Here is a 227000-nt window from a genome sequence, read left to right on the forward strand (position 1 = left end):
CATAGATCAAAAACTATAGGTCACAGACATTCACCATCATTAACATTTTTTGTTCAGAATAACTAGGCCAGGTTGACATATTGACATATGTTTTAAATCAATAATATATATTTTTTTCATGCAAAAATTACATTTTTAGGTCAAAAATGGCCTAAATAGCACAAATATGTGGGTTTTTTTGCAATTTTTAAAAATATTTTAGAGTTGTGCTGTGAGATTTTTATTCACCAGTGTTGGAAATCAATGTAACATGTAATATCTAAAATAGAAATGAAAATTCTACTCAATTTATTTTTTAAGTTAACAGCTATTTTAATATTTGACATTTTTGGGCAAAAATGGAAAAAATCACGAAAAACACATTTTTAACCCTAAATACCTCCCAAATGGGCAAAGTAAAACGTAGGAACTTTTTGGATATTAATTCAGACATATCTTTACTCTTGATTTGTTGTGTTTTCATGTTCTGCCCAAGAGGGGATTACGAAAGTGGAAAACCAAGGGCCGTAGAGACGCACGCCTTATAGTCTATGTTATAGGCCGGAGAGGTTGGATGTACTTTTGAAATTGTACCCCGTACACATGTACTTACATCACGACGTGCGTGTCAGTACCTTACCTCAAGAAACTTTCTTGCTGGCCCAATTTCTCCGCATTGAGAGTTACTGCATTGTTTATGTCCCCACTCTTCACATTCTGGTACACTATGCCTGAAGACATCAGAAACACTACACACTTGAGAACAGTAGACCGCAATCCAACAATACTTGCAGTAGACAGGACTACCACCTATATGCTTTTCACATCTCCAACAATGTCCACGCTGTACATCCATCGTGATATCTGACGCAGTCACAACACCCTGCAACTTTGCGATAATAACTGAAAATACGGTTGACTTGTTGCTCTTCGGAGACAAAAGTCTTTTCACTGCCTGTGCTTTAGGCGTGGGTTCTCATACACTTATTGTGTAGAATAATAACAGATATTTAGCTTTTAATATTGCACATTCACGATTGGTAGTACTACGTACATGTACCCTGGACGTGTACTATGTTACTTGCTGAAATGTCGCAATGTATGCCATGAGATAATTTATTACTTCCACTGTTCATTACGCATGTCATTGCGTCAACAACCTCAGATATTGTCCAACTCATGCAATAGTATATGCAATCATTGCACTAATGTTATTGTACACAGCGTCAATGGTGTTTAGGATTGTTGCAATATTAATTTATCAATTGAATTATAAGCTATTATAATAACTTATCCTGGGAGCGGGGCACTTCAATATGAAATGGATAATAGGTGCAGCTAGGTCTGTTACTTTTACAGCAAGGGGCATTGATTATAATAGGTGAGAGCAAAATGTCATTGGGTGAGAGCATGATTTTTGGCGTTCCAGTCAGTCGTGAGCACGGTCGCTAATGAGCTCAATCGGCCAGGTATTATGGTTTTTCACCTTTAAGATAGAAGGTGATACGAGTAAGTAATGTTATAATACTTGTAAAGTAAAAACAGTAACATATTTAGCATATCAAGCCAATGATAATTATTATTAAATCACGACTACAAGATTAACTCGATCATAAATAAGGCCTATCATGATAATGGAGGCAAAAGTGACACATGAACCAGGTAGGGTTATTATAGGTACCTCTCTGTAAAATATACTTAATAAAGCCATTATGTACGACTTCCTTCCAATTTTAATTTAGTTGTTCTTACTCATAATAGTTAGTAATAACTGTCATGTTAGTGAAGCCTCTTTACTTATCAAGCCGAAAAAATAAGGTAAGAAAAACCCCACTGGCTATTATGGATATATGAATACGACATGTCAAACTTGTTCTGTTGACCTGACGAACACAACGGATTTGACCGATTCCATTTAGGTGTAGGTTGGGACATGTATAAATCAGGTTTGAAAAACGTTAACAAATTTCGTACTATATTATATTAACTCATATTTTTACCTTCTTTTGCTTTGTAGATTTTCTTTCCGAGATATCGAGCTGGAGACAGCGACTTGAGAAGAAGTACCAGCAAGACAGAAGCAAAATCAGGTTTGGTAGGGGCAGACGAGCGATAGCCGATACAGATGACATTTTTGTTGATTTAACTCTCATTGAAGAAAAGGACGAAGAACAAGGTAGCATGGCTAGTACCAGTGAAAGTCAGCCATACTTAGGCAATTCAAAGCAAGGGTATGACAAACAAGGTAGCAACAGTAGGAAACTAGAATCATATGAAGACTTGTTTACAATTAAGTCTTTGAAAAAGTGTAAAACAGTAAACGAAAATATTGAAAAGCAGGAAAAGGTTGTGCATCACATACTGTTGCAGGGTCCCGCTGGTAGTGGTAAAACTACCTTAGTATCTAGGATTGCATATATCTGGGCTCAAGGCAAATATGAACTGACCTTACTACGTTGGGCCAACGTTGCTTTTCGACGTTGGCCCAACGTGATTTTGGCCGGGCAGCCAACCACCACAACGTTGGGCCAACGTCGATCCAACTTTGACCCAACCGCAATACAAATGAAATTTGCGACGTTGGGCCAACATCAAATCTTTGATGTTGGGCCAACGTTATTTGACCAACGTTGCTCCAACCATTAGCCAACGTTGATCCAACCATTGGCAAACAAGCCCAATGAGAAAAAAAACCAGTTACTTGTATACTGTGCTTACTTTAAGTCTTAAATTACCTGGCTCTCTATTTTACAACGAAGACAAATTTACTAATTTTTTTACCTTAAATTTACATAAGTCACTTACCTTAGTACCTACCGGGATTCGAACCAGGGACCTTCTGTTTATAAGCCTGATGTTCTACCAATTGAGCTAACTGGGATTACATAGTTGAATAAGTGTTTGAAGTTAATATAAGCTATATTTTCATGACTAAACCTGCCAAAGTGCATCTTTTTAGGGATATTGATCAAATTTATTGTAAATATTGATAACATTTGCTATAAATGTTGATTAAAAAAAAGAAATAATATGAAAATATAATTCTTATTGTTGATTTCATTCCAAAGCAATATTGTTATTACGTGTATTATAATTACATACCTAGTAGGGTATAAGCATTATCATTATTATCATCATCATTATTATTATTATCATTGTCATTATTATTCATTAGGCCTATTATTATTATTATTATTATTATTATTATTATTATTATTATTATTGTTATTATTATAAATAGCGAGTTAGGGCATTCAAAAATACGCCCTAATTTTCACTTCCGTGTATCTCACGTAATCTCTATTATTTTTCATTCATGTTACTTCTGCCAACTAATGTCATTATCTTCGAAGATTTTATCTTGTATTTGTCAGGTTTTTTTCAAGAAATTAGGAAGAAAGAATGTTTTATTAGAAAATGCGTATTAAATACTATTTACGTTCAAAGTATAGACGGCGACTTAGGGCATTCATATGAAATTCGATGATATCATTAAAAGTGGCCTTTAATATTGAGAAACTACGATACAATATATTAACTTGAGCGACTGCAAATACTAATTGTGTGTAAAAATGTCACAAAAAAATCAAATTTGATTATAAAAAGGTTTTATTTGTCTGTCTTTGGGATGATGTTGTTATCAATAACTCCCGATATTTTGTGTCGCCAAATTGATGATTTCGAAATTCCCCGTACTGCCGTAATATTTTCATGGGGCCTAATTTTTATGTTTTTGCATAAACATTTTTTTTTTTTCAATCATTTATAAAATTTATTTTTTGTAAACATTTTTTGTAGAATTTCAAACATATGCAATGGCTGTAAAAGCATCTAGAATTCACTCGGTCGGACATCCGGGAACATTGTCCCCTTCGTCCCCTTTGTACAAGCGCGCCCATAGCAACCAGCTCGAGAAAGGGGAACTGCACATGCGCTGCACATGCGCTGCACATGCGAACACTGGTTTTACAAGGCTATTTCCCCTTTGTGACGTCAGCCCGACCAAGAGAATTCATTTCAAAGTAAACAGCGAAATTCTGTCGGTCGGCATGACGTCACACGACCTTGACTGACGTCACATGACCGTAGTAACGAGTACGCGTCCAAGGCAAAGGGGACAGCAGTTTTGGCGCCACATAGGCTATAAATAGTCGGAAATCGAAAAATTTGGATTTGTTGTCAAATGTAAACATGGCGTATGAGTATAGTAATAGCTTAGAACCAGCAGCCCTAGCTCGCTACCGGTTGAAATTGAGTTTAATAAATTTGGATAAATGTCCATATAAATTTGCACAGGATGATTGGAGAGATAATCCAACAGAATGGCCGGATATTTCGTATCCGGACATTTATCATCTTACTATAAATAGGGAAATGTTGTATGTATCTATCTATGTATCTATCTATCTATCTATGTATGCCTATAAAGGCTCCGTCAGTTTCGATCCAAATGTCGCCAAATTCATACGGGAGATCGATGAATATACGGGAACGTGTTTAAACTTTATTTGGTTGCAAAAACAGTGAAAATATGGGTAAAAACGGGTTTTTTGTTATGAAAATCGGTTGTCGGCCTACGCGTCACTGCAGCTGGCCGGCAGCGCGTCGGCGCCTCGTGCGTAACGCGCACTACGCCAATGGGCGCGTAAACGGCGCAGAGCCACGCGACTGCGAGCCAGAGACCAGTGGACATGATAATTCGGAAAGAAGGAAAAATAAAGGACAAAAAGGTACATATGGACGGGTCACGGGATTATGATAACGGGTGAACAGATAAATAAAATTTACCTTTTCAATGATTCTACCTGTTCAGTAATAATTATTCCTCTTATAGTGAACGCTCCCATCTAGCGGGGACCCGCGCGAAGCGCGGGTATCCCGCTAGTCTTACTATAAATAGGGAAATGTTGTATGTATCTATCTATGTATCTATCTATGTATGTATCTATGTATCATGGAAAGGCTCCGTCAGTTTCGATCCAAATGTCGCCAAATTCATACGGGAGATCGATGAATATACGGGAACGTGTTTAAACTTTATTTGGTTGAAAACGGTCAAGAATTGGCCTCAAAATCAGTGAAAATGTGGTACGTTGCTATGCTGGGTAAACAAAAAAGGAGTCAGTTGTCAAGCTAGACCGTGCGCGTCGTACGGGCGTATCTAATGCCAAGCCGCTCGCGTAGCGCAGCGATAGCGCGCGGGTAACGCAGCACTACGCCATGTCGCGCGTAAACGACGCAGAGTCGCGCAATGAATGATAATACGGGTGAACGCCCAGACAAACAAGAACCTAGACCTATAACTTTGGTTTGCGTAGTGAAGTCAACACTGCTTAGCAACGATTATGACAAGGACGCAACCCGGACGCAAACAAGCAGACATGTTCGCGTCTACAGAACGTGTTGCGTTTGACGCGGGCGATAACGGCGCAGCAATCACGCAAACGATCGCGTTTTTCGTTCCAGATATGAACGCTTATTTCTCCGCGTCCGACCACCCGACCAAAATCACCTTGGATACGTGGCTTCACCTACTGCCATGGTTAGGGATGGGCAGTTACAGGTCTAGGTGGTATGTCTATGGGTGAACGACCGACCGTAGGCGTAATAAATACGGGGAAAAGATGTGTGTTAAAAAGTACAAACAACATGAAGAGGTAGGCCTACTGTAATTAAAAAGGAAAACAAAATGAGGACAAACAGATAGGCCTACGAGTATGTGGGTTAGCCTATAGTTAGTCACAGTAAGAAAATGAAAACGGGAATAAAATAGGCTAAAGAAGGAAAGAATAATAAAATCTAATAAAATTAGATGATTTAAATATTAAAAAAAGCTATTAAACTGAGGACAGAACTAAATAAATAACATGAAAACGGGAAATCACAAGCTAAGCAGCAAATAAAAAATGAAGTCAACAGGGAAATGTAAGAAAGGATAGATTTAGAAAATAATGGGAACGGGATTGAGTAAATAAAAAACATGGTAACGGAAATTTGCAAGCTTAGCAGCAAAATGTTTTTAAAAAAATGGAACAAAATTGGCCCATGTAGAAGAAACTAAAAAGAAAGAAAGAAGCTAAAATGGAAACTTAGGCTTAACGAGGGTCAGACTCAGATAAATGAAATTTACCTTTTCAATGATTCTACCTGTTCAGTAATTCCTCCCGTTTTAGTGAACGCTCCCATTTACTCACCTAGCGGGGACCCGCGCGTAGCGCGGGTGTCCCGCTAGTCTTACTATAAATAGGGAAATGTTGTATCTATCTATCTATCTATGTATCTATGTATCTATGTATGCCTATAAAGGCTCCGTCAGTTTCGATCCAAATGTCGCCAAATTCATACGGGAGATCGATGAATATACGGGAACGTGTTTAAACTTTATTTGGTTGAAAACGGTCAAGAATTGGCCTCAAAATCAGTGAAAATGTGGTACGTTGCTATGCTGGGTAAACAAAAAAGGGAGTCAGTTGTCAAGCTAGCCCGTGCGAGTCGTACGGGCGTATCTAATGCTGCCGCTCGCGTAGCGCAGCGATAGCGCGCAGGTAACGCAGCACTACGCCATGTCGTGCGTAAACGACGCAGAGTCTCGCAATGAATGATAATACGGGTGAACGACCGACCGTAGGCGTAATAAATACGGGGAAAAGATGTGTGTTAAAAAGTACAAACAACATGAAAAGGTAGGCCTACTGTAATTAAAAAAGAAAACAAAATGAGGACAAACAGGTAGGCCTACGAGTATGTGGGTTAGCCTATAGTTAGTCACAGTATAGAAAATGAAAACGGGAATAAAATAGGCTAAAGAAGGAAAGAATAATAAAATCTAATAAAATTAGATGATTTAAATAAAAAAAGCTATTAAACTGAGGACAGAACTAAATAAATAACATGAAAACGGGAAATCACAAGCTAAGCAGCAAATAAAAAATGAAGTCAACAGGGAAATGTAAGAAAGGACAGATTTAGAAAATAATGGGAACGGGATTGAGTTAATAAAAAACATGGAAACGGAAATTTGCAAGCTTAGCAGCAAAATGTTTTTAAAAAATGGAACAAAATTGGCCCATGTAGAAGAAACTAAAAAGAAAGAAAGAAGCTAAAATGGAAACTTAGGCTTAACGAGGGTCAGACTCAGATAAATGAAATTTACCTTTTCAATGATTCTACCTGTTCAGTAATTCCTCCCGTTTTAGTGAACGCTCCCATTTACTCACCTAGCGGGGACCCGCGCGTAGCGCGGGTGTCCCGCTAGTCTTACTATAAATAGGGGAATGTTGTATCTATGTATCTATGTATCTATGTATCTATGTATGCCTATAAAGGCTCCGTCAGTTTCAATCCAAATGTCGCCAAATTCATACGGGAGATCGATGAATATACGGGAACGTGTTTAAACGGTCAAGAATTGGCTGCAAAAACAGTGAAAATATGGGTAAAAACGGGTTTTTTGTTATGAAAATAGGTTGTCAGCCTACGCGTCACTGCAGCTGGCCGGCAGCGCGTCGGCGCCTCGTGCGTAATGCGCACTACGCCAATGGGCGCGTAAACGGCGCAGAGCCACGCGACTGCGAGCCAGAGACCAGTGGACATGATAATACGGAAGAAGGAAAGGACAAAAAGGTACATGGACGGGTCACGGGATACCGGGTGAACACGTCCGCAGACACGCTATGAGAGGACGTAATAAATACGGGAAAAAGATGTGGTTAAATAACGGGTTAAATAAATAAATAACATGGAAACGGAAAATCACAAGCTAAGCAGAACAAACTAAAAAAGAAAATGTATCGAAGAGACAGATTTAGATAAATAAAATGTACCTTTTCAATGATTCTATCTGTTCAGTAATTCTTCCTGTTATAGTGAACGCTCCCATTTACTCATCTAGCGGGGACCCGCGCGAAGCGCGGGTATCCCGCTAGTTATTTAATAAATAATGGAGGGCGGGTTAGTGTAGTGGTCTTCTCACTCGCTTCTCACCACTGTGGCCGGGGTTCAATTCCCCGCGGCGTCACATGTGAGTTTGGTTGCCGATCCATGCTCGTCCTCGCAGGTTTTTCTCCGGGTGCTCCGGTTTTCCTCCTGCATCTAAAATCGGACCTCTTCCCAAATCCCTGTCCCATCATATCCGGATGGCGTCCCTTAAATTTAGTAGCCTCTGAGCACTAAGTTTTATCTGTTCAGCGTAAGTTTTCAGGGTCATTTCATTTTATATTAAATAATATATAAATTAATATGCTAGATGCTTGCTCAGTCAATAAACGGCCAATATTACCCTGATCTTTACAAAGCAAGGGGCAAGTAGTCAGTCATGTGACAGTACAGCAATCAGCATAAATTGTAACAAGCTTCATGAGCTTGCTAGCTAGCTACAGCTCTTGACGTTTTGGAAAAAATGCATCGATCATGCCGATCCAGTGAAATTGATCAACTGCAATGACTATCCCCGATTTATTAAAGCCAAGAAGCTTTTATTTAAAAGCTAAATTTATTCAAGTACTATTTTAATTAAGCTTTTTAGTGAGTATTTTGATGATTGATTGAAATGAACACTGAACTTCAGTCTGAGACTGAAGTCATCACATCATGATTAAATTATTAAATAAAGACTATTAAAGTCATTATAATTTGTAAATTGTTATCATACTTTATACTAGTACAAATGAGGGATATAGCCTAGGCTGCCCTAATGATCACGATATCGGTGGACAAAGTCGATTATACATTTTGTAGCCTAGGCTAGCTAGGGCCTAGGCATAATATAATGTAAGATGAAGCCAGTGTGCCCCCGAGTGTGCCATCATCATGGTCATGTTATTAGTTTATGTCATGTATAGGCCTACTATAGGCCTATACTGTTTTAATACATGTACATGTAGGGCTCCAGCTCCCAAATTCATGAGGACCATCACCCGGGGGTGTCACTCGAATATCAAAAGTGGTATGCATGCTCGTCCCCAACATGCCAAAAACATCGAAAAAGGGTCAATTTTTGGCCTTGACGGGGGCGGCATCAACGTTTGTAGAAAAGGGGTGTTTTTCGACGTTTACAATGTTTAGGGTATCTTTTTCAACCCTAATGGATTTATTTTAGAGTGTACGCCATATAGAGGTCCATTTTAGTTTCTTACGCCATATTTTGGGGTAAGATTTACAGAGCATGCCATTGCCAATAGGCCCCCCCCCCCCCTAAGGGTTGAAATTTTTCTACACTGATTAGTTACGCCATTTAGGGTCCATCTCTGAGGTGCTGGGACGAGCATGCATACCATGTTGGTATGCGAGAGAACCCCCCGAGGCCACCACATGCATGGCATGGGACATCCGGTCTCAGGCGCTGGCTTTATGAAATTGATACAATTTCCAGGGGGGGGGGCCGGCCAAGATTGACTGAATTTTGACGTCGTCATTGGTTTTACACGTAAACACGAAAATGTCTCAAATAATTCCAAAAGTGTATGCATGTTATATCACTATTTTATCAGTCTAAATCCGTTGAGGTTCGACAGTGAACCTCATTGTAAGTACTGTTTTTTGAATGTTTTGTATGAATAACACACGATATGTTTATGATATACTCAAAATTTCGCCAATCGTGTATCAATGATTGCGTGGTCTAGCGGTAAGAATCTCGACTCCCACACAGAGGGTCCTGAGATCGATTCCCACTCCCGGCTGTAATAACATTTTTTTCTTCACATTCATTTTGAATCCAAAAATATTTATTATCATGTGGAAATGTTGACATTGCACTGAGAAATGTATTTTGTGCATTTTTTTTCTGTAACGGGGCCAATAGAGCTAAAAACGCACCTCGGCACGGGGCGTCCAACGTCCAGGCAGTGTTGTCGTCATATTGTCTTTTTGTTTACGCTATTGGCTGTTGCCACATGAATAATGTCGGCCACCATCGTCTGACAATTTCTGTCCAAGCCGATTGTTCACCCCCGACAACGACCCTCTGTTTACGGTGCATTTAAGGAAATTAGCAATCCAGCTGTGGGATTTGTTACGAATGCCAAAATGATTGAGTTTAATTTAAGTATAAAAGCCGGTTGTGGGGAACTGAATCGAAAGCCTTGCCTGGTAAAATCCATAATTATCATATCTGTTTGGGGTGCGATTGTCAAGTGATTGAACAAGATTATGAGTTGTTAAAAGTAATTGGGATTCACAAGAGTGTTGTTTTCTTTAACCGTGTTGTTTACTGGCGAGGACAGAATACTTATCAAAATGATTCATAATTTGGGCATGCAAATGTGTTCAAGAACCTTACAACAGATGGCAGTTAAGGGGGTACTATACACCCCTGCCCAATTTTGTGCCTATTTTTGCATTTTCTCAAAAATTATAGGAAACTATGAAAGGTCAGAGGTCCAGGGGTATTGCCTGGCAAAATTACCAATATACACGAGGACTTTCCCTTGCTGGAAATAAATTTCCAGCAATAGAGTCCTCGTGTAAACTGTGCATAAGGATTGTAAAAACACAGGGCTACATGTACATCCTCAGCGGCTACCTTGAGTATATTTGAAGGTATACCGTCGGGGCCTGGCTAGGCCTGGTGCTATGTGCGGGTTCAAGTGTAATTTGGTAACACCTTCAACACATGAATATCCTACATGGTGGGGATATTACTACTAGGGGTGGAAGTGAAAGCTGAATTCGCCTGGATAAAGACAGACTTCAATTTTTGTTCATTCAAGATATTTGCTTTAACTAAGTTATCTGACTCCAAAACACCAACAGCTTTTAAGGTGAGAATACCAACAGAATCACTTCTGAGGGATACGACCAAATTTTTTTGGTTGAATCAAAGTAGATTGAGTTTATATACTCCCTGTATGATCTACGAGTAGGCGTGTCTGGTTGGGTTGCACTACAAGTAGGCCTGACTGATTGGGATGCACTGTAAGTAGACGTGTCTGGTTGGGCAGTTTTTTTTTAATTTTTTTTTTTAATTTAACAGATAACACTAGTAACAGTGTACTGGTGTAGGAGACCTTCATTTTTTGAGGAGCTCGGTTGCACCAGAGCTCCTACAGCTCTCCTTAACATCATTCCAGGAGTATGACTCCTACTTGAATCCCTATGTTTTGATACAGATCTATATTAAAAGATTGAGCTCCTTGTCTGTGTCTGTCTTATTATTATTATTGTTGAGCACCTTAGTAAACTCTGATTAACAGAGCTCCTGCAATTGTCAAAAATGAAGGCCTGGGTAGGCCTACAATTATTTAAAAGGTTTCACCAAATGGACAGTAGGCCACATACATGGGTATTTGGGTTCTCGTCCTACCCTCATAATTTTCCATTCTTATTTACTTTTTTGATTTTTCAGTATTTTTTTTTTCATAAGCTTAATATATAAATAAGTAAACAAATAAATAACTTAATAACAACAATAATCACCATCATTTCTTTTCAGGTTCTAGACTAGGAATCAAAACATTAATTTTGTTTGTCATTAATGCGGATGCAACCTGAAAAATAAGTAACAAATTGGCCTAACATTCCCTTTTCTTTTCTTTATAAATAATATAATGTGCAGTACCATTTACTGTGGAAAGGTTTTCCCTCATCAACTCTAGCTAGGGGCATAGAAATAAATTAACCTTGTAAAAAATAGCTGCCCATGAGTTGACTTCCCTATGATGCATCTAGCTAAACTCTCTTTTCTTATACATTTGTAGGAGTGTACAGCAAGGAGGCAATGAGGAATTATCGGTCACTTGAAGCATACAATTTCTATATTTCTGGTTGGGTCCAGACAGTTTTGCACATGAAAGTAGGCACCAGGTACATTATCTTCAAGGCAGATGTGAAACCATCATGGAGGGTTACTGAAAAACCACATCACCCATGAATGGCACCAATTTCAAGGCAATTTTGAAAGGGCACATCTATTTTACAAGGCAATTATATGTACCCCGGTATGTTAAAGAATAGCAGCAATTAATAAGGCATCAAGGCAACTGCCTTTGGTGCCTTCGGTTATTTTGCAGCCTGTATTGTATGTATGTTAATTTGTTCTTTATTTTGTTTTTAGCTCTGAGATTAAAGATTACCCCAATAAATACAGATCCAGATAAATTGATTTTGTTTCCAGTAGCTTTTATGTTTTGGAATTTGAGCAAATCTGAGATATATCGAAGGTCAAAATGAAATTTTACAGTCACTGCACGGGCAAAATCAAAATTATTCTGATTTGAATTGTGCTGGTTATAAGAATTCTAAAAATATGTGTATTCCTTTGTTCTAACAATTGAAATACTGTATACATGTATTTTTCACATGATATTTGGTAAACTTTCATTATTTTCTCATTTTGTAGTGAATGTACAAATGAGTAAAACAGGGAAATGAGACACACAAACAACCTGACAAACAGGGTCAGCGTTGGAAATAGCTGGTATCGCGTAGCAAAATGCAACACAATTTTACCAATTTGCTACACAATTTTGGAGTTGAGTAGCATTTTTATGCCATAGACTTACACACTGAAGTATGTGAATGTACCAAAAGAAAAGTAATGAAAGCACAATTTTGCTATGCATAAAAAAAGCAGGGTACATGTAGATCCTAATTATCTGAATTCTTATGACCAGAGGAGTAATGAAAGGGCAACACGTACAACACTTTGGTCTTACCATATGGTTTGCCACCCTGAAAATAGTTTTGTATTTCATGACTTGAAGTTAGATTATTTTGGTTAGTTTTGGAATTTTATTCAGAGTTAGCTTTTCAGAGACTTAAGTTTTTGCTTCCTGCAGCGGAGGTATTTAGTATGTTTCCTGGTTGTCCGTCCGAGCTTGCTAGTGCAATTTCTTGGAACTGGTAAGGCATGCAATTTGGTGGAGGGGTGGCAATTGGTGGTCTCCAAATTTCAGCAGGTTTTTGTCACAAAATATGGTAATTAAGTACCTAATTTGCATAATTTATGCATATCAATCAAGCAAAATAACCTTGTGCACAGATTATCTGGAGATCTGTACCAGATCTGTACAGTATTGAAACTACAACATTACGGAGTTCGAGGTTCATTACTCGCTTGGGTAGACAACTTCTTAACACAACGCACGCAACGAGTCGTCATCGATGGCCAGGCATCGGAATGGGTCCCCGTCACCTCAGGAGTGCCCCAGGGCACAGTGCTTGGTCCTCTGCTGTTCTCATCATTCATAAATGACCTTCCATCAGGCATTACTTCAAATATCCGGCTCTTTGCAGACGACTGCCTCTTGTACAGACCTATCAACAATTCAGAAGACACACTAGCATTGCAAAAAGATCTTGACAAGCTTCACCAGTGGACATCTATTTGGCAAATGAAATTTAACACTGACAAATGTCATTCTATGAGATTCACCCTACGTCGCAATATTATTGACGGCCGATATCATTTAGGGAATAGTGCTCTGACATCTGTTGACGACTATCCATATCTTGGCTTGACATTCACCTCCAATCTGTCATGGTCAAAACACATCAGCGGTGTGACAGCCCGTGCAAATAAAATCCTGGGGCTCATCCGCAGAAATCTGAGAGGTTGCTCTCGCAAGTTGAAGGAACAAGCCTACATGTCGCTGGTCCGACCTCATCTTGAATACACATGTCCAGTCTGGTCTCCATACCATCAAAAAGATATCAATAAAATTGAAAACATACAGAGGCAGGCTGCAAGATTCGTCCTCCACCGATACAGACGGCAAGACAGTGTTTCATCAATGCTTCAAGAATTACAATGGGTCTCCCTCGAGCAAAGGCGAAAAACATCCAGCCTCATTCTCATGTACAAGATATGTAACAACCTTGTGGCAGTCAACCCAGCTCTTTACATGACTCCAATGCTTCCATCCTCTACCAGAGCCTACCATCCCAGTAAATTCAATCCACTACCAGCCCGTATCCAGCTCTTCAAAGCTTCGTTTTTCCCGCGTACAGTCGCCTGGTGGAATTCTCTACCATGCAGTGAGCACCTTGTCTTCTCCAACTTACGAGGTGTTCAGGGGAGCTGTTACTGGTTCAATGTAATTCCAGGTCCATTTTTACTCGCACTTTGTATATATCGGCACCTTCATTACCTGCACTGCACGGGAGCAACAAGTTTTCTTCCTTGGCACTACATCCAAACTTATGGACCTTGCCAAGTATTTACGTAGAGGTAGAGGTAGAGGGAGAGTACATCCGGGGTCAAATCGCCATATATTGTTGCAGGCTTATGAAATTTGGTGGGAACGACTACTGCAGGAAGAAAAAAATGTCAAGGTCATTATGGGGTCATCCAAGGTCATCCGAGGTCAAATCGCTATAGATTGTCGCAGGTTCATGAAATTTTGTGGGGACGACCACTGAAACAAGGCAAAAATGTCAAGGTCATTTTGGGGTCATTCGGGGTCATATTGCCATAGACTGCTGCAGGCTCATGACATTTGGTGGGAACAGGCACCTTAGTGAGGCAAATAATGTGAAGGTCATTTTGAGGTCAAGTGAAATTGCACCGGTTAATATGATGGGCATCAAGATGGAGGCATTGCGGCCAACGCTTTGCGTTGAGAACCGCGCAGGTCGAGAACCGCGAAATTCTAGTTTTTATTAGTGTTATGTAATGTTGAAAGATTATCTGTTACCGGATCTGATCTCATCACATTATTGCCATCTTGATCTTGGTTCAGGGCTCAATTTTGTTGCATAAATCAAAATTTATTCTCACCAACTCATCTAGCGAGAATCAAGTGAAAATCAACTGATCACCATAAGGGAACGATCGTTATTTATGGCAGGGGGGAATGGGTAAATGTAGGGGGGACACGAAATTTTTTTGTGGTCTTGAGGGGGGAACCTGAAATTTTAGTTGAACCAGAAGGGGGATTGTTAAATTTTAAATGGAGAAAATTGGGAAAACAAGGGGAACGCAAAAATTCTGAGCGGACGCGAGGGGGAACACGAAATTTTTGTCGATATTTTTGCCAAAACACCCACCCCCCCTGCCGTAAATAACGATCGGTCCCTAACCTAACCACATACAGAATGTATACGATTAGCAAACTATTTAGGAGAATCATTGTGAGGATCGCTTCGTTAAATTTAAGCCTTTGTCGCAGGTTCATGAAGTCCATGTTGAATATTTTCCATTCTTAGTCAATGGGAGTGGATGAGTGGTCCAGCTTGTAAGCGCTGAATTTCATTAGCTCCTGCATGTCGTGTATCACATGGTAGATGGTGTGGTCTGCGTCAATCCGAACAAGTGAGGTAAAGTAAAAAGAAAATTTGAATTTACTACCAGTGCCATTTTATTATGTCAACATGTGTTACTCCTGCGGTCGTAATACGGTACCAACCTTTGATGATGATGATGATAATTGTCTTGCACCCCATGTACGTACTGTGTTATGAACTTCGCATAGGTGTTTGACCAATATTCCATCATCTTATAAAGACGGTTTATTCAAAATCTCGGATTTTGACAAAACGACGGCACCTAAAGTCTTGCTTTATGCATAGTATGTGTTTACTACATAAGTACATTACAATTGTGTAAAAAAACAGAATTTAAAACAAATGTTGAGGGGGTCCTCCTCAGCAAATTTTACAATATGGCTTCCTCATCCATGTCATCAGCAAATGTTATATGGTTTTAACTTAAGTCAAGAAATCAGGCCATCATCATGCTGACCTGTGTGTGATAACCTCCAGCCGGCAGTGATTGCACAGTAAAGAGCAGAAGCAGAAGGAGCAAATCCACTGGGCACATTTTCCCCAAATAATATGTCAAATCAAAAAAGTTTTTTGCAATGTCATATCCCCTCCATTGAGGAAATATTATGGGAGAAAAACAAAACCTAGTAAAATGAGAGTTTGGGATCTCAAGAACCGATATTAAACCAAAACCTTTTCCAGTGCTTTATTTTTTTAAATATTTGAGCCCAAACACTGCTAACTCATCAGGCATAAAAGTTATAGGAGCATTACAATGTCAAGATACAAAAATATTTAAAAAAAATTTTTTTTGAAGGGGATGTTTGTTTGAGAGAAAAATGGATAGGGGTCATTCAATGAGAGCTTTATATCTACATTCCATTCAGAAGTATTTAAAGATGTGTTCATATCCTTCATTTTGGTGATAGCAAAACAAAAAAGGGTTGTAGTGAGTAAAAACGGTGGCCAGCCAGATTTCTGTTTTTCATTTTGTTGTTGCTTTAAACAAAATCTATTTAAGGGCTATAATAATATTCTGATTTGTTTTGGTGCAGTTGACATTTGTTATGTACTAATCCACTGGGCGGTTCAGCCCTTGCTTACTTGCTTGCTTGGGTGGGTGGTTCGACTCCAATTCCAGTTTTGTACTATTACAATATGTTTACTGCACTAAATTTATAAATGGGCAGTCAGCAGAAAATACTGATCATTCCAAATCGTTAAATTGTTCCTTCTGGCCTTCGCAAATTATATACGACCAAATGTAATACACCAGATTCTATTTCCAATGATCAAATCAGGTATGTGGAGGAATCTACAAGAACACAAAACGCAAACTTGGTTTGGTTTGAACAGAGAACTGGTCGAATAACTGGATCAGTTGCACATGACGTACTTCATACAAACATAGCTGACCCAGCTCCTTCTCTGTTTTCCAGGATTTGTTATCCATCTACAATGAAACTGAACGTGCCAGCTTGCAAATGGGGACAGGATAATGAAAACACTGCATTCAATATGTATTCATCTGAAGTAATCTTAAGTCACCGCCACTGCAATACACAAAGAGCTGGACTGTTTATTTCACCAACTAATCAGTACCTCGCAGCTTCACCTGATGGGATCGTGGAGTGCGATTGCTGCGGCAGAGGTGTAGTTGAAATCAAATGTCCCTTTAAACATCGGGCCCAGTCCATCATGCAAGCTGCAGTAACTGACAAGAATTTCTGCCTGGATAGTGATTTAAAGCTTAAACCAAATCATAGGTATTACACTCAAGTCCAGCATGAAATGTTTTGCACAAATACATCTTATGCCCATTTCTTTGTTTGGACAATGGTTGACTGTCACACTGATATTGTCTTACGCAACGAATCATTCATTAATGATAGCATTTCTAAATTCTCTACCTTCTGGGAATCCTTTATTTTACCCGAGTTATGTACAAGGAAGAGAGAACTTCAGTCACCTGATGAAGGAGCTAGCACATCACAAGCACCAGGTAATACACGTCTCTTTTGCATATGTCGCAGCCCTGATGAATCTGGCGATATGGTAGGCTGCGACGGGTGTGATGAATGGTTCCATATCAGGTGTTTGAAGCTCACTCAGTTACCTAAATCAAAACGATGGTACTGTAAAGCATGTAAGTCTAAGAAGTCTACAGCTGAGCTGTAAGGTGGTGTAATGTTACAAGGTGTGAATGCACTGAATCGTAAGTTTGGTGTGACCAAATCTAGTAAAAAGGTAAAGAAAGTGAATACAATGTGCATCATGTAGAACACACTTCTTGAGCAAAGCCATCAGGAATCACTGAACAACTAAACAAGTCACATTGTGAATATTGAATTAAATATACGTGGGGGTATCCAAAAGTTTTTGAAATCATCCAGAAGTGGAAGAGCTATATCAATGAAATTTCGTCAGTGTAATCACTGGTCCATGGTCCTTGTACATTATGGTCCAAAAATGATCTCACTAAGTATGTTTACTTTAATTCTTTACAGGTGGCACTAGATGGACAGTAGGTGCATAACCTTTTAATAATAAGATTCTCCACTTTCTTGAGTTTCTTCACTGTGGCCCCATCATCCGTAAGTGATGGAAGTCCACTTCTTGGCTCATCTGTGAGGGAAATGTGGCCAGTTTGGAAATTCCTTTCAAAAAGCAACATCACCGTAGATAGCTTTTATTTCATCATAGATTTTCTAAGCATTGTAGGCCTAACCCTTCAAATGCAGTAACTTAATCAAGCTGCATGCCTCAATTTTCACCAGCTTGCAGGTTATGCGCTTACTGCCCATCTAGCGCCACCTGTAAAGAAATTAAACATACTTATGAGACCATTTTTGGATCATAATGTACATAAGGACCAGGAATTACACTGGATACCCCCTCGTACATGTATTGTACATTTATAAATATGGAACAACTATTGTATTTTATTTTTAGGAGATATGCAATGACATGAGCCTGGAGGGATCCAAGTGCATAGTAAAATTTTTGCCCTGTCTCTTTGAATATGTTTGGATCCCATTTTGCAAACCTTTTAAAATGCAAGTGTTTACGCAAAATGTATATTGTTGCCCTATGAATGTGTGCCAAACAAAAAGTCTATGCCACTTAATTCCTTTCAGCTTGTCAAAGATTGCATTCTCCACAATTTTAACATCTTTCATGGCTCATAATTAGTGTACAGCCGGGGAGGTTGTATGGATTTTAAACTGGAATAGCCCATTCATGGGGCAAGTACTAGTTTTTGCTGTAAATTTTCTGTCTAAATGTACATGTACACTGTTTCTTGTTTGATTGTACCCAAATCTTCCTGCATCAAATTCATGGTAACCATGTGTAATTTATTTTATCTTTTTCAGCAGGTGGAGCATGATGACATCCAAGATACCGATGAAGGTTGTGTTGCTGTTCCTGGTGATCATCATCGTCATCATCAGCCTCATGCAGTTTGGACGCCCACATGTTATCTTACTCCTCCAAGCAAATAGGTAAAGTTGGGCTTGAAGGGTAATTCAGATATGTACGTCCATACCAAAAGGATGCACTTGTTGGTAGCATGTGTCTTCTTTGAATTACTACCAGACTCATCTCAAGTGGAGTTCACTTAAAATTATCCCCAAGTCACATGGTTTTATACAGAGAACATTCCTAAACTATGGCATTTATTCCTAGCTATTAGGCGACAAAAAAAACACATTTACTACGGGCCCGACCAACCTCAAATTTGCAGAATGGTGCTAAAATCATTTAAAATCGGCCGTTTTTAGGCAAAAATTGATTAATTTTTGCTGAAAATGTTTAGAAAATATGTTTGCAAAAAATCTTAAGATTTTTTTCAGATTTGTCAGATTTTGGTGAAATTTAAGGGTAATTTTAGCTTCCAGGAAAAAACAAACTAACAAATAAAATGCCAACCGACCGACCCAACTTGAAAGGTCCGCCCGCCCAGGATATGGCAACATTTCTGAAAGAAAAAGAAAACAATTCTCTTAATTTCCAAAACTGGTTGGTATTATTTTGTACAGTTAACAAATTTTGCTTTCCATCAAGTCTGATAAAATTTTTGGAGTCTCCCCTTGTTCCCCCTTTATATAAGCCCTTTCGCAATTTCGGAAAATTGCAACTGCGCATGCTCAGATATCGTCACACAGTTCTTCAACGAGAGAGGCTGCAGTGCGTTTCCAATGCGGTGAACTGTGCCGTTTGCATAAAAACATCTTGTACTGTAATTATGCCGATTATTTTGTCTTTATTTCTTCATGACACATTGTATTTGATTAAATATATTGATATCATGAAGAAATAACATGTATGTTTCCAGATTGAAGCCTATGTTAACCCTAACACCCATAAATACCACAAAATACCACAATGAAAGCCACTGCGCATGCGTGAATCTCAGGGTCTGCAATGACGCAATCACCTTAAGTGCTATATGCTCACAGAATCGCTGCCCGGGCAGCGTAACCCGTGTGGCTACCGGTCGGTGATCATGTGCTTGGCATGCGGGGGGTCTAAGGTTCAAATCCCTGGGTGCCAAGTGACTTCTTTGTTCATCTGCTCTCCTTTTTTGTTTCTTCTTTAACTTCCGAGATCAAAAAGCAGGGTTGGGTGTTAGGGTTAAACAGTTTTCTTACAAACATGAGCTATGGTCCCATTTACAAATGCACAGTTTAGGGTCTGTGTAATAATTATTTAGTTGCATATTTAAGCGTTTCTAATTCTGTATTGTTTTCCTAAGCATTTTTAGAGCATTTTATTTAAAAGGTGCCCGATGAATGTGTCCCAAAAATTGCTTTCCCCCTTTCGGCTTGCCAAAAATTACTTCCCTCCTCCCTTGGCTTAATGCCAAAAAATGTTTACCCTCCCAGGTTCATAATTATTGCACAGCCCAGGGTATTTATCCTCTATTCAACAATAATCATATCTCAACATTAAACCTGATTGTTGTGGAGTAGAAGTTTTCATACCCAGCACATTCAAATTAAAGGTTGTTCAATGAATGTACGAAATGTTTGGGGGTTATAGAACGGTTTCGCTTCGTTATTCCGAAGGGTCGTTATTCCGAAGGTTCATTACTCCGAATTAACGATAAGGTTCGTTATTCCGAAGGACCGTTATTCCGAAGGGTCATTACTACGAATTTACAACAAGGTTCGGTATTCCGAAGGGTCGTTATTCCGAAGGGTCGTTATTCCGAAGGGTCATTACTCGAATTTAAAACAGGGCTCGTTATTCCGAATTTACAACTAGGCTCGTTATTCCGAATTTAAAACCAGGCTCGTTATTCCGAATTTAAAACAAGGCTCGTTATTCCGAAGGGTCATTACTCCGAATTTAAAACAGGGCTCGTTATTCCGAATTTACAACTAGGCTCGTTATTCCGAATTTAAAACCAGGCTCGTTATTCCGAATTTAAAGCAAGGCTCGTTATTCCGAAGGGTCATTACTCCGAATTTAAAACAGGGCTCGTTATTCCGAATTTACAACTAGGCTCGTTATTCCGAATTTAAAATAAGGCTCGTTATTCCGAATTTAAAACTAGGCTCGTTATTCCGAAGGGTCATTACTCCGAATTTAAAAGCACGCTCGTTATTCCGAATTTAAAAAGAGGGTCGTTATTCCGAAGGGTCATTACTCGAATTTAAAGCAAGGTTCGATATTCCGAATTTAAAATAAGTCTCGTTATTCCGAATTTAAAACAAGGGTCGTTATTCCGAAGGGTCATTACTCCGAATTTAAAACCAGGCTCGTTATTCCGAATTTAAAACCATGCTCGTTATTCCGAATTTAAAACAAGGGTCGTTATTCCGAAGGGTCATTACTCGAATTTAAAGCAAGGTTCGATATTCCGAATTTAAAATAAGGCTCGTTATTCCGAATTTAAAACAAGGGTCGTTATTCCGAAGGGTCATTACTCCGAATTTATAACCAGGCTCGTTATTCCGAATTTAAAACCATGCTCGTTATTCCGAATTTAAAACAAGGGTCGTTATTCCGAAGGGTCATTACTCGAATTTAAAGCAAGGTTCGATATTCCGAATTGAAAATAAGGCTCGTTATTCCGAATTTAAAACAAGGGTCGTTATTCCGAAGGGTCATTACTCCGAATTTAAAACCAGGCTCGTTATTCCGAATTTAAAACAAGGGTCGTTATTCCGAAGGGTCATTACTCGAATTTATATTAAGGTTCATTATTCCGAAGGGTCGTTACTCCGAATTTAATATGAGACTCGTTATTCCGAAGGGTCATTACTCCGAATTAAAAAGTAGGCTCGTTATTCCGAATTTAAAACTAGGTTCGTTATTCCGAATTTAAAACAAGGGTCGTTATTCCGAAGGGTCATTATTCCGAATTTAAAAGAAGGCTCGTTATTCCGAATTTAAAACAAGGGTCGTTATTCCGAAGGGTCATTACTCCGAATTTCGAGTATGACCCTTAGAGTATTGACCTTCGGAATAACGAACCTGGTTGTAAATTCGATTCAATAGGGTTCGTTATTCCGAAGGGTCATTACTCCGAAATGACAATAATGGGCCTTATAGGTAAAAAAAGAAAGAAACAAAGAAACAAAGAAACAAAGAAAGAAAGAAAGAAAGAAGAGGAATGGAGAGAGAGAGAGAGAGAGATAAAGATATAGACAAAATGAAAGGATATAAAGAGAGGAATAAAAGAAAGAACGAAGAAAGGGGAGGGCGAGAGAGAGAAGAGAGAAAAGAAAGACAAATAGAAAAAAAGACAAAAAGCAGACAAAAAAATAAAGAAAGTAATAAAAGAAAGTAATAAAAGAAAGTATTAAAAGAAAGAAGGAAAGAAAGAAAGAAAGAGACAGACAGAAAAAAGAATTAAAGAAAAAAATGACGAAAGTCAGAAAGGCAGGCAGACAGACAAAACATAAAGAAATACAAAATTTAAAAAAATGACGGATAGAGAGAGAGAGAGAGGAAGACAGACAGAAATATAAAAAGAAAGAAAGACATACAGACACACAGACACAGAAAAGAAAGAAAGAACGAAAGAAAGAAAAAAAAGAAAGAATGAGAAGAAAGAAAATAAGTAAGCAAGTAAATAAGAAAGAAAGAAAAAAAAAAAAGAATGGCCAAAACTTGCAAAAAATATAGTCAGTCAAATATTAAAAAGTAACACAGAAAGCTCATAAACAGTACCACACAACTTAAGTTATAATGAATCATTCAACACATTTTTGTCTCATTGATATGATGACACATTTCAGTGAAGTGCACTTGTGAGCAATGACACCCAATGCCTTTAATTTCTTATACTTATAATTGCAAAATCTGGCCTTATTAGGCCTACAGTCAGAAATATTTTTTGTTACATAATAATTAGTTTTGAGATGAAAAAAAATGAAACATTTATCACTTATTTACAAATGCAAATTGAATCACAAAACATGGCTTGGCTATTTGCAATAATAAAAAAAAGATACAAAAACAAAATTTTCTGTAATAAAATAGGTTTAATAACCAGTTTAACTACAAGTTTGTCAAAATTGCCTCATAAAAACAATAAAATACAAAAGAAATTGCATACGTGCATTAGTAAAGGAATGATTAGTCTCGGTCCCAGCCGGTTTGTGCTCCTCCGTCACTTTGTTTAGTGACGGAGGAGCACAAACTGGCTGGTACCGAGACAAAGGAATGATAAGTGGTTTCAATTTTGCGTTATCTTGTCCACGTCTATGACCATAATGAGAACCGAATATCCGATATCTTTCAAATAAAAAAGCCAATTGAAGCTGCAATTTCAAAGAAATTAAATATGAGAAAACCCGAATATGACTTAATTATAGGTTAATACATGCGTATCACTTGTTGGGAGTGAAATTATACAAAATAATGCACGCGTACTGAGATGTTGATGCGTCTAATGCACGAGCCTCGAAGGGGAGTGCATTAGACGCATCAACATCTCAGTACAAGTGCATTATTTTGTACAATTTCTCGAGCAACAAGTGATACGCATTTATTAACCTATTTCATACACGAGAAAAAAAAATCCTGTTACTTTTTCATTTTTGTAACAAAATTGTTACCTTTATTCCCATTCTTAAACAGTTGAATTCAAATAAAAATATTAATCACAAGAATACCAAATTTTAATCAGATTAAAACATTTGGGAAATGCAGGCAAATGGCTCATTCTCCGATAAAGCGTCCAAGTTTGGTCTCGGTAATTGCAAAATTCCAACCACGAAGAATTCATGAAAATCATTCAGAATCGTAAACTTTAATAGTTTCAGAGCACAAAACAATGCATGGGTGATTTTTCAACAATACTTCATTTTTGAGCAATATTACTTGTACGCATTGGCGGTAACGTATCAGTGGTAACGTATCTGTGAAGCCCTTTCACACTTTTGTCTTAATCGTGCAAGTGTAAAAACTTGCCGACTTAATACTCATACTTGATCAGTCATCACCCAATGTACTAAAGTCTGGTATGGTATTTGGCTTCATTTATCACAGCGTTTTTTTCCGAGGGGAGTAGAATTTAGGTAACGTATCTGTGACGACATGAACGTAACGTCAGGATTTTTTGCCATTAATAGACCTGATTTGTTTTACTTTGAAACCATTGTGTTATGTACCACATATATAATATAACTATGGAGCCTGCTTGATCCATCACATATGAAAACATTCATATAGCTAGTTATTTTGACAGATTGCTATCCATTAGAAATATGGTAACGTATCTGTGAACAATATTGGCGACATAGTCTCAAAGCCCTGTTGGAAAAATTTAATAACCTGCGTTGTGATGTTTCATACTTTATAATTAGGGCATGATACCAGCTAATGAAAAGTACCTATAATCCATTATTATGCGCGCATGTATAGCGAACAGGGACACATTATACGGAACGCACCTTGGCTGGCGACATGGAGGAAAAAAATGGATATGCATAATCAGCTTTATTGTTTTATACTTTCTAGGCATGTTACAACCTATAGCCCCACACACTTTAGAAAGCAACTCCTAAGTATAAGTTATATTAATAAAAGTCATTTCTTTCTGACGAAACAAGTTTGAATACGACTTGTAACTATGGGCGACACAGATTTGGCTTTTTGGACACTTTATCGGAGAATGTGCCAAATACAAATTTGGGAAATGCAGGCAAATACAAATGCACCAACTCGCAAGTAAAATGAACGCGTCCGAAAGCACTGCGAGTACTACGCGGAGTGCGCGCCCGTGCAATTATACAACATTTATGCACGGCTAGTAATTTACTAAAGCTGGTTTCATACTTTCTGCCGCTTGCCGCTGAGCGGCATGACGCTTCATCATGCCGCTTGTACTTTTCTGCAAGCGGAGCGGCACACCGCTAAGCGGCAGCGGCATGACTCTGAAAGCTACTCTTGCCGCTCAGCACCGCTCCAAAATCGTATTTTGTTCTCATACGTCAGAGCGGCACCGCTCCGAGTTGACTTGAATTCAACTCCCAGCGGTGCTGCCGCCGCGGCAAAGCGGTGGAGTAATAGATATATCGGCTTGCCGCTGGTCACCGCTAGCGTTTTTAGTGAGATTGCGTAGTGAAGTAAAATCCTCTTCAGAGCGGCAAAGCGGCAGGAAAGTATGTCGGCACTATACCCCCAACCATCCTCCCCCGAGTTCAGTAGGGCATGATACATGTTTAGAAAATGAACGCTTTTCCAGTTTTTTGGCCTCATAGGGGCCAAAAATTACTTTATGGCCAATTTTGTCAATAACGAAGCATTTTAGACAGTGCAAACAAATCCTTCTTTGACTTGCTTTTGCATGACGAGCAATTTGAGACCATTTGCGTTGAAATCGGAGCATTTTTAATTTTTGGCCCCTGTGTGGCCAAAAAACTGACCACCGCCCAAAATTTGACTTTTTTGCTTATAACTCAAGAACGGTAAGTCGCAGGTAGGTCAAACTATACTTTTTCTGAATCCTTGCAATGAGAGGAATAATTTGTTAACCAGATTTGAGCAACTTTGAAATTTGACCACTGTGTTGACCTTTAACCTTGAATATGGCCGGAGTGCCGGGACATATTTTTTGTTAACATCTTGAATGTGTTATAGGGGAATTAAAAGCGAAAACAAACATTTAAATAGGAATCTATTCTTTATGCAAATCACACATTATTGCTTTAAATGTGTTTATCGTTAGGCCATAGACCTAGGGGCTATAGTTAGCCCTTAGTGTTTTTGAGTATTTACGTGACTGTTTAATTTACTGTTTAATTTGGTTAATTTAGTCTTTACCTCATGTACCTTAACTGTAATCATGGTAACCTTTAAAGGTATTACAAAGTAACGTATTGAAGTGTTTAAACAAGTATTTAAAACCCAAACATTTTAATTTTCGGTGCATTAATAGGGAACGCTATTATATACCAATTCATGTTTAACAAAAATCTAACTCCATACTTTTTTTTATCGTTCATTAAAAAAGTTAGGTTGGTCTAGCATGTTTCGTTTTGTACCTTTACTCTGTTGAAATCCCGACATCTAAAAACCCAAGATGGCCACCAGTTAAATATGCAAATTAGGTTATTTTTGTATTTTTCGCTTTTATTTAACCAAAGTATTAATTAATTAGTTAATTGATTAATTAGTTAGTTTCTTTCTTTCTTTCTTTCTTTCTTTCTTTCTTTCTTTCTTTCTTTCTTTCTTTCTTTCTTTCTTTCTTTCTTTCTTTCTTTCTTTCTTTCTTTCTTTCTTTCTTTTTTGTATTGGTTTTTTACCTATAAGGCCCATTATTGTCATTTCGGAGTAATGACCCTTCGGAATAACGAACCCTATTGAATCGAATTTACAACCAGGTTCGTTATTCCGAAGGAATCAATACTCTCGAAGGGTCATTACTCCAAAATTCGGAGTAATGACCCTTCGAATAACGACCCTTGTTTTAAATTCGGAATAACGAGCATGGTTTTAAATTCGGAATAACGAGCCTGGTTTTAAATTCGAGTAATGACCCTTCGGAATAACGAGCCTTGTTTTAAATTCGGAATAACGAGCCTTCGTAATAAATTGCGGTCTTAAATTCGGAATAACGACCCTTGTTTTAAATTCGGAATAACGACCCTTGTTTTAAATTCGGAATAACGAGCGTGGTTTTAAATTCGGAGTAATGACCCTTCGGAATAACGAGCCTAGTTTTAAATTCGGAATAACGAACCTTATTTTAAATTCGGAATAATGAGCCTACTTGTAAATTCGGAATAACGAGCCCTGTTTTAAATTCGGAGTAATGACCCTTCGGAATAACGAGCCTTGTTTTAAATTCGGAATAACGAGCCTTGTTTTAAATTCGGAATAACGAGCCTAGTTGTAAATTCGGAATAACGAGCCCTGTTTTAAATTCGGAGTAATGACCCTTCGGAATAACGACCCTCCGGAATAACGACCCTTCGGAATAATGACCCTTCGGAGTAATGACCCTTCTGAGTAATGACCCTTCGGAATAGTGAACCTTCGGAGTAATGACCCTTCGGAATAATGAGCCTTGTTGTAAATTCGGAGTAATGACCCTTCGGAATAACGGTCCTTCGGAATAACGACATGACCCCTATAGAACTGTCCTCTTAAGAGGCCTGAAATTTTTGGCTGAAAACTGATGCATTAAGCAAAGAAATAATACTGTGTAGTGTAGTCGCCCTATGCGACTAAACAAGTTGGCATAAAGGCGGGTAGCAAGAATTTTTAGCAATTAAAAGTGGGGGAGACAAGAATTCTAAGCATGGCGAAAAGAGGTGGGGGGGGGGCTATGTGATTTTAGGTAGAATTTTTGAGAATTCACCTCCTTGGGTACACATAACTGTTGCACAGCCCCTTAGACAATGGCCCCACCCACTTCTTTCTCAGAACTCCCAAAAATCACCGAAACCCACTATTTGGGGCTAAAATGCAAAATTATCAAATCTTTACCATCCCCAGATTTCATTTGCCCCCCTTGAAAAAATCGCAGTGCAGCGAATGTTTTAGAGCAAGTGTGGGTTGGCATGACAGTACATTGGATAACGACATTAACATCACCCTTTAATCAGGGCCGAATTTACCATCTAGGGCCAGATGGGCCCCAAATTTTGGGGACCCCCAAAATTGCCCTGTGCAGTAGGCATCTTCCATTTCAGCCGAAAAACACCATGTTTTGGGCAAATATAACCTACGACAGTGTTCAAGCTTTGACTTGCGTTTGGCGGACAAAATGGAGGAAACTTAAAGTGAAAGATATCCTACTTAAAAGAACTTTTTCTAGGGTGAAATTTTGTGTAGAAACCGAATCTGACATAAAAAATGCATAATTATCAACTTGAAAATTTCCCCCATAGCACTGTACAGGCATATATTTCTGCCCAAAATCGTCAAATTTGAGCAAAATTTTTGTTAAAAAATAAGTCCTTCAAAATGGAGATGTTAGGGCTAAACAAAAACATGTTGCTCTAGAGAAAGGTATTGGCAAGAGCAACATGTTCTTTGTTTAGCCTTAAAGCTCCCAGTTTTGAAGGACTTATTTTTTAAACAAAATCCATTACTTTTTCACGCCCTCAAAATTCTTAGGGGTGGGGGTAGCATAAAGTTATTTTCTTTTCTGTAAATCTAGCTTACTTATTTGTTATATCACCATTTAGCTATTGAAATACTGAGCAAAAAGACACTTAAACATCCCTATACCTCATACCATTGTGGAGATATGGCATTTTCAAATCGAAAATGAGGCAAATATTATACTTTTTTCCAAATCAATTGTCACCCGAACCTTTGAGTTTCTACCCCTGCTACGAAAATAAAGAAATATATAGATACCATTCAATGCTTTTAATATCACAATTGTACCCTTGTTACACAATTAGCATAGAAAATTAGGCACTATTTGATAGATTTCATGTTCATACACTCACAGGAAATTAGCAAGTCAAAATTTTTGTCACCCCAAAACGGCCATTTTCGGCCAAAATTGGACCAAAAAATGAATTGTTCTCAAAATCAGTGAAAAATAAGGAGTTTTAAGTGCCAAAATCTGAAAATATGTGACATTTACCCCTAATAACATTTAAGTAATCAAGAATTTTGACTGTTTTCACCCCTAAATACTCTTTTCACGGTTTGTCCGCCAAACGTAAGTCAAAGCTTGAACGCTGTCCTACATAAATCGAAAAATTTTTCGCGCTTCACGCGCACTGGTCTGTTATATAACAAATTCAGCTTCAATTCGGGCTAAAATAGTCTAAAATTGAAATTTGTTCGCGCTCTTCGCGCGCAAATGTCTTAGTAGAATCTAAAAACTTGGCCAGTTGAGTGCACATGTCTTGCTCACGGTGCGTTTGGGGCCTCCAAATTTTGGCCTGGCCCAGGGCCCCCAAAAAGGGAAGTCCGGCCCTGCCTTTAATATTGTGCCTTCGCACTTTTTGCTGATGTACAGAGTAGTGTGTATACTATTACTAACACTGTAGTGAGTAGTGTGTCCTTTGATTTCCTCATTGAATTATGTAATGAAATATTTGTACCTCATTCGTTGAGTCCTTTTTGGTGGGATCCAAATTGTGTGTATTTTGTGGCATTATATCTGTTATAAAAAAATTAGAAGATGACCGGCTGTCCCTCTCACTTTAGGGGCTGTGCAATAATTATGAGGCCCCCCGCAGGGTAAAATTTCCAAATGCTTCCAAAATTGCTTGCCCCCTCTCAGCCTGCCAAAAATCGCTTGCCCCCCTCCTCCCCTCTCGGCCTGCATTATCCACCCTTTCATGTCAAATTTTTTGGATCCCAATCCGCAAACCTTAAATGGTCTAGATATATGTTGTGAGTGCAGTGGGCAGGAAAATTTGCATATTTCCGTACTGTTTTCTTAAGCCTTAAGACCCTTTTTTTTTTAAAGGTGCCTCATGAATATGTGCCAAAAATTGCTTGCCCCTCCCCCCCTTTGGCTTGCCAAAAATGTCTTCCCTCCCCCAATTTGAGTTGACCCTCCCACCAGGGCTGATAATTATTGCACAACCCCTTATGGAGTGTTACATCAATAAACAATATTTGTTGTTTGGACTCACTTGTCGTCACTCATTAGCCTACCTCCTCCTTGCTATTGGCTATTCTAGGTGAAATCCATACACCCCCTATGGAGGACATGACATTAATATCCCACACAGGGAGTGTAGATTTCAAATGGAATCACCCATTCAAAGAGTTCAAAGATTTTGAAATTCATACTCTGTGATGAAGATTAAGGTCATGTCTTCCATAGGGGTGTATAGATTTCAACTGGAATAGCCCATTTTGGAGCATATGACACTGATTGGTGACTCCATTTGAAATTCATACTCCTGTGTGAAGATTAAGGTCACATCTTCCATAGAGGGTGTATGTATTTCAATTTGAATAATAACCCAATTTTATTTTTCTCTTCAGGTCCACAGAATTGCCAGTGACTCTATCACCACCAGTCCTTGTAGACTCCAACGGTGTGGCAGCTGGGGTCATCCTGTCTCTCCAGCAACAATCAAAGAATGAAACCAGACCGAGCTAAATTTCCTCCCACCAACACAAAGTCCACGCAAAAACCCACCATCAGCCATGCTTCCTCTCACCAGCACATCCATACAGATGCATAGACCATGGATAGAGTATGTCAAGCACAAAACAAAGCTGTATTCATCAAAACACACAAAACGGCGAGTACCACCGCAGCATCCATATTTGAACGGTACGGCTACAGTCACAACCTCATGTTTGCTCTGCCGTGGATTACGCATATATTTGATGAGAACAAGTTGTTCAATCGAGACATGGTAATGACTTTTAGGGGTATGACCACATTTGACATGATCACAAACCACGGCCGGTTTAACTGCAAAGAAATGGAAGCTGTTGTACCGCATGCAAAGTTTGTGACGATTATTCGGGATCCCGTTGGGCAATTTGAATCTGCGTTTGGCTATTTTGAAATGGCCAGTAATTTAGGTATCTCTAAGAAGCCTGATCCACTTGCAGTCTTCTTGAAGCATCCAGCCAATTATTATAAGAAAAGTTTTCATATGAAAGTGCAAAGTTGGAATGGGCAGCTGTTTGACTTGGGTTTGAATCACAGTTATTGCTCTGACACTAGTAAAGTAGCGAAACACATAACTAAACTAGATAAAGAACTAGACTTGGTTATGCTCACAGAATATTTTGATGAGTCATTAATTTTGCTGCGCAAATTGATGTGCTGGAGCTATGAACAAATTCTATACCTCCCCAAAGGAGTTCGAAACGACGCACACCGTTACAGTGTGTCGGCGCAAATAGCCGAAGAAATTCGGGAGTGGAATGCAGCTGATGTGCAGCTGTACCGTCATTTCAACAAGACCTTTTGGAGGAAAGTCAAGGAATACGGGCCAGATTTTGAATCGGATCTGCAGGAATTTCGTCAACTCCAACAAAAAATGTTGCATATGTGCATAGATACGGACAAGGAAGGATGGGGTGATTATCGGGAGACGCAATTTGCACATAAGAAAAACGCTCCCAAAATATGCGATGATTTGATGAGAACGGATATTGAGTTTGTGCAGCTTATACGTTGGAAAGAGATGGAGAACGAATTTGGACTTGCCAAACTATTAGGGATGATCGCGGGCGGCATCATCTATACTATTAAAGAGGAACTTGCCGATAATCGATACTTTGAAGAGGAACTGATCGATTCATCGGTATCATCTCGGAGATTATAGATAAATTATAAATTAATAAATAGATAAATAAATAAGTTCTAGCATTTCCAGATGAATGGTAAATGCATAGATAGATAGATAAATTAATAAATACAAATAATTATTTGGATTTATTCGGTAGATCAACCAATGGTGGCCCGCTTATTTACGGTCCGTTGCTGCGTTGCTATACGCGGATTACGCACAGGTCGTGGCAACTTCCCGACGCGCTAATGGTAACAAAACTTCCAGTTTCATCTAAGACGGAAAATATCACATCTCTTAGACGGAACTAACAAATTAATGGCTGAGACAAAGGTGGTTTTAAGTTACGTATTTTGAAAATAAATGGTCCAAGTGATCTAATAATTTTGAAAGTGATATTAGTTTATCCGTTCGTGGTGACTTTCGACGGAGAGTGGGCATTATGCGGCATGGTAACCGCAACGGCTATAATAATAAATCAACTGCATTCGTTTATGCAAATTATGACTTTCGGAAACTTCTTTTGTGATGACTTTCCGAAGATTTTACATTCAAGGTAGGCCTAGGCATATATACGGTATTGGAAAGTAATTTGAGTTTATTCGTTTGTCATGTTGTGATGAATTTCGATGGGGAGTGTGGGACATTATTAGCAGATTATAGCATGGTATAAAACCGCAACCGCTAAATATCCGTGGCGTAGATTTCTTTTTGACAGTAGGGGAGGGATGAAAACATTTCTTGAAGTAGGCATATTAATAGTGAATCCGGCATCTTTTGGCAACATTAACAATGGCGTAGATTTCTCTTGACATGGCATGGGGATGGGTCCGTTTAAATCAATTTCTTGCAATAGGCCTACAGTGAAGCCAGCATCTTGGCGACAGAATAATTTATGGCAAGCTAATTAGGCCTACTGGTGAATTATATTGTGCAAAAGTGGAACAAATTCGCACGAAGGCCGCAAAAATTGGCACTTTTTAGTTTGGCCAAAAATGAGGTTAATTTTGTCAGAAACCCACATCTATTATACATGTGTGAACTTGGGGTGATTGTACGGACCATTGACCTTATCAAAACATTGCGGGGGGGGTTATACCCACCCCAACACCGGAATTTACGCTATGTAACTCAACCTTCTTGAAACCCAATGTTGCTATAGGCCTACTTGATGAAACAGAAACACATATAAAAAAGAACGAACGAAAGAAATAAAGGAACCCACATACATGCGTCAACATGGAGGTGATTCAGTAGATCATGCCCCTTATCGAAATATTGAGGAATTTATTACTCATCCTGGGATTTATGCCTATGTAAAGAAAGAAGAAGGAAGGAAGGAAAAAAGGAAGGAAAGAGGGAAGGAAAGAGGGAAAGAAAGAGAGAAAGAACGAAAGAAAGAAAGAAAGAAAGAAAGAAAGAAAAAGAAACAACGGGAAAGCAAGAAAGAGAAAGGGAGAGAGAAACGAAAACATAGAAGAAATAGACAGACAGAAAGAAAGAAAGAAAGAAAGAAGAGAGAGAGAGAGAGAGAGAAGAGAAAGAAAGTGAACAAGCAAGAAACAGAAAGAGAAATGGAACGCAGGAAAGAGAGAAACAGAAAGAAAAAAGGGAAAGACAAAGAAAAAATAAGTAAAAAAGGGGAAGGAAAGAGGGAAAGAAAGAAAGAAAGAAAGAAAGAAAGAAAGAAAGAAAGAAAGAGGGAAAGAAAGAAAGAAAGATAGAAAGAAAGGGAAAGAAAGAAAGAAAGGGAAAGCAAGAAAGAAAGTGAGGGAAAGCAAGAAAGAAAGGGAGGGAAAGCAAGAAAGAAAGGGAGGGAAAGCAAGAAAGAAAGGAAGGGAAAGCAAGAAAGAAAGGGAGGAAAGCAAGAGAGAAAGGGAGGGAAAGCAAGAAAGAAAGAACGGGAAAGCAAGAAAGAAAGAACGGGAAAGCAGGAAAGAAAGAACGGGAAAGCAAGAAAGAAAGAACGGGAAAGCAAGAAAGAAAGAACGGGAAAGTAAGAAAGAAAGAACGTCGTTTGCAAAGTAGAGGCAACAAATGGTAGGCCTACCACATCACTAACCGCGTAATAATTGAGCTGTTAAAAGCGATACCAATTGACATGATTACCATTTCCATCGTTTATACTAACCGCTCCCGTTTACTAACCGCTCCCATTTACTCATCTAGCGGGGGCCCGCGCGAAGCGCGGGTACCCGCTAGTTCTTATAATAGTAGTGATGACTGGCATATTAGTATTAATAAGTCGAGTTGTACAATGGTTTTGTCGCACCGTTGAAAAAACCAGGTCTTCAAAGCAACTACAAGTATGCGAAGCTCAATCAAAATTCAGAAGTTTTATGAAATGTAGTTTTGTGAAATTGTTGTCCAGTAAATATTGTGCCAAAAGTTTTGATGTCATTTTATTTTCAGCAGAAAGTGTTTATAAATTGTAACTGTGGATTGTCAGAAACCTGGTTGAATTTTGATACAAAGTTTGTGTAATATAATAACGTCAAAGATGTCTTAATTTTTTTCCTGATGTACTTAATTGTTATTTTCTTTTTTTTTATACAAATATTTGTACTGGAAATGACCTGTCTCGCCTTGCAATGGCAATTCCATATGTAGTCTGCCATACCCCTGTGAGAACTCTACCTGCCTATTGGTCAAAAAGAAGTTTTCATTATCAATTGGACCAATCGGCAACATTTCACCACACCAAAAATTGGGGTGAATTATTTGCAAAGCTCCATTCTGATTGGTGATTAAAGTGAAGATTCCACGTAATTGACCAATCTGAGGCAATGTTAGATCGGCAGGTAGTGCTCAGGGAGTTAAGTGAAGTCTTACATAGAGGGAATTGGCTAGGGTTAATTATTTTGAAATCCATACTCCTATTGTGAAGACTCAAGCTTTTAAGATCTTCCACAGGGGGAGTGTGGGGTTCAAATCTAATAACCCATTTTGTGTGTGATAGAACAAGTTTGAGTTGCATTTACTGTTCGAGTTAATTTTGTATGTTCTTTATGTAAAATTTAATTGCAAGAAATGACTTTCTTGCCTCACACAAATGTGTAGAACATGTTTGACTTGGTTATAATGTTCAAGTTGATTTTGTATGCTCTGTTAAAGTAAAATTTAATTGCAAGAAATGACTTTCTTGCCTCACACAAATGTGTAGAACATGTTTGAGTTGTATTTAATGTTCAAGTTTTATACATTCAAATGCCACTGAAATTTGCAAGAAATGACTTGTACTTTATCCAGAGCCATTGGAAAAGGAGGAGTACTTAGGTTTGTGAAGATTATCATTCATCCAGGTTGTAAACAATAATGATATTTTCAAGAACTATTATCTAGTCAACTGGACTTACTATTTTTGAGTGGGAAATTTTCATGTCCAATCCTGAACGCATCATCAGGCTGATCATCTGGCGGGAAAAGTTCATTGACCTGTGAAACAGATGTTGTAGTAAAAGGTGGTGACCTGTGATACTTCAACATCAGGTGCACAGGTCAATGCACTTTTACCGCCAGATGATCAGTAGGGCTGATAATGCGTTCAGGATTGGACGTGAAAATTTTCCACTCAAAAATAGTAAGTCCAGTTGACTAGATTATAGTTCAAATATCATTAGGCCAAAAAAAAAATTGTTTGCTTGCCCTCGAATGGATTTTAAAAATTGGGTCGGTCGGTCGGTCGGGAAAAGTTTTTTTTTTTTTTTTCCGTTTCCCAGAAACAGACATGGCGAATACCGAATGCAATTAATGGTTCAAGCATTTCCGTAGCAGCAACATCACGCCATGGTCCAGCATCTGTGTACAATTCTCCTACATGTAGTGTTTTCTGCTTTTCAAAACTATCATATTAATCAGCATGTTCGGTCCCTTGCTTCACCTGTACAGCTAGCGCTACTCGTGTTCTGTCCGCCATGTTTAAAGTGAAATCATATTATACCGAGCGATTTGTGCTCTTAATAAAAGTAGCCTCATCAAACATGTTGAAAAAAATAGTGCAATGTTACTTCCTAGTCGATACGAACAAATATCATGAATCTAAATATTTATAAACAAGAAATGAATATCGGGTACAACTGTTTTCAAATTTTATCTACTTTTACCATATTTTAACATCTGCTATATTGTATCCATTCTTGCACGATATGCACGGTTATATTTTGCCTGTAAATAAACTCAACCCTAGATGCGCCGTCCGAAATGTGCAGGTGGATAGCAAATTGTATTAGAGCTTAGACGCTGAGGTGGTATACGAAATTGCGGAACCCGACAGTCAGGCACAGCCGGACACGTAAACATGCAGAATATGGTATTTTACAACGTTTCTTTTAAAGTTCTACGGTCGGGACTGCCGAGACGGTCGGTCGGACGAGGGCAAGCAAACAACTTTTTTTTTTGGCCTTATTGAGGTGTACTTAGTATTATTATGCTATGTGAGCACAGCCATGCTGGATTGTTACTTATGGGGAGAGAAAATGAGTTTTTTGTTCTATTTGCTTCTTATTGGCTCTGTAACCCACCTTTGCAATGCTACCTGTATATTACCAGCAATTGTCAGTCGCAGCCAAAATTGCCATTGACTTGTGTATCAATTTGACTTGAATCCAATCACTTGCGATTTTGCAGCATGTAGGCAGATGGTTCCAGCAATTGCCTATCACCGCCGCAAGTACAATAGCATACACATGACCTGCCACCCGAAGTGAGCGCGAAGTCGCAAGTTGGTAGTTTCGAAATGCCCTGGCTACTGCATTGAGCATTTCTTGGTCGGGGGGAATAAAATTTTGGGAGCACAGCCAAAAAAATTGCAGTTGCATCATACAATACATATACTGGTTTTGTTTTTAGAGAGACTGTACATGTCTTGGAGCTTTCAAAACAGGGTTTATCAGGACACTATTTTCGCCCAATATCAGGATGAAAAGGGCTTTATTGTGACAATGTTGTCGCGCAGTGCGCACAAATTTTACACTATTTTGGCCCATGATCAGGGTGAATTCTAGTGGAAAAGAGGCTCCTTGTCCCTTTTCTTTTCCTTTGGCCTCCAAATTTTCTCTTTTTTTTTTTGTTTGGAGGGCACTTTTTTCTTTCTTTTTTTTTCCGGGGCCCCCCCCCCCCCCCCCCACTGGGTACGCTACTGCGTTGATGGTCTTTGTTTCCCTTGTGAATGACCCATTGTGCCTCCATTCACAGAGGACATACAGACATACTTTTGGCTTGAACAGGTAAGCAGCAAACAAAGCCATCAACTCAGTCAGTCTGGATGTCTTGAAATTACCAACTTGCGACTCTTATATACTCATTTCGTTGTTGCAGGTCACATATATGCATGACTGTTTTTTTTATTGTATGCTCCAAATGTATTCAACTTGATTTCCAGTATCAAAAGATACTTTTTCTGTAATTGTCTGATATACAGGGTAACTTGTTTTATGCAACCATGTGTGTGTTACAAACAAATTCCTATAATAAAATGTGCATAGAATACATGTATTATCATGTATTTGTAATCACTGCATTTTTTTATTCTTGTATTCACATATTAATACCACAGGATGGGCTAGTCCAGTTGAAATCCATACACCCTTACAGAAGACAAGACCTTCATCTCCCACACAGGGGGTGTAAATTTCAAATGGAGTCACACATTCATCAGGTAACCCCATTTGAAATGCACATGGATTTCAGCTGGAATAGTCCAACTTTATAACAGGTTTGTGATATTTTATAATATTTAGTAAAATGCAGCAGTGTTGTAAATGACTGCAGTAGTAATAATGTAAATGACTGCAGTAGTAATGTAAATGACTGCAGTAGTAATGTATATGACTGCAGTAGTCTGCCTTTGTAATGCTCATGCCTTATTGTTTCACATTTAGCTAAAACAAAAATAGGTTCGTCTCTGGGCCACATACATTCATGAATTCATGCAGATAACCTTTTGTGTGTGTTTTTTAAATGATTTCATACAGCAAAATCATCCAAAAGTCCCCAAAACAATTTAAAAATCCTTAAAAACCAAAAAAAAGAAAGAAAAAAACCCCAATGATACTGCATTGCATGTCCAACCTCCCCTGAGATGGGACCAAATACGAACCATATTTTTACCTTGGGACCAGTCTACATACAAAATGAAAAAATAAAGCCTTGGGACCAGTCTACATACAGACTGCAAAAACCCACCAATTTTTAACTAAGTTTATTTTAGTTTCAAATGAAATGTTATGCTTGTTTACAATATTCCATGCCATCATTTGTAGTTCATTCTACTCACATGATGTACATTAAGGCTAGTTTTTATGTTGTGTTTATATTACAGTATTCATAAAAATATCAGGGACATATGTGATGCGATCAAGCAAAATCAGTCGGAACTTGGAAATATTACATTTTCTTATAGGATAATAAAAAGCATTTACAAAGCTGCATTTTGAAGAAAACCCCATTGAAATTGAACAACAAGTTCCAAAGATATGAGCAATTTTAAAAGAGTTTCTTGTTTGGCTATATCTCAAAATCAATATTTCTGAGTTCCTACTGATTTTGCTTGATCGCATCACATATACTATTAAACACTGGCTGAGTAGGCTACATTGTATGTATACATGTTGTTGAAATCCATGCACCCTATGACCTTAATCTCCCACACAGGTGTAGCCCGAGGTACTCACACCTCCGTCACTACGATTTCCACCGTCCTTCTCCGTACAAAGGTCTGAGATGTCTACCTTAAACCTTTCCAGGGTACACATAAAATACCACTTTTTATCATAAATACCACTTCCTACCATTCCTCACGTGAAGATGAGACTTAAACAAAACATATTTGGTGCATGTTCGTAAATTTTGAGCACATTTGAGGATGTAAAAGACCAGACTTGTGACTGTTATTGTCGCCGTGTTTTGAATTCTTCCTATAAATAGATGCCGTCAGTGTGACGTCATCACCGCGACATGAGTTCAGAGTGCCCCGTTTCTACGTACGTACGGCATTCATGGCCCTATGGTGAGGAAGGAACAACTAGGGCCATGATGTTTTGGGCTAACACAGGGGATGTAGATTTCAAATGGAGTCCACCATTCAGGTAACCCAATTTGATATTCACAATTCTTGTGTTAAAGATTAAGGTCATGTCTTCCATAGGGGTGCATGGATTTCAACTGAAATAGCTCAATGCAGGACCATGGCAGTATTAATGTGCAATTTTGAGGTTTAAGGGTTGTGTAAAGCTATATCAGGTTGGTAGGGGTAAAAGTAAGATTATTGCCATTTTGACCAAAACACGTACGCATTTATGATTTGCCAAACAGAAACTAACAGAATAACACCTAAAAGTATCATTTTTTGATCATTTTGCATAAATACGACTTTCCACGATTTACAAAATGTTTGTACCGGGCCTATGCCTGTTGTCAAGTCGATGACAGACACGCGTACCAACCTTGAATAATTATACTGAATTGTGATGTAACATTCCGTACAGAGGGTATTCAATACGGCGTGACAGAGCCATTATCATTCAAATAAAAGTCTGGCCTCCATAAGGTAACAATAAAACAGGAATAGGTATGGCTGGTCGTGAAATCGATCTTGAAACCTGTCTCGCTGTCATCTTAAGCTACAGGGTGTCACTTGCATTTATTATGGAGTGCAGAATTAACCATCCATTTGTTGCCGAAATGAGTAACATGTAATTGTGGACATAGCTAGTTCTTGCTCTGAGCCCTCGTAATATTGAAAACACATGAAAAGGTCACTTAATCCAATATCAAGAATTATTCAGTGTTTCAAGCTCTACATCTGTGCCAAATTTGGTGTATCTCCTATGACAACTCCGGGTGACAACTGTATGATGTCTACACATAATTGCAAAGTAGGCCTATGCGATAGTGATAAAGCAGCAAATATTATGTCTTGTGCTTATGAAGCCTTTGCGCTGTAAGTTACCATGGTTACACACATGCAATTTTTACATGTGCAAAATATCCAGTTTTAAGAATATCAATATAACGCCAAAACGAATGAAGTTTTTGCAATGAAAGTAACACAATAAGTAGGTGACATTTATGCCATTGTATTTCACGTACCGTACTCAAATTAAATACAATGTTGATTAATGTTTTCAAACACGGTATATCATTCTGGAACACCCTGTATCTTAGAACCGTCCTTCAACACAGGTGACAGTATAATTGTTATATTGTTCCGGTCCATTTACGACATAGCCTTCCTGATTTTAATACACGATGATACAATAGAGGCCTTGCATGTGACGTATCATCCCGTAAATATGGCGGACTACTCAAATGCATTCAACAAAAGCATGATTGCAATCTACCGTGACAGTTCGTCTCGCTCATATAACCCTGCCTGCACTACGATCGAATAGGTTGATGACAACATTTGATTGAATGGACTGCACTCCGCCATAACTACGGTGAAGGACACCGTTTCAAATCCTTTGTTTGGAGCCAATCGATAAAAGAATGCAGGGCCTCTATAAAACATGAGCTCGGTTTGAATGGTTGTGGAATCAAACTAGAGACCTGTTCCTTTGTCACATTAATAGACCTGCTAAATCAAGCGGAACGACTTCATGACAAATCCTTCCACAGAATTGACCGTGTTTCCAGCGCTGCAGTGTTGGTATTAACTTTGGGCTTCTTATGAATTGATTATCAATACATTACAGGTATATACATTAAAACTCAAACGTGAGAAAGAATCGCGCATACGCACGTTAGAACATTTTAAACATTGTTTTAAAATTGTATATTACAATTTATTTACATTAACATTGTACCCTAAATAACATGGACATTTGGGTGATATATTGATGTAGTTACGGGCCATATTTAGTGCCGATTTGTCCCAATTTGCTTTTGACTTGCCTGGCAACACATGGCTTGTCGTGTGAAGAAGCTTGAAGACAAAGTTGGAGACCCATAAGGAATTATATTTGTTCTCAAACGGAATCATGATAAAAATCGTAAGTAAAAGTAATTAAATAACATAGCGCTATTAGCTCGCCTATGAACCTTGGTATTCGTTAGTTTACCGGATAAATAACTTTGGCAAAACTGACAAATTTGTACCAAAATTGGCGTTAACTCGTTACTGTCGAAAATGCACAAAATATGGCTTCCGTGAATCTAAACAAATTGATATTTAAAATTGGTTAATTGTATTACCATAAATCGAACATGGACATGCAGGATGGTATCTCTAGAAGTCTTTTTGCCTAAAAAATTGGAATTTTGTTGAATTTAAAGTAACAAAATAACATGCGCCAGACAGTGGTCGACGAGAGTGTAAAATCAGGTAGTATTTTGTGTATTGACGAGCTTCGAACATGCCTTCGTTGCATTCCGAAGTCGCAAATATCTATCATAATTCTTATTTCAAGGTCCTGTAAATACCTCAGCAAAAAGATAGGGTCATCGTCCAACACGGACTGCTCGAAAAGAGTTCACCTATAAAAAACTGCGTGGGCTGTTATGCGTCGTTATATGTACCGGCATATTTGAAGAATTTCCTATCAACTAATAATATTAAGATTGCTAAAATATTAATCTAAAGACATCAATCTTAAATGTGCACCATAAATTTTGCACCTGAGATAGATATTGCTAGGCAAAATTTCACAGCAAACATGGCAGTTTTCTCCCATTTCGGAGATATTTGAGACAATACAGCTCGACCCCTTAAGGTTACACAAAGAGACGTATAAAAAACGTATAAAAGACGTATAAAGTTGTTCTCTAAAACAGAGTTTTCTCAGTAATCAAATATCGCAGCGAGTGAAATGTTGGTGCATTGGATGTAGCTTAACATTTTTGTGTGTGTTATATACAAATTATTAGAATAAATTTGAAAATCCTTCGTTTAAAGCATTTTTACCGACCATGTTCACAAGATCAAAAACACGTTCCATGAGGTTTTTTTCAAATGTGCGCTCCGTATAAATCCACACCGAGCGATTGTTTTCTTCTTTTTCGTATTGTATTACAAATCGATCAAAGAAATAATGTTGCCATGGGGAAGAACCAAATACAGTACCGATTAAATTTTATAAGCCCGTTTTGGGGGAAAATTTTGGAGAATTTGCTTGAGAAAAAGCTGGTTTGTGAAATTATCGATATCTTGATTACGAGACGTTAATTTAGACATCTGAATACCTACATTATTTCTCAACATTCTGCCAATTGCTATTCCATTTGATTTTCACTCCAAATTGAAGCTAGTTTTGCAAAAAACGAGGTTTTCCTCCATCAGTTCGTTCAAAATTTCAGCGCCGACATGCGTGTTTATTCTAAGAGCCATAATGCGGACGCGATTGTAATCATATGTAATTGCATCCAATTATAGTTATATCATCCGCTTTGAGAACAGTCAGTTGCGTAAGCTGATCTATGGCCGAGTGGATACAGCGCTGGACTGGGAATCTAATATGAACTATTTTTGTGGGTTCGAGTCTCCGTGTGGCTGAATTTTCTTTTTTTTTTTCTCTTTTCTCATTTTTACTTCCTTTCTTTCCTCTTTTCTTTCTCCCTTTCTTTTTTCATTTCTTTTTTCATTTCTTTCCTTCTTTCTTTTTCGTTCATTTTCTTTCTCTCTCTTTCTTTCTCTTTTTCACTATTTCTTTATTCTTTCTTGCTCCTTTCTTTTTAGTTTAATTTGATTGATTCGCTGAGTGCAGTGAATCGTGATTGATTGTTTTTCACTTTATATAATTCAGAAATTTGTAGGCCTGCTAAGTCTGTCTTGTTGATTTTCATCCCAAATTCGATTTACAAATAATTGCTTTTTGATATTGTTGTTGTTGCCTACCCTTACATTGTAATCAGGGGAATAGCAGCATTGATTTCATCAAAGATATCAAGGCTATAAATTCAAAATCAACACAATTTCCAGGGCGTAGCTTGACGAAGTGCCCCCAATCAATTTTAAAATTTATAAAATCCTTGTGAAAATTGCCGAAAACGGCTTGTGCCCCCCCCGGCATCCGAGCTCCGGGCACGAGCTAAGCCAAGTTTCATAGCCTTTTCATGTCTTGACCGTGGATCGATATTCTATTGTAAGTAGGCCTACGTCCCCGGTACGCTTGTTCATTTTCTGCATGGCTGTTTCTGTTATGAACTTACGCCCCTCTGAAATCAAGCGCATGAAAAACTCTCGGCTAACCTTAAAGCACTGAACTCATCACAACTTTGCAACTGACATGGGAGGGTCAGTTTACAAGCAGCTATACTAGTAGCTTGCTAGACCTAAAGGCAAAAGAACAGTTTGTCTCTCAAATATTTGCAAATAAGCTTTGTGCTGTGCATTTTAAGGTTAGCAACTATTTTAAACTGTTGCGATTTGGTAGTTCACAGCATCTTGCGAATGGTAGTGAGCTTTGGAAAAAATTGCATTAATCATTTCATTGCGAGTGTGTAGAAGAATGCAAATATCACATATATACTTTTGTAGGTTCTGTGGTTCTTGAGTTATGTTGTAAAGAGGGCTGAAACAACAACACTTTTGTAAGATGTACATAAGTCATTTGCAAAAATAAATCAAGCAAGTTTTCAAAGTATATATGATTTGTAGAATGAACTTTTGCAAAACATCAAAGTGTTATTTTTCAATAATATAATTGATTTACATAATGAAAATTGATTTTTTTGACTGCTTCGACCAACAATACCTAGTCTACCCTTAAAAACACCAACAAACAAAACTAAGAGTTGTAGTGTAAAAAAGCCCAATACATAGGTGCACTAAGGTGGTTTCCACATACTTAGGTGCACATTTTTGAGAGACAAACCTTTGATTTGTTGGTCTAATTGGAATGCCAATCATTGTTTGAAGACATTTGCCATGTTTTGATGTGATAGGTCACATGTGTATATAATGTTATTATTATTATGGTATGTGTATTTGTATGATTGTAATTTTGGTTCAAATAGTGAATAATTATGCCTTTATAAAAAGCCAACAAAGGTGGATAATGTAAAATTGGTGTAGATCTTTGTGGGCCTGTGTGTGCTTTTGTAAAATTCACACCAGTCACATCATGGTCACTTTCTATGATAAGTGATTTGTATCAAAATTTATGAGAAATCTGTGGGTTCAAAGGTTAATTATAGACCTTTTCAAATTCTTGGATTTCATCTAGTAGCTCACTCATCCAACATTATTTATCTCTTGATTATTTGTTTATAAATGACAGAGAACCCCAAACCAAGACTTTGAAAAGTCTAATATTTGTAAAGTGATGTTGTGAAGTGTCCCAGTATGAGGAGAGTTCTGACATGGCTGCCATGTGTGTGTATCATAGTAAACTGAGTCTTTGGATAGGAGAGCGCTAACATGGCTACCATGTTTGTGTATCATACTCATAGTATACTGAGTCTATGGATTGGAAAAAGTGTACTCACCGACACCAGATAACATCAATAACACCAGAAAAACATCAATTTATAAGTGGAATGCATGGTGCCACTTACATGTGTGCACTAAGCAGGGCTCCACTTGAAATCCATACACCCCCTGTGGAAGACATGACATTAATCTCCCACACAGGGAGCGCAAATTTCAAATTGGATTACCTGCAATGGGTAACTCCATTTGCCATAGGGGCTGTATGGATTCAACAGGAACAGCACATGCATCAATACATCTCATTTTTGATTTCAGGTCTTCCCTGCTAAGGGCCGGAGGTACATCACAATTTTAGCCACCATTTGTGACAATCCAATAAAAGTGGACATTTACTACATTCCAAGAAGCTACCACAAATATAACAATGGGCTATTCCAGTTGAAATCCATACACCCCTTGTTGAAGACATGACCTTAATCTCCCACACAGGGAGTGTGAATTTCAAATAATCACTCATTCAGCTAACCCTTTTTGAAATTCACACTCCCTGTGTAGAAGATTAAGGTCATGTCTTCCACAGGGGGTGTATGGATTTCAACTGGAATAGCCCAATGCATGATATTATTAGTTATTAGGTGAAGCGGAGGTATGATACGGGAAATTATCGTGCGCGAAGTGTCATACTGGGTGAAGCCGAAGGCTGAACCCAGTATGACACTGAGCGCACGATAATTTCCCGTGATCATACCGACGCTGAACCTAATAACGAATTTATCATACCACTAAGTCATTCTAAATATTGAAATAATTACGTTTTTAAACATTTTAATTGCTGCTAAATAGGAAAAACATTACAAAAAATAGATGACTGTTCCGCGTATTACAGATTGCGTGTATTTTACGCGCCCGGTTTACGCGAATCGCCTTTATACGCGTACATCGCCGTACACGCGAATCGCGCTTGCGAAATACGCTCTCAGTGACTAGATATAAAGCGTAAAATACGCACTCACTGACTAGATACGAAAATATATCCGGTTAGCGGTGTTCTTTGATGTTTCCCTTAGTGGTATGATAATCCTTGTTATGCATCTAAAGCCAATATGTGAGGAAGCATAGCCTTGTAAATTTAAAAACGAGCCAAAAAGTTCAAAATTGACTAAACAGAAAAAAATGGGCAAAATTGTCCATTCTTACAGTATGTTTGATATTCATTGGCCCTTGAATATGTTTAAAGCAAAACGTCCTATGTAAGCTCTTGGCAGTTTTGTTTTAAACATGTTCAAGGGCCACAAGTACATAAGAGGTTTTTTGTGCCCAACGATGATATTGAAGAGAACAAAAGTTCAGATTTTCGTGTTGGGGGAAAAGCTGAAAGAAAACCCTGTGAACAGTAACATAATGATTTTGCCAATATATATCTTCAATACCATGAAGATTCAGTGCCAAATTTTAACCCGGATTTTGACAGTAAAACAGTTTATATTCTCACAATGTTAATGTTCATACATGCATGCACAAGATCTGTATTATGTGATGTATAGGCCTATTATAGGTTAGATATTGTTTACCCATTTATGATCATTTTACTCAACTGCCAGCTCATAGTAATGTATATTCTTGCAGTAGGACAGGTGTTTTATAGTATTTTAGTGCAATGTTATTATTTTGATTAATTATGATGTTTGTTTTAAGCTGTATGTGAAACTCTGTTCCAAGAGTTTTGAATTGGCACATTGAAATTATCAATTCTGTAATTTTGGAAGAGAAGAATCCCTAATTTAACTTAAACTATATCCAGCTTTGTTAGTATCTCCTTGAAGTGCACTTGCATGAATTTTTTTTTCAAAATGTACATTTTCAGGATATCTGACAGGTTTAGAGTTGCAATAATATTTATAACCAATAATGGTTACAACCAACCACCCACCCAACCAACCAACCAACCAATCAATGTTATATACATGTATTCCCATGTTTATTTCCCTTTCAGAATAACTTGAAGACCCACCTCTTCTGTATGCATATACATTTTGTAACAAATTCTTATTTGTGTGACTTTGCCACATAAAATGTACTTTTATTTATATAAAAACTTGTGTTTTGTATATTTTTGTTGTTCTTGCAAAGCAAGCACCTTCCAGCGGATCCTGGTGCTTTTTTAAATGTTTATTATTTCTGTAGTATACAAAAATGTTTTACGGTGTCCATTTTATCGGAGATTGGCAAATTCATTTGTTTCCTCCATCTTTTTAAAATGAAAATACATTTAGATATTGGTGAATTATGTTTCAAAAGCATAATTGCGAAAATATTATGTATTTCACCGCATTCCACATTGGATCAGAAATCTTCGCAAGCTTTGAGATATGCTCTTTTTCAGGGCCTTTTGGGGACAATTTGATTTCAGTGCCAAATATTTTAGTACGTTCACACACCAAATAGGCTATTCCAGTTGAAATCCAAACACCCCTTATCGACTATTGAAGGCAACTTTATTGTCCCACACATACAGGGAGTGTGAATATCAAATATATATAGGGTTACCTGAATGGGTGACTCCACTTGAAATCTATACCACCTGTGTGGAAGATTAAGGTCATGTGTTCCATAGAGGGTGTATGGAATTCAACTGAAATAGCCCAATTTTAATGCATTTAGGTGTATTCTGATGTGGCTATTCACTGTAATGAGCAATTCCAGTTGAAATCCATACACCCCTAATTATGGAAGACATGGAGTGTAAATATGAAATAGGGTTTCTTGAATGGGTGACTCCACATGAACTCATCTACACGTCCTGTTTGAAAAATTAAGGTTATGTTTTCCGTAAGGGGTGTATGGAATTCAACTGGAACAGCCCAATAGATCAATTCAGGTGTATTTTGATGTGGCCATTCACTGTAATTGGTCGTTAACTTTTCTGCAACACGTATAGTATTATAATTGTATTGTGCTCTATCAACTCTCTCAACAACTGACAAGAACTGTTTTTAAAAAAGCAATGCCATACAATTGATCAACTCATGTTTTACACTGATATTTCTATGTATGTAACTACATAATATATGTAGCGGCATTAAGTATTGATCAGTAAATATATATTTTTATTTACTAAATATTCTTCAACTCAGAATATTGAATTGTTTTTGAATGTGATACAAGAATATATTGCACGAGATATAAAGATATTGCACAAAAACAAAGCCATTCAATTATATTATTTTTGTTGTAATTATTATTATTATTATAATTTATTTTTTCCCCAGATATTTGCTCAGTGCTCTGTGATAAATAAAATGTATGCATTTTAGAGAGATTGAGCATGTATAAATGGTTGATCCCCAGGTTGAACCCGTTTGGATGCCACGCCCTAATGCTTTATTAAACCATGTATATCTGGTGCCAAATTTGTGCGCAATTGTGTCAATAATATCAACAACTCAAGCCCACCACTCAATATTATGTATGTAATGAATGCCAGTGAATTTTAATGTAGTTATTTGTGTGTTCAAAAGATGTACCTTGATTCATGTTGAGGCTTTCATTGTATTTGTCGATTGTACTAAATTAAGGTATTACCTTCATGTATGCATACTCAGAGTTAGCCTAGAGTCATGACATGGATTATACAGCTTATGGAATAAAGCTGTCTAATCCCTCAATCAAGTCTTGACAATAGGCTAATTTGGGTATTACCGCAGAATTAGAGAAGGAGAACCGGGACTCCCTATACCGCCACGTACAATCGCGCCGTCAGCTATGGGGAGAAAATTGGGGGTATTCGGGTCCTTGCCGACGGTGCGCGGAGACGAACGAAAACAATTCTGCGTCTCATCTGAAGCGTCTTGGTACTCGCGTGCAGGTCGCATCAATGTGGGGCGCTACAAGGAGTCGGACGCAATATTTTTAGCTCTGCGATTTCGCAGTTTTTAATCTTAATTTATCAACTTATTTTCTTGCCATCCTTCGTTAATTATGACTTTAGGTGTTTTTTAACTCATCAAGCTTCGCTTGACCGTGCGTGTGGCACTTTTAATCAACTTTTTAGTCGGATTTTCGTTCATTCCTGTTTTCGATTTCGTAGTAAATTGTGTGTGACGGCCATCTTGGATTTTTAACTCCGTGTACATTTTGGCACTTCTGAGGGGATATATCTCGCTGTTTCACCATGGTATTGTTTAATTCACCCTGCATCTCGCTACCTGGAATTTTGATTTTTTCATTTTGGAGGATTTTCAACCCCGTGCACCTGGACATACCCCAACAGCCTTCTTTTTCTACAATTCATTGGACTGCGCCATTGCAAAACCTGAGCCGTAACATCGCAAATGTGAACCCGGTGAGTTCGTTCCATTGTTCCATGTATCTCAATAGACCTAAACTGTTGAACTCGCTGATTGTTAAACATAAAACCAGGACCCAGATGTTCCTTGTACTTTTGTTGGCTGGTGATGTGGAAGTTAACCCTGGCCCTCGTGGGCCCAAGTACCCATGCCAGATCTGTGGTAAAGCTGCCAAGTGGGGACAGAAAGCTATTGAATGCGACAAGTGTTCTGGTTGGTTTCATGCTTCTTGCCTAGATATGAATGACAACATTTATGACATTTTAACTGATCATCCCTCATATTCATGGATGTGCTGCGATTGTGGGATGCCAAATTTTGGCACAACATTTTTGGAGAGCCTGTGGGGATTTGAACTGTCAAATAGTTTCAGCTCTCTTGAGGATGATGTACCTGATGCATTTTTGAGTGATCTTGATTCATCGCTGGTGGAGCCTGTTGGCTCATCCAGTCCAAAGTCTGCCAAAAATGACAGCAGAACCAAAAGCCAAAACAAACCGAGTACTAAGACTAACTCTAAACCAAAAAGGAAGTGTAACACAACTAAATTTAAGATTGTAAACATCAACTGTCAAAGCGTCAAAAACAAGACGCCGAGTTTTGAAGCCATGCTCGCAAGTGAGGACCCAGATATAATAGTGGGAACCGAGTCATGGTTAAATAATTCTGTGGCGACAGGAGAAGTGTTTCCTGAAAATTATAATGTTTTTCGACGTGATCGTCAGTCCAGAGGAGGGGGTGTTTTCATAGCAGTGAAAAACATCTTCATTGCATCCTTGGAACCTGAACTTCAGACTAATTGTGAAAGTATTTGGATATCCTTACAGGTAAAAGGCCTAGCTCCAGTGTATGTTGGGGCTTTTTATCGTCCGCAGACTACAGATCGTGACTATTTACTGGAGTTGGATACTGCATTGTCAAAGATCCCGAACAATGCATCTGTGTGGCTCTTGGGCGATTTTAATGTACCCGATATTGATTGGGAAACTGTGTCTTTTGTGCCTGGTGGTAGATACCCAGCTGAAAGTAAATTGATGGTTGACATAACAAATGATCGTAACTTGCACCAAATTGTGAAAGAACCCACAAGGGGGTTAAGCATCCTAGACTTGTGTTTTACAAACAGTCCTGCATCTGTTGATTCTGTTCGCGTAGAGTGTGGCATTAGTGATCACGACGTGGTTGTGGTTAGTGCATTGCTCAAGCCAAAAGTGACTAGACCACCAAAAAGGAAAGTTTTCCTTTATCATAAATCTAACTTTGAAAAATAAACTCTGACATGGAAAATTTTGACAGCACGTTGACATCGGACAAAATAAACTCCTCCACCATTGACAATCTGTATGACGCTTTCAAGGAGGCTCTCTCCAACTCCATTGATAGGAATATACCATCAAAGTTAAGCTCAAGCCGCTTCTCCTTCCCGTGGGTAAATAGCTCTGTGAAAAGAGATCTTAGGAGAAAACAGAGGCTTTACAACAAGACTAAGAAATGGGGCAAAGCGGCTCATAAGGCGGAGTTTAGAAAGTTACGTCGTAAGATCGACAGAAAGATCAAAGAGTCCTACAAAAACTACATCAGGGACGTCATTGGTGGTAGTTTACAAACAGACAATACAAAACCATTTTGGAATTTTATCAAGTCCAAACGCAAAGAAGTGTCTGGTGTTTCACCGCTTCAAGTTGCGGGTAAAGTTCTCTCCAGTGCAAAAGACAAAGCGGAAGCACTTAACCGCCAGTTTTGTTCTGTATTTACAAAAGAAGATACAGAATACATCCCTGATTTAGGACCTAGCGAAATACCTGACATTGATGACATTGTGATTACAACTGAGGGTGTTCTCAAATTGCTCAATAACCTCAAAGTTAACAAAGCCCCAGGACCGGATGGAATTACAGCCAGAGTCCTAAAGGCATGTTCCAGTAGTATTGCTCCTATTCTACAAAAACTTTTTCAAAAATCGGTGTCATCTGGATCACTACCAAGGGATTGGCTCAATGCCAATATTTCCCCATCTATAAAAAAGTGATAGATCAGCGCCGGAAAACTACCGGCCTGTATCTCTGACGTCGATCATCTGTAAGTTGTTAGAACATATCATTCACGGACATGTCATGAAACATTTTGAGAAGTTTGAAATCCTTGCCGAACAACAACACGGCTTTCGCAAAGGTAGATCGTGCGAAACTCAACTTTCTGCTCTCGTGGATGACTTACAGAAGATTTTAGACAGAAGAAGCCAGGCAGACCTTATAATTATGGACTTTAGCAAGGCGTTCGACACCGTCCCCACCAACGTCTTTTAGCGAAGCTACACCATGTCGGTATCCGCAAAAACATCTTGAACTGGATTGACTGTTTCCTCACTAAACGTCATCAGAGAGTGGTAGTCAACGGTGAGTCCTCGGAAAAATCATCTGTGGCTTCCGGAGTACCCCAGGGGACGGTGTTGGGCCCCTTGCTATTTCTCATCTACATAAATGATCTGCCAGCAAATCTTTCGTCAAGCATAAGGTTGTTCGCGGACGACTGTATTATTTATCGTGAGGTGAAAAACTCCGATGACAGTAGGATTCTCCAAGCAGATGTTGACAACCTTTGTAAATGGGAGTGCAAGTGGCAGATGGGTTTTAACAAAGCTAAATGTTTCAGCATGAGAGTTACACACAAAATCAAACCAATCATTCATCAATATTTTATGGGTGACCATACCTTGGAACAGGTTGATCATCATCCATACTTGGGTGTGGAATTGACATCTGATATGTCATGGAGAAAGCATATTATTCAAGTTGCTGTTAAAGCAAACAGAACGTTAGGTCTTCTTAGAAGAAACCTGTCGTGTTGCGATAAGGCAACAAAATCAACTGCCTATGGTGCTTTAGTCCGTCCATTACTGGAGTATTGCCACACCATCTGGGACCCTTATCAACAAACAAATAAAGATACCATTGACAAAGTTCAACGACGAGCAGCTAGGTTCGTGTTTAATGACTACAGTCGCCACTCAAGTGTCTCCAACATGCTTGGCCAACTTGACTGGGATAGCCTTGAAACTCGTCGCACCAGAGCCCGACTTCAGCTTGTTTACAAAGAAACCCATGGACTTGTACCAAACAACATTAGACATCTCCTCAAAACCCAAGACCAGACATCTAGACCAAAGACGCGACAAAGTGCTGGGAACTTCATCTACACCCATGTCTCTGCAAACAAGAACTGCTACCTTAGATCACTCTACCCAAGAACTATACCCACCTGGAATGTGTTACCTGACCACCTACGATGCGCCCCAACACTTCAAAACTTCAAGGACCAGCTTCAGACCATCGACGTCGACAAACTGCACAAACGACCGAGTAGCAAAAATTAGCCCTCCGACTCCTTGACGCGCCAAATTCTGTGTGAGATAACCTACCAGGTGTTTACGCAGTAGCGAACAGATGCAGATGCAGATGCAGAAGTGCGTCTCTCAAACGCGCCCATCATCCATGTCGCGCTTGCATGACAACGAATGCCTCGAGCGCATTCCGAGGGAAACCGAATACCCCCAATTTTTGCTCCATGCCTGTATCAAGATGGCGGTTGAGTCCTGGTTCTCTGGTTTTAATTCTGTGGGTATTACCCTCATGTAAGCATACTCAGAGTTAGCCTAGAGTCAAGACATGGATTATACAGCTTATGGAATAAAGCTGTCTAATCCCTCAATCAAGTCTTGACAATAGGCTAATTTGGGTATTACCCTCATGTAAGCATACTCAGAGTTAGCCTAGAGTCAAGACAGGGATGGTACAGCTTATGGAATAAAGCTGTCTAAGCTCTCAATCAAGTCTTGACAATAGGCTAATTTCTTGCATGATTATGTGAAGAATGGGATATTCCAGTTGAAATCCATACACCCCCTATGCATATGGCAGACATGACCTTAATCTCCCACACAGGGGTTGCAGATTCATCCATTCAAGTTCACACGAGCTGTGTGGGAGATTAAGGTCATGACTTCCATAGGGGGTGTATGGATTTCAACAAGAATAGCCCAATAGATTAAGATAAACCTGCCACATTTTCATCAGGGTTTGCTATTTTTTCTACAAACATTTCAAGTTAATGTTATTATATAGATTGACCCATATTCATACTGATTTTAATATGATATTCATATTTGTTATGTATGGTAGCCAATGAATTGCATGACCTGTTGGAATATAACTGCAATTTCCAGGTCTACTGAACGTTTCCTTGAATATAATCATATTGTTTAGAAAAACTTTTGTTTAGTTATTTTCGAAATAGCTGTAAAAATGAGGCATAATAATTACACTCCATATGTGCACTTGTGTGTGGTATTTGCATTCTTATGATAAGTCTTATGATAAACATAGTAGTGTATTTCACTTGGGTTCAAACCCATGTAAAACCAGTTTAAAAGGTGTTCAAACCTATGTAAGCCAGTTCAAAGGGTGTTCAAACGTATGATAACTGGTTTAAAAGGTTTTCAAAACCCATATGAAACAGTTAAAAAGGTGTAAATTAGTTTTATAATAAAAGTTGAAAAAAAACCCAGTTTGCTTCTGATGATTCTGTCAATCAAACTCCTGCACAGCCTGTGATTGTCTGATTGATTAGTATCACCTACTTAAGGCGATGCCTTCCGGCCTAGTTACGCGATAGTAACCAATCACAGGCTGTGGGGAGTTTGATTGGCAGGATGACACAAACTGGATTCTTTATTTCTGGCTTTAAGTGTTTATCTATGTAAACAGATTTTTTGCTCCTTTTTTCTGTATCTCAATTTCCTTGTTGCCAATGGGTCAGATCATTGTGTCACATGGGCTATTCCAGTTGAACTCCACACGCCCCCTATGGAATACATGATCTTAATTTTCCACTTTAGGGGTATGAATTTCAAATGGAGTTACCTGAATGGGTGAATCCATTTGAAATCTACACTCCCTGTGTGGGATATTAAGATAATGTCTTCCATATAGGGGTGTATGTATTTCAACTAGAATAGCCAAGTGTTGCCTTTATTAGATTACTTCGAGGCTGGGTTTTTGTGTGTGATTTACTGTAAAAGTGGACATTTATGTGCAACTATTTTCTGCGCTTTGCCAATTTTGAACTGTTTCACTTGTTTTTGAATTTGCAGTTTTGCATTGACCTATAAACGAAAGGAATATATTCATGTATTGCAGTGTGTTCTTTGTAAAAATCCTATGGGGGTCTAAAGATTTTATATGTTCATTGGTGTACCACGGTCAGTTGTCTCTGAGGGGCAAAAAAAACCTGTTTTTTAAATTGTATACTATTTTAGCCAAATATTAAGGTGTAATTTTTTGTTTATCATGACAATTTCCAATTTTGCACTATTGGGGGGGGGGGGTTGTGGTTGGAATTTTCTTTTGGAGAGGGTGGTTTTAAGGAGTTGAAATTTTCTTTAGGGGTGTTGATTTAGCAAATCAACTCATTTGGGGAGGGTTTAATCCCCCAACCCCACACCCCCAAATATTTTTCTTTCCCTCCAGGGTTTGCCCTCCCCCCCCAGTTTTGAGGCAAAACCCCCAAAATTACGTAAATGTCCTCTTTTTGCGACAATTTCCTGGTGCCGCCACTGCCCCCACGATAGTAGCTTGGAACGCAAAAAGCACAAAAATAAATTTATCATGGAAATGTCCACTGTCACAGTACTTTTATATTTAGAAGCTGTATTTCAATTGGTCACTCAGATGAATGTGTCACATGAATAACCAATCAGAAATGATGTAAGAAAGAGGATGGAGCTTATTATTTAGAAGCTGTATTTCAATTGGTCACTCAGATAAATGCATCACATAATGAACCAATTGTAAAGGCTGTATGAAAGACAGTTTGAGGGTTATGGGAAAGAGCTGCCCTATAGACATTATGGCAATATATTGTATACATCAAAACAGTATCACACCTTGCAGCTATTGCAGATATGGCCATCTGGTCTTGAACCCCGAATTCTATTCCAAATCCAGTGACACCTCGTGCATATTTTGAATATTTTCCTGGGTAGGATTAAGCTTATGTTCACTGGAAGGGCATGAAAACTAGCACTTCATATATTGATTTTAAAAAGTAAAATGCTAATTACATTTTGTAATAATGCATCCAAAGGTAACTGCAGCTGGAATTGAAGTTGGTAGTTTGTGAAATGTTTTAACAGTTTGCTCTAAAAATGTAAAATACAGTATGTGCCATAAATCAACAAAACAGATGCTGCCGTTTAACTTGTGTGTATTGGGCTATGCCAGTTGAAATCCATACATCCCCTATGGAGCATACATGTATGAACTTAATCTCTCACACAGGGAGGTGTAGAATTCAAATGGAGTCATTCATTCAGGTAACCCCATTTGAAGTTCTCACCCCCTGTATGAATGATTAAGGTCATGTTTTCTTTAATAGTTGTATGGATTTCAACTGGAATAGCTAATTGAATTGTCCATGGTACCATGTGTGTGAAAATAACAGGAAAGTGTTCTTTTAAACTAGAGAAAAAATATGTGCAAAATGATTTTTTTAAAGCTTGGGTTAGAAATCACATAGTGAATGGCTTTTAAAAAGCCAAATCTGTGATATCCACAATTTGATTCTGTATAGTGAAAAAAGGAATGCAACTGTATGGCAGGGGCTCTAGGATTTGACAGTCATTTTCATCAAAACTGCCTGTCCAAAAATTTGTTGGGTTCAGTCATAGGGGGTGTATGGGTTTCAGCTGGAATAGCCAATAATACATGATTCAGTAACAAACTGACCACCATAACAACGTCACACATTCACTGATGATATATAATATGATTATATGGAACTGAAAATGTGGTATCAAAGATATTTAAAATTCTTCATGAATGCCTGCTTGCAACAGATATTCCTGGAGAATAGGTATCGTTATGAGTTTGCTGGTTCATCTCTTTGTGAATTCATGAAATCCATGAATTCACTTGAATAATGGATCATCACTTTAGAGCAGCATATCGATTATTTAACCATTTTTCGGTGTGAGAAGTGAGTGAAAGAGGGCAGTATGCAGGGCTAGTTATTGGTGCAGTGCCCTGCGGTCTGATCCCCTGTTCGCTAATCAAGAATTCATGGGTAACATGAATGTAGCACAAATTTAACAGAGGTGAATTGATCATAATGACATGTTGTACAGGTATTATGATTGATGAACTAAGCATCAATGGGCTATTCCAGTTGAAATCCATTTGTACCCCAATGAAAGACATTACCTTAATCTACCACACAGGGAGTGTGAATGTCAGTGGGGTTCTGAATGGTAGACTCCATTTGAAATCCACATACATGGGAGATTGAAGTTATGTTTTCCATAGGGGGTGTATGGATTACAACTGGAATAGCCCAATTTAGAGCAGACGACACTGAATGGATGACTCCATTTGAAATTCACACCCCCTGTGTGGGAGATTAATGTCATGTGTTCCATAGGGGGTGTATGAATTTCAACTTGAATAGCCCAGTAATAATCCAATGCTGGACATTGAATGTTATAACTAGTATATTGCTCCATAATGCATTACAAAACGTGCAGGAAACTTTGTAATTATGAAATGCGGCATTAACAAAATGTGTGTACTTTTTATTTAGTAAATATAGATCCACAAGAGAACAATGTTATTAAGTGATGTACAATAAAAATGTTTTGCATTTCGCATAAAATAAATTTGCTGTGTGTGTTTGTCAGTTATGCTTTCCAGTTGTAGTGGCATAGCCAAGGGTGAAAGTAAGTGGGCTACAGGCCTTATTTCAGGCTCGTGAGTTGCATACTGTAGCCCATTGAGATCAAAAATTGTAACATCAGGCTACACTTTTTGTCCTGAACCCATAGCCCATCACCATACAGTGTATACATGCATTAGTGGCCATACATGTTCAATTTTATTGGGCAATATCAAAGACCCTAGATAAAAAAATCTACTATTATGCACCATTAAATTATCGTTTGTACAGTGCACAATGGTAGATTTTGTATCTATGGTCAACGTGTATGGGCCAAGAAATAGGAAATTGTGAACCAATTGAGGTTTCAGAATTTGAGCTACTTTTGTTGAAAGTTGACTATTGAACTGTTCCATTGGATATTTTTAACTGTTAATAATTTGCCATAACATTTGTATTATATTGCGAATTAAAAAAAAAAAATCAAAATTATTTGATATCCGGACATTTCCCGAATTCAGGTGGGTGACCGAGCCCTTAATATTTGTGAGGTGTTTTTGTGCTCTTTCCATAATGGCAAGTTAAGGTTCAGTCACATTTTAAGTAAATAAGAAAATTGAATTGGAAAAAAAAAAAAAAAAAAACACTAAAAACCCCCACAATTTTTGCCTTTGTCTTTTCACAGTAAATATAGCCTACTTGGTATGTAAATGGTAATAAATAGATTGGCATGGATAGGTAAATGTCCAATTTATTTTGATATCAAAATGACATCAATAGCTTACCAAAATATTGATAAAATGGTCAAAATACCAGTTTTGATAATTTTCTTTTTGCAATCGAGTTAGAAAAGTGCATTTTTTGTCTCCATGGACAGCCAAGTAAGAAACAGATATTTGGAGTATACGGAAAATTCTTAATAAGAGTCAGACACTGTTAGAATTCGGAACAAGACATGATTAAATTGATGCTGTCTGATGCATGGACCAGGGACTTCCTTGCATGGACGATAACTACAGAGTACAGACTGTATCAAAATGATGGGTACATATTGGTTTTGGTGTTAATTGAAAAACCTGCTTCTTCCAAATGCAACATGGGATCCTCTTGCATTGGCCAGAATTTATAGTTTATAACCTTTTATCACATTAATCTAACTAAAATTGGTGGATCTTAATGTTACATTTTGATGAGGCAGTCTTGTCCATAATCACTGAAAACTGATGGGTACCAATCATTTTGATACAGCCTGTACCAATTCCATTCTTAGTTTAATAAACATTCTCCACTATACTCCCAAAGAACGACACCAATGCCCGCCAATAAAACACTTTTTAATACATAAGCTTGCGTTGTGTTGGTATTTATTTGCACCGGCCACAGCGAATCGTGAGCTCAATGAGAGCAGGCACAATTATTATAATAATTGTGAATCTTTTTTCTTACTCTACGTGTACAAACAATGCAGTGGGACCCTAGACTAATACAATGGGGAAGCCTAAAGCCTAAAAGAAAACAATCGCGGTAGGAGCGGGCTACGAAAACTCTTGAAAAACTCCTGATTACTATTTTTGGAGAAAAATTGAGAACGTACGATGACCCTGGCTTTCTACCTCATGTCAACCTGATGATTGAATTCTTTCCTCCCCGAACAATCAGTCAAATACCCACCCTGGATAACCGACAGAGGCAAAACCTTTTAAAAATACACATTAAAAAAATTTTGGATTTAACAAAATTTTTGAAAAAGCGTGTGTGCTGCGTGGTGCTACCAACCTGAAGTGACTACCAAACACTAACACGCCCCGGCGCATACCCAAGTCATTCATTATGACGTAACGTGAAGAAAGTAAATATATGCTAATTCGCCGAGGGCGCTCAAACGCACATATTTTCATTTCTCAGTACACAAGTTAAGACACTTTGGATCATATATCTTTGTCAGCTTTCCGTATTGATTTATTAAAGCATCATATTGGATTCAAGTGAAATCACCACCTTTACCATGAAACTCTTGAAAATATCTACACCCCAGGAAACAGACAAATTAAATATAACACACTATGAGACAAAAATCTGTGATCAGTTGAAAAATCAGTGAAAACCCATGATTTTCAAGTGGTAGCAGATTTTACAAGGAATAGTGTCTCCTGACTCCTAGTGACACAAAATGTCAAATATGTGACACAATCTGATCCAACAAGGCCAAATTGATAGCGAAATAGGGAGCATCAAACAATAAATGCCTCAGAAAACTGGCTCATAAACTTCAGACACATATTGCTATAGGGATACTAGTATTTTGGTGATAGTATACTCATTTTCTGTTAACTGCAGGAATACAATATTCAAAAGTGGTCCCTTTAATTAAGCCTGTTTGGATTAGACCATGTCACATTTCATGTGACTTTGGGCATATTTGTTTAGCAAGGAGAGCATATCAATCAGTAGGTCGTCTAATTTTCTTCAATGTGCCCTTTGCTTCAAAATATGCTATATCTAGTTCAAACCAACACTCATTGTATAGTAAAGTAATTGCTCCCTTTCCCACAAAACCAAGAACATGTGGGCAGACATAATTTCAAGATCATGAAGCCTTGGTCTTAAAAGATACATACAATAATTTCCCAAGGGAGGGACCACTCACTAAAATGAATGACGGGGATGTGCAGCCACAATGAACCCTATTCTTCAACTCCCTCTCACCCAATGACCCCTTTTTACTATCACCAAATGATTCCCTTTTTCAAGAATTTTGAACAAATTTCTGATGTTGCTGAATGACCCAATGGTTTTTCTGTAAAATTCACACAATTCCATTAGTTTCTCAAATTTTGATTTCCCAGTCTCATAGAAAGATCCCCTTTTCTGGTGTCAAATCTCTCACCGAAAAACCTCTAGTTTCAAATTGGTGTCCGCCCTTTGCCCAGTGTCCACACATTCCTGTAACTTCCGAAGTTGAGTGACCCCCCCATCCCCGATAAATTAAGGTTTTGGTGACAATGTGTCAGCAAAAAGCAAAAGTACACATTGTACAAAAAATGACATGTTCCTGCTTTTGTTGGAAGTGGTTGCACATTAGCATTATGCAATTTATGTCCCAAAAATAATTGGCACTGATTCATGTAACAATCAAATGTTACTTTTATAACTCAAATGTTATACAGAGTGCCCCAGAATGATCTGTACCGTGTTTGAAAAAATTAGTAAAAATATAAAAACTTAGTACCTGCAATAAATTGGTGGACATGTCTTCTACTACAGGTTGTGCACTTTTTTTTTAAAGGAAAAGCACCACATTTGGCACTGATGTAGAGTGTGATATGATGAATAATTCTGGATATGGGACCAAATTAAATTTGTCAATATGAGTTCAGATACAAGTATTTTGGTTGCAAAATGCTGTTTTAGTATGATTTGTACCCCAATTTTTACCCAAAATGTCCATATTACAATGACTATAACTTGCTCAACAAATCTTTGCTGCAAATCTCATCTTCACTTTCTCATAGCTGCTGGTTTGCTGATATATGTTGGACATAAGGCCACTTACAGTCAATTTTGAGTTTCCCGTCACATAATTTCTGAAAACAAGTGAGGTAACTTTTTCATTATTCATTATTTTTCTTCCTTTCATTATATGACCAACACGGATGTAAAATGTGTTGTTATTTGCCGCTCACTCACTTGAAGATGTATGTTTAGCCCAAATGAGATTCAAAAGTATATTAGGGGGGGGGGGAAGAGTCTGCAAGGTTGATAGCAAAATGTATGTTTTGATTTTGATTTTTCCACAAAAAATAAAAGGATATTCATATTTTTTTGCAAATAATTATAACCAGTTTTAATCGGTATTTTTTGGAAAATCACAATAATGAATTCAAGTGAGGGTCAGAAAATGAAGTGAGGGCCGGTGACGGGAAACTCAAAATCAACTTTGATTGGCCTAATGCACACTGCAGCAAAATAAAAAGAAAAGCCATTTTCTCTATATTATCACAATATAATTAATCTCTGCCAGCATTTCAAATTGTTGAACCTCACACCACAATAATTATGTTAAAAACTGCCACCAAAGGAATTATTATTAGGTCACTCAAGTGGAATAAATACTTAACATTGTATTCTGGATTCCTTCGTAAACATAAACAATCGATATATCTCAAATTTTGTTTGGAAGTAAGACACAACAAAAATGCCTCCCTTTCCTTTCAAAATAACTTTGCTGAACATGGTCAGTGATATTACTGATTTTTAAAATAGATCGATTTGGCCAAACTTGGCATCCACCATTTTTGCAAAATATTCTGCAATTTCTACCAGAAACATGAAAAACAGCAATTTTTTCTGACAGGAATAAGCAAACAATGATGATATTTTATCAGTTTCGCTGTCAGGCCATTATTAAATGAAGAAAGAGGAAAAGTGATCCGCCTGAGAATTGAACCCAGGACCTCAGGTTTACAAGACCTGTGCCTTAACCACTTGGCCACTGGAGCTTCATAATTAGGCAGACTGGAAATTCAACCTATAAAACTTCTCGTAAACCTGAGGTCCTGGGTTAAATTCTTTTTTCCTCCTTTATAATGGCTCGATGGCAAAACTGATCAAATATCATCATAGAATAGGCTATCAGAAATGTCAAATTTTTAATTAATCCCTGCCAAAGCAAAACTGCATGACTTGTAGAAGTTAGAACTACAACCAATAGCAATGATTTAGGTAATAAAAGTCAACTTGCCTAGTACAGATCATTCTGGGACACCAGATGATTCATTTTGGGGCAGCCTGTAAAATGCTCCAACACAATTGGTCCCCACAACATTGACACTATTTATACATTATTTGCCAATAACATCCCCAAGCATCCCCACAGTTTGTACAACTTTTCTCCAACAGTTACACAAGGTATGGATTAAGGGAGTGTTCATAAATATTTTGGCGGGGGTTGGAAAAGTTGAAACCTTGGAAATCAAATATTTTTGATCCCCTTTTTATGGTCTAAAATTGTTTGACCCCCCCCCCTTCAGGTCCTAAAAAAGAAACCAAAAATATATGTTATTAACTCATTAGCTAAAACTTACCTTTTGGAGTCACAGTGTTACACCCAAATTTTGTTGATTTGATGCTTGAGAGCACACAATTGAAATACTAACATTCATGCATGCATAAAATTTGGAATGTGCATGCCTTGTCATACATGTAAACAACAGACTTTTACCCTCAAATGTTTTTGATCCCCCTATTAAGGACTGATTTTTTTTATCCCCCCTTTGTGGGACCTAATTTTGTTTGATCCCCCATATTTTCCAACCCCCCACCAAAGTATTTATGATTTATGAACACTCCCTAAAGTACTGTACAACTGTTACATAAATACATGTAAATACATATGCACTAAATTATCCATTTTTTTAAAAGTCTCAATTCAAGTACAAACTTAGTAAAAAGTAAGATGTTCCTTAAACCTGTGTATAAAAATGTTTATAACATATTTACATATACCATGTAACAAAAAAATCTTGTTGACCATTGTAATACAACATTAAAGAAATAATTATTACCATTGCAACAATTCAAAATTCAACATCAGCTCACAACTATGTGACAATGCCTCAATCTTGATATCCCAGCAAACACAAAAATGTTTGAAAACATTATAATGTGCAATAAACGTTTTGGTTGTGGTCAAAACGTTTTAATAACATTTAAATGTCAGGTTATATGAAGGTCATGAAAACATTTTGAAAACATGTTATATGAAAGAACACTATACCACAACATTTAAAAATGTTGTAAAAATGATATTGCAAAATATATTTTGGCAAACACTTCTGCAAATATTTTGTCAACACATGTTACAATGTATTGAATAAAGTTTTCAAAAATGTTTTCTGAATGTTCATTTTCTGTCAACATTTTGTGTTTGCTGGGATATTAACATTATTGTGTTTCATGATTTCACATGCTATAACTTGAATCAGAGGATGATTTAATGAAGCCCCATCATGCACTGCAAAAGTGTTATCACTAGAGTTTCAACTGCCACTTTACTTTTCAAATCCCATTGAATTATGTGCAAAAGATGTGTAAAATTGTGTGTGTGTCATTATTACTTGGTCGATTTCAGAGCAAAAGTGATGTGTATTTTAGGATAATTCACACCTTCTGTAGATAACATAAAATGTGAAATCAACCAGCATGTTCACAGCCTTTTTAATGTAAATGTACATTCAAATTTAACCATGCACTTCTATGCAGCATAGCAAATCAGTGGTGTCATGTTACTCACACTGCTCACATGTTCCACAGTTAACCCAGTGCGGTGTTGGGTAGTACTTAAATCATCCTCTGAGCTTGAATGGATCATAAAAATACAGTTTCAGTTTCATTTATTTCACCATGTTTATGTACAAATACATCGAAAGAGAAATTAATAATTACATGGCGGTTTGAAACCTTCCCTATTTACAATAATTGTTACATGTATCATCAAAATGACTGATTACATACATATCCTCCACCAAAGCAAACAAAAAAATAACAAATAAACACATTACACATACATGAAATTACCTTTCCTAAAATTGGTTTGTGTTACATTTTTGCATTACGGTATGTAGATCATACTACAGGCCTCTTTTCATTCTATTATGAATTGCCTTGTGAAGTAGACAACAACACAAACAAGTTGAGAAGAACATGAATAAGGCAGACCTTGGTTCAAATCTGGTTTAAGGAACCACCCATCAAGCTCAGGTATGTAGCCAGGGGTGAGGGGAGGCAAACGCCTCCCCTCACCAAAGTCCAAACGATAAAATTCCGCCCAAATTACTGACAATATCACCCTAAATTTGCCCCAAATCCACAAAAAACCTCCCATAATCCACCCAATTCAGTTCTATTCAGCACCAAACTCTGAATATTCACTTACAGAGGTTCTGGATGCTTATATTGATTTACTTCAAAAAAAGGATTTGAACTAGCACCTCACACCATAATGCACTATATGGTGCACATTTCCTGTGGAATAAACAGGAGTTTATTATAAAAATATGTACATTCACTTCACAAGAATGTGTGACCCATCCCAGAACATGTTGGCAGATCCTTACTTTTAGATAGATATTTCTTTACCCATATCATTGCTTGGTGATTTTTGTCACTCACTATTCAGTGCTGTGCAATTAAAAAAATCCTCCACTTTATTTCTCGAAGCAACTTTGACACTAATATGGAAAGAACATTGATACCCGGGATTTACACATTGCACCGTATCTTGAGTCCAGACTCGAGTTCACTTTTTTGCCGGACTTTGGCTCAGACAGGAAAAGACTTGGCTTGGACTATGACTTGGACTCGAACCAAGTCCAGTCCAATCAAATCAGTGTAAGATGAGGAAACATTTATCTGAAAACATTGGTTGGATCTCAAAACTGATCCAAATTTTGTAGACTTAAATTAATTGTCAATTTTCCAATTAATTTGTATGTCCCATATACATCCATTAAATTATTTAGGTTTACATTGTCCATTAGCATAATCATATCGCTAATGGTGCAAATCTGGACAATTATACCCAAGTTTCATTAACTTGGTCTAGAAATCCTAAACTTTAACTCTCTATTCATTAGACTCAGATGCACACTAATCCCAAGCCTGCCTCGGCAAAAGCACAGATGGCAGAAGGTGCTCAAACTGTCACACATTATGGGCATGTGTCCAGAATAGGCCTACATGATACATGTAGCTGTATGTGTATGGGGAATATTAAAATGATGAATAAGAAATAATAATTAATATTGTATAAAAAATATATATAAATTGATACTTCAGAATACTAGTATTAAAAAATTTCTTGAAATATTTTTCCAGGTTGTTGTTTTTTCTTTCTTTTTTTTTTAATCACTTTTAAATTTAAGGGCCTACTTTGAAAATTATGATTAATTTCTTGAAACTAATGTGATATCAATTCCAAAAATTTTTTCATCTCAAATTTATACAAAATAATATTTGTCACCAGTTTTGTTAGAAATAAGAGTACATGTAGTCTTGTGAGCAAAGTGAACTTGTTCCATAGAGGAGACACGGGAGAAAGATATGCATCAATGGGCTATTCCAGTTGAAATCCATTCAGGGAGGGCGGGTTAGTGTTGTGGTCTTCTCACTCGCTTCTCACCACTGTGGCCGGGGTTCAATTCCCCGCGGTGCCACATGTGAGTTTGGTTGCCGATCCATGCTTGTCCTCGCAGGTTTTTCTCCGGGTGCTCCGGTTTTCCTCCTGCATCTAAAATCGGACCTCTTCCCATATCCCTGTCCCATCATGGCGTCCCTTAAATTTAGTAGCCTCTGAGCACTATTGGGATTGGCCTAAAGCCATGATTTTTCCCTGTTACAAATTGGACGATTCCGTGATTTTCCGTGTTACATTATAAAGCACTGAAAAGTGAATACAAGCATGTTTTAAAAGTATAATCTGTCTTATATAATTATATGTATCGGCCAGAATCTTGCATCGTAGGCCTAGAATTAATGCTAGAATGGATTGTTTAATGGTTGATTACTGCTAAATTATCACTTTTCTGTGTTTTATTTTGCTAATCAACACAAAAGTTACACATTTTACACAGTTTTTCACTATTTTGTGGCATTTTCAAATTTCCGTGAGCAAACCCCGAATTCCGTGAATTTTTCCGTTTTTCCGTATCACAGAGAAATCATGGCTTTAGATTAGCCTGGCTTCGGCCGAATGTTAGAAATAAATATGCCCCCTATGGAAGACATGACCTTAATCTTCCACACAGGGAGTGTAAATTTCAAATGGGGTTACCTGAATGGGTTACTCCATTTGAAATCTACACTGCATGTGTAGGGGAATAAAGGACATGTCTTCCATAGGGGGTGTATGGATTTCAACTGGAATAGCCCAATATGGATCAATGGGCAACTCCACATTGAAGAGCAATTCGCATCAATGTGCACTCCTGGGATCTGCATCAATGCTCAGATCAGCATCTGGGAGATGATCGTGTAATGCGTTACACCATGTTACGGTGTGTGTAGGGCCTTCATGGTGCAATGTCATTAGAATTCACATAGATGTTCATCAATGTGAATCCCAGGAGTGAACATTGATGTGCATCTCGCCTTCCCTAAATCCTGTGTTGAGTTGCCCAATGTACACTCCTGAGATCCGCATCAATAATAGCAACTGTCTACATGGCACTCGGCGATGCGCATTGAAAGTGAACATGTTTCTTGTAAGTGTGTTACAAAGTGTGCATGTATAAGGAGCGCATGGTGCGATGCCATCATCTGCATGCACAAGAGAAGTTCACATTGATACACATCCCAGGAGTGTGCATTGATGTGGATCTTGCCTTCGGTGTGGATTCACCAACTCACACTGACAAAATATGAATTAAAAGATTCAATTGACTTCTTACAGCTAACAATCTGAACAATGTAAAGGATTCAGAGCTATTCAGCGTGTGACGTATTTAAGTGGGGCAGGCCCCCCCCCCCCGGAACAAGTCCCCATGGAATGGTGGACACCCTGATATTAGTTTAAGATGTCTCGGTCTATTTTGTTAGTCCAGTTTCGTCAAATGTTGCCTCCCCCTTGAAAGTTACTTTACCCCCTGAACAAGATGTGGCTACACTAAGTACTGAAAACATCCGAGATGTGTTGCATTAATATTTAAAATTATTTTCATGAATTGATGTCCAGTCAATTTCCTCTTCTATAAACATCTTGACACCTGACATCTAGGTCAAATCTGAACACAAAAGTTATACATGTAAAGGTATTGCTTGTAGTAGGCCTACAATGTATCAGTCAGTGAATGAGACATGTAGCTGCATACATGTACATAATGTAGTGTTACAAAGTATGCATAGGCAGCAGGCTGTTACAATGTAGGCCTACACAGGTGCAGCATACATGTGCATAGTGTGCATCCAGGGCAGGATTTACCTTTACTTCAGGGCCCTGGACAAGCTAAAATTTGAGGCCCTAGCTATCCGGATCCATGTGTTACACCATCACCCAACCCATCCATGCAACTCGCATTCCAAACCAGTGCTTTACTAAATTTTCCCACTTTCCTTCTTAATTTTTTTTATCCACCTAAATTTGGGTCCCCTAGATCTTGGGCTCACTGGCCATGTGGTAAATCCAACTTGTTGTGTGCAGCATACATGCTCATATAGGAAAGTGAATAGGAAAAGGAAAAATTTCAATAATAATGATTATATTAAAATTAAGATTCACCCTTAAAAAGTTCAAAAGGAAATTTCTGAAAATGTTTTCCCACTTTGCCCTTTTTTTCTGCAATTGTATATATTCAATTTTAAATAGTCAAAGTTAATTCATTGAAACCTGTACATTCTTCATCATTACAATTAATATTTAAAGGCGCAGTTCTTCATTTCGGTGTTTTGCTTTTAATTTTGTGGTGTCATTATAATTCTTGAAACTTTGCACACATTGTGGCTGTATCCACTATACATGTAAAATTGGATTGGTTCTTCTCTGTTTGGAATCTTTGATAAAAAGTCTGCAACTTCAATTTTGAACATGGCCTTTGACCAAGGCCAGACTCAAGTAAAGACTCGGTTCGTAGTTTTGTTGGATTCGGCTCGGACTCAGCACCCCAAACTTGAATTCAAAGTCGGACTCGGACACAAAAGCTCACAAAAGGACTCGGATTCAATTGAACTCTGCTGACAGTTTGCCCACTATCGCCCTAATTTTTCCCTAAATCCACTAAAACCCTCCCAGAATGGACTTTGTGCAGTGCCCCGAAAGGTTAATTTCTTCAAACAGCTGCCCATAAAGCGACAAAAAAAAACCCACCCTGTTTAAAAATTTTGCTAAAATCATGTAAAATCAGCAGTTTTTGCCCGAAATTTATTAATTTTGGCTGAACATTTTAGAAAATATGTTTGCAAAACATTTTCAGATTTTTTTCAGATTTTTTAGATTTTGGTTAAATTTTAGGGTAATTTTAGCTTCCAAAAAAACAAACAAACACCTGACCGACCCTACTTGAAAGTGCTACATCAAAATCTATTAAACCAAATCTGCTATGTTTCTGCAGCTGGTCACAAATGTGCCCATCTACAAGGTGTAAATTCACCAGGGCCTATTCAGAGATATAGCTTAAACTCGATAAAATTCCATAGGAAACAAAGGAATTTCAAGAGAATCATTTATCATTTGAGTGATTATTTACCAAGCAATTATCACATGTGATACATCATTTTAAAACCCATTCGTCATATTTGTTGTACATTGTAACTTAATTTATCATTCAAAATCTAAAAATTTAACATTATATTGCAACTTTACACCGTTTGTCATGGACAGTCGCATAGTTACACTATTGAGAATTTAAATGTGTATTTAGTTTTCAAAACAAGAATAATATAGCCACTGCACTTTCTCTGATATCTGTGATACTCCAACTAGCTCGGTCGTATCTTGCGCTCACCGCTGCTTCTTGGTTATTTACACTTTCTCTTTCTCAGTAGCTCATCATACCCATGGCATAAAGCATTACATTCCCTCCACCACGATAATATAAAACATAATCTTATCATAATTTATTTACACTAACTCCTTATGACCCAGCAAGTTAATAGAAACAATCAATCTTCAAATATCACCATGATATGTTTACAAAAATGTACATTTTAATACTCAGATATAACTCACTAAAAACTACATTGTACCATGCATCATGCATAAGAGTGCATGGTATGGCAAGCCAAATCAGTAAATCATTAGAAATAACTTTTTCAGAATCAAACTTTAAAATAACCTGTGTTTCTGGGTCAGAAGTGGGAAAAGTGCAGGTCTGTAAGATAAGACCTATTTAACCCTGGTTCAATCACCTCCTATTGTATATTGATTAATCAAGAAAATCAAATTAAAAACTGAAGGAATATAAAAACATAGTAATTAACTGAAAAACTGGTTTGGTGATAATTATATAAAGTTTGTTCTGAAAAACATTTTTCTGATAAACTTAATTTTTCTGATGAACTTCATATATCTGATGTTTTTCAAATAAAAGTTTTTCAATGAGTGATAAATTAATTTTTATCAGAAAAACAATGTTTATCAAGAGAAAATACTAGTAATAGTTTCTCACTGAGGAACTTAGTATATCACAAAAAAAAACCACCACATATTTTTCATTATTTTGATGAATTGTTTTTCCTGGAAAAACTATTACAGTTTTGCTAGAAATTCTTTATATGAGTGCTTGCCATGTAGATCAGTGGACAATAGGGCTGGTTTCTCAAGATCACCTAGAGGCCATAGAGCATCCATACCTGAAGTTAAAGGACATTCAATCTTTACCTTTCACTTCATCTAAATAATCAATCATGGTTAACAAATGGTATAATTTTACACATAACCTGTTGCTTAACATGGTAACCCTTCTCCTTTGGTAGGGCTAGCCTAGTGGCCTACTGAATGAAGCTTTACCTGTAGCTGAGCTTAGAGAAACTGGCCCATAGAGTTCATCAATTTCTCACCATTTTGGCATCAAATCCACAGGAATAGTAGATTTAATCTCTTAATGTTTTCCAGATGCAATTGTGAACATGCCATAAATATATAAGTAATATTTAAAAGTAACATCACCCTAACAACTCTCATTGTGACCATCACACCATATTTTGACAAAATTAATGTTCAAATTTATTGTATGGATCATACCACACTTAGTTAGCTGTAAGCAGTAAGTCAACAATTTTGTCAGCCACATTTCTCTAATCTCATAGGTAGTGTCATTTTGGTCTAGTCTTTGTGTACACATTTTGCTTGATGTAAAATAATAATACCATAATTATAAATTACATCTGGGAACATGGATTGATCATTAGGCAAAAAAAGAAATTGTTTGCTTGCCCTCAAATGAATTTTAAAAATTGGGTCGGTTGGTCGGGATATCTTTTTTTTTTAATTACTACCAAACTTTACTAAAAATCAGACAATTTTGGTGTCAAAATGATTCAACTAACATAAACAAAACAACTAAAATGTTGAACACAAGCTCTAAAATACATTTTTTCACATCTTCAGAATGCAAAAATTTAAAAGAAAAAAAAAACTTTTTCAGGATTTTCCAAAAATAGGGTCGGTATTCTTTTGTACAGTAAATAGAAAAAAAATACCTTTTTTCTGATTTCCAAAATTAGGGTCGGTCGGTTGAGGGCAAGCAAACGTCTTTTTTTTTACCTTACCACAAAGACAGGGATTTATTATGACTCAGAATTGATGTGAAGATCCACTAACCAGTTATCTGATTACTAGAAATTAAACCAAATACATGGCTAGTAGATCTTCCATCTGAGACGGGGAAAGACTCAACAGAAACAAACGGAGAGCAAAATATAACTTCACAAATAAACTTTAATTTCTCATCAACAAAGTGATCACAATAATATACTAGACGAGCGAAACATTCTTAGTTCATTCTCCGGCTATGGCTGGCTGACAACTGCCCCGAATAATAGGCCGGGGTAATTGAGGAGACGGAGCCGCGGAGCGAATATATATTTAAATTAGCTATGGAAAGCAAATAGCGTCATAACACACGCCCTGCCTTTCTTGAATTGGCGCCTGACAATTCTAATTTAATAATATAACTTTTAAAAATAGCAATTTGAATTGATTCAACATATGATTTAAAAATAATTATATCTTATTAACATAAACTTTAACATCAGACATAACATTCATCAAGTAACTGCATGACTAATAATTAACTGCATCTTTTAATCTGAAACATTTAACTCCAAAACACGATTGGATGGGGAGAAAATTATTTTTAAAAACAACATCTTTTAAAACTCTGAAGCTCGTACAGCAGACAAGGAAAAGGGGAAAAGGAGATGACAAACTAACACAATTCTGAAAGACATCGACCAAGACCTTGCACAATCCCCAAACTGGGCATTTACAATGTCAAGTTCCATGTGTTTCAGAAAGTGCGAAGATCTTACTCTACACCTTACACTACACCTTAAAATTAACCCTAGAGTTCATAATCTTGAATCGCTGAATCCCTGGCCAGTAGATCCACCGCTGTCGACTTGAACCCATTCGCTGCACTGTACTTGACGCTGATCTTGACGTTGAACTTGACACTTGCGTGATGAACTTGACACTTAATTTGTCGATGTGATTCAGATCATGTTTTCCATAAAATTTTAAACATGACGTAATAAAATTTGCTGTTTGCAATTAGACGATAACTAATGACGGATGTCAATATAAATGACAGACGAATTAATTTCTTCATATAACTGCAGTTTTCAATGCACCAACATTGTGAAATAAGACGCAGTTCATCCCGTAGATACAGTACTTGACGAACACGACGAGACAATTCCACACGACGAAATTGCACTTAGACATTCAGATCTGAAGACAAATAGCTGGATAATATTTGATTCAGAATACAACGGGCTTACATGAAAATCGTATGCAAAGTTCTATAGAAAAGGTTTTAAAGTTGCGCACCATACTTTGCATAGAATGACGTCATGTATCAGGTCACAGTTAATTATCCCGTATAATATTATTTTCTGAATCAAATCTTATTCTGGAATCACAAATATTGTACTGACGAAAATTCACAATCATTTCAGAATCACACATATTGCATACCAACGGGAACAAAATTCTTCTGTGTCAAGTTCAAATCCAAATACACCTATTGTTCAGATGATTGACCACGAAAATGACCGAAAAACTCCATAATCCATTCAGCACGACTCGAATTCTCTGAAATATAAACTCAAGCAAAATACACAGTATAAGTATAACACATACATACTATCTAATTTAGCATATTTCTTAATTCCATAATCATAAGAATACCGTATACCATATATAATATAACATGATTTATACAGTATAACATCATAACATAACACACGCTGCCTTTCTTAAATTCTTCACAATTTTGAAAAATTAACACAGCCAAAATTCCATAAACACGCAATTTTCAATTCAAAAATTCATAATTGAAATTACAATCTGCTTTATTCTCCACATAATTTGGAAAATGAATACATCCAAAATTCCATAAACACACAATTTTCAAAAATTCATAAATTACAATCTGCTCTATGCACAACATTAGTATTACAAAATTTAATTGCAACACATTCATCTGCTTTTGCCAGATATCTTCACAGGATTACTTTTCAAAAGTCCAAAGCAGCTGGGTTTAAATTATCAGCAGGCTCCCAAGTATTTCTGGAACTTGGGAAATCACGCCACTTGATAAGATACTGAAGCTTGTTGTCCCTGTACCTACCACGTAAAATCTTCTCTACTTCATACTCACTACTTGTGGTAACAGGAGTCAAAGGTAGACCCGGTATAAAAGATGTGCGCTTATCCAATTCCTGGGATGCCATAAGTGGGGCAAACGAGTCATCTGGACAATCAGCATCTACAACACCTTCTAGAGGATCCCTTTGCACAAAATCTTTGGGCATGACATGATTTTCTGGTCTGGCATATCGATCATAGGCAAACTTCATTCGATTAACATGCACTGGGGCTGACATCAACTTATTGTTTGTCAGATTTCGAACACGGAAATTCACGGGCCCCGTTTGCTCTACGAGTAAGTATGGTCCTGACCAAAATTTCATGAGCTTCTTGGACAAGCCTGGTTGAGTGGCTGGAATATATAACCAAATTGTATCACCCACCTGAAACTGTACATCACTTGCATGTTCATCATAACGGTCTTTCATGCTAGCTTGATTAAGTTCAAGATGTTGCCTAGATATTGCACGGAACACTTCTAATTGAGATACCAAATGATGGATATGTTCTCTCACTGTCTTCTCTGGGTATTCACTCTTAGCCATCAATGTCACATCCAGGGGTAGTCTTGCTTCCCTGCCATATAATAAAAAGAAAGGGCTAAATCCTACAGAATTGTCTGCTGGTGTAGACCTATATGCAAATTGAATGGCTGGAGTATACTCATCCCAGTTTGTCTGATACTCATTAGCATAGTGTGACAAGGTATCTAAGATAACAGAGTTAAAACGTTCCTGAATAGCATTACACTGTGGATGATAACTACTTGTATTCAACTTTGATGTACGCATAATCCTACACACTTCAAGCACCAGTTTACTGAGAAAATTTGTACCTCGATCACTAAGCAAATATTGCGGACAACCATGTTGACATATAATATGATCAAAGAATGCTCTAGCTACTGTGGCTGCATCAATAGTCTTAATTGGAACTAAGATAGGCCATCTGGTACAGTGATCTGTAAAACACAATACATACCGATTACCATTAGTTGTAATAGGTAGAGGACCCAAGATATCCACACTTACACGTTCAAATGCACTGGGGACCTTCATGGTCATCATGGGAGCTCTAACTTTGTGTCTATGTGTTTTTCTCTGAGCACAAGATATACACGATCTTACCCAATTGTCAACATCTCTATACATACGTTTCCAGAAATATCTTTGGCGGATTTTGTGATATGTTCTCTGAAAACCAAAATGAGCTGCTAAAACATTATCATGACAGTTGTTAAGTATGATATCAATCATGGTTACAGGTACATAAAATTGCACAGTATTTCTTTCTGGCATGTGACGTTTGGCGGGTGTGTGCCATATATGATACAAAATACCTTCATGGACATAGTATTGATCTGACTGCAATAAAATATCACGTGCTTGTCTTTGATTATCAGGCAATATGTCTTCATCCAAAAATCTTATCATGGGACCAGCAAAAGGATCAGCTAATTGAGCATCTTTGAAATGGTCCACATTAACATCAGTTGGTAAAGAAGGAACTTTTTGAAATATCTACATACTTTTGGTCTCCATCCAGACGTCTATTCCTCTGAAATCTCAGATTTCGAACAGTATTCACTTCTGGATCTGGCTTTGTCTCTGACGTAGGAGAGTCATTGATGACGTCATCAGTCATTGTCTCCAAGCCACATTCTGTCCAGTTTGAATCTGTTGCTGAGGAAGTAGGGGAGTCAACATGATATGAGTTACATGAATTACAAGATTCTGACATTTTTGGTATTCTACTTAGTGCATCTGCATTACCATTCTTACATCCTCTTTTATGGACTACTTCATAAGTATATGATTGTAACTTCAGTACCCATCTTGCGAGGCGACCTGTTGTACGCTTTTGACCAAACAACCATTTCAATGCACAGTGATCAGTCTGAATTATGAACTTTACAGTATGTTGAAGGTATGGGGAATATTTCTTAATCCCTTCAACCACAGCCAAAGCTTCAAGTTCAGTAGTTGTATACGTCTTTTCGGAATCATGCAAAGCTCTACCTCCATAACAAATTACCTTCTCTTCACCATCTTGTACCTGTGCTAAAATGAAACCAAGACCTCTTATACTGGCGTCTGTTTGCAACATAAATTGAGTACCATCAAAACGAGGGTAGGCAAGAATTGGAGGTTCTACTAGCTTTTGTTTCAGGATTTCAAACGCTTCTGCACACACTTTTGACCAAATAAATTGAACATCTTTACGAGTGAGATATGTTAAAGGTGCGGCTATTTTACTGTAATCTCTAATGTACTTCCTATAATAGCCTACAAAACCTAGAAATGATCTTACTTCCGATACCTTCGTTGGAACTGGATACTCTTGGACTACTTTGGTTTTCTCTGGATCAGTAGCTATCCCATCTTTACTTACAATGTGTCCTAAATAACGTACCTGTTCTTGAGCAAAGGTACACTTTTTAGGCTTGAGCTTCAAATTGGCTTCTCTCAACCTCTGAAATACTTGTCTCAAATGATCTACATGTTCATTAAAAGAATTGGAAAACACTATTACATCATCAAGATATATTAATACAAATTTCCAATTTAAACCTCTGAACACTTCTTGCATAACTCTTTGAAACGTGGCTGGAGAATTTGTACACCCCATTGGCATTACATTAAACTCATACAAACCATCTTGTGTAATGAAAGCACTCTTTTGTTTTGAGCTTTCTTCAAGTCCAATTTGGTAATAACCTGACGCTAAATCTAGTGTGGAAAAATAATTTGGTGTTCCTGCGCCTAAGCTATCTAATGCATCATCTATGTGAGGTAGAGGAAAATTATTCTTTTCCACAATTTGGTTACATAATCTCATATCACAACAGAATCTTAGTGTACCATCAGGTTTAGGAATCATTACAACAGGAAAACTCCAACTACTGGTGGATTCTCTGATTAAACCATCTTCTAACATCTGATTGACTTGCTTACGTATTTCAGCTTGCACATGAGGAGGTTGTCTATAAGGACGACATTTGATTGGCGGATGATTACCAGTTCTTATGACATGCTCAATTTTCGTATATCTTCCTCTAGGACTATCTTTGGTTTGAAAAACGTCTACATACTCAGATATAAGATCAGATAACATATCAGAATCGGTTTCAGTTAAATGAGAATCATTGAAATTGACCTGAGAAAGAACTTCACGTACCTTAGGATCTGGCGAATTCTGTGCCTTTACATGGACTGATGATACAGGTACTTCATCTACTACAGAGTCCTCTATATCGGTAAAATGAATGATTTCACTGTTATTTACAAGTGTAAATGTACCAAGTTTTGTTCTAGGATACAACACAATTGGTTCATTGCTAGTGTTTAACACAAGTAATTGAGTACTACAACTAGATTTGTTAGCAATAGGTTGAACACTTGATACTGTATTGGCAATCAATACTCCTAAAGCAGTGACTCTCCGTCCTCCCTGACATAATCCTATTGTGCCTTTTGGAAGATTATTCGATAACCTCGCACGCACCACTGATTGTGAATGAGGCGGAATTTCTTGCTTTTCAATTACACGCAAATTACTTTTCTTAAACAATCGCAATTTCTGTGTGTTAAAATCTAATCTGGCCTTATGCTGTTTTAGGAATCGCTTTCCCAACATGATTTCCTGACTAAGATTTCGAGCAATATACATTGGCACGAGAAATTTTGAACCTTCAATAAACAACGGAACAACAACAAAACCACTGATTTGCAACACAGATTTGTTAGCGGTACGGGCTTTTGTTAATCGCGGTTTTGACACTACAATTTGGTGTGACAATTCCAAAGAATGCCAGTACTCATGATCGATTAGATTCATTGTACAACCAGTGTCAATTAAACAGTCAATGTTTTGGCTACCAATAGTGACAGAAATATAAACTTCTTCATCAAAATCTGTTTCAACGTTATCACTATCGCATTCAGACGCGGCAAAATTTGAATCAAATTTTCCATTGCGCGGAACTTGGGCTGAATTACACGGAGAATTACTGCTCTTTTGACGCGTTTGGTCAGTCACACTGTTTACATTACAACTATTTGAAACAAATTTCTGTACAGTTTGTGCATGTTTTACCTGTTCATCAGTTGGATAACAACAGTTACTACGACCCCGATTATACACATCTTCCTTTTCAGGACACTGTCTGTAGCTATGACCTAGTGTATTACATCTGTAACATTTCATATTACGGTCATTAACCTCTCTACACGTATACGGACTCTGATCAATACAGCTATTACTGTTTACAGGTGCATGACATCGATCATTTACATTTTGTTCAATAGATTCAATGTACCTCTCATTGGACAATATCCTTTCATTGACCTCGCCAAAACAATTGTGTGTACGTCCTACGTTTTCGTGTACTACTCTCACTATTTCACTAGTACTTGTATCCACTAATTTCACTATTTCATTACTGAGACGGAGTAGATCATTATATTCTGTACTATGGATTACCTTCTCTGGCTGCTCTGAGTCAGCAATTGGTATGCCTCGGTGCATGCCTAGGGCAACTTGTATGCCTATAGGAGCCATAATCACATTTACTTTTCGCCATTAATATACATTGTATCAATACAAGAATATCACGCTGCAATATTATTCACAAAATGGCCGAAAACAGAAATCACGCAACAATATTCTTCGCGCCATAAAACAACTTTGGCGGGAAATCACGAGAAGCGTATTTCACTTAATCTATCAAAAATATCACATAATATATATATAATGAATCAATCCAATATTGCTATAAATAATAATACCAAATTAACTTACCTGGGGGTTGGTTTTTCCCACCAGGGGCAGCTGACAGCCAGTCACAGCTTGCTTGGTACCGGAAAAGATTGGATTCTGCACCATTTATTATGACTCAGAATTGATGTGAAGATCCACTAACCAGTTATCTGATTACTAGAAATTAAACCAAATACATGGCTAGTAGATCTTCCATCTGAGACGGGAAAGACTCAACAGAAACAAACGGAGAGCAAAATATAACTTCACAAATAAACTTTAATTTCTCATCAACAAAGTGATCACAATAATATACTAGACGAGCGAAACATTCTTAGTTCATTCTCCGGCTATGGCTGGCTGACAACTGCCCCGAATAATAGGCCGGGGTAATTGAGGAGACGGAGCCGCGGAGCGATATATATTTAAATTAGCTATGGAAAGCAAATAGCGTCATAACAGATTTCATGACTCCCTTTTTGTGTATTAGTCTTTTTAAGCAAAAAAGAAGAATGAAACCGGAACTTGAGCCATGCATCTCTTGTTCTAGATTTTCAGAGCTTTTCAGGTTCAATATCAGCATGCAACATGATGCAAGACTTAATAGAGGCTGTCAGCCTTTCGCCATCTTGTGGGTACAAATGATACGCCTGTTCATGCGTCGGACACTATGCGCAGCTGTTATCACGCATGGAGATCAAACGACCATCACAGCATGTACCCACAAGATGGCGGCATATGACGTCACGTGGACGGCCCCTATTGTTTGTGACTGATCAAAGTTGATGATGATGTAAACCTGGATTGTTATATAATTTGCAAATCATGATAGGCTCTTCTAGTTGTTTTCATACCCTTGTTGTGTTTAATATATCTAATTTTTGTATTCTAAATGTTTCAACATCTTAAGATACTACGTCATAAATATAGAGGTTATTCCTGTGATGTCACAAGTCCTCCACCTTGTAGGTACATGGCTTTTTTGGGTGCCTTCAGCCTTTGATCCTTGCCACAAAAACACAGTACACCATACCAATGCACAATAACAGTTGCAGCGTGATGCACTGCGCTCTGCGCATATTATATGCACTATGTACACAAAAATTAATTTGTATTTTGCACAATGTGTCCTCGATTTTAAAAAATGGGGTAAATTTGAAAAAAATTCTTGCAAAGCCCTCTTTTTGTCTTCAAATTTACCCCCATTTTAATGAAAGAATTAAAGAATGATCATTATACCCACTATAGTTATGACTGACAGGGTCGATCAAGCAAATTAGTTTCTCATAAAAGTGACATATTCCACCTGTAAACATGCAAAACTATTACAGAATTCATCTACACGGTTCATCCTGTTCATGGAAATTAATTACTACACTCACAATCACTCGACAGATAAGCATCTTGATCATCTGTACTGTTCAGCTGAGTTTACACTTACTTGCTGAGCGACGAGTGACTTCTTTGTGAAGGGCGCGCTTTGTTTTGCGTCGGGAGAAGTGGGCTACCTCATTGGTCAAAAACTTGTCGCTCGTAACTCGGGGACCAAGGTTTAGTTAAGCTTTAGATGCAAGCTGCAAGTAATCCATAGATGAGAAAATATGTGACATGATCAAGAGGAATGAGTCGAATGTCGCTATATTGTTTTTGAGATATTGGCAAAAACAGTGTTCAAATTCTTTTGTTTTATTTTGTTTTCAGCCATTGATAAATTGCTCATAACTCGGTAACCAGATGTCCGATTTTGATGAGGTTTGCATCAAAATGTAGCATTCATACAAGCTGCCAGGAAATGATGTAAAAAAACTTTGAAAATTGCCGACATGTGACTCATTCCCCTTGATCATGTTGCATATGCTGACCATCCACCATCAGCCATAGCCCTTGTACTTGTGAATTCCCTGGAAATTCTTGCATATTCATGAGGGCTGATCCTTTGAGTCAATCAAATTATGCTAGTGTTGTGTGCCTTCACGTTATACGATAAAGCTTTGCATGTCTTTGAGCTTCTGTGCTTTTACACAAAAGACTGTACAAATATGCGGTATGTGAATAGCTGTTTCGTCTCTCGCACTTCATAGACCGATTGGCCCTAATTAATGGCTGATGCTGGGACTTTACCTGTTGATGGATAGTCTGTATCTTTTCTCGTCTGTGAGGTATTCACTCCTGTTGAGCAATTATTTGAACTGCCCTGCTACACATTTGAAGATGAGTGAGGTACCTTAGCTCCTAACAGAGTTACAAAACCTCTTATTTATCATGGCCTACCTGTTGGCCAACATCACATATTTACATTCTTAAACTGTGTACACATTTCTTGTGTACTTCACTTTATACATCCAAAGTTCTGACTTCAAATTATTAGCATCAACAATCAACATGATTACAGCAGGTAACGGTACATATTAAATCATGTTAGTGCACTGTATAATAAATATACTATTTGCTGGACATGACACCTTCCTTGAGCCCTCCAGTGAATTACAGTTTATTTCATACAAAAGTTATGTTTCACCATCTTGCTAACAAACCTGCTGTTTCATTGGGAATGGCATCTTAATTCTTATTTACATGTACACCATTTGATCTCTAAGCTGGGCTCCAAGCAATGCAGGTAGATTCATATGTTCAATTTTCATCAGTTTGCATAGCAAACATATAAATAATGCCTCAGTGGGCATGACAACTTCTACACCCTTTGATCTCCATGCACTACAGTTTGTACAAAAGTTACATTATATCATCAGCTTGTTTAAAGACACCAGTTAAGGCTAAAAAGAAAAAGGTTTGTTTGCCTAGCTTTCTAAATAGAGGATCACCGAGATGGTCCGATTTTTTGTTGTTTTTGTAATAGACACATGTCATTATTGTATTTTTTGTATTGTACTTTACACACCACTCTACTGCCAAGAATATCTTCTGAGTTTCAAAAGGAAAGTTATCATGAGCTTTTAAAAGCCCTTTTTTCTTTCTCAGCAGCATATATTGTACAAAATAAAATGTTTCAATAAGTTGAATCTTTGAACATAAGATCAAGTCTACATACTGATCAATATAAAATTAAATATTCTCAAACCAAATGATGATTTTAAACAATTGTACAGCTTGGAACCAAGAGTGCCCTAGAAATTTATGACAGTCTTTACTTATTTGTGTATATTTTTCAAAACCACAGGCAATGCTGGTCATGGTTTATTATGTAATAGAATCCAAATAAATGAGCAGGTGTTTCCCTGTTTAAAATTGTATACTACATTTGTCACTTATTTGGTGATTGCGGGTAAGAATCATTTAACACATACATGTTTTTACCATGAGGAAAAAAAAATATTTTTACCCATAAAAAAGGGGGGTGATTTGTGAACATTTTGGATTTTTGGGTTGGTCCAGAAAGGGCAAACAAACCTTTTTCTTTAATATATTGAAATAAAAACACCAAGAGTGCATCTTAACAAAGTATACTCTCTTTGCTCACCTATAGCATTTCACAAAAATATTGCATGATATCTACTGAAGTGAAGGAATAGATATCTCCATCCTTATAACCAAATTGCCCAAGTCATTCTTTTGAGGTTTTCAGTTTTTCGCTAAACTCAATCTTTATAACAATTGCCACCTTGTAACAAAATGACATATTCATTATTACCATAGGAGCGCCTTAATAACACCTTAATGATTTTCTGCCTAAATCTGTGAGTGTGACTTAGGCAATTAATTACTTAGACAGTTATTCCAGGACTTGTATCACTATATTAGTGATGTCGTCTTATCAGTATTTTGAATTTTATGCACATATGCCTATTTTAATTTCAACACCACCAACACAACACCAACTCCACAACATCATTGTGTCACTCTCATAACCAATTGGTCAGTTTTTCGCCTTTTTCTCAGAACTGCAGAAAATGACTAGGCAATTTGGTTATGCGGGTGATGATATTGATATATGGATCACAACTACCTTGACATGAAATGTGGTGGAGGATGTCTTCAAAACCCAACCACTGTGTCCTGGTTTTTATTGTTCGGTATAATTGAATGTGCATTATTCACTAGGATCCACAACATGTTCATCTATCAGGGCACAGTTCTTTAACCCCAATACATTTGTACATTCATTAAATGACCTTAGAAAATTTGGGTACAAAAACTCATACTCTGCAATTTGAGGTCAAATTTTGCACTATGGTTGTTTAATTAAGGTTATTGAACTATGCATTGAGATGAGGCCATTGTGGTCCATAGTGATTGTTCTGCCAGTGCTATCTACTGAAGATGACAGGAATAAACAACACACAATATCGCCCATTTCAGTAGAATGGAAAGAATTACTGTACCATTTTTTATCCTGATGTGGCACTAGTGACGTTGCACATGTATCTATGCGGCATCTTTAATCGCATGTGTACGCCTGCAATTTGCATGAAGGCTAGTGATTTGAAGCCGCGCCCGATGTAATGCGCACTGACGTCACTGCCACATCAGGGTATAGTACACTTTTACTATCTGGGTGTGGCAAGATGTACACGGGTCATGATGCACTGACAAATAACATGATATCAGAGGGAGTGGGTGTTTCACATGCACCCTAGCTCCCTCATTTGGTTAATGCCAATTACTTTTCTGTAAATTTGCTATCTACTGATAACACCACATCAAATTAACTCAACATATTAGGTACCTTAGACTGTCATTCAAAAGCTACATCACATTTTCAAACTTTTTTGTGACATGTTACAAAAAATTATTCAAATTTCAATGATTACATTGTCAATATTAGGGTAGTCTCTATAATGTTATTAACATGAATTGATATGTGACACGATTCAGGGAAATGAATCGGATGTCGTTAATATTGATTTTGACATATTGGCAAAGAAAGAGTTAAAATTCTTTTGTTTAATATTGTTTTCAGTTATTGATAAATTGACGTAACTTCACAAAGAAAAGTCTTATCAACATGGGGTTTTCAGTTTCTGAAAGCTCTAAATGTCCTCTTTAGAAACATCAAAACATATTTTCGACCAGGGCCAACATGTGACTCATTGCCCTTGATCATGTCACATATGCATAATGGTGTGATGTCTACTGAAGATAGCAAATGTAGCTGAAACTCAAAGAAGATTTTCACAGAATCCTATACACCATGTGATGTTACAGTAGTGCATGCCACTTAGGCCTAAAAATAGTTGCTTGTGTACATGTTCAATGGGAATACATCTTGCATACATCAGGAACCAGTTTTAGTGTGTTTTGCAAAAGCATGGTGCATTATGGAGCTGCAGTGAAAATCTTCTTTGACTGAAACCCATGACATGTCATATACATATTCAGTGTTTGAAATAAGGCAGGCTCTCAGGCCAAAAGCCAGTCAAAATTACCACGGGCCACCGATATACTACCCAGGGCCTGTGAACAGGGGCGTAGCCAGCTTTTTTTTTGGTCGGGGGGGCAAAGTAAAATTTAGGGGGCACCTGGACAAAAAAATTACAGTTGCATCATACAATATATAGAGATTGTATGTCTTCGAGCTTCCAAAAAAGCTTTATTGGCACGAACAAATTTGGTATTTTACACTATTTTCGCCCATTATCAGGATGGAAAGGGCTTTATTTGTACAAAAATTTTGTATTTGATACTATTTTGGCCCATGATTGAGCTGAATTTTGGTAGAAAAGGGGCTCAGTGCCCTTTTTCTTTTCCTTTCATTTTTTGTCAGAGGGACACTTAAATTTCTTTCATTTTTTGTCAGGGGCACTCCCCCCCCCCCTGGATACGCTACTGCCTGTGAAATTTTATCATCAACACTATACAGTAAGACAGACTCAATATTGACTTCAACATGAATACATGACAATACCTGTTGTTGATTTGCAAGTCTGAAGTCTTACAAAGTGTCACAATAAGTGGACCAGTGTAACATTAAAATTTAACTAAATTTATTTTGATTTTGGGCCTGAATGACCCTTGATGATTTTGGATTATTTCAAACACTATCTAAATTACTTAACACAACATGACAGACACTATAAGAGTAAAAGTTTCAACAATGGTTCTAATCATGCTAATTGTCCTCCAGCAAGAACCACCCTTGCACTTGAACAAAAAAAGTTCCTGAAAATTGAAAACCATTTGGAGAACCATTACAGGTTCATCAGGCTTTTAGAGAGCCAAAAGGTTCCTAACATGCTCAGAGATTCTGTTAATGTTATGGTTCATCTTCCATCAAAGGTTCTGAGAGTACAAAAGAACCACTTTGACAGTTTTCTGTCCTGATTGACTTTAAACTTTGTTACTGTTGGATGTCACTCAGCACATGGTGATATTGAGGTTCAGGATTTGAAATTTCAAAGCTCTCTGTTCAATGTCCTGCATTCCATAACATTGAGGTGATATGTAAATTAAGTACCAGATGTAAATTAACTATCCTGCCTGATGAGTGGATGCATGCATCCATGACTGTCGATCCTGCTTACAACATATACTCTGGGCTGGCAGACCTGATGGATGATGTAGCCTAGCACTTGACTCACTTTACAATGCTTATTCATATTCTCAAATAATGTAAGTGGAATGCGATTGTAAATTAAAAACAAGGCTCACTTCATACATCAACAGTCTGAGTATAGAAATGTTCTGCTTCATCCTTTTTGGATTTTCACACACTTCCAAGAGACAACCATCCATCAAACTGGGGTTTATCTATACTATAAAGAAAAAAAAAAAAAAAAAATGGTGAATTACTATGGTTAGAATTTCATACAGATTCCCAGTGCATGCTACATGCTTTTATCTATATGAAGCATACAGTTTGTGGATCAGCTGGACAATTTTGCAATATAGTTTACCCCACTTGGAAATAAATTTTGCCTGCCATAAGGCGACGAAAAAACCCATTTGAAGTAGAGTCCGTCGGTCTGGTGTGTTTTTTTCCCAGCAAACTCCTGGGCAAGGATACATAATGGTGCCCCCCCCCCCCAATTCCTGAAACAATTGAGTGCTGAGCACGCAACAATTTGCACAAATACCGCTAATTTGGTTATAATCAAGTTGAATTTTGGCCTTAAATTGATCTTTCAATGATTATTTGCGCTGAAATGCGTGCGAACATACCGACTTTCACTGCTTGGAGGGGGCCGCAGAATTGATGCTGAATTGGTCAATTCGGCACCCCCTAAGATGGCACCCAGGGTATGTGCCCTCTAATTCCCTCCCCCAGTGGCCTACAGAGTTCTCTTTGACATGGGGGTATATGGGGTTAGAACTGGGAAAAAAGTTGTTTTTCCTATTAAAGGGCAATTTCTTTGAAACATGTCTAAGGCTTTTCTGTAAAACCTTTACTTATATCCTAAGGGATATCTTGTGAAAACACATGCCTGTTTGGGTGGCATATCTTGTGTTACAAAAAAAACCAGACCCATTTGGGCGGACAATCCTGTATACTTAACATAGTTAAAATAGTTGATTGGGTCAGGGACCAGGGGTGTCTATTCTTCCAGAAAATTGAAATGATTCCCTCACCCTACCGCGCTGTGTCACATCCGTCCCCAGATTCTTCCCCAACTGAGATCCCAAAAATGGACCCAAAAGGGAAAATTTTAGGCTGGTTGCTATCTACATGTACTTTTCCTTATTTTCTTGTTCCCTCCCTTCCCTGCCTGAACCATTGCATCTATGGACTAATGGTTCAAAGGGAAGATAGGCTGGCAAACACCTCTAGGCTCTTTATTATTTTCAGAGCTAGCTGTGATTTATTATTTACAGGGGTGTGAGAGGGGTTTGTCCCAGTAGGCCTACGCTTGCTCTGTTCAAAAGTATAGGATCTTCCCAAATTGCAGCTTTTTGCTAGGTGTTTTTAGCTTTTTGCTAACTGTTATTGGTGTTTTCAGCTCTTTTATATATGTGGCGACTCACATGCCCCTGACTTAAAATTCTTCTGTAGCAAAGTTTGGAGATTGCCACTGAATAATTGCATCAAGGCCTAGGGAAGGATAATCAAGGATTTGGATCTGAAGCTGAGGTTTAATAAAAGGGAAGATAAACTTGGACAATAGAGCTATTAACTAATTGATGGTTCTGTCTTCCCTTAGAATCCCAAATGCTTCCTTAGGCAGATGTCCAAACTAAAAAGAAAATGGATTTTGTATGAAATATATGCAAAGCAGAGCTCCCTTAATCTTTGTGTGCATTATTACCTGTAGTATGACCACTAGTCACTATTGCCCAGGCAGGGAAGAATTACTGACCCACCTTTTCCCTGTTTTGCAGCTAAAGTCCATGGTTTCCCTCAAAATAATTATTATTGGGATGAGAATGGGTAAAAGCCAAGGGACCACTACATGTGTGCTAATGTTATGTACCCATTATAATTCTTCCCTACATGACACTTGATGAATTCACCTACCCAGTAGAGCAGTCACTACCAGCCAGTGACCATCTATTTCATTCCAAAAATAGCCATAAAACATAATAATACATGTTCCATTTATACATTTCCCCCCCAAATTAGTTAATTTTATTTTTAATCTTCCTAGAATCCCCTCAATTTTTTTTTTGCATGAAGGCTAGTGAATTGAAGCCGCGAAGGGGTAAAATTATTCCCTCCCCTTTGGGGGCGATTAACGGAAGAATAGACGCCCCTGTACAGGGACCCGAGTTTTGTTTGTGTTGCCTTTAATAGCAGAGATAAATAAGAAACTACAAGACTTACCTGCTAATTCAAAGCGTAAGGGGCTGTGCAATAATTATGAACTAGAGGGAAATTTCCAAACACTGTGCCAATAATTGCTTGCCCACCTCTCTCGGCCTGCCAAAAGATGCTTTTGCTCTAAAAATCTTTGCTCCAACCTTTGCACATGTCACATATTTGGGTTCTGAATTTGCAAACCTTAAATGGTCTAGACACAATGTGAGCGTAGCGAGCAAAGGAAATTTTGCATATTTCAATGTTTTGTACAGTTATCATAAGCCTTTTTAGGGCGTGTTATTTAACAGATGCCCCGTAAATGTGTGCCAAAAATCGCTTGCCCCCCTTTTGACAAGCCAAAAATTGATTTCCCCTTTTTGCTTACAAAAACATTTCTTGCACCCTCCCCAAATTTTACCCTCCCACTCCCCAGGGCTCATAATTATTGCACACCCCCAAAGTATGACAACTTTGTACCAGCACATGGTATATTGTAACATAAAACCTATAAATAGCTAATCAGTAGAATACTCTGATATTTATTTTACGCTTCGTATTAATTATTATGAAAATGTTTACCTGATCTGTCTAGTTTCCTTGTGTCTATCCTTCCCACTTGATGAAGTCATCCTTAAAGTCTTCTTTTTGCACACCTTCAGGTAGGTAATTGTCACCAAGAGAACTGGCAGTGAGCCTGTGTATACAATGTATAAATTAAACAGACATTAACCCAGATAAGTTAGTTAACTTCTTAATCGCAGTATTCTTCAAATGCAGATACATTTTGACTAATTAAACAGACATGATTGAGTGCATTTATTTATATAAGAACTTCTAGTGCTCTAAGCAATCAAATTATTGTAGGTTGCAGTATGCTAATTTAACCTTATCAGGCCCTACCAAAGTGAGCCTGTTTAGCATACACATAACATTAACTTTTACAAGAGCTTTTATCACAATATCAATTAAAACCAGCAGTAAGAACAATAAACATAACAATAGCAACAAAACAACATCAACAACAACAAGAAAAACAAGGAAAAGGTTGCTCAATTCATAAAGTAATCATATTTCTGTAATAAGAATAACAGGTGCCAACATATTTTATGTGAAAGCATATGATCTGCTTTTATACAAAAATGGCATGCTCATGAGTTCCAATTTTTTTAATTGAATGTACAAAAGGCAGACCAATGAATTATCTCTAATATTCTGCCACAGCTAGGTCCTCCATGTTCTAGGGTTATAGTCTTGTGCATGTGCTCATGCAAATAATTTTATAATTTTAAGGGGATAGATCTAGTAATTTTTAGTCGATCTAGTCATTTTTAGTCTACTTCATAGCCCCTTTTGGAAATTCATACTCCCATCAGCTCATCTCACAATGATACAAGTGGTCACTGGGGATGTGTTGGGTTTTATGGAAGGGCATATAGCTGGGGTGGATTGTTTATCAAAAAGGGATACCGGTAGCAAAGCAGCTTAAGACATTTTAAAATTGCTTTAAGGAGGGCTGCCAACTCTCACACATTCAACATGAGTCTCATGCATTGAGCAAAATTCCTGTAAGTAGGGCTGTCAACTCTCACACATTTGGCACGAGTCTCACGCATTGGGCGCTTCCAGAAATTTTTGGCCCTACCCCTGAAGAAGACAAATTTGACACATCTGACATCATAAGACAAATGAAATAAGAAAAAAACAAAGGAAAGAACATAGCTAGCAGTACATAGAGTATCATGCCTACGGATTTCATCACAGTCCTACCTTAGCACGCTGGTAAGCAGCGTTTGAGATGGTGTTAATCGATAGTCGATAACCGATAATCAATGATCAGGTATGAATATTTAATTGGATTCTAAATATAATGATCACGGACTCATATGTTCAAAAGTGTGTGTGTGTGTGTGGGTGGAGGGGGATGTATATAGCATATGTTGGTGCTTGCAATAATTGCTGATGACGGCTTTTTACCCCCTAGACATGGGAAAACTCAAACTTTATTGGGATTCCCATGTCTTCTTTAGGGTAGGTGCTGTTAATATCTGGGATAGCCCATTGGGCAAAATTGCTCTAAGTAGGGCTGCCAACTCTCACACATTCAGCATGAGTCTCACCACTGGGGCACTTTCTCATGCTGGATCACACTTCAAGATATAAAATCACACATCAAGGTATTAAAATCACGCACCAAGATGGTGAAATTGCATCATCAATATTTTGTCCCTAACACCCCCACACACACACACTTTTTTTAGATCATGAGCACTGTGGCGAAAAAATTGAGGGATCAGTATTTAAACATTTTAATCGGCAAACAATATTTCCGTCTCGGTGAGCCCCTCAACAATATCTCACTCCATGCAATTCCAAAAAGTTGATAGCCCTGTCTATGTATGTTTTAAAGGGTCATTATAAATGGGACATTTTAGAGTTTTGTGTTGTATCTTTAAAGTAATGATTTTTTTTAAAAATATACATTTTCCGAAAGGAAAAGATGCAAGAAATCTGAAAATTTCTGAAAAAAGATTTGATCTTCCATGCCATTTTTTTTTCATCCACCATATCTAACAACTTAAATTTAACTTAAAATTCCAAAATGATGAAAACTGCATTTAAATTCTAAAGACACAAAACTAGAAAAAGGGTGTACCATGTGGTGATACAAGTGGGTCATGGATTAAAAAAAAGTATGTTGATAGCATGTTACCTCAAGATACTAAGCCAAATTTTTAGCATCCTGACAATTTCGGTTTGTGAGATTAAAATTCTTGAAATTTTGGACCAAAAAACCTCATGACACAATTAACACATTCACAATAAATGGGAAATTGTGCACCAACACTATCCCAATGAAAGTAAAACAGATTTTGAAACCTTCAGTTAGTCTTAAATAACAAAATTGAAAAAAAAAAGGGATCTCGTTGGCACATCACGGTATTGTGGCTTAGATCTTTTATGAAAAGCGCCCTCATGCCATTTTTATGGTCTTATATGTGCCATTAAGGGTTTTCCGTCTTCACCCGATTCGACTTGACTATTGCGCCTCTTTTCAACGTGTGCGCACTCCGCGTCGTGCTCAGAGTTGCGTTGCAGACATCGCAGAGAATGATGCGTGTTGTGCGTGTCAATGCTATTTTTGCGCACCGGCGATAACAGGGCCACAAAATAAAGAAAACAATGTTTGCTGAGCGCAAAAAAGGTGGGCGCTTAAATACAACATGTACAAACCAATTAACCAAATCTTGCCAGCATGCTTCCACTGATAACGGACTTGGACCCTTCCCCCAAAGTAGCCTTATGACAGCAGAGTCCAATAGATGGTATGAAGTTATAGGCCTACCCAACAAACACAGAATCAAGGTTGTTTTTTTAAAACAATTTTGCCTATATTATAGGCCTATTAAAGGTTATACATTTGTAGAACGTTTCATAATGAAACGCACCACACGGCAACTTTCAAGCATTTTGTGTTATTTGGTAAAGACTTAGGCCTACTACTACGTGTACTGAATTCATAATGCATGCGATATAGACAACATCATCAAAACTATCCAGTTTCAAAAAAATGTGTCATACATTTACAAAAATGTTTTTCTACAGCTATCCAGTAAACCAGTAATTCCGTATTATAGTTTTTGTGACCTCTCGGTAAACGGCACTAAGCATGCTAAGTAGGCATATGCCTATAATAATTGCAGGCCTATTATAGTCAAACACTTCCGCCCATGGTGTCAAATGCTTCGCTTTAACATGTTTAATAAATCCTCTTTTTGGTTGATCGAGTCAGGTGAACATAGTGAAAGCTGAAAATTCCTCACTTTGTGTAACTTGATAACTCTTTGGTCCAATATCTTTGCAGAATGGGAGTCTTTCTTATACACCCGTTTATGACCAAAATACACCAAATTAGAATTAGGCTAAGAATTTTAAGGCTTCATTGTTCCTATGGACACTTCTTAGGTAACTTTTTTTACAGTGAAAACTTTCCTACGTAAACAGACAATTCATTTTTTGTGGCCATATGCGTAAACGAACGCTGATGCGGCATCAGATCGCGCGTGTATACCAGCGCGTTGGTACGCACCAAAATATCCATGTACGCAATTAACTACGCATGGTGTCGCAGAAAAAATGCATTTTTGACCTATTTTGGTCAATTCAAGGTCCGGTACCCCCAATTTTTTTTTGCGCGATTTTACAGAGCTTTTTCTTTTTCATAACATATATAAAATTTAAAAATTTTGTCGATACAATTTTTTTCTACAACGCAAAAGGTGGTATATTTTGGGCAAATTGATGATTTTGCCATTGAAGTGTACAGAGATTTTTGGAAATGTACACCTCTTTTAAAACGGTTGTAGCTCAAAAGTGAGGTCCGGTACCCCCTGTTTTTTTTCCTGATTTATTATCTACACACGTATATTTTAAAATGTACAAAATATGTCAATTTAAAAAACCCTTAAGATCCCATGAAAATAACAAGTCCACATTCAAGAACACCAAGCCCTGAAACAAAATGCACGTTCGGGATCTTCTTGGCGCACAGAGATAATACAGGTCAAATGTCAAATTTTACCATTTTGTTGCAATTTCAGGCTGTCGTTTTGTCGCGTGCCATTATTATGCAACTGGGAAAATAAAACCAGGTGGTAGAGAGAGTTACTATCTAATGAGACATTTTAAAAAACACAAACTTATCTCTGTGATTAGTATTTTAGGCAATGGTATAAAAAGGCTGTCGCATGGAGTAACATGCACTTTTCAAGTTCTTGTAGATTTATGGGCCAACAAAATCCCAACAAGGAAGGACAATACATACTTTCGCATGCCGATCATGATATTATTTGCTTTATTTATTTGAGTTTTGAACTGGGCCTATTCCTTTAGGTTGCAGAATTAACGCCATAACAAATGCACGATATATGCCTACATTGTATGCATAATTTAATTTGTAGATTTTGTTCAACCCACCCTGTGGAAAACCATTTTCAACAAACCTGAATGTCTTTATCATGTTTATTTTGCAATGTTCCCAATAAATAGCCTGTAAATCAATGGGCCAATAAGATGAATACATAAAATTTTATATGGTTTGAAAGCCTATAGTTTTGTATTATTTTAAAAGGGCATTTCGTGATCCACAGCATCATCCCCCCCCACCCCACTTTTCTCCAAAAAAAGTTGATATTTTCATATCACTGGAAACCTGTGGCTACATATTGTTTATGTACAAAAAAATTTCTTGCAGATTAATTCGTTTATAGCTAAGATATCGTGAAATTGGAATTTCGTTCTGGTATATACCAGAACAAAATTATAACACATACTCTATGGGTCAGTGTAATACACATAATCATGCATAACTCGCAAACGCAAAATCGGAATCAACTGGGAATAAGCTTTTTTCGTGGATATCTACTGAACAATGTCATAAAATTGAAGAGGATGCTAGGATCACAAAATACTCCTTTAAATACTACTACTTGTCTGTAAATTTGTACTTGAGGTACCGTACCGGTAACATATTTAATAAAAATGTGTATTTTTAGTTTTCCACCCTAAGTTTTCTTACACACCCTGTATAGTACCATGAAAACTACATTATAGAGTCTCTACACATTATGCTTTCAAAAAATGTATGGTTTTGCTATTGTGCTGTTTATGGTTTTAAAGTAAAAAAAAAAGAACTTTTTTTACATACCGGTATGTGGAAAATGGTGAAATTGCTAGATTTTTCTTGATGTTATGGCTAGGCTAGGGGGTCCCATTAGACACATGACCTGCTTTTTAAAATTAAAGTCATATTGTAACATTTCCATAGAAATTATTTCCGACCACGTAACAAAAAAGATTACGTTATTTAATTTGTGAAAAATAGATAAATATAATTTAAAGATCCATTTCGTTGTGCGCCCCAAATGGAATGTGTGTCTGGTGTATGTAAAATGACACATACCCACCACAAAATGTTCTTTATACACAGTCAATTAGTTGACCACAAACACTTATATTTTCTGTCACCACCATGGTTACAAGAAGTATTTACGGTACTTGATATTTTCCAGATTTTTACCTGGCTGTTTAAGGACCTGTTTTTTTTTTTTTTTTTTTTGTTTTTTAATTTTTTATTTTGACCAACTTTGAAAAATTTGCACCAAAAATGATTAAAAAATGCTCAATTTCTAAAAAAAAATCACAAAAAAGCCTGATTTTCAATCAAGATTGAGCCGTAAATTCCTCCCCCGGTCAATTTTGTTTATTTAGTGTTTAGAAAATATACATCATAAGCATTAAAATGGTATATCGTTTGACTTCAAACTATATCCAGAAGCGGGGTTATGTTTTGTTAAACTTTGTTAAGCTCCTTCAACAAAATGGTATCTTCTTTCGTTTCTACATGTGTCTCTTTTTCCACATTGCTGGCAATAAATATCAAACAGTCATAATTGGTGGTCATTTCAAATCATTCCCAAGTCAACGAGGTTCAAGAAAGTTCTCTCATTGTTAATTGTTGGTTATACCTATACAAAATACAATGCCTGGTAACCCACCACTTGAACAGGATTTAGCAAAAGCAAACAAAGACCAGAGCTATTAAAAATTCTATACCCATCTAAGGTAGAAGCTTATTATCCACTTCAACAATATGATTATTGATTGGTGTTTGACAACCAAAATGAGATAGATGTCGCGCCAGATTGGGTTACCGATGAATACGATCGTCATGCACATTTTACATTGTAAATCAGAATACAATTTTGGGAATTTACGGCTCATTCGTGCTGTACGGTCACATATTTTTGACGAATTTGACCAAAATTAGGAAAGTACATGGAGGCAGTAAGGCCCAATATACCGTGTCTCGATTGTCTCTTGAAAGTTGAGAGTGTAATAGGTGCGTTTACGCAGTTGTCATCAGCGTGCGAACAATGCTTGACACCATCTACGTGTGTATCATATGCCCTGATGGAATTGGTTAGTGGCGCGATTCAAAACTGCCACTGTGAAATACACACATGCATTACTGCCATCTTGCAATGAGACACAGTATAGTGTTTCATCTCAAGTTGAGAGTAGCGCCATGTTGGATTTAGCACATGCTAACTAATGCCGCACATATAAACACGTGTAGATTTTGACTGTACGCATGTATAAACATGCGGCGATTTTGACCGTACGCTGGCGACACAACCGCTTAAACGCACTGATGGCACTCTCATCTACTAGTCCGGTGGCAAGGGGTCCTGAACTAGGAGTCCGTAGATTTTTGATGATTAGAAGATGCCACCTATCTGGATATGTTCTACACATGTCTAGGAACAGGAAAATCTTTGTTGCCAATTTTGGAAATGCTGCAGAGGGCGGCCATCTTGGATTTCAAAATGGCCACCATTTTCACTATATTTTGCCCTATATCTCAGCTTGTGAGTAACATACAAGGTTAAAAATGGTGGCAATACCCATGTTTGTGATACCAAGGATTCCATAAAAGCCGTTAACTTAGTTGTAAGTAGTTTAGTTTGGCGGCCATCTTGAATTTCAAAATGGCCGACATGTTAAACATACTTTCACCTATATCTCGGCTTGTGAGTAACATAGAAGGCTAAAATGGTGGCAAAACCCATGTTTGTGATACCAAGGATTTCATAAAAGCCATTAACTTAGATGTAAGTAGTTTAGTTTGGCGGCGGCCATCTTGTGTTTCAAAATGGCCGAAGTGTTAAACATATATTCACCTATATCTCGGCTTGTGAGCAACATAGAAGGCTCAAAATGGTGGCAATACCCATGTTTATGATACCAAGGATTCCATAAAAGCCATTAACTTAACTGTAAGTAGTTTAGCGGCGGCCATCTTGAATTTCAAAATGGCCAACTTGTTAAACATACTTTCACCTATATCTCGGCTTGTGAGCAACATAGAAGGCTAAAAATGGTGGCAATACCCATATTTATGATAATGATAATGGCGGTTGCAAAATTACCATCCCATAATATGTAACAATGGTCCATTCGCTGCCACCATGAATTTTAAAATGACCGTGCTGGTGAGAGCCATTTTAAACACCAGTGTCATACACATCTATGAATAACATACAGAGTAGTAATTTTTAAACTGGTGGAATCTAGATTATATGGATTTACATAAAGTTGTTGCAAGTCCTGCTAGGCTTGTTAAACATCATCATCTCTGTCCTCTTCATCGTCACGACCACTTTCTGTATGAGAAGGAGCATAGTTATTTCTACCTACGGCATGTACAGAAGTCTGTGCAAAACAGTCCATTCATTTTACACTTGCATAGTTCACTGGTACACCGAGTCTGACCATATCTGCATTTGACGGCATCTGGAGTTAGAGGCAAAATTGTGGTGTCACTGGTGGCTTCAGAAATAGTGTCTGTCACACCAAGTTGGGAAAACGCTATAATGATCTCATGGTTGGCATCCAAATTATCTAAGACCTTCCAGCATGTTTTATTGCCTTTCACGGTAAACTTCCTAGTAATTTCGGCTCCAGACAAGCCCAGGAAGATCTGCTGCTTTTGATACCCCTAAAACATATTGGTCCTAATTTTATGTTTCTATGGCTCACTCAGAGTTATCACACTTGTGTCAGCTGCACAAGATTTGGATAGCGTCTTACAGCCAGTTAAGAGACGTCCGTGTCTGGATAAAGATGTCTGGAGTCATAGCGATCAAAGACTATGTGCACTTCATTGTAAGTGTTATAGTTTTCCCAGAAACGAAAAAGGACAAGAACAGAGTTCGCTACATTTGTGTCTGAAACGATAGCAAGCAACAAGTTTAATTTGCGAGTACCCATGATGATAGTGAAACTCCACACGTGGTCATCAAGTGCTATTGAAGTGAAAGGCAAGGATGGAAGTAAATTGATAGAGCTGAGAAAAGACAGCGCATTATTTGCACGGCTTTTAGTGATATCCAAAGCTCGAGAGATGAGTTATCTGTAGTACCCAGAGCTCTCTTTGCACCAGATGGATCACTTTTCATCACTTTCTCCAAGATTGACTTGATGCCCCTCCTTGAATCACTACCTTCAGACACCTCTATCTAGGATGGAGGCTATGGATAGATCATCTAATACTTTGCCTGTTCCTTCCTTGCCTGGGGACCCAGTAATGACACATCTTCTACTGTTCATGTAAATAACTTGGATGAAGTTAGGAATAACAGTCCTGCAGCTGTTATACCTGACAGTTGCCAACATGTAACACTAGTCGATGGTAATTGGTATGGCTGATCTACAGGCACTGGACAAACCAGAGTGGGTGAAAACATGTTCAGAATATTGACCTGTCACTTTATTGAACGTTTCTGGGAGAAGTACAATACTTACGATGACGTACACGGTGTACCTAGTATGGTCTTTGATCGCTAAGACTTTGGTGACATTTCCCTTAAAGTTTCAACATGTGAACGGCCGCGAACTGGAAACAAAGCTGTGGCTTATCAGATAACAGATCAACATCAATTGCAATTAACCGAAGGTATGCGAAAGGTACTTGCACATGTTAAGACGAAATATGAGTTGACAGCTTTAGCAGAGAAGATTCTGCACCATGCTGCTTGCTATTCACAGAAAGCATGATGTAGTTACGTGGCACAATAAAGAAGAACACTCACACAGGATATTTAACCTAAGTAGTTTACAGGGGAAGGCAGACACCAAGCTCATGCTGCCCCGGGCATGCTGCATGGCATTGAGGCCACCAGCAATGGTGCTACCTCATTGAAGATCTTCTTTCCAGACACAGACGTCTTGGTCCTGGCTGTAAGGGGCTATCCAAACCTTGCAACAGACACGGGAGTGAGCCATAGAAACATAAAACTAGGACCAAGATACAATGCTTCGGGCCATCAAATGCAGCAAGTCTTCCTGTGTTGCTTGCCTTAATTGTCTAGAGCCGACATTATTGGAATGTTTGCCGACAAAGGCAGTAAGGTCTTAGATACTTTGGAAGCCAACCATGACATCATTATTGCATTGTCTTGGTGTGACAGATACTGTTTCTGAAGCAACCAGTGATGACACATTTGCCTCCAGCTCCAGATGTCGTCAAATACAGGTGTACCAGTGACCTATGCAAGTGTAAAATGAATGGACTGTTTTGCAGACTGTACATGCTGTGAAGAGAAATAACTATGTGACAATGCTCATTCTCATACATTAAGTGACTGTGACAATGAAGAGGACAGTGGTGATGATGTAACAAGCCTAGCAGATGTAGCAACTTGCAACAACTCTATGTAAATCCATATAATCTAGATGCCATCAATTAAATTACGACTCTGTATGTTATTCATAGATGTGTAGGACATTGAACAACTGGTATTTGAAATGACTCTCACCCGGGCTACATTTTAAAATTCACGGTGGCAGCGAAAGGACCATTGTTACAGCTTATGGGATGGTGATTTTGAACCCCCAATATCATAAACATTTTGAAACACAAGATGGCCGCCGCCAAACTAAACTACTTACATCTAAGTTAATGGCTTTTATGAAATCCTTGGTATCACAAACATGGGTTTTGCCACCATTTTTAGCCTTCTATGTTACTCACAAGCCGAGATATAGGTGAAAGTATGTTTAACATGTCGGCCATTTTGAAATTCAAGATGGCCGCCAAACTAAACTACTTACAACTAAGATAATGGCTTTTATGGAATCCTTGGTATCACAAACATGGGTATTGCCACCATTTTTAACCTTGTATGTTGCTCACAAGCTGAGATATAGGGCAAAATATAGTGAAAATGGCGGCCATTTTGAAATCCAAGATGGCCGCCCTCTGCAGCATCTCCAAAATTGGCAACAAAGATTTTACTGTTCTTAAACATGTGTAGAACATATCTAGATAGGTGGCATCTTCTAATCATCGAAAATCTACGGATTTTCGCTTGCTCCCCTACTATACTCTCGACTTGAGACACTACACAACTTTATAGACGAATCCGACGTGCCAAGTGATGGTCAGGATGGTCGGCCACCCAGACAAACAAGTACCTAGACCAGTGACTTTGCTTCGCGTAGTGAAGTCAACACTGCATTATAGTGCATAGCAACAATTTTGACAAGGACGCAACCCGGACGCATACAAGCAGACATGTTCGCGTCTAAGGAACATGTTGCATTTGACGCGGGCGATAACGGCGCAGCAATCATGCAAACGAGCTCGTCAAACATGTATGCGATATATTTCTCTGCGCCTAGTAACCCCGTCAATCTGTCAATATCACCTTGGATACGAGGCTTCACCTCCTGCTGTAAGGGATGGGCAGTCATAGGTCTTGGTGGTATGTCTATGGTCGGCCATACATGTAGCTGGAGGCCATCCGCGCCATACTAGCTTAGTTCGTTTGAATTGCGATCCAAGACGCCCACTATCGCAAGCGCATTGGAGCGCGTAGCACTTGCGCCGCGTCACGGAAGCGATAAACGCTGCACGCCTGTGATACTGGCATCACGTAAAATGGATGGATGGCCCCAGCTATAGCTGCCAGTAAAGTGTAGGAATGTGTCAAGTCGGATTTGTGTATAATTAATAGGTGCCGATGCGTCTCATCTCAAGCCAAGGATAATACCATGTACATTTCGCAGAGTCAAGTTGGAATCACACACGCTGTCGATGCAACCACGTAAATGCACTGAGTATTAAATGGCTTTCTGAATTTGAGACGAGATACAGTAGGCCTATTATTTTATAGTCATAAACATATTCATCAAGACAGACAAGGCGAAACTAAATAAACGATGATAAAAAGTTGAATATGTTGTCAATACTCAGCTGAATATTTTACAAGATATTGATTTTATTGAAGCTTATTACATTCTGATAACCTGAGGGAAACTTGCAGAGGGAAACCATGATGGCCTAGCTAGGCCAAGGGCTAGGCCTATGAAAAGTCCAATATGAAACAAAGAAACAAAGGAATAACAAACCAACAAACAGAGACAAAACCAAACATATTAACAACAAATAAAACATTTAAACAATTAAAATTGAATTTTATTTTTATTAATTTAGACCAACTATTTCGCAAAATTTTAATCTCATGAGAAAAACAAAACACGTACGAAAACCCACACAAAAAGTGACAAACAAAAATTACAAAAACAAACAAATAAACAACAACAAAACCATCCAGACAACAAAAACAAGCCCTTATTCTTTCATTCAGACACTGCAAATTATTTTATTTCACCAGGCCTTGTATTTCACAAACGCCTTGCCCTGCCGCCACGGGGCCTGTCAACGCCGCTATGTGCACCACGAAAAAAAAAAAAAAAAAAAACACGAACAGACATAAAAGACAAAAACGAACAAATAAACAACAAAATAAACATCCAAAAACAACAAATTATCCTTATACTTTCACTTAGACACTCTACAAAAGGTTACCTAAATTTCCTTGATGCAAAATATTTCTAAGATTGATAAAAAAGAGGTTTATTCAGACCAATTATTTCGCGAAATATTTTATTTCATGAAAAAACGCACACACCGGTCAATGCTAGCTGCATGCGCCGCGGTAAACAAAACCCCCAAAACACACGAACAGACGTCAAGACAAAAACAAACAAATAAACAACAAAATAAACATCAAAACAACAAAAACAACCACTATCCTTTCATTCAGACACTCTACAAAAGTATTACATAAATTTCCTTGATGTAAAATATTTTGAAAATTGTTAAAAAAGAGGTTTATTCAGACCAATTATTTCGCGAAATTTTTTATTTCATGAAAAACGCGCACACCGGTGGCTTTTGTCTAACACACGCGTCGCGTCACGTCACGTCACGTCACGTCACGTCACGTCGCGTCGCGTCACGTCACGTCACGTTGATATCTTCTTAAAAGTTACAAACAAGTCATACGGATTCAGTTCACGATTTCGTTTAGTTTTTCCCGGGTGTTTCCGCATCGAACCCGTCATTATCCCAGGCCCACAGTGAAATGGTTATCGGCGTGGCGATTGCTGACGGCCGCACACCACCAAATAAGCCCCATCGAAATGCACGTAAAAGGGCAAACAGATTCGCGATTTTACCTTCCATGAATTTCCAGACACGATCATTTATTTAAAAATGACTTTTTTTCTATGGCAAAATATTTACTTGTATTTGTATGAAAAAATATTCCTTATTAATTTTACTTGGCCTATACAAATGTAGGTCCTACCAGCTTCCCCCTAAAATTTTGGTGCTGGCGCCGCCACTGGACATAGGCCTATTGGCTACCCTAAGTTTGCGAATGGGTGAGTTCTTGGTGACAGCTCCATACAGTTCGCTAGTTCGCTAGTCAGAACACGTAGGGCCTATTCCATTCGCTAGTCCGATAGCTATAAAAGTTTGCTAATCCAAATCTGAAATAGGCTAATCTGTCATCTCGCTCTAAACACTATGACTAAGCTATAGAGCCTAATCACTAGTCTGATATTTAAAAAATATTAAATAAGCTTCGCTAGTTTGAATCTGTATTGTAGCCGTAAACACTTAGCTCTAACCTAACATAAGTCACCCTTTGGCGTAACACTAAAATTCTAACCAGGAAGAGCATCCCAAACCATAACCAAAGGGCCTACTATCCTAAACCTAAGAACCACGGACCCGCCTCCTTTTTTCCAACTTCAAGTAGCAAACCTTATTTATTATTCGGACTAGCAAGCTTTGATATTTAAATTCGGACTTGCGAAACGGAATAGAAAGAAGAAAAGAACTAGGGTTCATTGTGCTCACAAGTGAGCACATGTGTATTTGGCAACGAATTGGCCTTGACCTTTATTTGACCTTTGGCCCCTCAACGGTAGATTGCACATCGGGTCACTGTGGAAACGTTTTTGGTAACATTTATTGTTGACCTCTGTTTTCAGGTCAAAAGTCATACGTGGGTCAAGGTCATTCAACATGTCAGGTCAAGGTCAAGGTTAATTAATTCGGACTAGGTTTGGATCAAATCCATTGAGTCTGGAGTGAGATCAAACTTTTAACACAAATGACCCCTCAATGACCTTTGACCTTGAAGCCATATAGGAAACTTAGTAGCCACTTACCCACTTGTGCTTCCCACAAGGTTTGTGGCATGTGAAAAAAATGTCGTGAAATCACATTTTGGCCATATCAAGTAGGTCAAAGGTCAAATTAGGGTCATGGTCACACAACATTAATGGGGTGGTCAGTGATTATTGTGACCAAGCCTGGTCAAAATCCGATGTAGTATACGGGTGCTAGACTCATTTTGAAATGTTGCCAGAAAGAAGAAAAATGACCTTTGACCCCTTATTTGTGTACATCCTATATGAAGCATGGGTAGGGGATTCTTCTAAAATATTTTGGTGGAAATCGGCTTAATCGTCTAGAAGCCTTAGTATTTTTGTGTGAAAAAAATCACATTTTCAACTATATAATCAAGGTCAAAGGTCAAATTGGGGTACAAACCATAAATGGGAGTGGTCAGTGGTCATTCTGACCAAGTTTGGTTAAAATCCAACTTAGTATGTGGATGTTATAGCGATTTGAAATGTTGCCAGAAGAAAGAAATGCGGGTGAAAGAAAGCATTTGGCAACATTTGTTGCCAAATGCAAAAAGGGAGCAAAAGACAACCGAGACGAGAGCAAATATCCCCTACTGCGAATTATATGACCAGCTATTTACACCGCCATCAAAGAAGACCAAATAATACCGCATCATATACCTCACAGATTCTGCAAAAATGGATAACGTGTTTTATAAGTCTGAAACACGCGAATGAGGTAGCTTATTTTGTTTTGATAGGCCATTTTCACGTGTGTTTCAGTGGGAGCATTATTTAGTGGTGTGCGCACTGTACGTAGCCTCCGTCGCAGGCTACTCGTGTTTTTATCACACTCATAGTTTGAGAAAAGCGAAAACGCACCGCCTGCAAAAGAGGCTACACTAAACTAGGATACGGGCTGTGGTTTAAAAGTAGTTCCAGCAATCCCGATTATTTTAGGGGGCACACCACTAAATAATCGTCCCATTGAAATACACGTGAAACCACAAGAAAGTAAATTCGTTTTTCTACCCTTAGTTTCGAAAATGAGAAAATGTCGTATGGATTTTCTTAAAGTATAAAGTCTGAAATTTAATAAAATTTATTTTTTGTGACCAAGCCAGTCGAACTTTTGAGCTACGGGCACCTGAACAGCGCCCTCACGAATTTCAGCCGACAATTTCGCCTCCTTACCAGTTCCGGCCTTGATATTATTCCGACAGCCTGTCACTAATTCACAATCGATTTGAAACATTTTTTGAACAGATTTTTAATGTTGAGGTCTTACTCTATTCTGTTCATAAAAACAAGCAAGATTCACTTAAATTTAGTACCCTCGAGAGGCTCATACATTTCGCTCAGGCGCTATTTTTAACCGGAACTATACAAGGTTACACCAAATGCGGAAGGTTTTAGTGGTGTGCCCCTTATAAGGAGAAATATTTATTTTTTTCTCTATTTTTTTCAATTTTTGAAAGAATAGACAGTTTAAAGAAAAAGTATCAAATATTTTTCTTCTATGTGTCTTAGTTACGTAATGAGAGCGTTTTTCCGAAAAATGGCAAATGCCGCTTTTGCCACATTTTAGCCAAAAAAGCACGTTAATCTCGCATTAGGTCTATACCCAAAACACGTGTTGTAGGCCTACCTAGTTTTACCGCTAAATGCTCAATTTTTCTTTAAATGAAAGAAAGTCACGTTAATAATTAATTGCAAGGGTCTAGTAGCTAAAAATTGTGTAATAATTACCCCCCCCCCCATAAAAACAAGTTTGGGAGAGTTTAAGGACCCGTGCAGATTTATAACCTTCAAACCAAATCAATTAAATTCGCAGAAATCTTATTTTTTCATATATTTCGACATTTTGTTCAACTTTGAAGCCCCCTAACGGAATTATATAAAGCACGATTTGCATCTTATTCGATTTAAAATTACACATTAACATCTGAACTATCAATTTAAATCGAAATTAACATAATTCAAACAAAATCCGACTTTAATTTTGGCTTCATTTATCAAAAAGCCGAATATAGCCCCGGTTGAAAAAAGCGCCTTCGAAGGGGGCACACCACTAAATAATCGTCCCATTGAAATACACGTGAAACCACAAGAAAGTAAATTCGTTTTTCTACCCTTAGTTTCGAAAATGAGAAAATGTCGTATGGATTTTCTTAAAGTATAAAGTCTGAAATTTAATAAAAATTTATTTTTTTGTGACCAAGCCAGTCGAACTTTTGAGCTACGGGCACCTGAACAGCGCCCTCACGAATTTCAGCCGACAATTTCGCCTCCTTACCAGTTCCGGCCTTGATATTATTCCGACAGCCTGTCACTAATTCACAATCGATTTGAAACATTTTTGAACAGATTTTTAATGTTGAGGTCTTACTCTATTCTGTTCATAAAAACAAGCAAGATTCACTTAAATTTAGTACCCTCGAGAGGCTCATACATTTCGCTCAGGCGCTATTTTTAACCGGAACTATGTAAGGTTACACCAAATGCGGAAGGTTTTAGTGGTGTGCCCCCTTTATTCATTGAAGCTTTGCTGTGCTTTGCGGCATTGATGAAAAGCTGGAATTCCATGGACTATTTCACGGACTATTTATCACGTAGGGAGATAAGGGTAATTGTGGAGTTAATAATTTATTATGAACTTTTGATAACATTTCAACGTGACGCGACGTGACGTGACGTGACGCGACGTGACGTGACGTGACGTGACGCGACGCGACGCGTGTGTTAGACAAAAGCCGCAGACAATGCTAATTGCGCCGCTAAAAATGAAGCAAAACATGAACAGACATAAAAGACGAAAACAAACAAATAAACATCCAAACAACAAAAACAACCCCCTATACTTTCATTCATACTGTCTACTAACCACTACATAACTTACCTTCATGTAGAACATTGCTAAGATTGCTAAAAAAGAGGTTTATTGAGACGACTTTTTATGTCATTATTTTGAGTAAGCTTAAACGTTAGGTTTCTTACCGTAATTCCTGCATGGATGTATTTCTTGATGTTGATATCAGAGTCTCCAGTCGTTCCTTTGTAAACCCGATGAACCCTAGATACAAAATCCTGAGTTGAGGCAAAATACTAAGAATTGCTGAGAAACACTTGCTGCCATTAATTACAGGATTACTGATGAGATTCAGTGTTGTGAGTTGAGGTAATTCACCAGCTGTAGTAATTAATGCAGCCATCTCATCCTCCTTGGCGCCTTTCATGTACATCAAGTCTATCCGTTCCAATGCTTGACATTTACGTAGACATTTCACGCTGTCTACGTTTGGTAATGGGTTGTATGATATAGTAAGCTTACGTAATGAAACAAGAAATGCTATAAAGCCTGTGAATATCGTATTCATGTCTGAGCATGTAACACCCTCCATGTTACGCATCTTGAATTCTTGTAATTGCGTGCATTGAGTGAGGCTATCTGCTAATACTGATGATGTCACTCCTGGTTCAAACTCATTCCTGCTGATGTCAAGTTTGTGTAGATTTATCATCTTTGGGATTGATTTGATGACACGTGTTACATCGGAGGCATTACTACAGACACCCCGGTAAGTCAAGGATGAGGCATCCAGTTCTGAGATTACTGCGAGGGTGCGGGGATTGATTGAATCATTAATTATTTGTTGTAACAAATACTTCACATTATTCGCGAGGCCAAAATAACCTTCTTGGCAGTTCAGGCGTCTTAGGTTTGGGCAGAACCCAAGGCTATTAATGATAGGTGTAAAATCTATTTCATTTGATGAGGGTAGGCCTGCGGTTGTTTCTAGACATGAGATGTATGCCGCTAGCTTTACCGCAGCGTCATGAGTACATGCATCATTGTCTATACAGGCCCATTTATGCTTCTTCCTGATTTCATCGCTTATTGTGGCTTGATTTGCTGTGACAAATCTGTCACACTGCCTTTTCAAATCACTGATATCACGTTTCTTCATGGCGTTCACAGTGTCTGCAAAAACTTGCCTCATTGCTCCTTTCTCGATCTCTTCAATTTTCTCCTGGGCATGGGGAATTGGGTGAAGATGTATTTGTTTTACATCCTCTCCACAATACCTCATGTAGTAGGATACCGAAGAGGCAAGTTTTTGCGTGAGTCCTGTGAACAGGACTTGTCCATTTAAAAAGACAGGTTTCAAACTGTCACGCATTTCATCGCCTATTTGACCCTCATAATAACATTCCAATAATAATTCAATCAATCGTTGCACTTGGCGTGATTGCTCATAATTCAGAACTGGGTGCCTCACCTTGTCATCTTTAACCGAGTAGTACTTGTTACAGCAATCGTCTGTAGTAAACAGCTCCACCAGTTTCTTCACAATTGTTTTTGCTGCTTCTTTATTACTTCCAGCAGCAAAAACCAGGACAAGACCTAGATTTAGAGCTTCTTGAACTTCTTCAATTTCTTTCAAATACTCGGATAATTTATCTGGGTTTTCATTCAGATAAACACCGGCACAAAATTCTTGTCCTGATTTGTGAAAAAACTGGACGGAACCTGAACCTTTGTCACACAATATACCACATTTTTGACATTGAACCAGGATTCCTTCACCACCTAACTTGTCAATAGCTTCCTCTTTCGTGAATACAATATGTGTCTCAGTAGCGGTCAGGGTCTTGGCTGACATTTCTCCGAGCTTTCTGATCATTCTCTTCTGTGTAAAAAACAAACAGTAAACAGAAAGGAAAAAAGGTTGTTAATAATAATATTGTCATGTTTATATTATATTATTATTTAATAATACTTTATTGTCTCTAAGTTTTAAGCTTAGGCTATATAATTAGCAATAGCATAATACATACATGATACACTACAAACTTAGAAAACGTTTTTAGTTGGCTGTTTTTAGTCTAGGGCAGGCTAGGCTTAGTAGTACCAGTAAGCTAGGCTTAGTAGGCTAGGGCTAGGCCTTAAAGTCTGACATGAAAGCCTAGACAGGATAGCCCAAGCATAGTTTTTAGTTTTTAATGGACATCACCCATCGGGATCAAATTTGAGCCTCGCATGCTTGGCACTGGCGTGCACCGCTCAGTCCGACACGCCGCTAGTCCGAATCCAAAATACACTGCGCTAGTCCGAATCTGGAAAACACTTCTTCAGTCCGACACTGCACTAGTCCGAAACCGAAAACCATAACGCTTGTCCAAAACTGAAAACAACAGCGCTAGTCCGAAAAACACTGCGCTAGTCCGAATCGGAAAAACACTGCGCTAGCGCAGTGTTTGCCAAATTCAGATTCGGACTAGCGCAGTGTTTTTCAAATTCGGACTAGCGCAATGGTTTTCAGTGTTGGATTGAAGGAGTGTTTTACAGATTCGGAAGTGGTTTTCAGTTTCGGACTAACGCAGTGTTTTTCAGTTATGGACTAGTGGCATGTCGGACTGGCAGCAGAGTGTATTTTTTATAGATTCGGACTAGCGGCGTGTCGGACTGGTGCAGTGCATTTCAGATGCGGACTAGCGGCGTGTCAGACTAACAGAGTGTCGGACTAGCGGCATGTCGGACTAACGCCCTAGGCTGTACCCCTTGGCACTTACTGGCCAGCCATTCTCTTGGTCGGGCTGACGTCACAAAGGGGAAATAGCCTTGTAAAACCAGTGTGCGCATGTGCAGCGCATGTGCAGTTCCCTTTCTCGAGCTGGTTGCTATGCGCGCGCTTGTGCAAAGGGGACGAAGGGGACAATGTTCCCGGATGTCCGGCCGAGTGAATCCGCCCTTATGATACTATAATCACAGAGGAGGAAGAAAACAGCGCGTACCACCAGTCAAAGTCCCCGTGTATTGTATGCGGTGAGTTCTCGCATATTCATGAGGGCCGATTGTTCGATCATGCCGTGTCAAACAATCATGCCAGCGCTGCGTGCCTTCGCGTATACGCGATAGAGCGTTGCGTGCTTTCGCGATTACGCGATAGACCATGAAAATACGCGGTAATTGCGTAGCAGTCTTGCCTGTCGCATTTCATGGAACAATCGGCCCTCATTATCGGGTCACAGTGATGCGGAGACTTTGACTGGTGGTACGCTCTCTGTTTTCTTTCTCCTCTAAGTAATAGTCTGTCTCATCTCAATTTTAAAGGCTACGCCATGTTGGATTTCGCAGTGGCAGATTAGAATCAGTGCGTGTATGCAGTTGTGTCGCCAGCGTAACTTGCAAATCGCACTTCTGTCTAACTCTAAGTGTGCGTATACAGCTGTGTTCATTCAAATTAAATTTTACTTAAGTTATAGCTAAAATAATAATTTCTCGATCATGAGAGTATGAATGTACTGCATGCACTGCGTACTGTCGCAAGTTTAGTGGAATGACACGATAGCGCGATCGATTGTGCACGAACAGGAAATGCAGCGCTACCCAAAGCGTGTGTGGTCATGGTGGTAGGCATTGTACGCTTTACGCAATTGTCATTGCATGCCTATTGAGCTCTCATGATTGAGAAACTATAATTTTAGCTACTATAGCAATGTTTTATACAAAGTCAAGCAAGGCAGGCTTATTTATCTTGCTGTTTTGACCACGGCCACAACATCAACATGCATGTCATGGGCATGATGGTGATGGGCTTAGCTGTTTAATTGCAGCTTTTAATACACTGTAGGCCTATATCAACGCAAAAATATTATAATATTAATAAGGGCTAGGGCTAGGCATGCATGCATGCTAAGCATTGCTTCAAAAGAGCTATCTAAGCTCAGTCAGAGCCTCAGTCATACCTGACAAAAGGCAATATATTTTTACATCAGACCAAGCTAGGCCTAGATAATTACCCTACCTGCATACTTATATAAATATTGTGAATAGTATTCTGACAAATTTTTTGGTTTAAAGAACATTGATAGCATGATAGCTTTTAAAAAAAATGAAGCACACTGCACAGGTCCTGTTACAACAAGCAATGCAAGCTTCATCGGGAAGGCAGAGAGAGAGACAGATACCGGCCGCGCGCGGCTGATGCATGGATCGAGCAGACGACGCTATTCATGCAGTGAGGGCGTACTTTCACTTTTGCGGTCTGTCTTTTTACCAGAGGGGTCCTCACGCGCAGACAAATGTTGCGCTTAATTGGCTAAATGTAACGTAAACATAAATGTGCTAATTTATGGTAGAAGCCCAATGTAGAACTAAATATGGTGATAACTTTGGACTAATATCATGTCGTTTTATACCCACATATTATAAATTCAATTATTTTAAACCCTTGCGGTATAACCAAAAAGTCTAAAACCATTTAGGAGCTGTGCAATAAAAAAATTATGAGTCCGGGGGATTGTAAAATTGGGGGGGATAATTAAATCCCACTTAGTCTAAACCCTTGCGGTCTATAATATGTTCACAGCCTGACCATTTAGTCTAATAACCAAGAGATCCAATAACCATAATTTAGTCTAAGAACCATTAATTTTGGTCTGTATGCTTATAATCAAAAAGTCTAAAACAATTTAGGAGCTGTGCAATAATTATGAGCCAGGGAGATTGTAAAATTTGGGGGGGATATTTTTGGCAGGCCAAGAAGGGGGGGGGAGGCAAGCCATTTTTGGCAGGCTGAGGGAGGGGAGAAAGCTTTTTTAGCACACATTTACATTTAAACAAAACGCTCTAAAAGGCTTAGGAAACAGTACAGAAACGTTCTAATAGGCCTAGGCCCTATGCAAAATGTCGTGCTCGCTACGCTCGCATCATAGGCATAATAACCATTTAAAGTTGGCAAATTGGGAACCCCAAAATTTGGCATGTGCAAGGGGGGGGGGCAACGATATTTTGGCAGGCCGAGAGGGGGCAAGCAATTTTTGGCAAGCCAAGAGGGGGGGGGGCAAGTAATCTTTGCCAAGTCGAGAGGGGGTCAAGCAATTTTGGCACGCCATTTAGAAATTTTACCCCCCCCCATCATAATTATTGCACAACCCCTTAGTCTAATAGGCCTAACATTAATTTGGTCTAAATCCCATTATCTCCATTTGGTCTATTGCCCATTTGGTCTACAAATCATTATTTGTCTTTTAATCAATCAATCACTAAATAAATTGGCCTAGGCTAAATAAATAAATGATAGAAGAATGGAAGGAGAGAAGGAACGAAGGGAGAGATATAGGAAATAGCCTACATAAATAACTGGGTGGAAAATCTAATTTCGGTGGATAAATATCAGACACTTCAAGATACTTTTTTTTTCAAAATGTGTCATGAAATTATCAAAAAATTCAACATGTGCAATGATGCCCCCGCTATGTGAGATATAACGACATGAATAAGGGAGTGTTCATAAATACTTTGGTGGGGGGGGGGCTTTGAAAATATGGGGGAGGGATCAAAAAAAATTTGGGTCCTAAAAAAAGGGGAATAAAAAAAATTCAGTCCTTGATAGGGGGGGTCAAAAAATTTGAGGGTAAAACTCCGGGTAAAATGTATGAGTAGGCATGCACATTCCAATGAATGTTAAGTATCCAATTGTGTACTCTCAAGCTCAAATCAACAAAATTTGCGCACTTTACAATTTGGGTGTAACACTATGACTCTATTGAGTAATAACTACATGGTAATTTTCAGCTAATGAGTTAATGACCATAGGCGTACGCGTAGATCCCGGGGGATGGTCCATACAATCATCCCCTCCCCCCCCCTCAATGTTGATGCCTGTATACCGTAAAATGGGGTAACTTTGGGCACTTTTCAGAGTTTTTAAACCACCGCTTCCAAACAAAACCAATTATATTTCTAATTATCTCATTTTTATGACATTAGGGTTCCCTTCTACACCTTGAAGTTGAAAAAGATTTTTTAATAATTTTGTAAGGGTGCCCTAGGGGTTAAAAATAGCCTGACCAAAGTTACCCCGCATTTGGGGCAACTTTGGTCAGCCTATTACATTCCATGAAGAAAAAAAAATCAAAAAAATTGATCTTTGCTGTATATGGGCAAGTTGTTGTTTTTTGTGACAAAATTAATCAAGCACACATCCTTGCTCACAAATATTGATTTTTATTTTTTCTGAAAAATGTAAAAAAATTCTCATTTTTGGTCAAAAATCCCGATTTTTTCGTAAACTTCGAGGAAATCGGACATGAGCGACTATTATTTCTTCCAAATATATTTCTTAACAAATTGACACCAAATATGACTAAAAACAACATTGCTGTACGAAAATATGACCATTTGAAAAAAATTATTTGACCGACCAAAGTTACCCCGCTGACCGAAGTTACCCCATTTTGGGTTTATGACCAAAATAACCCCATATTTGGCCATTTTAATCTAAAAAGTGCCAAATTTTTTGCGCTTCGCGCGAATTCATTCCAGTTTTGTACCATATTTCACCAGTTTAGCTTCAAAATGGGAACATTTTTCGCGCGATCCTGACTTAGCCAGTTTGAAATAAAGAAATAGTAAAGACGTAAAAATTAAGAAATAGTTAAGACAATTAAGGATCTCAGGAACTCATGAAATTTGTTAAATTTTCTGATTTGATTTAAATCGGATTCTTTTTTTCATTTAAATCGATTTAAATTTTTTTTTTTTATTCCATGAACTATACGCCATGATATAAAAGTCAAAAGAGACCAGTGGAATGCTAGACATATTGCACAATATTATCAGGTATTTACAAAAAATCAAAACGCGTTTTCAGATGTGAAAATTTCAAATAAAAAAATTGAAAAACCCTGTTGAATTCTGCACCTTGAAAATGTTTTTTTTTTAGCAATAGATAAAATGACATCATAGAGGTATTTAATTGTATTCAAATATGTGTAGAAGCATTATAAATGAATTAAAACAGCCAATTCAAGATAGAAATTAACTTAAATTTATCAAAAATGGTAAAACTGAAAAAGTTGATTAAATCAGTGATTTAACAAAAAGTCATTTTAAATCGTGATTTAAATCAATTGATTTAAATCGTACCAACCCTGGTCCATATTTTTTTCTTTCAATTTTCATATAAAGTTTTAAGTTTTTAATAATTTTAAAAATGTTAATGCTGATCAACACGTTTATTAGTCAGCGTATCACTTGCAAGTGTGTTTGTGGAACTCTTAAGGGAACAAACCAAAAGATCGATGACGTCCTACAAACGAAACTAGTTTCGTTTAGGGGGGAGGGTGTAAAAATACTCGATTACGCTTGTAAAAAAACATCGGTCTGATGAAGAATATGTCAATATATATTTGTTTGCTTTTCCGCATCAAAATGTGTTTTTTTTTAAATCAAAAACAAACATTGTAAACCGTTATATACTAACAAAAATATTGCAATAATTAAAATTTAGACATGATTTGTATCAGTTTATTTACATTTATGCGAACATTTTAAAAGCGTGTCATCATTCATGGTGTACCCGCGGGTACCGGGTGTCCGTAAACTAGGCCCAAATAACTCGGATAAAAAAACCAACAAAAAACAAAAACCAGAAACACCAAATTAGGGGTGGTAGTTTTGGGGTCCCTTTTCCTTATTTTAAGGGCCCCCGTTTTCAAGATTTGCACTAGGGTATTCTCGAAAACGGTGTCCCAAAAAGACATGCTATGTAGGCCTATTATAGTGGATGCTCGTTTTGGAGTCCCGGTTGTTTTTAGTCCTTCAGGTAATCTCGAAAACGGTAGCCAAAACCATGTGCAACTATACTCACTATAATGCATGTACCGGGTGTCCCAAAAGTAACTTAACATTGTGAATTTGCCATAACTTGCGTTGGGTTAATAGTGTTGTTACAAAAATTGCCCAGTATGTAGATAATTCTTTTAGAAATGTTATGATACCAAACATGCGTATGTGGTCATGACCCTTTGGCATGAAATAAACGGATATCTACCATACCGTAAAACCCACTTTTATAAACGCAAAATAAGTCTCGTCATTTGAGACGTGATAACACGATATGACGTGTTATCGTTTTAAAATCTGTTTTGTTTAATTTTGTTGTGTTTGTTTGATTGTTTGTTTGTTTTCAATGCGCAAACTTCATTTTCTGTTTTATCTGGATTTTATCTGGAAACTGCTTAAGATCTTTTCTGAGGATTCGATGAACAGTTGTATGCGGTACGTTGTTCTCCATTGAAAGTCGACGGTCGTCTTGGGCTTTTCGCCACCGCTCTTCGTTATAGTCGATCTTCCTGTTCTTCCACGTCCTGCCCGAGGTAAATCATGAACAGATCCAGTTGATAGGAATTTCTGCACTAGTTGCTGGATTGTATTTCGGCTGGGTGCATAATTTACATTAAAATGTTCCTTAAAACTTTGCTTGAGTGAGTTTGTCCAACTTTGTCTCGGCAAAGAACCATACGATCTGAATCCGTTGATCTATAGGAAATTCATCTTCACTTCAACTGTTTTAAAGTAAAGTTTAATATTGTCAATATATTATCTTAAAGGGGCACTTCGTGATCCACAGCCTCATCCCCCCACTTTTCTCAAAAAAAAGTTGAGATTTTTATATCACTGGAATACTCTGGCTACATAATGTTTATGTACAAAATATTTCTTGCAGATTAATTCGTTTAGCAAAGATATCGCGAAATTTGAATTTCGTTCTGGTGCACCAGAACGAAATTACAACGTATTGTCTATGGAGCAGTGTAATACACATAATCATGCATAACTCGCAAACGCAAAATCGGAATCAACTGACATTTTGGGAATATGCTTTTTTCGTAGATATGTACTGAAAAATGTCATAAAAAGAGGATGCTAGGATCACGAAATACTCCTTTAACAGCAGTCACGCTTACGCTAGGCCATGTAATCCATGAATGTTCATACCTAAATGTAGCGTGTGCAGTGAGTGAACCAACTCTATTGTTCAGGGAAGCACATCAATCATGTGCGCGCTTGAACAAATAACATAATGAGCTTGAGCTTGCTTTTGTGGGTTTGATACACATTATGTAGGCCTACAGTTGCACAGTAAGGTCAAGAGGTCATCAATAATGCTGTTTTTGGTATCAGAATAATTCTAAAAGATCAATCTATGTGAATATGTTCTCCATTTTGGTATGAAGTAGGAAATATTTGAGATATGGCAAATTCACAATGTTAAGTTACTTTTGGGACACGCTGTATTTTGGGTCCCGTTTTGAGACATCATCATGGTTATGCCTAAACGATGGCGAATGAAGAACTGTATTGTTGTAGTAGGCCCTATGTCAGTTTGCAGTCTTTTTTATATTTTTATGTTTCTGTTCAGTGGTGTTATAATTATGTTATCAAGTTTGAGAAAGTGTGAGTAGGCGTACATTTATTTACCCATCAGAGCGATAGTAGGCCTACATGTAGGGTAGGGGTAACACTATGATTATATACCCCTTTTAGTACTACACCTTTAAATACACGACCCAAAATGTCAAGATTACATTTCTGGCAGGGAGGAAGGGGGTCGGCCGAGAAACGAAACCAGTTACGATCATCGATCTTTTGGTTTGTTCCCTAAGGGGTCTAACCCCTCATAATCTTAATATTTTGAAAAAAGGGCCTCATCGTTTTCCTGGCAGAAGCTAAAAACTACTACAATTTTACGTGAAACTGTCGTATTTTTTCAATTTAGCAACAAAAAAAACCCCGAAAAAACACCCAAAAACCACTCTCTTTGTGTTGGGGACGTGAATTTTTAATTTTATGTGGCCCGGGATGTGGCCCAGGCTACGAAAACAAACAGCATGGTATCATAGCTGCCGAATTCTGCCCAAAAGTAATATGGTGCGGCGGCCTATGAGTTTCACACCTTTATTCACTGAATTTATTAGTAGGCCTAGGGTAAGATGGGGTAGGCCCTAAGTGGGACACTTAAGGATTATATCAAAAATTAATTTCAAGAACCACTGTTCCACCTACCCCCAAGTGGATGGGGTAAGTGGGACACCATACTAAATAGGCCATATTTGGCTCATTTGCATCATTTTCTGCTATCAGGCTTGTAAAAAGCATTCTGTTTATGGTAAATGAAATTATCTCTCAATTTGTCCATAATTCTCAGCAAAGATTTTCAAATATTTGGTAATAAATAAGTATAATTCCTCAAAGTTGGCCGCCACATCAAGGTAGTGTTTTATGGTCTCAGCATCTCCCGCAGCTCAAATACCAAATAAACTCCAATATTGAGCAGTGAAATTATAAAATACATAGTTGCAATGGGGTAAGTCACCATTCGGTATCGTATTGGTGGATTTAGTGCTGCGATGAAGATGTAAGTGTCCCACTTACCCTACTGTCCCACTTACCCCATCTTACCCTATCCCAAGAACGATTCGGTCAAATTTGAATTGGTTATTCTTTGCCAAATATTATACAATATTATTTAATATTAAAATACTGTTTAAGTCATTTTAAGCCAAACTAATGTGGTAAAATGAAATATAACACTCTATGGGGAATTTAAAATCAAACTTGCTCTGTTCTCTGTTATCCTAAAAATACAATGAATTTGGCTAAATCCAATCAGGTGTAAGTCGGGACATGCTGTGTCACAATCCTGGAATTGTCACAATTCTAGAATTGTGACAGTTCAAAGTTTGTGACGCAGCCTGACAAAAGCATGGAATTGTAACAATTCTGGAATTGGGTTGGTTAGGGGAGGGGGGAGGGTGTGAATTTAGCTAACCAACTCACCCCCCCCCCTGCAAACGACCACACTGATCAGAAGCAGTAAAACATGTTTTCAACATAGGCCTACGTTCATACTTATTTAAAACAAAAAATGGACGAAATCGTTTTTTGTTTTATTTTGTTTTTCATTCATTCTTTTAATCAAGTTCATTCATTCGTCAATATCAAAGTTATATTAACAACATACCGTACAAAAGGCAATTGCTTGAACGAGAAAGCAGTAAATCCCAGTTGATTCTTCCCCACCCACTCTACATTATTATTAATTGTAGGCGGCAGTAGTTCACTTTTATGTGGTTCTCATACCCGTTTAAATTATGTTCCATAACGGCATAGTAGGGGAGAAGGCAGGGGCGTAGCCAGCTTTTCTTGGTCGGGGGGGCAAAATACAATTTCAGGGGCACAGACGAACAAAATTGCAGTTGCATCATACGATACATAGAGACTGTATGTCTTCGAGCTTTTCGAAAAAGGCTTTAGGTGTTTAAAAAAAAATATTGTGTATGTGTAATTTGTATTTCGTTCACGCCATGTCTGGTGGTCAGTAAAGGCCCCAGTTGTCTTGGATGTTTGTTGGTTTCTTTATTCTTTTAAATTTGTGCTTGAATAAAGATGATGGAATAAATGATGATGTGCGCGCGCAGTGCCAAAAAATGGTATTTTACACTATTTTCGCCCATTATCCGGCTGAAAAGGGCTTCATTTTTTACAATATGCGCGCGTAGCGCGGAAATTTGTTGTATGTTACACTATTTTGGCCCTGAATTTTGCTAGAAAGGGGGCTCCTTGCCCTTTTTCTTTTCCTTTGGCGTCCTGATTTTTTCTTTCATTTTTTGTCAGACGGGCACCTTTTCTTTCATTTTTTGTCAGGGGGCACTCTGCCCCACCGCTGGCTCCGCTACTGGGAGAAGGCCCTCGGCCCCCTCTCCCACCCACCTCCTGCCACTATAGTTACTAAATAGGGCTGTCCCTATGGCTGCCCGAACCCGAACGGTAGCTTGTCAGTGGCGCCTCTTGCATTTTATGCAACTAAATCGGGGTTTCCCCTAGACTATGACATAGTCGATTTTTGATAAATAAAAATATGTTATTAATCATGATGAACGCATTCAGTTGAACTTGAAATTATACTCATGTTTATTACATCAAATGGTTATAAAAAAGTTTATATAGTAACAGTAAAAGTAAAGTATACGTAGGCCTATATTATTGAATGCAACATTTCTTAATGGGTATAATTATAATTATAATTAAAATTATAATTGCTCACTTCATACTGAATTTTAGAATCTACCAGATTATTGATCGCGAAAGCCCGAGTAAAAAAAGATCGGGAAGCTAACAAACAGGGAGTACGGTGACTGAAAAGATCAGATGTGAAAATCTATCAATTGTGCACAAATTAATACAGAACAGAGTTTTATGCTTTTAAGCATTGTGCATTTATGCACAATGGGCAAGTGGACTACGGAATAATCTAGTTTCCCCCCTGCCAGAATATCCCTTTAAACTTTGATTAAGAAAATAGCACGAACCCAATGTTACAAAATTATTCCAACTTTTTGACAGGTGTCACAATTGCCAATTGTGACAGCTGTCACAATCCTGGAATTGTGACAGTTCCATAAATGGGACCACATACAAACCACTTCCCTGATCGGTCCGAGCAATGTATAGGGAGCCTGCCAGATTTCTTGTAGGCCTATTGTCCCCGGGGTATAGACGTTCCCCCTTTTATTCAAGATTTTCGCATAGAACCTCCAAGTTAATTTAAGAAAATGGAAGATTAGAATACTATAAAAATGAAACAGTAATCTTTATCGGGGTTCTATGTAATTTTTACATAGATTTTTCATAATCATTTCAGCGTTCATTTTCACTAAATTCAAAAATATTTTGGCGTAGGCCTATATAAAATTGAAATAAAATTCTCTGTCTCCTAAACGACACCAACTGTAACACAATTGGGTATCACGAATCGTTATGTTGTGCAGTTAATATTCATATATTCTTTTATACTTAAGATGCTTCAGTTTTTACACAAAAATATTTCATCGAAAACTCGCCCACTCGGCTATTTCAAAAAGGTAATCAGACTTCCTTAGATGTGCAATAATTAGCATTAAAATCAAGTTGTTTTTTACGCATTTTAAAAACACTTGGGCTTAAGACGAATGCCGCTGTGACCGATACATGCACGATGCAGTCAAAAGCGATGCATTGTGCGCAGCACAGTACACGTATTGTTGCATTTCTATTCTATACCCGATAAATGTTGGAGCATAGATTGTAATGGTTTGAGTTAACAGCAAGCCAAAGAATTAAGGTACCAGTTATGTTTACCCCTGTATATCATAAACAAAGACAAATATGTCAAAATTAAAACAAGCAACCATTACATGTACTCCTTAGCTTTGATTTAAGACCTTTGGTTAAAATTGGTTGAGAATTAAAGAAACGGTGATCTAAAACCTAGGGTAGAAACGAAATCAAAAGTTGCACTTTTGTGATCTAATCAATGGAAGCATGACGCTAGTTTTAACGTGCTAATCAATGGAAGCACGGCGCTAGTTCTCTTCTTCGAGAACGCTTTATGTACAAATCAGTAGGGCATGCAATGGAGCAAACCGCAGCTTTTGAATTTGCATCTTCCTTCATGGGTTTTTGGATCGTCGTGTCTTTATTTCTTGAACGATTTCAACGAATGAGGTCTTAAATTCGAGCTAAAAGATGCGGGTATTGGCTACTGGTTCCAGTTATAGCATATATCTGTCTTTGTTTAGGATATATACAGTGGCGTAACTAGCGGGGGGCAGGGGGCGGGAGCCCCCCTCCCCATTTGAACCCGCACAGTGCCCCCTGCATCCCCCATGAAAAATATAAAGTAGGCCTACTTCTCACCTCACCTCACCTCACCTAGGCTGTTTCATCCTCTGTAGTATGAAGCCCTCTTCAAGAATCTTCCATTTCTGTCTGTCTTGCGCATCCCTTGCCCATGTGGTGCCTCTATATGCTGTTAAATCGTCTCGCCATCTTCGTCTTTGCCTTCCTCTTCTACGCTTTCCTGTTCTTGGTTGCCACTCGGTGACTCTTTTTGTCCATCTGTTGTCGTTTTTTCTTGACACATGTCCTGCCCATCTCCATTTTGCTTCACCGATCCTTTCCATGATGTCTTTGACTCCAGTTTTATTTCTTATGTCACTGTTTCTGATTTTGTCGCGTATGGTTATGTTCAGCATACGTCTTTCCATGGCTCGTTGTGTCGTGGTGAGTTTATGTTCCAGATCTTTAGTTGTCGACCAGGTTTCGGCGCCGTAGGTCATGGTGGGTAACACACATTGATCGTACATGCGCCTCCTCAATGTCATTGGTAGCTTTTTATCACAAAGGATGTCTTTGTACCTGTCAAAACAACACCAGCCAGCCTTGATTCTTAGTAAGACTTCCTCTCTTGTGTTGTCCTCCATTTTGACTGTCTTGCCCAGATACTTGTAGCTATCTACTTTCTCAATCGGTTCATTGTCAATTTCAATGGACTCTGTAGTGTCAAAGTTGGTCATGTATTTCGTTTTCCCTTTGTGTATTTTTAATCCAATTTTCCTGCTCTCAGTGTTCAAACTATTTAGCTGAACTTCCAAGTCTTTGACTGATGGTGATGTAAGGGCTACATCATCTGCAAACCTCAGGTCAGTTAACCATTCTCCATCAATGTTGATACCTCTTTCGTCTAAATCTAGTTGTTTGAAAATTTGTTCCATGGCAGCTGTGAATATTTTTGGAGAGATTGTGTCCCCTTGCCGTACTCCCCTCTTTATGTGGATAGGCTTGGAGACATCCTTATCTATGTGGATTGTAGCTGTGGCGTTTGTGTAAAAATTAATGTCCTCCAGAATCTTAACATACCCTTCGTTGACTCCAATCCTTCTTAAGGCTGCAAATAAGTCACTGTGTTCCACCGAATCAAAAGCTTTCTCGTAATCTATATAGCCAATACAAAGCTTCAGCTGATACTCATTTGCTTTCTCAATCAGTTGGTTCAAAGCATGTAGATGATCAGTTGTTGAAAAGCCCTCTCTGAAGCCTGCCTGCTCTCTAGGTTGATTTTCATCCAAGATTCTCTTGATTCTATTCTGAATGATTCGTGTGAAAATTTTATGTGCATGTGATAGCAGACTAATTGGTCGGTAGTTTTTGATATCCTCTTTATCTCCTTTCTTATGTAGAAGAATAATCTTAGCTTCCTTCCAGGCTGCTGGTATCTTCTTTTCTGTCAATATTTGGTTGTATAGTCTTGTTAATTGAGTGATGATTTCCGCACCTCCTATCTTATACACGTCACTGGATATGTCATCAGTGCCAGGTGCTTTGTTGTCTTTCATTTGTTTTACTGCTGTCTCTACTTCTTTAACATTTACATTAGGTATGTCTGTTTGATCTGGAGACAAGAAGTTTGGTTTACTTTGGTTAGAATGAGAGCTATATAGGTCTTGGTAAAACTCTGCACAGATGTTGAGTATTTCTTCTCTACTAGATGTAGGAATACCATTTTGTCTTTCATCTGGCTGATTCTAGTTTTCTTACTGTTCATTTTGGAGATCTGTTTTGGTCCTTTACCACTTTCTAGGATGGACTCAATTTGTTCTCTTCGTTTTCTTCTACTTCTCTGACGCCTCTTCTTTTTGTACCATATGTCACTTAGCTTCAATATGCCAAAAATATAAACTTCTTTTTCCACCAAAAAAGTGCTCGATTCACTATACTTCAAGACAACTTTTCAAACGTCATCCCTCCATGTCAAAAGGAAACTACGCCACTGTTCCGGGGACACATTCCAAACAGATCCCAAGACTCTCCTCAGACCCCCCGTGTCGCCCTGAGTGCGACGAGGGTGTTGACGCGCTTAAAAACACAAATAGCATGAACGATGCCTGCCCCCTCATTTATTATGTCCCCCCCAAATGAAAATGTCCAGTATACATAACTGGTACCTTAAATCTTTTGCTTACTATATGTTTAAAATTCAATTCGACTACCAATAAGTCAGGTGGTCCAATGGATTAGCGCGTTCGACTTGAGTATTCTGTATGTAGCCGTGGCGTGGGTTCGAGGCCCACAACTGAAATTCCATTTTTTATTTAAAGTTCATATTAGGGAAATAGGACTGGACGAATTTATAGGGGGAAGTGGATGAAATTGATGACGATGACGATGACGATGACGATTATTCGGACGATTATTCGGCCGATTACAAAATCAAACATGTTTCTCGTCACCTCCCGCTTCCTTTTTTGAGGCCATAATTTTTTTAAAATTCAGTTATAACTTATGAAGAAAGATGTCTAGGAAGTTGAGATGCTTTCTATCCGGGCCTGGGTATTGGGGGGGCACTCCCACTTTGGAGGTGACGCATATGTAGGGCTGTTAAGACCCCCCTTTTCAGCACCGCTGTCACCCAAAGACCCCATATTTTATGAGCACATGCTCTGTCACCCAAAGACCCCATATTTTTCCTTTCGATCTGTCACCCAAAGACCTTTATATTTCCTTTTGAACAGCAGCGAGTCATCTATCACCGATTATGTTACTTCTTTTGAAATAACAAAGCCATTTAGAACTAGAAACTCAATTGGATGTTGAACTGGCAACACTGAACTGGCTCGGATGTTATTTTGTGTGCTCCAAAAACGCAAGTATTTATGATTTTCTCGACTGACTTCGTGATATCTTCTGAAATATAGTATATCAAAACATCATCTAAGATCATCTAGACAAAACCTGACTTTTGAAATTTCGTGCAACGTGATTGATTCCTGAGAAATAACGAACTGAAAATTTCTCGTTTTAGACTATACCCGTTGCGTGTAAATACATATAGTAGTCGTATCTAGTATTGATTTTTGTACTTTGTGAGCACAGTGTAACAAACTATCTTAAAGACCTGTTCTACATCAACAAGCCAGTGAGGTGTGATAAACTCTATTATAATATTCGTCCAATTTAATTGGAACCAGTCAGGCGAAGGCCTAGTAAACACAGAAAATGTTTCGCTGTGATGACTGTAACAAATTAGACAAGAGTGTTAGCAGCAGGCAATGCGATTATTTCTTATGTGACAAGTGTGAGGAAATAAGGAAACAAGGGGCCATACCCAAGAAATATCAACGTGGCCGAGGAGCCTTGGCTTTAAATACCCCATCTAGCCAAAAGGTTTCAGCTAAGAAAATTTCCGCCGACCAAAAAGACCCCGCTAAAACTGTTCCATCATTGCACAAAGCTGTCGCAAAGAAAATTCCTCATGACCAAGGAGCTGTTACAAAGAAAACGGCATTAAACATTCCTTCTAGCCGAGAAGCCTCAGTTAAGAAAACTCCTCCTGACCAAAGAGCCTCCTCTAAAACTGTTCCATCTCACCAAAAACTCCAAAAATCGTCCGCTAAGAAAATTGACCCAGGAGCCTCAGCAAAGAAAACAACATCTGGCAACTGGACAATATGTGAAACTCCCTCAAAAATTCCACCCAGTGAAAATGCGAGTGTTCCAGTGCAACATTGTAGCGGTACGTGTAAGACCATCAAAGAGGGCGAAGTATCATGTCGTTGCTTTATTTGCCAACAAGAATTTCACCTTTCATGTGCCAATCTTAGTAGAAGACCCGCTAAGACTAGTAATTGGTGCTGTAGTAATTGCAAAAACGTGCCTTCTCTTATTAGAGAACTAAACAAAAACATAAATGTGCTCTCAGCTTGGCAAAAGACAATGTATGAACAACAGAAAGCATTAAAGGCAGAAAACAAAGCCCTAAAAGAGCAAATATCTGAAATAATTGAAGTGCAGAAGGAAAGCATGTCACAAAGAAATCAACTTCCAACCGTCCCCAGTCCTGATATTAGCGGAAGTGACATATCACTAGGCTCAGCTGTGGACAATGACGAAGACAGTCCGCCTTGGTTCACCGTAACGCACAGACGCAACTCAAAGAGCAAGTCGAAGGCAAAAAAGCTGAACGTCCATAAACAGAAGAGTGACAATCAACGTCACAGAACATTACGGTATGATTCCCGTGAATCTAGCGATCATGACATCCGCTATGCAAAACGAAACACGGAACCAAGATGGAAAAAAGAACATCCACAATTATCTCGGAAATCTTCATATGATCATGACGGGTACACCAAGAAAAATCAAAGATATACAAATGACTCGCGAAATGGACACTCAGGTTGGCATAAACGCCATTCGGAACGCAAAGTATACAATCACGAACAATTTCGGTCTCATGACCACGGTAATCATGATCGCCGGCACAATGAAAGATATGATACATACGAGAGACCTGGAAAATACGATGAAAGAAACTCTTCCAGGAAAGCTTGTTTCAATTGTGGATTAACAAATCATACAAGTAGTGAATGTCATTTCAAATATCCAGTTCAATGTAGAACCTGTGGTGAATTCGGACACAAATGCAGGTGGCATAGAGATCAAAATGATCTTTACCATGTTTACAGTCAAAATTGACCAATTAGCCAAAAGTCACGTGAACAAGTTTGTGAAGGTAACTTAAAAGAAACTGAGTTTTCATGTAAAAATACAGAGAATAGCTTTTGTGATAACCATGTTAAAGCTACCTGACTCTAATTCGATATATTTAAATATCAGTGCTATTAATATTAATATTAATATTCATTTTTTGATGATTAATTAACATGCTGTTTCAGAAACGTTAGAGGTCTAACCCTCTGGTGCCTACAATATTTTCGTCACCGATATAATCACTGTTTTTCAAAGTAGTTCCGTAGCAGTTGTAAATTAAATCTAGTATCTTCTCATGTTAATATGATTCTGTACTCAACCTGGATTATTCAAGGTTTACCTCAACAAATCTCTTTTCACACATTGTTTGCTTGAGACATATGTTTTCATGATCATTAATTAATGCCTTTAGTATGTTTAGTCATTTTTCATCACCATTTGTTGAGTTTCTTTTCCATTTCCCACTAACATGTTTTATTCATCTCTTTTATGTTCTCTATATGTCCCTATGAAATAATCACTTTTTTTTGTGCTGGCCGTGTCCCTGACCCGCCAACCCAGTTTTATTTTTTGCATATATTTATTCTCTTATTATTTCATATTCTTGTTTAGATTTTTCGATTTTCTTCGTGTATTATTTTTTTTTTCTTTGTTTCTTGTGTTTCTTTGTTATATGTTGGTAGTGTGATGGCTGAGTGTAATCAATGTAATAAGTTCATTCATTCATTCATTCATATTTTATTTTCATCAATCATCAAAATGCATGTAATACATAAAAGCCAACAAAGTAATACAAAATATATAAAGCTAGAATATTAAATACAATCAGGAATCAATAGTATAATCAAGCTTACGATTAAATCAATATAATGTAAGTCAATACAGTAATATAATAATGCATGCTTAAGCAGACTACATTTTAAATGACAGTAATGATAATAATAATAATAAAAATAATGATAATAATAATAATAACACAAATAATAACAATAATGATAATACAATAAAGTACTGCATGATTAATTATCAAGCAAGATTAAGCAAGCATTAGATTATACAAAATATATGAATGATCATTGATATAATGAATGGTCAAAATTAATACGAAATATGAGGCAAGAATTAATGGTATAATTATATATCGATACAATCAATTAGTAACAATTATGTCAGTATAATATAAATAAATACAACAACATAATAATGCATGCTTATCAGAATACATTTTAAATGGTCATTGATACAATAAATACAGAGTATAGTAATACAATTCTAAACTAGGTTGTTGAGCAAAGGAAATTGAGAGGGAAAAGAGATGATTGACGAGGACTCTGCTAAACGCGGGGCGTGAGGTGCAGAGACCTCATGGACACACTAAACATACACATACACATATCCGACAGAAAGAAAAGAAGAAAAAGGATATGAAAGGGAAGAAAAGAAAAGAAAGAGAAGAATAGTGAAGGTCATAGCTACTAATTACGTCAAGAGCATAATGGAGACAAACGCCTACGGTTTCTGATGATGATTCTGATGATGCAGTATTAATGTGAAGTTCGGTGGCTACTATTGTAGGAATGCAAGCAGTAGAAGATAATTAAAGCACACAAAGGGAACACATGGGGAACACAATACAAAGATTGGATAGCAGCTAAGCATAATGAGAAAATCAAGCACAACTACCGTAAAGCTTCGAGGGTAAACATGTAGTGTCTATGCCAAATCATATTCACCGATGAAACGTTTTTCAGCCTGCTTTTAAAGGCAACATGTGATACAGAGTGTTTGATGTTAAGAGGAGAGAGTTCCAGAGAAGCGGTCCTCTGGTTTTAGAAGTGTTACCAGCAAGAACAGATTTAGTAGGAATGATGAATGGCTCATTAGCATGTCTGGTGTTATAGGGGTGAGCAAATACATCAATGTTGAAAAAATTGTCATGAAGAAGATCAGGAGGGAGTAGACCATTATAAAACTGAAACATAAAAGAACCAAGTTGAAGCTTATAGATATCATAGAGTTTTAGAGTTTGAAGGGAGGAAAATAGAGGATCAGTGTGAGCAAGCCATAGGGAGTAGGTACAAGTTCTAATAACTCTCTTTTGAAGAAGGAACAGTGAATGTAGGTTAGAGTTGTTGGGGTCAGCCCATACCAGGGCACCATAGGAAAGATATGGGAGGACAAGGGAGTTATAGAGAGTAAGAATAGAAGATGAAGGGATGAATTGCCTGACCTTACGGATGATGCCGTTGTATTTAGAAACTATTTTTGAAATGTGTTGTGTGTGGGAGTTCCAGGAAAGGTTGTGATCTATAAGCAGGCCTAAGAATTTGGTAGTGTTTACTTTTTCAATAGGTGTGCTATCTATTTTAATATCATAAGAAATATCAGGTTTATTGTTATGTTTATTTTTGAATACAATATAGTTCGTTTTCTTTATATTTAGTGACAATTTATTTAATTTAAACCAGTTAGATATTATTTTAAGTTCTCTATTTACAGTTAATTCAAGTAATTTAGGGTCACGGTGTGAAAAAAGTATATTGGTATCATCAGCAAACAATATGAAATGTGGGGTAGATGTTGTGCAGGGAAGATCATTGATTTTGAACTCAAATACAAATTACTAGATATAAATATCAGAATCAAGTTCATGTCTATAATTAAGACAATAGAAAACCATGAATAAGTGAGAAATATTGAACATAATTCAATATTTAAGTGGGAATTGACATGCAATCAGTATAATAGTAAATAAAACAAAGTAGAGTAATTATTTGAAACAATAGCAATAAAGTAGGTTAATTGCAAAGCCAAGTGTATGCTTAAAGTGAGGAAGCACATAAAGATCATAAAACCAATGGAGGGAACTGATGAAGCCATACACGTGCCTTGTGCAATGAATATAATTAGATAAGATGATATGCTAAGATTGTGAACTCAAATACAAATTACTAGATATAAACATCATAATCAAGTTCATGTCTGTAACTAAGACAATAGAAAACCATGATCAAGTGAGAGATACTGAACATAATTCAATATTTAAGTGGGAATTGATATGCAATCAGTGTATAGTAAATGAGACAAAGTAGAGTAATTATTTGAAACAATAGCACTAAAGTAAGTTAATTGCAAAGTCAAGTGTATGCTTAAAGTGAGGATGCAAAGAAAGATCATAAAACCAATGGAGGGATATGATGGAGCCATACACGTGCCTTGTGCAATTAATATAATTAGACAAGATGATATGCTAAGATTGTGAACTCAAATACAAATTACTAGATATAAACATCATAATCAAGTTCATGTCTGTAACTAAGACAATAGAAAACCATGATCAAGTGAGAGATACTGAACATAATTCAATATTTAAGTGGGAATTGATATGCAATCAGTGTATAGTAAATGAGACAAAGTAGAGTAATTATTTGAAACAATAGCACTAAAGTAAGTTAATTGCAAAGTCAAGTGTATGCTTAAAGTGAGGATGCAAAGAAAGATCATAAAACCAATGGAGGGATATGATGGAGCCATACACGTGCCTTGTGCAATTAATATAATTAGACAAGATGATATGCTAAGATTTTGAACTCAAATACAAATTACTAGATATAAACATCATAATCAAGTTCATGTCTGTAACTAAGACAATAGGAAACCATGATCAAGTGAGAAATATTGAACATAATTCAATATTTAAGTGAGAATTGACATGCAATCAGTGTATATAGTAAATGAGGCAAAGTAGAGTAATTATTTGAAACAATAGCACTAAAGTATGTTATTTGCAAAGCCAAGTGTATGCTTAAAGTGAGGAAGCACATAAAGATCATAAGACCAATGGAGGGAAATCATGGAGCCATACACGTGTCTTGTGCAATTAATATAATTAAACAAGATGATATGCTAAGATTTTGAACTCAAATACAAATTACTAGATATAAACATCATAATCAAGTTCATGTCTATAACTAAGACAATAGAAACCCATGATCAAGTGAGGGATACTGAACATAATTCAATATTTAAGTGGGAATTGACATGTAATCAGTGTATAGTAGATGAGACAAAGTAGAGTAATTATTTGAAACAATAGCACTAAAGTAAGTTAATTGCAAAGCCAAGTGTATGCTTAAAATGATGATGCAAAGAAAGATCATAAAACCAATGGAGGGAAATGATGAAGCCATACACGTGCCTTGTGCAATTAATATAATTAGACAAGATGATATGCTAAGATTTTGAAATTACTAGATATAAACATCATAATCAAGTTCATGTCTGTAACTAAGACAATAGAAAACCATGAGTTTTAAGTGTATTTATAAGGTGAATTGCAATTCTATTCAATGTAAGTTCTGTAAAGCTATGTATCATAAAAGATGTGTTTATGGTAATCTTGAAGACGACAATTGGTTCTGTTACAAATGCTCTGGTGATATTTTCCCATTTAATCACATTCTTGATGATGGTGAATTTCTGTTTACTATTCGTTATTTCAATAATTCTTATGATTATAATAAGATGTTAGATTTAAAATTCAATCCTTTCTTATTTGAAGTTGGTATTAACGACAAATCGCATGATTACCTTCAGAACCTTGGCACTTTAAATTCTTGCAACTATGTGTTTGATCCTTCATCTGACTTTAACTTGTCGTTTAAAGCTGGGTTTTCTATTTTGCATTTAAATGTACGTAGTTTCAACAAGAACCAGGATTTTATCAATGCATTTATTTCAAATTTGAATTTCACCTTTTCGATTATTGCCCTGTCCGAGACCTGGTTCAAGGAGGATCATTCAAACCTGATTGACATTTCCAATTATAATTTGATAAGTATCCCTCGTCAAGGTAGGAGAAGTGGCGGGGCTGCTCTTTATGTTCATAATACATTATCTTTTAAAGCCAGACCCGATTTAAATTTGATTCAAGCCGATCGTAATGATATTGATCATTCTGAATCCATTTTTGTTGAAATCATTTCTCCACAATCCAAAAACATCATTGTTGGTAATGTTTACCGTGCCCATCGTACTAATGTTGATTCTTTTAATTCTGATTTGTCTAACTGTCTCGATCGTATTTCACTTGAAAATAAATTGTGTTACATCTCTGGTGACTTCAATCTTGATATTCTTCATTATGACACCGACAACAAGGTTAATGAATTTGTCAATAATTTTATTCTCATGATATGTTTCCACTTATAGATCGTCCTACACGTATTGTTAATAACTCAGCGAGTATTCTTGACAACATATTCACAAATGTTCTTAGTAAGCAGATTAAGTCGGGTATTTTTGTTAATAACATTACCGATCACTATCCCGTATTTCAAGTTACTGGTGCTATTGATTTACATAAACATAGTCCTAAATTTATCAATTGTCGTACATTTAATCAAGATAATATTAATTGCTTTAAGAATCATCTTCAGCTCACAGATTGGGATAATATTATGAATGATTCATCACCTACGAAAGCCTATTCCAATTTTGTTACAAAATTCAATGATTTGTACAATCGCTCTTTTCCTGTTAAGCGCAAACGTATCTCTCGGGCTAAAGGCATTCCTCATAAACCATGGATCACCAAGGCAATTCTTAGGTCTATCAGCAGAAAGGACAAACTCTACCGAAAGTATAGATCATCACCAACTGCTTCTAACAAGCGTGCCTTGTCAGATTATAAGAACAAACTGACCTCTGTTATTCGTGCATCTAAAAAGCAGTATTACTGTAACTTACTTGATGTCCACAAACGTGATCTTAAAAAGACTTGGGGTGTCTTGAATGATCTTTTAGGTAATAGAAGGAAGAAGCCTTTGTCTGATTCTTTTGTCATTAATGGTTCTATTGTTTCCGATTCACAGCAAATTGCTGATGGTTTAAATGATTACTTTGTTAATGTTGGTCCTAATTTAGCTAGTAATATTCCTTCAACTCCAACAAAATTCAATGATTTTCTCAATTCAGTTCCATCACCTATGCACTCTCTTTTCTTATCTCCAACTGATGTTGAGGAAGTCGTTGATATTTGTTCATTTAAAGCTGGTACTAGCAGTGGTTTTGATGACGTTAAACCAGACATTGTCAAGATTGTCATTGATTTAATTAAAATACCCTTATGTCATGTTTTTAATTTGTCTATCAGCTCAGGTATTGTACCAGATGAACTTAAAATTGCACGTGTCGTTCCCATTCACAAATCTGGTGATGCTACTTTATGTAACAATTATCGTCCTATATCTGTTTTACCTGTGTTTTCCAAAATTTTTGAAAGTATTATTCATAAAAGATTGTATACATTTCTTGAATGTCATAATTTGCTTCATAATTGTCAATTTGGTTTCCGAAAAAAGCTCTCCTCTTACATGGCACTCATTACCGCCTATGATAAGATTGCTACAGACCTTGATAAAAGATTACATACAATGGGCATCTTCTTGGACCTCTCGAAGGCCTTCGACACGATTGATCATCACATTCTTCTTGATAAACTACATCATTATGGTATCAGAGGAAGTGCCTTCGAGTGGTTCAAGAGTTACCTTACCAATAGAACTCAGTATGTTTGTTTAGATGAATGTAACTCATCATATCGTAATATAACATGTGGTGTGCCCCAGGGTTCAGTCTTAGGCCCTTTACTTTTCATCATTTTCCTAAATGACATTGCTTTTTCTTCTGATAAACTTGCTTTTGTAACCTATGCAGATGACACAAATGTTATTGTTTCGCATGCTAACCTCCCTGATTTAATAACTATTGTTAACCAGGAATTAGATAAGCTTTCTGTATGGTTTAAATCAAATAAGTTGTCGTTAAATGTAGACAAAACAAATTACATTATGTTTAAAAACAGGTATAGCAATCGTGTGTATAATGATTTAAATATTTTCATTGACGGAGTCAAAATCTCCAGAGTTTCCCAAACAAAGTTCCTTGGAGTTCTCTTAGACGAGTCTTTAACTTGGTCAAAACATACTTCAAATGTTGTTAATATTTTATCTAAGTATTGTGGTATCTTGTATCGCCTTAAAGAAGTTCTCCCTTCCAAAACATTGTTTTCATTATACAATACTCTTGTGCTACCCCACCTATCTTATTGCAATTTAATTTGGGCAGATTCAAATAACACCAATCTCCACTCAATCCATCTAAAACAAAAAAGAATTATGAGGATCTGCTCGAATTCTCACTGGCTCGAGCATACTCCACCTTTATTTAAGAATTTTAATACTCTGACTATTTATGACATCCACAAATTGACCCTTTGTTCATTTATGCACAATTATGCTTCCAATAACCTTCCTGTTAATTTTGGCGATTATTTCATTCAAAATAGGTCCTTTCACAGCTACCCCACCCGCATATCTTCATTTTATCGTCCGTATAATTTCAATACTGATTTAGCAAGAAATACAATTAGAAGACAAGGTCCTCTGATTTGGAATACAATTTTACATGAGTTAAAGAATGCCAAATCACTGTATGTATTTAAAAGAAAATATAAGTCATATCTGTTGTCATATTACCAGTAACTTAATTGGTTTGTTCTCATCACTGCCTTCACTTTAGTGTTTAGTTGCACATGTCCTGTCCGGTCCTGTTCTGCACTTCCCCAGTCCTGTTCCGTGTTTGTAGTTGTCATGTTTTAGTAGTTATTTAAGGTAGTAATCTATAATTATCATCATTTGCAACTTCTAGGGTGACCATACATTTCGAGCCTTGCTCTTTTTGGTCTCCCCACCAATGTTTTCTTTCATTATTTGGATTGTATAATATTGTATGGTGAAAATAAACTGAAACTGAAACTGAAACTACCTTTGGTTTTTCAAATCATAGATAGTTGTTTAAGTGTTTCAAATACCAGTTTTGCTGATGATGATGACAATAATGTTAATATACTTGATCATAAAATTAAAAGAAATTATGAAAACAAACAAGTTGATTGTACAAGTAAGAATCCATGTACTATATCAGCCAAAAAAAAGGAAAAGTAATGGTCTCGTGTTTGCTCATTTAAATACTCGAAGTATGAGATACAAAATGGACGATGTAAAACTTATTGCTGCTGATGAAAATATTGATGTTTTTACAATAAGTGAAACCTGGTTAGATTCAACCGTAAGTGATAATGAAGTGAATGTACCTGGTTATCAATTGTATCGAAGAGATAGATCTGCACATATAGATGAACATAATGAAGATGATCATGGTGGTGTAGCTTGTTATGTAAGAGATTCTTTAACAGCAATTCATAGAGAAGATCTTAATGATGATGCAATAGAAGCACTTTGGGTTGAAATTAAGCCCAAGTATAGAAAACCAATTCTTGTGTGTACATTTTACCGCCCACCTAGTTCTTATGTTGAGTATTTTAAAAGGTTTGACGAAAAGGTACAAAGTATAAATGCTGATGACATTGTTATATTAGGTGATTTTAATCTTGATTGTTTATCTGAAAATACCTACAAAAAAGTTCATGAGTTTTGTACTAATTCGCTACTTGCACGGTTCCGCCATTATGCACTATGTGCGGGAGAGCCTCGAACTGGCAGCATACATGAATGGGAATTGAACTAGTCATAACGTTCTGTGTATGGTTACATAATTCTTCCTTTCATGTATGCTGCCAGTTCGTGTCTCTCCCCGCACATAGTGCATAATGGCGGAACCGTGCAAGTAGCGAATAGCCAACTCTCACAACTTGTCGATGAACCGACCAGAGTTACAGAAACGACGAGTACTTTAATTGATCTAATTTGTGTTTCCAAACCAGAAGAGATTTCAAATTGTGAAGTGGTATATTATGGTGTAAGTGATCACTATTTAGTTAAGATGTGTAAGAAGTATAATAGAGTGAAACTGATGCCAAAAACGGTTACAAGTAGGTGTTACAAGCATTTTAATGAATTGGAATTTACTAATGATTTGTCACGTATTGATTGGAGAAATATAACTGCCATTGATGATCCAGATGATGCTTGGAAGCTGTGGAAAAATATGTTTCTTGGTATTTGTGACAAGCATGTACCTTTTAAGACTAGAAAAGTAAAAGGTTATCTTCCCCCATGGATAACCCCTGAATATAAAAAACTTTCTCATGAACGAGATTATTTAAAGAGAAAGGCTCAGTTATCTAATGATACAAATGACTGGAAACATGCAAAAGAAATCAGAAACAAAGTTAATGAACTGAACCGTAATCTGAAAAGGAACATTTCCGGAAGGTTATAAATGATAATGCAAATAATACACGCAAACTTTGGAAAACACTGCGTGATCATGGTGGTCTTGGTAAAAAAAGTAAAAGTATTATTGTAAAATTATGATAATGAGAGTGAGAGTATTGATCGTGCAAATCAGATCAATGATCATTTTTGTTCAATTGGACACAAAGTTATCGATGCAAATAGTATGAATAGTACCAATCACGACTGTGACTTGATGAGTAACAACCTTGGATCAATTGGTAGTAATGTATTTAGATTCACAGAAATCACAGAAAGTTATGTGCTCAAGGAGTTGAAATCAATTTCCATATGTAAATCAACTGGTATGGATAATATCCCAGCAAATCTTCTCAAAGTTGCTGCTGCATATATTTCTAATTCACTAACGCACATATGTAATGTTTCTCTAAAGAAAGGTAAAGTACCAAACGAGTGGAAGGAGGCTAGAGTTACTCCCATACATAAGGGTGGCGACAAGGATGACTTAAATAATTTCCGGCCAATTTCGGTACTTCCCATCATTTCAAAGATCCTGGAAAGATCAGTTCATGAACAATTGTACACTTATATACAGGAAAATAATATTCTTTCAAGTAATCAGTCCGGCTTCAGACCAAATCATTCAACACAAAGCACCCTTATTGATGTTACAGATCACATACTGACTGGCATGGAAGAGAGAAAAGCTACTGGAATAGTGTTTCTCGACCTGCGGAAAGCCTTTGATACCGTCAACCACGATCTCTTGTTGAAAAAGCTCTATGGTATTGGCATTCGTGATATGGAGCTTACTTGGTTTACATCCTATTTAAAAGAGCGTACACAGGCTACCGCAATTGGAGGAACACTATCCGATCAAAAATGTATTACTATTGGTGTCCCTCAAGGGACAATCTTGGGACCATTGTTATTTTCTATTTTTGTGAACGATTTGTCAAGTAATCTCACATGTAAGACTGTACTCTATGCTGATGATACAGCACTTATGTATTCAAGTAAATGTACTGATGATATGTGCACTAAACTAAATGACAATTTAAATAATGTTGAAAAATGGTTAGAAAGAAATAAGCTTTCTCTGAACGTTTCAAAAACTAAATACATGATATGTGGTACACAAAAGGGCATTGAAAAATGTGAAAATATAAATTTATCTATAAGTGGTAAGGACATTGAACGTGTTGACAATTTTAAGTATCTTGGGACATGGATTGATCCGTTGCTAAAGTGGGATGATCATGTTCACAATACCTGTAAAAAGATTTCTCAGCGTATTGGTCTAGTGAGTAGATTAAGAAAGTGTGTTCCACCCAAAGTTACCAAATTACTTGCCAATACACTCGTAATGCCGTTTTTTGATTATTGCAATCTTGTATGGAACAATTGCTCCAAGGATCTTAGTAACAAATTACAAGTTCTCCAAAATAGACTTGCGAGGTTAGTACTTAACGAAGGCCCAAGGGCACGTGTTTTGGATATGTATGATGTTCTGAAATGGAAAACTTTGAAAAACCGTTCTCATATCAATCTTATTAATCTTGTTCATAAATGCTTGACAGGGAATGCCCCAGATTACCTACGAACTAAGTTTTCATATGTTAACACCCACCACGCCTACGTAACAAAGTCAAGCTCAAGTCTATGTCTTTACCATAACAAGGTGTCGTCAGAAGCAGGAAAAAGAACTTTTCATTATCGAGGTGTTACAGCGTGGAATGATGCCACAACATTTAAGGTTAATAAATTACAACTCAAACTTGTTCAAACGGGCACTTCACAATAATTTCTGAACTTTTAATATTTTGTAAAATGTATATATGAAAAATGTAAATAATGCGCTAAAGTTTTACTTTATGACTTTTAAAGATTGATGTATTTTGATGTATGCTTCTATATTTTGAATGTTTGTGTTATTAATTATTTTACATATATTATGTTTTATGACCCAGTGAATATGTAAATAACTAGCCAAGGTCTTTACTATGATTTTAATGGCTTTAGATATTATTTGATGTATACGTTGATGTATGTTTGAATGTTTTAAGTTATTAATTATTTTATGTATACTAGTATTACATGTATATTTTATGACACAGAGAAATGTAAATAACTAGCCAAAGATTTTTACTTTATGAATTTAATGACTTTTGATGTATTTTATATATGGTTCTATTTGGATGTTTGTATTTTTAATCATTTAATATGCATAATTCTACCAATTACTATGTACTTTATATTTTATGACATGACACAGGGCCCCTGTAATAGCAGATTTATCTGAAGGGTAACCCTGTATAAATATGGTTTTAATAAATAAATAAATAATAAATATATTGTCGAGGCTTCTTTTGGCTCTCACCCAACTGAAGACCCCATTTTAAAAAAAAAAGGTCATATTCTCACCCAATGCCCCCCTAATATAAATCCAAACGGTCCGTATCTCACGCAATGATCCCATATTTTGTACATTTTGCTCTCACTCACCGAATGCAAAAAACAACAACAAAAAACATGCTCTCACCCAATGACCCCATATGTTTTATATATTTTTGCTCTCATCGAATGCCCCTTACTGCGAAAGTGCCAGCCCTACACCTATATCCATTTCATATTGAAGTGCTCCTGGGCTTTCATTTCTGGTTCTGTGATCATTAGAGGGGCACCAGAACGATAAATAAAAAAGGCCGCCTTCTTTTTTCAGGCATTATTCTTTATGCTAAATGAGTAAATACATAGCCCAATATAGGTATTTACACCTAGATTTCGATTTAAAAAAATAAATAAAAAGCCTCTCCTCTTTTTTTTTTTTTTTTTTTTTTTGAAAACCCGGACGATAAACATGTTTTTTTATTCGGCCTTATATGATGGTGAAGATGATGTCAATAATGATGATTATGATTGATTGCAGAGGTGGTGGTGGTCAATGGTCATGAATATAATTCGGACAACATAATGACGTATCATGAAAATGGCTATTTTGAGATGTGAAGTGTTTGCAACTTTTAACCGTTTGTCACACAGTACCTCAATTAAAATGTCCCCTTTTTGAATAGGTATGGAAACTAGAGCGGTTACCGCACCATAGTTGAACCATGGGGCTTCGGCAGTATAATGTGGTATACCACTGTCACCCGGGGGTGACGATTTCGAGATATAGACCCAAAATGGGAATATTAACCCAGGTCTAATGAGGAGTGTTACCCCCGGTGAGGAAATCATTTTTTTATTATATTCTTTACTTTATTGTCACTCTGAAATATGAAAAGGACCCAAAATATGAATATTGACCCAGGTCTTATGAGGAGTGTCGCCCCCGGTGGGGAAATCATTTTTATTATATTCTTTACTTTTATCTTTTTCATTTGACACCACTCGGGGGATCATACCTTCTTGGCATTTCAAGATATGAAAAGGACCCGAAATATGAATATTGGCCAAGGTCTTATGAGGAGTGTTACCCCCGGTGGGGAAATTATTTTTATTACATTCTTTACTTTGTTTTCTTTCATATGACACCACTTGGGGGTCATACCTTCTTGACATTTCGAGATATGAAAAGGACCCAAAATATGAATATTGACCCAGATCTAATGAGGAGTGTCGCCCCCGGTGGGGAAATTGTTTTTATTATATTCTTTACTTTTATCTCTTTCATTTGACACCACTTTACCTTATTGTCACTTCGAAATATGAAAAGGACCCAAAATATGAATATTGACCCAGGTCTTATGAGGAGTGTCGCCCCCCGGTGGGGAAATCATATTTATTATATTCTTTACTTTTATCTTTTTCATTTGACACCACTCGGGGGATCATACCTTCTTGGCATTTCAAGATATGAAAAGGACCTGAAATATGAATATTGGCCAAGGTCTTATGAGGAGTGTTACCCCCGGTAGGGAAATTATTTTTATTATATTCTTCTGCCGAAAGCAGTATGTATTCGAATTGGAACTTGAAACACGACTATTGGGCGAAATAATAGCCGGATTGCCATGACAAATCATTCTGTCACTCAGGTTTGGGCTACGTTTTCCATGTTGCCACGAAGTTTTTACGGTACAAAGTGCTCAATGTGTCTGCATGTCGGGCTAATGAATTATGCATTAGAAAAAAAAAAATGGCAGGGACGGTCATAAATTCTTTATACGGGGTTGTAGTAAAATGTTTGCCTTGAAGAGTGATTATAAATAATGTTTGACTTGATTCTGGACTTTGAAAAGAATATAAAGCTTTGAATGTGTAAAGTGTTTATTGTTTTAAAGAAGTTAATCTGAAATAAGGTATCTGTGAAGGATTTTAGGGATATTTAAAGGGCCTGCACCCCCCGTCTTACAAAAATGTCGAATTTTTTTGTGAACGGTACCTAAATAGTTCCGCCTGAGACGAATATTTAGGGGAGAACGGGGCAAAGTGGAACACGGGGCAAAGCGGAATCATCAGTCGGCTGCGGAGCAGGTGACTACAAACTCCTATCTTTGGCTGCATCCTTTTTTGTACTTTGTGTACTTAACCCTCTATCTTTTTAACCAAATATCCCACAGAGTCGTGCGATATGTCAAACTTTTCCTCTGGTCATAAAGAACAAAAAAGTCTGTGGTCACATCTCTGTAGGATCATTGGTTAATGAGATATAGTCACTTTTTTGTACTTTGTGTACTTAACCCTCTATCTTTTTAACCAAATATCCCACAGAGTCGTGCGATATGTCAAACTTTTCCTCTGGTCATAAAGAACGAAAAAAGTCAGTGGTCACATCTCTGTAGGATCATTGGTTAATGAGATATAGTGACTTTTTTGTACTTTGTGTACTTAACCCTCTATCTTTTTAACCAAATATCCCACATAGTTGTGCGATATGTCAAACTTTTCCTCTGGTCATAAGGAACAAAAAAGTCAGTGGTCGCATTTCTGTAGGATCATTGGTTTATGAGATATAGTCACTTTTTTCTACTTTGTGCATTTAGCCCTCTATCTTTTTAACCAAATATACCACAGAGTCGTGCGATATGTCAAACTTTTCCTCTGGTCATAAGGAACAAAAAAGTCAGTGGTCGCATTTCTGTAGGATCATTGGTTTATGAGATATAGTCACTTTTTTCTACGTTGTGCATTTAGCCCTCTATCTTTTTAACCAAATATACCACAGAGTCGTGCGATATGTCATACTTTTCCTCTGGTCATATGGAACAAAAAAGTCAGTGGTCGCATATCTGTAGGATCATTGGTTGATGAGATATAGTCACTTTTTTCTACTTTGTGCATTTAACCCTCTATCTTTTTAACCAAATATACCACAGAGTCGTGCGATATGTCAAACTTTTCCTCTGGTCATAAGGAACAAAAAAGTCAGCGGTCGCATTTCTGTAGGATCATTGGTTTATGAGATATAGTTACTTTTTTCTACTTTGTGCATTTAACCCTCTATCTTTTTAACCAAATATACCACAGAGTCGTGCGATATGTCATACTTTTCCTCTGGTCATAAGGAACAAAAAAGTCAGTGGTCGCATATCTGTAGGATTATTGGTTAATGAGATATAGTCACTTTTTTCTACTTTGTGCATTTAACCCTCTATCTTGTTAACCAAATATACCACAGAGTTGTGCGATATGTCAAACTTTTCCTCTGGTCATATGGAACAAAAAAGTCAGTGGTCGCATATCTGTAGGATCATTGGTTGATGAGATATAGTCACTTTTTTCTACTTTGTGCATTTAACCCTCTATCTTTTTAACCAAATATCCCACAGAGTCGTGCGATATGTCAAACTTTTCCTCTGGTCATAAAGAACAAAAAGTCTGTGGTCACATCTCTGTAGGATCATTGGTTAATGAGATATAGTCACTTTTTTGTACTTTGTGTACTTACCCCTCTATCTTTTTAACCAAATATCCCACAGAGTCGTGCGATATGTCAAACTTTTCCTCTGGTCATAAAGAACGAAAAAGTCAGTGGTCACATCTCTGTAGGATCATTGGTTAATGAGATATAGTGACTTTTTTGTACTTTGTGTACTTAACCCTCTATCTTTTTAACCAAATATCCCACATAGTTGTGCGATATGTCAAACTTTTCCTCTGGTCATAAGGAACAAAAAAGTCAGTGGTCGCATTTCTGTAGGATCATTGGTTTATGAGATATAGTCACTTTTTTCTACTTTGTGCATTTAGCCCTCTATCTTTTTAACCAAATATACCACAGAGTCGTGCGATATGTCAAACTTTTCCTCTGGTCATAAGGAACAAAAAAGTCAGTGGTCGCATTTCTGTAGGATCATTGGTTTATGAGATATAGTCACTTTTTTCTACGTTGTGCATTTAGCCCTCTATCTTTTTAACCAAATATACCACAGAGTCGTGCGATATGTCATACTTTTCCTCTGGTCATATGGAACAAAAAAGTCAGTGGTCGCATATCTGTAGGATCATTGGTTGATGAGATATAGTCACTTTTTTCTACTTTGTGCATTTAACCTCTATCTTTTTAACCAAATATACCACAGAGTCGTGCGATATGTCAAACTTTTCCTCTGGTCATAAGGAACAAAAAAGTCAGCGGTCGCATTTCTGTAGGATCATTGGTTTATGAGATATAGTTACTTTTTTCTACTTTGTGCATTTAACCCTCTATCTTTTTAACCAAATATACCACAGAGTCGTGCGATATGTCATACTTTTCCTCTGGTCATAAGGAACAAAAAAGTCAGTGGTCGCATATCTGTAGGATTATTGGTTAATGAGATATAGTCACTTTTTTCTACTTTGTGCATTTAACCCTCTATCTTGTTAACCAAATATACCACAGAGTTGTGCGATATGTCAAACTTTTCCACTGGTCATAGGACCAAAAAAGTCAGTGGTCGCATATCTGTTGGATCATTGTTAATGAGATATAGTTACTTTTTTTTACTTTTTGCACTTAAGGGATCCAAAATGAGCGTTTATTGCGTTTCGACAGTATTTTTTGTGGGACATGAGAGCACCTCAGACCTATCGAATTGCATTCTGAATACGAAGCATGTCTTTCTGATATCAAATAATTTTCATTTTTTAAAATCACAATATAATACAAATTTTATGACAAATTATAAAAATTTGATATTTTTCAAATTTTGATATATAACAGTCCTCGAAGTAAATTATATAAATCTAATGATATATTCTTAAAGTGTATGTAGCAGGAGGAAAAGCCGACGGTCAATTGAAAATTTTGACATTTCATATTGAAGATATGGATTTTTTCCCAAAAAGACCTAATTTTTTTTTTGTGTTTTGGGAAAAAAATCCATATCTTTAATACGAAAGGTCAAAATTTTCAATTGATCGTCGGCTTTTCATCCCACCTACATACACTTTAAGTATAAATCATCAGATTTATAAAGTTTACTTCAAGTACTGTTAAATATCAAAAATATCAATTTTAATGATTTGCCATAAAATGTGTATTAAATTGCGAATTTCAAAAATCAAAATTATTTGATATCGGAATGACATTCTTCATATTCAGAATGCAATTCGATATGTCTGATGTGCTCTAATGTCCCAAAATAAATACTGTCCAAACGTTCATACCCCAGCCCTTAACCCTCTATCCTTTTAACCAAATATCCCAGAGTCGTGCGATATGTCAAACTTTACCTCTGGTACGTGAAGACGGCCCGATTGGCGCGAGGTTCATATTGGTGCGTATGCACAAAATATGTATCTTGTAAACCTTAAGTTTTGCCTTGCCTTCCTTCGTAATCCTGATTGGGCCACACAAAAAAATGTGTTCCACTTTGCCCCGGTCTCCCTATACTATGTATATAATTCGTCTCGGGCTGTCTCAGGTTTTAAAGCATCGCTCGATGGGTTAAGCTTACCGGTACTGATTTTCTTTACTATTGTCTGTCCAATTAACTTAGACACCCAGTTTTTATTACTTATTTGAAAACATATCCACTTTTAAAGAAAGTCATGAAAGAAAAGTGTTAATATTCGCTGAGACCTAACGGAATTTTTGTGTTTCCAAAGCATTGAGTGAGAGTTTACCAGAAATTCTATTGAAATTGGAAGGTTTTTCTCAACACTTTAAAAATAATCCGGTAGAAGTTGGGTACCATTATTTTGGAAGGTCTCATTATACAGATTAGTAGGTATGGTGATTTTGGATAGTGAATGGATGAATAGTAAATTAATTATACTCCTCACCAAAAACATTTTATAAAAATGAAAAATATAATTCAGTTCATAAAATGCAGACAGTGTTTCTAATTGGCATATTTATTCTTAGTGTATTAACTATAAGTGATCCCAGCTGTCCCTCAACCAATTACAACAATTCGGCGCGGTATTTGAATCTTCTTCTGTGCATGCTTTTGGTTTTGACCCAATTCTAAGAAATATGCACTATAAATGTTCTGATGTTATTGGTGAGGAGTATAATTCACAATACACTCCAGCCGCATAGTAACTTGCTCTATCATTTGTTATAATGCACCAACTGTGACATCTTTAGAGGTTGTGCATGGAATTATTGATTGGCTCCAAACAAAGGATTTGAACCGGTGTCCTTCACCGAAATCATGGCACAGTGCAGTCCATTCAATCAAATATTGTCATCAACCTATTTGATCGTAGTGTATTTGTTATGTGTGTGAGACGACCTCTCGCGGTAGATTGCAAACATGCTTTTGTTGAATGCATTTGAGTAGATCGCCATTATTGTGAATTAGTAAAAGGATCAAAGAAAAAAGGGTGGAATCACTTATCAATATGCATGATTACAATGTTCAAACACCCCTTACTGTAAATAGATTATCCCATCAAAAGTTTCAAGTCATTAGGAATATTCGGCTGGACCCAGATATCTTGCTGTAAATCGGTCAAAATTGAATAAAAGTAGACAAGGAAGAATATTTTTTCATCGCTTTACTAATAATTTCTGTTAGGTCTGACCGTGTTTAGCATTTTTCTTTCATGACTTTTTTTCCAAAGTGAAAACTTTTCGAAATATATCCTAAAAACCGGGTGTCTAAGTTATTTGGACAGACAATAGTATATTGTAAAAAACCAAGTAGCTGTGGTGTTAGCTCAATATGCTAGGAAAATATTATAACCGATGACTTCATGTTCACTTTGGCTAAATCAGCTGTATTTTTGCTGATAAGGGTGCGTAAATTAGCATTCGACATGTTGGAGAAATTCGCGTCAACTGTTTCACTATTGAAGTAGTAGCACTGACAACGTTCGCCGTACACACGATGAAATGATTGCAAATTTACACATTTGTAATCATTTTGACCACAAAATATGATGTGAAAATACAGGTAGGCCTAAGCAATGAGAACAAGTCCTCAAACATTTGAAATTTGTAGCGTTACTATAGGTATGCCAGGCAAACCTTAGTTAACACATTTGCTAGTCAGCCAAATTCGCCTAGAACACAATACATATATTTACAGAAATTAATATAAAAGAACTGGCCAGTCAAGGAAACCTACATAAATATGTTGTCTATACTTCACTTAAGGGATCTAAAATGAGCGTTTATTGCGTTTCGACAGTATTTTTTGTGGGACATGAGAGCACCTCGGACCTATCGAATTGCATTCTGAATACGAAGCATGTCTTTCTGATATCAAATAATTTTCATTTTTTGAAAATCACAATATAATACAAATTTTATGACAAATTATAAAAATTTGATATTTTTCAAATTTTGATATATAACAGTCCTCGAAGTAAATTATATAAATCTAATGATATATTCTTAAAGTGTATGTAGCAGGGAGGAAAAGCCGACGGTCAATTGAAAATTTTGACCTTCCATATTGAAGATATGGATTTTTTCCCCAAAAAGACCTAATTTTTTTTGGTGTTTTGGGGGAAAAAAATCCATATCTTCAATACGAAAGGGTCAAAATTTTCAATTGATCGTCGGCTTTTCATCCCACCTACATATACTTTAAGTATAAATCATCAGATTTATAAAGTTTACTTCAAGTACTGTTAAATATCAAAAATATCAATTTTAATGATTTGCCATAAAATGTGTATTAAATTGCGAATTTCAAAAATCAAAATTATTTGATATCAGAATGACATTCTTCGTATTCAGAATGCAATTCGATATGTCTGATGTGCTCTGATGTCCCAAAATAAATACTGTCCAAACGTTCATACCCCAGCCCTTAACCCAAATATATGATTTTTTATGGTGATAAGTCACTCGCACATGAAATTTTAGAGGGATTTTGATAGCAGTTCCATTAAAAAAGCTGCTATCAACATGAGGTCTAATATCTAGAAACACCACCGAAATGCTTTTTGGGGAATTTTGCTAGATGAATCTTTTTGATGAAAGTCAATCTTTGACAAGATGTAACTTTGCTATGGAAAGTGCTATGAAAAAAAGGTTTTCAGTTTTGGCTTTCTTTACTCAAGGGCTTTAATTTGATATATAAAATGATGCAGTTTGATGGCAAATTTGAATTCACCCGGCATACCTACTTACTACAACCTGAGGCTGAGACTTTTGAATGAACGCAGGTTTCAACAGCTGCACTCGATCCAACCGCGATCGTATATCGCGTATTTCAAACTACAACGCGAACGCACGACCTTGGATACAATGCTAACCAATCACGAGTGCGTTCCCAGACAAACGAGCACCTAGACCAGTGACTTTGACTCGCGTAGTGAAGCTGACACTGCTTAGCAACGACTTTGACAAGGACGCATACCTGGGCGCAAGCAAGCAGATATGTTCACGTCTACGGAACATGTTGTATTTGATGCAAGCGATAATGGCGCTGGAATCACACAAACCAGCGCGTCTTTCTCTCCAGTCGCTTGTACGGAACATGTTGCATTTGACACGAGCGATAATGGCGCAGCAATCACGCAAAGCGCGTCTTTCTCTCCAGATATGAACGATTTTTTCTCCGCGTCCGACCAACCGACCAAAATCACCTGTGCGTGGCTTCACCTACTGCCATGGTTAGGGATGGCCACTCATAGGTTAGAGGTGGTATGTCTATGAGTGCGGTGGCATGGTTGGATTCACTTCCGCGATACTCACGCACAATCGCACACGCTGGCGTATATCGCGCAGTGTACGCAAAAATTCGTCACGCTATTTAAAGTTCATTCAATTGGAATTCCCTCAGCCGAATTCCTACTGAAGACATAAATCATATACACATGTCAGATGTATATTGTATTAGGCAAATATCCACAAAAGCATTCATTATAAATTTATTTTGATGAATTGTCATATTTTATGCCCTGTATTATATCCTTAAAACTAACCGGTGGATTTGCGAACAGTTTGTCGACATAAATGACGTTATTTTTGGTAATATGCAGACGAATGGCCAAATTACCTGTTGTGATAAATTTACTTGATCTGTACAAATTGTCGCACTCCGAGTGACATATGGTATATTTGCAACCCTGCTGTGGATTTGTGAACAATTTGTTGACATAAATGACACTTGCGGAGAAATTATTAGAAAAAAAGGGTTTTTTTTTGCCTAGGCCTGTCCTAGTCCTATGCTAGGTATGATCATCAAATTTCGAAGTAGCCTTTTTAGTTCTTTTTTTTTGGTCCTGGTGACAACCCTGCAAGTAGGATATTTCACATTGAAATTGTTTTGTTTAGAAAGGTGATTATTTAACTTAAAAAACGACGAGTCAACCATGTCTGTAGGGAAAAAATTAACAAAGTTATGGGCAAATGTATTTTTCCCAATTCTGTGACCATCATTGATGGTACCTTACAATGAATACCTGTACACAAAAGCAAGTACCCATTATGCAACATTTTTAGCACAGCAATCAATTTTACAGAAAAGAGATTTTATTTGAAAAAATCTTACTATCACTGTATGATAACTTCTGCTGTATAAAGGTGCACCAATTGACACTTTTTGACTTTCAACCTTAAGTTTCTGGTGTCCAATTTCAATGTTTTTGTATTTCCTACACAGTTATTAAGCTATTTCTGTGGTCACAAGTTGGGAGTTGAAGGAGGCCCTCTATTATATATAAGCATCCGGGGCTCATGATACGTGATTATAGCCTAGTTTCCTTGTGTGTAGCCTTCTTCACTCAGTACGAAGGCTACAGCATCAATGTATTAAAAAATGCAGGGTCCATCGATCATGTCAGTAAATGAATAGGGCCTAGGCCTATTTTGTTTTGGGACTGATTATTCGGACTACCACCCGGCATGCAGGTATTCCTGCATTAAATACAACAGAATTATTACCATTGCAAGATGGCTTAAAGCTAGCATTTCAAGTATCTCTTATAAGTTAATAACAAATGGTGCCCGCTGGAATCTCTTGAGGCATTGTCTTTTTTAAAGACATTTCTTGTTTACTTTGTTTTCTTTCATATGACACCACTTGGGGTATGAGCGTTTGGACAGTATTTTATGTATATTATGTCGCGAATTTTAACAAATCAAAATTATTTGATATCAGGACATCCTTCGTATTCATAATGCAATTCGATATGTCTGATCAGAGAAGATGTAAGAAAAGGAGGGAGAACGGAATTATATATCCTTGAGATAATCCCGTAGGTAATCCTGTCGCACCTATTCATCCTATTCAGGTTCTGATGATAGAGATCAAGGGGATGCGCTTTGGAAAGAATATATTGATAAAAAGACAAGGGCTAAACAGCTTATCCAGAATCGAATAACTCAAATGAGAATCGATCGCAGTATCAAGATTTCCAAAGAAGGGGGTCCGTCAAGTAGGGATTTTTGGAAAAACTTGCGCGGGCCAAAAAAGCCACTAAGGCTTTTGACTAACACACGCGTCGCGTCACGTCACGTCACGTCACGTCGCGTCACGTTGATATCTTCATGAGCGAACGAACTTGCACCCGCTGGGCCTGTTGAAATCAAAACAAATCTTTGCCGGGGTCCACTCTTGCAGTAATGTTCATGTCAAATCCGACCCCATTTAATGGGTTCTCTGGGTTCAAAAAATCCCACTCAATCAGGCCCAGGAAACTCCACAAATTACCCTCACGGAGGCTCCCAATACCGTCTAAAAAGAACCCCAAGTGCCCCATCTACTGCAAGATTGGACCCCCCGGCAAAGATTTGTTTTGATTTCAACAGGCCCAGCGGGTGCAAGTTCGTTCGCTGTCGATATCAGCATGTGTGTATCATATGCAATAGAGCAGGCCATGGAAAACACGTGTGCAACAACGTGACCAAGTAAAACAAACACAGCTGTATGGAATTTTCCATTGAAAACTCTGAGGTCGTATCAGGGGGATGACACTCACCTCATTTGCATGGCAAAATTACCCGTCTCCTCTGCAGCCAATTTGTTTTCGCTCCATCGAAATCAAGCTGGTCACGGAGGAGACTACCTTCCTTTGTGTTTGTTCATTTGTGTATGGAGAGCCCTTCTTGGAGTCCGTTTGGACTTAGGCTACGCTCTCAGCTAGAGTCCGACGCTGTATTGTACTAGAAACACCTTCTCTGTGAATTCGCTAGAGCAAGGAAAATAAAAACTGGTTTCATTACTATCTGTTTTTGAGCTTTTTTGCATGTCTGCGACCATGGTGTTACCACAACTGTCTTTGCGTCATTAAGCCGTTTCTCATCAAAATGTCCGTTTTCTCATCCAAAACTTCCTTTAGTGTATTAAGTTAGCTTAGGCCTATTGATCCTAAATTTGCTGGTTGGATAAAACTCGTTTCAGGGGGTGTTTAAAAAAGTCATGCGTTTAGGCCTACACTATCATACTTGAGTGCCCCCCCCCACCCCCGGTGAAATTTGGGACTCATTTGGTCACCGTCCTAAGCGTCCTTGCCCACACGAGTCGCCCAGGAGTAGGCCCTACCCGGCATTATTAATTATTAGTGCTTAGCCCCTAAATACATTCGCGTATCGTGTTGTCAATTATCGTTACTTGTGTCCATGGATATGACCCTATGTATAAGTAGTCTTCATAGAATTCACACAGTCTATGCCATGTCATTTAACGGATACAAAGAGGATAATAATGTTGAGGGCGCCCACAAAATCTTACACCGTCTTACACAATGTTCCAAGGCAAAGTTCAGTTTAATATTTACTCATCGTACAAATACAGACGTTTTATTATGTTATGATGTTGTCTGGATGGGTGGACAGTTGTCACACTGTGGAAAAACAACAACCGGGAATCCGCATTCATTTACAAATAGCATTAAATTAGTATCACATAGTGGCCTCCGTGCAGTGGAAAACCTTAATTCTTTCATCAAAAAGAAATGAAAATGACCAAAAAACCGGATCCACCTGTACGCCTATAAAATGGGCACAGAAATTTGTCTCAAATATGAATGAATTTTAAGAAACATACGGGATATGATGAACCAATGACCTGACGCCATGATAGCAGGATCTATTAGTTGTTTTATATACAATGCATATACCGTGTTGTCATAATACCAATATTTGGCATAATATATAACGACTAATATTTAGTATTGTAAATATGCAGTTCATATGCACAAACGAACACTGATCTTTATGATATTCAGGTTGTTGTACATCTCATATAACATGTCATATAGGAGGTCATATGTGTTGACCTTCTCCTATTGTATTTGTTCATCTGTGTATGGAGAGGATTAGCGCCATTAAACGCCATTAAAACTCCATCAGTATTAGGGCGTAGTTCCGTGAACTCACCAGATTGCTATTCCAAGTACTTTGATAAATACAGATAATATGTATTGATGGGTCGAGGCGATTGCATTGAAAACCTAATACATTATTCATAACAGTTACGTAATCAATCGATAGTGCGGACACTTTTCATTTGCAAACCACCAAAATTCGTGATCTTTTAGCGTTGGAAAAGAAACCATGTGAATAGAGTGCCCTCTCAAGAATATCAACTCTCTGGTCGTATTCTTGAAGACGGGTCAACCTTAGGCCTGGGAGGCTCTTTGGCCATGTCAAGTGGGGTGGGCTGGGTCATGTTATTGCGCGGTTGTGTTGTTCATTTTTTCGTGGCGTCTGCGGGTTTTTCTGCGGGGCCGGGGTGTGTCCTGGGACGGGTGTTAGCCCCTTTGCGAGAATACGGCCCGGGGTATTTTCCACAGTTTAAAAATAGCCACGCGTATCCCATGCATTCATAACGGGTCTTTTCAATGGAAGTTCCTAGTGCATGTTCATGGTATGTGCTAAGCGAAACATTGATTGGGGTGCGAACAAGGGTCATGTTGAGTTCTGGCTTGTTTTGGGTGATTGGATCGGGTTGTCAAAAGGCAGTAAATACAGGTGGTTGTCAAGCATTCTCAATTGGCAAAAGAAATACAAACTAAGTGGCGAAGGGAAAAAAGTTTCCGGGAAAGTTTTTAAAAAATAAAAATAAAATAGGAAAATAGGAGTTGAAAACAGAGAATTGAGGGACCCAACGGTACCCAGTTCGTTAAGGGCGGGGTGTTATGTGGCCCACCTCGGGTGCATTCACCCAATGCCCCCCAGCTTGATAGAGGTCAAGGTCAAATTGGATCTCAACCGTATGACTTGTTTGTAACTTTTAAGAAGATATCAACGTGACGTGACGTGACGTGACGTGACGTGACGTGACGCGACGTGACGTGACGTGACGCGACGCGTGTGTTAGTCAAAAGCCTGTCATATAGGAGGTCATATGTGTTGACCTTCTCCTATTGTATTTGTTCATCTGTGTATGGAGAGGATTAGCGCCATTAAACGCCATTAAAACTCCATCAGTATTAGGGCGTAGTTCCGTGAACTCACCAGATTGCTATTCCAAGTACTTTGATAAATACAGATAATATGTATTGATGGGTCGAGGCGATTGCATTGAAAACCTAATACATTATTCATAACAGTTACGTAATCAATCGATAGTGCGGACACTTTTCATTTGCAAACCACCAAAATTCGTGATCTTTTAGCGTTGGAAAAGAAACCATGTGAATAGAGTGCCCTCTCAAGAATATCAACTCTCTGGTCGTATTCTTGAAGACGGGTCAACCTTAGGCCTGGGAGGCTCTTTGGCCATGTCAAGTGGGGTGGGCTGGGTCATGTTATTGCGCGGTTGTGTTGTTCATTTTTCGTGGCGTCTGCGGGTTTTCTGCGGGGCCGGGGTGTGTCCTGGGACGGGTGTTAGCCCCTTTGCGAGAATACGGCCCGGGGTATTTTCCACAGTTTAAAAATAGCCACGCGTATCCCATGCATTCATAACGGGTCTTTTCAATGGAAGTTCCTAGTGCATGTTCATGGTATGTGCTAAGCGAAACATTGATTGGGGTGCAAACAAGGGTCATGTTGAGTTCTGGCTTGTTTTGGGTGATTGGATCGGGTTGTCGAAAGGCAGTAAATACAGGTGGTTGTCAAGCATTCTCAATTGGCAAAAGAAATACAAACCCAACGGTACCCAGTTCGTTAAGGGCGGGGTGTTATGTGGCCCACCTCGGGTGCATTCACCCAATGCCCCCCAGCTTGATAGAGGTCAAGGTCAAATTGGATCTCAACCGTATGACTTGTTTGTAACTTTTAAGAAGATATCAACGTGACGTGACGTGACGTGACGTGACGTGACGCGACGTGACGTGACGTGACGCGACGCGTGTGTTAGTCAAAAGCCAAAACGGAAAGCAATAATATTTATGCTTTGAAAGTTCCGACTTCTGGTAATGTCACAAATGACCGTAAAGTAATGAATCAAACTGTGCTTCAATTATTCAATATTTCCATTCTTTGGGTAAACTGAATAGATGTTTGCAGCAAGAGGAGTTCACAAATGACATGAAATGTAATGCTACTTATCTTAAGAATCTTAACAATGATAGTAACGATGAAATTGGTAATGAAACTCTCTATAATATTGATAGAACTCGAGGATGTGATTGAATCCATTAGTGAAGCAAGAAATAATAAGTCGCCTGGTTTAGATTCGATTCCTAATGAACTTATTAAGAATGGTGGGGATTACCTAGCAAAATCTCTTCACATGTTATTTAAAAGGTTGGTCACATTAAAAAGCGTTCCAAAAGAATGGAATAAGGGCATCATTATACCAATTTTTAAGAAAGGCGACAAGAAAGATCTCAGTAACTATAGAGGTATTACTTTAACATCATGTGTGTCAAAGATCTTTAATCGCATTGTATCCAAAGCTATTTCCACTTTTCTAGAAGATCATAACGTCCTTTCAGAAATTCAGGGCGGGTTCAGGAAGGATCACAGGTGTGAGGAACACGTCTTCACACTAAAGAGTATTGCTGCGATGAGATTGGCTGAAAACAAGTCAACCTTCCTGGCCTTCCTTGATTTCCGGAAGGCGTTCGATACGGTATGGAGAGATGGTCTCCTCTCCATCGCTTGGAAATTAGGAATAAGAGGTAGTGTATGGAAACTCATTGATAGTATGTATACTGATGTTCAGGCCAAGGTAACTTTTGGGGATTTTGATACAGACTTTTTTAACATAGAAGACGGCGTGAAACAAGGCTGTGTGCTTTCCCCAATTTTATTTTGCGCCTACATAAATGAGTTTGCTAAACTGTTAAAGGATTGTAATTTAGGTGTGCGTGTCTGCGACGTTGAAATAGGGTGTTTGTTCTGGGCGGATGATATTGTCTTAATGGCTAATGATGCAGATGAACTTCAAAAAATGCTTGACGTCGCCTCGTCATTTTCGCGCACCTGGCGGCTTGGTTTTAATTATGACAAATCGAATGTTATGATCATAGGTAAAGAATCCAATAGGCAGGGAAAAAACATGCTCTGGAATTTAGGAGAAAGCACCATCTCTACTTGTGATTCATATAAATATCTTGGTGTCCACATAAACAACAATTTGTCCGATCACACGCATGTTTCGGAAGTTATTAAAAAGGGTAATAGAATTATTGGGTATATTAAGTCAATCCTTGATGGTCAAGATGATTTCAATAGAGTTTATTATGGGGATATTCTATGGCGCTCTTTAGCCCTTCCGTGTATTAATTATGCTAGCGCGGTGTGGATTTGCAATGTAGCGCATACCAAACGTATTGAAAATCTGCAAACACAAATGGCGCGAGCCATCCTGAAGGCTTCTCGTAATACCCCTATCGCCGCTCTTTACGGGGACTTGGGCTGGGAGTCAATTGCTACTATTCAAGATCGCATCAAAGTAAATTTCTATGCGCGCCTTAATTGTATGGACATGCATCAATGGCCCAAATTACTGTTCAATGCATTATTAAGTCTTGACTGTAATATTGATCACATTAGATTTAAATGGCTGTCTTCTGTCCGATCCGCTCTTAATAAATGCGATTTAAGCTATATTTTTGGGTACGATTCAACAGCAAATCCACGCTGGGCAAAAACGTATTTTAAGGAAGCCAACAAACAAATGTACGAGTGTAATTGGTATGATAACGCTAAAGCTAAATCTTCTCTTAATGACTATGTTTTATATAAGAAAGAACTTAAAATGGAGAGGTATCTTTTGGAAAAAACTGATTTCCACGGAGCAAGTTTCAAATTTAAGGCACGGTCTAACCATGGAGGTATATAAATAAATGGAGAATGATCGCCAGAATTCTAATCTCCTAAGTGGAGATTATCCCGTTACCTCTATTCAATGAGTCACCAAACTTGAATTGACCAGCCACTTCAGCCAAGCTATTGATATCCACGATGGTTATGAGCCTCTACCATGGTTCATTGATTATCACTCCCAAAATTTCCTCATAGGAATTGACCCTACAATGACCCGTACCGGAAGCCTTGTAAAAGAGACTGTATAATGACGTCAGCTAGTCAATCAGCTAGTTCAAAGTCACCAGTTTTGATAGCTTATAGTTTCAATGTATGATCGTGCGAAAACCCGAAGAAATTCGGATGTTCTGTTCTCAAGTTATGAAACTGTTTTCTACACTAGTTGTGCCGTAACTTGACAAATATACTTAGTTTTCATGTTCATATATCAAGCTTTTAAGGGGGTCTGAGGGAGTTCAAATATAGTGCAAATGAAAGCAAAACGTTTTTACCTTCCGATTGTGAAACAATTATGTTGGGCCAATTTGGGCCATTTGAGTTACGAGCGAGAAAAATTTACCGGAAGTACTTCGAATTCAAGCAAAAGTGATGATCAGACAATCTTTTCTAGAGAGAAATTGATATATGGAATGTATAGGCCCTATATACTTTGTTTAAACAGTTTCTCATAGTTTAGTGTATGATAATCGTGATTTTGGTTGAAGCTTCGGGTCAAATTGATTGAGTGCCATGACGGATATGTCATGTTATTGTTTTAAACTTTTAATTCTGTATTGTCATGAAATCGTATAGGCCGCCTAAATCATCATCATTAAACTTCTCATTGTATAATAAATAATTAGCAGTATTTAGGCCTAAATGATTATTAATATTATTAGGAGGCTATCATTTTCTTTGGAGGAGGGTTCCAAATATACGGGGGGTCATAACTTTTGGAAAAAAAAAAAAGTCATAGGCCTAATTCAATTTTTCATGACCAAAATGTAGGGAGTCACAAGATGACAACAGATAAGGTGTTTCTTTTTTCAAAAAGACTGATTTCTTGATGCAATTTAAGCACTCAATTTTTGGCGAAAATGAGATTTTGATATCAAACTTTTATGAAACATGAGCACTTAATTTCCAATAAGTATAAACTTCATTTTACCCCATTGAAATCAATGGCCAGTGAAACAGACTTCACAATGTAATCAGCTTAGCATAATCAATATAAACCTGAAATTGCCTATTCAACAATAATTGGTCATAACCAACGTAGTACAAAAGAGGCTTGGCTGGATCATCCTCCATTTATTTATATACCTCCATGGTCTAACACACTTCCCCTTAATGGTAGAATTCATTCCTGGACTGTAGGCATGGACGAAAATTGCCCTTTTTTTGTGCAAAAATGGTACAGAAGATCTTCGTCATTTCCTTTTTACATGCACCGCCTTGAATAATATACGATCTGAAGAATTCTACGAGCTAGAGCGTAATCTTTCGGACCAGAATTTAGAGATGTTCTGGCAATTTTTTTATGGCGGGGGACTTAGATGTAAAACTGTGCCTTATGTTGGGAACCGGTAACATCCTTGATCTTGTTTTGCTGTGGGATCCTACTCTTGTTAATGATCTTAGAGAAGGGTGTGATAATATTGGCTCGGATCATACTGCCATTACCTTTTCAATTCCCATCTTGTGCAAACGTGTCAAGCAACCAAAGCGCACCGTTTACAATTTCAAACGAGCCGACTGGTCTGGCCTAAAAAATGCTCTCCTTTCTCACTCTTGGAACTTGGACGACAATGACATCGATGTTTTGTGGGACAATTGGAACACTAGTTTGTGTGACATTGTTGATACGTTTATTCCTAAGGTGCACTGCAAAAGCCAAAACTCTGCTCCTTGGATTGATTCAGAAATTATTAATATTGTGAAGAGAAAAGAACGTGCTTGGGTTAAGTTTAAAAAAACTGGCAACAGCATTTATTGGGATAAATTTCGTTCTTTGCGTAAGCAATCCAAATCCCTCATCAAGAGAAAGCGTGCCGATTTTCTCTTTGAAGTTAAAGACTCACTTAGAGACAACCCAAAGAGGTTTTGGTCATTCCACAAGATTAAAAACCCTGGTAAAATTCCCCATTCAATTACATACAATAATTCCACCACCAGCATTCCAGCTGAACAAGCCAGTCTCTTCAACAAATATTTCCACAGTGTGTTCAGAAACAAAGACTCCTTTGACATTGCTTGTGTATCTGATAATAGTAATGATACGAATAGCTTGTGTTCTATTTTATTTTCTTCTACAGACATCTTTGACATTCTGAGAGCATTGGATCCAGGCAAGGCATGTGGTCCGGACGGTATTCCAGGCAAGTTGTTGCGCGAGTGTGCCTTTGAGCTGTCACACTCCCTGACTGTCATCTTTAATGCTTCTCTACAGCAAGGCAAGGTTCCATCCGCCTGGAAGTTGGCAAATGTCACACCAGTGTTTAAGAAAGGGGACAACACTTGCGTTGAAAACTACCGTCCAATATCACTGCTCAGCCTGGTTTCCAAAGTTCTTGAACGCTGCATCCACAAGAAAGTATTGCCCTTTTTACAGCCAATTATTTCCGATGGGCAGCATGGCTTCATGCCAAATCGGTCTTGTGTTACACAACTTGTTGATTTTACCCATAATCTTGGTTCTATCTATGACAGGGGGTGTGACACCGATGTTGTGTACCTGGACTTCTCAAAGGCATTTGACTCGGTCAACCATTCCAAGCTTATTGAGAAGCTCAGGTATGCAGGCATCGGTGGCTCACTCCTTGCCTGGTTCAACAACTATTTGGAGGGCCGATTGCAGAGAGTGGTCATCAATGGTGCTCATTCTGACTTATTACCAGTCACATCCGGTGTCCCTCAGGGCTCTATCCTAGGGCCCTTACTTTTTGTTATCTTCATCAATGACATGCCATCCTGTGTCTCACCTGATACACGCATTGCTCTCTTTGCGGATGATGCAAAATTATATAGAACAATTTCTTCCATTGATGATCAAGTGGCTCTGCAAAATGACCTCAATGCTCTGAATAACTGGAGTAAAACATGGGATATTGATTTTAATGCAAAAAAATGTGTGGTGCTTCAGGTCAAAACTCGTAAACATCACCATGTTGATCCTGTTGATTATAAACTTGGTAACCACAATTTACTTTCTGTTACTAGTCAAAATGATCTTGGTATCATGGTCACTAATAATTTGAATTGGAAAATGCATATTAATCATATGATTTGCAAAGCTAACCGTATTTTGGGCTTGATCCGTCACACTTGCAATGAAATAAAAGACCCCCTTACTCGTAAAATTCTTTATTTGGCTCATGTCAGACCTATTTTGGAATACGGGTCAGAAATTTGGAATCCATCTGCTAAGGGTCTCATTACTGCCATTGAAAGAGTTCAAAGGCGTGCTACCAGATTCATCCTTCAAAGTTCTGCCCCCTATGAAGAGCGTCTTACTGAACTCAACCTTTCTAGTCTTGAGGACCGTCGCAAGTTTAAAGATAACATCCTGCTCTTCAAGGGTTTACATGGCATGTCTTTTATCTCATTGCAAGATAGAGTGAATTTCCGTGGCACTGAATCCATTTCTTTAAGATCTTCTGACTCACCTACAATTATCCCAAATAAGTGCAATACCAATATTTTCAAGCAGACATTTTTTAACCGTGTGTACAACTCCTGGAACAACCTCCCTGCTGACGTTAGGAACGTTCATATTTTCAAATATTTTAAATCCGAGCTCCTTAATTACTACATCTCAAAGTTACCTGTCAGTATCCATAAATAATTTCTTCGGGATTGTTCATAATTCACAATTTGCAAATGTTTCTTCTGTACATGTCCAGAAATGCTTCGGTATGGAGGTCCTAGGCATGCCTCAGTGGCGTTTCGTGCTGCACTGTGGTGCTTTCTCAAATTGACGCCACCAACGTCAAGTTCCAGCAGGAATCAGACGAGGAGTGTGAGAGTCTATCAGTCAGTTTGATATAGTGCTACGGTGTGGTGCGGAGCGTCGGTGGGGTGTGTAGGGGATCTTTGTGCCGAGGTGTTCTTTGGATTTGTGCGGGGGAACATTTGCAGATTGTGAACTTATCAATTTTACCTACCTTGTGCAATTTCACTCATGTTTATTGAATTATGCGATGTCTTTTGGCAACTCAATTTTAGTATTATATTGTATTTTTAATGTATTTTATAGTGTTTTTTAAATATGTTTATAATTATGTACTGTGTAATTTTAGTTCTTTTATTTTGGTGTGTGTATAAGGGCCCCCATCCAGTGGGCCTGCGTGCCTGTTCGGGGTTGCCCTTTTGCACCACACACCGCTTTTTGATATATTATTGTGCAATAAAGGTATTAAACTAAACTAAACTAAACTTAAACTAACCCCCTGGGACCGTGAGAATGAAGTCAACAATTGTTTTGATATGTCTTGCAAAAGTTATTTAAAACGTGCATGGTCTTTGAGATCCTCTGTCTCTGTCATGCCATGATTAATTTTCACTCCAGAATTGAAACCATATCCAATGTTTCTATAGAGAATTTCTTGAAAGTATGACACGTGTGTTAAGTACCTGATGATGCTCTGAAGGGATACCACACGTGGATACTATAAGAAAGAATGTAGTTTTGTAAAGATTCCAAAAAAATCTGCCCATTTTGGAACATATATTAATTATTTAGGAGAGTGTTTTAGGATTTTGCTAGAAAAGGGATGATTTTTGATCATCTATATTTTATTGTTTTATGTATTTTCCTGTCATTTCCTGCAAACCTAATGAAGATATTTTGATAATTGAAAATAATCTGTATCATAAATCGTAGAGGTTGAAAGTGTAACCAAGCGTGCAAAATTATTATTTGCCATGGAACTTCGGTCATATTTTATTTGAAATAAACTGGATGTTAGGATCTGCATGCATGGTATGCATAGTATTGATGGTATACAGACACTGACCTTTCCCTAAAACTAGTAAGCAGCAACTTGTGTATCACACCCGTCATGGGTTCGAACCCTTTTGTTGTATTTTGTTGTTAAACCTAAATAGCGTGATTGCTTTTGAATGAGCGGCAACACACATATTTTGTTTGAGGATAGCTGGATCCATCTCCTTTTCTTTACATCTTCTCTGGTCTGATGTACTCACATCAGTCTCATGTGATGTCCCACAAAAAATACTGTCCAAACGCTCATACCACACCCCTTAAAGACATGTTTGTCTTGAAAGTTTTTCAGAATCATAGAGCTAATGCGGCTCAATCATAATATCATACATTCTGATTCTGAAAAACTCATACACAAAATTTGATTGATCAATATTGGAGACCCTAGATGCAGGATTGGATACAAAATTGGATCAATAATATTGAAGAGATCTAATCTAGTTTGATTTTATTGACGGTTGGACAATAAAATCACTAATGATGTTCGTGTGTACAGTGCACAAAAAATCCACTCTTGTATCTAGGGTCTTTGAATCAAATTGACCGTCCTATACCCGATCAATTTGATTGATCAATATTGGAGACCCTAGATGCAGGAGTTTTATTTTTATGTCGAGCATATCTAGGGACCATTCACAAACACTTGTTAATGGGGGGCCTGATGCAAAAGTTTTGACCCTCCTAAGAGGGGCCCTGAAAAAATGACCACAAATTTTCCTGGGAAACTTGAGTTTATATGCTTTTCTATGGGGTTGATCCATAATCCCGAAAAAATGTTGTGATGAATTTTTTTGGCATCAGGCCCCCCTAACACAGTGGCGTAGCTGCGGGGGGGCAGGGTTTTTTTTTTTTTTTTTTTTTTGCTCTTCACTTTTCAAATCACCGGAAAAAAATTGGGTCAACCTTTTGAGAAAGGGGCGGCAAAATTTGTTTGTTTGGTGGATTTGGGCCCCCGCCCCATACAGGCTTGCCCCCCCTGGAAAAAATCCCAGCTACGCCACTGCCCTAACAAGTGTTTGTGAACGGTCCCTAACAGCTGAAATCTAGGAGATGACGTTGACGAAACTTCGGCCAGGCACAAGTGACCTGGTGAACGAAGGGGGTCGCCGTAGATAGCTGGTCGGGGAATTTTTACAGGACAGTCAAGTGTAGCCAACAATCGGGCTTATTACCCTGATTGGAATCGACTGTAACGAGGTCTTTTATCATGGGTCATCTTCCCCGCCTTTACCAGATGAGCCACGGGTAGAGCAGATACGATTTTTTTTCCTGCGGGGAATTGAACCCGGGACCTCTCGCACCAAAGGCAAAGACCTTAACCAGTGTGCCACGCTGCTACCTAGGATTGGATACAAAATAATGCTGAATCTTTTTCAGAGGGTGTATGGAATTCAATGGAGCTGCCTAATATGTTCATTCTATTTAAAATTCATACTCCCCCTGTGGAAAATATTTCTAACATATTCCACAGGGGTCATGTGGATCTTAAATGAAAACACACATTAAATTCACTAATTTTTAACCATGTCCCCACTAAATAGAGAACCGGTAGAATCACAGTCCATAAGTGTAAAAAGCAGTAAATAATATGAACAATAATACAAAAGCCAATGTAATCATTCAACATTTATTCACTGAAGAGGTGACGTCATAATCGGATTAACTACCATAGCTATAGATGAATACAATTTTTGACAATATCGCCCTGCACTACAAGCAGGCTGCACTCATCATGTGTATGTCTGCAATAAAAGATTGAATACAATACCGCTCTTTTCGAAGATACTAATCTTACAGGTGCAAGTGATCAGCATGATATGGTTCTATGCATAGGTACCACCAGTGCCACCGACAAGGGGGGAGGGGAGTAACCGGGTGCATTACCCCGGGGCCCATAAAAGCAAAAGAAAATGGACATTAGGGGCCGTAAAAAGTAAAAAGATACCTTGTAATTTAAGGGAAGGGGTATGAACGTTTGGACAGTATTTATTGTGGGACATTAGAGCACATCAGACATATCGAATTGCATTCTGAATACGAAGAATGTCCTTCTGATATCAAATAATTTTGATTTTTTGAAATTCGCAATGTAATACACATTTATGGCAAATCATTAAAAATTGATATTTTGATATTTAACACTCAGTACTTGAAGTAAACTTTATAAATTTGATGATTTATACTTAAAGTGTATGTAGGTGGAATGAAAAGCCGACGATCAATTGAAAATTTTGCCCTTTCGTATTGAAGATATGGATTTTTTCCCAAAACACACAAAAAAAATAGGTCTTTTTGGGAAAAAAATCCATATCTTCAATATAAAATGTCAATTTTCAATTGATCGTTGGCTTTTCCTCCCAGCTACATACACTTAAAGAATATATCATTAGATTTATAAAATTTATTTCGAGGACTGTTATATATCAAAAATTTGAAAAATATCAAATTTTAATAATTTGTCATAAAATTTGTATTATATCGTGAATTTCAAAAATGAAAATTATTTGATATCAGAAAGACATGCTCCGGGGACATGCTTCGTATTCAGAATGCAATTCGATATGGCTGAGGTGCTCTCATGTCCCACAAAAAATACTGTGGAAACTCCATAAACGCTCATTCTAGATCCCTTAAGGCATCTTAGTTTGCTTTATACAGGCTAACTAATGTCTCTTTTCTGTAATTTGGGTCCATTAACGTATCTCTTCTTTTTTTTTTTTTTACATGCCCTCTATTAAAGGTTTCTTTTTTTCTCTTTACAGGTCCATTAAGATATCTTTTCTTTGCTTTTTTACATGCCCACTAAGGTCTCTTTTCTTCATTTTACGGGCCCATGGTATCTTTCTTTGATTTTTTACTGCCACTACGGTATCTTTTCCTTGCTTTTTACGGGTCCATTATAAGTTATCTTTTTGCTCTTTTACGGCCCGTTAAAAAACAGACAAAAGAGAGTAGCGAGCCTGTAAAATCAAAGAAAAGAGATGTACAGTGTGGGCCAAAAACAACTTTACCCATTTTAAAAGATTCGTATCTCAAAATTGAAAAGTCTGCTACAAATTGTTTTCACATATTCGTAAAAAACATCTTCTTAAGAGTATTTGGTGAAAAAACTATTCAAAAATGTATTAAAATAAAAACGTGACGCTAGTTTTAAATCAAAGGGTCAAAATTTACTTTGTCCACGCGAAAGCCTACTAGATGTCGTGTCGCAATACTTACAATAGCGAGTTCGATAGAGAATGAGAAAAACTCAGTACACGCACAAATTTGTTCAGCAATTTTATATAACACAATCAAATAAATCAATCATAAACAATTTAAATGTCAAGCTACGATATTTCGTCATGATATGCAGCTTTCATGCTGCAAAGATATAAAAACAATGTTTTTCAAATATGCGCAATGCAATTGAATCCTCAGACCTCATTTTTTTGTCATTACGAAATGTTATCTACAAGAAAGTTAGAAGTTATTGCACTTATTGCGTTCGTGGTATTTTTGACAAATTGTTGCGTCGACAACTGACTCTGGGGTTTGCTGCAAGTTCCCTTTGAAGCGCTGCAATATTTGCAGCTGAACGGTCAGTTCTTGGACGTCCACTCTGTGCTTTGCATCTATTCATCACACTTCCGAGGTTGTGAAAGTTGTTCGTAGTAGAGTTGTGGTAGGTTTCGGAGGGACTCTTACGGGAAACGAATCCGAAATTGACACTGCACTTCCAAAAAGCTTTCTGTTCTTAAGTATACCTCTGCCATAAAAGTCCTCTGTTGTGTTGTGAATTGCCTTATCTCGACACCTTGCAAACCTATTTAGAAATAAGCCACGCAGTCACAAAATAAGCTAAAATACACGAAGGCCTATTTAAAATTCAAGAATTACGCCAGATGAAACCTTTGTAATTGTGTAATTTTTATGCTAATTATTGGTCAATGACAGGAGTGAAGTTCGAGTACATGACAAGTAAATGGGGATTAAAATCGATTTTATTTCTTTCATGCATGTAAAACAATCATCACTTTTCAAATACAAGCCAAACGGTGTTTACAAATTACATGTATGCCTAACGCATATGTATGCCTTACTCTTAGCAATCGGACACATCCCATTGAATTACGTGTGGACAAAGTCATTTTTGACCCTCGGACGTAAAACTAGCACCATTTTGTTAATTTAGCTTCTTTTGCGTTTCCCCACGAATACGCCCACACCCAAACCCTCTTCTGAACTTGAAAATTTACCTTGATTATAGCTATACTCAGTGTCAAGTTTTTCAAAATTAAGCCCATCTATCGGGCAAAGACCGCAATAACATATGGAAAGGTTTCTATACGGTTGTAAATTCAATGAACTATGACTTTTCTAAAGAGCGCTTACAAATTGATATGAATGTCAGTCAATAAAGAACCTGTCCAGCATGTCTAGCGTAAATTCTGGGGTATAGGTCTAGTCCATGCAGTCATCATGGTCATCCCCCGGGGGTCATCCCCTATAGCTCCTAATGTTATGCCAATTAGTGTTCTGACCAAATTTAGGCTAATATTTTAGCCAACAAATTGCAAATTTTCGCCCACATGTTCATTCATGTTCATATTTCTTCGCCCAGAGTTTATTCAAAAAAAGTTTAATCTGGGAGCAAAATTTGCTACTTTCGAATTGCAAAATTCGCTACTTTCGAATTGCAAATTTTCGCGCGTTTGTCCTATTTTTTTTCCTATACTTTATCATTTTAGGTTGAAATTGGTAGACTTTCTGCACTTCGTGCGGAAGTTATTCAGAGAAACTTAATCTGCAGGCTTCACATGAATTTGTCTCCTTCAATTGTCATAGGCCATTGATTATTTTAACTTGAAAGTGCCAGATCACGGAAATCGTTCAAGAAACGTTGGGCCAGGTATACCAACTTGGTGTGGGGAACAAGACAAAAACCAGATAAAAACTAGAGTCAACAGACGCTGAATACAAGCCGCAATTTGACCCCTATAACTTGACCCCTGGGTTACGGATGGGGTCAACTGCTCTTGCATTGTGCTTAGGATGTCATAAGAAATATTCCTGGTGAATTTCAGCTTAATCGGAACTTAAACATGGATTTTGATTTTTTTAAAATTTTTGATTGACCTTTTGACCCCCTTAATGACATTTGACCTCAATGGAAAAAAAACCTTATGTAGACCGACAAAATGCATTGTTCCAGTTTTAATTAAAAAATTCTACTATGTTCAGTTGTTGAGATAAAAATTCTTAAAGTTATCTAGCTAAACAGGAAGTGACCCCTTAATGACCTTTGACCCCAAAATAAAAATACCGTGCATACATCAGGTAACACTAATTAATGTACGTTGGTTATATTATTCTGGTCTGTTTACATTTTGAGATAAAATTTTTTTTGAACATTTTTGATAATTTTGGTTTTTGACCGGAAGTAACCCCTTAATGACCTTTGACCCCAAAACTGTAGGCATCCTAAAGACCCTGGCTAGTAGCAATGCATGTGTGCTAATGGCGACTCTCTGCTATGTAATTTGTAAAGACAGTGATTTTTTGAATATTTTTTAGACTTTGACCGGAAATGACCCCTTAATGACCTTTGACCCCTTATCTGAGCACACCCTATAGACACCGACTAAAGTCGAGTCACATGATATAACCATGTACTCATCGCATGAAATTTGTGGAAGGAGTAGCATTTTTTGTGAAATCACATTTTTGACCATTATAGCTAGGTCAAAGGTCACAGCAAGATCAAAGTCAAATGAAAGGTTTGGCCTACCCCAGTGGTCTTTTGGGTCAAGTTTTGTTGAAATCTGACAATCCCTTGCGAAGCTAGATGCAGTTGATTGTGGTTGCCAGAAGAAAGAAAGAAAGAAGAAGAACTAGACTTAGCTGTGGTCTAAGACCACGAACACAGCCGTGTTGTGACCTCTTAATGACCTTTGACCCCAAAATGTATGAAAACCCCATAGGCATTGGCTAATGTCAATGTATGCGTGCACGTGGCATTATTTTGCCATGTTATTTGTGGCAGAAGGGCATTTTGAACGTTTTTCGTCTCAGACCGGAAGTGGCCCTTAATGACCTTTGACCCCAAATCTGTGTACACCCCATAAACACTGGGTAATAACAATGCATGTGTGTAAGTGGCATCACTGTCCTGAGTAATTTGTGGGAGAAGATGCATTTTAAAGGTATTTCGTTTTATACCGGAAATGACCACTTAATGACCTTTGACCCCAAATAAAAAAATATCATATATACATTGGTTAAACACAATTCATGTGTGAACATACCATTACTCTCCTATGTTCTTCTTAGCTAATACATTTTTTTGAAGATATTTCAATTTATACCGGAAGTGGCCCCTTAATGACCTTTGGCCCCAAATCTGTGTACACCACATTGACACTGGGTAATAGCAATGCATGTGTGCAAGTGGTGTCACTGTCCTACGTAATTTGTGGGAGAAGATGCATTTTTAAAGGTATTTCGTTTTATTCCGGAAGTGACCCCTTAATGACCTTTGACCCCAAATAAAAAAATACCACATATACATTGGGTAACTGCAACTCATATGTGAATATACCGTTACTGTCCTATATTTTCCTTAGCTAATAAAAAATGTGAAAGTATTTCGTTTTATACCGGAAGTGACCCCTTAATGACCTTTGACCCCAAATCTGTGTACACCATATAGACACTGGTTAATAACAACGCATGTGTGCAAGTGGCGTCACTGTCGTACGTAATCTGTAGGAGAAGATGCATTTTTAGGTGAAATCACGTTTTTGACCCTATGACCCCTGCGTGACCTTTGACCCCACAAGTTTCATGTGACATGTAGGGGCACGGTCAATGATCATTGTGACCAAGTTAAGTCAAAATCGATATAAGCATGTGAGTGCTAGAGCAAATGTAATGGTTGACAGAAAGAAGAAAGAAAGAAGAAAGAAGAAGATCCTGTAAGAAAAAAAGACACAGCCGTGACTAACGTCACGGCTGTGTAAGAAGAAGAAGAAGAAAGAATTGAGAAGAGACAGCACAAGCCGACGTTTGACGTCGGCTTGTAACTAATGCAGTATGTCATTGTCAACCATGAGAGTGTACACACATAAAAATCCAAAACCACAGGGATAGCAGTAGACAAAGTAAAACAAAAATACAACCGACGTTTCGAGCAGATAAACTGCCCTTCCTCAGGGACAAACAACAACAAAATATATATACAGCATCAAAATGAATCAAATTATAGCAAATAATTAAACCAAGGTAGCAAGCAAAATATCAAAACTACAGAGCCAAATATATAGCTTCTCTACATAAAGAGAACTAGCTTGTTAGCTCTCTTGCTATGATTTGTAGCATTACGCCATAACGTACAATCTTTACACAGCCGTGACGTTAGTCACGGCTGTGTCTTTTTTCTTACAGGTTCTTTACACAGCCGTGACGTTAGTCACGGCTGTGTCTTTTTTCTTACAGGTTCTTTCTTCTTTCTTTCTTTCTTTCTGTCAACCATTACATTTGCTCTAGCACTCACACGCTTACATCGATTTTGACCTAACTTTGTCACAATAATCATTGACCGTGCCCCTACATGTCATATGAAACTTGCGGGGTCAAAGGTCACGCAGGGGTCATAGGGGTCAAAAACGTGATTTCAACTAAAAATGCATCTTCTCCCACAACTTACGTCGGACAGCAACCCCACTTGCACACATGTATTGCTATTACCCAATGTCTATGTGGTGTACACAGATTTGGGGTCAAAGGTCATTAAGGGGTCACTTCCGGTATAAAACGAAAAACCTTCAAAAATGTTTATTAGCTAAATAAAACATAGCACAGTAACGGTATGTTCACATATGATCTGCAGTCACCCAATGTATATGTGGTATTTTTTTATTTTGGGTCAAAGCTCATTAAGGGGTCACTTCCGGTATAAAAAGAAATACCGTAAAATGCATCTTCTTCTACAAATTATGTGGGACAGAGACGCCACTTGCACACATGACTTTTTATTACCCAGTGTCTATGGGGTGTACACAGATTTGGGGTCAAATGTCATTAAGGGGTCACTTCCGGTATAAAACGAAATACTTTCAAAAAAATTTATTAGCTAAGTAAAACATGGGACAGTAACGGTATGTTCACACATGATCTGCAGTCACCCAATGTATATGTGGTATTTTTTTATTTGGGGTCAAATCTCATTAAGGGGTCACTTCCGGTATAAAACGAAATACCTTTAAAATGCATCTTCTTCCACAGATTCTGTAGGACAGAGATGCCACTTGCACACATGCATTGTTATTACCCAGTGTCTATGGGGTGTACACAGATTTGGGGTCAAAGGTCATTAAGGGTCACTTCCGGTATAAAACGAAAACCTTCAAAAATTTTATTTGCTAAGACAAACATAGGACAGTAACGGTATGTTCACACATGAATTGTGGTTACCCAGTTTATATGTGGTATTATTTTATTTGGGGTCAAAGAACATTAAGGGGTCACTTCCGGTATAAAACGAAATACCTTTAAAATGCTTCTTCTTCCACAAATTACGTAGGACAGTGACGCCACTTGCACACATGCATTGTTATAACACAGTGTCTATTATGGTGTACACACATTTGGGGTCAATGGTCAGTAAGGGGTCACTTCCGGTAAAAAACGATATACCTTCAAAATGTCCCTTCTGGCACAAAAAGCATAGCAAAGTGATGCCACGTGGACACGTGCATTGACATTAGCCAATGTCTATGGGGTTTTCATATATTTTGGGGTCAAAGGTGATTAAGGGGTCACCACACGGCTGTGTTCGTGGTCTTAGACCACAGCTAAGTCTAGTTCTTTCTTTCTTCTTCTTCTTACACAGCCGTGACGTTAGTCACGGCTGTGTCTTTTTTCTTACAGGTTCTTTCTTTCTTTCTTTCTTCTTCTTCTTCTTCTTCTTCTTCTTCTTCTGTCAACCATTACATTTGCTCTAGCACTCACATGCTTACATCGATTTTGACCTAACTTGGTCACAATGATCATTGACCGAGCCCCTACATGTCACATGTAACTCATGGGGTCAAAGGTCATGCAGGGGTCATAGGGGTCAAAAACGTGATTTCAACTAAAAATGCATCTTCTCCCACAACTTACGTAAGATATCGACCCCACTTGCACACATGCATTGGTATTACCCAGTGTCTATGTGGTGTACACAGATTTGGGGTCAAAGGTCATTAAGGGTCACTTCCGGTATAAAACGAAATACCTTCAAAATTTTTTATTAGCTAAGTAAAACATGGGACAGTAACGATATGTTCACACATGATCTGCAGTCACCCAATGCATATATGGTATTTTTTATTTGGGGTCAAAGCTCATTAAGGGGTCACTTCCGGTATAAAAAGAAATACCTTTAAAATGCATCTTCTTCCACAAATTATGTGGGACAGAGACGCCACTTGCACACATGCATTGTTATTACCCAGTGTCTATGGGGTGTACACAGATTTGGGGTCAAAGGTCATTAAGGGGTCACTTCCGGTATAAAACGAAATACCTTCAAAAATTTTTATTAGCTAAGTAAAACATGGGACAGTAACGATATGTTCACACATGATCTGCAGTCACTAAATGTATATGTGGTATTTTTTTATTTGGGGTCAAATGTCATTAAGGGGTCACTTCCGGTATAAAACGAAATACCTTTAAAATGCATCTTCCACAGATTATGTAGGACAGTGACGCCACTTGCACACATGCATTGTTATTACCCAGTGTCTATGGGGTGTACACAGATTTGGGGTCAAAGGTCATTAAGGGTCACTTCCGGTATAAAACGAAAAACCTTCAAAAATTTTATTTGCTAAGAAAAACATAGGACAGTAACGGTATGTTCACACATAAATTGTGGTTACCCAATTCATAGTCGGTATTTTTTTATTTGGGGTCAAAGGTCATTAAGGGGTCACTTCCGGTCTGAGACGAAAACCTTCAAAATGCCCCTTCTGCCACAAGTAACATGGCAAAGTAATGCCACGTGCACGCATACATTGACATTAGCCAATGTCTATGGGGTTTTCATATATTTTGGGGTCAAAGGTCATTAAGGGTAACAACACGGCTGTGTTCGTGGTCTTAGACCACAGCTAAGTCTAGTTCTTCTTCTTTCTTCTGTCAACCTTTACATTTGCTCTAGCATTCACATGCTAACATCGATTTTGACCTAACTTGGTCACAATGATCATTGACCGTGCTCCTACATGTCACATGAAACTCGTGGGGTCAAAGGTCACACAGAGGTCATAGGGGTCAAAAACGTGATTTTAACTACTAAAAATGCATCTTCTCCCAAAGCTTACGTAGGACAGCGGCCCCACTTGCACACATGCATTGTTATTACCCAGTGTCTATGTGGTGTACACAGATTTGGGGTCAAAGGTCATTAAGGGGTCACTTCCGGTATAAAACGAAAAACCTTCACAAATTTTTATTAGCTAAGTAAAACATAGCACAGTAACGGTATGTTCACATATGATCTGCAGTCACCCAATGTAAATGTGGTATTTTTTTTTTTTATTTGGGGTCAAAGCTCATTAAGGGGTCACTTCCGGTATAAAAAGAAATACCTTTAAAATGTATCTTCTTCCACAAATTATGTGGGACAGAGACACCACTTGCACACATGCATTGTTATTACCCAGAGTATATGGGGTGTACACAGATTTGGGGTCAAAGGTCATTAAGGGGTCACTTCCGGTATAAAACGAAATACCTTCAAAAATTTTTATTAGCTAAGTTAAACATGGGACAGTAACGGTATGTTGACACATGATCTGCAGTCATCCAATGTATATGGTCAATTCCAGCGAAAGCGGGACAAAATTCTCTCTATGTTAACTTTCCACTTTAAAATGTCATTAATAAAGGAAATCACGTTATTGATGGAGCATATCATGTCACGTCCAATGTGCTCTCTTTGTGCATATAGGCCTTTACTAGCAAGTCATACCAGGGGACAAGTTATGATGGCTTAAATGAATTGGCGTTACCCACGAATTCAAAGATAAAGCACCATATATGTCATTGAATGTCCTTCAATCAAAATGAAATTATTACCGTTAGAAAGACGTTTGCATGATCTCTCATCATATGTAAAACGATTGAATTCCACCAAAGTTTGTGGACTCTAGAGGCCATTAAGTCAATTTGGCTAATAATTTTGTTACCCGCGTATCAAAAATAAAATGATCGTTCTGAAAAATGTTAAGTGAATATGCCATAAATGACTATTTCATGAAACGAAGTTTCGTTCTATAATTCTGAGTTATTTACTCGTAAATTATGTTTTTTATGCATCTTAACATTTTGAAAACATGCGAAATAGGTTCCAAAACAGTCCTGTTTAATAGCGTCCTCTTGAAGGTATACTGAAGCTGTATCATGAAGTTTTGATTGATTATCCTAAATTACCATTTTTGGGGTAAATGCAATTGGTTAGAGAAACGGGAATCATTGAAACACAATGGAGGAATAACCGCATGATGGTTTCCAACCTTCTGTAATATTTTCTATTTTGCCGCTTACCAATACATACCTTCAAATATGTGTTACCCACGAACATTTTGGTTACCCACGAATCCCTACTTAAATTATAGTTAACAATGTATTGATAGTGTTTTTAGTTCATAGGAACTGTCAAACACGAGTTAATAGAATATTGCTGCATGAAAATATGGAATGATTTTACTAAAATAATAATATAAAACTGTTTGCTCTGTCTATTTGAATTTGGCCACTTCATTATTGTCAAGATTTTTATACCCAAAATGCCATAATGACCCATTCTAAATATTCCATGCAGTTTGTATTTTGATTAAAATTCATTTTAGTGCCATTGCAGCCTGAATTATTGACATACGGAAAAGTATTTTTATTTTTATTAAAAAAAAATTAATAGGAATTGCTATTTTCCAGACGCTGTTACCCACGAATCCATCCGAGATCCTCATCCTGCGACGAGATACAAAATCTAACTTTATATTTATATGAAGCATTTATTCTAATCTTTCGAAATAATTCAGTAATGTTAAATGACAGCCACTTTGGAAAGAGTTCGAAGAATTGACACAATCTTAACTGTACACCTGGTTCTTTCTTAAAATTTGTAATAACCAAAATATTTCTTTGTAGATATATGTAATAAAATTCTATTTTACGTTCAAAGTCTTCACCGATTTCTAGTGTATATGAGTCACACATAAAATATTGAAAGATATTAAAGAAAGTGATATTTTATGGCGTACAACAGGTGAAAAAGGCTTGAATTCGTGGGTAACATGCATATGCGCATTTAACACTTTATTTGGACTAGCAAGAAAAGTTATTTTTCATTCCGATGGCACTTCCACCTGATGATTCACTAGATATGATCGTCTCATTTGATAAGTCTAGAATTGAAAAGGAAAACATTTTCAAAATGGCCCCCAGAGAGAATTTTGTCCCGCTTTGGCTGGAATTGACCATATGTGGTATTTTTTTATTTTGGGTCAAATCTCATTAAGGGGTCACTTCCGGTATAAAATGAAATACATTTAAAATGCATCTTCTTCCACAGATTATGTAGGACAGTGACGCCACTTGCACACATGCATTGTTATTACCCAGTGTCTATGGGGTGTACACAGATTTGGGGTCAAAGTTCATTTAGGGTTACTTCCGGTATAAAACGAAAAACCTTCAAAAATTTTATTTGCTAAGAAAAACATAGGACAGTAACGGTATGTTCACACATGAATTGTGGTTACCCAATTCATATGTGGTATTTTTTATTTGGGGTCAAATGTCATTAAGGGGTCACTTCCGGTCTGAGACGAAAACCTTCAAAATGCCCCTTCTGCCACAAATAACATGGCAAAGTGATGCCACGTGCACACATACATTGACATTAGCCAATGTCTATGGGGTTTTCATATATTTTGGGGTCAAAGGTCATTAAGGGGTAACAACACGGCTGTGTTCGTGGTCTTAGACCACAGCTAAGTCTAGTTCTTCTTTCTTCTGTCAACCTTTACATTTGCTCTAGCACTCACATGCTAACATCGATTTTGACCTAACTTGGTCACAATGATCATTGACCGTGTCCCTACATGTCACATGAAACTCGTGGGGTCAAAGGTCACACAGAGGTCATAGGGGTCAAAAACGTGATTTTAACTAAAAATGCATCTTCTCCCACAGCTTACGTAGGACAGCGGCCCCACTTGCACAAATGCATTGTTATTACCCAGTGTCTATGTGGTGTACACAGATTTGGGGTCAAAGGTCATTAAGGGGTCACTTCCGGTATAAAACGAAAAACCTTCACAAATGTTTATTAGCTAAGTAAAACATAGCACAGTAACGGTATGTTCACATATGATCTGCAGTCACCCAATGTATATGTGGTATTTTTTTTATTTGGGGTCAAAGCTCATTAAGGGGTCACTTCCGGTATAAAAAGAAATACTTTTAAAATGCATCTTCTTCCACAAATTATGCGGGACAGAGACACCACTTGTACACATGCATTGTTATTACCCAGAGTATATGGGGTGTACACAGATTTGGGGTCAAAGGTCATTAAGGGGTCACTTCAAGTATAAAACGAAATAACTTCAAAAAATTTTATTAGCTAAGTAAAACATGGGACAGTAACGGTATGTTGACACATGATCTGCAGTCACCCAATGTATATGTGGTATTTTTTTATTTTGGGTCAAATCTCATTAAGGGTCACTTCCGGTATAAAATGAAATACCTTTAAAATGCATCTTCTTCCACAGATTATGTAGGACAGTGACGCCACTTGCACACATGCATTGTTATTACCCAGTGTCTATGGGGTGTACACAGATTTGGGGTCAAAGTTCATTTAGGGGTTACTTCCGGTATAAAACGAAAAACCTTCAAAAAATGTTATTTGCTAAGAACAACATAGGACAGTAACGGTATGTTCACACATGAATTGTGGTTACCCAATTCATATGTGGTATTTTTTTATTTGGGGTCAAATGTCATTAAGGGGTCACTTCCGGTCTGAGACGAAAACCTTCAAAATGCCCCTTCTGCCACCAGTAACATAGCAAAGTGGTGCCACATGCACCCATGCATTGACATTAGCCAATGTCTATGGCCGTTTTCATATATTTTGGGGTCAAAGGTCATTGGGGGTAACAACACGGCTGTGTTCGTGGGTTAGACCACAGCTTAGTCTAGTTTACACTGAGTTCGGTCAATTTTTTTATTTGAAACCTGATTTTTTGGCATAATATATATATATATGTTTACACATGTCCCAACTTGGATTCATTGTATTTTCAGGATAACTGAGCAAGTTTATTATGACTTAGGTAGAAGGACCCCTATTAATGCCATTTTTGACAATTTGTAAAATTTTCCTTAACAGAAAACTACATTTCTTAGCTTTCCTTTGCTTTTTACCCCATTCAAATACAATATTCCGTTCAAAAGTGGAAATTATAAATGTGGCAAAAACCTGAGAACTATGAAATTTGTATACTTTTACATGTAATGTTTTTCTTTTGTATTTTATTGTTTTTCAAACTGCGATTTTTAATAAAATCAACTTTTAAAATAAATTTGAGCAGATTTAAGCTAGTTTAATTAATTAAAAATGTATTATTATTACTTTTGGGAAATATTGTATACCTTGAAGTGTTTTTAATCCATTATGAGGTATATTTTATATTTTTGATGACAATTTACGCAAAGTATAAATAATTATTAAATGTTATTTTGCCATTTTTTGTAATTTCTATTTTGGACAATAGTGTAATTTTTGATGCACAATATCTCATTTTTGTTTATTCCAATTAAAAACCCATTTGGCATAGTTGTTCATTGGATATTCTTGCTTGTCCTGACATTTTTAGTTTTTTAATTTCACGTTTAGATTTTGTGCTAGGAGCTCTGTGCATACTAATGAGGTGCGAAAAATATGAGATTTGCATATTTTTGAATATTATGCAAATTGTATTGATTAATGTGAAATTTCGAAAATGCCAGGACAAGTAGAATTAGCCAATATATCTAAATACCAAGTTTCATGTTGATAGGTGGAATACTTTGTCCAGGAAAGCGCATCAAAAACAGTCAAAATGACCGCCATTGGCGGCCATTGAATACGTAATTTGCATAATATATGCGAAAATTATTTTTGTATATAAGTTGGTATGTGTTTTCATGTCATCAATGAAAATAAAAGAAATAACTTAAAATAAAGATTTTTGCTGAATAGGGGTCCTTCTACCTTAAAATCCCCCGTTAAGGCGACGAAAAAAAGAAAACCTGTTCATCCGGCAGGCGGACCTTTCAAGTAGGGTCGGTCGGTCTGGCTTTTTTGGGGGAAATGACCAAAACAAATCACCAAAATCGGTAAATATTTGCAATTTGGGAAAATACGAAAAAAAAAAAATTTCCTAAAATTGTAGAAATTTGGGTCGGCATTCATTTGTGCAGGAAATTTTTTGTTCCCAATTTGTTCAAAGTCTGGGTCGGCCGGGCCCTTGAACAGGGTTTTCTTTTTTCGTCGAGTTTTCTTTCAGTTTACCTCATTAGTTTAGCAAACACAAAGTTAGGGAAAGAGGTCAATATCTTTACAAAGTGAATACATGTATATTTTAAAGATTTTCAATCTACGTCTTTTTCTGGGTTTTAAATGTTGGCAGGTATATATCATCATCATCATGATCATCATTTTCATCATCATCATCATCATCATCATCATCATCATCATCATCATCATCATTATAATGATCACTATACCACCATAATCAATCATCATAATTGTCATTATCCATCCGTAAAATCTCCATAATTATCATCAAATTCATGAACACCATCATCGATATCATCATCATCATCACCAGTGTAATCAATGCCATCAGTTCAGTTCAGTTGAGGATTATTCCGTCTTTTCATTCAGACGCACCACAATTGGTGTAGTTTAGCTGATGAGATGCATCAGTAGTTACATCAAACATATAACAGTCAATCCTGACCCTCCACCACATAAAGTTCATTGGAGACAAAAAGCTTGCTTATTAACAAACAGTATAAGTTCATCACAATCGCGAATTCTCATCAAAGGGTTAATGCTTGCATAATAAGACAACAGTGTGAGTTCATCACAATTGCGAATTCTCTCACTAAGCAAAAGACATCTACATGTACATGAAAAGTTTGAGTTCATTGCATGCATATAAAATAGCTTAAAATATAGGTGTGAGTGCCACAATATGTAAGAACCTTTTAAAGTGCCAAGACTATGTGCCTGTAAAAACACAGTGTGTATGAACAGGAAAAATGCAGTAAGAAAAATGATGTGTCATTCACAGCTGCAGTTGCTATTGCTAGCGAACTCCTCATAACATGCAGACTGTAACACATAAGCCTGGTGACTGACTGGTTCCACCTCCTCACAGATACTCCTGAGGTTGGGTTTAACACCCAGCTCCACAAGCGAAGAGTGTGTACAATCTAAGATCACCTGGAGAAGGGCACAGTGTCTTCGCCCCGATATCTTCATGGTAGAAATCGCCATGGTAGGTTGAATCCACAGCCACCCATGGCTATTTTATTCGGACCTTATGTATGCAGAATTAGCGAAGTGACCTGACTAAGGCTACTGACAATAGCCGGGATAATTGATTTCTCGCTGTGTGAGTAAGCTTGTATACGACATTGCGGTCAATGGGGGGTCAATGGTCATACTGCCTCCACTTGACTGAGTGCAGCTATAGCCTGCTGCGCGCTGTAGTCCATATAGGACCAACGCAATATAAAATTAGAGTTTTGGTCAAATTTTGAGTTCAAAGCGCACGGCCAATTTCCAAAGCGCACGCCGACGACTATCATATCTGTTCAACACGTATTTTCAAGTGTATGAGACCACATCTGGTTTCTTGAGACGAAATCATTTACGGGATATATTCATCATTTTCTAACCCGGTATCCGAAGATTTTCGTCTGATATCAAAATCGTGCATAGCAATTCACGTGTATCGATCCCGTGTATTCATTTTAGTGTATCTGCTGCACCAAATAATTATTAGCCAGGCGATGTCGGTGTGAAGGGTGTCCTGGCAGTCAAAGATCTTCTGAACCACAAGTTCACTGTAGTATCTCCCAAGCAGTTTCTTGAGGGTTGACAGATGATAATGTCGATTCACCGCCAACTTGCAGCAACGCAGGATAAAGTGAAGCCTGTCCTCAGGCTCGGATCTGCAAATGGGACACGTGGGGTCCACCTCAAATTGATTAAATCTAGCCCTGCTGCCTTGTAACAGATAGGTACCAGGATCTGCCTGGCCTTGTGTCAAATGTTATACATGTAAATCAATAAAACATCATCTTCATCATCATTATTGTCATATATACACGATCAATATTTTTTGTGGGACATGAGAGCACATCAGACATATCGAATTGCATTCTGAATACGAAGAATGTCTTTCTGATATCAAATAATTTTCATTTTTTGAAATTCACGATATAATACAAATTTTATGACAAATTATTAAAAGTTGATATTTTTCACATTTTTGATATATAACAGTCCTCGAAGTAAATTTCATAAATCTAATGATATATTAAATTGATTAAATCTAGCCCTGCTGCCTTGTAACAGATAGGTACCAGGATCTGCCTGGCCTTGTGTCAAATGTTATACATGTAAATCAATAAAACATCATCTTCATCATCATTATTGTCATATATACACGATCAATTTGATTGATCAATATCAAGGACCCTAGATACAAGAGTGGATACAAAATCCTGTACGCACGAACAATAATAGTGATTTTATTGTCCAACCGTCAATAAAATCAAACTAGAAAATCTTTCACAGGGGGAGTGTGGACTTTATTCGCTTAGGCCAATATTACTGGTGCTTTGGTTTATTTTCAACTTTTACAATAACAAAATGTCTCAATTCCAAGTTCAATTTCATGAAAAAACAGTATAAAACTTGCTAGTGCTAAAGTTTGTTCGGCTTATATAAGGCGGAAATTATTCGGCTTTTGTTACTGCGTGCATCAATAAAGTCCCAACTCACTTTCGCGTAAATTCACATAAGTGTGCGCCAGTCACGCATTACGCAACGAACAACTAGCGTAAGCATTGCGCCCAACTGCGTGCACACCATTCTATATCAATGCACGGTGTTATGAGTCTTATTTTTTCCGCATTACATAAACCGAACAAACTTTAGTAGGTTTTCATGACAGGACAAATGTTCATTTTACAGAAGTGTTCTAAATATTTGAAGATTTGAAGGTATCTATTTCTGAAATGTTGCCATTTTGTTTTCATTTGTTTCAGACGTATGACACATTGGTTGTACTGAAAGCTACGTTGGTTTGGTTGCACTGAAAACTGGAAATTGCAGCCTTAGCCTTAACCTAAATCTATAAACGGTGAGTCTTTTTTTAATATGTTTGATATACAAAGTAAGAACAACAGAAACATGATTTATAAAGGATGTCAATTCTTTAAATTTTGAGAAATCTGGAAATTTGCATGATTTGAAACCAACAGAGCCTCATGCACACACCCCTGTACACTAACACACACCCCACTCCAAATGCCCACCCCTCCCATACCGGCATAGCTACCTTTTAACATCACCTGTGAGCATGCACACACTAGTACACACCCCACCCACAGTAATATTGGGCTATTCCATTTAAAATCCACACTGCCCCCGTGGAAGATGTTAGAAATTTTCAAATGGAATGAACACATTAGGCAGCTCCATTTGAATTCCATTTGATTCAGTCTGAATCTTCCATAGAAGGAGGTTAAGGGATCTGGAATGAGCGTTTTGAGCGTTTCGACAGTATTTTTTGTGGGACATGAGAGCACATCAGACATATCGAATTGCATTCTGAATACGAAGAATGTCTTTCTGATATCAAATAATTTTCATTTTTGAAATTCACGATATAATACAAATTTTATGACAAATTATTAAAAGTTGATATTTTTCACATTTTTGATATATAACAGTCCTCGAAGTAAATTTCATAAATCTAATGATATATTAAATTGATTAAATCTAGCCCTGCTGCCTTGTAACAGATAGGTACCAGGATCTGCCTGGCCTTGTGTCAAATGTTATACATGTAAATCAATAAAACATCATCTTCATCATCATTATTGTCATATATACACGATCAATTTGATTGATCAATATCAAGGACCCTAGATACAAGAGTGGATACAAAATCCTGTACGCACGAACAATAATAGTGATTTTATTGTCCAACCGTCAATAAAATCAAACTAGAAAATCTTTCACAGGGGGAGTGTGGACTTTATTCGCTTAGGCCAATATTACTGGTGCTTTGGTTTATTTTCAACTTTTACAATAACAAAATGTCTCAATTCCAAGTTCAATTTCATGAAAAAACAGTATAAAACTTGCTAGTGCTAAAGTTTGTTCGGCTTATATAAGGCGGAAATTATTCGGCTTTTGTTACTGCGTGCATCAATAAAGTCCCAACTCACTTTCGCGTAAATTCACATAAGTGTGCGCCAGTCACGCATTACGCAACGAACAACTAGCGTAAGCATTGCGCCCAACTGCGTGCACACCATTCTATATTAATACACGGTGTTATGAGTCTTATTTTTTCCGCCTTACATAAACCGAACAAACTTTAGTAGGTTTTCATGACAGGACAAATGTTCATTTTACAGAAGTGTTCTAAATATTTGAAGATTTGAAGGTATCTATTTCTGAAATGTTGCCATTTTGTTTTCATTTGTTTCAGACGTATGACACATTGGTTGTACTGAAAGCTACGTTGGTTTGGTTGCACTGAAAACTGGAAATTGCAGCCTTAGCCTTAACCTAAATCTATAAACGGTGAGTCTTTTTTTAATATGTTTGATATACAAAGTAAGAACAACAGAAACATGATTTATAAAGGATGTCAATTCTTTAAATTTTGAGAAATCTGGAAATTTGCATGATTTGAAACCAACAGAGCCTCATGCACACACCCCTGTACACTAACACACACCCCACTCCAAATGCCCACCCCTCCCATACCGGCATAGCTACCTTTTTAACATCACCTGTGAGCATGCACACACTAGTACACACCCCACCCACAGTAATATTGGGCTATTCCATTTAAAATCCACACTGCCCCCGTGGAAGATGTTAGAAATTTTCAAATGGAATGAACACATTAGGCAGCTCCATTTGAATTCCATTTGATTCAGTCTGAATCTTCCATAGAAGGAGGTTAAGGGATCTGGAATGAGCGTTTTGAGCGTTTCGACAGTATTTTTGTGGGACATGAGAGCACATCAGACATATCGAATTGCATTCTGAATACGAAGAATGTCTTTCTGATATCAAATAATTTTCATTTTTGAAATTCACGATATAATACAAATTTTATGACAAATTATTAAAAGTTGATATTTTTCACATTTTTGATATATAACAGTCCTCGAAGTAAATTTCATAAATCTAATGATATATTAAATTGATTAAATCTAGCCCTGCTGCCTTGTAACAGATAGGTACCAGGATCTGCCTGGCCTTGTGTCAAATGTTATACATGTAAATCAATAAAACATCATCTTCATCATCATTATTGTCATATATACACGATCAATTTGATTGATCAATATCAAGGACCCTAGATACAAGAGTGGATACAAAATCCTGTACGCACGAACAATAATAGTGATTTTATTGTCCAACCGTCAATAAAATCAAACTAGAAAATCTTTCACAGGGGAGTGTGGACTTTATTCGCTTAGGCCAATATTACTGGTGCTTTGGTTTATTTTCAACTTTTACAATAACAAAATGTCTTAATTCAAAGTTCAATTTCATGAAAAACAGTATAAAACTTGCTAGTGCTAAAGTTTGTTCGGCTTATATAAGGCGGAAATTATTCGGCTTTTGTTACTGCGTGCATCAATAAAGTCCCAACTCACTTTCGCGTAAATTCACATAAGTGTGCGCCAGTCACGCATTACGCAACGAACAACTAGCGTAAGCATTGCGCCCAACTGCGTGCACACCATTCTATATCAATGCACGGTGTTATGAGTCTTATTTTTTCCGCCTTACATAAACCGAACAAACTTTAGTAGGTTTTCATGACAGGACAAATGTTCATTTTACAGAAGTGTTCTAAATATTTGAAGATTTGAAGGTATCTATTTCTGAAATGTTGCCATTTTGTTTTCATTTGTTTCAGACGTATGACACATTGGTTGTACTGAAAGCTACGTTGGTTTGGTTGCACTGAAAACTGGAAATTGCAGCCTTAGCCTTAACCTAAATCTATAAACGGTGAGTCTTTTTTTAATATGTTTGATATACAAAGTAAGAACAACAGAAACATGATTTATAAAGGATGTCAATTCTTTAAATTTTGAGAAATCTGGAAATTTGCATGATTTGAAACCAACAGAGCCTCATGCACACACCCCTGTACACTAACACACACCCCGCTCCAAATGCCCACCCCTCCCATACCGGCATAGCTACCTTTTTAACATCACCTGTGAGCATGCACACACTAGTACACACCCCACCCACAGTAATATTGGGCTATTCCATTTAAAATCCACACTGCCCCCGTGGAAGATGTTAGAAATTTTCAAATGGAATGAACACATTAGGCAGCTCCATTTGAATTCCATTTGATTCAGTCTGAATCTTCCATAGAAGGAGGTTAAGGGATCTGGAATGAGCGTTTTGAGCGTTTCGACAGTATTTTTGTGGGACATGAGAGCACATCAGACATATCGAATTGCATTCTGAATACGAAGAATGTCTTTCTGATATCAAATAATTTTCATTTTTGAAATTACGATATAATACAAATTTTATGACAAATTATTAAAAGTTGATATTTTTCACATTTTTGATATATAACAGTCCTCGAAGTAAATTTCATAAATCTAATGATATATTCTTAAAGTGTATGTAGCTGGGAGGAAAAAGCCGACGATCAATTGAAAATTTTGACCTTTCATATTGAAGATATGGATTTTTTCCCAAAAAGACCTATTTTTTTTTGGTGTTTTGGGAAAAAATCCATATCTTCAATACGAAAGGTCAAAATTTTCAATTGATCGTCGGCTTTTCATTCCACCTACATTCTCTTTAAGTATAAATCATCAGATTTATAAAGTTTACTTCCAGTACTGTTAAATATCAAAAATATCAATTTTTAATAATTTGCCATAAAATGTGTATTACATTGCGAATTTCAAAAATCAAAATTATTTGATATCAGAAGGACATTCTTCGTATTCAGAATGCAATTCGATATGTCTGATGTGCTCTAATGTCCCACAATAAATACTGTCCAAACGTTCATACCCCATCCCTTAATGTGCTAATTCCATTGAAATTCATACTCCCCAGTGGAAGATATTTCTAAATCTTCAACAGGTGGAGTGTGGGCTTAGCCCAATATTTATGGTTAACTTTTATAACATAATGTCTGAATTCCAAGTTCAATTTCATGACAAACTGTATGAAACTTGCTAGGTTTTCATCACAGGAAAAATGTTAATTTTGTGTTCAAAATGTTTGAAGATGATGTCTAAAATGTTGCTATTTTGTTTTCAGTTGTTTCAGATGTGCCATGAGACATTGGTTGAACAGAAAGCAAGAAATTACAGCCTTAGCCTAAATCTATAAACGGTGAGTTTCTTTTAACATGTTTAATATATTACAATGTTACTTGTAAGAACCATAAAATCCATAAAATTTTGATATTTAAAAGATGTAAATTCTTTCAATTTCGTAGTAAGTTTTGAGAAAACTGGAAATTTACATGAATTGAAACCTACAATCACATTGTAACATGTTGTAATTCCCCGAGACTTGTAACGACTCAACTCGGACTCGACTCATCATTTTAGTATTTGTCACTTGACTCAAGTTTTAAATCCCAAATGACTCCGACTTCAGGTTTAGTCTCAAAATCCCAAGTGATGACTCACTTTATTTTAAAGGGGTGTAGCCAGATTGACAGCCTCATTTCCCCTCCCACTTTATCCTATCACTGAATAGAGATTTGGTACCAGAAAAAAGCTCATATATTTATCTTAATGCCAGTGAAATTTTGGGCCTGAAATTTGTACTGTTTAGATATTATGAACAAAATAGTAATAGCCTCATCCCCATGGTGGTTAACCATCCTGCACTATTAACACTATTTACACCATTGTGAAACAGCTGCTTATATCAAAACCACAAGTATAATAATTATAAAACTTGATAATCAGATTATTTTAGTACAAAATGAAATGCAAAAAAATCTGACCACACCCTAAAAATAATATAAGACAATCTAAGGATCTTAAAATGAGAGAGAGAGAAAAGAAAGAGCCCCAATATTATGAGTTTTAACTACCCTATTTCTTTCTTTCCTGTTACAGGTATCTTCAAGCATGATGAGTAGTAACATTTGACACCACCAGTTGGATGACTAAAGATGTTTGTTCAAGATTTCTTCTGTGAACTTTTCAAAGGAAATCAATGTATAGATGATACAAAAATGTTAAAGAACCACTAAATTTGATATATATTGCAAAATTGCAGTGAACACTTTTCAGGACCATTCCAGTAAATCAGCATAATCATGCCTCTTCATTTCAAGTGTGTGAAAAATGTTTGTTACGTAATTATTCATACAATTTGAATTTGTATATTTTAATGCAACTTTCTATGGTGGCAGATTAAAGTTAAGCCAAAGCAGATAACCGTAACCCCCTTTTCTTGTTGACATTTGTTTATTAATCTTTAGTTGCCCCGAATACAGTGTAGTTACTCAGTGAACATTTTTGTCTGTTTTCGCCATGGTAGTACAGTGCGATATTGGGTAATTTTTGAGTTAGGATTTAGTTTTGCTACATTATGATTAGTGGAACCAATGTTTTTTTGCATCCTTATGCCTCAACTGACTAGAATTGGTTCTCCATTTTGTATGCCCCCTGTGCTCCCATGAGGGGTCGAAGGGTCATAATGGGGCCAAAATTTCAAATTTGTTCTGTCATGTTGCAATCCATCCCTCAACTGTCATTCTGAACTAATGGATAGTTCAGGAGTTATGGAGTAAAACAGGTCAAAGGTCAAATATCTCATGCGCAGTGGCCAAATTTTTGAAGTGCACCGATTTAATCACAACTTGTCTCAAAATACTCCTCTGGGCAAATGAAATAGGAAATGAAATCACATGAGTCGTCAAAGGTTTATGCATGCACATTTCTATTTGACTTTGACTGCATTAATTCTGAAGGGGAACATGACACTGAAAATTTGCACCAAAATTGTGAATTAAGTATATGTTTGAGATTTCCTAAAATAAGGGAGTAATTTGACCTATCTAACCTTATAACTCCTGAACTAAGCACCGTAGAAGAATATGATCATTGACTTTTTAGGGCGCCAGCTACGGCTGGGCCACTTATTTGGCATGACTTTGTAAAAAGCTTCTAATTTCACTCTTGCTAGATTTAGGGACCATTCACAAATACTTGTAAGGGGGGCTGATGCAAAAAGGGGGGCCCTGAAAATTTTTGACCCTCCTAAGGGGGGCCCTGAAAAAAATGACCACATTTTTCTGGGAAAATTGAGTTTATATGCTTTTCTATGGGGTTGACCGATAATTTTCATGTCAAAAAGGGGGGCCCTTACAAGTGTTTGTGAACAGTCCCTTACTTCGCAATTGTTTTGCTTAAAGTATGCCCAGCTTAGAAATAAAACCACAATTTGCTTGGATTTGTTTTTATTATTGTTTACAAATATGCACGGGATGAAATCTTGTGCGTATATTCTTTGTTTGAAATACAAAATTAATGGACTTATAAAAACACCAAATAAACCGAGACCTTTGTATTGCTTAAACCAGTTTACCGCCTCTTAGAACTTGATAGAGAAGAGAGATGGCGCTATTACGATCGCAGAGTAGACCTATGATCCAGGTGAAGAGCGACATTTAAAACCGTTACCTTTACCAAAATCATTAAAATCCCGTATAGGCTTGTCATCTTTGTTTGAAATACAAAATTATTGGGTTAATAAAAACACCCAATACACCGTGACTTTTGTGTCGCTTAAGCATGTTAAACAAGTTCAAATGCTCTTAAACCCTGATATCTGGGGGGACTTTCCGTTAAATCAATAACCAGGAATGCAATATTGTCAGGTATTACAACCGACAGTTATAATTATCATAATATGTCCACTTGGAAAACAATCCTTAACAAACCTATATTTTTAATAAAGTCTCCTCCAACAACCCCCACAACATGATTTCCTAACAATAGTAACTGAAGATCTTTATTCCTTTTTGTTTGAAACCAACCCTCTTTCGTCCCATGCAGTACGAGTTTACACCTCTCTCACTGCAATAAAAATGCTTTATTTTTCCTAATCTTTCTTTGCTTACTATGCTAATGTTACATGATTGTTTTAAAGAAAAAAACTGTATCCAAACAGTTACATTTCAGCCCCGGGGTGGCACTTCAATACATACATTATAAATATTTATATAGCGCTGCTACATTTAGAACGTAGCGCTCAAAACAAAAAACACAAAACAAAGCAAAAGAAGAACATGAAGAAAATAAATAAATGAGAACTGCCTGTGAAGGCTACAAAATCTATGGAAACAAGTGTGACTTTAGAACCCTCTTGAAAATACCCACTGATTGTGATTCCCTGATACCAATTGGCAGTCTATTCCAGGTACGAGGCGCAACATAGGAGAAGGTCCTGCGTTCAGCTGACATGAGTGTTTTGATTGTGTTGTGCTCTGTCAGGAGGGTGGTATCAGAAGCAGAACGCAGGCCTGCACGCGCAGGGCAGTGCAAGGAAACACAATCAGACAGGTACTCAGGAACACTCTTGGTGAGGCATTTAAACACAGTGACTAAAACTTTGAAATTGATGCGCTCTTCAACAGGGAGCCAGTGTAACTGCTTTAAATACGGTGTGGCATGATCATATTTTAGGGCCTTACATATCAGCTTCGCAGCCCAATTCTGGATCCGTTGTAGTCTTTGAATGTCTGCTTTACAACAGCCAAGAAGCAGCCCATTGCCATAATCGATCTTGGAAAGGACAAGGGCTCTTATGACCAGATGACAAGTGTCATAATCCAAGTACCGACGTATCCGGGAAATGTTGCGAAGCTGGTATGTAAGGTTAGAACAAAGAGTCTTGACGTGAATGGACATAGACATTTGACAGTCAAAAATAACCCCTAGGTTACGCACAGAATCTGAAGGACAGATGGATTTGTCCCCAACCCTCAAAGCAACCGGTATCATTGAGCGCTTCAGGTGTGGAGTAGTGGTCACAAAAATGCAATAGGCACGTTCAGACCCGAATTATTACTCGAGTTAAATTTTTTACAACCCGTGATAAAATACCACAAATATTTTCGCTAACTCGACTGATTGTCCATACATAGCTTACCCCGACCTTTTAACACGACCTGCTGACGTGAATTTACCACGACCATTTTGTACCAGGGATAATTTCCGGAAGTAGCGCGCAGGTTCTAAAAGTATATATGCAGTCCGATTGTAAACCAATTTCATTCGAGTAAAATTCGCAACGGAAAATGGAAAACGCGATGCAAAACATTCTAAAAGAATTTGATTTAACCGTTGACAAAATATTTTACCAAAATGTTTGCCCAAATATAATGTTTTAAAAACGTATTCATGATCTTTATATAACCCGACATTTAAATGCTATTAAAAAGTTTTGTACAACATGTATTTGCAGGGTCATTAGGCCTACACTCTTCAGCGAAGAAAAAAACGCATGCCTTGATTCATGTAAAGTAGTTTAGAACAAGAACTGACTGAACGCCGATGGTTAATTTGTAGTGAGGTAAAATCTGCAGATGTTTACCTCGACTGTTACCTCTAGTGCGATCCACACAGGCATCAACCTCGACTGCTCCGGTCGGGTTAAGGATTAGTCGGGTTAAGGTCGGGATAAGCTGCCCCGACTACTGTCCAGAAGGGCACAAACTCGACATTTATCACGAGCTTACCCCGACTGGGAACTTTACTCGAGGTAAATACTCCTTTACTCGAGTTAAATACCCTACGTCTGAACACGGCTAATATGAAATGGATATAGGTGTAGGGCTGGCCAGTAAGGGGCATCCGGTGATAGCAACATATAAAAAATATAAGGCCTGAGAGCATGATTTTAGGCATTCTGTGAGAGCAAAAATCAGTGTACAAAATATGGGGTCATTGGGTGAGAGAGGGACCGTTTGGATCTAAATTAGAGGGGCATTGGGTGAGAACATTTTAATGGGGTCTTTGGGTGAGAGCCAAAAGAAGCCTCGAAAATTAGTGATAGACGACTCGTTGCTGTTCAGATGGAAATATTAGGGTCTACGTCTTTGGGTGACAGATCTAAAGGAAAAATATGGGATCTTTGGGTGACAGAGCATGTGCTGGTAATGGGGTCTTTTGGTGACATCCATGGTGAAAAAGGGGTCTTAATAGCCTGGTCTTTGGGCAACAGAGCACGTGCTGGTAATGGGGTCTTTGGTTGACAGCGATGGTGAAAAATGGGGTCTCCCTACATACGCATCAACTCCAAAGTGGGAGTGCCCCCCCTCCCGAATTTCAGCACATCACGTCAAAGCTCCCATGGGCGCCCCATTCCTTTTTTAAAGGAATTTTTATTTATTGCCTGTGATGAGAGGAACAATTTTTGATACATTACAACATGTGACTAGTTTTAAGTTTTGGCCCTACTGTGACCTTCGACCTCTCGTGTGAACCACAGGAGGCATAGAAAAAAAATGGAACCAATCAAATATTTATATTTGAACTATAATCTAGTCAACTGGACTTACTATTTTTGAGTGGGAAATTTTCACATCCAATCCTGAACGCATCATCAGCCCTACTGATCATCTGGTGGTAAAAATTTGTTGACCTGTGAACACATCCCCCAAGCCCCCGGCTCCTAAGCCTATGTTTTCTTCCCTCATTTCACCATTGATGGACCCTTCAGCAATAATTTCAAGCTATTTCAGAATCAATGGCAAGATCTCCAAGTCCTGCCTCTCCAAATCTCTTTCCTTGACTGAATTGGTCCCAATGCATCCATGCTACTTCCACGGCCTTGGCATACAATGCTTGGTCGAACACGCACACAATCTCTGGCAGTTGTCTTTATATGTCTTTATCTGTTTATAGCAGTTGTGTAAAATTTTACTTAGCAAATATGTAAATTTTTACATAACAGTTTGGTGTTTTTTACAAAACATGGATAAGGTAAAACTTTTCTCTGTGTGTGTAGCTATATAATCATTCGCCCGAGTAATTAGGGCACAGATGGGACAAGAAGGTAAGAAAGAAAAATGATGTCTGATTTCATGATCAAAGTGGATATCTGACCCCCCTAATAATGTACATGACGGTGTTACAACTTTTCAATAACCACTTGATCATGATATCAGACACCTTTTTTCTTTTTCACCTTGCAGTCAGTCTGTGAGTACCTTCTCCACGTATGCCATTTTGCACATGAAGCTAATTTCACTTCCCAATTAAATTTACCACAATGTTGCACACGGATTATGTATTTTGTGCATGTCGATTTACATAACACATTACGTAGAAAAACTTTTCTCCAATCAAAAAAAAAAAAAAAGTATTTTGGGGTGAAATTTTACTTCACTTCATGCAATGATTACACAAACTAAGTAAACTAGCTTTGTTACAGTTCAAATATGTATTTGAAGCATTTTACAAACTGTTATCAAAATTTTATATTTTATTTTGTGTATAATTTTATTTTATATCATGTTTTTTTTACATAACGTGTGAATATTTCTCTAGCTGTTGGTGCGGGCAAGCCCTGATCCAGAGGGGTGCTTTGGGGGGCTGCAGCACCCCGGGGTATGGATCGCAAAAAAAAAAAAAACAGAAAAGAAAGAAAGAAAGAGAGAGAGAGAGAGAGGAGAGAAGAAAGAGAAAGAAAGAAAAGTATACACCAAATCGTGCGAATTGAGTACAGAAATGCAAAATTTTCTTCCAACACTGTCTGGACCCCCGTTTTGGTCACTAACTTTACAGTAGGCACAGATTAGGGGGGCGGCCCTCCTCCCACAAAAAAGAAGAACGGAGAGAAGAGAAGATAAAGGGGGAAAAGGAAAAAAAAGAGAAGAGAAAAGGAGGAGAGAAAAAGTTCAATTGTAAAAGCGCGACGCGATGACCGCTTCACGGCCATTTTTTTTACATTTCATTTCTATTTTTAAAGCACCCCGGGGGGAAGCAGTCCTGGATCCGCCCTTGGGTGCGGGTGATCAGCATGATGTGAAAATTCTACAGAATTACGATCCAGGTCTTTATTACTGTACGGTATCGTCTAGTGCAGAACAATACATTCAAAAGTAGTACTGTAAACCCATTGCTATGGTAATAAATCCTGTTACATCACTACTTCTACAGCTAGCTATCATGTATGTGGACAATATTCTAGGTAACTTTGGAAAGGTATCTGGCACTTTTCTTCTGTTTCTAGAGTGTTAAGATAGAACGGCAGCATCTATGATACAGAACCTTCTCAGGATATTCACTATATTTGAGGATTGAGTCAAATTGGTTCTGGCTACATACTTGTAAGAGTCTTTGCCAGTACTCAGCATCCTTTTGGTCTTGTTAGTTCACTATCTGGGGTCTTTTCTTGACAAATAATACATTCTTGCATGTCAGTTCTTGACCTCTTGGGCTTGTTGGTCCTAGAACATGAGGGGTCTTCACTGTAATCAGACTCCATGTCTTTGGTCTTGATCTTTAATAATCTATTTGAAACACACAAATAGTAAGAAGAGCAAAATATAAGGCATGGTAAATACAAGAACACAGGAAATATAAGGGATGCGTATTCTGGGATGGCAAGATAAAAAAAACACCACCCAAATATCTTTTGAACAGAATTAGCAACCATAAGAGAATAAAAGGTAACATTCAAGGGTGACAGAATTACATTCAATGACAGCATATATTAATCCTGGACATCAATCAACATTTTCAGAAAAAAATATTTGTGCTAACTCGAACATATTACAAAACAATAATGACCCTTAATTTGGTGACAATGGCATCTCCATCGAGATATGGTAGTCTAAATATACATAATTCATTTTGACCTTTAACTTTTCCCCCTGTATCCTCCAAACTAAGGGTCAGATATAATCATGACAATACACTTTTTAAATCAGTTTTATGATACAGTCAATTTGGGATATAATTCACATTTATTAGAGAAGTTTTAATTTTTTGCCCCATATGACATCTGCCGATGACCTTTGATGACCCTTAGCTGGATATAGCTACCCATTTTTGTTTTATGCATTTTTACATACGCCCATGGGTTACCCACATACTGGGGACAAATTCATTTTGTACCCTTGTAGGTAGTTCTGACCCCTCTGGCCCAAGGACGATTTAGTCTATATGACAGTTGAACTTGTTGTATGTCCACAGCTAATAGCTGCTGATAATGAGCTTGAGTCTTGACTAAAGAAAGAGATCCCGGTATTAAAAAAAAGAAAAGCGCAGTGATTTATAGTGCGCTACGCACAGGCACAACGCTTAGACGTTGATCCACAAGCCTCAGCACACTTTACAGGTTGTCGCTGACCACTACGGCCCACATCATTCCACAAACCATTAAACAACAAATCAGGGACTTTGCTGCTTCAAGAGCGCACACCCTAGACATTTCACAAATAACCATCGCAACCAGGATCAGCTCCCCGAGTTTCATACGGGTTACAACGAGACAAATTAGCAGTGAGTTCCTTGTCCAGGGGAATTTCAAGTTAACTCAATTTTTCACATGAGCGTACTAGGCACTGCCAGGGTTCGAACATGCAACCTCTCGCACCACAGTCGAACGCCTTATCGATTGAGCTAACTTGACTGCATCCTATTACAATATGGATATTTTTCGATGCTTTTGGCAGCCATGTTGCAAAAGAGGGTTGTCGGTTCCTTGTATAGTTTTTAATTTGCTTAGTTGTATTTCTCATGCAAGAAAACATATAATTAGACACCAAAATCACCGAAATCGGACGTTGTTTACTATGGTCAGAATTCAAAAAGGTCCTTGACCTGTGAACATTTTTCGTCATAGCCCCCCTCTTGAAAGGTCTGACACATAACGAACTATACATTTTTGGAATCCTCATGACCACACGAGTAATTTGATATATTACTTGACATAATTGGAGCATTCTGAAAATTTGACCCCCATGTAACCTTGATTGGCCCCTCCCCGGAATGCCCGGAAGTTTCAGGAGGTGAGCCCAAGCTAAATTGATTCAGAATCAATCAAAAATCCCAAAATAACTTTCAAATCTTTGTTCCATGAGTTAGTCATGAACTCTACAGGCTGGTCTTCTACTATATAGTTATCCATAGCCTAGTATTGATGGGATGTGTAATTAAGGTTCTGGCATTGCCACAAAATAAGGCCTACTGATTTTCTTACACTTTCTCAATCTTAATAACCCATAATATAACAAAAACATTAAAAAAACCTTCTCTCCTAAATTTTCTCAATTGAATATTTCATAAAAGAAAATTAATTTTCAATCTTTTGCCGTTTTACAAATCATTTTCGACTGTATATTCATGATTTGAATTTTCAGTGATTCTCAATCTCAATCAATATTTTTTCTCAAATCTTTTTTGATTGAATTTTCAGCAGAAAGAATTGATTTTCATTATCTTTCCAATTGGAAAAGTGAGAGTGAAAATATTCACTCTGAAAAAGTTCCACATACATACCATTTGGCAGTACGGTACATTAGGAGTATACACATGATTGGATAGTGAAATCCGTCTACAAAAAGAGTAAGAGTCAATCCAAAAATCCAATTCAATCTATTTAGATTGATTCCTATCATCAATCAATCAATCGTTAAAAGATTGAAATATTTCAATTGGTCAAATCAAGAGAGTTGATACTATTACTATCCGCCATCGGTTTGGGTGGGTGTAACGGGTGTCTCGAAAACGGGAACCATAAAAACATGTTACGTGGTATGGGATGGTTAATTGATTTGAGGTTCCTGTTTTAATCCTGTTTTTTTAAATTCAAGTTTCCCCTGGTGCAAAAAAAAACCAAAACAAAACAAAAACAGGAACCCCGAAACAACCATCCCAAAAATACGCATAAACGTGCCTTTTGGGGTTGCCGGTTTTTTTTTCAAGAAGGTTTTGAAGTCTCATTTCTATCCATCTTATTGACTCATGTGTTTTTGCTTTTGATTTGTATTTATAGCGCTTTGATCAAGTTGGAGAGGTGCCTTATATTAAATGTAGTTTAAGTAAAGTCTGCACAAAAAGAAACTCAGCTGTTATAAACACGACTATAGCTTCAGAAGTAATAATTGTTTTCACAATATTTTAACATAGAGGGAAGGATGAATTATTTACACAAATTTTGATACCACATTTGTCAAATGTTGTTCAATATTAACAACACAGTAGTGTTTGAAAGAAAAATACCCGATTTTAAAAGTTGCAGTTTACAGCGATCAATGCATGGTTATTATGCCAGCACGGTAGCACGTAAAGCCCGCCATTATCTTCACGCTCACTTCAAAATCAATACAAATAGCTGCAACTTTTATATTCGGCTATTTTTCTTCCAAAACACTGCACACCGTCATCATCCCTATATCTTCGTGTTAAAAATTGCCGTGGTAGTACGATAAATCCTCACGTTTTTCAACAACTACGCATGGTGATTTTGAGCTATTTTGTTCGAGATAGGCCGTGCGACTCAGGCTATGCATACAATTTGAGATTTTGAGAGCCGGCCACACTGTTTCTATTCTATGTTTTACTATTTTCGCATGATCAGTATATGGCTGGCCGTAACCGCCACAACGTGGAGCTGCTACGCGTAGCTTACTTTTCGCTTCGCGGAGCTAAATTGACCAATCATGTTAGATCTTTTCATTACGCGGAGCCAGTTGATGCATCATCGTTCCAGAGAGAGAAAACTCTTGCCAAAATTAATGTTTACTATGTGGATTTTAAATGAATCGAATGTAAATAAACCACAAACAGTTGTACAGGATCAATACCATTGTTTGATTAGTGTATAGTCAATGTTACCTTGCATGCATGTGCCATGTGTGTGGCGTGTTTGTTTGTTTGTCTACTGTGTCAGGCCAGGATCACTGACACCCACGGTACTGATACTGTCATACTATCACGGTGATCATATTGTTGAATGTTGTTGACTTTAAAATAATCATGATGCAGTCATGTCTACAGTAGAATTCACCACGACCTTTGAAGGACTTAAACCCCATTAAAAGCTATTAAACCAAGATAACACTCAATGAAAACAGCTCAACTATGTTACATCAGATCTTCTCTGGTTAAATACACACTGCACTTGTGTCTGTTTTACCTGTGCAATGAACAATGAGCTGGTATTATAGTTTCAGTTGGGTGAATGATTATAAAGCGAACGCAAGGTAACAATACTGTCTGGGCTTTTGTTTACGAAATGAGACAATAGTCTGCTTATTGTTAACCAGCGTTCTTGAAAATGAGAAGCATAATGGTTTGCAGACTTAACACGGTTTAGAAATAATTTGTTCATATTTTTTGGTGTTATCTGTCGTTTACATATCCTTCCTAAAACACAAAAGTACCAATATTTCCAAACACCTCTATTAGCTAAAAATTTAGGAAATGTTACAAAACTATATTTTCTAGAATTTCAGAGAATACTTTAAATATTGACTGGTTATTTTTTACACAGTGACGTCATATAGGCAATGGCATAATACTTCTAACATACACTAGGTCACGCGTCAATGGTGAGCGCACTGAGTATTGTGTATAGGAAAACGGGCAGTACCGTAACTACAGTATGTATGGCCTACTACTAGTATATAAAGTAAATCCGAACTGGTTTGCTGAAGGTCGAATTCCGCAGGCCACGCCGCGCAAGATGTACAAATCAGCTCCCGGCGATACACTGCAGATCGCAGAATTGTGTGCATGGTTTACCACCACTCTGCCTAGCTATATAGTTGTGTACAATACTGTATGAGTTTCTTGTGAGTGCATGTCCATCTTAATAATAAGTCGGTTCGTACTTTTCATAAATTACTTTTTGAATCATAACTATCGTGACCGAGGATATCTTGCAACTACGTGAAGCTCGTCTGGCAAATTCTTAATGACTAAATTCGCTTCACGTAATGAGTAAGTCGTACTTGATTGGTCAGTTTTACCTCCGAGTAATGAAAAACTCTAACATGATTGGTCAATTTGGCTCCACGGAACAAAAAGTCAGCTACGCGTAGCAGCTCCACGTTGTGGCGGTTGCGGCCTACCATATCAGTATCCCATATGATATTTCTATTGTAAGAAAATTTTATTTGTTGTCACGTAAATCACAGGTTTCGTTTAAATGTACTAACTGGAAATTAAATGTACTAATTAGTGAGGACCGGTATTTTGCTGTGGATATGTTTAACTGCAATTTGCGGGTAAAAATTTGAAATCCTGGGTAAAAATTTTGATAATATTCAACTCTTTGAGAAAATTATTTTATAAAGGAATGCTGGTAAAACCAGGTGCAATACAATGTACATTATTGACACACTATCACGCTCTTTATCTTCGTCAATAATAGAATAATCGATTTCAATCGAATTGAATGCATGAGTTTGTAGTTGACTACTGAGCGACCTAAGCGATCGATTGCTAGCCAATCAGATAGAACTCCTTTTCTTGCGTTCAGTGAAATACCACTCGCCTGTCTCTCACTACCACTCGCCCGTCGCTCACCAACGGAGTATTAAATTTATATTTATCGTATAGGACGTCGACGGTGTGCACTGCTGCATTGTTAATATTGAACAAAATTGGACAAATTAGGTATCAAAGTGAGCGTAAATAAACCATCCCTCTTTTTATGTTGAAATAATGTGAAAACAATCCCTGGTTAAAAATAAGTACAAATAAAGTATACTTTATGTGTACTTTTTTGTACTTTAATTGTACTTTTCGAGTGAAAAGTACAATTAAAGTATACTTTGAATGTACTTTTTTCCCCCTTTGTTAAAATTTTTTGTACTTTTAATATACTTTTTCTATACTTTATTTGTACTTTTCTTTGACTCCAAAGATTTTGCCCATCATCAAGTACTTTATTTGTACTTTTCTGTACTTAATTTGTACTTTTTTTGGACTTAAACGTTTTGGACCTCAAGAAATGTACTTAAAATATACTTTTTCAGACTCAGACATTTTTTCAACAGCAGCGTTGTACTTAATTTGTACTTTTCTGGGACTTAAAATATTTAGAAGGTCACCAACTGTACTTTAAATATACTTTTTAGTGTACTTAATTTGTACTTTTCTTGGATTAGTCATTTGACCTGTTATGCAAATTGGTCACATGGCAATATTGTTGTGTATTTGAAAAATAACTGTCATTCTGTTTGGAGCTGTTTTATACATGACATATTAAGATGGGAGCTTTCATTTTGTGGATTTTACATGGATATAATTATGATATGACTTGGATTTCTGATGATTCAATTGGACACAAAAGAAGGTAACTACTATGTATAATTTGTTATTGTTTAAAATATTTTGAACACCAAGAAATGCCATATAATGCTGGGTAAGCTTACACGCTCATTCAGCTTCATTCATGAGTGCCCATGCAGCCAACATACAACACTGCTGAATTCTGCCAATATGAACAATGGTAGGCCTATAATGTGCTATATGTTTGGGTAATTCAATAACCTCAACGATAATAATAATAATAATAATAATAAGGCGTTTCATATAGCGCCCAATGCCAAAAAGGCCTCTAGGCGCTTTACATAAATACAAAATAAAATCGATACGCAAGGAAAATTTACAAAGACAAATCTTAAAAAGTACAATAAAAGAGTGACCTGCACCCAAAATTCTTAAGTACACATAAAAAAAGCAAAGCAGTTATAATTTAACAAGAAATACTTTAAACCATGGGAAAATCCCGGTAACGAATATCATTAAAACACATCAGACCACATAATGAGCAGATATTGCAACGAGTGAGATGCGGACCACGCAGAAAAAACAAAGCAAACACGAAAAAGGAACGAGCAAACAAAAAATTATTAATCTGATGGTCGGCATCTCACTCAATATAATCAAAGACGATAGACAAACGATAGACATTGGCAACTCTCTGTTGCATGGCATCTCAACTGAACAGACTTGCATGCATGATGAACATATAGGCCTACATGAAACCACATTACACCTGTTTTTACATGACCTGCATTGGCTATTTATATTGAAAAAAGAATTTTGTTGTCTACAAGACTTTGTATATATATCAGCTCCAGATAACTTTGTAGAACTAGTATATTCACCAGCTCGTAATATCTGTTCTGCTAGACAAGGACTTCTTCAAGAAACAGCTAGATGCAGAAACCCGTGGGGCAGCAGCAGATCATTTCATGTTTCAGCTGCACAAATTTGGAACAACCTGCCATTTTCAGTTCGCTCTACCAAGAACATATAATTGTGTAATTTCAAAGCAAATTAACTTGTAAACACATTTGTTCCAAAATGCCTATGCCCAGGCTTGATGCATGAACTATTCAACATTGATCTGATTTTGTATTAATTATTATAATATTGTTTGCATTATTGTACATTTGTTGTTTCTGAAAAGCGCCATGAGTGTCTTTTGACGAATACCGGCGCTCTATTAAGTGTACATTATTATTATTAATTAAGGGGGGTTACAACAATGTGTCCCGGAGGGAGGGAAAAGGAATTTGACCTTGACATGTGTTGCGTTACCTGGACAAGAAAGCAACCAGGATAGTTAAAATATATTTTCTATTTTTTTCTAATTTCTTAATGTTAAGTATAATTATTAAGCCATATGTAGAGCATGGTATACTTTATTTGGCCATTTGAAAAGTATACTTTATTGGGCCATGTGAAAAGTATACTTTATTTGGCCATGTGAAAAGTATACTTAATTTGACCATTTGAAAAGTATACTTTATTTGGCTATGTGAAAAGTATACTTTTCACAAGACCAAAAAGTATACTTTTCACATGGCCAAATAAAGTATACTTTTCCTATCGCTAAATAAAGTATACTGTACTTTTTATGTACTTTTAAAAATGTACTTTTTGGAACACGAAATAAGTACATTTAAAGAATTAAAAAAGTATACTTTTCACACAGCCAAATAAAGTATACTTTTCCTATGGCTAAATAAAGTACACTGTACTTTTTATGTACTTTTACTTTATACTTTTACTGTACTTTTCTTTTCTTATACTTTTCAAATATCAAATTTTTATAATTTGTCATAAAATTTGTATTATATTGTGATTTTCAAAAATGAAAATTATTTGATATCAGAAAGACATGCTTCGTATTCAGAATGCAATTCGATAGGTCTGAGGTGCTCTCATGTCCCACAAAAAATACTGTCGAAACGCAATAAACGCTCATTTTAGATCCCTTAAAGCTGTTTTGAAAGCTGAAATATTGGTGATGTTGAGAGTGTTTGGTGAGAGACCATTCCACTAAACTGTTGTACGGGGCCAAAAACTGAATTTGTAACTGTTGATTCTGGTTCTCATAACTCTGTATTTAGCTGGATGGTATTGCCTAGTGTTGTTATCAACCTGACGTTGGACGTAGTCTGGTTTTGGAATTGCAAGCGATTCATGTTGTATTTTAAACATAGTGGTAAGCCACAGTGTAGGCCATTGCAATTTATTGAGGATTTGTGTCATGGAGCCCTCTGTTCTGTTGTAGTTCTTTGTGACAAAAAGCGCGCTGCTCTGTGCTGTATCATCTCAAGACGATGGATATCCGATGATGTAAAAGGGTCCCATACAGCACAGGCATATTCTAGATGAGGTCTTACAAGCATGAAGTATAGCTGTTCCTTTACCTTCTGCGGACATCTCCAAAGATTTCTACGCAAGAACCAGAGAGCTTTGTTTGCCTTAGCTATGATGTTGTTAATGTGGATGCTCCATTTTAAATTATGCGAAATGTTTACTCCAAGGTAGGGATGGTAAGAGACATATTCCAGTTCATCATTACACATCGTATATGTACTAATGAGGGGATTTTTCTTTGTTAAGATTCTGAGTGTCTTACATTTAGCTGTATTGAAGCGCATTTGCCATTTTTCAGCCCAATTACAAAGAGATGTCAAGTCCTTCTGCAGAATATCTGTATCTTGAGATGTGTGAATGACTCTGTATAGAAGACAGTCGTCAGCGAAAAATCATATTTTTGCTAAACTATCGATGTGGTCTGCAATATCATTAATATATAGGAGGAACATTAAAGGGCCCAATACCGTTCCTTGAGGAACTCCTGATTTAACATTTGCCGGGTCCGATGTTTCACCGTCCACCACCACTCTTTGCGTTCTTGTTGTCAACCATTTGTTAATCCATGCCAGGAGGCTGCCGCGCACTCCATAAAAATCTAACTTCTGCAACAGCCTCTGGTGGGGTACAACATCGAATGCTTTCTGGAAATCTAAAATTTGGAGGTCAGTTTGGTGCTTTTGGTTTAAGTTGTGAGCAAGATCTTCAATTGTGATGAGTAGTTGTGATTCACATGAATGACCAGATCTGATGGGGGTTCCTTGGCAAAGGAAAAGGGGCTTGAAGAAGACACTTTCCCGTAGTGCAAGGTATACGGAGTACCTCCCCGATTCATATACAATATTAATGAAGCGCCATTGCCAAAGGAAAGAAGATGAAGAATTAAAGGGAAAAAAGGGACAAGAAACTACAGAAACTATAGAAATTGAGGAAGAGTGGTTTGTGAGAAGACTCTTTAAATAATTGTTAGAATATATGCATTCCCATTCCATATATATGGATAAAGTTCTGCTGAATGCCAGCTTATAACAAAAAATGCAGATGAAATTTTAGGCCTATATTGAACTTTTTTTGGAAGTAAATCTCCTAATGTGCACCAGGAGCACTGAATGTTCTGAGCGCTACGTTCTAAATGTAGCAGCGCTATATAAATATTTATAGTGTATGTATGTATGTATGAATGTATGTATGAATGTTGGCAATATCTCGCATTTCTTTATATAGGATGTCCCAAAAGAAACAGCTAGAACCCTTATTGCACCATCTTTTTCTTCTATTTTAGAAATGTTAATTAATTATATTTTGGTATTAAAAAACCTTTAATCATCAGCTTTAATAAACCGAAAAAAATATTTAAATCGGCTCACAACTTTTGAAGATATGCTCTTTTTAAGAAATGTACCCATTTTCACTCTGTTCATGGAGGAGTTTTTGGCTACTTCAAAGATTGAAAAGCAGTACACGTACCATGCATGAATATCAAACATTCCTCAATGATAACTTGATAAAATAACAACTTTATTTAGGGAATGGGCTTTACCGGTGGGCTAATGGGCTCTGAGTTTTGCTAAATGTTTTTGTGGGCAAAATGGATGTGGGATGGGATGACAAACTTGTATAATACCTACATTGATTGTACAAGTTTGGATATAATTTTGAGCAGTTTTGCAATTAATATACTTTGAATTAATTATTGTTTACAGTCTTGTATTTTACTCATAGTGATTTAAATTGGGGTGTGTTGATGTGTGATGGGTATAGGGGTGCGTGTCTGTACATATGATTTGATGGTGTGAGTTATGAGTATGCAATTGTATGCATGAGTGAAAGCTTTCAGAATTGTGTGAAACAAGTGTGAAAATATAATTCGACTTTATTGTGGTTTATCTGTTATGTACAATGTAATTTTAACATTGTTTTTGTATCTTTATATTAGGGATGCCCACTGTCAATACAGTTGCCACTAGAACGATTTTTCATTTACTGTGTGCGTGCACTCACACACGTATTGTCTATGGAGAAACTGATCGATACAAGAAATCCCAGGCCTGTTAAAGGGGCATTTCGTGATCCACAGCCTCATCCCCCCACTTTTCTCAAAAAAAGTTGAGATTTTTATATCAATGGAAACCTCTGGCTTCATAATGTTTATGTACAAAATATTTCTTGCAGATTAATTCGTTTAGTAAAGATATCGTGAAATTTGAATTTCGTTCTGGTGCACCAGAACGAAATTCCAACGTATTGTCTATGGAGCAGTGTAATACACATAATCATGCATAACTCGCAAACGCAATATCGGAATCAACTGAAATTTTGGGAATATGCTTTTTTCGTGGATATGTACTGAAAAATGTCATAAAAAGAGGATGCTAGGATCACGAAATACTCCTTTAAATGGTGTACAAACTTGTTTTGATCCAAATGTAGGCCTATATCAGGGTGTTTCAAGAAATTCCTGATTCCACCAGAAAACATTAACCAAACTTTTTCCTGATTGGTCAGTAATAGCGAGGACCTTCCTTCATGAAGAGATCAACTTTTTTTTAAAGAAAAATTTAATGAGATGAGAACTACAACAGGTTGAAGTGACACCATTCCGTGCATCAGGTGTTCAAACGCAATTATCTCCGAATTTGGAGTGATTCAGACAAGCAAACTTACATAGTCATAAAATGTAACTATTTTTGAAGACAAAATGTACAGGATGTTAAGAAATTAAAGAATGTTTAAGCCTGCCGAAACCCATCTCAAATTATGCACTCCTAACCACCATGTCCATTTTAGATATGCTACATCATGGCTCATGCACACACAGTATTGCTCAATGTAGTAAAGATAACCTTTGAGTTGGAGCAAATTTCTCAAAATTGTTAGTGATTAACCCTAACCCCCCAAAATCTTACAAAATCTTACGATGAAAAAATCTGCGCATGCATGAATCCCAGGGTCTGCGATGATGCAATCACCCCAAGTGTTATATGCGCACGGAATTGCTGGCCGGGCAGCAATAACCCGTGTAGCTACCGGTCCGTGATCGTGTGCTTGGCATGCGAGGGGTCAAAGGTTCGAATCCCGGGGGTGCCAAATCAAAAATTCTTCTTCTCCTTGACTTTTTCGGATCTTCTTTGACTTCCGATCCCAAAAAGCAGGGTCCAGTGTTAGGGTTAATGTTACCAAACTTATATCATGATGAAATATAATCATTTTTGAAGATAAAATGTGCTGACATTAAAAGATTGAACAATGTTTAAGACATTTGAAAAAAGGCACTTATTGTTCAGCTCCTCTATGGAGATATTTTCCATGGCAGCCATCTATGATCATACTTGAGGTTCCACCAAACAAACCATGGGTTTTGAGGTCTTATATTTTTGTTGTATGTCAATCTTATTTCATGTGGTTATAAGCAAATATAAATGTTCCAGATAACGCTAGTTAATAAATACATTAAGAAAAAGTACCTTAAAGTTGCACTTTCTGTTAGTATTCCTTTTTGGACTTTAACTTTTTAACATGTTCTAGCAGCCCTATATAAAAGCATGACACTCGAAAGGCCATATCTCTGGAATGAAACGTCCGATTAAAATTATTTAAACGCCAAAATGTTTCTTTCATCAATTCCCAGCCAATAAGTAAAGTCTGAATCAATTTAAAAGTACTTCAATTTTTAGTGGACATGCCTATTTATATATTCAGTTTTCATGTTATGTAATTTTACATCCTTCAACTTTAAGAGATTTAAAACTACGGTGTTCAAAAAACAAAGTCCATACTCATGCATGCAACAAATTTGAGATATTGCCAACATATATATCCTATATACATATATCCTAGAGCACACATGAGGCAAGTTGCTTTCAAATAAAAATTCCTTTTAAAAAGGAATGGGGCATCCAACGAAAAATTGCATCTGATGGACTGATATAGTAGACGTTTGGATGTAATTTTCTTTGAAGTAAACAATGAGATTGTTAAACGTAGGGCTTATCTATTGCACTGGGAAAGGTGTAGAATGCAATACAAAATGATTGGTTGCAAATACAACTTGTAAAGCTTTGTTTGCCATTTGGGTTATTACAGTTTACAAATGCTATAATTTTTGAGGTTGTTTCTAGCAGAACTATTTTATTAAGAACATAGACTTGCATATTTAATTCTTATGGATTGTTTCCAAATAGGGATATTTATTTCCAATGATCTATTGCGTCAGAAACGAAGACAGCAATAAAGAATTAGAACAAGTGTTATCTAGTTATTGCTTTTTTAAAAATTAAATACTGAAAAGGATATGAATATAGACATGTAGATGACAATGTTTTATACAAGACATACTAGTCCTACAACAAGATAACATAACATGATTATTGAAATAAATGGGCATCTAATTATGTAAAGGCTTTGTTTAATTTGACACTTTTCAAGACCCGAAAATTGTGATTTGATTTTATATACACACATATATGTCGTTTAGTCTTCAATTGGCAGTTTTATAGATTGATGAACTATATAATACTGCACCCAAAAAGTATCTGAACACTTAAACAAAAGGTATTTCTTAAAGACACTAAAACTAAATTACAAAATAAAGTAATCAATAGATAGAGAATTTTGTTCTGCGTATTTTGATACCTCATTCCGTATGATAAACTTTATTTTCCTAACCTAGAGCAATTTGAATAGAAAAGAGCTTTTCAAAAATGACAAAAATTTGCATTGACTTTTCCTTCGAAGCATACAGATATTGATAACTGTTCATCCGTTAGGCATTATTGGGAGGAAGTATCTAAATTTGTCACTTTTGAAACTGGACCATTTGTCATTCAACCCTCCCTACCCCCCATAGTGTAGGGGAAAGTGGGGTAATCCCGGGCACCTTTCGTTAAGGCTACACAGGTACAAGATTAAATAAAGTTCATCAGTAAAAATCATATCAATGCAAGGTAGGAGTAATACTCTAACTAGTAACAAGTTTTTAATAACTCAACATCTATAGTTTCATAAGTTATAATTAAAAAAACAAAATGGTAAAAAATGATGGGGTAATGCCGGACACGGGGTAATCCCGGACTAATGATTGCTGCTAAGAGGGAAAGTGGAGTAGGATGATAATCCCCCAGAATGTATTAGGTACTTCTGTTACCTCAAGCATACAAATGGGGGCTGTCGTTGTTGTCTATATTTTCGAAATAGCAAGTGTCCGGCATTACCCTATCTGTATAGAGACGCATGTGTGTCCGGGATTACCCCTCACGGTCCCGAATTAATTTTTCAGTGCTTGTTCTACTAATCCATTTTTAAGATACCAAAATTCATACATCCAGCTAACAATCAAGTATCAAACATAATTCTCATCCATACTTCATCTGTGTCCCTTGTCGCATTAACTGTCACCCAGCTAATAAATCACTTTTCAGATAAAAAGTCAAAAATGACCATTTCTGTTTTTTCGTAATTTTCACAAAGAAAGACGAGACCCAAAGTGCTGGTAGTAGTACACGTGAGGTACACCTTGAGGTAGCTAATACCCTAAGGTAGTATAATAGTGCCACCCTTCTCCGTTTAGCTGCGTGTCCGGGATTCCCCACAGTCCGGTATTACCCCACTTTCCCCTAAGTTGAAAATTAGACTGGTAAACACACAATTTCACCTTTATTTTGGGCAAAAATAGTGTAAAATTGAAGATTGACCTGGTAAATACAATTTTTGTTTATAAAGGCCACACTGATTTAGACAATAATAACTGTGCACTGTCAGTTTTGAGGTCAATGCGGGAAATCGGAGGGGTTCATTTTGAGCTGAAGTGGCAAAATAACTGAGGCCCAGCACAAACCCTGACATGCAATGACCATAAAACATATGATGCAAAGTTATTGTCATTCATTTTACAAAATATTGTTTCATGAAAATAACAGAATTCCATCAACTGTTTTAAGAAATATGTGAGCTTACTCGTGGTGATTACGCACACTTGTTTTGCGCGTTTAAAAATGATATGCAAACGCAGGTTAATTATGTGAAACACTGGAACAATTCTGCACTTCCTGGTCAATTGTATATTCATATATATACGCTATGTAACAGCGTGTGATTGGTCGAGATCCAGGAATAAACAGCGTTTATGCCCAGTGTCCTGGACGTGAGATCGTCGGGTAGGGAAAATGAAGGAAAATCATGGTTTTTATTAATGTTACTTGTAATTTTTTGTTATTAATATGATCAAATAAGAATCACAAAATGTGACCATCTGCCAATGAAGCCAGCCGTGAAGTGGTCGGTTTTGATGTGATGGGTCACAAATGTTCTGGTATGTATGAACGGGAAGAAACGGCCCCTCGGGCGTAAACAACCGTTTAGTCATGAAAATATATGAATGAACCCCTAATTTATTTTTACAATAAAATATGATTGGATCACACACATTGCGTATATTCATGAGGTTATTAATTTATGCTCATTACTTTCATTAAGATGATACTATGTCGAATATAAACTTGAAACTTCATGCCATGAGAAAAAAAAAGCTAGTGTTAATCATAAACTTAAAATAAAAAGGCGTAGATCCTGGGGGATGGGGGGATAAATCCCTCAATATTTTGCCAGGGGATGGTCCATACAATCATCCCCCCAATGTTGACGCCTGATAATGGGTTTCTGACCAAATCAACCTCGCATTTATTCTATTTTTACACCATATTTCATCAGTTTAGCTTCAAAATAGCAACATTTTTCGCGCGCTTCACGCAAAATTGAAACAAAAACTTATTCTGTCGCCAAAAGGTGCTGGATTGACTATACTTGAAATCCCAACTCCATCCCACCCAATGTCAAAAAGAAATCTACGCCACTGTAAAATATTATTTTTCTAGTTATTATAAAGCTGTTTTTAAATATATATAGAGCCAATCTTACATGTATGTAATTCATATTTTAATTAAAACCCTAAAATGGGTTAAGGTTAGGGTTAGGGATTTGGTCTTCTATTCTAATTTGTATTTAATGTTCTTTAAATAACTCTTGCTGAGAACACTGCATGAATTTGAAGCTCCAGTGTCTATTTCAAACTGGGTTTCTTCCTGGTTCTCTATTAACATTGTTGCTATGATACTTCTCTCCATCTTATTTATTTCAACAATTATCTTATTAACTTTGTCATAACTTTGTCAATACGAAACATGACAAACATATTTCTGCCAATGATCCCATGTTGACATTGGCTAAATAAGCTGTATTCTTCCCTTAAAAGGTGCCACTTCTTGTCCACCATTTTGTTTTCTCAGACGACTTGCCCTTTTAAGGTCATTTAGTAGACTTGCTTACCAGTCATTTCTATTATCCTAACTACAGATCGCACATTGAAGAGTGAAGTTCGACGTGGTGCAAAAATTCTTGCCTTACATATTTTGGTTCATTGATATTCATGCTTCAGCCGGGCGGTTACATCCTCAACCACTCAACAGTGTGCATATACCACTTCTAGCTGTCTCTGGGATAATAATTCTATTTGGTGGACTCATCTGTTTTATTCACCTTTAGTCTATCATGTGAACTGCTTTCTGTGCATGACAAACACAAATACTAAAAAGGTGCTTCTTCTTGCATTTGGTACAGCTGGGCATGCTTCTTTACCTTTTTTGTGTTCTTTTCCACAGTACATGGAATTTGTTCTGCTCTTGCCTTTCGTCTAGCTTTGTGGTATCTGGGATACTGGTACTGCTGTTTTTTGTATCCGGGCTTGCATTTGTTGTTTCTTCTTACATAATGTATTGCTATTCACTTCTGCTCACCTTAGTTTTTAACTACTGGGTTGATGCCTCACTTATCTTAAGGGATCTGGAATGAGCGTTTATGGCGTTTCGACAGTATTTTTTATGGAACATGAGAGCACCTCAGACCTATCGAATTGCATTCTGAATACGAAGCATGTCTTTCTGATATCAAATAATTTTCATTTTGAAAATCATGATATAATACAAATTTTATGACAAATTATAAAAATTTGATATTTTTCAAATTTTTAATATATAACAGTCCTCGAAGTAAATTTTATAAATCTAATGATATATTCTTAAAGTGTATGTAGCTGGGAGGAAAAGCCGACGATCAATTGAAAATTTTGACCTTTCATATTGAAGATATGGATTTTTTCCCAAAAAGACCTAATTTTTTTTGGTGTTTTGGGAAAAAATCCATATCTTCAATACGAAAGGTCAAAATTTTCAATTGATCGTCGGCTTTTCATCCCACCTACATACACGTTAAGTATAAATCATCAGATTTATAAAGTTTACTTCGAGTACTGTTAAATATCAAAAATATAAATTTTTAACGATTTGCCCTAAAATGTGCATTACATTGCGAATTTCAAAAATCAAAATTATTTGATATCAGAATGACATTCTTCGTATTCAGAATGCAATTCGATATGTCTGATGTGCTCTAATGTCCCAAAATAAATACTGTCCAAACGTTCATACCCCTTCCCTTAAGTGTATCTATGGCTATCTTAAGTGAGCACTCTTCTTCTTTTCGGAACAGTCTGGCTCTGGCTGAACCATCTTTACATCCCAGGATCAGAATGTCTCTCCTCTTCATCTTCAAACTTGCAGTTAATGGCCATGAAGTACATTGTGTTTTACGACAAAATTATCTTCCCAAGCTTTCTTTGGCATCTGGCATCTTGTCATCCGACTATTTCAAACCAAGAATGATTCTCTTTCAAGCTGGTCCCATCAACATTTTTAGCATGGTGCGGCTCCTTGTACAGTTGCATTCTTTTTGTCTGATTCTGTAGCTGTAGCATAATCATTATAGGTGTCTTACATTTTCCTCTGTGTTGGCTTTGCAGATCATATCGTCGGACGCATCACATACTGGTCTATCTCGAAAAACACGCATTTCGAGAAAATCGCAATTGAAAATCTTCGTATTAAGTTAACCTTTCCATAATTTATTTAGACTATGGATTTTAATGAAAGTGGTTTTAAATTAAAGTATATACTTAACAGATTTATTTAAGTGGAATCTTGAATTATATGTACCTTTGCAATATTGCTTAAAAGTACACTAAAGTTGTAGTTCTGTATGTGAAATAGTTAATTTCCTGATATCGTATTTAAAGTGCATTTCATACTGGTCTATCTTGGGGGCTATCTCGATTTCGCGAACAATGACGTGATTTTAGACGCATCACATACTGGTCTATCTCGAGATAGACCAGTATGTAATGCACTTTCAATACGATATCGGGAAATTAACGATTTCACATACAGAACTACAACTTTAGTATAGTTTTAAGTAATATTACATACGTAAATATAATAAAAGATTCCACTTAAATAAATCTGTTAAGTATATGCTTTAATTTAAAACCACTTTCATGAAAATCCATAGTCTAATTAAATTATAGAAAGGTAAACTTAATACGAAGATTTTCAATTGAGATTTTCTATAAATGCGTGTTTTTTTTTTGATAGATCAGTATGTGAAAAACGTATTTTTAAAAAAATCAGAGATAGTTTAAATTTAACATTTTATTACTAATTATCTAGGAAAAATTGAGGTCTGTAATTTGTTGTATTGGAAGAGCTTCGTAAAAAAGAACTATATACCAATTTTCTCAAAAAAGTCAAAAAATCAAGATAGACCAGTATGTGATGCACCCGACGAATTATGCTGTGGACATATGGCAACTGGAACTCTGTCTTGACTTGCTTGCACTTGTTGCCGAAGCACTCATGATTTGGACCAAATCAATATAAGGACGGATATGCACTTACTTTCGCCGAAGCGCCTTGTGTTCTTTTAACATCAAGTAAAATGCCGAATACGCACTTGAGTTTGACTTATAAGTCAAGAAAACGTTGAAACACACTTACTTTTGCCTAAGCGCCTTGAGTTCTTTTAACATCAAGATAAATGCTGAATACTCACTTGAATTTGTGTCTAAAATGTGGAGATGTCCTTAGAGACATGCTTTTGGTGTCTTCCTGGGGAAGCAATACTGAAACGGCTTCACAGGACTTGCCTTGCTAAGGCATCATTTTACATTCATGACAAAGTATTCAGACTCATACGCACACAAAAGTACCCATACTCATGAAAATTAACCAGCTTGCAAGTCAGGATAGAGAGAACAATCTTAAAAGTTCATGTAGACTTACCTTACTCAATCCTGTTGATGACTTTTCATGCATTATATTGGTCATGCGATCATACAAGTCTGCGATTCGTTCTGGGATTCCATCCTTGCCTTTTGTTTGGGTCCAATACCAACTTAGAAGTAAAACTACTAGAGGTGTGTGGGTATCTATAGTCAATTTGTTGCTATCAATGTACTCCAGCAAAGATTTCCCGAGACTTTTGGTTTCTTCATTCATCCCAAAGAGCTTATCTATATACTCTTTGACATCATTCCTGGTCATCTTCTTCAGTTCTAATCGCTTGTATCCAGGGACTTTCTTCAGGATTTCGTCTTCTCTCCAAGGTCTTGTCGTAACAAGTAGCCGGCATTCCGTCAAGACATCATTTTTCATGATTTCGACAACACCAATATCATCATCCCGTAAGAAAATGTCCTTAGGGGCTTCATCGAGTCCGTCAAAAATGAAAAATATGGACTTCTTATCAGATTGAATAACTTTGCTAATTTCGTAATCACTGATTTCAATGTTTTTAAGCAGCTTTTTACGAATTTCTTCTTCAATGCGGACTTTGCGGTTAACCGATGCTAGTTCTAAAATAAAAAGCAGCCGAATGTCATTCAGAGTTTTCCCACAGCACCAGTCGTGAGCTAGTTTCGCGCAGAAAGATGACTTTCCCTGACCAGGACTTCCAACTAAGAGAAAACGCCTGTGGTCTTTATCTTCTTCAATTGTGAACAAATCCTGATAAGATTTCAAGCTCTCTCTTATTGGTGTTAGTCCAGACTCAACGATGCGATCTATGGTAACAGGTATATAAACGGTGTCAAAGTCTATACATTCACCAGTCTGCCAAGGGTAAATTTGCTTCTTGCAAATAGTGTTCTTGTAGTGCTTTCTCAGTTCTATTGCTATCTTCTCTGTCAAACCTACAAGAATGAAATTGACATTAATATCTGTATGAATTATTTTCATTAAATTTTGTTGGCTTCAGGCAGGGGGGATCAACACAAATGACCTTACCAGTATACATGTATATGCTCCCCCGCAAAGACCGTTGTTTTGGACCGTGCAGCTCTAAAAGTCTCTTGACTTTTACCAAAACATAGCACGTAAAGACCCCTGATTTTGATCATTTCAACTCTAAAAGACCCATAAATTGCCCATTCCTTACATTTGTGGAGTTTTCCAGACATTTTCACAACCAGAGAGCCAAGAAAGATCCTTGATTTGGACCGTTCGCAGCTCCAATATACCCTTTTACAGTACGGCGTCAGCTAGACTATGCCATAGTCGAATTTTATTAAAAATATGTTATTATATAGTCATGATGAACCCATTTCGTTGAACTCAAAATTATACTGATGTTTATTAAAATTAAAGTATTCAATAGTAAAATGGTCATAAGAGTTAAAAATATCAGATGATTAGTGACAATAAAAGTAATTGAATGCAACATTATCTTGCATAATTACAATGGCTCACTTTAATACTGAACAATTCTGATTTTGGAATCTACCAGTTTATTGATAGGGAACCCCGAAAATCTGACTATGGACTTTGAATTTTAAGCAGAACTTTACCCCGGGACTTTGCTCTCTAAAAACACACTGTCAAGCACACTTGTTTATCAGTCCATTAACCACAAGTACTAAGCATGGTATAGTACAAGACGCGCTAGATGTTTGATGAGAGATTAACTTTCGCGTCAACACAAAAGCGCCGCAAATACCACAGATAGTTGTGTACGGTGTAGTTAATGGTAATGGCACGGGCCCGGAAGATTTAAACCATAGCGAGATATGGGCGACCAATCAGAAGGCAGATCCATTTAAAGATGCATTACATCATGGCCAATTTCTCTCAATAACTCTCCACAGAGTCCCGTGTTAAAATCTTAACCGCAAGGCAAAGTCAGTAGTCCACTTGGGAAGCTAACAAACAGAGGGAGTGCGGTGACTGAAAAGATCAGATACAGATGTGAAAATCTATCAGTTGCACACAAATCAATATAAATGCTTAAATGTAATAGCCAGAGTATGCAAAATGGGCAAGTGGACTACGGAGAAGTCTAGGCGTCAGCTCACAAAGACCCACCATCTCCGAATTCCGAGGGAACATACCCACCAAAAAATTATATTATTATTTTTATTTCCTTTCCTTTCTTTTTTAAAAGAAAAAGAAATATTCTTTGTTGTTAGTACTGTATAAATATGCACTCATTATGTAAACACATTGATTTGGGTATAACATATTGTAAACTTGCCCATTTTTGTGCGCTTTGCACAAAATGAACACAATGTGTATTAACTTTCACCTCAAACATCCAGTAAGGTCTGAAATAATGCTCACTGGGCATTTTTTTCGTAAGTTATATTTCAATAAGATCACATGGTCAATAAGATATCACTTTTGCAACAGCAACAGTATTGTGGGTGTGTGGGGTGGGTGTGTGTTTGTGTTGTGTATGGGGGTGCACAGTCACATCTTACCTTCATTGATTTCTGGATCATGATCAGTTTGTCTTGGTGATTTACCTGTATAAATATTAGGGAGAAAAGTCATTCCTTGAAATGGAGGTTCAATTCCAAGTTCTAGATTGCAAATTCACTACATAATTTCACTTTGATGTCTAAAGAGAAAGATTAACCCAATAGTATTAGTATGACGTCATAATGTGAGTGTGACCTCGGAAAAGTGAGACATTCTGGCTATTTACAAACACTAACTAGGAGAAACAATAGAATAAGCGACATTTCTTTTACGGCTGTACCTCCAAGTCTAGGCACGCATAAACTATAGGAGAATTACCGACAGATGCTTGCATATTAATAAAAAGTTAATGGGGGTTGACATCCTTGTTTGCCTGTGCTTACACGTTGGGGTGTATGTGTGAGGTGGTGTGTGTGTGCGTTTGCTTTCACAGACAAACGTGGACCCACCTATGGCATTTCACTCATAAAGGGCGGACCCATGGAAACTGAAGACGTCCATAGTCGTAAGAGAGCGACAGAGTGTGCTAGATGCCGTAATATTGCATATAGGTCCCCCATCTTAGGTGCAATACCAGGTCCACAATTTGGTGGTAAATATCATATCATCGTTGGGCAGAGCTCCTGATTATCTTTGTTCCAAATTTTCATTTACCAAATCCACACATGATGATGACCCCAGAGGTACTTCCTCCAATTCACTTGTTGTTCCTCAATTTAACAATAACTCTGGTAAGAGATTGTTTCAGGCGAGAGCAGCAAATCTGTGGAATAGTTCTGTTGATGTTGACACTCGCACTAATTATATTTCCTTGAGCCTAAGTGAATTTAAATCAAGAGCTCTCAAAATCCACACTGTTCATTGATATTCATATTTTTCATGATTCTTGTAATTTCTTTATAATATGGTATTGCATATTTTTCTTGTAATATTTGTGTAATAAATGTATTTAAGGGGGTACTACACCCATTGCATTTTTTTGTGCATTTTTTTGCATTTTGTGAAGAAATGAGAAAAAGAAATTGGACAAAGTGGTATGCAAAATGAAGGGGCAAATCTTCTTGTTCAATTGGTGGCATCAGTATCAATGACGCGTACATGCTTCTAATGGTATAAGCCAAAAAGTGGTACATCACTGATGTTTTAAATTCACTTCATTTTGGAAAGCTTACTATCAACGGATTTCGTTAAAATTTTGGATATGTGTTGCTAACACATTAGGGAAATAATGTTGATATGTAAAATGGGAATAAGTGGTCCCTGATTTCTTTTATGACTTCATGAACTTGGTGCTCCACAACTATCAAAAAATGAACCGGTTAAAATGCTTCTATTTTCAATGTTGAGCTATATTTTGTATTTTGAACTTGCGACACTATGTCACTGAAACTTAATTAAGCCATAGGTAACAGGTTACCACAACCACACTACAGCAATGTTGAAAAAGATTGTATTTTTTGTCACCTATACCACCATATTAGGTAGTTTTCCGTAAGCTTCATTTTTGTGATTTTGGTAACTATTTTATATTTATTTGCCCAATCCATCTCAACTAGGCAATCTAAATTGTACTCACCATTTACATCCCAAGGTATTTTAGTATACCCACCTCTCCCAGTAACAGACAAAATATCAAAATTGATGCCTCATTATGACATGTATGATATCACAGACTATCACATGTATTCAAAATTGATGCCTGAATTTGACCTGAACCAATTGACCTATAACCTGACCTTTGATGACCTTATAGCCTTTTTTAATCTCTTTTCCTAACAACACATTATAGAAGATACATACATGGTGTAGTATTAAATTGTCTATGTGGAAGAGATTAGGCCTATTTAATTTATTCAGTGTTATAATCAGTGAGTACATTTCTATAGATAGTATAACAAAGGATTTAATGTATTCTATTCATGTATTCTACTTGGACATGTTCAATAGAATAAATTATGGTTTGTTATGAAACACACATCTCAGTTACCAGGATACAGTAAACAAAAAAATATATAGGGCTAAAATGATTTTCTAAAATGATTTAAAACCACTTTGTACGTAGAGATATTTTATAAGTTCAGGACATGAGATGATGAACATATATATATACTTCATAAATTTGCAACAAAAAAAAGAAGATGGGTACTGATGAAAATCAGGGTATTATATCGCCTTAAGTGAATTACACCTGTACATGTATGTCACAGGGCCTCCAAGAATAGCAGTGCTTTTACACTGAAGGAGCTACCCTGTATAAAGAAAGTTGAAATAAATAAACCTCCTATGGCCCATGTTCAGGGCCAAATACACAAAGGAGGTTTTTCCTGCCCAACAACGATATCTTCCCACAAAGTCCATGCTTTCAGAAGTGAAATGTTAGTATGTAGAGGTCCATGATTACGCTGTTAACTATATAGGATGATCATAGGGTCCATATTTGTCAGTGAATTGCATTTGCTAGTGGGGGTGCATGTTTTGTGCAATCTTGTTCTTACCTTCATTGTTTTCTGGATCATGATCAGTTTGTCTTGTTGGTGATTTACCTGTTTACAAACAAGGCAAAAAAAAGTATTTCCTTTAAAGCTTTACTTCCCAAGATCTAAGTTATAAGTTCACTTCTTAGTTCTAAGGAGAGGAAGGGCAGTGTTAAAACCTTTTATACAGCTTTTTCTTTGGCATAATTTTGTATAACACTTGTCCTATTGAGGCACAGTTTGAAACAGTGTTTTTATGAAGGGGTTGTTGCAATCCCCGTTGCAACCCTAGTCTGGATTGTCTATTAAATGCCCTATACTGTTATATTTGGTACCAATGTATACAATGGAGTCTCCTCTATATAGTAAGTACACAATAACCCGCTTAAGATGGCTGTGATGGCATAATGTGAGTGTACCCTCGCAAAATTGAAAAATCCCAGATATATACAGTATAAAGTATAATAGGTCAACAAACATGTGATTTTCACCAGACCTTATGAAATGGAAAGGACTATTTAAATTAAACCAACCCCCATTACACTCGAAGTTTGATGGTTGGCATTCCCGTTGGCATTACGCCAGGGTAGAGGACTGTGTTAAAACAATTAATCACTATAATGAATGCAAAGGATTGTCCTACGATTATGGCAAAGGATGACATGGGTAAAAAAAGAATATATCAAGACACAAATATGGTTGACTACATAAAGAAGGTTGGCCAGATTTCATCAGATGCTATTTCTACCTCGGTTTATTGACCTTGACCTTTACTCCCCATCTATGGAGTTTCATTCTGGTATTTCTGTCCTTTTTGATATGAGAGCCAATTAATGTATACTTGAATTTATAGAATACTGTGCAAATAAGAAGTTAATTAACCCACTTTCAACATATTATTCCGGATTACAAAATCCAAGTAAACATCTCTAAACCCTTATATTTAATATGGTCAATGAGAAATATATGGCATTGCCATTGATACCGAAATTTCATTTTGATGTAGAAAAGGGTAATCAGGTTGCTGATCGGTTCACCCTCTACTTCAAGGAAGGTTGAATCATACTACAGATAGCAGATACATGTAGTGGAGTACTCAAAATTACAATTATTGTCACTGTCCTTAGCAAATCTGTACCTTTGTTAAGTTGTTCTTTGATCTTTGGTAAATTTGTCATCATAGCTTCCTCAGTCTGCACATCATAATAGAGTAGAGAGTTAATCTGCAACCCGAGCCAACCATCAGGCGTATGATCATCATATTTTAATATGATAATGGGTCTCTTTAAAAAGAATGCGTACTGAGCTTCTGCATATAAGAAAACAAATTGTACAGAGTGAGCCATAAAAAGTGCAAAAGAAGCTTTTTTAAAAGTTTATCTGATTACCACTATGGGAGCCAGCACCAATGCCTTTGCATCAACCAGGGCTAACCTGACTAATGTTAATTCAATGCATTGAAATCGAATTGAATTGAAACAAATATTGGGCGATTTTCATTTCAATGCATTGGAATTGAATTGGAATCGAAATGAGTGGGCTTGGGCATGAATTGAATTGGATTGGAATTGAAATCATTGTGAGCAATGAAGAATTGAATTGGATTGGAATTGAAATCATGTTGAGTGATGAAGAATGAAGTGGAATTGAAATGAAATTCAGCTTTGATTTCAATTCACAAGCAGATGTCTGTGATTCCAGATCATTCCACCTGTAAAAAGTGCCCTTCCCCCGTTCTGAATTCTGATACACTTCCAGGTCTATTCACACAAGAGACACACATTAAAAATTTAGCATCAATAGATGGCACCATAATTATAATGACCATCCCTGTCTGGCCCAACATGCATTTTAATCAGGGAATTTTTGTAGGAGTCTGGGAGTGAGCTGACACTGCATGTGAGTGACAACTAAGTATTCTGGAAAGCTTTCATTTAAAAATGATAGCATAAAATACACATATATTGAAGAAAATTAAAAGTATGATATCATTTCTCAAACACAGGTATAGTTAAACTTTTTGAGACTTTTTTGGAGTTCTTCTTAATCTTTCTTTAGAAGAATATCTACTGTCTCTCTTGTCATGTGAGTATGCGACCCCCCCCCCCCACTTGCCAAAGATCTCAAACTTTTGGCACTAATCATAAAGCCCCTATTTTTCTCAAGCTCCTAATTTTTATGCTCAAAAGTCATTGTACATTTGAACAAATTGTGAGAAAACCATTAAAGAAAATGCTTATATCTTTGTAAAAGTACAAGGATTTTGGGTGTAAAATCTTACATTGTAGGTGGAGCAGGAGACAAGTAGGGGCTATAGTATCAAAACCTTGATTTTTGACATCTTTTGAGGTCAGTGTGGGGACAGGGTCCCATTATCGATCGTACCACACACCTTAAGTTTAGAAAATAATGTGCATGGTGGACAAGAAGTTAAGACAAATAATTATGAGGAAGTCAGTCACAAGAACTAAGAAGTTCCAAAGTTTCACAAAATAGGACCCAGAGGTCAAAAATCACTTGCATTATTTGAATGTGAAAAGTGATTTAACATAACAATAAAGTATCTTCTATTGAAATGCTGTTGTGACAAAAAGTGTACCGGTACTTGATTTTGACTTTGTGTTGCTGACTCAAGTGTTACAAAATTGGTAGAAAATTTAAAACATGCACTGCAAAAACAGTGTCTAGATATTAAACACCATTCTAGACACCATGTTGCCCTCGATTTGTAAACATGTCTAAATGCTAAACATGTTTAGTAATTTGATGCCTTGTGTTTAGATATTAAACACTTGATGTTTTGAAGTTTGACATTTGTTTTTAGATTTTACATGTGTTTACAAATCGAGGACAATCTCTAGACACAGATTTTGCAGTGTGCCTTTGGTCAATTAACACAAACTGCAACTGTATTGGAATTGGAATTGAAATGAATGCTCAGAATTGAATTGAAATTGATTAGCTGTTAATTTCTCTGCATTGGATTGGAATTGAATTGAAATGATTTTGAAATTGAAAAATTGAATTGGAATCGAATTGAATTATAGTCTGGGAGGGGGTGCAAAGGAAGCGCTGCTAGATCCCCATCTACACATTCATTAGTGACACAGGGGGAAAACAGTTGCCTGAAATGGCCAAACATTAAAAAAAAATAATAATAAAAGTTCTATAGACATGCTCAGAATTGACATGATGAGATTAGGCAATGATGTGGAATTTAATATCTTAGCATTTTTGTGCAGTTTTGTTAAATGTTTTGTAATGTTGTGCAATTTCAGGCACTTTCATCAATTTTAGCCAACATCGGACATACTCCATATCTGTTTGGCAAGATTTTGTTTATTTTCTGTTCTAACCCCCTTTTTGTTAATGCTTATGATACACGTTTTCCATGAAAAAACTTCTTTTATACCCTGGAAAGTGACATATTCTCAAGTTAGAAAACATTTACCAAATTCTGTGACCAATACGTGGAGCGCATTACTGTTAGGCATTTATATCTGTTTGTGTCAGATATAAATCCTGGGATATAACTACCTTGAAAACTGTCAGAAAACGTAAGCAGACCTATGGTTTTCTTAATAACTCGACTACATGTACATATTATGATATTATGTTAGATTTGTTCAGAACGACATCTATCAAAACGTGTTTGTCAGAGACATGTTATCATCATTACCTTTTTTGCAGTTGGCACTTTTTTGATACTTCTCTGAAACACAGATCAGAATTGCATAGGCTTTTTCAACTGCTTCAGACATTCTGTCATCCATGTTTCCAGCTGTATAGAAAGGTATCAATTGTTACTTTGGGTTAATCTATATGGTGCTGTGTGTTTAGGGTGTTGGGCGATTGAAAAAACCCTTAGGAAACAGTAGTGTAGCTAGAGGTTGTGGGCCCGGGGGCAAAGACACATATGGCGCCCCCAAGAAACAAATATGAACAAATACCACTAATTTGGTTATAATCAAGTTAATTTCTGTCTGATATATCATTTGACTTCAAATGATATCCAGAAGCGGAGTTACGGTTTGTTAAACTTTGCTCCTTCAGCAAAAGGGTACACTATTTCGGTGCTACATTATTTCTCTTTTTCCACATTGCTGGTATTAAATATCAAATGGTCATAATTGGCGGTCACTTCAAATCATCCCCAAGTCAACGAGGTTCAGGAATGTCCTCTCATTGTTAATTGTTGGTCAACCCACCACTTGAACAGGATTTAGTCGAAGACTTGTCACAAGTCTAAGCATTCAAAATATGTAGTATAGGCTATGAGCTTGCTCATAAATTTAATATTGTATGTTAAATTTGATAATTGGTCACAAAAGATTTTGATAATTGGTCGAAAAATTAGAATGCACAACCTGATATTAGTCTTAGTACAAGTCTGTACATCATATGCATGTTTTTAGCCCTTATTTCACGATGGGCGGTCATGACACTCTTCTCAATTATCAGGTTTATGAATGTGACCTTTTCATACTTCAGTGATTCAGTGGGACGCTGATATAAAGATGGGGTGGTACTCGTCTAGCTTGCTTGTTTAATAAACGAATAAACCAGCATCTCTAAATGGCAATTGTCCCTTACAAAGTAAATATATTGAAACAAAAACACTTTAATTTACAGTGAAGTCTAAGCAAAGTTTTTATATTTTTCACATTAACTGGAAAATGCATTAATTTCCTCATTTATAACCATTACTTTTCAATTTCTTTATAATCTGTATATAATATTTTGTTAGATAACAAAATACCATTTTAACATTATTTTATATTTTCCTTAAAAAAAGAGCCGACCCACTGTGGAGCAATTACAAAGCACATAATCATAGGATGTACAAATACACAGTAGTTGTATGAACATAAACTGTTTGTTCGCATAAAATACGTTTACAGGAAAGTCATTATAGTGCGTATTTCGGAAGTCATTATGTGGATGTCAACTGTTGTTTATTCATAACCTTATGATGCGTGTGAACCAATCATATTTTATTATCAGAAACATACGAAAGCAAAATAATCATTAGGTCATTAATATTTCAAAATTTACCACAAAGCGAGAAATTTTGCACATAAATAACCTGTGTTTGAGTATCGTTTCAAAACACGTAATCACCACGAGTAAGATGGCATACTTGTGGATCGCGTATTAATACGCATTAAAACAATGAACAGAAGATACATTTCAATAGTCTTTTAGAAAAAAGAAGTTATTTTCATGACACAAATTTGTAAAATGGCGCTAATGAATGACAATAATAACCTTGCACCATCTGTTTTACAGTCATTGCGTGATATTGGCAGAGCTTGTGTTTGGGCTCGGTATTTTTCTTGGGAGTGTCAGAAAATGACCTGATTCCAAAACCTACCCCTCCAATTTCACGCAATGACCTCAAAACAGATACCATGCAGTTTTGGCAAATAAACACATTTGATTGGGTCTCATGCGTCGCATATATTCACGAGGTTATGAATAATTGAATATCTGAGTGGAATAAGGGCCTAACTCCATTTTACAAAAATGAATTAATCATATTTTAAAAGACCTGTACCGTTGCCATATATCATTTCACATGTATGTTCATGTACCAGTACTCAAGGTCCTCTCAAGATGAAAACAGTCTGTCTCTTAAAACTTTTCCAAATATTGTGTTTTTTGTTAATTTCTCAAAAATGTTGATGGAGTTGGGTCCTTCTTCAATTTAGTTATTCAATTATTTATTATTATTATTATTATTATTATTATTATTATTATTATTATTATTATGGTGTCACAAAATGATTTGTACGTCAATACATACCATAACCATTTCAAAAGGCATTGTATTATCAGTAACATATTGAAGTTGAATGTCTACATTTACATGTTTAATTTATCAATCAAATGTTTATTGTAAGATATAAATCTTGTGTAGTGTGAACAGATATTGTATTGCTAATCATTATGGGACGGACTGTAACCAGTAATATCTAATTAAAGAGATGATAAATTCATACCCTATAACCCATGATGTCTGGTGCACTGAGAAATTAATATCCTTTTAACAACACTTTTTCAGAACAAAATCATAAAACATGCTTCACATTTTCCGTACCCATCTCGTCTAGGTCCATCCATACCCGATAACCACCTGCAATCAGTTCATCTCTCAGCTTTATCATTCTTTGTTGGCATGGATAGTGATCCTCTTCGGCTCCCCAGCTATATGATATCATCACATGGCCTAGGATAGTGTACAAAAATTACAAAATCGTTATTTATACTAAATGAAATGTTGCTGAAGATTTGCCAGTGATACAGGAGGTATCAAAATGATTAGTACCCATCAATTTTGATGTTTATTAAACAGCCTGCATCTTCCAAATCTAACATTGGACACTCTTGAAATGTCCAGAATATGTAGTTTATGACTTGTTACACAATTTATCTATAAATTATGTGGATCATGTGTTGAATTTTTTATGCGTCAGATTCATCCATTATCAATGGATACTAATGGGTACCAATCATTTTGATATACTTGTGTATACATATATATAAGAAAAAAAAACCCAAAACAACAACTTGAGAACCAATGTCAGACAAACGTGCAGTGGCGTAGCTGGGATTTTTTCCGGGGGGGGTTGCAAGAAATCCAGCAAACAAAAATGGGGGTAAGAAATCCAGCAAAAAAAAACATTTTCAAATATATCAAAGAAAAATAAAAAACAAAGGAAATAAGTTTAAATGTGTCAATACATGTGGCACAAGAGGGAAAATGGTAAACTGGGTTATTACTTTTCAAAGAAATTGCGCGCTCCACAAGAAAAATTTGCTTTTTTTTATTAGTAATTTGGTCTTAATAGAAATGAATTTTGGCCATAATTATTACTAATTTCCTGGTTAAAGTGCGCGCGAAGCGCGCTAAAAATTTCCAATTTCAGATAATTTTAGCACAAAATGAAGGTAAATTTTACGTAAAGGCCAGTGCACGCGAAGCGCGCAAAATTTTGCAATGTTACCATATTTCGGTCCAAAACATGGTGTTTTGGAGAACATACCTTAGACTATTTTAGGGCCTGGACCCGTACCCTTCTGGTCTAATGGTAAATCCGGCCCTAAGTTTGAAATAGCTCAATGGTAAATGACTAAATCGGCCAATTTTGTGTCGATACTTAAAATGTTCGGTTGGGGCATGCAATACAAGAAACATGTCGGACACAGCCTTCTTGACCACCTTTTTCGACTTTTCTTTTTGGGTTGGCCCTTTTATTGTTTTATTTGTTTTAGGCAATATACTGCTCCTATAGGTGCTTTTGTGCAATTAGAAATTCAAAAGATTTCTATTTCTTTCAAGAAGTCAAGTATATTGTCGAGTATATTAATAATAATCGTATGGCACTACATATCGTAAGCCTATATGGATTCCCTCTTTCTCTTTCCATTCTCTCCCCCTTCTTTTTCCGCGCTCTCCTCCTTTCTCTTTTTTCCCTGCACTAGGGGGGCGGGGGCCCAAATAGACCATTTTTGCCAGGTTTATCGATAATAATCGTATGGTATTGCATATCGTATGGATTCCCCATCTCTTTTCCCTCCTTTCCCTCTCTCCCCTCCTCTCCCTCTCTCCCCCTCCTCTCCCTCTCTTTTTCCTCTTTCTCTCTCCTTTTTCCTCTTTTTTCCTTGCGCTAGGGGCGGGGGCCCAAATAGCGCTAGGGGGCAGGGGCCCAAATAGGCAATTTTGCCAGGGGCAATTGCCCCCCCCCCTTCCCCCCGGCAGCTACGCAACTGCACCCGTGGAACGTTGCTGTATGTCCGCGAAGACAGATCCTTTCACACAGAACTGGTTGGTTCTTTAGCATGAGTATGACCCAAACCAAAAATAGCCACAACCACAAGAGGCAAAAACTGTGTGACATTACAAGATAGGATGATCAACTCTAATAAGGGTTGAGGTTAGAGTGAAGCGTACAGGGATAAATGGCAAAGTTGTGAAAAATGCTATTTAAAAATGAACCCAAACATTCTCATAAAGGAACTATCAATGATTCCTGGCTGCAATAGTGTAAACACAATATTTGAAATTGAAAAGATAGCTCAAGAATTACGATGAAGATGTATCTTGTAGAACGTCTAGAGAATGAAATCAAATTCATAATTATCATAATGGAAATGATTTGCTCTCGGAGCGGTGGGGTAGCTGGATCTTTGTTGTAGTTCTAGCCTCATTTCATGTACGATGACCCAATGTGGGTAATGAAGCAGGTATTGACCTCATAAATTACAAATTTAAGAACAGATGCTAAGTTATCTCTTTGTTCAGATGACAGGTGATAGGTTTTGGTCTATAGATCAGCCTCAACAGAAGGGAGGAGTACATGTTATCATGTCTAAACACATCTACCCACCAAGAGTGCTGAAGCTGTCTCTGAGAGGATACGCTTGCATGTGTTCATGCATGGTAGCCCTAAGCTAGTATAGAATATGACACTGGACGAATGGGGTATCAAATTGTGCCTAAATAAACCACCATTCTTTCCATATTAAAATATTATTGGTAAGATTACTAGTTTTGAAGTTATATGCATATTTATTTATTTAAAAAATAATGGGCCGTCAACACTTGGGTCAAGTAGTACAAGTACTTTGCCTGGCATAAAATAAGCCTGGTGATGAAGATGCCCTGTACATTTCACCACATTGAAAGAGGAGACGTACAGTGCACACTATTTTATCATCATTATAGTTAGCTTCTATTAAGAGATTATAGTGGAATATGTTGAAGCCACTCCAAGTTCGATCAATGGCCCAAGATCATAGCAGTTGTAGAAAGCTACCCGTTAAAAGCCCATGACATTATAGTTTAACGTACAAGTTTGGCAAAGTAAGTGGCAGCAATTTCTGAACAGTGACAATTATGATCCTACCTGTTTTTCCAGAACTGTCCTTTTCTTCTTCCTTCTTGCTTTCAGCTGTATCGTGTTGAATGTCTGAAAGATAAAGGGAAAACGTGCACAATTCATAATTATGACAAAATTTGCTCCCGGGCGGTGGGGGTAGCTGGATCTTCGTGGTGAGTATATGCTCAGTTTTCTACCCAACCCGAACTTTCTCATGTCCATTCCAGAAGCTGCTTCTTGGCTGTCGACAGGTAAGAACTGTATCTTGCACAAACTTATACAGATTCTTCAGATCTGGACTTTGAGAGAGACTTTCAAGACTGTCAAATTTCCTTTACTGCATATCCTAAGCCCTGGGTGGTGTCATCCAAGTGTTCTACAACAACACTACACAAACCCATCACCTAAAGAGGTGCTCTGGAGCCGAACCAGAATGACCCAACCATGCAAGCTTTTGATTAGAGACTTCCTCAGGTCTGTGGATAACGGCTGGTAATATAGATTGTACCATTATTAATCCACCCAAAACATGGACCCTTCGACTCTGTAGACAGACATTTTCTCTTCCATTTCCCACAAGTTTATGGGCAGTTATCATTTACCTATCCTGGGTCAGGCGAGTTTTTTATATATCACGTCTGTGCTAGAAGATGACATGTACATTGGAAGAGGAGACCAACAGCGCACACTAGTTTACAATCATTATAGTTAGCGTCTATTAATCCTAACATGGCTAGATAAAGACCACAAAATACCACAAGGATAACCACTGCGCATGCATGAATCCCGCACTATGGCATGACGCAATCACCCTAAGTGCTATATGCTTATAGAATCGCTGGCCGGGTCAGCGAATCCCCTATGGCTACCAGTCGGTGATCGTGTGCTTAGCACGCGAGAGGTCTAAGGTTCAAATCCCGGGGATGCCAAGTGACTTCTTTGGTTATCTTCTCTCCTTTTTCTTTTCTTCTTTAACTTTCAATAGCTAAAAGGAGTGTTAGTGTTAGGGTTAAGAGATTATAGTGGAATATGTTGGAGCCACTCCAAGTTGGATCAATGGCCCAAGATCATAGCAGTTGTAGGAAGCTTGTCATGCTCAGGCTACTTAAATACTTTTACTGTAATACCTGTTAAAAGTCTATGACATCATTTGTAAGTTTAACATACAAATTTGGCATAATAAGTGGCAGCAATTGTGACAATTATGATCCTACCTGTCTTTCCAGAACTGTCCTTTTCTTCTTCCTTCTTGCTTTCAGCTGAATTGTGTGGAACGTCTGAAAGAGAAAGGGAACACAATTCATAATTATGATAAAAGAGGAGACCGACAGCTCACACTAGTTTACAATCATTATAGTTAGCGTCTATTAATCCTAACATGGTTAGGGACCACAAAATACTATATAGATAACCACTGCGCATTCATGAATCCCGTGCGATGCCATGATGTAATCACCGTAAGTGCTATACACTCACAGAATTACTAGCCGGAAGAGCGAAACCACCGAGGCTACCAGTCGGTGACCGAGGCTACCAGTCGGTGATCGTGTGCTTGACATGCGAGGGGTCTAAGGTTCAAATCCAATGGGGGGGTGGCAAGTGACTTCTTTGTTCATCTTCTCTCCTTTTTCTTTTCTTCTTTAACTTCCAATAGCAAACACCAGTGTTCAGTTTTCAGAGCCACTCCAAGTTGGATCAATGGCCCAAGATCATAGCAGTTGTAGGAAGCTTAGTGATGCTCAGGCTACTTTCTGTAATACCTGTTAAAAGCCTATGACATTATTTGTAGGTTTAACGTACAAGTTTGGCAAAGTATTTAGTGGCAGCAATTTTGCTGTAATTCTGAACAGTGACAATTATGATCCTACCTGTCTTTCCAGAACTGTCCTTTTCTTCTTCCTTCTTGCTTTCAGCTGTATCGTGTGGAACGTCTGAAAGAATAAGGGAACACAATTCATAATTATGATAAAAAACATAATTCGCTCCCAGATGGTGGGGGTAGCTGGATATTTGTGGTGAGTATGCTCAGTTTGCTACCCTACTGGAACTTTCTCATGTCCATTCCAGAAGCTGCTTCTTGGCTGTCGACAGCCACAAGAAGCTCCATGATTGAGCTGATTGGCTTGAATTGATTGTTACATAATAGCCCATTGACACAAAATGACAATCCTTTATTGGCCACTTCACAACACTAAAGAATGATTGGATGCAAGTCCCATTACAAGTACAAAGTCAATACACTCTTTTCAAAGCCCCACAATTTTTTACATTAGGCGAGGTCTGCTTGTTATGACAAGGGGCATTTTTCAGTGAACGGCTCTTTTCAGATCCATCAATAAACAAGGGTCTACCTACATGTCTCAATCTTAGGTATTTTGTCCTGAAGAAGCTTTACACTTACAATCAAAGTTTTTCACACTCCTTGCCCTTTCTTTACATTTACAATAAAAGTTTTTGCGCACTTCGCCTTAGTTCTAACAATGGATTGAGTCTATGTCGGCGGAAGGGGGGATCATAAAACTTTTCCGCCTGAGATGGTGGGTCACAAAATCTACAAACAAAAGCTACCAACATTATAAATAGTAAACAAAAATAGGGGAACAAGACATAGGGGAACAGCCCATTAGTCCGACAGGTCATTTAGTCCAAAAGGGGTTCAAGTTTAGGTTTAATGCATTTCATGTGAGGATTATTTAGGGATAAGGTTGGGGTTAGCATTAGGGTTAGAGTTAGTGTTAGAGATGGGGAAAGGTTTGGGCAAGTGTTAGGATTAGAGTTATGGTTAGGTTTTGAATTAGGGTTAGGGTTATGATTATGGTTTGGTTTAGAGCTTAGGTTATAGGTTATGTTAGGGTGAAGTTTAGGGTTAGGGTTAGTGTTTGTAGTAAAGTTATTGGGTTTCGGACTAATGACCCCTCTGACTATCGACCTGTAAACCAAGAATACCATTAAAATGGTGCACGTTTTTGGTATGCTTGCCTGATCAGCACCCGGGGGGGGGAGGGGCACTCCCATTTTGGAGGTGACGCATATGTAGGGCTGTTAAGACCCCCTTTTTCTGCGTTACTGTCACCCAAAGACCCCATATTTGTTTAAGAACAAATGCTGTCACCCAAAGACCCCTTATTTTTCCATTTGATCTGTCACCCAAAGACCCTTATTTTTCAATTTGAACAGCAACTTTCATTTATCACCAATTTTTTTACATATTTTGAAAAAACAAATAATTTTGAAGCCATTTAGAACTAGAAATTCAATGTTAGAGGTTTCTGTGGTGCTGTGTCGGCACTCACCCAAAGGTTCCATTTAAAAAGAGGTCATGTTCTCACCCAATGACCCCATATCTTTTACATTTTGCTCTCACCGAATGCCAAAAATCATGCTCTCACCCAATGACCCCATCATATTTTTTACATTTTGCTCTCACCGAATGCCCCTTACTGTGAAAGTGTCAGCCCTACACCTTTATCCATTTCATATTGAAGTGCCCCCCCCACCCCGGATCAGCACTACTAAATATATGACTGATATCAAAATGGGGGATATTCCTCATATTTTCTAATTGCTTTAATATTTAATTTAGCTTTAGCTTACCTTTTTTCTCAGCAAAACAACACAAGAGTGGGCACCAACAGCTTCTATTTGGTTGTGAGGACTCTGTAGGGATAAATGTATAGATGGCCATTATTCTTACAACATGTCATAAGATGCACATACTTCAAAAAATGTTCTTGGAAAAGATCACATGGTCAATAATTTATTATGCATGTATGTTTTTATGGGTGTGGGGGTGTGAGTGCTGTGTATGAGGGTTGTTTATTTGTGAGGGTAGGGTGTTTATGTATGTGTGTGGGGGAGTGTGCACGCTTTGTGCAATCACATGTTACCTGCATTGCTTTGTGAATCATGATCGGTTTGTCTTGTTGGTGGCGTATCTGTTTCAGAATAACATAACTATTATGGAGAAAGGTCATTTCCTTGAAATAAGGGTTCACTTCAAAATTTTAGATGTGTAAGGAGTAAGATATGCTTAATAATATTATCATTATTCAAATTATGTTTCAATATGTATTTAAAGAGGAACTGTATTACCCTTGATAACTTACCTAGAGCCATATTGTAACATTTGCTGAGGAGGACACCCTCAATATTTTTCAAAATTCTGTTTTTTACACGATTGTAATGTACTTTATTGAACTGACATATCCTGCAAAAATCAAGACTTTAGGTGCTGTAGTTTTATCAAAATCCAAGATTTTGAATAAAGCGCAGGAACCGTCATTTAATTATTACTATGGAAACATTAGTCGAACATACACATACGCACACGCACATGGCGTGCAGGTCAGTCATACACACATCAAAGGACCATGCCGTAGCACGACCGAGGGAGTGACATGCATTGACAACATCGGCGCTGGTAGTAAATTCCAATTTTCTTTGCTTTACCTCAGTTGTTCGGCTCAACAATAACAGGTGACATATCTGACAGTAAAAGCTAACAACTCATGGAAAAGAAATTCTATTTTTTTTTAATGGAAATGTTACAATATGGCATTAATCTTTTCCCACAGGTTATAATCTGTTCCTACAGTATATTAATCTGTTCCCACAGCTTACTAATCGCATTTTGCTAATCTGTTCCCACAGTTTACTAATCTGTATTTAATCAATATTTAAGTTGATCGAAATTAAAGCTCTTGACACATAATTCAAGTACATTGTAACACATTTATTTTGTTCTAAACCACTTATTATCTATTTTGTAGCAAAAAAACCCACAAGTATATCCAAAAATATATGTAATATTGTATGATTCAGCGTATATGTTAATTAGACTACCCCGTAGTCCACTTGCCCATTGTGCATACTCTGGATATTGTATTTAAGCTTAAAACTCTGATTTAATTAATGTGTGCACAATTGATAGATTTTCACATCTGATCAGTCACCCTACTCCCTCTGTTTGTTAGCTTCCCACTGAAATTTCGGGGTTCGCTATCAATAAACTGGTAGATTCCAAAATCAGAATTGTTCAGTATTAAAGTGAGCCGTTATAATTATGCAAGATAATGTTGCATTCAATTACTTTTATTGTCACTAATCGTCTGATATTTTTAACTCTTTATGACCATTTTACTATTGAATACTTTAATTTTAATAAACATCAGTATAATTTTGAGTTCAACGAAATGGGTTCATCATGACTAATAATAACATATTTTTAATCAAATTCGACTATGGCATAGTCTAATATGTTAATTAACCTTTTTCTCCATTTGTAAAATGTAAATAATTATGTGTTTTCAAATTTGGTTCATGTATCATTTCAGCTGTAGGAATATTACAACATGCTGGCACAATATCAAGTTAACAGGTGATTGCAAAAGCAACTTGCTGATTCAATCCCTGGTTATGTAATGATGCCCTTATAGCTCAAGCAGTGTATACCATTGATACTGATAGTACCTGTTTGTGTACATTTTTAAATGTTCAAACTATTTGGCCTAACTATATGGCAGATCCTAACCTCTTTACAATAAGATACGGTTTAAACAATCTCATCACTTCCACGTTTAATTATCACTTTATATATTTAAAACATTCTCCCTGCCACCCCACCCCTCCACATAGATTCGCAAAAAACACAAAAGCTGTAACAAGAAGAATTGAGTACTTAAAACCTCCAGCCACTGTTTTTTTGTTACAATACATAAAACTATACATTGCATTGGAATGTTTACAAATGTTCTTCAAAATGAAGTTGAAAAAGAAGTTTTAATGTCTTTTTCGGAAATTAACCCAGGAATATACTTTTCTAGAATGCTGGGTATCTGTCATATTGAAGCATTATTAAAACTTATTTAAATAGAAACTGTTTCTCATTTAATGAAACATATTATTTGCAAATAACAGGCATAGTAATGGGACAAAAATAATGTTCCCCAGAGCTATATGCAGTGATACTATGTCCCATTCATCGGAAAAGATAAAAGTGATAAAATCTTCAAGTGGTTCCATTATCATGACAAAATTCTTATGCTTTGGTTAGGAGATGAAAACGAGTTAGCTAATTTCATGAGTGACATCAACTCTATGTACCCGACTTAAAATTTACACCAGTGGTCAAAAACAGAATCAATTTTGTACCAAACTCTACAAAGATTACGGATTTCATGATATGCATTTTTAGATTTTAAGTGCTGCAGCAAACCCTGAGACACATTTCAATACCTTTCTAGAGATTTATCTCACCCAAATTGAAAACAATCAAAGATTGAGTTAAGTGCGTACGCACGAAATGCATGCGCGTGAAGTGCGAGCGCGTGAAGCGCACATTTGATAAAATATGCAAAAACAAAGACATGTACGCGGGTACAACTCCTAGACTACTGAGAGGCATGGAGAATGAAATTAAGAGTCAAATTTATTTATGTTGAATACATTGAATTGCAGATTCATGCTGTTGGGCAAATTGAAAACAATAAGTAATCAATATGGAAAACACGCAAAACATATATCCCTAACCTTGGCTTCCTTGACCGCCCTGTAATCCTTATGGATTACTTTACTTTTCTTAGTTTGTTTAAAAGGTGGTGTAAGGTGGTTACACCACTATGGAAAACAAAAGAAATTCACTTTGTAACCATTTGCCAAATTTAATTAATTATTTATTAATTAGCTAATTTTGGCTGCTGAGACTTGGCAAAACGAGAGAGAACATCATTAGAAATATGTGCCAATTTTCAAAAAGTTACCAAAAAATCACCTTATGCCACTATGGAATGAAGCTGACGAATTCAGACCAAACCTACTCTTGAGCCTTCCATTGAGAAAGACAGATTCAGCTCTAGACTATCAACATATGGATGTCAGAACCCAGAAGAAGGCAGGACACTGGGAAATGTTTCTTGAAGAATCCAGGAGATTTGATACAGATATTCTTGGCCTCTGTGAGACCCACTTGGCAGACAGGAATATATGCCCACATGGATAAATTCTCAGTCCTGTTATCTAGCAGAAAGGATGGAATCAGCAGGGAAGGTGTAGGATTACTCATGTCACAATCTATGCTACAGTGCCTGGATAGTTTTGAGACAGTATCGTCCAGGATTATAACAGCGAAAGGCAAGTTGAACATAATGCAAGTGTATGCACCAATGTATGAAGAGCTTATTTCTCATTTACTTGTATGATACGATCACAATTACTTTGACAAGTTTGACATTAGCAACATTGAGTTGTGCTGCTTAACAATATGCAGACTATTGTTCTCATTTGGGAACCAAAGGCCTTACACAGTATTGTTACTGTGCATCCGTCCACTGTTTGCTTTGTGCATCCAACTGAAATTATAATACCTATAGCATCCCAGCAGAGGAGAGAAATTGCTTGAATTCTGCACAAATCACAATCTGGTTGTAAGTAACACCTTCTTCCAGCACAAAGAATCCAGAAAAATCTACCTGGACATCACCATGTGGTAAATACCCAACATGATACCTCAAGAAAATCCTCATCTGTCAACCATACTGTTCTGCAGACATAGGTTCTGACCTCCAACTAGTCCTTGCCAAATGAAGTCTCCAACCAGCAAAAGCTAAAACAGTCAGCGTTCAAAGAAGTTGATGTTCCAAGACAAGTGACACCAAAATTGCAAAATAATTTGAAATAACCCTTGCTCCACATTGGAAGATACAAATCTTGACGAGCTCTGGTCTACATTCAGAAACACCACTAATCAGATTACAGAAGAGACAGTGGAAATTAAGAAAGCCCAGTATGTCCCAGGTCACCCTGAAGAAGTTAGAGTGGCCTGTGACCAAAGAGAAAGGTCAAGATAACTATGCTCAATGATCCCTCACCAGATAAAACCAGCTATTCTAAACTAAATAAGCATGTGAAATGGTGCATCAAGCAGTGGAAGAAGAAACTAAAGATAGTTCTCGATGGAAGAAGCCCACAAACTCTTCAAAAGAGTCAGAAATCTGGGCAAAGACAAAGAGAAAATTCACCAGCAGCCAATGATACCCATGGCACTCTCAAAACAGCCCCAGCGGATGTCTTGGAAATCTGAAAAGGAGTTCTTCAGCAAACATCTTAACACTGAGTTTACAAGAGATCCTTTGGTCATACCACAACCTCTTACCAATGAAGTCCCACCTAGCCTGCCGTTTACCTAGATTAAGTAGACAAGGCAATAAAAACTTGCAGTCTGGATAAAATCTCAGCTGAAACACTCAAATCAGGTGGAAGTTCAATGACTCAAATGTTATTAAAAGTTCGTAAATACGGCATGGAATCAAGGGAAAATACCAAAAGATTGGGGTGTCATAAGAAAGGTGATAAATTGGACCAAGCTAACTACTATACAGACCCATCATGCTTCTCTCAATCCCTAGTAATGTTTTCTGCATGATAGTCCTTAACAGCATACAGGACACCATTGAAGATAATTTCTCATCAGAGGCCCAAGGTGGATTCAGAAGATGGAACCTCAGATGCAGTATTTGTTGCCAAACAAATTCTGGAGAAAGTCAAACTTTATTGATTTCAAAGTAGCCTTCAACACCATTTGGCGTGAAGCTCTTTGGAAATGCCTGAGATAGTGTGCTATGGTTGTCAATGGAAAGATACCTGAGTTTGGGTAAGGCAAGGATGCCTACTGTCACCAGCCATATATTGATACAGGTGTCCGGATTGGTGATATCAGGATGGACAACATTTGCTATGTGGATGACACCACCCTGCTGGATGGGGTTTTTAACAAGCTCCAAATTGCCACAGATGAATTGGATAGAGCATGCATGGGGTATGAAGATCAACCCAACTAAATGCAAAATTATGAAAAACGACCCACACGATTTGATGCACCAGTTGAAAAGGTTAAACAGTTAGTATTCCTGGGGAGCAATGTTCCTTTCATGGAGGAAGATGTGAAGAAACAGACCAGACTTGCTGCGTGTAAGTCTGGTCCAATCATAGCCTGACAAGATCTTTAAAGACCAGGATCTATAATACCCTCACACTACCAATTGCAACATATGGATCAGAGTCATTGATCCTCAAGATCTACTAAGCACAAACTGGAAGTCTTTGAGATGAGGTGTCTCCACTCCATACTTGGTGTATCATTGAGAGATAGGATGAGAAATGTGATTCGTGCCCAGCTTAATATAACACAAGCTGTGTGCAAATCACGTCTCAAGTGATTTTCACCAGGGTTTAATTCACACAACCAAGAACGTCCACACTCCACCACTGCATGCATGCATTGGAAGGACCATATTCAACAGGATTCCCAGCTCCCAGTATGCAAGGCAGAACAGCACACTATCAACAGACAGGAATGGAGGCGTCTCTCTCAAAGGAAAACCAACAAAGGCAAGTTCTACGCCCATAAGTCAAAGTAAGTAAGTCAAGTGTAATAGTCAGTGGCAGTGGAAGCATTAACATTTAGGGGGGACGAGCATATACGCTGTGCCTTTTTGACTGGGACATTTGCATGCAAAGCGCACAAAAATGTTTCAATTTCAGAATACTGTTTCCTAAAATTGAGGTAAAATTTAGTGTTTGATGAGTCAATGCAAACAAAATTGTGCAAATTACCATATTTTGGCTCACAACACGATTTCATGCTAAAAGAGGATACACAGGGCAATTAATTAAATTTAGGGGGAAGTGTCCCCTATAACCCCCCTCCCAATATGGTAATAGTGGACATACAGGATGTAAAATGCCATCCATAAGTTATAGCCATTAACCGTAGTGTAGTTAGTCTACATCAGTGTAGTGAGTATGCAATATTGGATAGTAAAAACTTAAAACCATGTCTACGGTAAGAAACAAAAAACCCAAACATGTGTGATTACGGTTGGATAGTATATAAATATTGACTGTCTACAAGTGTGATGGTTGAAATATAATCATGAGATAAAGATGGATTGGCGAGTGAAATGGAACAATCCACTTGTTTTATATTACTCATACATAAATTCTAGAACTTTTCAAGAATATTTTATCCTCATTTATCAACACAGCAATAGGTTTTGCTGTGACATAACATATTTAAAATAATAAACTAAAACTAAGTCTAAGAGGCAGTACATGCATGTAGCGCATGTGACGTGCGTGCCACGCATACTACGTCTGGCTAAGGTGCAATTATCAAAACGTGTTGCAAAGTGATGGTTGATGGCAAAGAGATTGAATGGTAATCAACCATTGGACTGTCTATAATTTATGTATGAGTGACATAATATAGTAGTAGCTTTTCTGATGTAAATGAATTGCAAGTTTAAACAGGACTTCAAATCCTCAAGCTAAAAAAATGTTCGTTTTCTGAACTTTGGCAAAATGATGGAATTGTTTACAGTGTATATCATAATCGTACCTTGCTTTCCTGTGCCATCTTTTCCATCCTCCTTCTTGCTTTCAGTTGTATCTTGACTAACATCTGAAAGTGAAAGACAAGTAAATCTCTTAACTTTAAGTGGTATTAAAAATCCGTATCCTACGTTTGATTCTGAATCCTATCTTTAGACTATATTCTAAATGCAAATACTTTTATACTTTTGTTGTTAGTCATGCTTAATTGCCATTACTACAGTGGTATTATTACTAGGTTTTTATTTATATATACATGCGATGATACAGTGATATTGGGGCACTCTACGCGGGAGCGGATACCAACATTAATGCACATCAATGTGCACTTCTTTGGCCTATATTGTCATGATTGTGTTCTAAACGGCTTAACGTGTACTTCACTGCGTGGTGAATGTGTAAAAGCTACTATCTCTCAAGCCCCACTTTCATTGCGTCTTGTAATACAGGGCTTCCATTACACGGTTGCACGCCCTACCGTTGATTGAAAATGCATAACACTGTGGTACATGGTCCATCCTGGGACATGCCGTGACATGCCATAGACCACTGGGACATGGACCAAGTAGGACATGCACCAAATGAGAATTGGCCTACAATGGAATGGACCAAGTGTGACTTGGCCAAAGTGGAACATGGAATATGTGTGAAATGACTCAAGTAGGAATTGGACTAAGTGAGATTGGACTAACTGGGAATTCGAAGAATGGGACTAAATGTACATATTGGACTAAATGGGTATAGACCAAGTGTGAATTGGCCCAAGTGGGACATGGAATAAGTGTGAAATGACTCAAGTAGGAATTAGACATGGACCAAATGGGACATGGACCAAGTGAGATTGGACTAAATGGGACATGGAACAAGTTAAAAATCACTGTTCACACTGATGGGGATTTAGCAGCCAATGTGGTGTGCTACACCACGTAAAAAGTACATTGTGTCAGTCACAATTGTGGCGTATGATGATTTTGGTAATCAAGTAAGAAAGATCAAATGTACCTAATTACTAAACTTACAGGTTAATAGTCTAAACATTATACTTCAGTAAATGGAGTTACTCCACCAAGAAATAACAGTGAAGGTGTTGACAGACTGTTATTATTAGCATATCCTTCAAAGGGGATTTCTCAGAAACCTATTTTGCAATTGACCTGCATGTACGCCACTGTGTTGTGACCGACAATTTCATAATTTGTACGTTTTCCGTATACATTGGCAAAATGATTCACAGCAATTTTACGATAATTCTTTACAGTGTACATAATGATCCTACCTTGCTTTTCCGAGCCAACCTTTTCATCTTCATTCTTGCTTTCAGCTGTAGCGTGAACAACATCTGAAAGAGAAAGAAAAATATCAATCCCACAATGGCAGAGCTGTGTAAACAAGTTTCTTGTAAGTGGCATATTTCAATTTCCTGTTTTGAAGATGAGCGCAAAATGCTGTGGACTGGGCAGTATAAGGCTAGGCAAGATGAAAGACAATGATTAGCGATTAGTCAATACATTTAAGGAACCTGCACAAAGTTTCCCAAGATGAGAAGTTGTCTGTGTACCAAGTCTCATCTAGCTGGATAAATACATCAACTGCCACATTCTTAAAACAGCAATATAACAAAGTATTCCAGCCATCGTATTGTCAGCATCTTACTTGTCAATAGTCTATGATCAAAGTAGCAGAAGGAATCTTGCCAAAAACCTTAAGTTCAACTGGAGCCTGCTACAAATGAGGCTTTCCAGTTGACACTGCTGATATATTTTCAAGCCCTAATGAGGGATGACACACCAATCATCTATGATGTCAGGTATGCTACGTATGAAAATGCAGTCAGAGAAATGTACAAGGAAGTGTTGCTAAATGTGAACTATGTGGATACCAAGTTGAGTTTTATTCACATAATACTATCAGACTGAAATTTGAGAAGGATGAGGCCAAGAAGAAATACTCCAATTCTCACAATTCCAGAATTCTTAATAAAGTATACATTATGATCCTAGTCCTACCTTGCTTTCCTAGAACATCTTTTTTGTCTTCCTTCTTGCTTTGAGCTTTACCGGGTTCAACGTCTGAAAAAGAAAGAAAAACTAACCACTAATAATAAGTTATTCCTCAGTTTTTCTTTTATGCTTTCCTGGTTGATGAGCATGTGGCCAACTCGGAGCAAAAAGATGAGGGGGATGAGGAAAAGTGAAGGGAAGGAGTAAAAAGGGTAGCAGTAAACAGAAAAGGGGGAACAGGACAGGTGGATAATAGAAGAAAAACAGGGAAAGAGAAGAGGACTTTAATGTACTCATTTTGTGCATATTCCATCCACTCACCAGTTGACAAGTTCTTCCCCGATTGTGCTGGTTCAGTTAAAGCTGGTGATGTGGGCTGCTCTTCCTCCTGATGCGTGGATTTAGCAGGTTCAACTTTGGGCTGTTGTGCTATTACATATAACAAAATGTGAAACATAGTAATTGTATTTTGTTGAATGGTATGAATGTTATACTCTACTCTTGAGCGTAAAGTTTCACAATGCCCCATCAAATGTTAACAAATAAGCTTCC

At 37.3% G+C, this 227000-nt stretch overlaps 3 protein-coding genes and 1 long non-coding RNA gene across 4 annotated transcripts; 3 read left to right on the plus strand and 1 right to left on the minus strand.

Annotated features, from left to right (window-relative positions):
* Nucleotides 1-18557: 18557 nt before the first annotated feature.
* Nucleotides 18558-33225, plus strand: LOC140168758 (galactosylceramide sulfotransferase-like). The gene is made up of 3 exons (XM_072192168.1): nucleotides 18558-18683; nucleotides 29608-30890; nucleotides 33163-33225. The coding sequence occupies exons 2-3, from the start codon at nucleotides 29814-29816 to the stop codon at nucleotides 33223-33225; spliced, it is 1140 nt and encodes a 379-aa protein (XP_072048269.1). The 5' UTR covers nucleotides 18558-18683; nucleotides 29608-29813.
* A 17016-nt stretch (nucleotides 33226-50241) lies between these two features.
* On the plus strand, nucleotides 50242-50961 carry LOC140168759 (uncharacterized). Its single transcript, XM_072192169.1, has one exon. The coding sequence runs from the start codon at nucleotides 50242-50244 to the stop codon at nucleotides 50959-50961; it is 720 nt and encodes a 239-aa protein (XP_072048270.1).
* Nucleotides 50962-77854: 26893 nt separating this feature from the next.
* Nucleotides 77855-218178, minus strand: LOC140168760 (uncharacterized). Its single transcript, XM_072192170.1, has 13 exons — nucleotides 218169-218178; nucleotides 217657-217719; nucleotides 215931-215993; nucleotides 214090-214152; nucleotides 211281-211409; nucleotides 208860-208961; nucleotides 206319-206489; nucleotides 205202-205249; nucleotides 202706-202750; nucleotides 200235-201142; nucleotides 101147-102840; nucleotides 84683-84797; nucleotides 77855-82124 (listed from the first exon to the last, which is right to left on the minus strand). Exons 1-12 carry the CDS (start codon nucleotides 218176-218178, stop codon nucleotides 84707-84709), a joined length of 3387 nt encoding a protein of 1128 aa, XP_072048271.1. The 3' UTR covers nucleotides 77855-82124; nucleotides 84683-84706.
* Nucleotides 173354-175666, plus strand: LOC140167161 (uncharacterized). The gene is made up of 3 exons (XR_011860970.1): nucleotides 173354-173437; nucleotides 174728-174802; nucleotides 175543-175666. It is a non-coding gene; the product is annotated as an uncharacterized lncRNA (long non-coding RNA).
* Nucleotides 218179-227000: the final 8822 nt, after the last annotated feature.

This window comes from Amphiura filiformis, chromosome 13, assembly GCF_039555335.1.
Source record: "Amphiura filiformis chromosome 13, Afil_fr2py, whole genome shotgun sequence".
NCBI lineage: Eukaryota > Metazoa > Echinodermata > Ophiuroidea > Amphilepidida > Amphiuridae > Amphiura > Amphiura filiformis.

Coding starts and splice junctions, on each gene's coding strand:
- LOC140168758 (XM_072192168.1), top strand. CDS start 29,814: ATGGATAGAGTATGTCAAGCACAAAACAAAGCTGTATTCATCAAAACA. Junction 30,891..33,162: donor AGGAACTGATCGATTCATCG/GTATCATCTCGG, acceptor TGAAAAAACCAG/GTCTTCAAAGCAACTACAAG.
- LOC140168760 (XM_072192170.1), bottom strand. Junction 202,751..205,201: donor TGATCCAGAAAACAATGAAG/GTAAGAACAAGA, acceptor ATATTTATACAG/GTAAATCACCAAGACAAACT. Junction 102,841..200,234: donor CATCAACAGGATTGAGTAAG/GTAAGTCTACAT, acceptor TTTTTTACACAG/AAGAGAATGATCAGAAAGCT.
- LOC140168759 (XM_072192169.1), top strand. CDS start 50,242: ATGAGAGTTACACACAAAATCAAACCAATCATTCATCAATATTTTATG.